Here is a 288,358-nt window from a genome sequence, read left to right on the forward strand (position 1 = left end):
AATAGCTCCCTTTCATCATTCTCAATCTGTGCTTCCTACAGAGCTAAGCCTTCTGTACACATCTGTTATGGTCCTAATAAGTTGCTTTTAGAGCCTTTTTAAGGTCAGAAAACCGAAGTTCAGACAGGTTAAGTGGTATGTCCAAGAGCACAGAAGAGAATGTTGTAGTTCCAGGATCAAAGGTAGGTTTGTTCTACCCCATAGTGCTGCAAACAGTGTCCTCATGTTTCCGGTCCTGTCTTTTGTTGCAAGGAAGTCTCCGTTTTCAGAAGTAGGCTGGCATTTTCATGGAAGCTTCCTAACAAACCATTCTCCCTCGTTGCCAAAGCCCTTTCCCTTCCAGGCTTTGTAAGACTAGGAGGATCAAGCTGTTAGCTTACAAATAGCTACATATGGAAAACAGATTGATACACAGTAGCCAAGCATATGCATTTTATAACAAACTTGGAAAAAAACTGAAAAATTTCAGGAGCATGCTGGGATGTCAGGCACTGTGACCCAATTCTTGGAAGGTAGGTATTTTGGGGCAAGGATATTTACTGGAAACTCATCAAAATCAGGGAGCCTTTTCCTGATGTTTGTATAATCCAATGTTTTCTCAACACAGAATGACAATTTATAGCCAATATTAGAGTTGTTTTACTTAGCAGGGTACAAGGATATTGATGGAAATGGTTGAGGTCTCTTGTCTAACACACAGACTGATCAGGAAGAATGAACCATTTGCAGTTTGTAAGGCAGACAGGAAGATGTGACAATTGAAAGGAATGTCAGAAGGAAAACAAATTCAGTAGATTCTCTTTTCACAGAATAATAGTTCCCTTACCATGACAAGAGACAGAGGAAAAGTAAGATTTCATGCCTAGAGATGACAAGCAATTTTTGTCAATTTACAGTATTTCTCTAGGTGAGTGCTATCTGATAGAATTTCTATAATGATGGAAATCTTTTATATCTCAGCTGTCAAGGAAAGTACTATTGAGCGCTTGAAATGTAGCTAACTCTACCAAAGAACTGATTGAAAAAAATTTTAACTAATGTAAATTTAAATAGCCCCATGAAGCTGGTGGCTACCATATTGAACAGTGCAGCAGGCAAGATAGAAGTTGAAACCATTTCTTCACCTTTCATTCCCATCCAATTAAATGAGTTTTGGAACGTATTTTTTTTCTAAGTATTATGAAAGATTTGTGGTTACATTGCTGGTAGAATTTAACTATATTACCTGTGAGAAATCTAAAGCAAATGACATGAATCAGACTTCCAAGTCTGGATCCATAATTTCAGCTATTACAAATAATATTATTAAAATAAAAACAATTTTACAAATATGCACTAATAATTTCTGTCTAAAGACAGAGCATGAAACTTATTGCATAAAATATCATAGGATATTAATGAGTTAAAGTAAAAATTATTTAAGGTGACAGTTCTTTTTGTGCTGTGGAAGAATCAGCCAATGATGACATGAGCCTTCTTTCTTAGTGGTTGTACATTGAAAGGAAAGGAAGAACCAGTCAGAAGAAAATTGAGGCTATAATGCAAATGTCTCCAGGGCTGGGCAAATAATATGAAAAAGCGTGCTAACTAAGTATAAAGCAGAGAGCACTGCTCTCCCCTGCCCCCACCCCCCCCATCAACCACCAAGGGTATTTTGCAGCTCTGGGTTCACCAGGGGGCCACCTGTTCAGCCAGTCTGCCCCCACCACTGCCACCACTGCCCTAACCCACCTGGAAAAGCCACATGGCCTCTTCCAAGGCACAGCCACCTGGTCTCTTTCAACACCACTGTACTAAATGATTTCTACAGTTCCCTTCAGTTGTAGCATCTTTGAATCTAAGGTTATATCAATCCTTGGTGGGAAAAACCCAGTTTTGCTCTGTTTTGTTTTAATAAAAATGCTAAATCTTGGAGTTTTGATTAATGGGGATAACTATAACAACTACAAGCATTTATGGGATGGGGATTCAAAGATTATTATACGCACATTTTTTTCTATGTAAAATACTATTCATTGTTTATTTATACACCAACTCACGGCCTCTAAATTAGGGGGCTGCCATGGGTATAACCTAACCCGAGGTATCTGTGCCTCATATATGTTTCATGACACTACCATATAATCACCCAGCATGAACAAACTAGGAGTATAGCGGGTGCTCAATGGATGTTTAATAAATGAACAGTTCACTAATTCTTACAAATGTAATCAAACCTTTGCACAATTATATTACCCAATAATTTCATACTGAAAAGCTACGAAGTCCTTTGATGTGATGATGTCTGATATCAAAACACTCCTTTCATTTTGTGTTTTTGATGTAGTTTATGGCTCAGTAGTAAATGGCTTATCTCAATCATAACCCTAACTTATCTCAATCATAATCCTAGTCACCTCCATTCTCAAAACAGGTACCAAACATTGTGAATTTTAGGTTGCTGAGTGCTGGGTTTTGCTGTATTCCTTTGAAGATTATCAGGCTTAATCTTCATTGTATAACTCTGACTTTTGAGGCATCTTTTAAAGTCATTTTAAGGAAAGTCTAGAATAAAAATTATTCCAGGCTAGTTTAGCCCCACTCTGAGATGGAGAGTCTCCTCAGTGTTTTGTGTGTTCCACAGGACATCTCTTCTGTAGCTGACAGGAGCTCGACTCCCAGCTGTGTGTGGGTTTGGGGAATTATTCATCTTGCAGTTCCAGTATAATTTTTCTTCCCCTAAAATACATTTTTAGTCTGGACTCATGGGCTTCACATTCTTCACATGTATTTGGTATTCAGCCAAAGAACGTGGATCCCTAGTCAGATTGCTGTAGCCCTTTCTCTACGAAGTTCCTGAATCTTAGATACTTCACCCTGCAAATTCGAACAGCGATAGCCTCCTCAGATTGGGATATCTCCCCAGCCCAGTGAGATTTCCAGGCTTATTTTCATTTCTTTATTCCTATAACTGCAGCCCAGAAATTAGCTTTAAGCAAGAAGGTCAAGTTACTCATTTTCCCCCCTCAGGGACCATTAACTGCACTGCCGATGGTCCTGTTTCTGAAAATAGATGCCTTCTATATTTTGACCAGTTTTCTCATTGTTTATGGATGGAGGTTAATTCAGGACTCTGTTATTCTTTCATGGCCAAAAGCAGAAATATCTTACTTTTCTTTTTCCGAATGATCTTACTTTTCAGCATACCTTCCTTTCAGGCCTGTAATTTCACTTCAGTTTTTTTTGTTTTTTTTTTAAAAACACAAGGTCCTCTCTCACCATTGTTCTTATATGTGTACAAGATAAAACAGTCCTGAAAGTAATTGTCTTCTCTTTGTTGCTTTTCCCTCTTCTCAAAAGATCCTAAATTATTTTTTATCTATATTTTTGACTGGGTATATGAAACCCCTCACAGGGCAAGAGGCATTTGTACTCTAGGTGGGGATGTGTGAGAAGAAAGAGCTGAGTCCTGTTCGCTCTCATTTCTGGTCATCAGTGGCAGAACCTGAAGCTGCAGGCTGCCATGAAAATGAACTTTAAATGTCAGTGAAAATGAAAGTGTGATGTTATATTGGTTTTTATTATAATTAATTAGTTATATGATACGTGAGAAAAATTTTCCCTTGGCAGTTGGTAATTTATGTTTCCCATTCTAGGAGTTTTAGGCACTTTTAAGTTTTCAGTGGAACTCAAGGTGATGTGACAGAAAGATTTTTAGGAAAAATTTTTGAAACCTAGTCTTGCATGTCGAAGTTGGTAATTATTGTTCATCCCAAATCAGGAAGATGTAGCTGCAGATTTAGTTACACAGAAATTATTATATATATTTTTACCCTAGAAGATGAGAAATATGGAACTATTATCAACATTGATGTAAATATAGTCACTATGAAGTGTTAGTGATCACAAACCTTAATAACTTAGTTCCATTTGAGTTAGAAAATGTACAGGTTTTATGGGATGCAAATGGTACAACAATTATGTCTGTATTTTATACTGTTATTCAGATCTCCATGATACAATTCAATTTTAAAAATTAGTTTTAGGTACACAGTTAAGATATGTTGTGGATCCCAAAGTGAGGAGATTACTCAATGTCCTTAACCTTTGTTCAAGGGTATTCTTAGTTTAATAATAATGTTGTGTAGTCTGGTGTTGTAAATAAAGTGAATCATTTTTAAATGCTAATATATATAATTTATATTAAGTAAAATTACTAATTTATTTAGATAAACAACTAAGACCTTTATGTAACATACTTGAGTGCAATACACTGTGATTTTTTTAAAGATTTAATTTAATATTTTTACAAAGGGGAAGGGAAGAAGGAAGAAGAAGAGGTAGAAACATCGCTGTGTGGCCGCCTCTTGAGTGACCCCCAATAGGGACCTGGCCTGCAACCCAGGCATGTGGCCTGAGTGGGAATCAGACCAGTGACCCTTTGGTTCCTAGTGCAGGTCTCAATCCACTGAGCCACACTAGCCAGGGCAACACTGATTTTTAAAACTTCAAATATTTTAGCATAAACAGTGGTGAGTTTGCCATAGACAATTTGGAGAGTTGTCTGGAAGGAATCGGGGTGCTGCCAATTATTTTATTCAACATGAAATCTATGAAATGTTGAGCTATAAAGTGCTCTGCACATAAATACAACCACATTCCCATCTCCCGTAGAATTAATTATAGGAGTTGTTTGTAACGGTATCCATTTCCAAAATAAATATTTTAATGGATGGTAGTTCACTGATTCACTCACATTTCTGCTGCTTTGTAGTACAATTCAGGATTTTATTGTTTTCTTGACCAAATTGAAATAAAACACGCAAGTAAATCAGACAAAGATGTGAATTTAGCATGTGAGTAGAGAGAGGGCAAAATTAATAATTCTTCCTTGTTTAGTTAAACAATGTTAAACATTCTATTTTGTTATGGTAGAAAGGGAGCAATGCTTTACTGAGAAAAACTGTTTACTTTTGTCAGTTCTGAAGGTTGTGAATAATATAACATTAGAAAAAGTAAGAAGAAACACACAGAAACATGACACCAAAATGTGGAAAATCTCCTAAACAATAGGAAGACCTCTGGTTTCAACTTCAAGTCTTAAGTGTTAATGCTCATATTAATATTTAAAAAGAGTTATTTATTGCGTGGAAGCCTTTTTCCTTGGCCTTGAGTACCTACTAAGTTAAAAGATAGCTCATTCATTGAATTCCTCATTCAAATACCTATTGAATGCAGTGGGTGGGTGTGGTGTGTATACAATTATATGTATAATTGTAAATAATGTGCTGAATGATGCAGAACCCCAATTATATTCAGTCAAAATGCAGGTACCTTAATATTCACTATGCAGTGAGAGGAAGACATTATCAGTATATAACAAAGCATAATTTATTTTAACACAATAAATTTACATTCGTGTTTTACAAGAAAAAAAATAATTTCAAAATGTACCAATATGACCAATGTTTACAAAATTAATGAAGTTTGGATGTTTTCCAGGGAAACAAAGCAAAGTTTTGGTAAAACAAAGACAAAATAACACAATGATGCTTAGACCCATGGACTGTGATGTTCTTGCTTGGCAAGAAAATTTAAGTATGGGGTGAAGACATACTAGAAAGATGTCAGGTTATTAAGACTCTATGAAAGTTCAAAGGGAAAGCAAACACCATTTGCATTCTAAAAACATTATTTTTAAAAAATATATGTATTCTGGTGAAATCTTTCAATAATGATACTCTCTAAACTATTCTATCATACCCTATTATATCAATTTTGTTTATAGTCTTAACTAGACATTCCTTTATATACAGTAAATTACAGAGTAAAAGATTTGAAATATAATTTTGCATTTTTTCTTTCAGTATAATTTTAAACAGAAAATTATGATAAATATGAATGCATAATATTTTGACAAAATACTCCAATATAAATAAACCAATAAAGGAAAGACAGGGTGTCAAAATTATTCATAAATAAATCGATTAATAGTTACAACAGATGCAGGGAATCATTGAGAAATATTTCTTTATTTGTTGAAAGTTTTCTTTCTAACTGAAAGAGAAAGTTCTTCCTTATCTTTCTAAATGTTTTATGTCACCATGGAAAAGAATATGAGTCATCAATATTTATAAGTTTTATTCAGGCTTCCTGTGTAACATATTTTGGAATTTGTAATGAAAACAGCTGAGGATCTTGCATTTAGAGTGTACTTTGAATATTTGTACCCTTTAATCATGCTAATTAATAGTAAATGTAACTTTACAATGTATAATTTTTAATTAATGTCCAACAATTGAGAATCATTATTTTTTCCTATTTACTAGATGCAAAAGAACCAAGGGATTTAGTCTGTTGAAAAAAATTAAAATGTATTCCTTAAGAACTAAAAGTTGACAATAACCTGTTTATTACTTAAATAATATACATACAAATTTTATACAGTTTCTGAAAATTGTTCCCAATAGTTGATAAAAAGTCACCGATGAATTTCATTTTTCTCAAAAAGTAGGCTATGGATATAAAATAAATAGATATGTTTATTTTTTATTTTTTTTATTTAATTCTTGTTCAAGTACAGTTTTCTGTCTTATATTCCCAGCCCTGCCCCCCACCCTGGTGCTCCCCATATTAATGATGTAACTATTATTCTCAAACTGAAAATAATTTGGGCTTTCTATTATTTTTAAAAGTTTAATCAAAACATTTTAGTGTAGTTCCATCAACAACCATATCCAAAAAAAATACAAAATTAATTATCTACAATGTGGTAGGCTACAGGCTATTTACAATTTTTAATTAACTGCTCATGTCCTCAACATCACAAGTCTTATTTTTCTAATCCTGTTTTATTAATTCTCAAATAATTCAACCCTTGCCTTGTCCTTTGTTCCAGCTTACATAATAATCAAAGAATAGTCAAAAATTTAAAGATAATTTATTTCAAGTCTCTTCAGTTTACAGATGCAGAAACTAACGATCAGAAGGTAGTGCCATTTTCTCTTTATATTTGAACATTTAGACCTATAGAAAAGTTTAAGAAGAGTAGAAAATTGCCTATATTATCTTCACCAATTGTTACCATTTGACAAATTCGTTTGTTGTCACTTTCGCAAACACACACGCACGCGCGCACACCCCCCCCCGCCCCCCCCGGCCCGCGTATGTTGAACTTGCTATTGACACTCCAACCCTGTTTCCGAACACATCTTCTGATTTAAGGCATTCTCCCACAAGGACATGATACTGTTAAGAACCTCAAGGTTACTTACAGTACTTGAGTTATGACATCTAATCTGCCATCCATATTTACATTTTTTGTTCCCAACATATCTTTTATAACTATTTTTTTTCAAACCAGGATTCAACAGAAGTTTACTTATTCCATTTGGTTAAGACTCGCTGGAGTCTTTTCACCTGGAACAATCCTTATGCTTCTTGGTGGTTGTTTTTAATACACAGTTTTTCTGAGTGTTCAGGTCAGTTGTCTAGTAAAATGCCCCATGTTTTGGATTGAGGTGATTATTTCTTTACGCTCAAAGGCAAGTTAAATATTTGGGGGGGGGAATATGACATCCATGACTACATATACCTCTTATTGCATTAACCATGAGTCACATAAATTACTGTTGCTAATCGCAAATTAGACCATTTAGTGAAGGTGGTAAGCCCGTGATCTCTCCGGTGTGAAGGTCCATGTTCTCTTTGTGATTGAAAAAGCTATCTGTAGGGCATTAGTTTAGATCTCTGAATATTCTGTTCTCTAATACATTTTTATTAAGTGATTTGGATATCTCTGATCCCTTGTTTAAATTTCATGTTACATGAGGAATCGCCTAATAACAATATGCTAATTCTATCATTCCCTCTGCCTGTATTGCTAACAGTCTTCTGTATAGAGGACAGTTCCTCTTTTTCAGGCCTCCTTATCTGAACCCTGTGCCTCAGACAAGAAGAGCAACTCTGAATGTCGCCTTGATTTCAACAGTGTGAGACACTGGTGAGGGCCCCATTCCTGGTCCACTGAAACTGAGATCACAAATGGCATTGTTTTTAAGCTGCTAAAATGTGTGGCGATTTGTTCCATAGCCATCGGAAACTAGTATTTTTCCTCAATATTACCACCATTCCATTATCAAGGCCAACAATCACTGTTTACTATGCAGGTTTGAGGGGTCCTGAAGGAGCTGGTCATCCTGGCTGCGATGTTAGGTGCTAAGTAGGCTTTTATGAGCCAGCCAAGAAAGTTAACAATAAAGTGTAACCTGATTACTATGGGGGAGGAAATTCGAACAACTAGAATATGATAAACTTTTGGATGGAGCTTGTCTGCATTTCTGAAATCAGTTAAAGAGTTGTAGTCAGATAACTGTGGAGAACAAATTGCTTAGAGCATGTTAAATCATGCCATAGTTAACCTCCCCTCTGTGATGAGTCTCTGCAATTTTAAATCATTCCAATGAGTCATTTTTCTAACAGTTTTTTAAAGTGTGTGTCATTTCTGTTACAGATGAGTTATTTCTCCCAAAAGCACTTTTTCCTTTCTAGTCTTTTTTATAATTTCCCGATTTACTCACCCATTCCTTGTACTTCAAGGTCTGGTTTTTTAAATGAGCCATACATAAAGAAGAAAATACCTAACAAAGAAATAATTAAATGTTAGTAGTTTTTCATTCTCATAGTAAGTATACAAGTGTTCATCATGTTTTCTGAACTTACCTTTATACAAAATTATTTTTCCAAATTTAAAAAAACATCAGTCATTTTTTAAATAGTACTTCTGTTGCCTCTGACATCAATTTTTTGTGAATTTTGATCTCTTGATTATCCTCAGTATAATAGTCATTGCATAGTTCTCTTAGCTTTAGCCTACACATCCCCTGTAAACCTTCATTTGCCCAACTAACTTCCTTAAGGTTTGTAGCTCCTTCTTTAAAGACTTCCTCTGGGTCTTGTCTTTCCAGGGTGTACTCACTGCACGCACCTTTAGCATGCGAACCACTAGTACTTTAAGGCCTGAAATCACATAATTACATATTCAGACAGGCCGATTCCCAAGCCTGTCTCCTGCGAGCTGGGGCCTATCTGGGTTTGCAGCAGATAGTCCATGCGTGTCTGTTGATGACAACAGAGGCTATGGCAGTTGAAGTTGCTTGAATGTAGAGCAATCAACAGTGTCACACAAGCTTGGCTTGTTTTAAAAGATTTCAGTCAGTGGTTCTATGTGTGTGGGATGTATTTTTTATAAAATGTCTTTAACTCATACCTCTACTGGTATTTCAGTTGTCTGGATATGTATGTACTGTAAGAATATATGCTGCCATGTTCAAATGTATGTAGGTGATGTTTTGAATAAGAAGTATTAGTCAACTAATAGTAGTTTTGTTGTTATGGATTTTCCCAATCTATGAATAGCAAAAATAGAACAGAAGTTATATAAGATTCTGCTATATATGAACATGACTCTAGAAGAATATATATATACAAATTGAATAGTAATAATCTCCAACGGATTGAAACAAAGAGTAATCTTTATATTAACTTCCTCATGTTTTATTAATGGCATGTTGTTTCTGTAACTCCCATCCACCCCCCAAAAAACATTTATAGGCAAAGTGCGTATATGCACATATATACATTATATGTATAAAGCGTTTTCAGGAAGCAAAAGCGCATCATATTCTGACACTCAGAAAACCTTGCAAACCCTTCATTTAGCTGAGAACATTGTACAAGCACTTAGTTTCCTGTGTGTGCCAAAGATCTGAGCTCCGATATTTTTGTGAATTTTCAGGCACAGTAAACATATGTGACTTGATTTGAAGCCTTCTAAAAGCTGTGTAACTACTGCTAATTGGCTTTGGGAAAGAACAGAACACACTAAGACTCATGTAAATATTTTATAACAAAACAGCACATTGTAAAGCTTTGTTCTATGACCACCAAGGGCCCACTCTGTGGCAGCCAAATGATATCCGCATTTCCCATCATCTGTCAGAACTGGTCTTCAAAACTCAAACACAGTGAACTCTATTGAAAAAGACAGCTGTTCCAAAGATCAGACATTAACTCCCCCTTAAGAAACACTGCTTCTCTTTTTGATGCTCTTTTTATAGTCAGTCCCATAAACTGAACTCCCATAACGTTCTCAAATATGTATCTCATCATTGCTCCAAACTGAAAGCAAATAAATGAAGCCAATGTACCATTTTATGAGAGCTTCCCACATGACACCACACCGCTGTTTCCTGGAAGTCTCATGAAAGCAGTCACAGCTATCTCACCGGGGCTCTGGTGTGCAGGGGGCCCTCACCACTGGCTGTTGTGTTACATGCTGCAGATTTCAGTGTGGCCGGTCCCCAGCGACTTTCCTCTGGGGACTCTTTTCGTCACCTGACCTCCATCTGGAAACACCTTCTTCTGTTGTAGGGGTTATGTGCTGTGGAAGGCAGGCATATCCTTTCTTGGTTTTACCACAGAAATCACATGCCCCCTCCCAACTGGCACATACAGGGTGTTTCCCTAACCAGAGAAGGTGCCTCTGCTCGGGCATTTGAAATGCTCTCACAGAAAAAGGGTGTTTCTTATTTAAAAAATCCTATTAACGTAATTCATTTGCTAGGACGTGAAGGCTCTTACAATTCATATACTCATTTGGTTAAAATTGTAATGAATGTTGAAGGAATGAAAAGTATTATTTCTTTAAATCATTTTGCATTTATGTAAAGAAAGTTTAAAATAGAATGTTGATTCGAAAAATTAATCAAGTTAATCAAACATGTTAGCTAAAGGTTGAAAACTATTTTTAAAGTGTTCTCTTTATTTTATATGTTATCCAAGAAAAACGGAAAGACTACCACTTGTATATTATAATTCACTAGTTTCATTAAACAAATACAGTTTTTAGAAAACCTATTAAGAATAGAAACTGGGATGGGACAAGAGCAAAGTAAAGCACATTTTACCCCCTTTGCAGCTGACAGGATATAGTGTATTGTCTTCAGTCTAAGATTCTTATTATCTCCCTCTTGACTAGGTCTCAAATTAGGGTCATCTTTTAGTGAATACATACATTAGGGGAAAATGTTTTTAGTCATTTCTGCATCCAACACCTGATTCTGTCATCCTCCTGAACTTGATCATCTAGAAGCAGGAATCAGGGGCTGGCACAGCCCTGAGGGCCAAGGAAATGTTCCAAATGTCATTAGGGCAAGAGAATGCATAGATAAGGACTTAAGAGAATTCTGTTCAACACAAGATTGTTTTTCAGACTGCCTTACTCAAACTGAGCAAGTATTTCTGCCCCTAGAGGATCTCACATGGGCCTTATGACCCAATGCAATTATAGTTATTATATAGAAGGCATTTGACTGGGAAATAGGAAGCTTTAAGGATGCTATAGCTGCCAGTTCATTTTACTGAAGCGTTGTTTTGCTGACATCAATCATTTCCCTATTCAAAAATATGAAATAGCTCTTCCTTCTAAGGGCTTACATTTTGACTGTAGACTCAGCATCAACTGGACTTTTGTTGGCTCCGCTGGTCTCTAGGATGTAGTCTACAGCTGTGCTGAGTTCACTGAGCAGTTGAAATTGGGTTTAATTTTAATTAAAGTTTGAATTTAAAAATAAAACAATATATTTTATGTAGACTACACAGAATGTAGTATTTCTATATATTGCATTAAATAAAATATTTTATTAAAATTTATTTTACCTGTTTCTCTTTAATGTAGGATTTAAGAACTTTTCAGTGATATCCATGCTCTGTATTATTTTTCTATTGGACAGTGCCATTCTGGGGACAATAAAAAACCTTGCTTTTTTTGATATTCCACACTTCAAATAAAATATTCCGCCTCCTCCAGATTTTCCTCCCTGATATGAAAGACCCTTGTGCTTGCAAGTGTCAGAAACCTAGGAATTTATTGGCACAAGTGAAAAGAACAGAGATAAGCTGTCAGGGACTGAAATGATGTCATCAAAATTCAGTCTTACAGATAGCTAATCCCAGAAAAAGCAGAGCTTAAAATTTCCAGAGATAAATCTCACTGGCTGGCTTGAGTCCTATGCCCCTCCTTGAACATTGATTACTGTGGCAAAGGGAAAGAGATGAATTTACCGACCAGACATTTGGTCACATGCTTGTGCCAAAGTTAGAGTAGGAGGAAAAATCAATGCCACTCACCTTACTCAGGGTGATACCAAGGATGAGTTCAGTCTGTTCCTCAGTGAAAAATCCCACAAACCTTGGTACCAAGAGAAACAGTAATGGATAAGAAGAATAGATGCCCAAAAGGCCTGATTGCTAACCTACATGTATTTTTATTTCAAGGCACCATTTCCTTCCATACCCTTTGTCATCCTCTCTGGCTTCATCCACTCCTTCACCACCCCTTTCTCAGCCCTCTGGGAACAGCATACCACGTGCAACACCACGGACGTGATGCTCTTTCTTGGACTGCAGTGCCTTTTCCAGTCCCGCTCCCTTCTCAACATCCATGAAGTCCTACTCATCTTTCAAGTCTCAAGTCATTATCACTTTCTCTTAGTGTGTGACCCTTCATTCCTCCAGCCTAAGACATCTTCTATAACTTTCCACTTTGTGTTTCCTCTGAAATTGTCATACACCCTCTCATGCATCACTTTCAAAGGAATATGCCTGATTTGATTGCATAACAGGACTAATGTAGATGCAGAGAGTAAGGCTTGCCCGAGTTGCTGCATTGAAAAAAGCCTTTCTCTGGAAATTTAATGAAGGGTTATTGAGAGGTGTTGAAATGATTAGGAGTCAACCAGGTATGGTAAAAAAAATACAGAACAAACAAATCAAAACAAAGGTTGGCAATGGTAAAAGCTGTTACCTACCCTAGACCTGAAAAGCAAGGGAGAACCATTTAATGGAACTTGGTTAGAGATACAGCTGAGTTAGAAGAGCAGCCAGAGAGGAGGGGGCTTTAGGGGAGGAGTGCAGCCACTCCCCAAACAGTGCCCGGACAAGATGAAGGGGATAGGGAAACACATTCCAGCTCTGCTTTCTCTGTCTCCTGTTGATGCATCCACTGGCTAATGTCAACCAGAAGGAAGATGCCAAGGGAGCATGGGATGTGGTGTGTAGTGATCAGCTTCTAGGGAAAAAAATGGAGCAGGGAGGGGTGAGAGAGAGAGAGAGTAACCTACACAGTCTAGTGATTCTTCTGGTATTCCGAGTTCCTGGTAGGACTCCTTACATATGAACCTAACACATATGGAATGGATGAAGGACAGACTCTCCACAAACCTCTGTATTTCTAGTTCTTTTGATTCATTTTTTTCAACAATCACAATAAAAGTAATGCTTTCAAATAAGTAAGTAAATTTATAAATGAGAAAACATGGCCAATTGTGTTTTCTCAAAAGTTGGAAGTTACCGGCATTGTACTTATCAGGAAACATATTCTGCTTGGCTTCTTACCTATAATATCTAATTAATGCTCACAGAACTCTGACAGGGTTCTGAGAGCATAATAAAGTTAGTATTCTCACCCCCTTTTACAGGTGAGGAACTGAGGATCAAAAGTATTTGAGAATAATCAGACAATGCTTTTTTCCTTCAATTCTCCACCTGAATAAAATCAAAACAGAAAAGTTATATGAATTATTAAATATTAAAGCCATTGCTTTAATAAGTTCAGAAATAAACCAATGAAGCAGAGCACTTCTCTCACTGCCCAGCTATGCAGATAGCAGCTGAAATACTGCTACTTCTATAGTCTTTAAGGTAGTCATTTAATGTCTTGGGGGGAAAATGATAGCTAAAACCATGAATATATTTATTTTATTTTAATTGAACACTTTTTTGAGAGACATACCAGATACTTGCTTAATTTTAAGTGATAAGTGCATAATAGCAAAAAAATAAAGGAAACAGAGATAAAGAATCTAGTGACAAACAATAATGAAAATAATAAAAATGCAAAAGCTCTGTCATATTTTTCCAATCTAATATTTTTTGAAATTTCTTTGAAAAAGTATTTTTGAAATTTTTATATGTGAGATATGACAATTACTATGTTATTGTCTTCATTTATTAAAACATTCTTTCACAAGAAAACAATGCCCAATTTTAACATGTTTTGTTGCATAGGTATATTACTTTTAAATTATTTTAATGCAAAATATGATATAACCTTATGCATATTATAAGCTCCTAATACATGCTTAAATATACTTTGCAACTATCTACTGCTTGACATATAGAAAGAACTAACATTTTATTGACTAATTGCTAATGCTTGTAATAATCCAGTTTATTCCAGTAGCAGTGAGCATCACTGAAGTCTAAGCGTGGTCTCAAAAACCCTGTTCCACTAACAGGAATCCAGGTCCTTTAGAGAAATGGGTATATTATGGTCTCAGGCAGGAAATACGCAAAATGAGCCTGGGCTATCTTGTTGCACCCCAAACCAAGGACATTATCAAAGAATTTTAGGATTACATAAAAAAGTTACAGCAGGCAATTACTGGAGCAAGAATGGAAAAGAACAGATACCCAAAATATCTGAGTACCCACAGTGACAGGTTTGGGTTTTTTTGTTTTTGTTTTTTCATCTTCAGGGATCATATTTCAAGACATCATTCCTTCCTCTCTGGCTTCATCTGTTCCGCTACTTCTCCACCCACTCTCCTTTAAACAAGAAGAAAGATTACAATACATTGAAACAAAAGGTCAGTTTAAACCTGCAAATCAATAAGTTGACAATGATCCAATAAACAAATGTCAGAAGTAAATGAACAGGCAATTTAAGAACAACAACATTGTGCCCCCCAATGTTTGAGGGACACAAACATTGAAATGTTAACTAGGGTAATTAGGAAAACACAAATTTAAAATACTAAAATAGCCTTTTCTTGCCCATCAGACTGGCAAATCTTTAAAACTTTGATTATATCAAATACTGGCAACAGTTTGTAAAAACAGGAAATGTTGGAATTCCAAACTGGCAAAGCTTTCCCTGACTGGGTAATTAGGCAGTCACACTGCACATTTGAAAACTGTATGCCCTCTGGTCCAACAATTCTGCTCTTCTGTATTTGCTTTAAAGAAAGACTCGTACATAACGTTTAAAGGGGCATTTACAGCACTGTGGACAGGCTACACTATTTTTCATCACGAAGAAGTGACACCAGTCTCAACAGTGGGGGCTTTAGATACATGTGAATCAGCCGAGAAAGAAAATCTTGGGGACGTCTTCAAGCTATAGTGTTACATTTTTAAAAAGTCACAGTGAAAAACATACAATGTAATATTATGTACATTTAAAAACCCACAAAATTATTTAATTTTGTATGTGTCCTGCATATATATATATTTACATGGGAAATAGGTCTGCAAAGATACACATAAAACTGACAGCTATAGTTATCTCTGGGGAGCAGAAACCTACCAGAAGTGGGAAAAATGAAGCTCTGCTTTATTTGTATTTTATATGGTAAACACAGTCAAGTATTCCAGTGTCCTTTATTTTATATTTTTGAATGTTGAGAAAATAATATTCCAATAACCCTCTAAGAGAGTCGATTAGGGCCCTATTTCATACATGAGGAAACAGGACTCCGGAACATGGCTGACCTGCCCCAGGCTAACAATAGCAGGGGTGACAATTTATTCAGGGTGACCTTAGAACCCATACAAAGACTTTCTCCTGTAGATCACGTGTAAAAATGATCTCCCATTTGGCACTGGTCAAAACTACTCTAAGGAGACATCTGGGTGGAAGACAGATTGGGAATAAGAAGTGTGTGCCGATACCATGGAATTGTATCGAGGAGGTTGTGGATAAGAAGAGGAGCCAATCCAGAACAAAACCCTGAGAAGTGGCAGCCTTTCAGGGATGAGCACAATTAAGGAAGCTGCTAGGAAAGCCAAAGAAGAAAGCGCTGCCTAGTCAGGAGAGGCGGAGTCAAGAACGCAAGCACAGAGGCCACTGCCAGGGAGAGGAAGTGGTCCGTTCGGCGAGGTGCTGCAAGAGGTCAAGTGAGTGCCATTTAGAGTTGATAACAAAGTCATCTGCTGACTTTGGGAAGAGAAACTTGGTGCATAGGACAGGCAGAAACCAGAACGCCAAGGGATGAAGTGTGAGGGAGGTAAAAGGATTTAACAGTGTGGCAGGTCCTAAAAATTTTAAACAGAATTACCATATGATCCAGCAATTTCCCTTCTGGTTATATAGCCAAAAGAATTGAAAGCAGAAACTCAAACAGATACTTACACATGCTCATTCATAGCAGTGTTATTCACTATAGCCCCAAAGCGGAACAACTCAAGTGTTCATCAAAGAATGAATGGATAGACAAAATGTGGTACATACATAACGGAAAATTATTCAGACTTAAAAAAAGAGAGAGAAAATTCTGGCACATGCTATGACCAGGTTGAAACTGACTGAAATAAGTCAGACACAAAAGGACAAATGTTTTATGATTTCACTTATACGAGGTGCCTGCAGCAGTCAGACCCACAGTGCAGCACGGTGTTTGCCAGGGACTGGGTGAGCGGCAGTGGGCAGTGGGGAGTCATTTTTTAATGGGTACAGAGTTTCAGTTTGGGAGGATGAAAAGTATCTGGAATGAAGGGTGGTGATTGTTGTACAACAATGTGCATACACTTAACACCTCTGAACAGTACACTTTCAAATGCTAAAAAAACGTCAATTTTATTTTATGCATATTCTCACACACACACACACACAGACAAACTATAAGGTCTTGGAGGAACTCAATGTCGACAACTTTCTCAAAAAGGGAAGTAGGTAGGGCCGATCAGGCAGAAGAAAGTTTTTTAAGATGTAGGAACTCTGACCAGCTCCACCAACCTGGAAGGGACCTTTTGAAGAAACAGTATGCCCACCACCCAGGTCCAAGGGACACAGTACCAAGGCAGCCCCTTAAAATCCAAGACATTGGGCGCTGTGTTTCCAAAAGTGGATCCATGTCTTTGGAGAGAGGCAGATATTTGGGCCCAGAGTTTTATAATAATACTCAAATATTACAATATTACAATTTTCTCAAAATACATAACATCTAAACAATGTTATTCACATTAATAACCTCTTCAAGGATTTTTTCTACAACTATCTCACTAAAGAATTCACATTGAATTTTATAATAATGGCATGCTGATAGGATTCTGTTTGGAGTTTTCTTTGTTTTGTTTTGTGTGAGGGATACCTTTCTTAGCAGTGTTTGTTCTCATTTATTTTTACTTTCGGCCAATTCATATAAAATATCAGTTTAGGTGAGGTGGAAAATCACCTCTAATTATACTTTACTGCCCCTTTTGAAAATAGAGTTAAGAGACAGAGGTACCCTGATAGTACAATAGTTTCTAAAGTCCAGTAAGGGGTGCTTACAATATGTGGAAGTTTGTATAATTATTAAGTTTTTCTTGCAATCCACCTCCTTCCTCTTCCTCAACAAGCAAGGGAGGTGGTGCTGGGACTGCCACATACAAATTGCAACTATCCGTTTGCTTCTTCTTCTTTTTTTATTCTTGTTCAAGTACAGTTGTCTCCATTTTCCCGCCACCGCTTGCCCCCACTCCACCCACCCCCACCCTCAATCCATGGTTTTGTCCCTGGATCCTTTATACATGTTCCTGGATGACCTTTTCCCTTCCTTCCCCCATTTCCCCCCTCTCCCCTCCCCTCTGGTTACTGTGAGCTTGTTCTTTATTTCAGTGTCTCTGGTTATATGTTGCTTGCTTGTTTGTTTGGTTGATTGGTTTCCACTTATAGGTGTTTCTATTAGGCAGTGACAAGAGAGCAGTACATATATAAGTATTTCTTTTTATTTGAAGTTGGCAATTGCGTTTGCTTTGATCAATTGTTTTAGGCCCTGTTTCGATCACTGTCCCCACTGTCCCATAAAAGTTGTTTAGTGCTCCAACCTGTTAGAAACTTAACCAGTTAAATGGTCAGCATGGTAGGAGGCGCACCCGTTTTTTTGTTCTTGTGCTGAACTGGAGAGAGACCATAGCACCTGGATAAGCAGCAGTTTCGGTTTTGCAATGCTTTATCTACATGCAGCAGGCAACTACTCATGAGAAAGGAAGTTTAAGACTCATAGGTAAAAAAAAAACCGCTACCCAGATTCCAGGAAAATGTCGTTTACTAAAGTAAATTTTTTTTGTTTCTTTTTACAAGATGTCTGTCGTCAGATTAACATTTAGGTCATACTCCAAAGACTTCAAATTAATTAGCTTTATAAAAGCAATTTCATTCCTCATGTATCAGCTTGGCAGTTTTCTTCCACACAGAGCAGTATTTTCTGGTTTTCTATGATAATCATTCAACCACACACAAGACGTTTCCTTATGTAAATGAGCATTACTTAATGAAGTACAGGCCTTGATAACTTTTCTAAAATTTGCTTACATATATAAATATGTGTGTACATTAGTTATATATGTGCACCTATACAAGTTATGGCCTGTTACTGTGATCCCAAGTGTAAGCTTTGTGCATAATTCTCCATTTTTATAACATTTATAAAGCATAATGACTCTGGTGTTTCACAACTTCCTCTTTTGGTAGGACCATCCTTCTCTCTGCAGAGGAAAAAGAAAATGACTCCAGAAGACAGTTGAGGGGAGAACAGAGCTCTTTGGAGGTGCCGGGAGTTTAACTCAACTATTTAAGCAGCTTAACAAGCAACTGTAAATAATACAGAGGTAAGAAGAAACTGTTACTTGCTATTTTTTATTTTATCATTTGGATTGCCATTGATAGAACAGCAATTTAAATGCTGGCTGGATTACAAAGTAGATTAGACAAATAATACCTCTCTTCAGTGAGTAGTCAATGTATTAAATATAAAAGTTTTAAAAACTTGCAAAGTTCCAACTTCACATGCAACCTTTTAAAAGCTAGAGATTTAAAAAATTCTCATTGATCTCATTATTTTAACTGCAAAGTGAAAAATACCCTTTCTTCCTAGTTTAATGCTGCAGGAATTTTTAGATTAATAATAAACTTTGAGAAATTCTTTTCTCCTAGCTCTAGTTTATTCCTAACACTTGTAAATTCTCCTACATATATCCTTTTGTTAATTTTGCATTTTACTAGTTGGACACTATCCAGGAAAAAAGAAATCTTGCATTTGTTTTTACCCACTGCCAAAATACATTGTATTATTTACATTGTGACATTTCAGTATTATTTTTCATGTTATCACATTATGATGATATTTAAATACTACAGAAAAAGCAATTTATAGTATAGGTAGTATGATTTTGAAATGTAAATGAGACAACTAAATCTAATTTCAGAAATTCAACTTTTTCTTAATAAAATTAATTTACAATAAAAATGCTTAAAAATAAAGCGAGAACTAAAACAAAGTAAGATCATTTGGATTCATAATTGGAGATCCAATTAAGCAAAAACTGATCTCATTAGTGAAATATTAAAATAACTTAAATCCAGCAGAAAACTTTTTCTTTATCGTGTCCATCTAGAGCAATGCTTATACATATTAAGTATTTAATATATATTTATTAGTTAGCAAATTTAAATCTTCCTTCTAAACACAGTTGGTTGGTTTCTTTATACTTTGGTATGAACATTACCATATATAATACATTTTTAAAATGGAAAATGAACTCTTCTGTTTATATATATGAAAGTTTGGGTGGTTTGCCGCCAGCTACTCATTTTGAAATGGTGGTAAACATCACGCATTTGGTGTTTGAGATTTGGTAAAGGTAAATATCCCAAGTAACGGAATATGAAAATGCTTACCTAACTTTTGAAAAAAAAATTTAATCTCATGTCTTCCAGCAGAGAAAGTTCACATTGTTCCATCAAATAATAGATTTAACTTGTATTAATTTGGATAAACAGTGTTCACCTACTAGTTCTATTACATTACCTGGAAAATAGGGGTTTTTGACCCAAGGCACTGTAACAGAGATTACAGGGAGAAGGAAAGCAGATGTTTAGTATTACAAATTCAGGAAATGCACTGTTGACTCAAGGCTGACATCCTTAAAGAGATCAACGTTTTTAAATGAAGTTGAGAGTTGTGAGAAACCCATAAATACGGTGCATCCTCAGCCTCTGTATCATACACTAATTAAACATGACTAATTCCATCAGAGTTTGGTTATGTTATTTACAACAATACTATTTTCATGACCTCTCTTTTTAATAAGGAAGAATTTTTAAATGTCCAGAATTTTAAGTATGAAATATATTTTTTATCCTGGACTATTAACTGTTGCAGCTGGTTTATACATAGTGTGGCATCACACTGAAGAACTGCTAATGGCCAAGAAGCCTGAGGAAATCGCAGTTTTAATTGAGGACCACTGTAATGAAGAGCAGCAAATACAGCGCAAGGCAGTCGGGAAGATGCCATCTTGCTGGCAAGACAGATGTGTTGCTGTTGCTGTTGCTGTTAAGAATTATGAAAGTTTCTGAACAAATAGCCTAGTTCTAGATTATGGAAAATAAGCTTGAAATTATTCTGTCTTTGAGAAAATTGTATGTACAGAAAAAATATAGTGCCTGTCTGGCTGCATTTCCATGAGACATAAAGATGGTTGAAGGCGACAGTTTTACATTGTCAGGAGACCAGGGCACGCATTGCGCATGCTTTTTATTGCCCAGGCTGTTGTAAGAAAAGGCATGTAGAGCCTGCCCCTAAAGCCACGTTTTTAAAGTGAAGTGAGATATAAGGTTGTAAACAATTTATTGCTGGAAAACAGAGATCTTGACTTTTGAACTATAGACACGTATTTTACTATGTTTCATTAAGGTCGCATTCACTTGACACACTAAGACATAAATTCGCATTGACGCTCATGAAAGTTGATTTCTGTGTAGCATTATAAAATTTTATATCTGTCTTCAAAAGGCATGGTTGCCTATGACAAGTGAGGGAGCTTGCCGGGGACCTGTCAACTGATTCGTCTCAAGGGTTGGTTGGGCTCATCTCACCACGTAGGGGTGGCTCCCTCCTTCACGATATGAACTTACCAGCTGCTGAAGCTGCTTAGGGTGGACTCTATCCCATCCCTGCTGTCTTTGTGCCTTTAAAATAATAACTCCACTTTGAAACCACAACGCTATTTGTTCTTTTGACATAAGTGAGGAGACTTCCAAAAGACCTTTTGAAAGGTTGAAATATGTGTTGGTTGGTTTGTTTTGTTTTTCCTCTGGTCGGTCTCTTTCATAGTTACAAAAATACAAAAGAAAGATTATAGTTTGGGCACAAACTAATAGGGACGGAATTCAGGAATAAAACTCCTCTAAATCTGGGTAATGTGGGTCTTTTGCTTTTAAAAAGAAATTCAAGTCCGCCTACATTGTTGAAGTATTTATTTGTAATACATGTGACTTTATATTCGTTTGTATGACATGTAGCATATCCATATTTATTATATTGATTTAAATATATGTTAAGTAAATGGTAAATTATTGTTTTCACAAAAATATGCACAGTGGCAGTACATGTGCTCTGTAAGAGAGAATATGTATCTTGTTTCCACATAAGAAATAGTTTCTGCCGATTTAAAGGACAAATGCAAGTATGTTTTCATTTCTGCATATTTCCATATAAAGTATACATTAAATACAGACAATTTACACTTAGACTTATACTAAGTAGAGACAATCTCTACTTAGAAAATAAAAACTGATATTTTTATAATCTTTAAAATATAAATTGTCGTTTGAGCAATATTGTTATATTTGCAACATTTACCTGACATCATTGATATTTTTATTTTACATGAACTAAAACTGGGAATTTAGATTCAATGTTTTCCAAATTCCTTCCAGCTTTATTTTTCATCTTTCTAGAAATGTGCAGAAAATAAATTTTAATTTTTTTCAGAATGAGGAAAATGCTAAATTTGTATTTTTAAATCCAAGGTTTAAAAAAATGGCATTTAAACCATTTGTTAATATAGGAACCATGGAAAGTAAATCAGAAATTAAGTTCGCCTATAGGCACTGTTCCATGAACTAGCATAAAATGTCACATCTCATCATTTTTCTACTTTATAGAGACTTCATCATACACTTTTAGTGTTTTGTATTATGTACAGGTTATCATATTCTCAAAATTCTTCTTTTTGGAAACAATATAAATAGTAATACAATCTTGAAAAACCACCAGTTTGTTCTCAATATGAAAAAAATAGTATTTTTTCAAAATATATACCTTAGTTAAATTTATTTTCGCTTTTTGTAGGAAAAAAACTTAAACAGGTGCTTTTATCCTTTTCTATGTTGCTGAACAGATCTGAATTAGAGGAGAGGCCAAAACATTCTCCATAAAATGGGGCTGTTTTCTGATGACACTAAATTTTTTAAGTGCTCACTAGAAACACTTGTAATACTTCATTTTTAACATTTTTTAAATTTAGAAGTAATAATTTCAAGCTTAAAAAAGTTCTAAAATAAAAATAATAAAATGAACTCCCATATACCCTTGCCAAGATTTGCCTACTTGTAATTTTTTTGCCCTATTTACTTTATAATTCACTCTCATTCTTTATATCTTTCATCTCCATAATTTTTTTCCCAAATCACCTGAGGCTAAATTATGAACAACATAGGCCCTTACTTCTGTGTCTTATTACTAAAATCGAGGTAGTGTTTTACACAGTAGTTACATATAATTATCTACTTCGTAAGTTCCATGGATATGATACTTTTATCTAATGTGTCCATATTCTAGTCATGCTACTCACCTAAGAATACTCTTTATGATATTTTCTCCTCCAGAAAAGGATCGAGTCCAAAGTCAAGTCTCACATTGTGCTGCAATGTCTCTTTAGCTCCCCCTTACTCAGGAACATTTCCACATAATTTCTTTGTCTTTTATGAAAGTGTTTACCCAAAATGTTAATGAGTGCAGCCTATTCATCAACTCCTTTCTTTTCAATAGAATGTTTCTCACTTTGCATTGTCTGACATTTCCTCGTGATGAGATGGTGGTTGTGCGTTTTCTGCTAGAATGTTGCACAGGTGACAGTGTTTCCTCTCTGGCTCTTGTCTCTAGAATGAGTGCACGGTGCTCGTCTGTCCCACACTGGCAATCATTTTGGTCTCCTAGTCAAGGCGGTGCCTGATTTCTACATTTTATAATGATGGCTCTCCACGAGAAATTCCCCATTGAGTTTAGTATTAATTGTTGCTCTGATCTGATGCAATCTTTCTTACCATCTGTACAAAGTGATGATATTTTAACTCCAAGACTCCTGGCACATGTGTGTCAGTCTTTGGCTTTCTACTGCAAGCAAAAGAAACTCTCTTCTCTTCCTTTTATTGAATTATTCATATATGTATGCCTCTGTTACTGAATTTCTGTCTTTGAAGTGCTTTGTGATTCATTACTGCCTAATTATTTGGATGCTGCAGGTGTCCACATTCTAGCTTCCATCTTTGTAGCCTTCTCCTACCATGTTAGTGAGTACTTAGTTATGTGTACTTTGTGGCTTAAAAATATGTCCTGGCTGATCTGACCGTTATCCTGTCCCACCCCTAGAATCATTCATTTCTCATTTTGTTTAGAATGGTGTTAGAGGCTAAGATCTGGGAGTCAGGATGCTCACTGCCACTGGAGTATTTTTGCTCCTTGAGTCTTTCAGGTAAATGTATTAATGCATGCATACAGGTAGAGACACAAATATACAAGTGTGCATACACAAACTGATATGCATAGATACATAAACACACACACATATACATATATTTTGCACATGACAAATTCATCTGATACCTCCAATTCCAACTTGTCTGCACAGGATTTTTGTTTGCCCTCCTCTGTTCTATATTTGTGTGCTCCTTTTCCCCCAGTACAAGCCCTGGGTCCTAACAATATCATCATTCTTACTCATTTGCTCGATTCCATAATACATCTGAAATCACTTCTGAATTGCTTTACCCCAATCACTACAACAAACAAACCTACTGAAAAAGAATGAGGGGTTTGTGTGTGCTCCTCCCCACCACACACTCAAACGCCACCAAATGCTGTGTTTGTAAGTTGTTTGAATGAATGAATCCTTCCTTCCTTCCTTCCTTCCTTCCTTCACTACCTCTCTTTGTCACTAATTTCCTTCCTCCCTCCCTGCTTCCCTTCTACCCTGCCTTCCTCCTCACCCCCTCCCTCCCACCCTCCCACTGTGTTCTTTCTTTGTTCAGGGTTATCACAGTATTCATTTGAAATACAATTGCGTTCATTTGTTTCAGCTTGTTTGCAGTTTTAGGATCTTTTTTTCTCCTTTGCATTCTTATTGATTTAATTTCATTTTTTAAATTGGTTTACTTTAATCTTTTTTCTCTAAGCCATGAAGATTAATTGCTTCTTGCCCCAGCTATTTTTATTAAACAAACCTCATATGTCCTAATTCAACCATTATGATGCAATTTAGAAATAAGTGATTGAGTTATTATATGAGCTTCTATCTTTATATTTCAATTCTATTCAAACTACATTTACTGTAGCCTGAAGTCAATTACCTTCCTGGGCATTCCAAAAACTGACAATTCCAGATAAGAAAATAGATATCTCTGGTACTGGTCAATCTTATACATTTATTATCCAGAGATTATTTTTTAAAATCTGAATATATCATCCCATAATTAGATAAGGAAAGAAACAACCATGGATCTGTGTAGTTCATAAGTACTAGGAAAAAATTCTTACTCTTTTACATAACTGATTCTAGAATATTCCTATCCTCACTACTCCCCCATATGCTACTCCACTAATCATAGCCCTGAATATATGTTAATATTTGTGGCAGCAAGTGGGTCCATGTCAAAAAATTTCTTTTCAATTTCCTTTCTGTCTCCAGATCTTGTGTATGTTACTCCTCTTCTTTCTCCAGACATCGTGTCCATTAACCTTAAATTTTAAAAAGGAAATCCCTATTACCTTAACTTTCTGCCAGTTTCTAGACTCATACCTCAAAGGGATCATAAAATTTCTTCACCCAGATACTGACAAGCATCTCAAAGACAACAGGTCCACAATAAAATTCCTCATTAACTTCCCTTCTCTGCTCCATCCCTGTTGTTTTTTACTCAGTAATTGGCATCATCCTACAATCAGTTATCTAGGTCAAAAGCACCACTGATTCCTTTCTTTCCCTCCCCCACATCCTACTTATCCATAAGTTTCAAAATATCCCAAGGCTGACCAGGCTCACGCCTTCCACCACCTGGAGTACCACTTGAGACTCTGTCCTAGACAGCTCGGTTCTGATTGTAGTCTCCTCTGAAGTTTCCCTTTTTCTATTCTTACATCCTTGCCAGCATTGCCTTTTAAATTTTAAGTCAAATTATGTGGCTCCCTTCTCAAAGTTCTTCAATGGCTTCCTATTTTAATTGGAATAAAATCCACATTGCTCACTATAGATTTCATGTCTTGGCCTCCACCTATACCTCCCCTCTCTTATCCTATTGCTCATCCCTTTATCCACTCAGCTCTGGCTCCGCTCCTCATTTGGCCCCTAGGATATTCTACCCCCATTTCTGATTCAGGGACCTTACACGCGCTCTCCCCTCTCTCCTGGCACGCTCTTCCCACACATATCACTGTGACACAATTCTTCTTTGTTTAAGTCTCTGCTCAGATGTTCCTCCAAAGGCTTGTCTCCCATGACCAACTGCACATTGTGCTGTAATAAGCTCTAGCCCACTCACTCTCTATCCTTTTGTCCCAGTCTAATTTCCTTAACAGCACTTAATACTACATAAAAATGTCGCCTTTATTTTCTTATTCAATTATTTATTGTCTGTTACTCCCACTAGAATGTAAGTTCCATGAGGGTAGGGATTTGGTCTGTTTCGTTCATGCTCTATCCTCAGTCCCTACAATAATACATGGAACACAGCAGGTACTCAAATAAATGGCGATTAAGATGAAGAGCGCAACATTTCTGAGCCACATGTACAGTGAAAATAGGCATAATAAAAATAACACCTACATCGAATGGCCGCCTGCAGCAGGCCATGGTCGTGGTAGGGCTCCAAACAACCATGCAGTTGACAGCTGGGGATATTTCTGTTAACACGGAGTGAAAGGAACTGAAACAAAAAAGTGGTCTCCAGAGACGACAAGTAGACCGAGTAGTTCTCCTTTTTTCTGTGTGGGCTCTTCCACTGAGCTGAGAAAAGAGGAGTTCTCGATGGCTGCTGCTAGTCTCTTACAAGCCTGGGCGGCGATCGCTCCGCATGGCTGCCCCGCTGCCCCGCTGCCCTGGCTCTCGTCTGCCCCTGCCAGCCCCACCCAGAAACACGTGCGCCCACCTTTGTTTGCGGGTTAGGATTCATTGCTTTCCTCCAGCCAGATGGAAGAGCAATCTCCTTTCAGAATCCTTTTCTGATTAACCGTCTGCCTGTGCTGGCCTCACGGCTGCACATATAGTTCACATATTGTTTTGCAATTATTTCCTGCTTCTATTATTGGTCGTGAAGTGGATTACAAAGCTGCTCTAGGGACACTGTTTCTTTTGTGCCAGAATATGAAGTTTAAGTTCATAAAAACGAGTCGGTTCTTGAGAGTATTAGAACCTAAATAACAAGGATGACCACGCTGATAATAGTGACAATGTCAAGAGCAACAGCTTTCCTAAACATTTCTTAGTATCCGTTTTAGCACCATTGCATAGCATTTGTAGTACTAGTTTTTTAGTAGCATTTTAAAATATCAGTTCATGTCAGGTGCTTCCCATGATTAACCAGTTTCATATTCAGAGCAAGCCTGTGAAATAAATAAACTTATTTCTATTTTACAGATTTTTTTTAAAAAAGCTTAACACAGTCCAACATGGGAAATATTGTCAATAATATTATAACAACTATGTATGGTGGGTGGTGGGTAAGTAGAATTATGGAGGGACAATCACTTAGAAGTTATATGATTGTCTGCCCACTGTCCTACACACCTGAAACTAAGATAAAATAACGTTCAATGCCAAATGTAATTGAAAAAAAAATTAGAGGAAGAAGGCTTAGTGTGTGAAAGACAGCTTGATAACGGTCACAGAACGGATCCTGGTGCACTGGTGTCTAAAGTGGACCTTTGTCACATTGTTACTTTGCTTCTGCTTCTTTGTTGAGAAGGAAGGCAGACAAAGCTGTGGTTTAGACACAGTTAATTAAATGGTGGAGCCCCAGCCTCAGATGTCTTATACTCTGATTTGACAAATCTTAAAAGAAGCAGATTTTCAGCATAATATGAAAAATAAAAAGTGTTGCCTGAGACAGAAGGAAAATTGACAGCTGTACTTTCAGGGGCCGTGGTGATGGCACAAGCTCCCTGGGAAGAAACAACTTTAAAGTTGAAGCATCGACATTGTCATTAGGTGGAAAAGAGTTGGGTAAATCCACTTTCAAAAAGCTCAGAAAAATCTCAAAGAACTGAGAACACACTTTCATGCTTCAGGAGATTTATTTTGAGCCATTTTTTTCTCTATTCGATTGTCCTCATAGGAGGTATTTGCTAGGTCTGCCTCTGTGGTTCTTCTCAGGAAGTAGGGGGTGTGAGAGAGGATTTTAGCTCTTGTGAGAAGGCTCTGTTTTCATTTTGAAAGGCGTTTGTTCACGTATTTATACATCAAGCATCACCCATGTGAGCATTGATCTAGATACAGGGCAGGCAATGATGGACAAGACCAAGTTTCTGCCCTCAAGGACCTGAACTTGAAGTTACCGGGGAAAGACAATGAGTAAACTAGTAAACAAGTAAATGTTTGGAAAAGGAAGTTTCAGGTGGTGATAGCCAGGAGAAGATTCGGCAAAGTAAAAGAATAGAGAGACAGAGGAGGAAAACAAGGTTTACCTAGCTGGCCTCCAGGCTGGCCTCTCGAAAGCAAAATCATTAAATTAAGCAAAGACCTGAGCAATGAGAAGGTGGAAGCACCATGCAGAGAACTCAGGGAACAGTGGCCCAGCAGGAGGGATGGGAAGAGCAGGGGCAGGAGGGAGCCTGGCATATTTGAGAAGCAGAAGGGGGATTACAAGCCTCAGAGGGTGGTGGGAGATGAAGCTAAGGAGGTGACAGAAGACTAGGTCACCGAGGTTGTAGGCCAAGAACAGGACTTGTACATGGTGAGCAAATATTTGCAAATACATGCACATGCGTGAACTAGGGAGGGGCATGCAATGAATGAACCATTCATTATCTGAGTTTAACACAGGCCAGGAAAACTGTTGTTCGAAGGCACGCAGGAATTACTTCTGAGGTCACAAGCTTTCTTCGGAAATAAATTATTATATTTCGAGAAGTTTCAGCTAAGCTGCATTTACCTTCAAAGGTTAACTGTATTTTCCTACCTTTTCATTTCCATAACAGCTGTGAGTCTGATAAAAGTGAAAAGGGATCAAATATTATTTAAATTTGCCAACTTAAAATTTTCCAGCTATTTGACTACGGAATAACTGACACTACTATGGCCATTGAAAATAGGCCCACTGATGTCTGGTAATGGGGTCATTAGGCGCTCTCACTTTTGCATGGCTACGAAGCAGAAAAGGCCAGAGAAAGGCTGCTTTGCAGTGTCCAGTGACAGCAGACAATAGAGACCTTGCAACAGCAACCTGTTTCACGTCCAAGCGGTAGTAACTTACTCTGCATTTGCCACAGTAATCATACATTTTCTCCGATGTATTTCTATTATCTCCGTAGACCTAAATGACCCAATTGTTAACCTTTTAAGTCAAAAATTAGTGGCATGCAACTTTTGGAGGGAGCTGGCAGGTTAAATGTGATTTGGGAAGGGAATGCAAGCGCTTACTGAAAAGAGCATATTCTACCACTATTATAAGTATTATTATTGCTTAAGCAGGGTCAACATCTGTCCATTAAGAAGCAAATGAACAAATGGCCTCCCCCAATACTTAAGAAGCTAACAACAGGGAGAGGAAGGGATTTAGAAGTACGATTTGATAGTTACAGAGTAGTCAGCAGGTGTAAAGTACAGCATCAGGAATGTAGTCAATGATATTGCAATAACTCTGCAAAGTGAGCACTGGAAATAGAAGGGCGAGCACTTAGTGAGGTGTCATTGTGTAACCACTGTAATATACACCTAAAACTAACACAAAATAATACTGACTTAACTGCAATTGAAAAATAAAATTCAAAGTTCTTTAAAAAGTACAAAATAAAAAATAAAGAATATTTACGGAAGTGAACACAGAGTTATGGACAATGAGTATGGCTTCTATTTCTGGTTAAGAGATGACAGTCAAAAATTCTACTGTGGCCTTTGACTGTGTGTGCCAGAAGGATGACAATAGGTGGAGTGTGGAGGAACACAGTTGTAATTTTCCCAGGGCAAGCAGACATCATATTGTGAGAGCCAGAAGCTAATTTTTGAGTGCTCCTGGCAATGCCCAGATAGGAGACCATATGCCACTGGTATTGGGAAGTGTGGAGGTGTACAGACAACTTATATGCTGTTTAAGTGGTGCATTTTATCTTATCATGTAAATATGATGATTCACCATATGACCAGATTATTGCAAAGTGTGAGGTGCTGTGTGGTTTCCAAGGGCATGTGTGTGAGGGAATAAATGTGTGACAATCTGCGATGTGTGAATATGAGAGAACACTCCTAAAACACGAAGCCACTCCCTGACCTGCTGCTCACCTTAGGTAGACAGATTACCCAAGTAGCATATCTGCTGAAAGTAGGAGAGTAGCAGGTTTTCTCTCATAAGAGTAGCACCGTTTGTTCATTTAGGAGCGGAGCATAGAAAGAGCACATGGCCTTGAGACGTGACTCTGTTTAGCTAACTTGATGATCACCCTCCAGAACTGGATGCTGAGGATGCTTCTCCCTCTGCCTTATGTGGCTTTGTTCCTCTGGTTGGAAAAGAATCTTCTTCACAAGTGTAAATTAAATCTTCCTCTTTCTGCTGATGATGTCATCATTCCTGGGGCCCAAGCCTTTGTTACCAAATCATACTCAGCAGCGCATTATCATTCTTTTCTCCCTTAGAGTTCTGAGCCTGTTTGTTCTGGTGAAGTTGAGAGACACATTTTTCAGGGAGGTAAAAGTAAAAGCTGCGGGGGGGGGGGGGGGGGGGGGGGGGCAGGCGGGGAAAGCTATGCCTGGAAGGATCTCTTGACTGTGTTACTGAAAAGAAACAAGTAGACAACTACATTTTTATCCTATGGCAACGGTTCTTACCGAGTAACAAAGAAATCATAGACGGCTCTACAGGAAGAAGTTTCCACGCAGCCGTGCAGCAATACAGTCTTCTGTAAAGTGGTTAGAAGCGTTTTGCTTGGCTCGGGTTGTTCCTCTGCTGTTTTGCCTTGTCAGGCCGGTGGCAGGGAGGGGAGTCGAACCAAAGAAAGCTGTGCGCTCACCCAGGAAGACTGATGTTTCTGAAGTGCCTGCCTCTCATTCCAGAGAACATCATGGATTCCCTTTTAATTACATCCTACCTGCCTATTCAAAAACCCTGTACGAGGATCAGCTTCTTCTCTTGCAAAGAGTAGCTGTACATGTCTTCAAGTTGTCACTTAATTTTAATCTTTATATGTAGACGATACCTGAAGTTTAACATGAGTTTATTCTTTTGAACATTGTAGATTTTAAATTCATAGCGATTGTCTATTGTAAATGACAGAAGGAGCGATCCTTTCTCAAAAGCCCGGCTGGGTTAAGTTCACTTTCACGGTGGCATTCATCATCCCAGTTTTAGGCAGCACACACTGGAAGTTTCAGGAAGCTGAGGCTTAGAGACTGTCCAGAACCCCGTGCCTAGTGACAGGCTCCAAAGACTTTTTTTTTTTTTCTTTCACAGGAATGAAGGCCAAGGGCAAAACAGCAGCCTTTGAAATAACACTCTCTTGTTTTTTAACCCGATTCTTCTAAAAAGTGTGGTGCACACACAGGCCGGAGGGAGGTGGGTTTGTTCTATTGCCAAGGGCCGTGAACAATACGTGCAGAAAAGCAAGCTTGCAGCAGGCCTGACGGTTCCTCATGGAGAATGGCCTATGTGTCATACTTAGCAAGTATGTGCCTGTTGTCAGTAACGCCAAGGCAGACAGTGTTCTCCCTTAGTCACCTGGTAATTTAGTCATAAATGAAGTAGATTTACTTGAGTTGGCTTCTTCTTTCACTAGGGCAAGGAAGATTCCCAAAGTTGTGCCCAGTATCATCCATGGGCTGCCTTTTCCTTACAACTGATGTGGCAACCTCATATAAATTGGATATTTAATGCCAAGCCTGCCCTTTCCCACAAGTTCAAATCTAATCTAACAAAGTTAATGTCACCCAGGGTCCATGTAGAGTTTTCAGTGTTTAGGGATTCCAACAAATATATTTACAGCTTTTCCCAAGACCTACCTACCAGACTGTGTAAGAATAAACAGACTTCATAGTCTTCAGAAGGTAGAAAAGCTATTCTGACTTAGTCTGTAATTTAGACTATCTTTAGAGAAGGATGACTTCATGAAAAGAGACGCCCAGGGTGGCCAGCCTCTATTATCCAGTGAACTTTTTCTTTACTTAATTGTAGAGACTAAAAGACAGGTAGGGAAGTACTTTTGTGGGAACATGGGAGTCCTGCAGCTGTAGAAAGAAGTTACACTCTGCATGGGAGTAAGCCTGTGGGCTGGAGTTAGACACTACGGCTCTATTGCTAGTCTAAAGCAATCAGGTATAAACATCTTTGGAATGGTACCTGAACGCAAGTAATAAACTCCTGTTAAAGGCACTTGACACATTATTTAAAATAAGCACACATTCCTTTTTATATCCAGGAACAGAAAAAAAAAATTTCATCCAGGAACATTTTTTTAAAGAGTCTTTTACTTGGATAAAACAAAAGATAATACCATTGGCTTTTTAAAAATATTCAAAATTAGCTCTGGCTAGTGTAGCACGGTAGATTGAGCATTGGCCTGCAAACCAAAAGATTGCGGTTCAATTCCCAGTCACTGCACATGCCTGGGTTGCAGACCAGTTCCCAGCAGGGGATGCATGAGAGGCAATTATACATTGATATTTCTCTCCCTCTCTCCTTCCCTTCCCCTCTAAGGATAAAGAAATAAAATCTTAAAAAATAAATCAATTAAATAATTAAAAATATTCAAAATATATTTATTTATTTCAGAAAGACAGGGGAAAGAAAGAGACAGAGATTGGTTCGCTGCTCCACTTATTTATTCATTTATTGGTTGATTCTTGAATGTGCCTTAACTGGGGATCAAACCTGCAACCTTGGTGGATTGAGACAATGCTCTAACTAACTGAGCAACTTGGCCAGAGCCTACTGGATTTTCATACATTAATTCAAAAGCTGACATGTTGTACTTTTTGGAAGTATGAAAGAGAAGCTGGCTTTCTCGGTACATATCAAAAACTCAAAACGGTAAGCCCAGGAAACGAATGAAAGTACACACACACACACACACACACGCACACATATTCACAAAAACCAATGTAGCAAGGACAGCACAGTACTAATCAGCTGAAAAAAATTTTTGGTCCTTGCTCAAGGGCTATGTGGTGGACCCCCTGCATCTTATCAGAAATAAAGTCGCCATCTCATGTCTCCAGTAATGGAATTATGTTTTACAGATTCTACTTTATAAATCAGGGTAGATGTGTGGTGTAAGTACTATGATGGCGTTCACATATAGACTTCTATATGTTTGAATTCAATGAAAAAAAGCATAAAATACGGATAATTGTTTATCTTTTGAGTTCAGATTCATTGGTTGTCACTTGTTTCCCTCTTTCTCTACACCTGGCCCATTTATATTCGTTAATCGACTGGAAGTGTTTACTGTTTCATATCTGTTGTCCCTGCTGTGTGGCACGTTCCAAGAGGCTTGCAGTCTCGTTGTCCTCGCCCCACAGCCTCAGTGTCCAGGAAAAGCCAAGATTATGTCAGGCGCTCAGGGACTTTCTGAGAACGGGACAGGAAAGCAGACAGCGAAAAGGCTTAGAGTGAAAATCCAGGAGTTAGTGATGACCTGTGGCCAGAAAAACTTGAATAGGGGCAGGAGTGTTCCACGCTGTCTGAAAATACATCCAGCACGGAGACGGCTAGATGGAATCGGGTCCTGTCCATGGTTGCTCATTGCTAAGCTTCTGGCAGAAAAATGGCCACTCAGATGCACCCAGGTGTGGCTGGAAGGGTTATTTGGAGTAATGGCACATTCGCAAAGACCATAAATTAAAGACTGCTAACATAACCTGCAAATGAGCTACCCATGAGAAGGGTCTTATTAACTTATTTGCATTTATAATTTAACTATATTAATTTGTTGAACGAATATACAATACATACTAAAATTTGCAAACACATTTTACCAACAAAGTTATATATATAATACATATGCATATATGTATATCTTTTCTACACCATACATATATTCTCTATTTAACATAAATAAATGCAAAAGGAAGTGCCCCAGGACCCTAGTGGCTCTCAGAGGTCACAGTGTCATTCTCAAGGGACTTTCATAATCACAAGTTATTACTTTTTTCCCCTCAAGATGACTTGATCGCATTTTATTTTATTTTATTTTATTTTACAATTTCTTTGAAAGACACAGGGTAGAGTATTTTAAGCAAACAGCAACCTGAGCATGAAAGAGTGTGTAGGAGTATACTCTGTGTGGCCTTGATTGTTTGTCTCCTTTGTCTTTAAGCCCACAAGCTGCTGACGTTTACCGGGTAAAGAGGGAAGCATATTTCCGTTGCCCGAGAAGCACCGTGTCCAGCCAGGCGCACGACGGCGGTGCACCCCCACCCAGCTCCCCACCCCTAACTCTGCTTGGAGACAGAGTCTCCTGCCGACAGCGCTCTTTCTCTACAGCCCAACACACTTCACTTGCCAAGGGGACAGACACGGAGCAGGCCAGGGGGTTGCCACTGATTCTAGATAATGCCACTACTTAAACTCCCGCTCTGTGGTAGAAAACCTTCACTGCACATTGGAATCATCTGAGAATCTTTACGAACAAAAACAAACAAACAATCAAAAACCCAACCGAGACTTGAGTATCACTCCCAGAAATTCGATTTCATTGATCCAAAATGCCCGCAAGAGCACCTGTCTGAGTTTCCATTTCTTCCTTTGTCAGATGGTCTTAAATGTACCATCTCATAGGCCTCCAGTGGGGGTTCGAGGAGATAATGTGGGTAGTTAGAGTCCCGGAGATGTCAGAACTCACCAGTTTCCCTCGCACAGAAAGGGAGGGGACGGGGGTGGGGAGTCTGGGGAGGTGAGGAGGAGGGATCCTTTCACAGCCAATTAGTGCTTTATTGTAGTTAACAAACTATCCTTTGTCAAAGCAAACAGTTTTAAAGGATTAAGCCTCATTCTCGCCTTAGTGCAAATGACTTTAATCAGATAATCTCCCATCACCTACTTGAGGATTTGTTATCCAAGTCCCCAGAAGCAGGAGGAGAGTTGCGAGGCCGACCTAGGACTCACCGAAGGCAGGGTCAGGACATCTGCAGTCTGGGAACCCCAGGGTCTCGGAATTGGGCTTGACACTTAGGAGGCTAAAGGCAGCGTGAAAAATAAGAAAAACAAACTTTCTCCCCAGGTTGCTAGGGCAACGATTTGTTTAAAGTGGTCATATGATCAAGTTGCTTGTCTGTCTATTGGCCCGCCACCACTTTCCTGTGTCATTCTTTCTGCCATGAAGCCCTAACATGCGCCGGGTAATTTTACCGTTTGCCAGCTGTTTGGGGGTCTGTGCCGAGCAAGGCCTGGCCCAGTCTCATCCCCCTTGCCATCTGCTCGGCACATGTGAGCACTCAGAGTTTGCTGGATTTAACGAAATTGTTTCATTTGCCACTCTCTTTTCCAAATGTATGAGGTTCTTTTTTTTGCCACATCTGTCTCCACCAACTAGACTGTGAGCACCTTGAAGTCTGAATAATTTCTGTATTGCCAGTGCCAAGCACAACTCCTGGCCCACAGTCGGTGCTCAATAAGCATGGGTTAAGTGAGTTAAGGAGCTCAATAGCCCGCCCACCAACACTCACATGAAGATACTGGAATGAATTTATGACTCTACAGCTCAGTTGCCACACTGTTGGCCAAGGCAAAGAGGGGAAAAGAGAAAAGGATGTGTGTATGAAGCTCAGACCATGTATTAATGTGACATCAATTGTTCTTATTGAAAAAGTCCCTTCAGGGCATTTCTTGAGACATGGTCTGAGGGTAATTTGGGGAAACAGAGAGGTAAGAAGGAAGAGGAGGAGCCCACAAAAGATTCAGAGAAAGAGAGAAATCCCATACAGTGGAATGGACAGGGGGAAGGGGTGTGGGATATGGCGAAGTCAAAAGAAAAGAACTTCAAAAAAGAAATGAAGAGATAGATACAGTACATGTGTAGGGGGAAAAACCAACCTTGCTATTGGTAATTCCAAAAATTTGTTTGTATTTGGAAACAAGTAAGGCAATGGCCATATTTTTCCAGTTGCTTTTATTCTACATGGAACAGAGTTAATACATAGAAATGTTCGGATTATAGTACATAAAATAGTTACACTATAGAATTTGTATTATATGACCTATTAGAGACTACTTTTAAGAGATTATTAGGGGATTCTGGGCTAAGCCACAACACCTAGATTTATGAGATGGTAGAAAGTGTTCCACACAACTACAAGTAATTTATATTACAAGCATGTCTAATTAATATGTGCACTTGGACCTTCTGACTACCTGTTTCATATTTATTTTGTCACTATTTTCTTTTTGTTAAATTTTTAAAGATTTTATTTATTTATCTTTAGAGGGGAAGGGAAGGAGAGAGGGAGAGAAATACCAGTGTATGGCTACCTCTTGTGGGTCCCCTGCCAGGAACTGGCCTGCAACCCAGGCATGTGCCCTGACTGGGAATCCAACAGTGATCCTTTGGTTCGCAGGCCTGCGCTCAATCCACTGAGCTACACCAGCCAGGGCATATTTTCTTCATTAAAAGAGCATTATTATATAGTTTCTTTTCCTTAATGACAGCCCGTATTAGAAGACCTGTGTGTATCCCAGGGAGGGGGTTTGGAAATACGTTACACATCAGACATTAGCCCAGGACCTGACACGCAGGCTCTGGGGCAGGAGACGTGACCCCTTGTTAGTGAGGTTATAATGAATGACATGGGGGTGCCTTTCACTTTATAAAGTTATATTATGAGAGTAAATGAGGGGTAATTACAGAGTACAAAATGGCAGACTGCATAGTATAGTATCAATTATGCAAAAATGTGTTGAGAAAGGCTTGGAAGGACTGTAATATTATCAGTAACTACCTCTGGGAATTGGAACCACTGCTGATTTTTATAAATATGTTCCACCTTATTTGGTTTTGGATTTTCTACATTGTGTTAACTTTCAGGAAAAAATACGTTTTGCATATGTACACGCCGCATATTTCACATGCTTCCTCGTCTGCGGGCTGTTCTGCAGCTCTGACACGTAGGACTCCCGTGTTTACGTGCCTCTCCACTCAGGGTCTTCCGCCAAAGCCCTTTCTTCTCCCAGATCTTCAGCTCCTTGGAGCCCCTTGCCCCCTGACCAGGGCCACTCTTTTTGGGGTACTCGGTACATTTTTGTTCACAGACTAAGCAAAGACTTCGGTGGTCCCTCCCCACTTACCGAAAGTATCAAGACTAGCTTTACATTTTGAATGCAATTGATTTAAGATTCATTGTTTCTCTGTCGTGACTGCGAGCTCCTTGAAGGATCCTACTGGTTTTTATCTGCCATTGGACTTCCAGTTCTAGCCTGAGTTCAGTGTGCAGGGCTCTAGACCTGCGGCTACCGCTACTCCGAATGGTCCCTCCCCAGATGTTCCTCATGTCTTCAAGGACCCTGCCAGTCTCTGACCAGCTCCGCTCTCCTCCATCCTGTTCAACCACAAACTCCCCCCTCATCCCCTCCACATACTTTCTTTGACTTTGGGGCACTTACCCTGGTCTGAAATTGCCTCCTGTATTGATCTTTATCTTTTTTCTTTGGATTTGTTCTTTATTTGTTTAGTGCCCGTCACCCTCCCCCTAGCAGACAGTAAATTCCTTGAGAAAAGTGACTGGGCCTTTTTTTCTGCACCCATAGTGCCCAGAATAGGACTGACCGTGGTGGACACTCACTAAGCACTTGTGAAATTAATGAGGCGTCATGTGGAAGGTGTCTTCTGTCTGGAAGGAAGGAAGGAAGGAAACGGGGAGAATACGGCAAGAAAAAAGGACAGAAGGAAGAAATGGAGGACAAACTAAAACAGAAATCTGCCCTGTGGTTCCTCTTCTTATTAAAGTTAGGGGGCTATTATGCCTATATTAGGGTTTTTGTTGCCCAAGAGTCTTCAGGACAAACAGGGAAAATAAATGGCCTAAGAGAGGCAGCAGACATTAGTGCCAGCTCTGCTCTGTCACAGGCCAAGGTGCTTACACAGTGAAGGTACTATCTATCGAGGGAAGAAGGCTAGATGGCCTTCAATGTCCCACTCCATGCTAACATTCCATGGTTCTAAACTGTTAATTCTGAAATGTATTCATTTCCTATTTCTCTATTCAAATGCCAGAATGATTACATTGAAGATTTAGATTCAACTGTTAGGCAAAAATCAGTTAATTGACAAATACATAATCAAATCAACGTTTTAACTCAGTTTTAATCTTTATAAACATTTTAAGACACACTAATTTTTATATAATATTTTCACATTTATGTGATTTCTACATTAAGTGGTTTATATATTATACATATAATGTTTTGTATTACATACTATACAATATATATACAACCTGGTGTTTGTGTGCATGTGTGTGTATGTACATATATACATGTTCCTTGACTTAGGATGGGGTTATACCCCAATAAACCCATAGTAACTTGAAAATATTCTAAGTCAGAATGCATTTAATTCATCTAACTTACCAAACATCACAGCTCAGCCTCGCTTCCCTTCAACGTGCTCAGAACTTTTACTTTAGCCTATAGTTGGGCAAAATCATCCCGCTATGATCTTCCAGAATCACCATAGTATCACACTTCACATCGCTCGCTCAAGAAAAGATCAAATTCAGAATTCAAAGTATGATTTCCCCTGAACATGTATGACTTTTGTGCCATGGTAAAGTGAAAAAATACGAAGTCGAACCATCATAAGTCGGGGACTGTCTGCATGATACATTCACACAATGTATAATAGAATATATACTATATATATTTAAATACTGGGTATAATTTTTAAAACTGACTTTGGTGTGTGAAGTATACAAGAGGCCTTGAAAGTAGACTAAGTGCATGTAATCCTACCAAGTATGTTTATTCCTGAACAAGTTTGAATCTGGCTACAAAGGAGTGAACCTCCTTCCCGGCTGTGAAATTTAACAGAGATGCATTTACTGCAGCGCCTTAAAATGGGCTCTGGGCACGAGAGTGTTTCCAACTCTTCGCACTTTCTAGCAGCTTGTCCTCTTCACCAGCTATCCTTAAACGTGAACTAAAAAGCAAGGGGCCTGATGGGGTCTCAGTTTTGACACTATCTTGCAATGGGTTATTTTAATCCTAGGGCAATGAATGCAGCATTCCTAGATCAGCGAGTGGTGATGCTTTTTCACATTTTGATTTCTGGAAAGCATACCTACCCCGTATATTTTCATTTATATGATTTGTGTGTGCATGAGAGAGAGAGGGAGAGGCCAGAAAAGACAGATCATACTTGGGAGACAGTGGGAGCTCACTGAGCCAGAAACGTGGCATGCAGGACCAGGAAGACACAATTCCGAATGCCTCCGCTCACACACTTGCACGGAGGCTTTAGTAACTCCCGTTTGAGCGAAACAGGCAAGGGCTGCCGTCTCCCTTATCTGCATCATTGGTAAATCAAGGAGTTGATATTATCCTTTAAAACTAAATTTAGTTAAATTTCTTAACTGTGTTTGTATTGGGATTAATTGGTCTAATCAAGACTTCAATAGTCTGAAATATTCAGTAACCCGCAGTGAACATGTTCTCTTTTATTTGAAAATGTAGTTTTATGTCATCTGAAATTGTTTTCTAATATTTTCTTCTCTTCCCATAAATGATCTTCTTTATATTTATGGATATACTCGCCTAGCATCCTGTGGATGATATAGTGACACTTCACAGAAGTAAGATCAACCATAATCCTCCCTTGCCACTGAGAGAATATCAATGGGCATTCTAAATGAAGAACTTTTTACTTTTTATTGCTATAATGATTTTTGAATAACTTCCACAATTTGGAATGTGGATAGAATTCCTCTGGTAGTTGAAAGCTGGCAGCATGATTTAATATTTTTAACATACGAGCTTGCGTTTGCTACAGGGCTTCAAAATTCAAAATGTCATTATTCATGATATAATATTATAAATGATAAGTTAAGCTAAGCCAGTGACAGTGAAGTTTTTTATCACAATGTACTTTAACCCATCTTTGAGCCCTTGTGTGACCATTGTTTTATATGAGTTTTCTTAGCCATCCCTTTTTCCTTCCCCAGATGTACAATAAAATTTTCTTCTCTTCTTTGTTATTCACTGGGATGTTTATTTCGCTTCCGACCTTCAAGGATATTTCTTGCATTTCTTCGCATTCTGTTCTGTGGAGCAGAACACTTGTCTCAGTTTCAATTTCTCTTTTGTTCCCAGAACTTCTCCCCTCCTCCAGGCCTGAAGTGTAAGGATAATTTCCCCTCTTGCACCACGCACAGATGCAAAGTCCTGCTTTTCTTCACGTTGTTTCGAATACCCAATTTTCTAACCCAGAAGCAAATAAAAACACCAAAGCACTCACTTGGAACTCCACAAGGGTCAGAGGACCAATGAAAATGGTTCTCTACAAGTGGGCTAGCCCTTGGCTGTTCATTGGACGCTGGGAGGAGAGAAACATGGAAACCAGTGGGGGCACCAACCTGCTGGCAGATGCAGAGGTGGCTCAGCTCAGAAGGCAGGGTCTGCTGTCAAGGAGCATGGGAAACAAACGGAAGAAATTCAAAGGCCAGCAGCAAACAACTCAGGAGGCTAAGCCAGGGATTTGAAAGTGTCCCAGGGCTCCTCCCTTCCTCATTCCCTGCATGAGTCACTATTCCAGTCTGTCCACACCCATCCAGACTCCTTCCTTCGGCTGCGACCTCACACTCCAGTCCCCCTTCAAGCTGTCGCCATAGGATCTTTCTGAAATACAGTCCAGAATCCACATATCTCCTTGCCGTGTCAACTCTTGTAGTTCTTTACACTTTTCAGAGTCAAGTTGAGACTCCTTGGATACACACAGACCTACTTTTGGCTTATCTGCCACTCTCCTCTTCTGATCCTTCTCTCATTTCTAACAGACAAACTGGCAGGTCTGTTGTACTTGCCATGCTCTTTTCTCCGTTTGACCAGGACTCAACTCCTTTTTCATTTTGCTAATTTCCGTACACCTTTCAAGGTACCTGTTAAAGTAACTCCTCCAGGAAGCCTCCCCCGACTCTGGTCAGGATGCCGTTGGGCTTGCCTTCACCATCTTAGCATTTATTGCGCAGGAAGAATTATTTGGCTTGTCTCTTCCTTAGTAGGGTATTATTCTCCTGGAGAATAAGGACTCTGTCTTACCCATTCTTGCATTTCTGGCACAGCAGGCCTTCTAGCTGTTGAAGTAAGTGCTGAATTAGAAGGAGGTCCTCATGGCTATTAACTGACAGGTAGGGAATGCCCATCCATGTCCTTTTAATTTGCTTCAACTGTGTGTACTTGAATAGTTTTTAATAATTAACACTGAGAAGTGGCACCATTTAATTACTTTATTTGTTTTGAAACGGAGCAGTATGCAATGTTAACTCGGTGTTTTGCGGATCTAGCCAAGGGTCAAGAATGCAAGTGTGTTACTAATGCCTCTGGAAGTATTTCTTACTTGAGCACAGTTCAGGACACTTTCCCTTCTCCTTCTGAAGCTGGCCCCACCCTTTTAACACAACAAGGTTGTAGGAAGAACACGGAAGCATATCTGGCATCTTGTTTCAAATTGTGTCCAAACATGAGACAAATGGTTTTTTTTGAAATTAAGATCATTGAATAAATAAATTATTGACATTCCTTAAATTCAAAGAAAATTCTACTCCCAAATCTCCAAAACTTTATCACATCACATTAGTCCAGGATTCTTTCCCTTCAAAGTGAAGCCAAGTTACATCTTGTAACACCCAGTGAATTATTATTTGGGGCTGAGGTTTCTCTTGTTCCAACTATATTATGACTTATTTGCCTTGGAATATTCCAGTATTTCAGAAAATGGCATTTATTTTTGAGAGAGAGAGCATGTGTGTGTGTGCGCGCGCGCGTGTTGGGGGGTGGTGGGGGACTATAACGCAGAGTGGACAAGGAAGGGGATTTTATATTCCAAATATTTACAAACTAGATGGGAAGCTGGTCTGTGTTTGTGCCTGCGTGACAATTCCTTTGACTGAGGAATTCCAAAACTGTGGACACCCACCCTGTTCCTTAAGAAAGATAACACACTGGCGGGTAGGTCTTGCAGATGTTTCTTTCCCGCCTGTGAGCCATCCAAGCTCAAAAACCGTGTGGTGCATTTTTTGGGCGGCAGCCCCACCGGATCCTAGTGTTTCGCCCTCATCAGCTCCTCACCTTCAGCCTAACCTTGCAGGATTCCTCACCAAGCTCATCCACGGGCCTTTTTGTACAAAACGAACCCCTCCGTCCACCCAGCCAGTCGGCGGGAGCAGAAAGTCGTAGGAGCGCGTCCCGCCGGCACCCCGGCTGGGAGGTGGTAACGTGGAACGTGTAAGATGGAAGATACCACGGGCTGGCTGCGGGGATGCACCTCGCTGGCGCCGGCTCGGGTTTCCTTTCGCTTTCCGCGCCCACTCGCGAGTGGCAACCACCCCCCGGGAGGACTCGGCTGGGTGCAGGGGCTCCCGAGCGGGCCGGGGCGGAGCGGGCGGGCGGCGGAAAGTTTGCGAGCGTGTTCGCGGCGCCGCGCGCGTTCCGGAGCCGGCGCGTCCGCCCCGGGCTTCCTGGTGGGGCTGGGCCGGCGGGGGAGGGGCCGCGCAGCGGCAGCAGCGGAAACCAGAGCTCGGCGATAAGAGGCTGCTGGGCGACGTGCAACAGTCTTTTCACTGCAGCTGAATGAGTTGTGGCGCTCACCATGCTCCCGTGACCGGGCGCTGACAAGTTCAATTTTAAATCGCGGGCCTCTCGGCATCAGGACTCCCACAATGCCCTGGGCACCCGGTCGGCGGTCGGGCTGCCTCTGAAAAAACATGTGAGAGGTAAGTTTCCACGGTCGCGGCTCGCCTGCGCCGCTCGGCCGCGCGGCATTGTCTGGACGCCGCGGCGGCGGCTCGGGGCTGGAGGGGGAGGCGAGCGGAGGCTCGGGGCTGCGGCTCGCGGCGGCTGGTCCGCGATCACCCGGTCTAGGGCCGCAGGGGGAGCGGGAGGTTGCGGCTGCAGCCGGGCTCCGGCAGCGGGTCCCCGGGCTCTGCGGACACTGTCAGGGCGCAGCCAGCTTCCAACTTGGCAGCCTAGAAAGAGAGAGAAAAAGGAAGGGGTGGGGAGGATAAACAGGTGCGTGCAAGTGTACTCACAACTTAATGACCTTCGTCGGGAGGACGTGCGGGCCCCCTCCCGATGGGAGCCCCCGTTTCTCCCAAGGGATCTCCCATCTCTATCTCCAGGGCTGCCATCCAGCCCGGTGTGCATCTGGGCCAAATATGTGCACGCAAAGGTTAATTCTCTGTCTGCTACCCATAAATTACGCATGGCATGTTTAGCTCAGCTTCCTTATATGGAGAGTGCTGTATTTCAGTCCAGTTTGCCTTTTTGCCAAGTTTACAGAGCGGAAGACGCCCTGCTTGAGAGGGCTCCTTCCCCCCCCCCCGACTCCCGCCCCCTGTCGTTTTGTAGTGCGTCACTCAAAAGCTGTAAGAAAAGTAAGTATAGACGCTCTCTGGGTGGAGCCGCAGTTGGTTGATTGAATTGCTTCCATGAAAGGTTGAAAGCAATGAAAAGTAGTTAGTACTTGGGTTCTGGTTTTTAGACAAAAGCCGGACAAATATGTAGCGCTCCCCCTACCCCGGTTTTTCTTTTCTTTTTTTTAACGGAGGCGGAATCTGTTATTGGTAGTAATGTGTCATGTGAGAATACTTTGATTCCAGAGCCTGTAACACGAGCAGGTATACGGTGGAGCTGGAGCTTGCCCCTCACACAGCACTTTACAACCGCAGGGGAGCTGCCAGAAGAGTAATTGTGTTCTTAAGTCTCCCCGGGGCCGGGAGAACGTGCAGCTGCCGCGCTTCTGTGGTGCGTTTCCGTGGAGTGTGCTCCCCTAGGATTAGGGTTGAGTCAGAAGCTGCTCGAAAGCTTATTGCCACTGCCTTTACTCTCTGTGCCCACCAGTACGGGCGCAGGCGATAGCAAATGCGAGGTAAACTCCGCCGGGCACTGAGGAATTTCTTAAACAAATGACTACACTGAGCGAGAAGTCCTAATGAATGCCGTTGGATTTGCAGGCCCTTTTGCAGCGTGCTTTGAAATACTACACCAGTGGACACGGTGTTCCTTCTCTCTTGGGTTTGAGCACCGTGTCTGTTTATACACCGGGCTATTTAGCGCATAACTATTCTGAACCAGCATAAGTGATCCACACGCTCCATGTTATCTCCGTGTAGGTTTTTGAGAGTCGTGTTGCCTTGTCTTGTTGAGATAAAATATTATCGACCGAGCCAAGTTAAAATGAAAGTAGAACGAACGTAAAATTCATCCTGAGAATATTTCGTTCAAAAAGCTTAGAACTTAGAATTCTGTGTTAGGTGTAGAGGTATAGGCTGTAGACACCGAATAAAGTTATTTTGTACCCGGAGAAAGCACATTATTGTCAATTATATCTTTGCTTTATTAAAGTTGGTGACAAGTACAGCCCCAAACTGTTTTTGTAGGGAACCTACAGTGTTCTGATTTTCATCTGTTAGGTATTTGCGTGGGAGTGAAATGATTTTTTTGATTATTGTGTTGTTAGAGTTTTTCACAAGATGTAGACATAGTTTTAAGTTTTATTTGTTTAGTGGGTTCCTCACTGAGGACTACAAATTCGCCTTTTGTGCTTTAGGGAACAGGTCGGGCCAGCACCAGAAAACCTGTTCGTCTGTTCATCTGTCTATAATCACAGTGTCATCTCAGACATAATCATCAGGTCTCATTATTATGAAGAGACTCAGAAAACCTCACATGTGCTTAGTTTCATTTTTCCCCGTGTAACTAAGAACAAATTGTGTGCAGATACACATCAGTGTGACCCTCTCTGCAGCCATGCCAACAGAGAATCCAAAATGCTTTATGGTTTAGGATATTATTGCATGTGTTTATGTTTCCACATTTGAGGCAAACTTAGACTCCAAGTTGAATTCATTAAATTTTGATTCCAACATTCTGTTCTTCCTCTGGGCATAGAATTCCTATGAAATGAAACACTGGGTTCTGTTCCAGAAAAAGAACAGAATATCCCAAGGTTTCTCCTGGGAGGAGCGGGGGGTTGGGGGTGAGGGCAAAGAGTAAAATTGTATTTCTCATTGAGGAAGGGTGTATTACTTCATTATATAAAATTTCCTGTCTTCATTGTAAGCAAAAAAAAAATGCCCTTGAGTTTATCATTGTTGCCATACATTCGGCCTGTATTAGATATATCTATTTATGGAAAGAGGGAGGGAATTGCCTCGCCATACCTCCAGGTTTTCTGCTTTGTTAGAAGATGCTTGGATTAGAGTATGTCTTAGAACTTGCTTGGAAAAAGCTGAAAAGAATAGGTGATTTGGAGTTTCTTATACTCTAACAAAAAGACATCAGGGCAGTAGGTATGTGGGCCCCAGGAGTGGAAAGAGGAAGTGAAATACATTTATTTAAATGTTTAGCTCAGTATATAATCCTAACAACAATGCCGATCCTAGAGGGTGTTGCACAGGAAGATCTTAAAGTGCGTGGCCTGTTAGGCTGAAAAGCTCCGTATTATTGGAAATCTAGAATGTGCTGTCCAGTACGGCAGCCACTGACCGCATGCGGCTGTTGAGCACTTGACATTTGGCTGGTCTGGACCGAAGTATAACATACATACTGGATTTGGGAAACTTTGTACAAAGGGAAGAATGTGAAAATCTGCTTAATATTTTTATGCTGATTATAAATATGCTGCTGTGATAATGTTTTGGATATATTTGTTACAATAGAATATATTATTAGATAATTTCACCTGCTTTTTAGAAAACACTTTTTAAATGTGGCTATTGGAAAACTTTAAAATAACAAATGTGGCCTGTATTACATTTCTATTGGACAGTGCTAGTCTAGAATAAAGCCCGAAAACAGTATCCCGGGAGAAAGCGTAAAGAGTTTGCTGGTCAAAATGTGATAAAATGAACTTTCATTTTTTTCAAGCTAAAGATGTTTACTCTATGTAGAAATTCCTTGTAGTTCTTATCCATTGTAACCAAATTTGAGAAATGCACGCCACCTAACATCTATTTTTATTTCCTCAAAACTACTATTTAGTTTAGAGATTGAATGGTGAGGTAGTAATAACACAGAAAAGGCTTATAATTAGGGGGTGAGCGTTAACACCTCTCAAAGGCCAGGATAGAGGATGATTGCTACTTAGAAACATTTTAGAGACACTGTAGTTATCATTGTCCCAAAGTTAGCAAACATAAACGAGTCACTAAAATTTATTTTAGCGTAGAGCTTTCAGTAAATAGTAATTATCTTCAAATGCTTAATATGTATTTTCCTTTACTATGACTTTCCTTCCTTAGAAAATAAAAATGCCAAATAAATCCAGACAAACTCCTGACCACAGGCTAATCAAAGATTAATGAGTTCATAACGATTAAATATTTTCCTCTGTAGGGAAGAGGACGTTGTTTTGAATGTTAGGCAAGGTAAAAATGCATCTCTGTGTTAACGTTAGGACTCTGGAGTATTCCTGTACGCAGGGACATTGTTATTATAACATGAACACTTTCTTGAAAAAGCATCTGACTGGTAACCAAAGCACAATGGCATAGGCCCTGGATACATTCCTTTTAGATATTTTCGTAACTGAAGTCCATTTTGCCATGCACAGTGAGAGTTAGGCTGACAAAAAAAAAACAAAAAACAAACCCTGCAATTCTTTTCTATCTATATAAAGTATGCTTACTTTTATTTCCTTGAAGATGCCTAAGATCTAAGACAGGAGGGATATAGTGTTGTCGGCTTTTTTTGGAGAGGGGGGTTGGGGCAGATTTTATAGGGAACCTAGGAAGAGTTGCCTTTAGGCTGGTTGTCATCTTGAATCTGTCTCCCACTCTGAGGTGTAGCCGTCATTAGTGTCAACCTATGTTTGGGACATGAGGCCACCACGATCCCCAGGAACTCTGTGTGTCGTTTCTGATGAGTCATGGAGCACATCCACTGTTAGTGCCTGCAAAGCAGAGGATTCAGTGAGAGCTGTTGACCTATGACACTGTAGGTCTTTAAGCACATTTTGTGTCTTTAGAGTTAAGGTAGGGTAATTGGTTTGTATGCAAGATTTTCACATTATACAATAACATACATTTCTCTAAGCATTACATTTATATCCTTGGGAAAACACTTAGAAAATGCATGGTCACAGTTTTCTACACATTATTATTCGTTTTTTTAAATGATTCTAGTACATCTCTTTGAGAGAATCATGTTTTAAACAATTATAGTTGATTTGACACTGAATTTTCTCTATACTGTAATAAGGTTACATTCACATTTTGTTTCTGTATTGTCTGATTACAAGAGGGCATTGCCTTTATGGTGATCTTTTGGATAGATAAGGCACTCTACGTGGATAGATAACTCTCATCCTAGCAGAAGGATAGTCCGAGGTTGGGGGGCGGGGGGAGTCAAGTTAAGTGATAGTAGAATGAACTGGAGGGCCTGGCCTGCCTTGGAGCAAAAGTTGGTGGGAAGAGCTCTGAGCTGTTGCTGAACTGACCACACTCTGTGTTCTCCAACCCAAACCCCCAGTGGATATTTCTGTTTACTGAAGTTTAGTTTCAAAATGCCTATGAAAAGACACATCAGTTCCTGTAAACACTGTATGTATCTACTTTGTTTTGCAACTCCAGTCTGTGTTGCAGTACAGGTAGAACAAAAACAGACCACATGGGGTAACAGTTATTGAAAGTGCAGCACTTTGTAAATGTAGGAGGTGATAGCAGTGTTACTGTCCCTTTAAATGTATTGTGTCTTTGTGTGTTTGTTGCCTTTTGGTCTATGTCTTGAAAGGAGTGATAGACTTTGGTGGGGGGAGGGACACAGAAAACCTCACAGGGTATAACCATGCCAGGTCTGCGTAGATGTGTGGCCTGCGAGAAACCATTTACTCTTTCTGTTCCTTCATTTCTACATCTCTGACTTTATAAATATGTAAATCATAATTAATACTAGAGACTGCCACTTTCTATACATTTCTTTGCAAAATATCTCATCTAATCTTTTTTACAGCTATAAAAATGCTTTATTACCTTTTTTGTCACTTGTAATAGGGATGAGTCTTATTTATTTTTTCTTTATTTCAGTGTCCCTATTTTTAGCCATTTTATTTTTTCTTACTGCCAATGCTATGTCATGATTAGTGAGGAGGATGATAGCTATACCAGTGATTACTCACATTTTGGACTACTTTCTCTGTTCTAGGTTAAGGTTTATGAATTAATTCATGTGTTTCTCTGAACAACCTGCGACATGGGTATTGTTAGTGCTCAGTTTCCCAGATGAGGAAACAGGCACAGGCAAGGTAATTGCCCAAAGTTACTTTGCTGGACGTGGTACAGAGCAGCATGGAGCCGAGGTAGTCCAGGTCTAGAACCCGGGCTTGTGTGCAAAGTATAAAAACAGATTAAAAATTACTTGTAGTGGGTGCTGACAGGAGATTTGAGAGTATCGGCATTTTGGAATACTCTAGACATGTCTTCCATCGCATTTGCAGAGACTCTAGAAGAATGGGTAGAAAGTAAGAGGATGGAGAGAAAAGGGGGGGAGGGGAATGGGGTGGGTGGTTAATAGGAAGAAATGAGGAATCAGGCGGGAAAGGGAGATTGGTGACTACACCTTGAGGGCATTGAGGAGCCAGTAGCAAGGGAGATGCCTTGTGGGGAAGATAAGACACTTGGTTAGGCAAGCAGCCTTACAGGAACGGTGTTGCCGTGGTATATTGTAGAGGAAGAATAGGACATATGTAGGGTGCAGTAGAGATTATAGAATAGAGGTGAAAGACTGCATGAGGATAATGATGGGAATGAAAGAGAGGACATGAACACGGGGGAAAAGTGACAGGCTTAGGTTGCATAGGATGTCACAACTGCTTTAGATGCAGATGTTAAAAGCGATGGGAGGTATTAACACTTACTTTTAAAATACAGTAAGATGTTGAAAGACTTTTCACTAAAAATTCCTTAAAAACTTTAACATTATCCCTGTTCATGTTGCTATGTGTGAGATCCTATAGTATAAAGAACTATATTTTAAAACATCAGCAAGAGAAAAACACTTAAAATTATGTTTTTATCGAGGACTATAACTTAAGTAGAAGGTACATATTAAGTTCTTAAAACATTTCATTTTGTATCACGCTCCTTTAAGGCACAGGATCATATGACGCATAGAATGGTTGCCAAATGCTTTATCCTGAAGAGGTAATTAGTTCTGAAGTAAGCATACTTTCATCGTGAGAGGTATATTGTCATTAGCTAGGAAGTGCCTCATTGTTGGCCAGGAAGCTCTGGCCTCTTCCTGAAGTTCATGCAGAACATCCGTGGACCCTAGCTAGGCTCAGTGATGGCCCAGGGGCAGATAGACACATGATAAAACAAGTTTGCAATGTGCTCCATGTGACTGACATTTACCGTTCTGAGACCTTGCTATTTTAGGGGAGGTATCAGTGTAACCATGATGTCCTTTTTCCTGGAAATAAGAATCCGTAATAATCAGATACTCTTATAAACAGAATGATTTACATACGAGAATAAATAAGCAGCTGCTCTGGGTCCACAGTTACCTGGAGTTGTGAAGTTAGTTAGTTATAGTTCAAGTAGAATGGCATGAACACTAGAAGGCATTTGTACGTAACGTCTGTGTGTGCTTTTGCATGTAAATGATTTGACATTGTCTAAGCAGAAAATATCAAAGCAATGATAGATTATTTCATATCCTAGAGAAATTCCCATGAAATCAAGACAAAATGCAAAAAAGATTTATAACTGTTTACCACTTGTTGTTAAGTTAAATGGTCTGTACCTATAAAATAATTTAATATTGCACTATTTATATATGTTTAAATATGATAGGTCTACGTAGAGCCAGAGAAAATGATATTAACAGTGCTTTATCTCACCTTTTATTATTATGCCTATAGTATTATGTGAAAGTCACATTTAGTGCATGTCTTTTTCTGTTATTAGAAATTTTCCTCTCATTATCTGGATTTTGCCTTGTACTGTAAAGATGTGGTAAAAATCTGTTTTGTTATATTAGATAATATTTAGAAAATGTTGCTTTTAAGTAACTAAGATTAAATAGCATTATAACCAGAAATTCTCCTTTGCCTTCTCTGTTTATCAGGCAAATTTTAACTTGACAAATTTGCTTCAAATTATTTTCAGCCATTCTTTTGAATGTCATTGCTCCAACTCTTTTGGGAAAGCTGCATGTTCCACTTTGTGGCGCTCACATAAGGTGTTTGGTCCTGAACACCCCTTCCAGAGGACCTAAGAGTTTTGGTGGGCATAGCAAAAATGAACAACAGGGAATAAGCAAGTCTTTGACCTAGGGGTAGAATCTCTTCAGTGTATTACCTTCCCAAACAGTAATCTGAAATGTCCAGAACAATAATCGAGATTATTGGTAAAATATATACTAATAGGATTCTGCGTAATGCTCTCTGGGGGACTGCATACACTGAAAATTATGCTTGGGAAATTACTTTCTCAGAGAAATATTGTTTTGAGGGTTGGGTTTTTAAAGTAAATACTGTTCGGGGAGCAATTCATATAGGAAAAAGTTTTGTCTGTTTTTCAGCAATGGATTACAAGGTTTAGATGCTTAGATATTTTCACTTACTAAGTTATTTTACTGTGTTAGCAGTAAGGTGCCCTGGCTAGTATAGCTCAGTGTATTGAGTACACACCTATGAACCAAAGGGTTGTGGGTTTGATTCCCAGACAGGGCACGTGCCTGGGTTGCCGGCCAACTCCTCAGTAGGGGGCACATGAGAGGCAACCACACATTAATGTTTCTCTCCCTGTCTTTCTCCTTCCTTACCTCTCTCTCTAAAAATAAATAAAGTCTTTTAAAAAATAAGGTGATATAGGCAAGTTACTGCATCCTTTATATTCTGCTGAATACTTCATTACCATATTTTGAGTACCTGTTAGAGTTAAGGGGCTATAGTCAAACTGAATTGCAGGCAGGTCATTTCTCACTTGAAACCAGCATTCTTTATTTCCTTTTTATGTATCTGCTAGGAATGACTGTGGTATAGTTCCAATACAGTAATTTTAAAACTTCACCTGTACAGCAACTGACATAAGTCAAGAAGGTATGCATTTAATTTTATAGGCTACTGAATAAAATTTTGTCTTTTCTGCTCTTACATTGGATTACAAGTGGCATATAATTTGACAGATGCTTATAATGATTTCTTTGATTATGCAGATAGGATCAGGGCTGGCAATACTGGACTGTTGCATTTGGCCATTTGTATCCTTTTCAGAGGAACCTTTGCAAAGTTCCAGAGGATAATGTGCTTCCACACCAGTAACACAATGCCCTAAAATTTTTACCCAGAAATGATACGGGTAACTCCAGAGCACATGCTGAACTCATGTGTCATCCTCACATGGTGGTTTTAGGCCTTTCTGTTGCTTCATTTTCGCACACCGGTCTGTGCTCTCTGCCATGATGTGGAATAGCTTATGACTTAAAAAGACTCTACTCCTTGAAGACTTGTTTTGTTGGAGACATGTTGTTTTGCTCACAAATCCCCCAGTTCATTGAGAACACATATTGAACACAGATAGAGAATCCCCCAGTTCTATTTGGAACACTTGGAACAAATAGAACACTTGGAACACTTTGGAACATTCTATTTGGAATACCAAGTAAAATTACACGTTGTCTCGGGGAGGTCAATGGAAGAATCTTACACCATGCATTGCCTTTGCCCTTAAAGGAGAGCATTCTTCTTTAGCAGATATTTATTGAGTGCTGTTCCCCATGTTCCACCTATGACACTATGTCCTTCAGAGGATAGAGAGGTGACTAGGATGTGCCTTGTGCTCAAAGTAGCTTCTGGGACAGTGATAAAACATTCACAAGTAATGTACACGCCAAACAAAGTGGACTCCGAGGAGCCAAGAATAGGCTGCTTGTGGGCAGAGTGTGGAATTTTCCTAAAACCATCCAGCAGACACACAAACTCTTTATATGCTTTGTGTATTAGGGAGCAGACAACACCAACTCATAATTTATTAAAATTCAATATGTAAGGCATTTATTTTTCTGCTCGAGTTTTTGATAAATAAGCACGATCCAAATATAGTGTCATCCTAGACTAGACTGAAGAGATTAATTTATTTCTGCCGTTGACACTTTGGGCTGAAAGGTGGAGCACACTCATCTGAAGCTTCTTCTTGCCAACACCAGTGTTTTCTGGCGAAAACACTCACTACTGACCCTCAAGTTTCAGGGCCTGGGTCTTTTACGCTTACAGCAAAGTCCGTAAGGGAGGGAGAGGTGAGCCGATGAGCTGTATTCAACTTTAATGACAAAGGAATTTAGATATGCACACGGTGCTCTTTTTCCTCTGGCTTTTCTTTGTCTGCAGAAAATAAAATAGGCTAGCTTCCAAACTTCCAAGTCGTGAAAGTGTAGCTGAGACTGTTCTCTTAAGACCCCCATTGGCTGTGAAGTGTCCATTCCTTGTTTCCAGGATTTACTCTGCATTCTAGGTTAGAAAACACAGAATTTTTATTTTACCACTCACCGTTCTTCATTTTTACTCATAAACATGTATGTGAAGCCCACTGCAGTTAAAGCTTCATGGTCATACTTCGGCTGAAATTTTGAAGAGAAATTAAGGTTAGAGTTCTGTGTTTCTGAACTTTTATGGCCTAAAGAAAAAGGTGCATTCATGGTAAAATAATGAAACTAAAGCAAGAGCCACCAAAAGACCAGACCATCAACAGTCATAATAATTATAAAAATAACTACGTACGGACGTGGTAGGACTTTTTTTATTTATGTGATTGTGTATAACTATGACATAGCACTGTATTGCTGTCCCTCTCTAGTCAGTTCACAGGTGAGAAAATGAAGGCTTGGCAAAGTTAAGGTCAGGTACTTTGCTCAAAGGTCATGTAGCAAGGTACTGTGTGTGCTGAGTTCTCACCCCAGCAGTTTTGCTGTCTGTTTGGCTGTTTGTTGCCATCAGCATGGTACGAATTAAGTACACAAATACTCAGAGCAATGTAGCTTTGAGGCCTAATCCAGGGTAGTTCCTGAAAGACTAACTGAAGGAGGTAAGATGTGAAGGACAGGTTTTGAAGCGTTGTGGTCCTAGAAGAGCAGGGAGGATGGAGCTGGCTTTGAAGTTCCACTGGCTCTGAAAGGGAGGCCGTATCGAATGGCCTAATCTGCCTCTGTGGTTTGCGCACTTAATACCCTCCGCCCCAGCACTCGCCAAGATCAGCAAAATCTACTTTTAGACTCAAAATCATTACCACCTGTGAAGTCTCTGATGTCACTTGTGAATGACATAGCATTCTGCCAGTTGTTCCCCTGGATGGCTTTAAGTCAGACATTTGCGAATGCTCCTGTAATTTATTCAACTATTGTACATTATTGAAGGCATTAGGATCATTCAGTCTGTTTCTGTCATCACTGAAAGATAGAAAGTTCTTGCCAGCATTAAAATAACCAATCGTGTCGTTGAAAGTGGACATTCGCTTGGAGATTTCTGATTACCTCTTCTCACTTTCCCCCCAAACCCTGGCAGGGTCATTAGAGCGTATCTGTGCATGTCCCGTGTGCATATGTGTGTCTTACATCCATTGTACGCATGTATTCCATGAAGGAGTATGAACGAGTGCATCAGTTATAGCTAAAAATGGGACAAAGTAAGTGTACGAAGCTAAGGGATACGTCCACCAACTATTGTGAGTCCCTAAGTTTGCCTTGAAATATCATCCTTAATGTCATTTTGTGTTTTTCTGAACTGATCACAAGTAGGACTTGTGAAAATACAGCATATGACTTGGCAGAATGGCTCAGTTAGTTGCAGTGTTGTCTCATACGCCGAAAGGTTGCAGGTTCCATCCCCAGTCAGGGCACATACCTAGGTGGTGGGTTTGATCCCTAGTCGGCTGTGTATGAAGCAGTCGACCGATCGATGTTTCTCACATCAATGTGTCACTCTTTCTCCTCCTTCCTCCCTCTCTAAAGTCAGTAAACATATATGCTTGGGTGAGGATTAAAAATAAAAGAAAAATATAGTATGCCATAGCTGCTAAGTAGAAACATACAGGATCGTGTACCAGTAATTTTCCTGCATATTCTTTTTTTTAAAGATTTTTATTTATTTATCTTTAGAGGGGAAGGGAAGGAGAGAGGGATAGAAACATCAATGTATGGTTGCCTCTCGTGAGTCCCCTGCTGGGAACTGGCCTGCAACTCAGGCATGTGCCCTGACTGGGAATCGAACCCACGCTCAACCACTGAGCTACGCCAGCCAGGGCTCCTGCATATTCTTAAGAGAAATAGTCCATGCTAATATACTAATTTTCAGAGAAGAAAATTAAGCACCTGTGTTTCAGTTCAATAGTTGTATGATAAATGAAGTATAATTAAGCACACAGATTCTGCAACATTTGCTTAAATATTAATTTGGGTTCTTTTATATTCCAGGCACTATGCTAGCCATTGAATACATAATAGTTAACATAAACAGATACAATTATAAAAGTGCAATTATAAAATGTAAACATCTCTCAAATTTCATATTGGCCGTTGCAGAAATAATGCTATTATTATAGTTCTTGTTGCCACAAAATTTAAGTAATCTTTCCTGTAATTAAAAAATATTATGTATCGATGTCAGTAAATATTTATTCTCAAGCCTCTACCAATGTTAGGCTTACTGGGTATAAGCAAAGCATCTTCATGTAAAGAAAAGTACCATTGTGTGCTTACACTTACTGCTTTACAATTAAGCAGGAGAAATAGTATCACAAAGGAATGCAGAAAGAGAAAACTCAGTTTTGATTGGCAGCACAATACTGTGAGTTTCAAAGGTCAGGCTAGTCCAGGAGGCTCCAGTTTTGCCAGTCAGTGTCAAGCAGAAAGCTGCGACAGCCAGGGTTGGTACTGCTGAAAATATCTGCAGCTTTGGAGGCCTGGTAAGTTTCAGAAGGTCGTTTGGGCATTGTAGTCACAACACGGCTTCACAGGGAGGGTTGAGCTGGACAGCTGGCCAGGAAGATGTATTGCTACAGTCAACAGTTGTAGATTTTAGAGCAATTGTTAACCGCTCTAACTTGGTATCCCTGTTCTGCGTGGCCATCTTTCATAGAAATTATATTATAGAGGAGTGAGCTTTACTGGATGGGTGAATTCAAACTTCTTTTCTCTTCTGAAACTCAGTATTGTATCTATAACCTTACCTGGTACCAGGGCAGATGTGCTTTAATTTTATTTACATGTGATGTGTGCTACACCCAAAAAGGATAGGAGTTGGCTTTCCACAGTAAAGTGCATATAAAATAGGACTGTAAAAAAGAGACATAACAAATCAATTAGGAGGAAGAGAGATGAAACAAGTACTTCAGATGAAATTGAGCTCTAAATTTATCTCTCAGCGTTCTGGCAAGCAAAACAAAAACTTTAGGAAGGAGAAAAATCCCTAATTTATTTAATAAGATTTCTCCGTGTCCAATATACAGTCTTACTGTTAGCCCTTAGGATATTTAGTTAAACATTCTGACTCTGCCCTTGGGTGAAATCTTGAAATGGATGAATTCCAGTTAATTAAGGAACGAAGGCAGGACTTTCGCTGACATGGGTCTAGCCATGGGTCCAGCCCCAGGTACCGGCTTTCTCTCCTGCCATCCACTGCACAGGTAGCCTCTGAACAGTCAGGTCCCCAGCGTTCACATTCTCTGCTTTTCCATATCCTGCCTTTGCTCTCCCTACTCCTGCAGCCTGGGTTGCCATTCCTGTTTGTCTGTAACTTAATGAGACTGACTCATCTTTCCATACCTACCTTGGATGTCTTTTCTATCATGAAACTACCCCTGGTCTCTTGAACTCTCCAAGCTTTATTGTTGTCTCTGCCTTGTCCTTCTCCCTGTGTTACGCATTGTTATTTGTGGGTTGGTTTTACATCCCCGATTAAGCAGTACATTCTTCAAAGCTGAATCCGTCTTTCCCCCATCTGTCTAGGCTACAAAAGAGGGTCATCAAGAAACCATTAATGCAATCAATGCATATTTTATTTATGTATTGCTTATTTTCAATGATTATGTTTATTCATTGGACCTTAGTAAGGTTATTGACTGTGTTGGTTGTACGTGGATTTAAGAAAAAAAACATTTCCTTTTCTAGTACAGAAGAAAAATAGCAACAAAAACAAGCAGCACAGTTAGAAGAACAACACCTGCCATTTTCTCTTCAAAGGAGATCTTTTGGGGGCAGTGGAGCTGGAACTGTAATTTTCTTCTTAGTGTTTTGACTTTGGGCATTCATATTAGAAAGGAGTTTAATATTTACCATGTCTCTGGGTCAGGAGGTAACTAGTAGGAAAGAGAGCAGGTTTGATACATGTAAAAGAAAAATATCATTTACGCCATTTCCAATGTGCAGCACTTCCTCCCCGATATACTTTTTTAATGGTTTTAACAGCCGTTAAAAAAAAAAAATCTGACTTTCCACGGCTTGCAAGGGTTTCAGAGAGCGATTCCATCCCCTTCACTGCCTTTCAAATACTGTTTTAGTGGCCGATACAGGTCAGCCTTACTATATGCATCCTTGCTTAACACATACTGTTTTATACGTTTGGAGCAGAATTCCATTTCACTGATGTGGAAGGTTTCTGCTGATAGGATTTGGACTCCTCTAATAAAAGCTCTGAAGAAAATGTAGGCTCTTCTTGCCCAAAAGGGAGACACAAAAAAAAATGTTCCAAGATGTCTTCCCCAACAATTAACCTTTAAATCACTTACTAAGTAGAGCCTTGTGTTGTGTTAATTACTAGATTAAACTGATTAATGATCTTAACTGAGAATAAACTGATAGACGTGTGTATAATTTTCACATCTCTAAACATACATTATTAGGCTCCAGTGCATACCCCACAGACAGATGCACAGGGACGACAGCACTGGTCGCTCAGCTCCGTAGAGGGACTGTCTCATCTCCATAGGAGTCCCCACACAAGGCTTTCTCCTTCACTTACATCTCGGAGCCAACCACAGTAGTGCAGAGCTGGTGGCTTCATCTTGTCCCACTCCACCCTCAAACTCTCTGGTTTTTGGTGGCTGTATGTTTATAGTCATTGTCATTGCCATAAAATTTGGCATCAAATTGACAGCATGTGTGGTGAATTAAATTTCAAACTTGAATCAGAAGAATGGATTTAGGGTCCTGATTCTTCCATTTAACGAGCTTAGAGGACTCTTAGGGTCGTGAGTAACAAATGGCAAAACTCAGATGAAGGAAACTGTATACCCAAATATAAAATACTATTTGCTAGTGTTGAACAATAATAGAATATATGAGTTCTGGGGGAAAGATAAATTTTTCTACTTGGCTCCTCCAATAGAAACTTTCTGTCGAAGAATCAGAGGAGCACCTTGAAGATTTTATACCTAAATAGAAAAGAAATGTAGCACAAGCCACCTTCTTAAAAGTTAATCTTTTTTGTGGGTTATTACTTAATGACAGCATAGTTTTTTGTTTTATCCAAAATAAAGTGGTTCTAATTGTAAGGAGATTAAAGCATTATCTTCCTCCCCCATTAAGTTTAACACAGATTTTACTTGAATTTAAGTAAAGAGCCAGGTTTTAGTTATATGTGAAGAACATGATTTGACTAATTCCTGTGTTAAAGTTTTTCCTTATTTTTTTGAGAATACACATGCACACATACATACATATTTATACACCTACATATGTATTAATGCTTATTTCATATTATATCTATTCCGTTAATGATGGATTTGATCATATTGTAGTGATTGTATAGGTGCTCATTTTTTATCTTTCTGCAAAATAATTTTAATATTCCAGGTTATTATAAATACAACAAAGGGAGACTAAATATCACCGTCTCTGGAGTACTTATTTTATGTATGGACATATATGTATAATGGTGCATTTGACATTTAAACGATAGGAGTATATTAAAAAGCTTTAAGACTGCTTTGTGATCACACTTTGAATTTATCTAGTGTATCCCTTCAGATATACTAGGAGGATTCTTAGTGCTGGTGGAAACACATAGAACTTTAATTACTGCCTCATTAGTCTGGCTCTTTGGATTGCTTTATGTGTTGCAGCTTTCCCAGAATGCACAGAACCGACAATTAAAATAATTAAGAAAGGGGTGTGGTTTTTTTTGCTAAATGCGAAGGAATTAAACCTTAAGCTGCCATGTTAGTTTGTTCCTTGTATGTTCAGTGTGTTTACTCTTTTGCAAAGTACAAAACCCTAAGAATAAATTCTTTCATTTCATCTCCTGAGAAGTGTGATTTTATTTGTACTCTCAAACATGCTGAAATCACATCGACAGATAATATAACCATTGCACATGCCCACAGTTTGCCAACCCAGCATCTTAAGTCCTTTGAAAATCCAGTTGCAAGTACTTCCTTATTCTGTGAACTGTTTTAATAATTGAAGAAGAACTGACCGAGGAGGGCAAAGTAAGGGGATACTGGGGCATATATGCATTGGCAAAAATCGTACCAGAAATAACCTGTCTTGGTTATTTTACTTGGAAGTACACACCACTTCAGGAGAACACACCACTCAGGGTCGGAAGTGCTGCCCACGGAGCCTTAGCCCCAGGGGAAGTCACCACGTGGGAAATGTGTTGGGGCCTACTTGAGTTCACCAGTTTTATTGTGCCTTAGCTAGTTTGATAGCACCTTGCATTATTTATAGCAGTTGTCAGAAACCATTTCCTTTAGTCAATTAGTGTCTAAAAAGTAGAGCAGGATATTTTCTGACATTAGTAGAAATAATGTATAAAAAATTCCCTTAATCATATGATACTGTGCTGTAAGAGATTTTCCAAATATAACATGACTCATGGACACTGTTAACTACATGTTTTGCTTTTATTAATAAGAATTGTAAGTGACGTATTGTTTGTTTTCATACTCTGTCACCTCAAACATTTATTCAAACTTTCAAAGACCCTGTTCTTTGGCAGATAATTACAAAATATAAATATCATAGTTGTTTTAGCAAGGAAATGATTTATATTGAAATAACAGAAGTTGGAGAACTGATTTTACAAATGTTTCCATTGATTAGCTGCCGTGTAATGGCTAACAATTCAAAATACTTTGCCAGATACAATGACATGCTTTAGTTCTATTTGTAGGAAAAAAGATACATCTTTTGTCTCTTCCCACAATAGAAATTTACAACTTAGATTGAGGGGTAGCGTCTCTTTAAGATCTAACATAGATTTAACAAGTATCAAAAAACATGTTATTTGTTGTTGGTAGACGTACATTTTCATCAACATTAATTTGGGAAAATGTTTGTTCTAGTTCAAAGTTAATATATACATATACTATATCTTCTAAGTATTTATATTATTAAAACCACTCAAATGGAAGTATAATTTGGCACATGCAATTGCACATTGCTTAAAATAATGAAAATTGACATTAATTTAGGTGACCAGAAGTAAAGAAATGGACATGAGTGGAATAATACATAGTCGTTAAAAAGTATGTTGATCGACTTCTATTGACAAAGAAAGGTCACTAACATACACCGTAGAAATGGAGCCTCAGAATGACATGCTTAGTATGTTACCATTACTTCTGTAAGATGATACACTGTATATGTACATGATGTGTAGGTGAGTAGAGGAAGGATTAAACACATCATATTAGTAATGGTTGTTACCTTTGGGATGAGGGAGTTCTGGTTTGGCAGTAGGGGGACAGGAAATTTATTGGGACTTCCAATAAAACCCTTCCTAATGGTTTAAATTCATAGCCCTGAAAACACATTCATTTATCTGTGTCTAAAACTTAAAAAAAAAAAAGGAAAAGGAAGAAAGATGGAAAGAAGGAGGAAAGAAGGAAGGGGGGGAAGAAGGAAGAAGGAAGTGATGTGGAATTAATGTATGTGAGTCATATAAATTATTTGTTAGATATTTCTGTTCATCATTTAACCTTATATTTTACTGTCTTTTCCATTATTATTTTGTGGCATTTCTGTATAGGAAATTGCCTTAAAATTTATGTCCATACTCAGTACATTAAAAAAGCAGAACCATAGTTAAGAGTACAAATGGTTAATTCTTTGAAGTAATTCACCTTCTTGCAGTCACCAGGATGTGGAAGTCTAGGTAGAGAGGGAGAAAAAAGGCTCAAAATGTAAACAAACAATGTTTGATTCAAATTTTAATTTGCTTTTGAGCCTTTATATTTCTAATGTGAATTTCTTTATTTTCCCATTCTTCATCATACTGCATGGTAGGTTTTGATTTTATTTTGTTTTGTTTTATTTTATTTTATTTTACACCTCCTGGCATTTCAGTGTGTGTTTGCAGAGTTACTGTGAATGGATGACTCAGAGATTCTAGTGTTGCATTGTTGTTTGGTGCATGTGTAATGATATTTCGGTCCTTGATTCTGTTAGATATTCAGGGAAATGGAGCTGCGACACCAAGAGTGGTAAACTGTTTAGGTGTAGATGTGGGGACAAATTATCTTTTTATCCAGTTGATCTTATGTTTTCAAACTTGTAGAACCTCTCAGCGTGTTTTTCTTTTTTATAAGTTAAGCCTTATAAGAACTATTGAGGTTGCCACAAACAAAATATGTCCCCTTGTTACCACCTTTTAAAAGACATGTTAGAGCTGCCTTTTGAAATTTTATGCTTTTGCAAAATACAATCTGAAGCTCTGGGTTGTTATATATTGTAGCATTGCTGTTAGCGTAATTTGTTGTTTTTCAGCATCTCAGACATAGTTAAATATGCGAGTTTGGTAGAACTTTCCCAAAAGGATCGTTATGCTGCATAGAAGTGGAAATAACAGTTGTCAACACATACCTTTGTAACATTATCTTCCTCCTTTAAGCCAGGGAAAAACTGCGGTGTCTTGACACATTCTTAGTCACGGAAAACAATTCTTACTTTATGTGAGGATATGTGAATTTGTGATTTTATTTAAAAAGCTTAAGTTAAACTAAGACTCTAGTATTTTATTGTTACAGGAATAAATTCAGTTGACATTGATACAGTGTTAAAAGTATCTTTGAGATTTGTTAAAAAGGTAAACTTTAAGATGAAATATATACATCAATGGAGAGATCCATAGGATTGTAGCGTTAAACTGTGTAAGACCTTTGGCTTCAATATTTGTAAACTTTGCAGTAGGGGCCACATTTGTTAAACTATAGACTTCTACTGACTGAGTGGAAGGGACGGAATGTTTGTGCATTGTATTGTGTCACGGGGCATCCAGGAGTTCATTTAATTAGGATGCATTCGAGTAATACCGTACAGTATTCACCACTGGATTCATTTATTACATTCTGAAGAATAATCTTTTCAGATCTCTTTATTTAACTATAAACAGATTTTATATACTTTTCTCATAATGATTAATAAATAAGCAACATATTTGGGGCAGTCTTTAGTAGAAATAAGCCAGTAAAAAGTCCTAGACTGAAGTTACTATGTTAGGTTTAAATCAGACACCCGGAAATTCCAGAGTTATCTATGAAGATCAAGCTTTTAAGTTCAGGTATAGTTAATAATATTGAGGGCTGTTGCCACATTAAAGTCTTAGAAAATTTGGCAAGTGGGGCAGCTGTGATTGTCTGCTCCTAGTGGAGATATGCTAACAGAGAAATACAGATGTTTTGGCCTGAATTTTAGAATTTCTTCCCATGTTGACTTTATAGTTCATCTCAGTTAGTGGAGCGTGCGCAAATGGAGCATAGGCATAGGTTAATTAGGGAGAAGTGGATGGCCATCATTGTGAGGACGGTTTCTGCCTTGGAACGGAATTTGGAACAGCGGGGCAAAGACGCATGCACGCAGCGAGTTTCAGTGATGTGCAGGGTCCGTGGCTCTCTCGTTAATGAACTATACACTTGTTTTTGAGTTGGGCAGTAGTGTTATTGGGAAGCAGAGATGAATTTGCTGCCATTTCTAAAGCAATGAAGATCATATTTAAAGAGTGTATTAGGTAGTGACATCACCAATCACAGTGAGAAGCCAGGTGATATTGTTCAGAAGGGTGAAAATTAAAACAAAGACTTTGGCCCATAGTCACTATGCCAAATAAAATATAACTCATTTCAGTTAACTTTAGATCAAAGTCCATCATTGTGGAATTGCATTGGAAATGACAGTGTCACAATGTATTGCATTCTGTTGGCATTCACAGTTTGGTCATGCTAACTTCACATCAGTGGATTCAGTTGGGTCAATGTATCAACCTTCTCAAGAACTGCCAGGATGGTGAAGTTTGGTTTTCTTACCGTTTAGTTCCTGAGCACATACGAGCATTATTAATTCTGTTGTGTTCTGTATTCTGACTATTCACGGGGGCAGATCAGAAATGACCACCTAAGGCTAACAATGTAACTTCTTTGTGCAGTAAATAAATTCAAAATCAAAGAGGTTTCATGTTTTCTGTAGAAGTATGATAGAGTAGCATGTGTGGTGTTATTTCATGATGTTTTCTTTTAGAATAAGAGGGAAATGGTAAAATGCTGCCTGTTTGAATATCATAAAAATGCAAATTTTTTCTCCTCTTTTGCCAGAATTAAAGCTGATTTTGTCAGAAATTCACAGATAATTATTTAAATATTTTCAATGTACAAAGCTGCATATAACTGTTTTCAGTTATTCTGTGGCTAAAAAAAAATCTTCCATCAACTTCACCACTAAGGAGCTATATAACTGTGGCTCTGTGTTAACTTCATTGCCCCTGCTCTTCCCATTGGGTGGGGTTTGATGCTGGTTTCATTCAGTATGAAGGTGATGTCACCAATGCATTCACCGGTGTGTCTGCATCCCAGACGTTGGAACTTGTAGGAAATCCTTATAAACTAGAATTCAGATACACTGAGAAAGCTTCAGTCATGCCACCCATATTGATCGTTGGCCTGCTCTGGACCAGGCACTGATTGGATGCTGACAGTGTCATGGAGAACTAGCCTGGCAATGGCAACTGTCCTGGAGCTTATATTTTTAAAGCAAAGGTAAATGCTAAGCAGAGAGTGAGATAGGTCACACTTGACCCCCTTTACCCTCTTGATCCTCCCCTCAACCCTTCTTCCTCTGGTAACCACCATACTATTGTCTGGGTCTGTGGGTTTGTTTTGTTTATTTATTGCCTTTTGTTTTCTGTCTTACCTGTAAGCAAAATAATTGTTTTTGCCCTTTTCCACCTAACTTATTTCACTTAGTGTGATACTCTGAAGAGTCATGAAGGTTGTCACAAAAGGCAGTATTTCATTTTTGATGGCTGAGTACTGTTCTTTTGTGTGTATGTCTCTGTGTGTGTGTGTGTGTCAGGTTGGTCAAAACTTTCATTTGTTTCTCCCCCCCACAAGATGTCTCTAGCAGTGCTTAGTTGTCTTTAACTTCATTTGAAACAATGTTGTTAGGTTGCATTGTGACAGCTGTCATATCAGCTCGCATTTAAACAAAAACCTACTGAAATTGGTGAATTTTTGTGCAGCCATTCTAAGATTGAAGATGAAAGAAAATAAGCAACATATTTAGCATGTTATGCTTTACTGTTTCAAGAAAGGTAAAAAACACAACTGTAACATAGAAAAAGATTTGTACAATGTATTGAGAAGGTGCTGTGACTGATGGAACATGTCAAAAGTGGTTTACGAAGTTTTGTGCTGGAGATTTCTTGCTGGACAATGCTCTACATTTGGGTAGACCAGCTGAAGTTGATAGTGGTCAAATTGAGACATTAATTGAGAACAATCAGTGTTATACCATGTGGGAGATAGCTGACATAATATCTAAATAAATAAAGTTATTAATGAAATGGAAAATGTATTTTTTATTTTATAGAAAAAACTAGATGGACGTTTTGGCCAGTCCAACACATGTTCTGAATTATTTGAGGAGCCTCCATACTGTTTTCCATACTGACCGCACCCATTTACATTCCCACCACCAACCAGTGCACAAGGGTTCCCTTTTCTCCACATCCTCTCTACTACTTGTTATTTCGTGTCTTATTGATAATAGCCACTCAGTAAGACAAGAGCTGATGTCTCATTGTGGGTTTGACCTTCATTTCCCTTACAGCTAGTGAAGTTGATCATCTTTTCATGTATCTGTTGGCCATTTGCATTTGTTCTTGGAAGAAGGAGACACTCTGTGTTCAGGTCCTCTGGTGGGACACTTTTGATAGTGTGCTGGAGAAGCTTCTAGGAAGATACTGGGACAGGGACTGGATGAAGACTGACGTATAAAAAGTGCGCTGAGCCATCATGATCAATTTATCTTTTCATGACCTTAAAGCCTTGTAAATTGAAAAATTTTGCCTGATGGAGGAGTCAATTCAAAATTGACTTCTTAATCATTGTCTGAGTAGAGGCTTCATGTTTTATTTTGTCTTAAATATAAATACTTAAGGGACAATAATCCTTTTCTAATTTGAGCGCAGTTCAGTGCATTGCTTCTGGGATTCTGACCTTTGGCAGTAGGGCACCATCTAACCAACACTCCTTTGTGGTCCTTCCAGTAAGAGACGGCCAGATGATTGGGGAATCGCTCCTATCAGAATTTTAAAGGCGTGCTTTGACAGACCTGAGATTACTGGAGTTGGTCCACACAACCTTCCCTTCTTGACTGCAGCTTGTCACCAGTCACACCTTGCAGGGTCAGAGCAGCCAGCCAGGCTGACAGTTGCCCTGCGCTGCCATTGCAGAGGGTGTGTGGTTGAAAGTTACCTCATTTTCTCAGCAGTGTTTCTAGAACCAGTCATTTGCAGTATCTCCTTGGTGATTTTTGCCAATATATTTACTTAGTCTTATTTTTTTTTGAGTTCTTTTTGTTAAACTGTAGCCTCTTTCTAAGCTGCAAGATCTGTGTAGTCACAGGCGTGATGGGCTCGTTTTAGCGGTCTGATGCATCTGTTAAAATTAGGTTGTTTCGGTATCACTTGCAATTGCCCTGGTGCTGGCGGTGGTGTGCTTACCTCTGGCTGAGAAACACTGACCTCAGCTTTCTGTTCTATGGAGTTGAATGCTGCCAAAGGCTGCATTAACCATTCAGACCACAGTGTGTTCCTATATAATAAGTAACAGCGTTGCTGCTCTGTTTGGTAACTTAGTGAGTAGAGAAATGGCTGTACAGCCTCCAAAATACTTCCTTGGTTGTGCACTGAACCCTCTGGTAATATTGGGGACAAACCCTGGGCAAAATTGTTCTGTGAGCCAACTTAGTCATTACTTATTTTCCAAATAAATTTGCTGCTTTATTATCTATCTATTTATAATATTTACTTAAATAAATTTACTTCATAATTTAGTAAATAAATTATTGAAGTAATGCATTGCTAATTATGGACTTTTTGACACCAGGGGAGGGGTGAGAAGTTATGGCTTCTTGTCCCCTCCAGGTACACACAGTGCAGTCAGATGTCTCTTCCACTTAGACTGACATTATCTTAATCAATTTTTAAAAATATATTTTATTGATTATACCATTACAGTTGTTCTATTCCCCCCCTTCATTCCCCTCCACCCGCACCCTCCCTCCCCCACCATTCTCCCCCCCCCCTTAGTTTATAACCACGTGTCTCAAGTTCTTTGGATTCTGTATTTCCCCCACTATTCTCGCCCTCCCCCCTATCTATTTTCTACCTACCATCTATGCTATTTTCTGTGCCTTCTCCCCTTCTCCCCCTCCCACCCCCCTATTTCTAACCCTCCATGTGTTCTTCATTTCTATGGTTCCACTCCTGATCTAGCTGTCCTCTTGGTTTGCTTTTGTTTTAGGTGTGGTTGTTAATAACTGTGTGTTTGCTGTCCTTTCACTGTTAATATTTTTCATCATCCCTTTAGCATTTCATATAATAAGGGCTTGGTGATGATGAACTCTTTGAACTTGACCTTATCTGAGAAGCACTTTATCTGTCCTTCCATTCTAAATGAAAGTTTTGCTGGATAAAGCAATCTTGGCTGTAGGTCTTTGGATTTCATGACTTGGAATACTTCTTTCCAGCCCCTTCTTGCCTGTAAGGTCTCTTTTGAGAAATCCGCTGACAGTCTGATGGGTACTCCTTTGTAGGTGACTGTCCCCTTATCCCTTGCTGCTTCTAGGATTCTCTCCTTCATTTTGGTCTTGGCTAATGTAATTATGATGTGCCTTGGTGTGTTCCTTCTTGGGTCCAACTTCTTTGGCACTCTCTGAGCTTCCTGGATTTCCTGGAAGTCTATTTCCTTTGCCAGACTGGGGAAGTTCTCCTTTATTATTTGTTCAAATACGTTTTCCACTCGTGGCTGTTTCTTTCCCCCTTCTGGTACCCCTATAATTCGGATGTTGGAACGTTTAAAGATGTCCTGGAGGTTCCTAAGCCTCTCCTCATTTTTTTGAATTCTCATTACTTCCTTCCTTTCTGGTGGGATGTTTTGTTTTTCCTTCTGGTCCATTCCATTGATTTGAGTCCCAGTTTCCTTTCCATCACTATTGGTTTTCTGTGCCTCTCCCTTCATTTCAATTAGTTTAGCCTTCATAAGTTCCTCTAATTTGTGACTTTGTTCCTCTAATTTGTGACTATAATCTACCAGTTCTGTGAGCATCCTGATAAATAGTGTCCTGAATTGTGCTTCTGAGAGGCTGGCAATTTCTTGGTCACTTAGAGTTATCGGCTCTGGGACTTTGAGTTCTTCTCACGCCATCTTTCGGTTTGTTCGTGCCTGTTCCATAGCAGGATCAGAGCCCTAAAGTGTTCACTAGAACAGGGCAACTAAGTCCCTGGGTTGTGACGTTGTATGTTGGGGCGGGGTCAAAGAGGGACTATGGCTTCTGTCCGCCGCCTGCCGCCACGGCCCTCACCGGTGCCGCAGTTGCTGCCGTCACCGGGCCCAGGCGTTTCGTCCCACTGCACGCGAGTGTGCCACCGCCGTCAGCACTCGCCCCCTGGGGCCTGTGTGGTCTGTCTCACTGTGCGCGAATATGCGCCCGCGGTCTGCCCCGCACCCCAACTGGTTCCCGTCTGCCTGCTCGCCTGGGTCGGGGGCCCTGTCCTGCCCGATGCTGCTCGCTGCTGGCTCCGCCCTTCTTACCGTCCCCGTTGAACGGGGGATGCTTAGATGTAGTCGGACTTCCGTATAATTCAATTTTCTGTCCTTTGGTTGTGTCTTTGTTTCTCCAAATCTTTGTTGTATTCAAACTTGGTTGTGGGAGAAGGCACAGTGTTTCCACCTATGCCTCCATCTTGGCGGAAGTCAGGAAGGGCCTGACATTGTCTTAATCAATTAAAATAGGTCCTCAAACAATTACTCAGTTAACTTCCTCACTAAGTAACCTATTTCAAAAATCAAAAGCTATAAGCAAAAAGCCCCTAAAATTCCCAGCTGTATGTCATAGGATCAACCTGCCTATAAGTTGGTTCAGAACAACTGAAATGACTCATAAACATATATGAGTAAGAAATTTAACCTTGTTCATAGAAGCCATTCAGTTCTCCAAAATAAGACTTGAGTCTCATTCCTTGAACATGTTAGTTTTATCCTCTATTGAAATGTGTGTGTAGCCCTTAAACAGATACTGATATGGAACCATCCACTTCATGTAAGGTCAGTTTAATGCTAATGTGTATCAATTACTATAAGAATAATTATTTTTAATTTCCCATGCTTTTTTAAAACTTTGTCTTTGAACCTTTTCTTGACTTCCTTTCCTCTATTTTTTCCCTTTTTATTTCCCCCCTCATATCTTAAAGTAAAAAATATATGTGATTTATGATATTGTTCAGGGAGGAATTGTGTTTTGGTTCTTGTGGCAGAACGTGCTTGTTTGTACAACGTCTGATGTAATGCAAGGAACTGGATAGCGGAGTGTTTGGGATGTGATTAGCAGGTGAGTGAGGGCTTGTCCTTAGGCAGGTTTTAAATAGATTGATTCTCGCTGCAGAGCTATTAAATTTTCAAATTTTTTATTGTTTTTCAGGGAAGTTTATAATCTGTTAAACTATAGGGGATAGAAATTTACCTAAGACTCAATTTGCCTCTTAGTAAATATTGTTACAGTAGCAGAATTTCCTTTAAGAATTATGTACAAACAACACTTACATCTAGGGCAGATATGTTTTCGAGAATTCTCACAATCTGAACGTTATCCAAACACGTTTCAGTGTTGTTCTATAGAACAAAAATTCATTACTGGTTGAGGTAATGTTTGGGGAATTCAGTATTAATGCAAATCCTATAGGATCTTAATTTAGCAATAGACTCAGTTTCGAGCAGATTTTTCAGTCGTCCCCGAAATTCTTTTATTCAAGTAAAGAGAGAGATAATCTAATATCAGCAATTTATTCAAGTCAGTTTATGAAACGTGACCCAGATTTGTCACCACCCTGTGCCCGTGTTGGGGCCAGAGTGTGTTCTCACCAGGGGCAGCCAGTCTGACAGCGTGTCAGGGTTAGGGTCCCTTCTGAGAGCTGTGTCCATGCCTGTCTAAGTACAAACAATTTGACTATCACCCCTGCCTATACAGTTTATAATGAAATAGCATCTCACCGTACAAATATATGTATCATTCTTTCAATAATACTTTTTGAAATCAATAGAATTTCCCTGCTGTAGAAATTAAAAATGACCCAAAACACCCATTTGCCATCATTGTAGTAATTAAAATATATTTTGTCCTAGAGTGGACTAATAAGCCTGTAACGTGGCAGAAAGGGAAACACTCACCTCTCGAAATGGGGTCTGCAGTTGTACTTTCATGTGACCACTGGCCCGTGAGGACAGTCACAATAGGGCATTTTCCTGGCCCGCCTGCGTGGGCCCTGCGGATCATGCTGGGGCATTTCCTCGACGCTGGGGTTGCATTCTCATATAGTCACATACATGTTTATCACTATCGGTTTGAAATTTATTTAGCAAACATTTAAAAAACTGTATTATGTTCTAAGCACTGGGTAAAAAAAGTGGTGATGCTCCCTGTTGTCAGGGAATTTGTAAACTGGGGGACAATGGGACTGAGAGGTACAAAGTGCTGGGCCTATTCCGAGGTGGACTAATGTTTACCAGCGCAGGCCCAGCCTTATCGAGAGGGTACAGTTTGAACAGCAACTTAAACAAGGATGAGGGATCTGCCAAGTGGAAGGGCGAGGAAGTGTGCGTCAAAGCAAACAAAGGGTTAGCGTGTCACGAGCCCCAGGAGCTCACAGCAACGCGGCTGGTGCCCAGAGCCCTTCTGGCTCTTTGCAGTTCCCCTTTGAGACAGGGAGTTTCAACCGGTGTGCTGCAGAGTGTTCAGACCACCCGGTACCTGACGGCGTGAGTGAGGGACACCGACCTCTTTCCCCTCAGATTGTCGAGGGAAAAAATGACAGCAGCCAACACAATAGCCATCTGGCGTAAATAAGTTAAAATGATACCTACTTTTTTGGCAGATGGGCAAAATATATATTTTGGGGTGTGCCACAGAATCTTAGTGATCAGTGTACGTGTGCCACACGATAGAAAAGGTGAACTGCTGTTCTGAGGGGGAGGGTGTTGGGGTGCAGCCCTGGGAGAAACCGAAAAGGTGCAATGTGCTTGTTCAAGACAAGGGGGAGGAGTTGAGAAAGAGAGTTCCAGACTGATGGTGGCCAGTGAGGAGGGAGCTGGGGGCGGGGCTGGGTGAAAAAGATGAAGGGATGAAGAAGTACAAATTGGCAGTTACAGAACAGTCACAGAGACGTAAAGTACAGCCTAGGGAATACACTGTGCACGGTGTCGGGGAGGCACTGGGAATATCAGTGGGGCCGCTTTGTGTAACCACTATTCTGTACACCTGAAACTAATATAAAATAATATGGAATGCAAGCTGTAATTAAAAAATAAACTTAAAAAAAAGAGGGCGTTGTAAATGGCATCAGAGGACAAGCAGCTTCTGGATTTGGCCTTTATGGGGCGTCAATGGCTGCTGCTGAGCAGTCACGTGATGGGTGTGCAGGTCACACTGATACAGAGGCCAAGGTGAACGGAGAGGGAGAAGCAGGAATTCAGCACAGGCAGAGGACACTTGAGGTGCCCAACCTCTTGGTTTCTCTGGGCCACGCTGGAAGAAGAGTTGTCTTGGGCCACGCATTAAATGCACAGACAATGAAAATATCCCATAATCTTTTAAGTAAGTGATTTTTACGTAAACCAATTTTGTGATTTTGTGATTGGGCCACAAAATTCATAGCCATCCTGGACCTCATGTGGCCCACGGGCTGTGGGTTGGACACCCCCACTAAACATTTGTCCGGATTGAGAGCCTCGGGGAGAGGAGGTCGCACAGCTGGGTAGGGTTTCCTCGCTCCAGCCAGGCCACCACCTCCGTTTGGCAGTCCCTCCATCCCTTGGAGGGCCACGAAAGAACCGAGGGAAAGGCAAGGGCATTCATATAGAGCGGGAGTTCCAAGGGGAAGAAGTCGTGAGGAGGAGGAAGGTGTGTGAAGGTGGCAGGAAGCTCCACTGTGGGCAGGAGAAGGAGAACTGGGAGACTGAGAAGAAGATGGGGAACCTGTAGAGATGGGTGGCGGGAAAATGAGAGAAGATTCGTGCCCAAGGGTCCCTGTTCGGGCTCTGAAGTATTTGTGACCTATGAGATCATGCCAAGCGGATAGTGGGAGGAACATGGGGGCGGGGGCGCTGCAGAGGGCGGGGGCTTCGGAAGAGCTGCTGTGTGGAGTGCGCGAGGGAGCTGTCCAGGGCAGGGGGGTTCTAGTCAGCGGGGCCCAGGGAGATAGCAATTCATACCAGCAGTGGTGAGTGTGCGTGCGTGTTCGAGTATGTGATTGCATTCATGCGCTGTGTTCATGTAGATGTTTATATGGGTGTGTCCATATGTGTGTTCGTATGTTTTGTGCCCTGGAGGTAATTCCAGTCCAGATACAGTGATCGATCATTTGACTTACCCACATTTGTAGCTATCTACCTACTCTTCACTACTCTGCTGGGGTTACTGAGAGCAGTGAGATTGTTTCTGCCCCCGGGAACACGGAGTCCAGTGGATCAGGCACATGAGGAAGTAGAACGCTGTGCTGGGGTGTGGAGTCGTAATTCAGAGGAGGCGGTGTTAATGTATGACCGGGTGGAGATGGAAGTCATGTCATGGAAGCTTCATGGAGAAAGCGACCCCATTGCTGGCTTCTGAAGGAAGTGAATGGTTGCAGGGGAGGCATTTCAAGACCCTGGAAGGAAGGACAGAAGAGATGCGTTGACTCGTGTGCAGTACATGCTCAAGGCGTGATGTAGCTGAGAAACTCTGATTAGGCTGAGATTCAGGAAGGTGGATGGGTCTTAGTGTTTATGGAGGACTTGACTTCTGTTTCTTTTTCTTTTTTAAAGAACTAGGGATTAGGACTAGAAAATTTTTGAAACATTTCCTGAATATCAGTATGAGTTGGTTTTTTTTCATCTTTCTCAAATATTATAGTCTTACTTGAATATTGTCCCAGCCACGTATCTGGTAGTTTTAAAAAATTAATGTTAAGAATGATGGTATTAATCCTAAAATAAGTTTGAAAAAAATAGCCAGATGTTCATGTGTATATGCATATACTATATATCCATATTCTATATCCTGGTTCCGTTGTGTGTTCTATATTATATTCCATATTCTGATGTCCAAGTTATAAGTGTACCATGTGCCAATCGACCATTTTGGAACCTTGAAGACGTGCAATCAGTCACTATTTCTTATACTGTGCCATTGCCTCTGTGGGTTTGAAACTTTTAGAGTTACTAAAGCCTTGTTTACTTTGTTGGTAACATTCATAAGGGAAAGATAATATACTTTTGTTTCTGTAACCCCTGAGCATTTTCTGAAAGTTTTTCCATCTGACTGAAAGAGAAAGTAAGTTGCTAAAAGCAAAGATGCCTTGCTATAAGGAGCAGCCTGGTAGTGCCTAGGTAATGGCTCATTAGGCAATTGGGAATCCCCCAGCCCCCACCCTCCGGTTTCACTCATACCCCTGAAGTGCATCACGCTGCCCAAATCAAATTGCTCACTTAATATTTAATGTTTCTGTGATGGAATCACTTTCTCCCTGGAGGTTGACTTCAGATTTGCCAGACACACTGACAACACTGCGCTCCTTATTTTCCCCACATGACCTCAGCTTCTGCTTAAAAAATGTTCGAATAAAGGATGCTTTTGTTCATACCTCGCCTGCCTGTGATATATTGACAAAGTGTCTGCCGGCTGAATGGAATAGTTTTACAGTATGAGTGCTGCTTTCAGTGGAGGGGCAGGACTTGGGCTTGAGAAGGAAGTGAATTGGATAGGTCAGGAGAATGTACCATTTGTAAACACCCCTTTCCTTTTTTATTCACGTGTCAGGACAGCAGGGGCAGGCTGTTCAGTGCCCGTCCCTGAGCAGAGCCGGAGGGAAAGCAGCTTGGAAGTCAGCTGCAATTTTTTAAACCTTGCTTTCCCCACCCCCTGCAACGGGTCATGATCTTCAAGTGCTCGGACTTGTTTTAGGAGCTGTTTTGAAACTAACATGGTTTAGTCCACTAACTGCATGTTGGGTAAATTCAAAACCCACATGCTCGTCCTCTTGCAGTGGAATAAGTCACATCTGATGGACATTTTCTGTGCTTATAGCATAGTAATGAACGTCTGACAGGCGCGACCTTTCATAAGACAACCCACACTATTGGCTTTCTGCCCAGAATATTGCTGCAACACTATCTGTGATTGGTTATCTCTCTATCATGCATTGCTTCACAAGGGGAAACGGCCCCTTTTTTTAATAAATCTACGATGGCTGGCTGCAATATGCCTCACTGTAAGTATTGTGTGTGCGTGTGTATGTGTGTGCGTGTGAGTGTGAGAGAGCGAGGGCGAGAGAGAGAGAGAGCAGGCTGACATGAATATGACTTAGTCTGGTAGCACATGGTAAGGTTGTGATACTGTAGGACATCAGTGAAGTGCTACTTAGTAAATCTTAACCTATCTCTTTTTTCTACAGGTTGGTACTAAGAAGTGCCTTTCCTGACGTCTCTGCTGCTTGGAACCGCTTCTAGAGCAGTCTCTGCTTTTGCCTTGCTTGCTGCCAGCTAGACTGTGACGACAGCACATCCACCCTCCACCTCTAGCCCAGACACCCCCATTTCTACTTGTAATCAAGAGAAAAGCTCTGAGTATCTGGCATTGCCCTAGGCTGCTTTAGTTTTAAAAGAAAAGTTTGCTGAAAGAGTAAGATATCTTCTGCCAGGAAATCAAGGAGGAAAAAAATTTATTTTCTCGATTTTGCTCTAAACTGCTGCATCTGTCTATGCCAAACTAATCAATACCGATTGCACCACCAAACTCCATTGCAAATTCAGCTGTGAGAAGGTTCCCTTTCAGACAACTTTGCTGAGAGCAGCTTGGAGAATCGGTGTCCAGGGGTCTGCCACGTTTTCATGCTTGCATTTTGGGCTCCAAATTGGCACTGGGAAGGGGTTACTGAGAGCACAAGGCTGATTCGAGGCCCTCCTTTTAAACATTCATCTACTTAAGATCCTAGTATTTGTCTAAAAACCAAAACCTCTTTGAATTAACAGTTTTCATGCTGTGAATTTCTAGTGGGAGATCTTTTCCTTGATATTGACAACCCAATTTTCCATGTACTTTTAAAGCAGGGAGTGGGGGAAAGTATTTTGGAGGGGACGTTTTCATCATCGTTTTACAGTTTTATCAGTTCAGCTTTTTTTTTTTTTGGTTGTTGCTCTTTTTTGGGGGGGGGTTGGGTTTGTTGGTTTCACTGAAAATTTTAACTACCTGTAAAATCTAAACATGGCTGTCAGTGTCACACCAATTCGGGACACAAAATGGCTCACACTGGAAGTATGTAGAGAGTTCCAAAGGGGGACTTGCTCACGGCCAGACACGGAATGTAAATTTGCACACCCTTCGAAAAGCTGCCAAGTTGAAAATGGACGAGTAATCGCCTGCTTTGACTCATTGAAAGTGAGTAAATGTTATATATTATTTTAAGGATATGCAATAAGTGAATAAAGGGGGATATGGACATAGAGTTCACTGATTTTGGAATTATGGGTTGCTTTGTTAATAGTTTAGTTTATACGGTGTGTTTTTATTGGTGATGTTGGGGGTGGGGGAGACCTTGAGTAGCGATAGAATCAAGTTTGGCCAAACTTGTCTGTTATGAGTAACTTTATCAGTCCTCTAATGCTCCGAGTTTTCTTTCCCAGAGCAGAAAGTGTCAGCGTGCTTTTTAGCTTAGGAATAAGTCAGTGTCTGTAATAACAAAGTCAGTGTCTATTTCTAGGAATAGGAAATGTAGATACTGCGTGTGTATTAGCATATGCATAGGTTATGTACAAGGCCATGCAGTAGCTGAATGAAGACGATTTGATTTTGCTTGTTTCTAAAGGTGCAGTATTGTTGTGAAAGAATAGCCAACAATAAGGGAGCTAAACGTGGATAGATGTTTTACATTAATATTTTGATGTTATGGGTTGCCTTCTGATTGTATGAGCATATTATTTTAAGGCCAGAAGCAATGCATTTTGTAGAAAATATAATTAGAAGTAAGGTTCTGAACGGCTGCTATAGGATCCTATCTGAGTCATAAACTTTGAATGTTTTATAAGAAACTCTTAAGTACTATTATTAATTGAAATTTTTTAGCTTCCAAAAGTCTAATGTGAAGGACCTTAGCTGTTTATTTTCTGTTAGACCCTGATTATTTTTTTATTTGTAACAATCTCAGCTCGAAATGTTGAAAGTTAGCTTTTATAGGCACCATCGTACTAAAAGATTCCCTGTAGTATGTCTAGACATTAAAAATGCCATTGTACTTCAGTATCAGGTTTGAAAATGGGTCTTTTAAAAGACAGCATACATGTCTTTATTTTGACAAGCAAGGTCAAGTCTAGAAATGTGAAGATTCCTGAGTACTCTCTCTGTTTGGTTTAATTCAGTTGCCTCTGAACCCTAATCTGACAATATTATTCCCTCTTTGAACCTTTGGGATGGGATCTCTGTCATCTCTTTATATATATATATATATATATATATATATATATATATATATATGTAAAAGTCTTAGAGATTTATTTTTTGTTTTGCAAAAAAATGTGTAGTGCTATAATAATCATGTTGTCCCTAATAAGATAGGGGTGAATTAACTGCAATAGTTAACTCATAAATTAACGCATAATTCACCCTGATGTTGTTGACTTAAGAGTTAACTATTTCAGTTAATTGCTTTTTGGTCTAGATTGGGGTGCTCACTTTGCTAATAAAGTTTTCTCTGAAAACTCTTAACAAGGATATTATCTTCAGAGTAGGATTAAAAAAGGAGGTATTAACAACAGCAAACATAATTTATAGTGTTAGATTATTCTTAATGTCATAGTCCTAAGGATCAGTTAGTGAAAGTTATAAATGATCAGTTTCCCCCCTTTTCTCTGAAGGCATCAGTGAAGGGCACAGTGGTCGGACCTTTGTGAATGTATATTCCTAAGTTCATGCTGTCAGAATTTAGGTGTAATTAGAAACTGGGACCCATAAAATGAGGGGCAAAGGGCTAATTACAGTTGTCGGTAAACAGCTGTGTCCATAAGTAACCCTGTTTTGACCCAATTACTAGTAAATCCAATTTTTAATCCTACAGACAGTTGATGGTACGCTCGTAGCTGCAAAGTGAAGGACATTTAACTTGGCTGTGACATTGAGTGGTTTCACAGAAGACTTGCCTCCACAGCATTTGGAAACATTGTGAAACATTAAAATTCAGTTGCAATTTTTCCACCTCAAAATATTTTTGTAGTCGCAGCTCACTCGTGGCCGTGGCCGCAGAACAGTCCCCCTTTGAGGAAGGCAGCAAGCAGCGCTGCTCAAAGACGTGCTGTGTGGCTAACAGGATCCAACGGCCACATCAAGGGTTTTTTTTTTGAAAAGCAAATAATTCGATGATTTTTAATTTACCTATGAAATGAACTCATTTTAGCAGCTCTTCATTGCAGACTTTGGCCTTATTCTATGTCTTGCTAAGGAAAGCTGAAATTTAATTTATAGTCTAACACTTGGTAACATATTTGGATTTGAATAAAAGGAAGAAAACACAAATGTGTTTATGATGACACTTCATTCCCAGAACAATAGCTCCTTAAATGTGTGAGAAATAACTATGTTAAGAATTAATTAAAAATTTTAATATGTAATTTAAGTATTCATGTTTCAAAACCCATGTTTTTTAATATATGTTTCTAACACGTGTGATTCTTACTACAGTCTTTAGAATCCTACCCTTTATATAGTAGTCTTCCTGTGTTCAATTTTGTGGCTAAAATAAATCAAAAACATACTTTAAAACAGTTAAAGTAACTCTGTGACTCATGCTTGGAGTTCTGAAATTTGGGAGCATTATGAGATTTCCATGCCAGTAACTGCGGGATCATTTGTATTGTCTCAGAGAGTAAACGGAAGGAATTTAGAAAACTTGTAATATCCTGACTTATTTAATAAAATGTGTTCTGTGTATTGCTACAACCCACAGTCCAGCCTTCTCTGAGTTCTGGAGCCATGAGATGGAGGTAGCCTGTGTAATCTACTATTTTTAGCAAGTTAGCAAAGCAAGCCAACCCTCCAGTGAGAGGACCCTGTGAAATGGTCCTCCCCTTCAGCTGTGCTATTCAGACTTTGGCCAGGCTCCCAGGTGACTTACGTTCAGAGCAGACTTCTGCTTAGAAGAGGAGAATTTGTTTCATTAAAAACAGAAGTCAAATAGTTCTAAAGAATATTTATGTAAAAGAAATCAATTGGCACATTACTAAAGGCAATAGGAAGAAAATTAGCCAATTGTATTTTAGTTGCATATTGGTGATTTTAAAGTCTAAACAACCTGGATTAAGTTTACCCCATGAAAACAGAATCCTGTATCACAATAAATGTGTTAAGTAAAATGAGAAAGCATGGTGATGAGGAATATATATGTATATAAAACATTAGAAATAGAACGATAGTAATAAGTAAGAGCTAAAGCTATAATAATGTGGACTGGTTCATAAATTAAACAATATTTTAAGGATTTAATTTTTTTTACTTAATTTCTTTTAAGCTTGTAGTCTTAATGTACAACAGCCTAAGAGTGTATTAAAATTGAGAATTAAATTGCTTGCAAAACTGTAAATTTAAGAGTTTTAGCTACTTCATAAATTCTGAATATTTGAAAAGGTATATTGTTTTATGCTAGAAAGAAATTTTTTTCTTGTGGCTTCTGAGATGACAAAACAGAAAAAGTTAAAAGAAAAATATTAACCCTGCAAGCTGCCATTAGAATGTTATATATCCAAAATGATTATTTAGTTAATTGTTAATGCCAAGTTACCAATTTTTTTTTCAGTAGCAATCTCTCAGCTAAAATCTAGGTAGTTGATACAAGGGAGCCTACGGAATATATTTTAATGTGATGCCAAGTTACTTGTATTATGAAAAGAGCTGTCGTATGATGACCAGAAATAGACTAGTGTTTCTTGATTTTTCTTTTTCAAATACTGTTCATTTTCCAGTTTGCTCGGGGTGGGGAGATACAACCTTTCTGTTTATTATTTATTTTCCAAAAGTGTAGCGAAACTCTTATATTTGAAAACCCTCATCGCTTGTTCTCTTATCAAATTAGGCAATGTTGTTAAGATAATTACTATAGATGGCACAGCCAATCCTACTGATCAGATACATCAGAGATCAGCTTCCACTGTGGCCTGAGATCAAGGGCCCTGAGTGAACACAGTTAAAGTGTAACTGAAGACCTTGAAGCATGGACGAAGTACGGAAATCGGCTTTTAGAAGACACAAACAAGTGAACACCAGGTGAAGGAACAACTAGGAAACTCAAAGTCATTCCGGCAGGTCGAATCTCTAGATGGTCACACAGGCGTAGGCTCGCGTAACTGGACATTACGAAGTGGTCCCTGAAGGTTTTTACAGTTCCGTTTTAGAAGGTCCTCCATTGTCAGCATACTGTTTCTGCAAACTGCGCTGCTTTTTGTAAACCCGCAGAATAGTCTTTTCGTCCTGTTTTTTTCTGCCGGTTTCATCAATAACATGACAAAACGGTATCTGCAAGTTTCAGACTAAACATCCAATTTTCAATGACAGCTTTGACCTAGTAGGCTCCTAATTGGAATAACTTTTCCCAAGAGTTTTGTTGGTGTTATTGTTTGGTTATTGTTTGCTGATGGCTGATGCAGTGTGATATTAAAACTTTGACATATTGTATTATAGATGGTAACATACTCAATATGTCTTTCAGTGACAGGTTGACACAGGACTTCCTTGTTTCCCTTTAAGGTGAACTGTAAGGCATAGCTTGAGTAGCAGTGTGTCATGTCCAATTTCCAGTTGTTTTCTTTAAGCAGGAAGTTCACAGCTTTGTAAAGAATGCCCTGTGCATGTGCTGTGATGTCATCAATGTTGACATGAACCTTTCTTTAATGAAATTCTCAACTTGTATCTGCTTTGGCAATAAAAGCATTCATTTACCTATTTACATGCTTTTTAAAAATTAATTAATTAATTATTCCTCACTAGAGAACATTTTTTTCATTGCTTTTAGAGAGAGAGGAAGGGAGGGAGGAAGGAGAGAGAAACCTTGACTGGTTGCTTCTCAGACGTGCCCAGATTGGGGATTGTACCCCCCAGGACTGGGGATAGGACCCACAACCTAGGCGTGTGCCCTGGCTCAGGATGGAACCCATGACCTTTTGGTTATAGGAAGACACTCCAACCAATTAAGCCACACTGACCAGGGCCCCATTTACATTCATATATATATATATATATATATATATATATATATTTTTTTTTTTTTTTTTTTTTTTAGAAAAATACTGTTTTAATGAGTTTAGATTTTTAAACTTTTGGACAAATTTCAAGTCAGGTTTCAGATCATTAGTACCTAAGGCACTAATTCTGAAACTGGTTGATTTGTTTCCTTCCATAAGATTTTGATACGCTGCTTCTCTTTTTACTTTTTCTCACTTAAACCTTGCTTCGATTTTGTGTGACAAACTAAAAACAATTTAAACCTAAAGCGATGTGGCACCTACAATTGAGTTCAACCTTTGATTGTAATTCAGACTTCTAAACGTACACAACATTCTGATTCCACAAATAGTCTCAGAGTGATTCCATGTACAAGGCTGTTACTGACTTCAGAGTTCAGGCAGCGTGGGGTAAATCTGCTAGTCAGGAAGTGAGTGACGTCTGCCCAGTTCACCCGAGAGGGGAGAAATTGGAGGTTTCTCAGACTCAGCACAGATACCTCGGGAACTAGTTTGGGAAGCTCGTGCTGTCATTTTCCTTGCCAAGGATAAGTAGAGGATTTGTTACCAGCATCGGTAACCCGTTATCTTTCATGCCGAGCAATGTCAGATTTAGACAAAGCTGGTTATTTTCTTATACAGAAATCCGATTGAGGAAATTTTGAGGGCTTTTATTTTTTTAGACTTTAGCAGGAACACACTCCATGATTTTACATAGAGGAGCTGTGTTCTGTGTTAACAGAACATAGAACACTGCATAAATTATGACAGTTAGTGGAAGTGGGTAACTAAACAGGTAGATTTGGTTTATCACTAATGGTAGTTAATAATATGTAGAAACTTCAGTCAGAACAACTGAAAATGAAGGACACTTAGTTGTTTGAATTATAATAGATTATTAGAATAGTGACTTCTCCATGAATTTCGCTGTACTCAAGAGTAATTGTAAGAGCTTCTTACTCCAATATTCATTTATAATGAATGCAGTTTTAAAATCTAATACTATATTTTACAAATAATATCAAATGCCACATTACCTACAACATTTTTCATATTCTCTGGCACATTTTTGAATGATTTTCATTTTGAGATAGAGTTTGATTTGTTAGAGATCAAAGTTTCTATATTATAAGGACTTCTGTTTTGAGAAATATGGATAGTTACAACCCCTAATACATCACAGTTTGATTGGAAGGCTGTCTCCTGGATACCTTTGACCTTGGTCATCTCTGACCTCTGTTTTTCTTCATGTGTTTTATCTCTTGAGTTCTTTCCAGCTTCCTCACTGATCAGCTTCCTAACTGTTAGTTCTGATCCCTCTTTATACTTTTCTCCAGAGTCACACAAAAATGATTTAGACATTTTCATCTTCAAGGAATTACATTCAGCATTGATTATTGGAGATACCTCCCCATTACACTCAGCATGTATTAACAGAGATGCCCCCCGACCACATGCAGCATAGGCAGACTAAGGGTTTCTATTTCACTCTGTTGTCCACGCCTATATGATGACTCCAGAGTCATTAGAACGAGGTTTCTTCACCCTTAGTTCCTGAGGAGCACATGACTTTCAACATTGGGGTTATTTCCAATATGCAGGATGGCCACTGCAGTGCCAGCCATCGTATCTGCAGTTCTGGGAGCGAGAAGAAGCTCATTTAGGTTCCTTTTAATAAAGATCCTTTAAACTTCACCCAGTGATTATTCCTGGTCTTTCATTGCCTGATTTTGGAAGCAAGAAAAGCTGGGAACTGTAGTCTTTAAATTGTTGCTGGGGTTAAAATGAGGCCTTTGGTAGATAAGGTGAAAGGGGAGAGTGGATGTTCAGGAGGCCACTCACTGGGATGGGAGACTTAAATTTTTTTGCGCAGAAAACTTCCAGAATCAAGTAACTCTCCCTGAGAAATGCCTGGGTATAAGGGTTTGCTGAGGGGACATCACTGCTTAAGAGAAACTTGTATCATCTTCTCTTGGCAAACCTGTCATCCCTTTGGTTAACCAGTTTTCTTTTTCTTATCTTTCAAATTATGATATATTTAGTCAATAAAACCTGGCATATCATAAATGGATTGATTTTAACTTCTGTAGAAAAAGAAAATTGCTTCATTTTTTATTTTTCTTTAATGCTTAAAAATTTTTATTTATTTATTTGTTTTTAGAGAGAGGGGAAGGGAAGGGAGAAAGAGAGGGAGAGAAACATCAGTGTGTGGTTGCCTCTCATGTGGCTCCCACTGGGGACCTGGCCCACAACACAGGAGTGTGCTCTGACTGGGACTTGAACTCACGACCCTTTGATTCGCACTTCGCCTTCAATCCACTGAGCTACACCAGCCAGAGCTATTTTTCTTATTGCAATGCATATTTAGGTAAACAGCTATGTATTTATAACAGGAATGCATGTCATAAAAACAGATTTCAAGTGATTTTATGTGAAAAAACGAGTCTATAGTTTTTCTGATACCTGTTTGTGCTTCTTCTACAAATGTATTTGTTTTTATCCCTCTGAAATAAAATAAAATGAGTTAATATTTATCATACTTACTATATGCTGTTCAGTACTTTCAGTTGTTTTTTTTAATAGGCTTTAATCCTCACAAAAACTCTTTGAGAAAGTTAACTTTATTACTACCATTTCACAGACGGCCACAGTAAAGTGCGAAGTCAGGTGATACGCATGAGGTCACTCAGCCAGTAAAATGTAGAGTCCAAACCTGGTACCGTGACTTCACAGCCTCCACTTTTAATCACCTTTCTATAAAACATTGCTTCTTAATTTATATATCTACATGCTAAGCATTCAACCAAGACAAAATCTCAGTAGCTGTGCTTACGAATAAAATGTAATGTTTAAGGCAAATTTATGGCACAGGACCTAAAAGAGCACATCCTCAAAAATAATTATATTTTAATTCAACAGATAAATCAATAAGTGTTCACAAGATAGCAAGAACACTGCTACCAACTTTGAAAGATTATATGTCTTCTCTAAATACATGGCCATATAGAAAAAAGGTGGCAAATTAATCAGCTTCAATAAGTAGTCCCTGTGTAAGCTATATAGCTGCCTCCCAGTGTATTAGAAAAGGGCATATTCCAAAAATTTCAGTGCTTTAGATGGAAGCGTTTTCCCACAGAAGCAGTGTGGTTAAGTCATTAGGCCAACCCTGGGAAGCCAAAGTAACGATGGGATGCTTGAGTTATAGTCCTGTACAAACAGTACCCTGAAACCCCAGTGATTCATTAAACCCGGGAGTCTCCACAGAAGCATTATGAGTAGCATCTTATCATAAATCCTAAGTACTACTAGCGTCATAGACCCCAACTGCTTTTGTCAGAATGTTCCTATGGAAAAGACGTGTTTCAAGTTTCAGTGTGGGGCTCCAGAAATTCACATTGGCCTAATGCAAAGAGAACAGCCTCCCCCAAACTCCTGAGACACTTTTGTGAGTCAGTGCATGGGGTTTCTGCAGCTCCAAGTCTGGGTTGCCCCTGTTCCCTGGTGGTGTTCCCTTTGCACAGGACAGAGACACAGAATCCGCAGGGTCTGGAGACAAGGGTAGGGGTGAGGGCTGCAGTCCAGAGCTTTTCTGGGATGGGAAGACTTCCTCGTTAATATGTCTTCCAAATAACCTCTTTTCTTTTTTCCTGAAAGCCCGCTTCCTTCTTAAATATGTGGCTTGTTAATCCTGAGTCTGGTTTACCATGGAACTTAATATTAAAAAACAGCTTCCTTCCTTCCTTCCTTCCTTCCTTCCTTCCTTCCTTCCTTCCTTCCTTCCTTCCCTCCCTCCCTCCCTCCCTCCCTCCCTCCTTCCTTCCTTCCTTCCTTTTTATCCTCACCTGAGGACATGTTTCCATTGATTTTAGAGAGAAAGAGGAAGGGGGGCTGAGAAAGAGAAATATGATGTGAGAGGGAAACAGTGATTGGTTGCCACCAGTATCCCCTCCAACCGAGGATTGAACCTACAACATAGGTTTAATCATTGCCCGGACAGGGGATAAAACTGGCCACCGTGGGGTGCACGGACCGACAGTTCAACAAACTGAGCCAAGTGGCCCCTGCGCTCCTTTCTCTTCTTAAATTTTCAAAATTGTAGCTATTGTTTTGACACTCTTGCTTTCTAATAAGTAGTAGCAATGTGGAAATAGGTAAATAGCGAACATATTGAACTAAAAAATATTGTGGGGGCCCCGTTTTCGCAGGATATAATCAAGGGATCAGCAAAAAAAGAACCAGGTGTGAGAAGGACATCGAGGATGTGATAGGAGGTGAGAAGGCAGACACTAAAACTCAGTCGTCGGGGGCTAATTGCTAGTGGGGCCCAGTGTGTTGGGTGGTGGGGGTGGAATTCGGAGGGGTAGCTTCTCAGGGGCCGTCGGAGGGTCAGTGAGAGAGGAACTTAAGGGAAGGGAAGAGAAATGTCTCTGGTGGTTTATCTTTCCTCTTTCTTTTCTCTTCCCTCTCACAACAACTAATTCTGAGACCACAAATGGGAAGAGAAGAAGTAGAAGGGATTCTCGTATGAGAGTTCTCACGGCCGGAGGCCACCAGACTGGGGCAGCCGTCTCTGGCTCATCATTGGTCAGTTGGGAAACTCCTGTATTTTAATCCCAGGTTGCAGTTTTAGGCTTAGCATTCTTTTGCAGGTATCTTGATTTATTTAACAATATTCATACATATTTTAAGTTTTGGTAATGTTAGGTTAAGACATACTGATTATTAATACCCAACACCCTGTGTTCTCAAGACCTTACATGATGCAAGACATCTTAAGTTGAAGTTGATCTCTTTGCATAAAATTCGGACTCAGTGTGTAGGCTTCTGGATTTCAGATCACTTATGGTTCAGACTGGGCTGTTCTCAAATACGGCAGGAAGCATCTGTGTTAATGGTTGACAGTAAATCACACAAAGCAAAACATGGAAAATTAAAGTTAGAAAAGCTGGGAAGTTTTTCTATCATTTTCAATTTTCTGCACAAGCATGGACATAATCAGTGTTTAGGATGTGCTTGTGATGGATAAATTACATCTGTAATTCATTCTTCCCATGTTACTGCATTCAGACGATAATTTGCTTTCAGATATCTTTGTTCATCTAATATTCTAAAATTGTTCTTAGACTGAAAATAAGTCTAGTAACGTCTCCCAGTCCCAAGAAGCTTTTATAATTAAGCAGTGTTAGTTTACCAAATGGGCGAAATTAAAAAAAAACAAAAAAACAAAAGGTTTAGAGAAAAAGAAAGCCAAGTTTATCATCCCCAAGTAGGATTCCTCTCTGTTAGATGGTGCTGCTCCTCATAGAACAGTTCCCCTTTAAGGGAGGCAACCTGGAACTGAACCATGAAGGAAGAAATAACTAAAGAATTCATTATTTATATAAAGAGTCCTGTTAAGAAAGATCTGTGTTCTGAATGACCTATCTTTCTTCACATTATCTCATATCTGTTCATGGCTAAGTGGAAACTAATGAAATCTAAATGTAGCCATGAGGAAAGATTATCATCATAATTTTATTTATTGAATTTTTTTCCCACTATTATGAACTTTTACTCCCAGACATTGCCTTCCATGAATCATAGTGGAGTAATAAATTGGAAACAAATGTCCACATAAGAAAATCCAATGCATTAAAAAAAAAACAAACCCCTAAACTTAAACTCAGATGAACTGAAGAGTCATTATCCACGTTGAAGAAGAGTCATTTCCACAGCAGGTGTTTGCATGGTGGAACCAGCTTAACTAGCTCCCCTAAACCCTTTAAACTCACTGACAAAGTGGCCTGACATGGCACATACGTATGTATAATGGATTGAGTGTGCATAGTGAGAAGTGCAAAATTACTTGATTTTTTTAAAGAATCCTATTAGGTACTTTCGCCTTCAGGAATGAATAATAGTACAGAAGAGATTTTCACCCAAAACACATTTTTACACTGAAGGTTTAAGAATTTAAAGAAATTGCAGTCCAAAATATATGCCACTTTGCATCTCAATTAAAGGAAGGCAATCCATTTGCCCTGCCCTTTTCAGCAAGTGTTACATGCTATATACCAGAATAGTGTGGTGTGCAGTCTTGTTGTGAGGGCGGTTAACCCAGGGCCCCTGCCTTCGGGTATTGACAGGCTGCACGATATGTAAGCCTTCAAGCTTCTGAGGGGTACAATGAAGATTACAATGATCCTAGAGTGATACAACGTTGTTTTAATTCTTCTAGCCTTTACTTTTCGAATGTCCCGGTATAGCACAGATTTGCCCATGTAAAACACAAGTAGGCACCACATGTCATCATATGTGTCTGAGAGATTTGTTTTGGAAAACTTGGGCATCCAGTGTGGAGTCAGTGTAGGAGGAGCAGGTGGACTTTAGCTGTGGTTGTGCGTGCTCCCGGAGAGGCTGTGTTTGTAGGGCTTTCCATGGGTTTATCACTAATTTCGACGTGGTAGGAGATTTATCCCATACCCATTATTATATTCCATACTTTAGCTGGAGGAACCTGAAGTCAGATTAAAATTTTAAAAAATTTCCCATGGCAGTGACATTCAATATTATATTACTTTCAGGTGGGCAGTGAGGTGGTTGGACATTTATGTCACTTATGAAGTGACGCCCTCGAGTCTTGCACCCGCCTGTCCCACGCACACTCAGTACGCGTTGTTTACATTCCCTGTGCCGTATTGGACATCCCCATGGCTATATTCCGTGACTGCCAATTTGTACTTCTTGATCCCTTCACCTATTTTACCATCCCCCAGCCCCCCTCCCACCTAGCCACCACTCATTTGTTCTCTGTGTCTTATGAGATTGGTTGTTTTGTTTGTTTATTTTGGTCTGTAGATTCCACATATAAGTGAAATTGTACAGTCAGATTGATTTTTGGCTGACCCATGTAGAAGTGGTTAATTTTGCTCCCTTGATTTGATGGACATCTGCTGAATATATCAAGTAATGAGGCCCAAAATGATTAAATAAGCTGTACAAGGTCGCCCAGCCCCCAAGCAGTTGAACTGGGATTCAACGCAGGCAGCATGTCTTCAGAGCCCCTGCTCCCAACCTTGAGTCTCAGTGTAACTTGTTAGAAGTGGCCATGTTAGGGGCTTTATGCACAGAGAAATACAGTGTTCGTTACTGGTGAGACGATGTAGTAATGAACATACTTAGGCAAGTCTTTGTGGACTCTGTAACGGCCTGAATTTAAGACCACTGTAAGTTTTAAAAAATGCTCACTCACACTTATTTGAATTCGGTAAACCATTCCTAAATAATTGCTGATATGGGACATTTATACTACATTTTAAACTAGAAATCTGATAATCTAGAGAGCCTCAAATTTAGGTCAAGAAAAAATTTAAAAGTCCCGCCAGACTGGAAACAGTATAGCAAATCAGAGTCCTAGACTACTCTGGGAAAAAGATAGAAACAGAGAGGCAAAAGGAGAGACAGAGGTGTTCAGGGCTCTGAGGCAAAGCTGGGGAGTGATAAAGAGGTTTTCACTTCATAAATATCCTTATTTTTTGTATGGAATATCTTTTCTAATTCAAGGAAGTAATATAATTGATGTTCTTCCAATGCACAGAGCCATGAGACATGATTTCGTGAGAGGCTGAGAATTTGTTCTTTTTCTTTCATGAGTTTTACTGGGTACCTTCAGTGATGCTGGAAACAAACAAAAATGTGCTTAAAACCCTTTGTACATTAGACTGTATGAAATTAAATCTGTAGATGAAACCATTCACGTACCTCTTTGACAATTCATATTGTGCCTTTCTATCCAATGTCATACCTCTATTTATGACAAAGTTCAATATTACATTAAAAATTGGGAATTTAATTTTAGAAATTAATTTAAATTTTCTGTATTTGTTTAGTACTTAATATATTAATGCTGAAATATCTAGATCAAGTAAGAGAAAAAATTTTAATGGAGAATTAAGGAATATATATTTTTTAATTTTAATGATGTATTTTAAAATAGCTCACATAATTCTTTTCAAAACTTCTGCACTATAGATAATGGAAATAAAAGCCAAGTAGATAAAGATAAGAAACGCTGATTGCATTTTGTTCCTGATATGGCGAAAAGAGCTTGTTTGCTTTTGAAAAAATGTGATTTCAAGATCGTAAAATTTCTGGGCTTACTGGGGATTTAGTAAATATGAGTTTAAATTGTAATCCTGGAATGTTAAGAGATACATCTCAAATATTAGTGTTCATTGTATGACTCAGAATGTTCTGTGAGCAATCCGTACTTATTCTCACAGAGCAGTGTGTTTGAATGAATAATGGCCTGGACAAAAGAAAAAGAAAACCTTTAACATCAATAGGCCGTGTTACAAATTCCTTTTCTTAAATGATTAGGGACTCAGTGCCTTTTAGCTCTTTTCTTGAATGTATCAATTTAATCAAGTAGCCAGATAGAAATGTTTTTAACAAAATTGATTGTCTTTGATGTATAAGTTCAAACTTGGTTTATAAGTCAAGCTTATATTGTGTAGAAAACCAATATCACAGGGAAGAGTGAGCAGTGTTTTCTGTCCTTTGATTGCATTTTTTGGACACTTTGTCACTATTTTGCTTTAGTGTTAGCTTCACCTTTGTGTGTGTGTGTGTGTTTTCTGAGTGGCTAGGTGGGCCTCTTATGCTTTTTGCATTGGGAAGAAATTTACAGTGAATATTATTTTATAGCAAATGAATACTGGCACCAGGAATAATGAGAATGTACCCTTGATGGTTTTCACTCGTCCCAATGCTGCCTCGCAATATTCAGTCACAGTAGGATTTTTAGAATAATTGAAAAAGCCACATACAAAAATGCATAAGTAAGCAAGGTTTTGTGACATCAAGAAAGACCTGGTTAAGAGCCCAAACCAAGAATTGAGTGGGTCTAGGTTTGATTCCCTCGGTCCCTCTCGGGGAACTTTGTGCCACTCCCTGAGTCTCTCAGGGAGTCTCTCTCCTCCTGTACACAGTGAGGTGAATAGTTCTGCCGTGAAGGTGTGTGAGGATTCGGTGGGATCAGTTGTGGAACACAGGTCACTTCATGCAGTGTCTTGCTCAGTGTAATGCCCCGTAAATGGTGGCTGTTCGTGTCCTTGTCGGAATTCAGTCTGAGTTACCTTTCCCTGCATCAGAAGAACTTCGCCTTCTGTCAGGGTAAATGTTGTGCTAATTTTAATATGTACCACAGGCACCTATGTGTTACTTTTTTAAAAATAATTAAAAGTGACTTTAGTCTGGAATGTGTATAAATGTGCATTATCACATACTAGCTTATTTAATTCCCTGTTACCAAGGGAACATACTTCTCAACCTCTTAACATGTGTACCACTTCACTTGAAGCTCATTGGGGCAGTACTAATAAAATAATTCCATGTATGTATCATTGTTTGTGCCTGAAGACCTGTTTCAAAAATGCGGTTACCCATGAATGAAAAATGGGTAGTAACCATCTGCTCTAACTTTAGTTTCATTTAAAACTAATACTCTCTGTGGGTCTCAAATAACTCATATTTGATGTCTCAAATGCTATATTATTACACAATAATGTAACATGTACATATATTACTTATATAAATTTCTTCCTAAAAGGCTCACCAAAGACTTTTTGCAAAAATAAAATTGACATTTATTTAGTAAAGTGCCTGCACAAGTGAAAGGTTAAATCTTTTTTTTTTTTCAAGATGAGACTGTCCCCACTTTGTTTTTTATACCTGTATTAACTTACTTGGTGAAATATCTACCAGTTCCTCAAAGCTGTAAAGAAGTGTCTGAGTTTATGATGCTGTATTTACCACATCCTCATTTTCCCCCCGTCACTATTTTGCAGTATTGATAGGGGTGCAGTTGTAGCCTGGTGAAGTGGCCAGTTGTCCTAAGAAATATAAAGGTGCTGGCCTAATCCACAAGTTTGAGACTTTTGACTATGCTTAGAAATGTGAGAGAATAGTGCCTTTTTCAGCAAGTGGTCGGGGGGGCAGTCTTGATTGCTGATTTTACGGATAGTTTCTGTTATAAGCCTGAATATGAGTTGTGCATTTTATTGTTTGACAGGCCGAGCCATAACCACTGCCTTCTCATTAGGACTATCGATTATGGCCCATTCTGCTGTGTGTATTGATTTAGTATGTGGCAGTGAGTTCACTGTGTTCCTGGATGTTGAGGGAGCACCAACTATGTGTTCAAAGGAGATGCTGGTAATCTGTTTGAGTTGGCTATTTAGGCCTTTAACAGGTTGAGAAATAGTTAGGAGAAAGTACAGGAGAACCTTTGAGAGCAGAGAACATACAATTTGTTTTCAGCATTTTGGAAGATGCCAAAAATGATGCAGTCAGGTCTTGTTGGTATTAGTCAATTGATATTAGTTACCAGATGCACAGAGCCTGGGGTTCCCTCTTCCCTTGCCTCCTTCCATATTTTTCTTTTAAGAGTCAAGGTGGGTAGCGCCTTTAGATGCTCATCTATGTTTGAGGAGAATTTACTTCTCTTTAAGAATGGGTTCGCATAGAAACCACTTCTTATTGGACAAAAGTAGTAGTAGCAGTAGGGCAACCACTTCATGCCACGTGTCAGTGGGACCCACATACGGAGAGCGTTACTGAGGTAGAAACTGGAGCTAAGTGATTGAGCTAGGAATCAAACGAGTTCTTTTCACCTACTGCTGATTTGTTTTATATTTCATAGTGAAATGGTTTTTCCTGGTAAATTATGACATTTAAAGTAAGGCTGATATTTACTTATATCCTCTGGCATTAATTGTTTGAATTTCCCAAACTTCAGACAATTCCTACTTGAAGTAAAAACATTAACCTTCAGAATGAGATCATGGTCCCATGATCCTCCAATGAATGTTACCTTTTGTTTTAGCAGCTCAGTTGGCTCTCCGCCATGGAAAAGTTTTTATTTCCCATCAGCTCCAAGGTGGGAGCCAAACCAAAGTTAAAGAAACATTTTCCAGCAGACAAGTTTCTGCAGATAATATCAACAGGCCAAGAGCCTGTGCTTGACTCACTCACTCTCTCTCTCTCTCATGCACACACAGGCACATACACTTTTATGGAACCGTGATCGGGGGAAAATGCAATACTGATAATGAAAGTAACTTTCTCGAGCTCCTTATTAATGCTCCCCAGTCACATGATGGCCTCCAAGTTTGCTTACTTTTTCAAAATGCATTTGCTTCAGGATGATGGAAGGAGGATCACTCTCTCCTTATGTTAATACCTTCCAGGCTTTTTGCCACCTCTGGTGTGCTTGGCTAGCATATGATTTTTGAAGAAAGAGGGAACATAAACAATTTGACTGGCTCTTTTTAAAAAAATCCTATTAAAACCTTGGCCTTGAAAGCCTTCCATTTCAGAAATTTAACAGTAGAAATGTGGAAATGTGAAAGCTCAGCATTGACATAGAGCGTGGGGGAGAGATGATGCCAGCTGGACCTCTTTGCTATGAATACCTACTTGACCCAAACTTTTCCCTTGCTGAGGGGTCCGCTGCAGTAACAGTGGGCTCAGCTTCATGCCAGGGGAGTCCACAGCTTATGTGTCATGCCCACTGTGTGCCAAGCCACATCTCAGGTACTTTTCCAGGCTTTCTATGTGAAGCCAAAAGCCGTGAGGAAGTGTATTTCCCCTAGCACTTGTCCCACCACCTAAATCTACTCAGTTGGAATTTCTAAACCAAGAGTCATGCCCAGATATATTTTGTAAAAGCTGTATGCTTCTGGAGAGCGACCACTTTTTAATGCTGCTGCAGCATTCAAGGGAACATAGTATTTTTGCCATGACTTCTCAATCTATAAAGAAGATGTATGTTTCTCCTCTGGATAAAGCCATCTGGAAATCTTTGCATGCTCCAGACTCTAATACACAGCTGGCTTTGCTTTCTGATTAGCACTGTGGATACATTTTAAAACATGATTTTAGAAACAAAATAACCTTCTCACCCACTTAGTGTTTCTTATTCACAGTTAGAAGGTGGAGTTGCTGTCTCATTAACGCCCCCATTAAGTTTCTGATTCAAAAATAATTATTTCACTCTAAATAACATTCCCTATGACTTCTGTTCTCTAGGAAAAAAAGCTACTTGATGTGCATTGATTATAATTAACTTGTCTCCATTGACTATATATCTTCCATTTTGTTGTATTTCCTCTTAATTTTAATGCAATAGCCAGTTGGTAGAAGAATGAATGTTATTTTTTAAAGATTCTTATGTATCAATAAATGGGGAGTTCAAGCAATGACCTGGTTAACTGCATAACTATTTTATTGTTTGTAAAGAATTTTATATATTTTCATACAATTTATTTTATTTTATTATCTTCAAATAACTCCACATAGAGTACTCTCCAAATAACTCTAATATCTTCTCATTAAATTTCTAATTGATTCTTATTTGTAGCACAGAAGTTACACAAGATGAGTCTGTGCCCTGGCTGGTATGACTCAGTGGATTTAGCGCCAGCCTGAGCACCCAAAGGTCACCTGTTCAATTCCTGGTCAGGGCACGTACCTGGGTGGCAGGCCAGGTCCCCAGTTGGGGGTGTGCAAGAGGCTACCAACTGATGTTTCTCTTGCACACTGTTGTTTCTTTCCTCTTTCTTCCTCCTTTCCTCTCTCTCTAAAAATAAGTAAACAGAAGCTTTGAACAAAAATGAGTCTATTAAAAAAAAGAAAGACCTTACTTTGTACATTTGATTTTTTAAGTGTATTGAATTTAAATGTACAAAAGTTTTCTTGCATCAGTGGTAGTTCTCAGGCATAGGAAATGGATAGACTAGCCTGTGTGAGTATAGTTTTATAAGCTATCAACACATGAAAGTGGTCCTAAATCCCCAAATTCTGTTACTTTAGAACCTCATGCATAAATTGCCTGTGTTGTTCTAGGAAACAGGGAAAATCAATGGTCAGCCTTAGTCTGTAGTATATTTTGACAGCGTGAATGAGTCAAGTGAGCGATTTTCCAGACTGTTTAATAGTACAAAGGAAAGGGCTTCTAAGGAAGTCAGTCTGATGACTGGCTGAAAATATTTTTCTTAGTAACTGTTACAGAGAAAAACAGGTCACCATTGGAGGAGAAATGAAATCTCCAGTTACATGCATTCTGAAAGTGATTCGATCACTGAAATGCGTTTATCTTATGATAAGACTCCTTAAAAGGATACACTTCCAAATATTTAATGAATGTTGACTTCAAACTCAACAGAATCTATGCCACACCATTCCAGGAATCAGTTCAATCACCGTGGTGGAATTTGGGTCATCTTACTTTTTGAACTGTGTTTTTTTCTCATTTGTACAAATAAAACTACGTTATCATAATGTTAAAGGTACAATGCTTTAGGTTTATACAATGACTGCATATTTTCCACTGTGTGGTTCTAAACCATGCTTGAATGAAAATAAGACTCGATTGATGGGGAATCACTTGTTTGTGAGTTTACAGATTCTATTCCAGGTGGTTTGTCCAGTGACAACTCTTCACCTGGTGACATAAGACTCAATGTGAGCTTGATGGATTCCAACCACTGGCGTTATTATTACTGCATAAATCTTTGTAAGGACAGGCTGCAAATCTCATTTCTAAACCATGCTAGCTATTATGTCAATTGCAAGAACAGAAGTAAAATCAGTCCACACTAAAAAAAAAAAATAGACAGTCTAGTCATTCATTGATTTCAGCCAACTTTCAACTTGTAATGTCCTGGCTCATTAAGTACCCTAATGATTATGATTTTTCAATATCAGCTTAGTTTTTAAGTCTCACCAACTAGCCGCATGTTTATTTGTACCACTGGAGGGATCTCTAGCATTTTTGAAGTGACTTAAAAGAAAATTGAGATTCAATTGTGATTCCACTTAGGCTAAGTCTTTACCAGAGCACCTTTTAAAAGGGCAGATTACTGAGTACCCAAAGCTCCACTATTGTTAAAACTTACTAAAATTTTTAAGAGTGAAAACTTCAGGTGCTAGGTTTTTTTTTTCCATGAAAAACCTGATTTTTTCTTCTTGCCTAAATTTAAGATTTGTTTACTTTGTATTTTAAATGATTTTGTAGTGGTCAATGGTGTAGCTTGATATTTAGAGCTAATTTTTTCTTCATCACTTTGCAAACTCCAGTGACTCATAGGTTCTCAAGGATACAGTTAGAAGAGTCTTTAGAAATAATGGCATGATATCCATTCATTTTGCACATTAAGAAACACTCGTGAAGTTTCACTAAGAAGCCACTGCCATGTGTTGTCTTCATTTCATGAAAATGGCATTATCAATACACGACTGTTAAAGTCCAATCACTGCTGTCTTCTGCTTGGAATGTGAATACCTTCCTTGACTACTCTGATGGGTTGATTACTGGCCACATTAAACCCTTAATGTTTAATGTTTAATGTTTAACCCTTAATGTGTTTTCCTGTTTAAAGCATGCTCTTCTCCCCCAAAATGTATGCATGCATATACCTCAGTTTATTGTAAAATGTACTAATATAAAGGATGTATAGGACACAATTTAAAATGATAATAAAGTATATAATCTGTATTTAAATTCTATTTAGCCCTTTATTCCTACAGAATACTTTTTTTTTTTTTTTTTTTTGCTAAACTTTGGGATCTGCAGCCAGCCTCTGGCTGGTGGCGAGAGATCATCTTAGCTCTCTTCATCTGATGAACAGAGACAGAACTAAATTCATCAGAGGCTCTCACTATACAACGGTTATCAAATAAGACACACTTCATGATATGAATAGCTTTTTTTCTTTACATTTCCCTACCATTTTATATAGCACAGAATAAATCACATTGCCCCTGATCTTACAGTTTGTTTATGCATGTTTCTTTTTTCCCCATTACTTTATAAACTCCTTCAAAAAGGGGAGTTTACTTTATCACCTCTGGACACCCGGTGTTTTGAATGTACTTGGCATTCATTAAGTGTTTAGTGAATGAATTGAAAGCCATGTTTCTTCCTGACCATGGCCAATAATTGTGAACAATTTTATGTGCTTTTAAATTAAACTTTAGAGAATTTTTTTTAATGTCATGGGACATTTGCTGCGTAGCCACATACAATTATTCATAAATTGTTTCTCTAAGCACTCCAACACCCTTCGTTTATGGTGGGTCTCATCTAGTTAAATTGACCTGGCATTGTAATGGACCGTTTATGTTCTGTTGATGTAAATTTCTGGAACAAGCCTTTCTTTGGACTCGTGCCATCTTCTGCGTGTTATCTTGTGCGAGCAGCACATAGGGACCTGGTCGGGCTTCCTGGTGTGATGGCTGTATAGATAGCTTGTGTCTCAGAGGGGCATGAGGAATTCGCCCATGCCCTGGCACAGTGCACAGTTATTTTGACAAAAGCATTTACTTCCATCAGCAAGAGTGCTTGGTTGGAAAAGTGTCATGCTTTTGTAGAGTATTTACCTTTTGCATAGGGAAAAGTCATGCTACCAGGACAGTCTAGACTGCAAATATAATTATCGTGTTTTTGTTACAGACCTAATAACAGTAACAGAGACATGATTTTATAGGGGTATCCATGCATCTGAGTTACAGTGAAATTCCTCTACATGCTAATTTTAGGAACAAAAATTTGTTTTTTCTTCCCAGTGCAAAAATTTCCAGTGCCGAATCTTTACAGTGTTGCAGATCTTCAACCTGAAACAGAAAAGGGAGCCCAAACTTGGGAAAAGTAGAAATGCCTGGGCCCCTGCCACTTGTTAACTTGCTAATTTTTCCCCTCCAACAGTTATTTTAGGAGCTGTATGATATAAGCTATTTTAAAAAAGAATGGAAAAGTTCCAGAGACTCAAAAAATGGTCCAGATTATGTGTTGATGCCAGTAGTCCTGTCAAATTAAGAAATTTACATTAATCCACTTTGAAGAGGATCATCAGGAGGCATTAAAAATTTAGTACTTCAGGCTCATTAAGTGTTAGAGTGGAGTAATTATGTAGCTAGTAACAAATGTTATAATCACCACTTGAACATTAAGGCATGTTACTCATTGAGACCAGTCCTCCTCTTCAAGGAGTTTCACAGTTGGTAAATGTCACTTGCTTAGAGAGTAAGTTCTGCTGATCCATTTGTTTATACTTGGTGTGTAGTTTTCCAAACAGAGTGTGTTTTCAGAGAAACCAAGGCCTTGATAATGATTTTAAAATGATGCGGACTCTATGGAGTATCTCCCCTTGACGTGAAGCAGTGCTTCCTGCCTTGAACAGTGAGCCTCTGCTTCACGCAGTGCTCAGAAGAGATCAGACCTTCCTACGATGTTTATTTTGTTTGTTGATAATTAGGGTGATAGTCTAATTTTCTAAACTTGCAAATGGAAGAATAAAATGCTCAGGAGACAACAGATTAAGCCCGAGTTGCTCTTCTTCATCATGCACATTTTAAGGAGTTTTTTGTAGCTTTCCATTTTTGTATTTTGAGTCTTGCTTCCTGGTATTGTCATTATTTCAATCTGGCCCTAACAGTTATCACATCAGTTTATCTCGGAAGGCCTAATCTGAAACATGATCATTGATGTTTTAGCTCTGATTCTAATAAGGCAGGTAATACTACCTTACCATAGAAATACGAAAACTCATACGTCACTTACCAGGTTATTTTACTGCTCCAGGAGAGGAACAGTGGAATGCTGCCTTTTCCTGCTATATAGACCATTGTTGTTCTGTTTTTACCTTTATGTGCTCCTTGACAAGTCTGGAAGCTTTTGATAAGCAGAGACAGTGCCTCAGTCAGCTGTGAGTCTCCAATGCCTACCTATGGGCCTGACCTGGGGTAAGCTTCCCATAGATATTTATTAATTTACTAGAATTGAATTTAAAGTGGGATGAAATGTTGAATGCCAGCTGGAATAGTAGCTCCTGATCCATACATAGCCTTCCTTGCCCACACATAAGGTTTTTTAAAAATCTATTAAACTAATTATAGTTATTATAGTTAAATTAAGCCATACATTTCATTAAAAATCAACACAGTCACCTCTTTGAAAGGCCTCTCTTTCAAGAAAATGAAAACTAGCATTGTATAAAGAGCACTAAAATTATTTGACTTGAATTTCTGCTTCTCAGCTAATTGACATATCACAAAAATAATTAATACACAGCTGTAGTCTCGTCTCAGCCTGATAACTGGGCTGAAAAACGTGTCAATTTAGGTAAGTAATAAAATTAGTTGTTTGAGTTTTGTACTAAGCAGGTGTTGATTGATTTAAAAGACCCTATTTACGTATTCTGTGAATTTTTCTCCCCTAAGGCAGAAAACTGAGAAAGCGATATTTTTCTGCCATTTATAAATATCATGAGTAAAAATCAATGGTTAAATTGACCCGATAAAAGATGTCTGGGATCTACTATTGAGACAAGAACATCAGAAAGCAACATACCTGGGCAAACTCTAACAACGCCCAAAATATCTTGAGCATACGCGTTGAATAGCAGGGGTAACAAACCACATATGTCCAGCGGCGTTCATTTACTCCGGGATTTTCTTAACTGATACATACGTAGGCTGGAGGTTCTCGAGAGCCAGATGCAATCACAGGTCAGCACTAGACTTGCCACAGTCCAAAAGTGGGGGCACACTGGTTTCAGGTTACTGGACATCTAAATAAATTTGTGTAGAATTTTTTTTTTTGCTTTGCTAATCATCAGTTGTTTCTCTAATATTATATTTGCATTCTATATGTAAAAATAAATTTTATATTCTATTTAAAATTTATCTAGATATATTTATTAATTAGACACTATTGTTAAATGACATAGGAACTTTATGATGAGATAGGATAAATATATTTTTTAAAGATTTTATTTATTTTAGGCAGAAGGTAAGGGAGGGAGAGAAACATCAGTGTGTGGTTGCCTCTCACACGCCCCCTACTGGGGACCTTGCCCATGACTTAGGCATGTGTCCTGACTGGGAATTGAACCCTTTGGTTCGCAGGTGGGTGCTCAATCCCATGAACCACACCAGCCAGGGCAGGATCAATATATTAATATTCATAACTCTAACTCCCTTTTATACACACATAAAATTCATCTAACTATCATGGTTAATTCAACACTATTATTAAATCAGCAACCTAAAGGAATGTTTTTAAAGCAGTAATTTAAATATACTAATATTAATAATTTGAAATCTCATATGTATCTATGTATCTTAACATACAAATAAGATATATGTATTTAGTTTTGCTCTTGGCTTTTTGACTCTCTCTTTCTGATCAGTATCTACCAACACCTTTTATATGACAGGTAGTTTGTACAGAACAAGGTATGTGGAAGTCTCCCCCTCCCCTTCTTGTTTGTAATGTCTGTTGCTGACCCAAAATAGTTCCCTTCAACTTCTCTAGATGAAAATGAATCCTCTTGTGTGCTCGCAGAGGGAGGAATAGTTCAGCAGGAAATCATTTACTAATCATAGTTCATTAATAACATTGAAAAAATACTTTTAAAATGTCAACTCTGTCATTCATAGAAAATGTATGTTTCCTTGAGGAATCCCTGTGAATTACTTGTTTATCCTCATTGCCTTTCATACAGTACATTGTACTCCTTGGCACTTCATTAATTTCTAATGTAAATGAACTGTTAGTTGCATACAGAGTCCTATAAAAAATGGAGATAGCAGTTGCACCTTTTCTTTGATTTACTTGTTATCCTCCTGGTCATATAATTAGCCTGTTAATTTTACTCTCTACCTTACACCTTCTTGAAGGTTGCAGGCACTGGAGCTGGCTCACGTAGGATCTCTTCCCAGGTCAGTCTTCAGTGATGTCATGCTGGGAGCTTGAAATTGGCCACAGTGGGAGTATTTACACCAGGGAAATTGGCAAATGCTAACACTTAGGGTTCTCCCGTCCCCAGAGAGCTTCTTAAACACTTAGCAGTGCCATTTCTCTATCATTTTAAAAATCATTTGACCATGTGGAATAGCCATGTGGAATTTTGTTTCCAGATACTTTCTTTCCACATTGTTTGAAACTCTCAGAGAGCATCACTCAGTGTACCCATTTGCCAACTGAATGGCCAAATTACTCTGCCCTTCTGTCCCCCATCGTCCTTTTCTGTAAGGTAAAGATAATATTAGTTCCTACCTCAAGATTGACGTGAGGTTGAGTAACAAATGCATTTATTTCAGTGTGCTACCAAACGGTTGGTACACAATGAGTGCTCAAATGGTGCTATGTCTTATCTCTTTGCATCTAAATTAATAGATATTTATTGATCTCTTATTAAGTGCTTAGCATTTTGCTGAGTCCAATGGGTCACTGATTGACGCCTACTTCCTGTAACACTGGGTATGATCCACAGTCCTCAGTTGCTGTTTCAGCCTAGCGTCCTTTGCTCTCTCTGTCTTTTTACTTAGATTTTTTTTCTCCCTTTATGAGTGTTGCAAAGTTTTTAAATATTTATCTTTAGTTTAGACAATATGGCCGATAGGAAACTTCTCACCTTGGGGCCGGCCGTGCTCTTTTGCTGCCTCTTTGTTTCTGTCATTTACCAAATGCCTGGCTTTGTGACTGTTTTGGCGTGTGAATCATGATTTTGCATCTCCCCCCCACATCTGGATTTGAGAGCACGGCCTGGGATGTACTACCTTTATGTCCTTACCATTTAGGGGAGTACTTGAAAGCCCTTATACCCACAAGAGATACCCGTGGACTGGTTGTTGGTTGAAGGCACTAGATGTGGACTTTGCTCACAGAGGCCTGTTACGTAGCTGAAGACATAATACGTCTACATGTGACATGCAAAGGTACATACACAAAGCATGTTACTAGTGGAACCTAGATTTTTAGATTTTTAAAATGCTTGTAATTTACTTTTACATACATATGATGTCTTGAATTAGGTAGTACTTTTACTTCCCCATTACAGATATACACATTTATGTTCACAGCTGTCACTGAATTTAGTCGGGTCAGCCAATCAGATCGAAGCCGCAAAGCCCACTTTGTCATTCAGGTTTTGTGACCCTGGGTCAGAAATACAAGGGGAAGTTTCTAGTGTTTTCTTTTTCTTTCTATTTTTAATAGTTTTTACAATTAGAGGAAACATCGGAATAACTTCAGTGTATGGGTCTGTCAGCATTTTTTGTGCATCTCTCCATGCCCATACACATTAGTCAACATTTTGCCCATCTTGCTTCATTTCTTACCAGTATGTATTTTAAAACAAAACTCAGACTTCTTATCATTTTACCTATAAATTCTTTAGTATGTATCTCTAACATGTAAGAACTTGTTTTAAATATAACTTTACTTTCAAGTTTATCCAAATTGCCAATAATTTCATTATGTAAAATGAAATTTTCATTATATAAAATTACATAATTTTACCTTGTTTAGTTTTTCATAATTCACACACCTGTATTTTTTTATAGGTGGATTGTTCAAGTCAGCATCTAAACAAGGTTTACACATCATTTTGTTTGTATGTTACGTCTTTTAAGGCTCTTTTAATCCACGATAATACCTCCCCATCCATGCCTTTATTTGTAGAAATGTTCACATCATTGTTCTAGAGCAGATCTGAGATCCTGAACTTAGCTCGCTACTTGCTTCCCTGCTGTGTCATTTAACTTGCTCTTCTGTCATTCATATTTTCTGTAGTTAGAACATAAAGCTAGAATTGAGTTTATTTAACATCCTTATTTGGCAGGAATATTTGCTAGATGGCGCTATGACCTTCTGATCCCACCACACCAGGAGGGCATAATTTCATTTGTCTCCACTCTTTTAAAAAATAAATAACATTTTATTTACTTATTTTTACATATTTACATTGTTTTTCAAAAAAATTGTTGAATTTATTGGGATGACATTGGTCAATAAAATTATGTTAATGATTTAGTGAGCCAGGGCCAACCCAATGGAAGTTGTTCATCAGAATTGGAACCCATAGTTTTACCCCATTGTTGATTATTTCATCGTTCTGTGGTTTTTAAAGGGATTTTCATTATGACACCCCGCTGTAGTTATTACCTGTATTTTTTCTATAAAGAACTTTACCTTGGTAACAATTGGCAACTCCACAACACGGTTTGTATCAGGAAGCTGGAGAAAATGCATGATTCTATCAATTTTCAGAATCAGACATTATCTTCTAGTATAAGACACAGATGTAATTATAGATATGCTTAAAGTACTCTAACAAATTTTTACAAAAGTTTTCTTGGGGAAATTCTTTGAACTATTTCTCCAGTTTTTTTTGATTAATGCATTTTGATGACATTACTTTCCATGGTGCCAAATAACCCCCCTTTTTATTTTTTACCATAACTGTATCTCTATATAATGGAATTTATTCACTCAGAGGCTATTTATTGAGCATGGTTTTCCTTGGCGAGCACTTTGCTAACTGCAGAGGGTGTAGCTCTGTGCTCCGCTTTTTCATGGACTATGTAGTTTGGATTTGCTTTCTACTCAGAATGTGATGTGATTAAAAAGCAAACATGTTTTGAATCTGTTTTGCTTATTATAGTACTTCGTGTTCTATGCTACGTGTTTTAAATACAGTATTTTTAGCTGCTTTTGAGTGTCTCTGGGCCTAGTGTCTAAAACAGGACAAAAAGGGGATTGGAAAACTAAGTGGTTTCTGCTGACCCAAAGCGAAGTATTTCCATATGTCACTGCATGTGACAGACAAGGACATCTTTATTATTTGGGAAAAGAAGAAGATGAAATAATGGGGATTTCCCCAAAATGAAAAGTAAATGACAGGATCCTGTCTAGTTTAACATTAGCGAATGTTTGGACTGAATTCGACTTCTGTCATAGGGAAGAGAGGCTGACATTTTATGGCTGTCTTTATCTCCTCTAATTAAAGTGTTTTCTTAGGAGTTTTAAAGGTGTTTTTGTATTTTAGAGAATGTAGAATTTCTAAAGCTTTTGGATCACCATAGCCTGTGTGAATGGGACTAGTAAGACGCTCCTTTCTCCAGGGGGTTCTGTGACTGCATTCTGAGATAGTGACCATGAATCAATGCTGAATTCATCAGAAGATGTACTGTGTAATCCTGAGGTTATGCTTTACATGGTTTTGGTAGGTGTGTGATCCTATGTTGTAAATTTTAGGTAATATTATTTAAGTAGTCGTTATAATTCTAAAACTCTTCTTAGATATCTTTTTGAGAATAGAAACTCTTTTACTAATGCTAAGCTGGTATCATTTAGCTGTTCTGATTATTTGAGATTAAGGCAGGATGCAAAAGAACTTTACCTTGTGGCATATACTTAAAAGTATTTTCTTGCCATTGAAAATTGGGAAGATGAAAAAAGTTGACTTTCTGCTTGTAAGTCTCTGATAACATGTTTTATGATGTTATGGATAAAAGTGCTGGGAAGCAAGAGATGTTTGGAGTTGGTATTGTGTTTGCTTTGCTGACACCTTATTAAGATTTGTAAAACAGATGAAAAGCATGGCCCTTTAGTTGTGCTATCTGGTAACTCTGAGGATTAGACTGAGTTTACCTTTGAAGATCAGTGAATGGGCATTTATGTTATGTCAGTTGAAAGAATACTTGCGTTTTTGACTTGAGGGAAAAACCTTGATCTGCATAGCACAAAAGTTGTCAAAAATTTGCTTAACACGCAGATATTGACGATTTTAATTTGTTGAAACAGAAAGCTAGCATCAAGGATACAGTCATAAAGTTCGAAAAGAAGTAGGTAAAAAGTAATTGTTATACAACATGAAAAGAATACCTACCAGGGGAAAAACTGACAGAGTAGAATAACAGGAAGATTAGTCACTTCTGGAAGGAAAAAGAAAAGGTGGAGAGTTAGGGGAAGGAATATTTTAAACAGGAATGTAGAGCAGCAAGCGACATGTTACAAGAACAAAAGTGCGCTTTCAGAAAAAAAGGGAATAATGCTGGTCACATTAAATTAAAAAATGCAACATTTGTATTGACAATAAAACAAAAACAAATGGGGAAAATTTTCTATTGGGGAATAAGAGAACCCTGTAAAAATAAAAGAATGAATTTTTCCCTTCAGCTGAGGTGACTTCTCTTCAGCCACCTACGATGTCAAATGTGCACAAAGAAAATCTCTCCCTTTTGAAACAAACTAAGGTTCTACTATATTCAAGTGTTGGATAAAATAAAAGTGTCGGGCATCTTAAAATATGTATGCTATTTGGTGTGAAATAATTTGCACCTGTACATTTACTTATGTGACAACTAAAGGAATTGTAATCTCCAAATATTTTAAGAATTATTTTTATGAATTCTTTTTTTAATTTATTTTTTAAAATTATTTTCCAAGTACAGTTTTCTATTACTCCCATCCCACCTCACCCCCCTGTGTTCCCCCCTCGCTCCCATTTCCACCCTTCTCAGTTGTTGTCCATGTATTTTTTATATTTCACATGTATAGTGGTCCTTACAAAGAGAAAATGAAATAGTAAACATCACGTGTGTGTGTGTTGCTTGGTGGAATCCCATTAGTACCTAGTTTTTACCCAAGATATTTGGGCTTTCGTGGGACAGATCTCACGGGGCACTTTTTTCAACATCTCCAAGCGTTCTCATTTGTCAAGTGGGAATAATAATACACCCGACTCAGGTTGTGTAATGAGAATTTGCCATTCTCATTACACAAATAGATACCAAAAGATAAAAAGATATAAAATTTATCTAAGTTAGGGATTCAAGACTTCTATTATTTTATGTAACCATGTGGACTATATCGTTCTGTATCATTGGATTCATGGAAATGTGATATACCATCAGGTGAGCGTTTCCTGTTGATTTAGGGACAAACTGCAGCACTTCCATGGATCACTCGTGCATGATTAGCTGAGATAAATTCTAACGCCAGCCCCAAATAAGCAGTTTATGTGAACACGTGAACACCAATTACTGCTGAACAAAATCTCTCTCTCTCCCCTTCCCCCACTCCCTGCTTCTTTCTCTTTTCCCCTCTCCACCCAGACCCACAAAAACACAGATACTCTTTCAGGCTTTCCCTACACATACTCTCTGTCTCCTGGGAACAACTGCATAGGAAATGTTTGTTTTCCAAACTACCGAAAACAAACGTTATCTCCAACATTGAAAGCTCTTCCTGCTCCTGGGTTGGAAACACTGAGTCCTGTTGAGTTGCTTGTAGATTTTTTTTTTTTAGCCAGTGTTTAGGTTTATTTAAAGCATAAAGTTGTGAGGACAGAATGACTCAGGAAATTGTAATGCATAATTAGAGCTTTTCACTTTTAGGTCACCAGTTTATATTTGGCCGGCTTAGTATTAGTTAGGGATTGGTTGTAGTTGGTGCATTGTTTGGTTTCTAGGAGAAGCTGGGGAGCTCACTGCAACTTCACCTGTTTTGACCTGAGTTCCACCTCGAATAGTATTTTTCCAGATAAAGCCAAGTTGAAAGAATTAAAGAGAAGGGGGTATGCCCAATTAGAGTTGAAGTCTAAGATGTCACTTTATTCATCTAACTTCCATTGATTGATTTTTCTAAAAGTAATATGTGATCACACACTTATGTTTCTGTTTTTCATTGCACTGTTATTAACATCAGCAAGAAATAAGAACTGTAACTGCACCAGATAAGTTTAGCAGTCAGAAAAATTCAAATATATATATTTGTATGACTGCATAAGTAAGTCATGATCTTCCCAGTGTATCACTTTGTATTGCCAAGGTCATAAAAATCATGTGTTACGATGTGTCTTATGTAAAAGTCTATGGGGTCACTTTGTTTTGCTCACCCAACAGATTCACTTGTATTTAGAATTTATGATTAATTTTTGCGTTCATTCAGTGTTAACATTGAAGACAAATAAATCTTGTTTTCAGCTAAAGAGAAGACCAGGCTTATGTGGGTACAGTGTATAATACCACTGCTCAAGAATTTTGCAATCAGATAGTTGTCTAGAAAGAGGTAAAGAATTGACATCTTCCTTCTGTGGACGTTTTTGATTATAAAAACGATTGAATGTAAATAGACCTGAATGTATCACCTTAAACTCTGCCACACGGACACCTAAATTTCTTCTTGCGAAATGTCACCAAATGCCTGCAATTTCTTACAGCTTTTGTGGCTAAATTCTAACAAAGGGTTGATGCCTTCACCATGATTGTATTATCTTTATGAAGCTTTCATGGTTTCCTGTGCTAATTTATATTTGGTTAAAGCCAAAACAGTTGAAGCTAACCAAAATCAGTCCAGAGAGGTAGGCTTGCTGCCCAGTTAAAGAGATAGGTTGGTTTCAGTATTCTTCATTGGTTTAAATCTTACATTTGGAACCCTAGGTTCTCGATCTGGGCTGTCTGAGATGACCCAGATGGCTTTATGTCCCCAAGAGCAAATTCTAGGAAGGCCATTTCAGCTGCTGACTATTCAAGCAAGTCTCTCCGCCCAGGGTTAGTTCTTTCTCATCACAAGGGATGATCCCTGGGTTTTTTTTTTCTTTTTTCTTTTTTTTAAAGAGTCCTCTATCATGCTCTTTTGATCCATGGATTTCTAAAGCTTCTTCTAAGCTCCCAATTACTGTCTTGGCCCTGCACAAAATTACATTTATTTGCCAATGATGGGAGTAAAATATACAAATGACTGCCAGTGATGATAATCCCTCAAAACAGAACGACTTTCTCTGTGATGATAATAAGGTTATTGTTAGTGCCTCTGAAGATATGATACACTTGAAAAAAGGCTAAAACTGCATTTGTCCTTGACTTTTTTAAAATCTGAGAATCACATAAAGCATTTGTTAATTCCTTAAATTAGTAAGCATGAAGAGGAATGGATGTGGAATTGTGTATTATATAAGCTTATGTACTTTATACATGTTAAGTTTTTGAAGAGACAGGGATGGGGGACCACCCTCCTCCCACTGGGGTTCTCTCCAAACTTGACATTCCTTACTCTCTTTCTTTATGTGTCGATCATGCCATCAGCTTTCAAGAGAAAGTAGAGGGTTGGTGCAGGCTTAAAACCATAACTCAGGAGTTCCACTCCCTGGATCGAAGACTTACACTTGCTACTTAGTAGTTATTTCTTGGTAGTTGTTTGATCTCTGGCAGTTTACCAAGCACTCTCTGCTTTGTATCCCTCAGATATGCACCAAATTGGGAGTCTGTCTACTTTGTTGGGTTGTGAATCTGAAATAAATTAATACACATAAAGGACTGATAGACCTTGAGGGCACACATTCAATACCACATATATTACCTATTATGAAATCTTCATTTTATGTCAATGTTTTCTAATGTCTGTTTATTAAAAGCAAACTTACAATATACAAATTAGTGAGAACCAGAACTCATGTTGCAATTTTAGTGAAATGCTTTAAGAGCATCGGTTCTGGAGTTGTACAGCTTCAGATCACGTGGGAGCTCTGTGCCCTTAAACCTGGGGTGTAACCGGACTGAGCCTCAGTTTCCTGATTTGCGAAATGGGGCAATAACAGTGTCCGGTCTGTAGTTGCTGTGAGGATTAAATGGGACAACACATGTGAAACACCGGGAATGATGCCGGGCCCTTCATGACCATTCAGAATGTTAGCTATTGTCTGTGTTACTTCGATGATGAAGAGAACCTGTGAAGTTTCTTACTGCTTTGACAATGAAGTGAACATTAATGCATGAGCAGCATATTATGCTCAGGGTCTGTGTACGTAGGGTTTCAGGGCTGCCAATTAGAATTGTTACTCTCCACTGTGCAGAGAACACATATCTTGGAGTTCATCATTTTTCCCTAATAAGTAAATACTTATTAGGAAAATAATCTGTTTTTACTTATCATTTGTAGAGGCACTGCAAATTTTTAAAATCCCTAGATACTTTTTATATCCATAAGATTTTAGCTCTGAATAAATTAGTTACGTAAAGTAAATGCTTTGTTGGTGACATTACCTGCTTAATTCTATTGTTCAGCCATATTCTAGCCACTAATTAAGTTGAACACCACTGGGCAGAAGACGAACTCATCCATACCATCAAAGTGGGAGTAAAAGGTAGAAGCAAATAAGTCATTGTTCTTTCTGTAGCATAAGGATCATAAGACCTGATATTTCCCCATCTGTTGGCAGTGTTGTAAAGATTATGAAAACATTTGCATTGGCAAAAAAAAAAAGTGATTCTATGCCAGGAAGGCAGATAGAATATTAGGAAAGAAATGACCAAAATTGCATGGTGCCCTTTCTTTTATATGGTAACATCCCCTCTTTCATTAACAGGAAACTTTAGGGCAATCCACTTGCTTACTAGGACCAGAAAGGTGAATGAAATTTTAAAAAGGATTCATCAAGCCTTTTTAATATTAAGGTACACCTTTAAGAGAACATGTTTTCCACAGAATTAAAACCTTAGAATTTCACAGTTGCTGTATACTTATTGCCTTGTTTGGGAGCAGCTTTTAAGCATGATCCCAGGAAAACACCTGTTTGGACACGGTTGGCAAGGTGCGAACCGAGGGGTAAACTCTGTTTAGGTGCAGAGTAAACCGAGTGCTTGGCTACCATCCTGCAAGGAGCTGGGTCGAAATGGTCTGCTCCAGCTTCTGCTGCCGCTGCCGCTGCTAATATTGCTGGGAAGGAAACGTGGCTGACCTGGCATATCTTTACTCTTGGTGCTGCAGCAGTTTCAGGAAATGTTTAAGGGAACCTTCTGGATCCTTTTCGCGGCACCATGGCAAGAAGAAGCCCTATCTTATCTATTGAAGATAAAGCGCGGAGTTGGCTAATGGATGCTGGTGAGTGACTAAGGCAAACGGTGAGCCAGTGAACTGACACCTTTTGGGTAGGCTTGCTCTGTCAAGGACTGAGACGGCATCCGTGGGAAAACGGCCTCTGCTATTTTGGACATCAGCATGTTGTCTTAGAGAGAAGTCATGGTTCTATCACCAGTGACCTGATCCTGTGATCCTGCGTCAATTCCATAAGTAAAGTTTATGTATACATATATATATATTTTTCCTGGCTTTACTACTTGAAGATACTAATCGTGACCTTAGTCGAGGTGGCACAGTTTCTCATGGAATTTCTGTCACTATTTGATCTTTACTTTTGTTTTTCACTGGACCCAGAGTAGTTTTTAAGAAATGAGTTTCTAGTATAGGAAAGCAATTATTCTTCCTTTCAATTCTAAATGAGCACCTCCTTTTTTCACAATGGTATAGAATTTTAATTTAAGAAATCACTGAATTTGCATAATTTAACACTTTCCAGGAATATTCTTTTCAATTTAATTATGTAAGCAAATTTGTAAGATACTGGCCATATTAGATAGTTGCACAGGATGGGTCAGGGACATCAGTGATAAAGAAACCTCATCGTGATTATTTTTAGAAAGAGGGGAAGGGAGAGAGACAGAAAGGGAGAGAAACATCAGTGGGTGGTTGCCTCTCACGCTCCCCCTTACTGGGGACCTGGCCTGCAACCCAGGCATGCTCCCCAACTGGATATCAAACCTGCAACCCTTTGGTTCACAGGCCCGTGCTCAATCCTCTGAGCTACACCAGCCAGGGCCAGAGGCCATTTTTTTTTTGACTAAGTCTACTATGCGATTTGAAGTACTTATATATTTCTTCCACCTTATAATTTTTAATGGACATGACTGTGTTCCAATAAATAGTTTACCTATGTCTTTATTTCCAAGATTGGAGGATATAGAAATATTAAGTTTGCCATAGAGGCATAAATCACATTTTTAAAGAATAATTAATTGATGATGAATAGTCTTTTCATAAACAGGGTAGATTTAAGGTTAAGTCTAGAAATTTATAGTAACATAATAAAGGCTCTGAGAAGTCCTATGGGAAGAATTTACCTGTTTAATTTTTAAGAAATTTATTTGACCGTAACCCATCCTCCAGCCCCCAAGTCACAGTTTTTTTGAGGAGTGCCTTTGAACATTTGGTGCCATCACTCAGCCAGTTCAATATTTATTGGGCACCCATGATGTTGCCAGACTAGGTGCAGGGGTGCAATTGAGCACATTTATGAAAATGTGCCCTCTTGTGATGCTTAGCAACAGGGAAACCCTGGTTTAGACAATCTGGTCTTACTACTTTAGTAAGATACTTTAGTCAGTAGCGGTATAATATTTACTTTGAAAAAGCCATTACCAGTTTTCCTATTTCCACTGGTAATAATCCTGACATACCATCTCATCTGAAGAGCTCTCTAAATGGGCTCTACCATTTCACATTGGCAGTAGTTACTCATTTCCTCGTCTTCCCTTGAACATTTTTTTTTTAGTTTTATTGTTCAGATTGCTGAAACAGATTTTCATGAGTGGGATTGAAAACACGTAATTGATTTTTGACATTTAAAAAACCCGCTTCCGTTTGGTTTTGACCTCAGGGGTTCACTAAATATTTACTTCTGAAGACCTAGCATATTGACAAGATATGCTTTAAAAAGTTAAGCTTTAGTTTAAATCAACATCTAAACTTAGGCACTGTTTATACAATGGAAGTATTTTTAAAAGGAAATTTGGATTCCTCATCCCATTCTCTGATGAAATCTCGATTCTCTCAAATTTAAAATACTAACTGCCTAGGCAGTACTGACTGTTTTGTAGATTAAGGGTTATTTTATAAAGATCTGACTTAATGGACATAACTGAGTTTGCCCAAGCAAGAGCTGCTTGTTCATTAAACCGTACATGTAATAACATTATATACATCAGAACATGTATATTTATATGTTTACATATGTATGAATCAGGTGAAGAATGGAAACCAACGTTTTCCAACATAAGGTTATTTGAGCTATTTGACACCAAGTAAAGTAGATCATTTATTACTATTTTTTAACTTGGGTTAAAAATATAAGTAAATACCTGAGGTAGTAGAGTTTCTTCTTATTTAATTCTAAAATAAGTACACAGTGTTGGTTAACTTGCTTCTGGTCTTGAAAAACTGCCAGTTCCTAAATGAGTCTGATTGTTTTTATTTTGATACGTGTTAGGGATTACTAAAGTTTTGTCAGAGTTTATATTTAGTCTCTGATTTGATTTTATCCAGCTCATTAAAGCAAGATTGTCTTAGGGTCTGTCTCTTGCAGCTGTTTAATATTTAATACTCGGTGGGCTCCTAAACTAAGGCTTTTGAGCAGTTGGGGAACTGTGAAGTGGTTAATAGGCTGTAAGCATCTCCACGGAAAAGAGAACGTTACGAAGTCCCAGGTTCGGGAGAACCTATGAGTGGTTTGTTGGCAACCTACTAAGTGAATCCCAGTGCCCGCTCCTCCTCCTCTTCTCTCCTTCCCTTTGCTACGACCTCTCCACTTCTCATCTCGGAACACCCTTTGTCCACTTGCTGCTGCTGCTTCATCGCCTTCTCTCATCTCATTGAATTCCTTCAGTATCCCTCCTCTGCTCATGATAGAAAGTGATGTATTTGATGAAACATGTTGTACTTCTTTTAAAAGCAATTTTACTTCTTTTTCAATTTAACCTTCTCTCCGTCTTTTCCTTTTCTCCTTTAATGAGGGACAGCTTTGCCTTTTAGCCTCTGTTGCCTTGTAGCTTGCTCCCTGTGACGTTTTATATTTGTACATTTCCTTATCTTAACATAAATGTTATAGTGGCAGGATTTAGGAATTTTATGAAATGTTAGATTTTTAACCTTGAATGCAGTAGGCATATACTATAATGTGTCTTCCTTACTTTTCTTTCTAGAACTAGAGCTCCATTTCCCGTCCACTGTGTTTTTGGCTGTCTTACGGGGATGCTAGAATGGCCTACCTCCATGTATTTTGTTGCATTTCGCCATTGCTTCTTGTGTTCTGTCGGGGAATTTTGGTGATTCTTTTCAAGCGCTACCTGAGCTCTGTGCTAGTTATGCCCCTTCCCCCAGGGTCCCCTGCTGTGTGGCCCTGTCCCCACTTCCCTAGCCCTGCCCGTTGACAGAGCCTTGGGTTCCCTTATGGCTGCCTCTAAACCCTTGTGAGGGCCGGAATATCCTCCCCCTGCTGCTACAATTGAGCCCAGTGCTGGGTACCACGTTGCCTTCTACACTTGCTTTCAGTTGTTAAGGCTTCCCAAGCTTTGGCTGTGGCTCAGTGATCCTGCTGGCAAAACCCTGGAGCTTTCCTAGCCTCGACACTCAGTGGTAGCAGCAGGTGTTGGGATTGCTCCAAGCCCCTAAGACCCTGGGAGCAAGAGAATGGCCGTTTGACATAGACCTCAGGAATTTTCAAAGCATCACGAAACCTCTCCAGAAGGTATGTAAAGGTAAGATTCTGATTTCTCTAGGAAGCTGTTTAGAAGCTGAAACACGGGTTTAATGTAGACTGAATAGCATTGGAATCTATGAAACACTTTGTCTCCTTCACAATGTACATGGTATATCTAGAAAGAGAACTCTAATTGAAAATTAAAACAGTTAAAAATAAAACAGGAAAGATTTATTTTTCCAAAGCCTGTATTCTGTTTACTTGCTTGTTAATGTTTTTAAACAAAAACTATTAAGTGATTATATCCTCAAATTCTTCCACCCAAATTCCTAAACTCATCATTAACCCAAAAGGAGTAAGAACAGCTCAGATACTGGTAGTGCTAGGGTGCATGGTTGTTCTTTGTCAAAAATTACTGCTTAGCATTCTAAACGTAGCAGTTCTCTCTCTTTTAGGGCTTTGCTTTTAGTTTGTTGTTTTTTAACAGGGGATTATTCCCCCGGTCCTAGTTTGTTTTGGGGGGAAAATGGCTCCAAATGGGTGTAAACAGCCTGGATGGAGGATGTGTATGGGGCCTTCAAGTGTGTGGCATCTGAGAGTGAACAACACAAATGATTTCTTCAGCATTTTAGCTTTTGTGGCAGTGCCTATTTATTTATAACCCTTTGTTCTTCACTCTGCCTCCGTTCGTGGGCATGAATCTGTGAAATGATATTAAGGTACTTCCGCTAATGTGAGCTCTTGGGCGGCCTTACTCTCAAATCATGTCTTCTTTCCCCCTTGTTTTCAATGGACTTAATCTCATAATTGATTCCTTAGAATTGGAATCAAGGCTGTTAGCTGCTGTCATACTGAAGCGCTTTCACTTCAGGAACCAAAAATGTAATGGCAGTTTTAAAGATGAAAAAGAAGAGCGTTTATACTAATAGCTTTACAAACTGAAAAATACGATTTATTCCTGATAGTGCTTACTTGCGATGCTTATTTTTAAAACTGAAACGTGTTTAACAACATTATACTTGCACTTGATAATACCTAAGTTTTATTTCCACTAGACAGAAGGTTTTAAAGTCTTTCTAGTATAGTAAATGGGGTAATAGATTTCAAATGTAAAATTGGAAAAGGGAAATTTTAATGCTTTCATTCTTACTATTGATTATGAGTTTGCATTTTTAAAATGTATTGCACAGTCTTAAGTAGGCATATGTCTTGTTCTTAAGTGAGCCTACTGAGTGCATTTATTTTCTTTTTTAAAAAATTTATCTGAGATTCTTATATTTCCCTGAGATAAGAGAGTAAATGGAATATATATGTATATGTGCACATATATCATTTTAAATGACTTAATTAACTATTAAGATAAAGTGATAGATTGGACTTATGGATATTTATAAAATTACTTTAAAACTTTAAAATGACTTCAAAATATTTTTCATGGAACATAGTGAATTAGTGGTATTTACTGTATTTAATATTTTATCGATAAAGTAACTCCACAAAAGCAGGGCACAATCCATTGATATTTAGAGTTTAGTGATTACTTTGGGGGCTTGCAGAACAGGTATGTGATTTCAAAAAATAGTGGCGCCATAAAGGCCTTAGAACTAGAGGCCCAATAACTCAAAATATCTGAAGCCCAGGGCCAAGGCCAGATCCAAGGCACTGAATCCTGATCCAGTGTCCATGCCCATGCAGTGCTATTTACTGAAGTTGCAGTACGACGTTCAAGGGGCCACCTTACCAACTCTGCAGAGTAATGAATGGATCCTAGGAACTGAAGAGATTCTTCAGCACCAAGTGTGTCTAAGCCTGGCTGACAAACATGGGCTTCTTGTGCACTGGAGCGTGGTTGAGGTCTTTTGAATTCCTTTTTATGTCTGCCTTGTTTAGTGGGGGTTTTATTACAGTGGGACTTTGAAAAATACTGTTGAAGAACCATTAAAATATTTTCTCTTTGAAGGAAGTATAGAATTTCTGGCGTGCTGTTTATTTCCATTTATGATCCTGTGAATTGGGCAATTATCTGAAATATTAAATGGTTAGAATTGAAAAATAAGAACAATGTGCAAATTATAGGCAGTTTGTTTTCTGTTTGTGCAAATAAAAGCAGTTTATTTTCTCTTTCTAAGCTAAAATTTTTAATTGACTTCCACTGTTTCCAAACTTGAAAAATTCCTTTGCTCGCATCTTTAAAGATAGTTGTTTATTTGTGACATCCTAAAAGTGCAATGAATGTACATTACATTTGCATGAAATTATTTGCTGTATTTATTTATTTATTTACTTACTTATTTACTTTTAAGATTTTATTCATTTATCTTTAGAAGGGAAGGGAAGGGGAGAGGGAGAGAAATATCAATGTATGGTTGCTTCTCACATGTTCCCCCCTGGGAACTGGCCTGCAGACCAGGCATGTGCCCTGACTGGGAGTTGAACTGTGATCCCTTAGTTCACAGGCCCGCACTCAATCCACTGAGCTATACCAGCCAGGGCTATTTGCTGTATTTATTAATTAAATGCTTTCTGGTCACTGACTTAGAAATATTACTTCAAACTCCATTGTTTCCTGACTTTACTGGATACCTACCATCATTTACATAGGCCATGCTCAGGCTCCTTCTGCGTGACTCCTTGTGAGACACAGTTGTAACCCAGACCCCTTGCGTGATGTCCAAGATGGACTCAAGGCCCAAAATGGACCTAAGAAAAAAGCTGTGTGCAAAATTAAGAATGTAAACTACGAATTCTCTTTTCAGGAAGTTTAATTTGAAAAATAGTTGGAATATTTTTGGCACAGGAATTTATAACACTGATTTAAGAAAAAAATATGAAGCACTTATTCGTGGAGAATCATAAAAGTCTTATCCTGTTTTTCAAAGTGAAGTGTTGACCCCGTCATTCGTGTCCCTAAGTGTCTGTGCCATTGCTCAACATGTAAGACTCGTGCCTCTGAATTCCTAGTTACCCTTTGTCCCTTCTTGGTGAGTATGGGATCTGTCCTGGCCAGTGGGCTGTGAGCAAAATATTTACAACAGATACTGAGAAATGTCAAATGTAAGCCTTTTATGATATCATAAATTCTCTGTTGTAATGAATAAACCCGAGTCACTGGTGATGTTAGATGTGCCCACGCAGGAAAGAGAGACAAGAACAGACCTGCAGGTGGTCTGAGCAACTGACAGAGGACTCAAAATGAGCCCTGATACTGATGTTCATGGTCCATTAAAGGAGTTTCATACTTCAAAAATAAAGTATTCCTGTTGGTTATTTATTTTGTTATGTGGGAATAAAAGTCAGCTGGATCGGCATTATTCAAAATTAAAGTTATCTCTGTAGTTAATAATAAGTTATTGATGACCTACCACTGCCAGTCCCCATTATAATAATCATCTCATTTATTCTTCAAACAACGTCTTGAGGTAGGTAGTTTTATTATTTTACGTTTACGAAATGAAGAAACCGAAGCCCAGAGAAGTTAAATAACCTGCTGAGATGTCATAGCCGGACACAAGGATTTGAACCTGGGATGTGTGGCTCCAGTGTCTATGCTCAGAGCCCCTTTTCAGCTGGAAGCACTCTCAGTGAGTGCTCATTCCCAGGTTTGGTCCTCACCCTTTCATGGCAGAGTGCCAGCCAGATGCCTCTGCCTGAGCCGCTTCTGACTCAGTTTGAGCTGCTGCTGTTCACTCACTGGCTATTTGACCTTGGAAAGGTTATTGCTTATTATCATCTCACAGAATAGTCCCATCTGCTCTAACGTATCAATAATAGTATTTCTTGTGAGGGCTTTTATGAATATTTCATTTAATGTAATGAGTCAGTGTACGCCAAGCACTTAGCACAGTGGCTAACATATAGAAAAGAGCCAGTAAATTGTTGATGTTATTATGTCATTTCCCAAGGTCACACAACTAGAAAGTGATCAAGCCCAAATTCAGACCCAAGTCTGTGGGATTGGAAAACTTAAAACAGAAACACATACACACATACACTCTTTCTGTAAGCAACAGCGACAACAGGAGCCACAAAGCAAAAGTCATGCTTTCTCTGGACTCGGACACTGCCTTCCATCCCCACCCGTACCATTTATGATGAATAAATCACAATGTCATGTACGCTGATGAGAAAAGGAGTGTAGTTTAGTAGTTAAAGGAAAACTAAGGCTTTCAAGGATTGGAATTTCAGTCCTGTACAAACCATATGATATGAAGCAAGTTATGTCACCCCTCTAGGGTTCTTTTTTTTTTATTTTAGATTTTTATTTATTTATATTTAGAGGGGAATGGAAAGAGAGAAGGAGAGAAATATCAATGTATGGTTGCCTCTCATGAGTCCCCTGCTAGGAACTGGCCTGCAACCCAGGCATGTGCCCTGACTGGGAGTCGAACCGGGATCGTGTGGTTCGCAGGCCCGTGCTCAATCCACTGAGCTACACCAGCCAGGGCTCTAGGGTTCTTTATCTGTATATGGAGCTAATAATAGTACCAATTCTATTGGATTATTGTGGGTAGTAAATGGTAAGTTCCAGAAATGGGACAGAATAACTCCTTTAAGGATGTCATAGTCACCAGGGGGCTTAGTTGCCTTGCAGGAAGCACAGGATGCCTGGGCCTCCCTCGGGGACACAGGAAGGGTTAAGGCAGATCCCGGGGGTGGACCAGGGAGCCAAATATCCAGAATCTTTGTAGTGACTGGTTGTGGGACCTGGCAGAATGGAAACTGTCTGTGTAGCCTGATTAATGAGTATATGAAAAAAGTATTTCAAATCATATTAAAACTTTCAAGCAGAGAACATATTTCAAGAATTAAAAACTACTCAGGTCCATTTACATTGGCTTTTTCATGGTTATAAATAGTATGCTGGCATTAAAAACTCAATTTTGGTGTCAGAGACCTGAGGAAAATGAATCTGTAAATATGTCATTAATGTGTATAGTCATATGAAGAAGTTATCAAAAATATGGTTTTAACTATGTAGTATGATAAAATTATAATTGGAAGTACAAGAATACAAAATTAGGAGCTCATGTGGATGATGTGGGAAGTCAGAGTAATTCTTAAAGCTGAAATATTTGTGGGGAATAGTTGGTAAGATTTTGAGTTTTTTCATTGTAAATTTTGCACTCTTTTGGTGTATATTCCCCCCAAATAACAAGATTAAAACATCTTTTAATCAAAGTCTACGTTAAAAGCATAAAACATACTAAAAAGAACAAAGAAAAGTATGCCTAGTGTTAACCTCAACAATTATGTTGATATTTAAGTCAGAGACCTGAGGAAAATGAATCTGTAAATATGTCATTAATGTGTATGGCGAAAAACGCCATAATGGTGTTTTTCGGTGTCTGATCAGGTATTCTAATTACTCGGCGTGGTAGATTCAGACCAGGCACATCAGCCCCTCCCATGCAATCCCAGGATATGTGTGCTGGCACCTGGAAGTCAGCTGTGTAGAAAACTTCAACGAAGAGTTAGAATCAAACCAAATGTTTCCATGAACATTGGTGTCTCCTTCGATTGAAAAAGAATGTATGTCCTGGCTGAGCTTCTGTAACATTAAGATAGCGTGGCTCTTTTCAGAGTATCTCAAGATCAAACTCCTAAATCCAGTGCTAAGTTATTACACATGGTAAGAAGTTGGCTTTGAAAAACACACACTGATATGAAAGTAAACAAAAAATTGAGTCCAAGAATGGAAAAATTGTCACTCACACACGCATGCTTTATTTTATATAGAAAGGTAGGCTTCTTCCATGCTTTTATTTTCCAGCATGCCTGCAAACTCTTCTTCTCTTCTCACTCAGTCTAAATGCACAAACATGCACACAGGTGGAAATGACTCACACACGTGCAGGCTCACACATGCCTAGAGCAGGAAGTGCAAGATACTAACTCCCTGGGGGTCTTTTTAATCATCTCTGTGCCCCTGAGTTATGTGGGCACCCAGGATACTATTTGTGATTTGTAGGTAGAAACACCCGGCAGTACTTTTTTCTTTTTGTCCTTGTTTCTTCTTTTCTGATGCCTGCTTTTAGTTTATCTTGGCAACCCGTTCTGTGAGTTTTAATTAGGTACTAAGTTTGAGAAATTCGGGAGCACTATGTACTAACTTAGAGACGGTAAATGCATCATAAAATCCTTTGCACATGAAATAACTTAGGTACCTGAGTACTGGTTTCTCTTCTCCCAGCCCTTGCTCTGGACCTGTGCTTGGATGTTTAATCTGCTCTGCTTTACCCTTTTAAAAACACACAAGGCAGTGGTACATATACCATCAGTGGGATCTCTCCTGTAGGAGAATTTTGTCATTGGAAATAAAAGTGTCAACGCTGAGAAAAAAATGTTATAAACAATGTAAGTGGTGTGTGGGAATCATCAGCCTCTTCACCACTTATCTGGCAGTCGGCCGTTGATGCAGGAATTTCTTAAAGAACCTTGCCATTAAAAAAATTAAGTTTGCCACATGGAACAAGCCAGACAAATGTTCAAGAATACTGTTTTTATTTACATGATCAGTTGTATTGTTAAACCACTGTCCGTGTGTTGATGTGCGTGTGTGTTTGTAATGCATTAGACATCATTGGCAGAAATGAACTCTCACGCCATGTCTAAGTAGAAATGCACACACAGTCGCGTAACTTTCCAATGAAGAGCATTGTCTTCGCAGCCAGTTGACAAGGGCTCAAACCCCAGCTCCACTTCCTTATTGCTTGTGTTTCCTTGGATAGGTTACTAGATTTCTCTCGGCCTCATATATCTAATCTTTATCATGGGGATAATAAAAAAAAAACTCCAGGATTATTTTGTGAATTAAGTAAACTAATAAGCTTAAACCATGCAGAACAGTACCTTCCAAGTTCTAGATTTGTTATAAGTTATGATCTTTTTGCTATTGTTTTTATTTTATGCCTCGTTTCTAATAGAAGTGGTTGTTCTACCTCCTGTCTTAGAAGATAGGGTTGATGGGAACCAGCATTCTTATAAAAAGGTAAAGCTGAGAGTCAGCGAGAGTTTCAGTCCTTTTTCCTTTTCGCTCGATCCCTCCCCACCGACCCTCCCTGCTCACCCCCCCCCCCCCCCGTGATTGGCAGCCGGTTCTCCATCTACGCATCTGTCTCTATTTCGCTTGTTAGTTCACTTAGTTCACTTTGTTCATTAGATTCTGCATATGAGTGATTTCGTGTGGTATTTGTCTTTCTCTGACTTGCTTATTTCACTTAGCATAATGCTCTCCAGGTCCCTATCCACGCTACCACAAAGGGTGAACTTTTCAAAGTCCAGGATTAAGGGATTGAGTTTATACTTTCTTTTATGTAATTTTAGTTTCAGAACTGTATTAACATATTTGCAAACAAACACTTAATACATTCTCATGTTTGTTACCTAACTCCACTATATTAAGATTACCATATGGAAGAAGGTAATCTTAAAAAGGACATCTTAGCTCAGAGCAAAATTTGATTTCTAAGTTCATTATAGGACAAAAAATATTTTTAAGTATCTTTATTGGGTTGAAAGGTAACAGGCTAAAAAATAAAGTTCATTATTTTTGAAAAACAAATTGTTATTTCTTAAAATAACAGAACCTTCAAAAGGAATTAAAATAATCCCTTAATTATTTTGTTATAATTTTCCATTTCAAAGGTATTTTAATTATGTTTGTCTTCAGATTTCATGTTAAAGTCTTCAGATGTTATGCTTAAGGCTTCAAATAGGCTCTTTGCTACTTGTAACTCAAATATACTAATTTGAATGGAATCAGGTCAGTTTCTACTTAGGGTTCATAACATTCTTGATGGTATTTTTGATGGCAGTCAGGATCTTTATAGCAGAGAAGACTAAAAATCATGGACAGACTTGGCGACATCACTGGACTTTGACTCTGTAAGGCAGTCTCTTGTGACAGGTCTCTGCTTAATCACCTGTAACTACCTGTGTAGCTTGCGCCCTTGGCAGCGCAGCGTCCATGGTGCCCCCCTAACTGAATAAAATCCGGTGGAGATAGTACACAGCCCAGCCCCGCTGGTGGTTTCTGCTTCATCGTGTTTATGAAGGGAGGCATCTATCTCAAAGGCAGTATATATGCAAGTTTAAAATGACACCGTAAAAAGTCATTTTTTCTCTGAAACTTGCCCACTAATGACACAATTGTATGTTGCTCTTGTGAGCACTAAAACTGAAAGTGTAATTATTGTTTTTATAATATAATTAGTAGGATGAATTTTAATCATTTAGAAGAATAGTGGGGTGGGAGGAAAGAGTCCAGACTCTTTCTTTTCTTGAAGCTAAGTCATTAATTGTAGAAATCAAGATCATCTTTAAAATTTATTCTACAGTTTTGAGACTGGTTTCTGTTGTCCAAAAGAGTGTAATAAACACTAGAAAAGGTAGAATTCACTATGCCAACAAAGTGTATTATTTCCTCAACAGCAAGATAAGTCAATGCGTGTTTATTGAATAAATGAATATGTTCTGGTTAAAATCAATGAGTGAATGAGTAGATGAATGGTTGGATAAGCTTATTGGTAACACAATCTACCTCCTGCTTATTATTTTTAGGGAACAGTGCTTATTTTAAAGTACTCTAAAAATTTGTTGAAAAAATTTCTTATTTTCTTTTCTGGTAACAGCAATGAGGACTATAGTTGGGTGAGGACTTTGTAGGTTATAAGGCATTGTTTATGTAGGTTGAAATATCCTATGTTTACAGAACTTTTGGAAATCATTAGATGAGAAAACACAAATTGTAAGCAAAAGGGCAGTTAGTATTAGTCTAAAAATAAACATTGGTCCATGTAACAGCTTCCTAAATAAATAGAATATGGATTTTAAATAGAAATGGATTAAGGAAAGTGCAGTGGTTTAGAAGAACTTAGTGGTTTTTTAATCCCTATTTTCATTTGGTTTTGATGGCAATTGTTAATTAAGGAACACCATGCACTACATATTTTTAACCATTTAGCCAGCGACAGCAACACCCAAAAGTATATTAGGCATTTTGGCTGGTGACAGAAAGCATTGGACTTGACATTGTCATGGCAGGTTTTTAACTATGGGAGGAAACGTTTGAAGAAACAGGCTAAATATCCATATGAATGTAAGGCCTGGAAGTCTTAGGGTGTTCTGGAAGCATAATAAACCTCACTGAGCCAGGGAACAGAAAGAGAAATAAACGGGTGGAAGTTGCCGAGAAGAGCCTTTGCCGGTAAGGAAGCAAGTTCTCATCAACATACGTTCCGGCAATCATGCCGTCTCTTGGGACTCATTCCCCAGGAATGTATCCCTTGTGCTAAACAGAACTTGTGTAAACACGCTCTGTAGACATTCGAAAATACTTGAACAACAGTTCTTCAGGGGTTACTATGTAATTATTTCTAGCTGTTGCATTTATTTATCTTGGTACCAATTTATGGAGCTAGTTTTTGACTTGTGTTACCTACAGTGTCTTATTTCATAGCTTGGAAAAGTACATAAGCAGCAGTTAAGAAAAATGCAAACATCGGTGGCTTTATTCAGCAAGTAGAACAACTGGAAACTTATTTCATATTATTTTGTAAATGAATAGCTGAATGTAACATTATATCCATGACATGTTAAAAAAAAGTGGAAACTTGGATTTCTGAATAAACATCTTATCAAAACACTAGCTGTTGATTTTATCTGTAGAAAGTTTTTTGCTGTTTCTACAAAGCCTAGAGGAAATTACTGAACTAGAAAAGCTGAATGTTATTTTGGACTAATCTTGTAGTCATCCTAATAATAGGGAATTATTTAGCTCTTATTTTTCATAAATAGTCCATTTTGAACAATAAAAGTCACATAGCCCACTCAAGGATATTTCAGGAAAATCGATGTGGTACTGAAAAAGTGAGCATATAAATGTTTCGTGCAATGCTACTGTTTTATCACTCAACATTCTCAGCATTAGGAAAATTAGCTGAAAGTGGTGTGGAGGTGTATAGTTTGGGTGATTAGGTATGGGGCACTGCCAGTGAAATATATGTGTGTTCTCTTCCTTTTTATATTGTCATCATATTAAATAGATAAATATATGTACAACATATAATAGTGATGAAAATACGGTATTGATGTGTTTTTACTTTTTGGGTAAAATGACCAGGGAGCAGGTAACTGATTTGGTTTGGGATGGTGGAATTTACAGAAAAAGTGTGTGAAGGTCATTCACACGGAATGTGATAGGGTCATATATTACAGGACCGGGCTGTGTTCCAGTCAGAGGAGGGATATAAATGAGATTTAATTGATCTCCAGGTAATGAGCAGTCAGAGTGGAGAGAAATCCAAAAACATGACAGAGAACATGCAGATTTATAAGTAGTGGAAAAGGAAAACGGTACATTGTCAAGAGAGACAAAAGAGAAATAGGGTGATTCCTGGTGCCAGTTGCCACAGACAGGATGAGAAATGAGAAAAGGACACTTAGCCTGGAGAGTAACCTTTGAGAAAGCAGTCTGAGTGGAACTGGGAGGCAGGAGGTAAAATCCCCTTGGCGAACCAGATCCCGAGTTGAGTCACTAGTAAATTGGAAGGTAGGTAGTAGGACTCAAATTTAGACAACTCTGTAAAGAAATCCAGTAATAAAAAGAAGAGAAGATGTGGATGGCCGCGGAAGAACTCGGCAGGAAAAAGATTGTCATTGAAGAGTGGAGGTTTGTTCCACCCACGGAAACTTTTTTCTAGTGAAGGAAGGCGCGGGAGTCATTGAAGAGGAAAAGAATGAAGACTCATGAAAGTAGGGACAGGGGAGAGTACTGTGTCTCGGAGAAGTTGAGAAGAGGTCAAAAAGTGGCTAGAGAGGTTGACCTTGGTCAGGTAGATGAACCCAACCCTTGAGGCAGGTGGAAGGAGAAGGTGCTCAGCCAGGGGATCACTCTCCCAGCATCACCTCCCGCCGCCCCCACCTGCATTTTCACCTTGTTTGTTGGGTGGCTCGCTGCCTTGTGTTCACACTCCTTTGTGTGTTGATTTTTAAATCCTGCCGTTTCCCTTTGCTTATTGTCCATCTTGACTGTAAATTTTGTGAGGGCAGAGGCCATGTTTTGCCCATGTACATATTGCTTAATGAGCTCCCTTTTCGTGCGCCCCCCTAACGCATTTCACTAGTATCAAAGCCCGAGCTGTCAGGGGAAGGCCTTGCAGCCCAGCCTGTTCATGGGAGTACAGGGTGGAAGGCTGACTAGCTACCCATGTGAACCTCAAAAGGTGTTTGTAAAACAAATCCCTAAGTTCAGATGACTGGGAAAAGTTATGAAATCAGACTCTTGTTTTTTCCTGGTTAAAAAGAAAAACTTATGACATAACAAAACACAACTTAGACCTCAGGAGTAGATACTTCCAAACCCAGATAAAAATTGTAATCATAATTCATTGTGGGAAGTGGAAGCATTTCACTGAAAAGAAAATACTTACAAAAAGACAAACATTTGTGCAGCACATGTTTGCTAAATCCTGTGGTTTATACCACTGTCTATATCAGCCAAATAAAATCAGGTGATGGCTTTAACTTTTTGTCTGATCTCTACTCTAAACACAGATCCCTTGGTTAGAAGAGTTATGTTTTCTGTTTCTTTCTTAGCAAAAGTAATTCTAAGCAAAAACTAAAGTGAAAGGTTGTCTTAGCCTCTGATTTAGAAAACATAGTAAATATGTCTCTATTTATAGAAAAATCTGTTACTCTTTGTTTTATGGTTGCTACTAATCCACTCTTTACTTTTTATATAAATGATCATCTTTGAAAAAAAGTAGAGCTCCGTAGATACAAAATGATTATAGCTACTGTTTTCATGGTTTTAGACCCAATATTATATTGAAACTGAAATTTTACCTGTTTAAATTTCTAAATGATGTAAAGCTATAAAGTTTATAATGTATGCCACTTGGTTTCATTCCTCCTGAAACTATTTGGTTTTATTTCAATTAACAAACAAGTAGGGAAGGGAAGAACTGAGGGGCGAGACAAGATATTCAAATAAGTAAAATGTGGCAAATGATGGCTTTTCATATATTTATTTTTCATATTTTTACCACTATTACCCAAAAGCAGTGTAAAACACTGACTGACTGTGACTGCTGTGCCGTTGCACAGACATCTTATTTTCTCCTGAGAACGGCCAGGAAAGCATGAGAAGGTACTTTAAGTTCATTGGAATTACAGACTGAAGCAGTACTTTTCCCTGGTCCGCCCTCCGGAGCAGCCCTTCAGTCTGGACTCCGCACTCCAGCCTCCCTGCGGCTTCTTACACACAGCTCACCGTCTCACACGTGTACTTCTCATCATGCTGCCTTCTCACGACAGCTTCCCCATTCTTGTTTCCTTAAGTAAGGACTACCTGTCCTTCTAGACTCAACAGCAGTGGCAGGTCCTCCCAGCAGCCTCCCTTGGTCTTTCCATTCCCGAGACCGAGGGAGATGGCCCCATGGAACCCCGCTGCCGTGGTTTCTGTTATGATTGTTCCCAAGGTTCCAGGTCTCCAGGGTGCAGCAGAGACTGGGAGCCTCCGCTCTGTGCCCACGGTGGCTGACACCGTGGTGTACATGCTCACCTAGTATTGCTGCAATGATGGCATGCACAAATAGCTGAGCGTTAAAATGACTCTCCTCAAGTTTTTGTTACTGGAGAAATTTTTATGTTTTTCAGGTATATATTTTATATTATCTAGCACATGGAACTTATTTGGGTGCTCAAGACATGTTGATTGAGGGAAGGAATGAGCAAAGAGCTCAATGAGAGTATTAAAAAGAAAAGACTGGCACTCGATTCCACCCAAATGTCTGAGAAGAAAACTGGCATCACGATTTGCTAGTGGGACATAGAGCCAGACTTCCTCTGTTCACATACCAGGTGGACCTCATACTGCAGCCTGGAACTTGGCAATGACATTACCTGTCCTGTAGTGTGAAGGCAAGGTTTAAATGAGTTTGAGTGTGCAACCACATGGGGCGGAGCCTATGTCCAGTTTAAGTTTGCTTTACACATTTAATGCCAAGGATTATGAGCTTAGGATATAAATGTTTAAATTTTCGACTGAGCTGAGAATTAGAGAGTGACTACAATTTGATGTTGATGGATTAAAAGGAAGCAGAATATTTTAAACTTTGGCCTTTTACTATGCATTTGATAATCCTGGAAACTGAGACAAAATTCACTTTTTAGTGCTAGCATAAAATATTTGCACATGATTTAAGGTACCATGAAGTCTAAAAACAATTAAGTTGGATAAGATTGTAGAATTGACCTTTTCCTTCAGATGTTATTTTCTTTCATTGTCAAATGAGCATTCTGTTAGAAAAATGCAGTCATTAGTTAGTGAGCAGATGGCAGGGTACAGCTAGGCTAGCCATGTTATTAGATGCAGTCCACAATCTAGACTAATATACTGACTATAAGTATCACCTATTCTTTTAAAAAGTATGAACTTCAAAACCAATTTAATATGAAAATTTTCCACGAAATGTACTTTGTTTCCAAGAATCATTTAATCTGCTTCCAGCTGATTTCAATATTCAAATAAATTTAATCAAAAGCACAGAGTGAAAAAGCAGCATGAGCTGTCACACATTGCTGCCACGTGTTGGCTCCACCCCCCCCCCCCAGGACACAGGGGGTCACCATGGAGCTTGTTCTTTAGCATAGTACCTGCTGCCCAGGTGAGCTGATGACCAGTAATAGCAGGAGTGGCCACTGTGGCTCTGCAGCGTACTGACTTCAGTACATACATACAAACACATGCGAGATTGCATCTGACCTCATTGCATGACCCTGTGTGTGTCATGGGAAGAAGCAAGAGTCCTGGAATGGTGCGGAGTGGCCCCACAGTGGTGTGAAGTGGAGACTGTGCTTTCGTTTGAATCTCGTACCTAGTGCCCTAGTGCAGCACAGCAGAGGTTGGTGACAGTCACGAGGCAAGCGTCTGTTTTCATGTGCTTCATTTTTTTAGACTGTTCTCTGATTCATTAAAATGTGTGCTGAAGCAGCAGTCTCCTGGCTTGTATTGTTATACCCAGGTGCAATTTTTATCATCTCAAACTGAAATAAACAAATATCCCAGCACGTGTTTTACATATAAAGACTGTCCAGAGACTCCGTGACTTTGTTCTCTTCTGAGATTGAGTAGAAACTTAAGTGTCTTTCTCAGTTTTTATGTGCCAACAGCAGCACTGAACTTTGTGAGTTAAGCATGTTACTCCTTTATAAAATATCTTGATCAGTATCTACTCCTTGAAAGAAACAACCGAATCCTAGAATGTAATATATATGGAGGCAAGAATGCTGCTGAGTAATCCAGGTTTGCCTAAGAAAGGACCCCCTTAAAGTGTCCTGGTTTTAAATGGTATACAGATATTTCTTCTCTTTTTTTCTGTAATTCTTAAGAGTTGGATGTTTAGCTGTTAATAATATCTGTCCCTAAAAGGGCATATATCCACCTTGAAAATGGAAATTAATTATGTGGAGTAAAATAATATTACCATATTTTTCAGGACATTAACTTTATGATAGTAATGATTTATTTTAGTTTTTAAAATTATATCAGCATAATTATTTTCCGTATCCCAAAGGAGGTGTGTATATGTATGTATGTATTGCATGTGTGTGTCTGTGCGTGTGTGTGTTCTTACAGTCCTCCAAATACATTTTAATTCAAAGTCATACATCTCCCCTGTGATGTTGCCATGCTTAGAATCCCAAATGCAGTGAGTCCTATGGTGGAGGGACAGCCCAGGAATAAGACTGAGTTCTGTCTCCAAATTCACTGTTTCCTATTGATGTGAGTTTTGGGCTCCCCTTCCCCATCTTCTCAGCAGAGATCACACAGTCCTGAATTACAGAGTGTGCCTTATCTGTCCCCACTAAGCTGCTGGGAGGATGTAATTGGGGAGGCCCTCAGGATTGGTCGAGGCGGTTGGTGATCTCATCAACCCTCCGTGAAGGCCACGGGGAGAAGGTTGGCCAGTTGTCAGAAGCCCTGATTGTAGTCAAGACCATTGTTCACTAGTTCGTGATCCTCAGCCAGCATTTCACATGGCAAAGCTTACCTCTGAATTAAGGTAGCAGACATCTGCCTTGATGACTTCTGATGACTGCTGTGAGGGTTTTAGAACATGGCAATGTGTCATGTAAACAAAAACAGTGGTGGTTTTTCCCTCCTATCTCTGGTCCTAGGTCCCGTGCCTGAGAGGCAGGAAGGCCACCGAGAGCAAAGGTGGGAGGGAGGCTTAGAGGGTCCTGTTGTTTCAGTCATGTGATAACTAGGGTTCTGAGTGTGTGTGTGCTTTTTTTTTTCTGGGGGGAGAAAGAATATGTAGAAAAGTGGCAGAGAAATTAAATCTCCCAAGGTGTTTTCCATTTTCCTACTTTATTCTTGTTTCTGTATGTTGCTTCTCTCACAGTACCTCCTGGTTGTGGACTGACATGTGAATGAGCACTTTAACTGATCAGGAAAACCTCAGCCTCAGGGAGAAAACACAAAATGATCAAAGCAGTGAGATACAAAGAGTCAGAAGTAGGTTGGCTCCTGTCTTATGTTGTCAGCATATCAGGATATGGATGGCGATAGAGGAACGAGAACTCACACTGAAATTAGAAATATGTGGCTCCCTAGGGTCTGTGGGACAGAAAACACCAGAGAAGTTGAAAATGAAGATGGAGGTGTGAGAATGTGTATGTGCGTGTGCATAAAGTAAGAAATGAGTATTTTCGTGGGTGCTATTTAAGAAAAAAATGCACTTGTTTGCTTTAGAATATTAAATTTCATACCACATCGGTGAGGACAGCTTCTGACATCCCATGAAGAGTCCAAATGTGTATAAAGGAAGAATTATTAAAATTTTAAAAAGTGGATTGTGATTCAAGGAGCTTAAAAATTATATGCAAGTTTATTCACTACTTATAAATGTAATCTTGTTTGATTCCTGATATTTTATTTAGAGATTCTTTCAACTTACTCATATTTAAACATAGATGTATTAATGAAGGTAGTAAGTGTAATGTTTAATTACTGCCTTAAGAATTGTATAGCCTGATTTATGAAAAAAAAGACGAGTAAAGAGGAGAAAAGTAGAGTTGAAAATTATCTTTTGTGATTTAAGTGGATCATTAAAATAAAGAATTGAAAAGAGGACAAAAGCTATTGAAAAAAAATGTATCTCATTCGCTTTTAAATATCCAAGTTGAATTACTTTTCCACCTAAATAGGTATCTTTCCTTTGCTCATAGAAACGAAGAGAATGACTTGAGATGTCTAAGTGATGGCATTCAACTTTTCTCTTTTATTCATACCAATAGAACATATTGTGCATCTTTTCTGATTATGGATTGCTTAAGAAAGTGCTGGTTCAGCTGTCCTTTCCATCAAAGGAATACAGTGACCCATGTGGGTTGACTTCTGAATTATAAAAAATTATCATCTGGTTTTTAAACTAATGCTGTGTATAGAAAGATACCAGTTGCTTACAAATATCTCAACAGATATCTTGTATTGGTTAATTTCCCCTGAAGGGAAAACAGCTTGACCCTTTAAAAACTACATTTAGTATTTATGAACAAAGGTTAATTACTCCCCTGGAGAGTAAAGCCCTATATTCGCAGGATAACACAGTTTAAATTCGACCACCTGTTCTACCTTAGACATCATCTGCGCATATAAGCAAGTAGTGGCTTTGTTTCCTTCCTTCTTGGTTGACCCTAGCAGGAACAATGCATGTTTTGACCTAGTCTCAGGGGCAGGACAGATGACATCGGAAGTTCCAAATACTTGCTTTACCAGGAGAATCCAACCTGATTTCTTGCTAAGAGATTGCTGAACAAATTTCAAAATTTCTCTCCATGTTTCATGTACTTTTTTATTTAAAATACCATTCAGTCAAAATTTTCAGTTAGTAATTATCATAAGATGTATAGTTGATTTCTGATTGTCTATGTTGTAAATGTTAAACATCTCTCTGGGAGAGAATAAAAAAATCACCTTGATTTATTATGTCTGCTGGATTCTGTGGTAGAAATACTAAGCATAACTGTTTTTAAGCAACCAATGGGAAGTCCCTGAATGTGGAGGCGAGGACCAATACATACAGTCAACTAATACCAGCCAATGTAAGCCGGCTTCAGCACACTCCTGGAGGGTCCACATTACAGAATCCCAAAGTGCCCCTTCTAGGATTTGAGGGAGGCATGAAGGCGAAGGTACCGGATGGCTCTAGACAGCCTCTATCAGCATTAGTGAACATTAGTGAATGCAACTGTGCCATGTGAGTCTGGCTGTGGGTTCCAGGCCCCTTCTATTCACACACAAATTCCTCAGTGATGCTTGGTGAATTAAAAAGCTGGAAGAGGGTTCAGACAGTTAGTAAATCATCCCTGCAGTCACCAGACTCACGCTATGAAGCTCAAAGAAGAACAATACTGAGTATATTCCCAAGAGAGATTTGGAAAAGTGGACTATTACTGCCTCTTGAAAATATTGGCCTTTTCCTCCCTGTTCAGCTTCTCCCTGGTTACCTGCCTATCAAGTTTTCAGTAGATTCTTTGGGCTTTGTCATGGCAACCAAGCACCTTGGCCAGCGTCCTGACGATTTCCAAATGTTTAATTATCTCTTGTTTGTAATATATTTATTCTGTCACTTTTTTTTAGGATGTTCACCCTACTACTTCTTGAATAGGTCCTTGTCTTGCACTTGTAATCAGATTAGAGTTCCATTATTTCTCCCCTCCTCCATTATGTTTCACATTTTTTGAAGCAAAGGCAGCGCCCATGTTGTACCCTAATATAACAAAACTGTAAAGAGAGCCCTACACCCAAATCCTGGTGATTACACTAAGTGCTAGCCAAAGATAGTGCACCCATCCAGTGGTACTATTTTTTTAAATTTTAATACAAATTTAAAAAAATTTTAATGGATAGAATCTGGTACGATCCAATGGCTTATTCCATGTAGGTCATTCACACATCCTGGGACGCATCCTGGGGCCTCCTCCTCTTCGCCGCCCCCCCCATCCTTATCAAGACATCTCAGGAATCTCCCTTTCTGTGAGGTCTTCTTTAATTAGCCTCCTCTCTCCCAGACCTAATTACAGGCTCTGCACTGATTCTGCTTGGGGCTTCCTTAGCCAATACTTGACCCTTCTTGGACATCTGTTATAATTGCCGATGTTTTCCTTCCAACATTTTACTGAAGAAATTTCAAGCCCAGCAGAATTGCAATGCTGGTGTCGTAAATACCCATAGGCCTTTTAAGTAGATTTGCCGAGTAGATTTATGCTTTTATACACATTTCTTTTTCTGAATTTGCTTCTTTTATTAGACAGCCTTTCCTTGCAAAAGAACTTGCTGCCTGCGGATTAAGTATATTCAGTCATTTTTGGAGGTTTACGACTTGATTTGTTCATCAAATATTTGTTAAACTAGCTACTATTGTAACAGACTCTGAAGCTGAACCTTGAAGGCTTCAGTGAGTAGATAGCTTGACTATAGAATCTGTATATAATTGAGGATGGTTGGATTACAAGGAGAGGATAAAATGTTACCATTGTTAAGTGGGGGAAAGAACCCGGGAAAGTACCATCATTCATCCATTCATTGATTCAGGCTTTCAGTCAACCATGTTCATTATCTGCTCTCGACCAGACACTGCCAGGAGCTCTTAGTGGTCACAGATGAGGCCTCTTACCTTTAACATTTCAGCTGCACATGTGAGAGGGTCATCAGAGATTGCAGTGGGACCCCTCATGAATGGGGGTCCCCAGGGTGCTATGGAAACAGGAGAGGAGAGCAGGCCAGGCCAGGCTTCCTGAGCAGTTTCAGTTGATGCTTGGATAGTAATTTGAAGGATAAGGATAAGGAGTAAACTAGGCAAAGAGAAAGAGAAAGCACATTTGAGACTGAAGTATCTGTGCATTTCAAGCCAGAGAAGCATGTGGGGAAAAAAGGGGGGCTATTCCAGGAACTGCCAGCAGTTTGGTGTGACTGGAGTGGCAGTTGCCAAGGAGCATTTGTGGGGAAAGGAAACGCTCGGGGCCTGCAGCTAAGGCCCCACGGAGGAGGGACTTTCTGAGTTCCACTGAGAAGTTGACTCTGGCCCTGAAAACGACGGGAAACAACATTGAGTGGTTCCTGTGGGCTAGTGATAAATAGCAGATTTGTGTTAAAGCAAACTTATCCAGGAAAGGGTGGTGAAGAGGATGGATCTTAATATTTTTAATTTGGGCAGACTAAATATTGCTCTAATAGGGGCTAAGTGGAAGAATAAAAGTGATTCACTGGCAGGGTTAGGTAATTGGTGTTCATTTAATAAATTCATCAGACTGTTGTTACCTCAACTAACATATCTTACCCCCAAATCAATTTTATTTTATTTCAGACATTTTCTCCTAAGATAACTGACATATAAAATTTTTAAAAGGATTGTATTGCTCACAGCGAGGAGTTAGTAGTCCCTGCAGCTAATACTGCAGAGGAAAAGAGAGAGAGAGAAAGAGAGAGAGAGAGAAGAGGGGAGGGGCAGCAGGGGAGGAGAACAGAGAAGAAAGACACAAATTGAGAAGGAGAAGGAGCAGCTATAATTAGACACTTAGTTCTTCAGGGTACTGGTTGTCATTTAAATTATTTTATTTCTTGCTGCAACACTCTGTTGAGAAAGTGAATAGGAATTAATCAATGAAACCATAACAGTGATTCTGGAGATTCTGTAATTGATGCGGTGTTTTTGTTTATGGGCCCAGCTAGACCTGATTGACTTGCAGATTGCAGCAGCTCTGACAGAGCAGCCTGTGCTCACATTTCAGCGCCCCGTGCAGGGTGCTGAGGCGCTGGCAGGACCAGAGGGCTTCCGCCTGCGTCTGAGATAGCATTAATGGGGTCACCGGTGCAGACGGTGCAAGTCTGTGATAGGGATTCCAGAAACTTACTTAAATTAGCTGTGTTCAAAATATCCCACCGTGTTGGTTTAAACTTCTGCAGACAAGCAAAAGTCAATGCCACAAACGCATAAATAAGCTTGATTTCTGAAGGCCATGTTATTAAATAGACTCTCAGGTAGACCAGGGTTTCTTATCTGCAGTATTGACATTTTGGACCTGATAATTGTTTGTTGTGGGGATCATCCTGTGTATTGTGTGGGGGGTGCTTAACAGCGCCCCCTGGCTGCTACCCTCTGGCAGCTCCCCTTCAGCCTTTAGTTCTGACAACCAAACTTGTCTCCAAATTGCCAAATGGCCGCCAGTGGGCACGCAAAAAAAAATACTTAACCTTCTTATGGGTAATTGCATTTATTCTTTTCTCAAATATATGTATCTATATTTATGTAAATATAGACACAGATGGAGATGTGTTTTGGCACTTCACTGGAGTGCTCAAATTCAGAAAATATTGCATAGCATGAGTAAATCTGAACTCTCTATGGGACTGTCTAATTTAATATATATGAGATTTTAGTATTTAAAAAATTAATGAACAGAGAAAGAACACTGAATTACAGAAATGTGTATCAAATAAAGTAGATGACAAATTATATATTTTACATAATAATAATTATAATACCAATTAACAAATTATATGTTTTTACATAATAATAGCAGAATTAGGATTAAAGCTGTAAAAAGGTAACCAAAAAATAGTGGGTCCTTTTTACTCATGGTTTACAATATGGGAATTATACATTATTTTAGAATTTCAATCTTCTCTGTAAATTTAATATATTTCCACTTTGGAAATGTTATTACTAGTATCCGAAAATAGTATTGAGATATAAATTTAATTTTTTATGGGAATTTATATGTACCTTATATACTAAAGCCTAATCTTTATTCTGAAATGTTAACCACTCAATGTTAAGTTTATAGACTGAGCCACAAGATACCATGGTAAAGGGTGTTGACATAAGCTTTTAGAAGGGACATACAACTATTATTACATTGAATAGAGGTATTAGAATTTTTCCAGCTAGATTCATAGAAGATCAGTAAGTTTCTACAAGGAAAAGGATGCAGGTGGTAGATAACTGATCCAGTGAAGTTGATTTGTTTTAGCCCAGCATTACACTATTTCTACCACTTTTCCCACTGAGTCTTTACTGAGCACTATCTGCGAGGCATCATGGTGCCACACTAGGAGCTTACATGATTTTATTCATTCTGTGAAATGGCCCACTGAGTCAAGTGTTGATAGTTCCATTTAAGAGATAAGAAAGCTAAGAATTAAATGCTTAAATACAGGCCATATAGTTGGTCAGTAAAAGAACCAGAGGTTGAGCCTAGATGCTACCGTCCTTTCTTCACTGGGTACATTCAACAAGTACCTGCAAGGTACCAGGGACTTTGCAATGAAGAAAGCATGGTACTTCTCAGATGTCAGTTCCTGCCCTGGTACAGATGATAGCCTTCATCAGATCATCCTCACATCTCCTCCTTTTTCATACTTTGTCTCAATCATAACAGAGAATGAGATCTATCCATCATGTAGCCGATGAACCCAGGGAACATCACCTGTGAGTTGATACAGTAGCCATGTCCCATCAAAGCCTTTCCATGAAGAAGATACCTATCGGGTGAACTTTCTGTTCCCACAGCATGTTATAAAGTCAAGATGTCCTTATCCTTCATGTTCAACTCCCGGAATAGAGTTCCTTCTTTCTCCAATTCGATCACTTCAGTTATGTGATTGATAGAGACTATAATATCATCTTTGTTTTGCAGTGCCTGCATCTTTTATATAGAAAATTCCTTAAGATGAGTGACATCTGTGTACAATGTAGCTATAGTATGACTTACAATAACTTTGTGTTTTTGTTATCTCAGCAAGAGATCACTTGCAAGGGGACAATGTATCCTTTGTGATTTCTAGTGAAACACTGCATGCTTTTTCATGTCTAGCACATGTGCGGCGTGGCAGAGGTCAAGGAGGATAAATCCATTGCCTGACTGCCGTCACTCCAGAAACCCACCCCAGTCAGAGTGGATGTGGAAGTGCAAACCTGCCTCACTCCCTAAATGAGATATTAATCAGATATGTTCTCTGACTTGTAAAACAAAGGCTTTGACTACACTATGTATTTATGGCCCAGATTGAACCAGTAGTGAACAGATTTAATTGGAAAGTAAAAATGGGTCTTCAAAACCATTTTATGTGGAACATACTTACAACTTTAGACTGTTTTGCAAATCTAGTCCTGCCAATAGAATTGATCTCATAAAGTATTTTAAACTAGTAAGCCTCAATCCTGGGAAGAAAGTCAGTTGCACAGAGGGAAGGAGATTATAGCAGAGAGTAGATTTGTTATCACAACAGTGGAAAGGACTCCAATTTATTTTGTGACTTGTTCTGCTTTCTTTCTCTCTCTCTTTCTTTTGACATAACCTCTTTTGATGTGTTAGTGAAGATCCAGGCCAGTCCGCGTGAGGACCTTGGTTGCAGATATGCTGGGAACTCCATGGGAAGAAGCTGCTTTGCCTGAATGCTGAGCTGTCTTCCAGCATCATGAGCTCAGCCGTTTATACTTGGCCTTTCCTTGGGGAACCTCTTCAGGTGACCCCAGCCACTGAATCTGCATACCACCAAACGCAGGGCGTTTGCAGGTGGCTTATTTAGAGAGCATGGAACTATGTTAGAGTTTGAAATATACACAGGCCCTATCTTTAGAAGGTTTACCCCCTGTAAATATATTTTGAGGTGAACTTCCTAAAGAGTAATCCAAAAGTCACTTGTTTAGCAGTTTGTAAATTTTGAAGGTAAAGTAGATATGCAGCCTAAACACAATTTTTTACAATTTTTATAATTTTAGTTTCTTGTGTTACTTAGCTAGCTAAGTGAAAAGATCGGGTGACTTAACTTTTCTCTTTAGCTTCCAGCAAACAGGTAACATGGTCGAATGTACCATTTCCACACTGGTGCAATACAAGGCAACACAGCTCATGTATTAATACTGCCAACCGTTCTCCATCTGAAGTCTTACAGCCTTGCATTTTCAAATTGCGGTATCTCAAATTGGATGAATGTGATTGGGTCTTTAAGCACAGTTTATCTTCCCTAATAGAGAACTTGCTAAAAAAAAGATGCAATGGAAGTTAAGTTAGTGATGTTAAGCAGTTTTTTTTTTTTTTTTACAAAAAGTCTAGCTCCTGAAAATAGAGTTAAGGAGTGTTTGATTCATTCTACTTTGTCTTAAGAACAGTTTGGGAACAACTGGTAGATAGAGCCTTGAGGTTAGTATAACAGAACTAAATTATTTTAAACACACAATTTTGTTCAATATCTTCCAAAAGGCTGAAAATGTATGCAGTTTTGTTCCCCACCCCCCGAATTCCAAGATAGTTTCCAGGGACCTTGTCTCATTTGGGATTTTCTATTAGCTTAAAAAGGGGAAGATAGTTCTGTAATATATGCATATGAGTATGATTTATGTGTGTGTATATGGGGGGTGAAGAAGGAGATACATTTTTGGACTCAGATATAAGGGAATCTTTCAAAAGCATCAACAAGGCAGCCTGCCTGGAGGTAAAATGTCAGAGGATGCTGAATTTGTAGCAATCCAGGAGGAAGGCAAGACTGATAGTCCATGAACCTTCATTGCTTCATCTACCAAATGAGGTGTTGATGTAACACTATCTCTAAATTCTGTTCTAGGATTCCCCAGTTTGGTAACTGCAAAATGAAAACTGCATAAAGAACAGTAGTCTCAGTAGTGACCCCAGTGGCGCTGGGAAGTGTTAACTAGGCTTGTGATCTAAGCCAGGGAGGTTGTTGCTGTTTGAATATCGAGTGACAGCCTTTCAACCTTGGATTTAATTAAAATCAGAAATGTCTCATTTTGGTCCTAAAGACCAAAATATACCTTATTTCAAGACATCATTTTTAGAGAAAGTACATGTTTTTTTATCAGGTGTAATTTTTACCAGTTGATTTTTATAGCACTTAATTTTATTCCATTTCAATCTATTTTCTTTTTATTTTGCTGTGTGAGTCATCTTGCTGCACTCCGCAGAGAATAATGTAATATCCTCAGCACCTAATAAGCTGACAGATACCATTTCCATTTGAATGTGGATGCTATGGAAAATTTAACTGAATTAAGCTATAATGCTTCACTTACTTTTAAGTGGTCCATGTTGGAAGATTAATGAAGGAATCTTTCAGTTTATTGTTCTGTTTTGAAAATGTAGCAATCCAATGCTTTGAGAAGATGGGTTATGACAGGTGCAAGACTGAAATCTAAATACGTAGACAGAATGATAAAACAAATACCACAGCCAATTAGGAAGGTGAGCAAGTTTTTGAACATCGTAGTCATCCTTTGTTGTTTTATTATTCATTATGTAAATGAGGGACATCAAAATCATTGCTTGCTAATTAGTTATTAGGGATGGTGAATTAAGACAGATTTTCTTTAGATACCATCTCACTGGCCCTTAATTAACAGTCAAATAATAGTTTTTAGAATATTACACATTACTAGTTTGATGTAGCAAAGATAGACTAGAATGATACAGTGTTCATATTTTATAGTAAACTTGAAGATGTGTTCAATATTTACTTAAAGTAATTGATGCTTTAATTCTAACAGAAAAATATATTAGACATAGTTTATATTTTGCCTCTAGTGATTTGGTTGGTTTAGGGAAAGTAATCATTTAATGCAAAATTCGATGTTTATGTATTTCCAAATAATTTTTAAAGGAAGATTTCAAGCCTATACAGAAGTGGAAAGAATAATATAATGTAGCATATTGTCAAGACTTTGCTTGGGGGTATGCGGATGATGGGCTTATATTTTAAAGCAAGTCCTAAATGACATATAACTTCTTGTGAAAATGCTTTAATGTGCATCTTGTACATATGAAGACATTTTTAAAAAAAATGAAGATCCTTATTTTTTCTTCTTTAGAAATACTTAAGTTTAAATGTAGTTATAAATCAGAAGAGAACGGCCCAGTTACAGAAAGAGCGCTTATAAAATCACCTGTTATTTTTAAATTACTATGGACAATGATTTCTTCTTTGAAAATTATCCAATTTGTAGAAGTCCAACAACAGACAGTATTCTACTGATTTTCTTTTCTTTTCAAGAGGGGGTGGCTGGGTAGAGAAAGGCCGCTTTCGTTTTCATTCGCTGGATGGTGGGCGTGTGCAGTGACCTGATGAAAACAAAACGCTCTGGGGTGTCTTCGGCTGGCAGTCATCTGCCCCACTTTGTGTAATCGGTGTCAGCCACCAGCGTCTCCCAGCAGCTCTGCACGTGGTCACTCCCCAGCTTAACATAAATCATTAAGTAGCTACACTACAGTGGCTGAAACCCATGGAGCTGACAGATATGCTTTGGCATTTCCCTCACATGCCATGATCATTCAAACGAGGGTGTGAACTTGGATTCAAAGGAAGCAGGCTGAAAACAGGCAGATGCGATTGCTGGGAAAGTAAAATGGATGTATCACCTGTGGAATGATCTAGATAAAGTTTACCAAGTAAGAATGAAGTATGCAGTGTGTCCCTGAACGGGGAAAAATAACTGGCGAGGTACAGGAGGGCTTCAGGTTGTCGGAACTGCGGACTGGGCAGCTTGCCACCCCAGTGCGCCCACCTCCCACAGCTCGTAGTGTTCTCCTGGGTCACAGGAGGGCGTGTAACGTGGGAGTAATTCTTTTTCCCATGGACAAAGAAGAACTGACTTCATCATGTTATTTCTTGGAATGTGTCTATTATTATGTCTTGTTTACATGAAAAAGAAGATATCTTTTCACACATGTACATTATAAGCAGTGGAGGTTTTTAGCTCCTTTTGAGAGTGGTTGTATTCAGCGGGGAATAGAGATGGGTTTGCTCCAAGTTTTTTTTTTCTCTCTTAACTAAAGCATCAGTGCCGAGAGTCTCCTTTTGGCAACTTGTTTCCAGCTCTTCTCACAATGAAGTGTAGAGAATTGAAGGTTAATTTCATTGAAATCATGAATGCACGGCCGTCTGTAGACGATCAGTTAGTTGAGATAAACACCACTGATTACTGTTGAATTATGCATAAGAGTATTTACAACATCCTGGGTAATGAATCCATGCAGGTAAATAATAATTATTTAATAATAGAAACCTATCACTTAAATTTCCATACATTTCTTGAGTCTTGAAAGGATTTTTTTCCCAACTGGTTGGTACTGTTGTGTAGTTGAAGAAGTTTTGGCCAGTGCCTTCTGAGCCCCATTTATTTCCCTTTAGACTTCAGAAGATCCAGGTTTAGATATCAGCCCTTTGTTTCCAGGGGAAGTTTTTACACATTTTTATAATCCTGCTAGAGGACACATCAATATACTCATAAGTTAATAGTTTGAAGTATAATATGAAATCATATTTTTAAAAGGAAACAAACTTTCAGAAACAGTTTTTTAATTAATTAAAATATTTAAAATTTAAAAATGTAGGCTTTTTCTTACAACTATTTTTCTGTGAAATTGTGCAGATATATGTACAGATATTTACCCAGCTGTTTTAGGAGATATTCTCACATACTGTTTTGAAGGAATATGAATGGAATGGCACTGTAATTGTTTATCTCTACTGTTTCAGCCTTTGTGTAATGCTGTGAAATAGTTCTGGCTTTCTCGTTGGGATCTCTTAACTAGAGATTCTTGGAAAGTTCTGTTGTTGTTCGTGGTTCATACCTGAGAGGCGAAGTTGTTGCGGAAGCAGAATGAAATGCTTGTGGCGGCTAAGACTTGCTATTCGTTGTTGGAGGCTTTCCATTTGTCAGATTGTCACGTGGGTGATCGTATATTAGATCAAGCTGAGAGGTGAGCCAGTGCCCAAGGAATTGAAAGAAGATTTTGTTGGCAAATGGTGTATTTTTAGGAACAAGGGCTTGTTGTGAAAGATGCAGAAGCATCACCTTATCTGTCCAAGCGCATCTCTTAGCGGATGGTGGGAGGAACCAAGGTTCTGCTCCTGCACCTGGAGGTCCGCGTGCCAACTCGCTTCCCCGTCTTCCCCTGGCGTGTTCCCTTTCGTGACTTCCTCTTTCCCTGTGTCTTCCCTTTTCCTCTTTTTCCCTCAGCTCAAAATGTGGTACAGAGCAGGAGTTGTGGTTGGTGATTCACAGGCCAACTTCCTATGAAATTACGAAACCCCCACATCGTAGTGGCCAGGAAAACACAGCAATAACAATGAGGCTTTTCCAAGTAGTTGAGAAATTTTTGATGGGAGTAAGAAGCTATTCATAATGGTTATAGTTGTACCGTTCTTCAAAGGTGCCGTCCTTTTGAAGAAGGTGACATTTCACTATGCTTAATAAATTATGCTTGAGTATGACATTTTCCCCACTAAATTGTCTGGGTCCTTGTTCTCATTTGGGCCTTTGAGTCTGGGTTGATTTGAAAACTGCATTCCTACTGCTCTCCTGCTAGACCATATGTAGAGACCTGAACTTCTAGGTGGTGGAGAAGAGGCAGTGTAGCTGGCTTTTAAGTGGTTATGGAGCCCAAGTTAAGAAGTTCAAACTTGACACTTGAACTTATCAGCCATATAACAGTTAGCTAATTGCTTAACCTGCTTCAGTTTCAGTTTCATATCGCTTATGGGGAATAACAGGCCTAACAAAAGGATTGTAAGGGTTTAATTAAATAAGCAAATACACGAAGCACTTAGAACAGTGCTTAGCACACATTAAATGACAAGAAACGTTACTTGTCATTACATGTCTGGTGACAAATGATTGATGGAATTAAACCTATGCTGTGACATACCTCAGTGTATTTGGAGGTCACATTCATGATTCAGAAGCTTTGACACTTATTTGTTTAAAATTATTTAACATTGAGTAAGTTATCTCCTGCGGTGCCCTAATTCCTTTTACAATGAGGACTACCACTACAAGATGTAGTGGTATACTTGTTTTTATAATATTTATCAGTTTTAACTGTTTTGGTCTAAGATAGCTAAACTCACATTTTGCTACTGTGAAACAGGTATAGAATGTAAACATGTTTTTAATCCTGTTACCTCCCTGCTATTTATGTAATAGCTAAACAGCTTTTTGTAAGTCCCTTTTAAATGTACCTACCTATCATTGCTTCTTCCTCTAAAAGACTTCCTCTTTGAAGATTTTCCAAACTTTTACATTCCCAATATTATCAAGAAACCCTTCCTAATATACATTATTGATGTGAGTTTGTGGCAGACCTAATACTGTGTCAGTTATGTTTTGATTTGTGATATGATTATCCTGCATATTTAATGTATACTGAATAATTTAAAACTAGGTTGGAAACACAGCAATTAAATATAAAGATGTGTTTTATAGGGACATACCACTGACATTTCTGACAATTAACCTTGAGCTCTTCTGTTGAAGACTATATAGTAGATTAACAGAATGTACACTGAAGCAAGAATTCCTATACACATCGCTCTCTGCTAAGCTGTGAGCATGGTTGTTTATGAAAAATGTTTATCAAAGTGTCTGATCTTTTGCCAACCAGGGGTCATAATATTACAGTATTCTGTGCGATAGAAACCACCTGTGGGTGCATAGTAACTTTTCTTGGAGGCTCAAATGTTAAAATTATTTCAGATTTTCTTTCAAGCTATTGTTTTGATTGTACTTTATATTTTTGGCAAGATGTAGGTTCCTTCTCAGGGACCATTCCAAATTGCTCAGACTTGTCTTTATTACGTGTATTGGAACACAGATTTTCTAACTGACATTTTAACAATTGCTACAGTAAGCAGGGAAGAAACAGGAGACTATGGTAGGATTGTTGAGGTTTTTGTTGTTCAGGTTTTGATTGTTTTGCATTTTTCCTTTGACTTTTTTTTTTTTTTTGTCAAAGACTTAGATGAAGATGGGTTAAGGATGAAAGTACCCTGTCCCTGCTTCATCTGAATTGGCGAAGGACTCTAATTTCCTTGAGATAAATTGAGGGTAATGACAGGATGCTTATTACCCTGTAAGGCAATTAAAGACCTTCTAAATCGGTATAGTTTCTAAAAGTTAAACAAACATAGCTTAAAACCCCAGACTACTACCCCAAGTCTGGATGAGTTGATATTAATGCTAAGTCACAAAGATCTCTTCTTAAAGATTGCTAAGTATGAAGACTTTTATACCATTGTTCAGTAATACATTTCAGGTTACATAACCTTGAGATATAAATTTTCCTCCACTGTTCATCACTTACTATGTTCTCTGTGCTTGAGAAATCTTCTTTTGTTACAGATTTGAAGTGTAAAAGATGCGTCATAAAATATAAAAATAGGAAGTACCCACAAAATCCAACATTAACAGTTATAGAACATATTGGTCCTTGAACGCCTAAAATACAGTGCCTAAAATAATTAAAAGAAAAAAACAAAGTGGGATAATTTGAGAATTTGTCACTGCCTTTATCTGTTCGTATTGGACTCTTTCCTTGCATTTAAACTCTTAAGTTTATTTTCAGGTCTAACTGAGGCTGAGCCCCAAATGGAAAGGAGAAAATGCAAAGATAAGGAGTGTGGAGAGGCAAACAGGGGCAGGGATGGAAGATCTTTCAGATTCTTAATTGATTACTAGGTATAAGCCCCTAAAGAGGATTTGAAATAGGTTTTATAGCTTTTGCCTCATCATCCTGCCCCGCCCCAGGCTTGCTAAATATATCCAGAGTATCGTGAACCTGAATAAATAATATTTCTAATACCTTAAAACATTATATTAAACCCTTCCTATGGGAATTACTACATTTTTAATGCTAGATTTTAATGTAGTTTTTACACATTCTTTATATTAGGTTCATTTTTTTAAACTACTTACAAGTATTTAGGAACTTCAAATGTGTATATACTGTACTGCACATTTTTCTAGCATTGAGTTATTACTTTGTCACTCTAAATATTTGTGTGTTTTGGTTTAGCATTACATAGGAAGACTCTGAATAATCCAAATATTCACAAGCCAATTCCAAGTTAAGTTTTTCCCTTATATTAGCAAGTTCTTGTAGCATTCGTGAAGTACACAGTGAACAAAACAGGAGGAGTTGAGGTGGGCGAACTGGTGTGTGGGAGAAAATACGTCCTTGTTTTTAGACAAATCCAAAATGTGAAAATCGTACATGTTTTCCCAAACTACTACTTCATAATATATGTTTTCATTATAACCAGTTATATTTTACATTACATTGCATAAAAGGCAGCTCTAAACTCTGTCTGTATTCAAACTTACTTGTAACAAGGTCAGGATTGGAAGAACACACCTGGGTTGGGGGTGAGTGGGCCTGTGGGTCTCTGTGAAGGGCACAGCGGTTTATAGGTTTTCTTGATAGATAGACTATGTCTATATTCTTCAGGCAGAGTGTAGAAAAAGCCCAGGGCATACTGAATTAGTATATATTCTTACATGCTAAACAATCAAACTAGCAACAAACTGTGCCCATAAATACACACCATTTGTTTAAAAAAATTTTTTTGTTTACAGTTTGAATATTTTAGATTCTGATACATTAAACAGGTGAATAATTATGTTTGGTTAGTTGTTGAATTATTATAGCAGAATAAGAAAATATGTTCTGTGTTGTTTACTGAAAAATATTGCACAGAATTCATTTTGGTGATGCTTGAGTATAGTGAATAGTTAGCAACATTTAATTCTATTTTACTTTTCCACACTCATATTCCTGTGAAAATTGGTCTTACTTTAATATATAAGTAAGTATTCTTTTCATTCACACATGTTAATTTCCACATGTGTTTCTCTGGAAGGTGTGTGTTTTATCTCTCTGATTACAAAATGCTCTCTAGTTTAGCTTTGTGGCAGCTGGGTGAGAAAAGACTAAAGTCTGTCTTCCTCTGAAATGCTTAATTTTGCTTCAGAATAATCAAGTCAGACAGAGAGTTGGAAGGTTTCAGTGATTTGATGACAAATTATTGTTTGATTGACGTATTACTTTGTTTTTCACTGGCCCTTTTGACAACCTAACCTTGAGTACAGGGGTCATATTTGTTGAGGCTAGGGACATATTAGATGCTTGCTGCATTTCTCAGTTGATTTACAAACAACCTTAGTATAACCACGTAGTCATAACACACTCCTTAGTTACCCCACAGACAGTATATTTAGACTTGTTTAGTAAGCAGAGGTGGTAATGTTTAATCAAGTAAGCAAATATAAGTATGAAATAGTTTGCCTTTAAACCTACTTGGCAGTAGAAAGAGCCGAATGGAACACTCGCTGACCACTCTTACCCTGTTTGTCTTACACAGTATTAAGCTGAACGCCACACTGGCAATGATTTATTAAAGAAATTGTCCTAAAATTGTATCATTATAACTATAAGAGTACGTTATAAGTCTGTAATAGAATCTTTGTCCCTTGCCATGATACATTGGGCTGTACAACATTTTTAAAAAGGGCCAAAAGCTGAGGCCATGCGTTGTGTTAGTGAGAACTAGAGGAATAATGGAAATAAGACTTTCCTGCCGCCCCCTAAAACTTCAAGTAGTTTGAAGTGTGAAAGCAAAGTAAAACTTTGAAAATACAAAATACACGGGAAAACTGTGTTTTTCTAGAGAGTTTTTTATTTTTACAGTACTTCTTTTGTAACACTATTTTTATAGAGCTTCTGTCCACGGGCACTGCTAGATACAAATCCCAGGCAGCTGTGTGGAGTGCGGCATATCCTTAATCTTTTTCAGTTTGAAGACATTTGTCCTCAATGGCAAATATAAGCAGGAGGTGGATAGGTGTCGTTATATCTCTTACTACATTGGTCATCGGCTGTTTCCTGGTTTTCTTACCTTTTGAATTTAGTGTTTGTTATTCTGACATTTCTGTAAGTTCATTTTGCGTTTTTTGTTGTTGAGTTCTTTATCCTTCTTAGTTCTGTCATGGTCGTTTATTTTGTGTGTCATTCCGCACTTACCCACACTGTGTTTCCACGTGCTGTTGAGCCGCTCAGTGCATCTCTCTGGTCCTCAGCTGGGGGGTTCTCAGTCTCACAGCCGGAGAAGGGACAACCTGCCTCGTCCCATATCTGGACTCCCGGCCCATGAGACATGGCTGTTCTGGAAGGTAGTTTCAGAGTTTTGTTTCCATACAAGTTTCCACCAAAATTTCTCTGAAACCTCTTGCTGTTACCCACTCAAAGCCTCTCTATCACACAGCTTGCAGAGAATGAATCTGTGCGAACTGACTGGCCTTTGGGTGCTGAGACCAGCGCCACTTTCGGGGGTCAGTAACAGCCGCTGCCACGGTGGAGCCTGGCATTGCACCCTACGCTGGGGGTCTTTACAGAGTGCATGGACTCCCGAAGGAGCACACAGTGTCACCGGGGGCTTCGGGTTCTGCTCTGTGATCTTCGATCCACATGGGCCGGTCCTGCGGAGTGGGTCCATAGCACACACAGGTGTCCCTGACCTCGCACAGCTCAAGAGCTGTTTATGTGCCCAGGCAGAGCCGAGAAGTGTTCTGAAAACAGCAGAGATCTGAAGACTTTGGTTATAGAGAAATACTGTCTCATGAATAGAGAATACATTAGACTGGAGGGGCTGGTGTAAAGGGGCCATTGTGAGGAGATCAACAAAGGTCTGTTATCCCTGGGAAATGGCTGCCATGGAGCCAACCTCCAAGTGCCGGCTCTCACGTGGGTGTGGGAGAGACTCTTGGGCAGTTCTGCGTGGTGTGGATGCTGAGGCTGAGAGGTGAATGCTTTTCAGGATGCAGCTGTGTGGTGATATATTTCAGGGTCCTTTTACCCTGCAAACTGTGTCCCTCATGTTGGAAAAAACACCCAGCGAAAACAGTGACTGGGGGAGTGTGCCTGTCGTCTGTGACTGAGAGCATTAGAGATTTTACATTCACTCACTTCAGGTCCCCTGTGTGTGTAATGGACATTGGAGGAGATCAATAGCACCAGAGTAAATCTCTACCATTAAAGGGGGTTTCAGATTTCCTGTATATTAGATTTTTTATTTATGTAGACTAAATGAGAATTTGACATAGCAACCTATGTTAGTTATGTGAGTGACAAAGTGACATTTTCATGTTACTTTTCAAAATGTAAAATTTCAATAATTTGTATTTGAATTATTACAGACCCCTGTATGCTTAGTGTACAGCAGAAGTTTATAATGTTTTATTTTAAGAAAAGTTACACTCGGGGGTTTGGTAGTTGGAGCTAGGCCATGGGAAACTCTGCCTAGGAGAAATGCTTCTTAGGAGAGCAGCTATCACTCATTATACATTTTATCCATATATCAGGTATATTTAAAACTTTGTAAAAGTCCTTTCCGTATATGAAGTGATCTTTTATTCTCCAAGAGTGTGGCTCCAGGGTTTTTGCCTGGCTAGAGAGTCATGGAAAAATAATTGAAATGAAATGTATAGTCTGAAAAGAATGCAAACTAAGTTTAAATTGATTTTTAGAAGTTACATTTTTTTAAGAAAAGACATTTTGTCGTCAATGTAAAATCCAGAAAATATCATGATAGTGCTCTATGACCAACCTAGCAGAGAAAAAACTAAACAACAAGTGGACGATAGCCGCAGCGTTTCACATCCTTTTGGGCGGCCTCACAGGGAGGTAGGTGGTTGTTCACCCAAATCGGATGGGCCCTGATGCAGGTCATTTTCAACCTTTACTGGCAGGTGGGGTGTGTGTGTGAGGTTGGCTTTAAAACCTGGGATCTAAATCTGCAGGGGACGTTTCTTGCTTGATAAAGCAGCCATTCTCTTGTGTGGCTTTGGACGTGTCTTGTAAACGAACATTGTCTGGAGTTTGGATTTCCAGACTTTGTACCATTAGATTCTAGGCTGTGGTCCTGAGTTGATGGGTTGTTTACCTGAGTATTGCCGGAAATCTGATTCTATAGTGGGCATGTTCTCATAGAACTTGCTTAAGTAGTTATTCACACTTCAGGCCTGAGAAGGTGATCAAATAATAATGGTATCATTTTCAGAATTATTTGTACTTTTTATGTAATACAAGAGAGGTTCCGTATCTCTAGTAGAAATCTCAGAAAGAGAATTCTTTCCATGTGGTGTCAACACTTAGTTCCGAAGTATGATTTGCATCTTGTTTTCAGTTTGAAAAACGAATGGTTTAAAGTTTTAAAAAATGAATGCGTAAGGTATTTTTAAAAATATGCTTTCTTCCAAGAGTATTTCTTCTTCCTGTTTTTAGCTCTTTCCAGAGCTGTTGTTGCCTTAAATAAATAAGATATTCTCTTGTCCCCTTTAAAGCCAGAAAGAGGGGAATTTATAGGGCACGTCCTCTTACATGCTTTTTAATGTTTTAGTCAGGTGATCGATTTCCTGTGATTAAAAAAAAATCCTTCTCTTTTCTAAGAGCTACTTTCTTGTGTCTAAAGTATGCAACTTCGAAAAAGTATATTCAATTAAAATCTTCATGGCTTTCAATGATGTCAAATCATATTTTTTTCGGGTAGTCAATAGTATATATATTAATGTATATGTAAGTATTTCACTCAGCACCTTTTCCACATGGCAGATAATTCTGTGCTCAACTGATGAAGGAATAAATCACTTTAAACTTTTATCAGTCAAAGGATGACTTTGTTATATGTGTAATCCATCAAGTCACCTCATAATAGATGGGTCCTTTAAAAAAAATTTAAATGCATCACTTGGTTTTGGGGGTGATGTTGAAATGAGTATGTGCTGGGAACTAACTGCATGATGGAATTTCTACAAAACATTAATATTTCTCTGTGGGTCACCACCTAAGGACTAATAGCACCATGCCCATATTCTTGTCACGGACTATGTTAGTAAAACAGTAATAAAAATGATAAAGTAGTTCACTATTTTATATCCTGTGGCTGGTTATGGTTATCTGGCTAGAGTCTCACCCACATTAATCCCTTGAGTCAACAGTCAGGAACATTCAATGATGTACTTAAAATACTTTTTAACATGTGGTATTTAGAGTGTTTAGAATGTCAAAGGATCCTTTGTAATGATCTTCCCCTGGAGTGGTTCAAAAGATGTTTTTAAAGTTATTTTTCAAAGAGCACAGTGTTTGAAGACTTTCAGAAACTATAAATCTTGCAGAGTACTTTGGGGGGAAAAAGCGTAGTTTTAGAAAAAGAAATCACACCCTCCATTGAAGTGATATATTAGTCAAATAATCTATGAAAAATTCAAGAAAACAGAGTATGTGTTCATTTTTGGTCGAGAAAGGAACTGTTACGTTTTCACGAAGAGCAGAGTGCATGTGATGCCCCCTCAGGGAGCCCCGCCCTTCTCTGTAATCGTGTTTTTCACATTTATGTTCAAATGTAAGTGACAGAGGAGAAAGCATAATGTGTTCATATTTTTCTTAAAACATATTAAAGCCTGTTTCTATGGCAACAACTTTTAATTGGCAAATCCTGTTCTGTCCGTATTCTCAGGCTTATTTTTCTTGGGTACATTGAATTGTTAGAAATACTTCGTAAAGTAAAAGTTAGATTTGGCATTGTTCTTTGCCATGAAGGATGTTCACGGTCAAGGACTTGCTTTGTTGAGTAACTTAGCTATAATGTGTTTATGGAGGAGGTGGCCGTAGAGATGACGCTTACGTCCCAGCACAGTGTTCTGTGTCGGGAAGCCTGCTGAGGGTTCATACTGGCACTCAGACCTGCGAGTGAGAATCGCAACTTGTGTCTTTTCATGGAGGTATAGTAGGCAACTGCCTTACCCGGCAGAATAAAGAGTTTGAAAAAATTAAAATCCTTTTGGCCTATGTCTCAGTGTATCTGTGGTTCCCTAATGGCCTTGACGTTAATAGTATAGAGTAGATTGATTTATTAGAAACAAACGTAGTTTGCAGCTTGCTTCTCGTGAACTTTCTCTCTTGAATCAGTGTGGCTTAGGGTGTTGAAGCAGGTATTTGGTAAGTTGGATTTGGCTACTGCAGTGTTATAAAAATAGATTAAGTAAACAGACACAGCAGGCCAGTGCAGCTTGGATTTTGAACTCTTCTGAGACCCAGTAAAACTTTAATAGTTCATAGGTCTGGGGAGAAAGAAATATGAATCCTTGAGATAATTTTACTATTATATAACGAAGGAAGGATTATTTTACAGCAAAGAATCAGGTGTTGTATCTATTATAATTGTTTCAGAGAGCTTTATCCGAAAGCTTCAATTTTTATGCTATTCTAGTCTGCTGTGGATTTTTTTGGCCTTTGCTATTTTTATATTACTGCAGTAGCATAACCCTGCACCAAGCGCAAGACAGCACTGCAGTTGGTGTTGAGTGTAAAACTGTTATTAAACGAAAGCTAACAAAGTAAATCCTTGGAAAGAAAGACATCATCTACATTGAAGACTGGCAGTATTAAAAGTAAATTTGTCTTCTAAAAATTAAAATGTGAAAGGAGTAAATGACACTCTATAGTTCCTCCTTCAAAAGCCACAAAAACTAAAATACGTTTAGTCACTCCTTTTAATTATCCTCTACTGTTGCAGATTTTTTTTGAAAAGAGTGTTCCTTTCTCATATATCATCTTTGTCTCTTAAAACTGTACTGCTTGCATTTTTGTTAACGAATGACTTTGTTCCTCTCAACAGAAGTCACAGCAAGCATTTATGGGTGGCGAGTTCCACTTTCCTTTCCTAAAATGCCATTGTACCCTTCTAATCCATATGTTTCCTGAGCAATTATGATTCTCAGAATGTTATGATTACTTATATATGTAGAAAAATTGTATGTGCTATTTGCTATCTATATGAATGGTGTACATACATATCTATGCACACACACATAGATACATACATACACACACACACACATGGCTTTGTGGGTGGGTTTGACTATATCTCATATGTGTCCAGTAGCCTAAGAAAAGTGATAAAAAGGGTATTTTCCCTTTTTATTGAATTTATTGGGATGACATTGGTTAACAAAATTATATAGGTTTCAGGCACACAATTCCACAACACATTGTCTGTGCACTGTTATTAATTCATATGAAGAGTGGTAAGTTATCTTATTAAGGTCATTTTAAAGATGAAAGGGAAAAGTACAATTAGAAATTATAGCCTATAGCTCTCTGTCCAGTGCTTTATTCTCCAAGCCATGGACCCTGCACACAGTTTTGTGGGCCAAGAGGATGACAGCTAGACCCCACCCATTCTTGTTCGTGAATATTGGGAAGCAGTCCCAAAGATTGATGACGTGTAATTGACGGTGTTGGTGCTTGGGAGGAAACTGAAATCACGTGCCCTCAGTCAGCTCCATGACTCAGCTGGAGAGGGCACCAACTTGGCCACCCACCTCAGTGTGTCCTTGTTGACTGTTCCCAGAATCAGCAGGCCTGACAAAGTGGAGCATTCTACATTTGGGAATTTACAGAAGTCTGGGGACATAAAGCTCTAAGATATCAAGGCTCTTTCCAAGGCAGCACTATAAAAACAGGGCTTGAAAATGAAAAAAAAAAATCTAACAAAATTAGTTACAATTTTTACATCTTCAGCTTTTAAACCCCAGCCATCCTAGTCGCATAATTTGGTGGAACAAAGTTATTCTTCTTTCTCCTCTCTACCCTCAGTTTCTATTTTAAGAGTGTCTGTCTTGGCCATGGCAGCTTCAGGTCCCCAGTTCAGTTCTTACATCTCCTCATCTAAAATCCAGTCTGGGCTGTGTGACTCTGAGGATGACAACGAGAAAGGCTGTGGGGAGAGGGAAGGGGACACAGAAGTTTCTGGGAAAGGGCCAGCAAGTCTAGTTCAGAGACCTATCAGCTGAAACTTGGAGTTGGAATTGGGGAAAGTTCGCTGATGGAATTTAGTAGGTGGTCTTCATGTACATGATTCAGACAGTCATGCAAGTAAGTGAACTGACCAGTTGAAGGAACGCACGTCATTATTCCATGAATGGTGCTCTAAAACGTGGGCAAAGAAAATGAGGTGTTGGTGGCATCATTTCTGAGCTGCTGGGAAAAATGAATGTGGGTATTATTAATTTAAGATCAGTAAAAAACCTTTTCTGGTTTAGGGCTGCCTAATTTTCACTTCCATTTAATCTTGACAAGTTCAGATACTTGTTTCAGGGGAAGGGTCACAGGACACAGGCACCCACGTCCTTGTCCTCCCAGAGTCTCTGGAGGGGCAGAGCAAGACCTGGCACTTTGTGGAAAGGCCCAGATGACCAGAACAGTAAACCATGGCCTTCAAAGAATGCATGTATATGAGAGAAAGATGGGAAAATTTCACTTCACAAATCCATGTACACTTCTAGTGAGAACAGTAACTACACTTTACCAGTGTTTTCTAGGTGCTAGGTACTGACTCATTTTACATTCCCTTCATGCATCACACATTTATTCCCATTGTGTTGATGATGAAACTGAGGTCAGAGAGTAACGTGACGCGCAGATTGGTCACAGGGTTGTGAGTGGCAGAACTGGGATGTGAGCATGAATGGTGTCTTTCTGCTTTTTAGCTTTCACTGTTAAGGGCTGTCTCCTTTTTCATATTTCTAAAGGAAATTCACAGCCTAATATTACACATAAAAATGCTCTTAAATTAAAATGTGGCCTAGAGTGGCTCATGATGGTCCCTAGGTTGAAATATGATGTCTTCCTGGCTAGGGGCAGACGTGACTGTTTAAGCTTCTGGTCACAGATGTCTGAACCCACGCTTCAGACCTTGACCTTTGTCCCATATTTCCATATCTTCTTCCAGCCCCTCATCCCAGTGAAGCTTCTTCTTGACCCTACCATTTTCCCTTGAAAACGTCATTCATACAACTTGCCTGAGGGTTACATGGGGGACAGCAGTGCTTCTTACAGCTGTAGAAGACTTTTGGGAAGAAGGCTGACTGTTTTGGGGGCTGACATTTTGCACGCTTCCTAATACTCTGGGCATTCAGCTCCTGCCTAACATGATTTTATTTGTGTATCACTTAGCTAAACATTTGCCAGACGTGTTGCAGTAATATTTTCTATATGCAACACCTTGGCATGAGTCAAGATGAAAACCAGAGCGTGCATAAGAGATGAGAGACCCGATGTGATCAGCACGGGCTGACATCCCAATTGGAAGCTGGGAGAGGTAGCACGCCATCTCCTCAGACAGGCTGAATCTGTTTGTCTCTCCCCTGCCCACCCCAGACGCACAGGGAAGCACATTTTTAAAATTCTGATGAGGCCTTTCCAATTCTATTTTGGTGGGAAAGGCTGAGTTTGCAGGGAATGGGTAATAAAGTATTGACACTCTCTTAGCTCCTATCATCCGAATGAATTGCGAACTGCTTTTAGGTGTTTGTTGTACCTGGCGTGGGTGACAGATACAGGGAGCATCCTTAAGTCCTGTCATTTTGTGGGGGGAAACGTGTTTCCGTTATAGAGACGCAGTTGTGATTTTATAAATAGCGGGTGGTTGTGTGAGGGCTGCTTTTTTGTTTACATAATGCAATATAAACAGAAATACCATCGAGGTCCTCAGAGATGGGCCTTATTTTTTTAAAATGCAGCCCTTCATTAGGTAATATTGTAGCCATTTTGATACATAGTTCACTTCTTATTACTATATTCTGAGAGAATTTTAGAACATCATTTTGAGACAAAAATTGAGAACTAACTTTTACACAAGACCCATTTCAGTGTGTTAATGGGGGCAGAACTCAAGAAATTGAGGCTTTTGTACACACTTACATTTCATGTGGTATTTCAAAGCTCCAAAAATGAATGGAATGCTTTTGAAAATCAACATACTTACCCTACTGCTGCTTCTTTGCATAAACAACTGCCCCAGAATGTCTGCTTTTCATGAGAATTTTGTCTTTTCAGGCTTTAAAAATTAGCCTGATTATTTTATTTGCTAATTGAGCTTAGGCTTTAGTAGATTAAAAATGAATATTTTTTCATTTTCTACAGAAATTTTTTTCAAAGCATTAATAGAAATTTTGTACTAACCTTTATGACTTTTGAAGCTATATTTTTCTCAGTTGTTTTGTCAAGCAAGTACTTACAACTTCAGGTATATATTGTTTATTAATTACTATAATAATTTTAATTTCAAAGAGTTGTGTAAGATTCTTTAACTTGAGTATATCAAAACTCATAAGTCTAGCCTTTTGTATGGCAGATGATTATAACATTTAATACTTGTATGTTCTTTAATTTAAAAAACTCATAGACTTGTGATTTAAAAGATTTACTTTATAAAACTATTTCTGGATGCGATAAAATCTTACTTATCTGGATTCCTAGTAATCCTGAAAGGTGAGTATTCTAGGGACTGACTGACCATCATTTGAATACTGGACTTTAAATTTTAAAATTTTAAATGTGTTTGCTAAAATATTTTTAAAAACATATTCTAGATTTTTTAAAGCAGCCTTATTCATTTTTAAGACTTTTCTTTCTGACGATCTAGCTGTATCATTATGAACACCTGTTATTGTTATATAATGTAATGTAGCTGTTGATATAAACATTTGATCTCAATATATCCCGATCCCAGGGGCGTTACTAGAACTTGCATTATTGGGGGGAAAACGTGAATTTCTGCTTTTCTTAAGCAGCAAGATGTACAAAACCTTCAAAGGGTTCATTTTTATTTTTGAATAATATATGTCTCCTTTAACATTTCTTCTTCACTAAGCCTTTTCTATTTTTGGCGACATTATGTAACAGCCTTAATTGGATGAGCCACACTCTCGGGGCGGGAAAGACACAGGAAGAAGGCACATACGTTACGCAGCGGCCTTTCGGAAGCTCTCGGGCTCTGCCAGTGGCCGCACGCGCTTCTGAGAGGTAGCTACTCCCCCTTCGGCAGTGCTGTAAGGGAAACTTCGTATAAGATGCAGAAATATTCCTGAGAATTCATCCAAGTAGAAAACCTGAAAGCTTCTTTATCTGTTTTTAACATGCAGATGATCTGCTGAATTTTGTAGCATTTTAGTGCCATGCGCAATTCGTTGCCTTAGCTTCTAAGTTTCTAGAGTGGTGTTACCTTCTCTCTTCAAGGTGCCTCCGTGAATCTCTTACCTAAATGCTGTTGGAAGGTAACGGAACTCCTAGACAGGAGAGCATCTCTGCCATTCCCACATGACCCTTAGCGGTCCGTCTGCCTGTCTCCTGTCGTTTCTCCTCAGTTCCGTTCTGCACCTGTGCCTGTTTTGCTCTGAGATGCGAGAAAGCGGTGACATTGTGTTCCCAATAGAGTTTATATAGAAGGGGCCGATGACCACTGGGTGGCTTTCAAGTCTGTAATGAAGATTCAAACCACAAATTTTCTTGACACTAGAATCTATCCTGGAGGATTTTTTGATACCAAAACTGATTTAAATTGGCATGATCCTTCTAGCCTTTTCACTTTCAGAGATTTGAACCACAACAAACTGGCAGAAAAGAGCTAAACGTCTCTGGACACACACTGACTCGCCTTCTCAGGAGAATGAATGGGGTACGGTCAGAATCCTCTCCGATCTGAGAGGCTGTCCTCAGATCATTTCAGATCACCTTTTTTCCTAAGTCTTACTGAGGATGTATTTCATGAAGTTCACTTCTGCGGATGTCTTCTGTATCTGACTCCCTTTACCAATTGGAATTGCACTCTGTATTTCTTTTTCTGCCCTGTGTCACCCGGCATCATGATAAGCCAGTGTTCCGTCCCGCGGAACAGTCAACGGGGGTCCCGAGTCTACCTGAAACGGATGAATAGGGATGGGAGCAAGAGGCACGTAGAAAGGCAGCAAGACAAAGGATTCTGATCAAGCTGCAAATTTTATTTTAGGCGGGGCTGTTATTTATAGGGGGCAGGGGAAAAGGGGAGGTAGTTCTGATAGGTTGTCCTGTGCATGCTCACTGCATGCTCCTGGCGACGATTGGTAGGTGGGCGCGTGATCAGCATCTTGATTGGTAGTTAGTACTCGTGATCAAGGGATGCCCACAAGGGTGGGGGCTACCTGGCTCGGCTGCAGCATCCTGTTTGGGGCTGCCTCAGCCAAGCCCTCCTGGTGCGATTTTCTTAATGGATTGCATTCACCGTCTTTAGGCCCCGACAAGCCAGTAGATATCCGATATATATTTAGTAATAAATCAATGTAAATAAGTCTGTTAGCAAAGTTATAGCTATATGTTCCTTATTCATACATATGAACAATAGTTGGTGCAGTGAATTTGAATATTATATATAATTCACCAGCTCTTTGTATGACTTATTTTCTTAAAAGAGTCATGTCTTTCTCAGGGTCCTCATAGATATTATCACTTTTAGTAGCAGGTATTATATAAACATTTTGTGTAATTTTTTTCTGGGACCCTTACTGAAAAATGCCTAATTTGTAGAGCCTTTCTAACAGTTATTGTGAGTAACCAATTTATTATGAGTCTATTTTTATCACGAACATTCCATTCATCTTGCATAGTTTTCCAAGATGAACCCACAGCTTTCAAAAGCAAGATAATCAGATAGCCTTTCTTCACAATTTCATCCAAAGTGAGAACCAGTGAGACCTGCTATATTATCTTTGTAATATCAACACTAATACTTTGGGGGAGAAGCTGAGTTTTTCCCAAAGGGCGGCATACACAACTTTGTTTATGAATTATAAAATGTCATAGTCAATTCATGTGGAATCTATAGTGCAGCTAAGTGTGTATGTATTGTGGTGCTATGAGAAGTCTTATAGCTATAAAAAGTCTGTCTGTGATATAAATACATATATATAGTTAATACATAATGAATATACACGTATAATGAATATATATAATGAAAAGAGTAGTGTAGAGGTTGTTTTCTTAATTGCTGCATTTTAAACACCACTGACTATTTGAATTTCAACTTGATATTGTTTTCATTCTAAATATAGCCTTAAAATTTTGTTTATACAGTAAATGTGAAGCAGGCAGATGAGTTTCCATTGCTTTAATTGTTCTGTGACTTTGTACAAATTACTTAATTTCACAGGACCTCTGAATCTTCATCTGCAAAGTGGGATTGAGGTGGGGGTAACAGGACTGTCATCAGAATTGTGCGGAGGTCTCTGTGACATCCGTTCTTTCTGTTAATCGACTGCGTGGCTCACTCTGAGCTGGGGAAACAAGGCCCTGCCTTCCTGGGTCTTCCATTCCGGTGGAGTCAGTTGGTACACATATGAGTAAGCAACGTAACTGCAGGCATGACCAGCACTGTGAAGAAAATAAACAGCGTCAGGTGGAGCCTGGCCCCAGAAGGACTCACACTGACTAAGTGGGTTCTGTCCACTGCTCAGTCTTGGAAAAGCATAGTCAGGGAATAGTGATGATTTTTTCCCCCCACTTGTCATTGTTAGTTCATTTTCTTACTTTGTATTTAACTATTTAAATCATGTTCATGATTTATGAAAAAAGAAATATGGATAAATAGCTCTTATTTCATGAGAAATGTGTATGTTTTTTAAAAATCAGTGTAAGGTTTCAAAGCAGGTATTTACTGCTTCAGGGTTAATAGACTGACTAGGTTTATTTTCATTTTTTTCTAGGATAATAGAATTGCCTTAAACTCAATCAAATGATAGTGCTGATTATGGCTTGAATATTTTTCTTGCCTGCTATTTTGGTATTTACCAAATTTCACAGAGGACATTCATGGGCCAGCTTACCTTGTTAACCCGCTTTTGAACAGTTTAGGGCACAGGTGGCCAACACAAGGCCCACAGGCTGAGTGCAGTCCTCCAGCCGTTTCATCTGGCCAGGCACCTTGTTTCTACCCGGTGGTAGCCCCCAGCTCCTTGCAACTAGTTAAGGGGCAGTTACATTTATGCAGTCCTAACATTACATTCGGCCCTTTGAAGGCAATCGCAAGACCGATGTGGCCCCTGGTGAAAGGGGGTTTGACACCCCTGGTTTAGGACAACTGTTTGGTCTCAGGCTATTAGGTATCATATAATCAGCTGAACAGACATTGTTCTCAAGTTTGTTGAATGAGCGCCATCTTTCTATAGCCTTGTGACTTAGGCCTTCTGCACTATGGAGTGTCTTCCTGACGTGCCAGTAGGCCTCGGCAGAAACGTTCAATGAACGGGTTATTTTTGCTTGTAGATTTTTTGACCCGGCATTTGCGTCACTTCCACTTTCTTTGCTTTAACTTTATGAACTTACCTTCCCTGAGCGAAGTCTCTACCCGAGTCAGTTTGCTATAGCCCCTGTCCATTGAGTAGCCTGAATATTCCCAGAGATGTGGTTTTGCTTACTGCCATTTTACGTGGCAGGACCACCTGGCTGTTGGGATTCCTGGAAAGCCAGCTGCGCTATAGGGCACATGGTCCTCAGACTTGGCCTCAGACCTGGGCTTGAGACGTAAGCTGGATTTGCTTCTTCTGTGATTCTGCACAAGTCATTTAACGTCTGTGAGTCTTAACTTTCCCAGCAGCGTGACGTCGTCAATACCTCTTACTCACGTGGTTATTGAGAAATTAACTGAGAAGGATTGTGAGAGTGCCCCGTTCCAAATCTGTTTTTCTGTGCACTTTGTCCCCCTCCGTGTCACAAGACATAGGGCCTAGTGCTGATTATCCATTTTCACAGACATACCCTGTGTTACGGTTTACGGTCCGCCCCACCCTACTTTTTTATTTTTGGTGCTAACAATGAAACAAAGCAAAGCAAAGCATAATTTCAGAAATGGCTAAAAATACTTGTTCGTGGAGACTTAAACCTATTTTGCATAATCTGGAACTTAATCACATAATTACAATCCAATGAAACTGTTTTGGAAGAATGGTTTAGAAGTAAGCTGATATTCTGACCTTATTATGTTAATGCATTTTCTACACCAATTTAGCACAATTCCTTTTAATTTAAAAAGGGCCTTTGATGTTTGATTTTTATGGTATGGTGAAATTTTCTTAGAGCGGGTAATCAAATTGTTATTTTCGAATAATGTAGGTAAATGTCTCATAACCAGAAAATATACAGTAAAATTATCAATATAAACTGCTAGTAGAATAAAATAAGGCAAAATGAACTTTGTGTTTTGTTTTTGGCTTCTGTCAAGTCGGGAAACATGAAGTGGTTGTTCTAAAAAGGAATACTACACAGAAAAAAATTAGTTCATTTTATTGGTACATCCTGTGATCAATGCATCAGAATTGATACTAAGGTGTCAATCATTTTGACATTTCTAAGTAGTATTTTTCAATGTAGGTAATCTAGGTTATAGTTACCATTTATTTCTTTCTCATGTGAATGTAGTACGGAGAACAGGTTTTATCTTCGTATGAAGGAAACAATGATTGAACCAGAAATTTGCTACTAAGTTCCAAGAAATTGGAAAATAATAAAGCTTAATTTGGCAGTTAATTAATGTACATTTTCAAACATTACTAGGTTTTGCAAAAGCACTCTTCTAGAGGTGGTGTGTTGGAAGTTAGACAAATAGTTAATGTATATTATATATGTATATGCATATGTGTATATTATATAATGCACATTCTGCTTTATAAGCCTTCTTTATTTATTCATTCAATGAGCTAACACCTTTTTGGAACCTAACACTATTGTAGGTGTTGTTGTTTAGGGAATGTAACTGGAAAATAAAAATTATGGTTCTTACCTTCATTGACCCTGGTCTAATGAAGGAAACAGACAACGAATAAACCATTGTGATAAAATGTAGTGCATGCTCCGAAACCAGCTAGAACATCAAACAAAGACTTGAAGCTGGTGACACTTATTAACTCTGACTAGAAGTTAGCCGGGCCAAAAAAGAAAAAAAAGAGAGACCAGAGTATCTCCATAGGTGAATCTACGTGGACAAAATTGAGTCTTGTGCAAAGAATCAACATTATATGACTGGGGGTCAGGCGAGGGGAGAGGAGAAAAAGAATGAACAAATGCATTTATTTGTGTTTGTGTCCATTGGAAGTGGGACGGCAGATTGTGAGAAAGATGGGTCTGGGGTGATTATCCCGAGGATGGTCAGGTCTGTGTTAGTCTTGCCTAGACTGTTAAAAGGATCACCTTCATTGGGCTCCCTTCCCCAGGTACTTTGTCCCTTCCACCCTCTGTGCTCCTGCCTGATGAATTCAGGATGTGCACCTTTGCTAATGTCATCCCTGGCCCTATCCAGTGGCGCTCCCTGGCCTGCAGAGGGAAGTAGGTAATCTTTAACTCAGCTTTAAAAATTAGACTGTTAGGCTACTTTTCAGCCTCGTTTCCCACTTCTCTTATTACAGATTTATTCCTTGTCATTGATGCCTCAAATTATGCTGTTTTCTCCACCTGAAGATATTTTATAACTCCTCGTCTATAAATACCACCTCCTTTTCAAAGCTCTTACTTGATTTTTCTAAATTGGAAACATTCTCCTTTTCCTTCAGAGTATAAGGTCTTTATCCAAATGTCCCTTATGACACTTTTTTCTTATAGCCTTATATTTTAGCTATGTGTGTGCCTTATTTCCATTCATAGACTATGTGTCCGATTCAATTTGTGTCTCCACTGCCTCACAGCAATGCGCACCTGAGTGGTTTCACCAAGGAGTTGGTGAATAAATGTATAAATGAGTTATTCTAGACGATAATGAGATTTAGTGTAAAGTATATTCAAGGCAAGACCACTTCTACACTTATTTTATTTTGCTCATTGGCCTCATTCCTTTATTTTCTATCTCCTAATTTACTTTTTGGGTTGCAATGGGAGACAATGAATTGTTTGTCCCATTCTGCTTTCCCTTTCCCCCGTGTTTGCATGCAGGTGTGCGCATGTGCACTACATTTCTGACACAAGTGTAGATCTAGCTCTTCTAGAGTAAGTTCATAGATCAGTGCAAGAAGCACAGACGTTATTTTATTTTTGATGATTTCTAATGGGGGCAGCTCATATTGTCAATTTTCATCTTCTGACCCTGAACTATAGTGAAATCAGGGATTATATCTGAAAACCAAGAACAATAGCAAATTAAAGTTGCCCTCCATCCCTAGTCTCTGCAGGCCGCATTTGTCACGCCTACCCAATGGTGGGATCCTCGCTGACTCTGACATGACTCCTTCCTAACTCAGCCTCTTAACACTAGGGGGGTGCTTATGTGGGATGTGGAACCTCCCTTTCCTCGTCTGTGACTGGAGGCTCATAAGAAGCAGCTCTTGGGATTGTCCTGAGGATAAATGAGAGCTCTTGTTGTGGTAGTTAATGAGAGCCACTGTACTTGCATCTGAGCAGGACACTGAAGGAGGGCTCCTCGAGAGAAGGGACTCTGCCCATCAGGACAGTTCTCTAAAGCAAACGCCATCAAGTTGGTGGAGAACTCTTACATTCTTGCTTAAAGTCTGTAACATGCCAGTTTCCCCTACTGCAGCTATGAACATTTACCTTGAGCACAGGCCACTTACTGAGTTGTAAAAGCAATACTGTCAAGTGGACATCGAAACCACCTAAGACCTCTAACCCACAATGAGGAAAATGAAGCCAAATTGTATAAGATCCGTCATTACTTGTACAAGTAATTGTACAAGACCTCTATCTGAAATAGAGGTCGTTGGTAGCCTCTTTCTCTAGTGTATTACCTGTGTTGAATAGCTAGGAGAAGAGTACTCAGGGGCTCACATGGGAACATCGATGACATGGATCCCTTGGTCCTCTCTTCCCGTGGGGTCTTTTGCTTCTCATGAGCCAGGTGTTTAGAAACAACTTTTTTGGGGGCCAGCGGTGTTGCTGGTTTAGAGGCTTTCTGCTGGGATAATGTGCCTAAGAAAACAAAAGGCAGTGGGTGTTTTTGTTCAGCCGTGTACCCCTGGGTGCCCATGCACCACGGGACGGGAGCTGCGAAGAAAGTGACAGCCTAGATGCAGAGGAGTCAGGTGACTCACGGATAACACTAGCAGTTATCTGGAAGTCACTGGCAAACACCCTGGGTTTAAGTTAACTGTGGAGAGGGATTGTGATGGTGATTGACGTGTGAATGAGAATGCGTATTGGTGTACATGGATCTACCCATCGGTGGTCCTCAGAGTAGCAGTCATTTGAATCCTCTGAGAGCTTGCCTGGGACCCAGCCAAAATCAATTAAATCAGAATCTGTGGGGAAGGAGGCTGAGTGTAGGAGTTCTTTTATTTATAATGTGCGGCATGATTAAGGGCCAAGGGCGTGGGCACTAGAGTGTCATCTCAGTGGTGTGAGAGCTGGAACACGGGGAAGTGCCCTCTGGGATCCCAAATTGCTTATTCATTCAACAAACATTTACTAAAAATGCTTAAGTTGCTCAATTAAATTTAGTCCTGTCTTTAGCAAATTCTTAATCTAGAGGGGTCGACAGACTTGTAGAAATTATCTGTAATACAATTTGACAGGTGCTGAGTTCACTCGTGAGTGTATTCTTCCTGGCAAGAAAGGAATGAGGAGGAAGGGAGGGGAAGTGAAAGACACAGCGTCCACAGAAAGTGACGTGTGAAAAGGGTCCTCACTGGGCAAATGAAATGGAACCTCTGAAAATAATTCCCTTTTGTTATTGACCCCTTTTACAATACAGATGCCCAGTTTCTTAATCCTGACTTTGGGCACTGGGAAAGCTTTCTCCAGCCCCAGGAGTTGTAATGGACCCAGCTTCACTGAGGAGGGCACTGGTTGGGGGTCGGAGGAGGAGTCTGTGTGGGGTCACAGAGCTGGTGAGTGAGACAGCCACAAGTGAATCCAGGCTCCTGGAGAGGTGTTCTTTCTGCTGGACTCTGTACATGTGCCACCCTTGGCCACCTGAGGCTTAGTGTGGGCTCTTTCATCAAAAGAGATTCTAACTTGCCCTGGCTGGTGTAGCTCAGTGGATTGAGCACGGGCCTTCGAACTAGAGGATCACGGTTGGATTCCCAGTCAGGGCACATGCCTGGGTTGCAGGCCAGTTCCCAGCAGGGAATGCACGAGAGGCAACCATACATCGATATTTCTCTCCTCCTCTCCTTCCTTTCCTCTCTAAAGATAAATAAATAAAATCTTAAAAAGAGAGAGAGATTCTAACTTATTGGTGAGCTGGAGGACTATGCCCCAGGGGAGCTTGAAGGAAGAAGAGTAAAGGGGGCTTTGGAGCATATCTCAAGAGGTGGCCCGGGTGACAGGAAGCAGGGGTTGCCAGGTTCCAGGGATGGGAAGAAAGTGCAAGAAGATGAGAGGGCCCAGTGATTTCAGTTTACTGAGTGCCAACTCATGCTTGAAGCCCTTGTATTCATTCCTTCATTTAATACATTCTCTAGGATGGTTTACTTCTCCTCCATTTCATAGAAGAGGAAGTCTTAGTTCAGTGAGGTTGATTAACCTAAAGTGTCACTGCTAATGAGTTGCAGAGTTGGCTTGGTGAACCACTCTCTGATTCTGGTCCATGGGACCGTTCAGCTGGGGCTGTAATGCCTCTTCAAGTTGAGCCCTTGAGTGTTTCTCAATGTGTAGATTTCTGAGGCTTTTGTGTATGAGAAATTTACATACTAAGGACACAGATGCAGCCCACAAGTGACTGTATTTCCTATTTGGGTGGCAGCAGAGTATGGAGTTGTGGTTAGATAGCATTATTAAGAAGCTCCTGGGTATAGGAGCCCAAAGGAGACTGGTGACAAAGAGAAGTGTAATCGAAGAGAGAGAAATGGGTACAGTGGGTGTAGGCATTCAGGAGGTCCTGGAGAAGGTGCAGAAGGCATGTGTTAGAAATACGTTACTGGGCAGAATAGCTTATACTCCGAAACGTAGTCAGGACTCATTCACTTGGCGAATAGATAATGAGCGTGTTGGCCCAGCCGAGGCTGTGGGCACAAGGCCAATGCTCGAGCCCCAACCTAGAGGCATTCTCCAGGGGTGAAGACGTATAAACCGTGCACAGTAAAGCCAAGTGACCCTGTCAGTACAGAGACAAGGACAAAGCACCAAGGAAGTAAAACAACTATTTCTCCCAGCAGCCACCTGCTTAGCCAGAGGTAGAGGGTAAAATTCATAGATACGGGGCCTGATGCACCCGAGCCCGGTGTTGAGCAGATCTGGGCTTTCAGCCTAAATGTTGTTGATATGATAGCAAGAGAAAAACATCGTGTGACAGCCTTCTGTGCTTGTCCCTATTACGTTCCCATTCTGGCTTATTAAAAAACAGTGTTGCCATGGCTGACGTTCCCGTGAGGCCCAACATCTCCATACTTTGTATCTTTTTTTCTTTTGTTTTTTCTTTTTATTGAATTTACTGGGGTGACACTGGTTAACAAAATTATACACATTTCAGGTGCATGATTCTCCAACACATCATCTGTGCACTGTATAGTGTGTTCACTGCCCCAAGTCGGGTCTCCTTCCATCCCTAGTTGTCCCGCCCTCTACCCTCTCCTACCTCCCACTGCCCCGTCCTCCCAGCCCAGCACCACAGTGGTGTCCTTGTCCATGCGTATTTTCTCCTTTTTTTCTTTTTTGCTCAATCCCTCCACCCCTAGCCCCCCACCTCATACTTTATATTTTAAATAATCACTGAAGAATACCCTTGACAGCTTCTGACTGCTGTTTAGAACAGCATTTTGCACTCATTAAATGCTTTAATCACTTTTCAAGTGCCTAGGCTTATGTGATGGCTTCAGTACCTTTCTGCCTTAGAAACTCATCTTGCAGGTGTTTTGTGAGAGTCCTGTAGCTTACAGGCATCTATTTTTATTTATGTGTTTGTTTATTGTTAATATGGATCGTTTTCCTAAGAAGCCACTCATATGCTTTTTAGAAGCATATGAATTCCTCCTAAACATTCTGAGACTTTCCTCTTTTAGTCCCAGTGACGAGTTTCAAGTAACTTTTGTTTGCATGTCACTCCTTGATGTTTTCGGAGCTGTGTTAGGAAGCCATTGGAAGTCTCTGGGGGAGGGGGTGGGTGCAGAGGAGGAGACGGGCTCAGATAACCTGTGTTGTGATACTGGGTTTCGACATCAGATTTCCCCACCCCCCCCCACCCCCTTCCTGCCTCTGCTGCTGCAGTCAGCATCCCATAGATGTGCTCTGGACTCAGGAGCCAATTGTCTTTCTCCTCCCTGCAGCCTGAAGTCTGAGGCAGAGCTGATGGCTGTGCACAATTTTAGCAAATTGTCATGGGGCTGGTGGCCAGGTGGGGGCGCGGGCAGAGGAGCGCTTTCCCCACAGGGACAGAGCCAGTGTCATTGAGCNACTGGGTTTCGACATCAGATTCCCCCCCCCCCCACCCCTTCCTGCCTCTGCTGCTGCAGTCAGCATCCCATAGATGTGCTCTGGACTCAGGAGCCAATTGTCTTTCTCCTTCCTGCAGCCTGAAGTCTGAGGCAGAGCTGATGGCTGTGCACAATTTTAGCAAATTGTCATGGGGCTGGTGGCCAGGTGGGGGCGCGGGCAGAGGAGCGCTTTCCCCACAGGGACAGAGCCAGTGTCATTGAGCACATTGTGTTCAAGTACAAAGTTGGTCTGTCTGAAGGAGACGGTGGTCAGCGGTGGTGAGGACCTTTGTCACCTCGCCTTTTCTTCGTGCTCCGTCCTCATTGTTTGTGGGAAGCAGTAGCACTTTATGGCCAACTGGAGGCAGGATCTGTGAGGTCAGAAAGCAGCAACATTTGTTTTCAGTTAGGACTCCAAAAGGTTTACGGAGGAGTCTGAATGGAAAATTAGGGAAAAGAATTGATTTTTGGCAAAAGCAGTGTTCTTTCTAAGACCAGAGAGCAGTATAATGCAATGATTTCTATACAGAACGGACAGCCACATTTTGGACATCTGTTATAGTTTAGAAAATTATTTAAACACTGTAATCAGATACATAATAACAACGACCCCATCTAGTAGACTTTGATGGAAGATTTACAATGGGAAATACTGAGTGTTTCAGTGAACTTGAAATATTTCATAATACTATAAATGTATCATAACTAATACTGTATTATCCTTCTAGGTCCCTAAACATAGGGTGTCTCTTCCTATATTTATAGGGATCTGTAGGATAGCAAACACAAGGCCTGCAGCCTGAATCTGGGCCTCCACCTTGTTTGTCTGGCCCAGCATCTTGCTTCTACCCGGCAGCAGTGCAGAGCTCCTTGCCTCTAGTTAAGGAGTAGTTACAATTATACAGTCCTAAAGTTACATTCAGCCCTTTAAAGACCACCAAGAGTCTGATGTGGCCCCCGGCGAAAATGAACTTGACACCCCTGATTAGCAGGTGCAAATGCATCAGCTGACTTCACCCAAGTGTTTCAACCTTTTGATTTTCTTGTTCCCTTCATATTGTTAAATAAAATAATTGCCCCTTAAAACCTACCATTCTCTTCATATTACTAACTTTGTATTTTTCATTTTATATATTTTTCTGTATAAAACACCAGATATGTGTATATTTGTACTATATTCAAATTCCAGAGGCCAGACTGGTGGAATCCACAGATAATCCAAGAAACCTCTTGTCTCACTCAGGCTCTTGTTCCAGTGGATAATGTGAAGCAGAATTTTAACTTGTTTGGAGTTCAAATTATTATTATTATTTTCAGGAGACAAGATTAGTTGATCCTATAACGCTGGTGCTGCTGAGGGAAAAATAAAAGAACGACAGATGAAATGAAATGTATAAGAGAATGTATTTTTTCCCACTACATCTTGGAAATACTATGGAGATCAGTCTTATCCAAAATTAGGTGCTTATCCTGGGAAACATCTTTTTATTTGCAGAACTCAAAGGGAGTTGAAGCATCCACTGGTTAGGACCGATTCTGCTTTTAGTGTGAGCAGTGATTAGGAAAACGCTGACCACTGACTGAATGGCCATCAGTGTGAATGCCTGCCTCTGGCATGCAGTGGACAGCCTCAGCCCTGTGGTTAGTCTGCCCACGGGCAAGGACCCCCCACACATGCCGAAGGGGCGTTGAGCCCTGGAGAGCATTTCCCTTGTCAGTGCACTAGGGGCTGGAGTAGGGCTGTGAAGCATTGATTAAACAAATCTTGCAAGAAATTCTTAAGGGAAAAATTCTGTGCATTTAACTTACAAAGTTTACCTCTTTTTTTTTTTTTAGTCTCAGGAAAGCTCTAGAAATATAATAGAGACAGTCACACTATAATCTACCTAATAATGGTGCAATGATGAATTGGGTACAGTTTGTAAAACATTTTGTGTTTCTCAATTCAAAGGTATGCGCCACAAATAGAGCACTGAATTTTATTATGTAAACCTTAGGCTTTTCATTATTAGCCAAGACTGAAAAGTGTCGGATTTGAATGCCATAAAACTTCAGAAGTGTTTCTGCTACAAACAGTTTTGAAGTCTGACAGTTGCTGTACCAAAAGAAAAAAAAATGAAGCAATTGAAAAAAGAAAAAGAAAAGAAACATAGTGATCTAGCATTTCCAATTTTATGACGCTATAAAAAAGCAGCCAACAAATCTTGGACTGTTTAATGACGCTGGCACCTACCAAATGTCACTGGGCTTTCACAAGGTCATGGAGACTCTGCTTTGGCTCAGGGATGCTGGCCAGACCCATCTTTGGAGCCCAGAAGACTGTGGAATGAGGGGGAGGGGTGAGCAGTAGGTGCCAGTTAAACACTTCATTGCACACTGGAGACGGCTCCGCCCTTTCGTGGGCTTCTGTGGCAGTGCAGCAGGCCATGGGCAGAAGGAAAAAGTGAGACCGTTTCTTCTTCCAGCAGCTCTAAATATATGATTCTGTGGGCCCTCTCTGAGGAGGCTAAGGTTTCTTCGGATGACTACCGGCTAAAACTGTATGCTGCTAGAACCGTTGCTGTCACAGTTGTGTGTATATCGAATCTGCCGCAGACCAAAGCTGCTGAAGAAAGGGGTGGTATTTCTGTAACCAGAGTGTGTGTGTGACTTGTTGCCTTTTTCTCCTTTTCCACCTCCTCAGCAGCAGCTAACCCGACTCTCGTGCATTACATAACACTTATCTAGATGTGTAGAGTTTCAGTTTTGCCATTTTCAAGGTGATTTATGGGAGTTGTGCAACGAAAGCTTCTAAGTTCTCCGGGAAAAAAGTCATAGTATCCTGATGTTTGAGTTCGAGCATGTCGGTATTGCGTCAGCATTGAGTTTATTTGGGGTTGCTGTAAATGTCACTATTGGCTTTAATGTTCAAGAATCTTCCTCATCAGACTTAGGAAAATGTTCTTTAAAATGGTGCCTAGAACACCCACTGATTACTAGAGAGGACTTTTTAAACAAGTAGCAAAGCTGAACCTAAAATCCCTTGCTAGAGATCAAATTGGACATCACTGAGAAAATGTTTAAGGCCCATGAAACAATCTGTTCTTTTTTGTTTGTTTGTTTGTTTGTTTGTTTTACATTCCTAAAGGCCAGAGTAAAAACCACAAATTTCAACCTAATAGTTTGTGTGTATGTGAATGTGTGTTGGTATTTTCCTTTCTTTCTTCTATGGGCCCTCACAGTAATTGTTACTCCACAGTGTATGTGTGAATATGAACTTTTTCTGGGATCAGGAAAGGAAAAAACCCTAAATTTGCCATTTATTGTGTTTCAGTGGAGAACACATTTTATGTCTGTCATAAGTAATTGAAAGAAATTAGGACTGTTTCAATGAAAACACATTCATAAATTTCTTCTTTTTTCTCACCGGTAGGAGAAAATCCCCCCAGGTCTTGTGTCGAACTGAGCTTCAGCTTTCCAGTGTTGTGTTGGTTGAGGAAATAGCAATTTGCACCTAGAAATTTAAGTTTTAAATATTGATTCATGTTGTTAAATTTCTTCATGTTAAGGTTAGAAGACTGTATAGTAATTGCCCAGTGAGATAAAAGCAGGTAGCTCTTTTCTTTACGTTCTGTAGGGATGTCAAGCATTTGTTCTGCCTGTCACTGGGAAGTCCAATAAGGGAATTAAAACAGAAGTAGTATTCGATTTAAAGATGATCTTAAAGATTTTCTAGCCTTCCCAAATGAGAAAACTCTAAAGTAAGCACAAGAGTGCCGTGATGTTAAACATAGAAAATTATTCAAAAGGAAAAAATTCCCATGTATCTGAGTTAAAAGGTCTTAATAGTTGAGAAAAATTGAATAGGAAAATTAATGTTAATATGTCAGTGCAATATAGTATACCATGTTATTTAAATGTAGTAAATATATAGCATTGATTTATTAACAGGATGTATACTCCATATTTTTATGATATTGTATTGTGTACTATTTGTAAAACAAAACAGAACAAGCAATAATGTCAAATCAGAGGGATCACCACAGAGACTTCCTAAGGGGGAAGAATGTCTGCTTTGACTCCTTAGCAATTTCTACCAAATGATAGAAATCTTTGAATATTTCTCTGAGTTGTCTGGCTACTTCAATTTCTCAGTAACTTCTCTCTCAAAGGAGGGTGTGTATGACTGACTTCTTTTTCTTTAATCCTGAAAAAAGTTTCTATAGGGAAGTAAAGGGAGGAAAATGTTGCTTGCCCTTAAAAAATGGTCAGCATCTTCAGTATTTTAGTTAAGAAGTGGATGGAGCTAATGATGAGATTTTGGAATTTAATTAAATACTCTCTGATATACTACAGTCTCCATTTGTTTTTATTTTAAATAAAAGAAAGATGATCCAACATTGACACTCACGTGCTCATACCTAGAGAGATTTTAGAAGCTGCAGCTATTAGAATTTGGCAAAATTACAGCAAATAAGTTGCCAGCCACCACTCCTTCTGAGTCAAGTTGTATAGTGTGACTCTATTATCTGATGTTTGAGGAAATTCCCAGAGTAAAAGATCTTAGTATTTAAATGTGAGTGTGAAAGTATTGACAGCCATTCACAAATAATTTAGGGTTAGCATTTTTTATTTATGTATGCCCCTTTTATGGATTGAACATTAGTGTCCTAAAATTCCTGTGTTGAAGCCCTATCATCAGTGTGGCTATGTGTGGAGATAGGGCTGGAAGGAAGTAATTAAGGTTAAAGTCAGGAGTGTGGGGCCCTGATCTGATAGGATTAGTGCCCTTCTTGCCCACTCTTCCTGGGCACGCACATGGAAAGACCCTGTGAGGAAATAGCCAGAAGCTGGCTGTCTGCAAGGCAGGAAGAGAGTCTTACAGAAACCAAATCAGCCAGAACCTTAACCTTGGACTTCCAGCTTCCAGAACTGTGAGAAAAGTCATTTATGTTTGAAGCACCCAGCCTGTGGTATTTTGTTAGGGCACCTCTAGCAGCCTAACGCGCACCCATTAAATTCCGTTAGTTATAAAGCAGTGGCGGACTCTCACCTGGAGATGAGTTTGCCTTGTCCCCAGGGACATTGGGCAGTATCTGGAGACAATCTGAATTGTTATAACGGAGGCCAGGGGTGCTACCTGTGTCTCGTAGGCCAGGGGTGCTGCTAAACATCTTACAATGCACAAAGCAGCCCTTGTAACCAAGACTTACTGGCTCGAAAGGTTAATGAAAAACCTTGAACTTCTTTTTGGGATGCATGTGGTCTTGTAAGCTGGCACAAGCCTTAATGGAAATGGGATTGTAAGGAAATAACACATTTAAGAGGTACTATATACTGTTAGAAGCAATTCATTTATTTTCAAGATTTGCAAAAGCCAATAAACTGCAGTTCCTAGAGTTAACCAAACTTATGTTCATCTAAATGAAAACAGAACACCAAGTGTGTATGTGTGCATGTTTGCGGATGCATAAGGTGCATTTTTTCTTAGAATTAATTACCCTTAAAACTCATTAATTTCCAATCACTAGGTACTTGCGATTTTAAAATAAATATCATTTACAGAGATGTATTCACCTTATACTGGAATTGATGCAGGAATTGATGGCAGAATCATAAAAAACCATTTGGGGAAGTGTAGAAAACAATACTGCTTGACTGGCAGTGTTTTTTGCTGCCCCCCCCCCACACACACACACTTTGACAAGCTTTTTCTGAGATATTTGCATCATCTTAACTGAAAAAAAAAGTGAGAATTTGCAGTAGGAAGCTACCAGATTCCTTTGCCAGAGCTTTTGGCCCGTATCTGAGCAGTGCACATCTGCAGTGTTTCAAACCCCTGCATAGCCCCCTGCCCTCCTGAAAACGCTGGGTTTTGTTTTAACTGTTGAAATAAATGGTTGCAGTTTGAACGGTCCTACCAGAAAACCAGCATTTCCAGGGAAAGTTGGAAAAGTCCTATATGAGTATAAGCTTGGACCCCTGCAATTTTTTCATTGCCCTTTTATTTCCAGAGTCTATCCAAATATGACTCAGTAATTATTGCAATGTAATCCTACCACATAGTTACCGTTGGCAACTTAATAGGATGTCTTCTTATACTCTGACCTCATACATCACAATATTCCTTTTATTTTAGATGGAGGAAGTATAATTAAAAATGGAAAATTAGCCTTTCCAGTTTTAAAATAGAATTATAACTTTTTTGTTTTATTAAGTTTGGCCAACTTCTAAGTAAGATGTTTTATTTTTTATTGTTAACTTGTTAATTAAATATTAAAATAGCTAAGAAATAGGGTTCTTTTTCATATCTCTAAATTGCCATTTTTCATTTCATTCAGTTTTATGTTTATTCTACAATTTTTATTTCATTATATATATATCTCATACACATCATCTTTACATATGTACTGTATATAAGGAAGTGTACTTTATTAAACTATAATGTTTGAGAACTAACAGGGCATTTATTTTTAAGCTCAAACAGTTCATCTCAAGCTACATCTTCCCTTGTTAGAATCACAAACTTCCTGCCACTTTCAAAGGCTAATGAAAAAAATCTGAAATTCACAGTTGGGTAGTTTGTAACTTTAGCAATTGGGGACTTGCTCGATTGGTCTTTCAAGTGACCGATACAGGCCATATATAAGCTTTTAAGACTACAAGTGGAAAATGTTGACTTTTTTGCCCAGGTTATTTCTAACTTATAGATGCAGAAAACTTATTAGAGAAAAATGGACTCAGTCTGGATCAATATTATTGAACCTCCTCCATTCCCTTAAAATATATGGTTCATGCGTTACAGTGCTGTCTTTGGAATCTGTGTGGAGTTAACCTATAACAAGCCTTCTTGAATGGAGTCTAGGTACTTGTGGTTCTTCCCAGTGGCCTGCTAGTCATCTGTGCAGCTCACTGAATAGTCTTCAGTGCACTCAACGAAAACAAAGCACAGAAACCTAACGCTGTTAGAGTGGCCTTTTCCCCCAGTGTGTGTGGCAAGCACAGAAGGATGGTTAAGGACCACTGGCACTTATGTTATATTGCTGATGATTGACATGCATTGTCTCTGTGTTTTGCTGCTTGTGTTGATATTTAGCACATTGAATAAGTAATGGTGCTAAATTAGGCAGCTGCTGCTTATTATTTGGATGAGAACCTAAGGAAAGTGAGAAAAATGATATTTATGGGTAGCCTGTTATGCCAGGAGCCACATATGATCTTGACTCACTATCTTGCTCAATCCTCATACATCACGAATGAGATCAATGATGTTGTTACTATTCTACAGAGAAGGTCTGGCCACTCACAGAATTTAAGTAACTTCCACAGGGTCATGCAGCAAGTAGGTTTCAAAGCTGCCATTGGAGCCAAGCTACATTTGATGAAATGTACAATTCAACGGCACAGGTTGGAACTATACGTAGCCATCAAAACTGAATCATAGCTTCTTTATATTTATATTTTTGCATTAATCCTAACAACCCAGTTTAATATATCTTGAGGTGAAATCTCTGGATGATTTAGAGTAAGCTTCTGTACAAAAATATGCATAAGTAAATGCTAGGTACTGTTCAAATTTCTGGCTTTAGATTTTTAGAATATATCACTGTATAGATTTTTAGGATGCCAGTCTCAACACACATCTGCTTTTTTCCCTGGTGAAGCTTGCAAACCTGTCACCTTTTTCCTTTATCATGGCCTCTGAATGAATGTACCCATTGGTTAGTACAACTCAAAACCAAAGTTTGGTATTCAATTCAGCTTTTTTTTTTCTCCTACTATCTTTATTGTCTCCAGAATAGAGTTCATCTTTAATTATATTGTGAGAACTGCTCATTCATTCATTCTGCACATGGTTATTGAGCAGTGGGTGCTGCAACCTCCGGCAGAAAAGCCCGGAGAGGGACCAACTTCGTATTTACCTTAAATCTCACCGGACGGTAGGCTGCCTGTGGTTTTCCCTGGGGCTTCAGGCAATCTTCTAGAAAAGGATGTTTATTCTAAGTTATTCTTGACCTTTCTATTTGTCAAGTCACAATTATTCAGCAGCACAGTACCCGTTGAACAAGTTTTGAATTTCCCAAGAAACTAAGTTTATCTAATATTAATTGCCCAGGCCACTCTTATTTTTTCCACGTGTGGCAATGAACATTTCATGTGGCTTTACAGAGTTTGTTGTGTAGTGTTTTATGCTCTATCAGAGTAACCTGGGCCCCGAGATCTGTTGCCACAAACTCTGTGGGACGGGCTTTGTAGTCTGGATACTTTTTCGAGAGTACACTCAGTTGATTCTTAGAGGCATAGCTTTTCCAAAGCGAGGCTCCAGTGCAACCAGGTCAGGCTGAGCATAGAAGGATAACATGTAAGAAATGTAGTAGAATGGCATTTATTCCTGACTAGGGGTAGCAAATACAAGAAGAAAACCAAAGGTCTGAGTTTCTATTCAAAATTTTGAGGTGCATTGACAGAGGACGTGTGGGGGACAAATACGATTTCTGTCCTTCATTGTTTCAGTCTGGGCTGTGTTCGTGGGAGGGGGGGCCAGGTGGTTTGTGTTAAGAGAGGCACTTGAATAAAGTCCCTAGGAAAGCTGCTGTTAGTGTTGGCAGGGCCTGGTTCCCGACTAGGGCTACCTCTGTGCTGTTTATGGAACTATGGAAACCGAGCCGAGCAAATGACAGTCACTGAATCCTCAGGGTGAACATAACCCTGCTAATCTGCACTTAAGTCCAGTCTTAGTAAGAAATATGATGTGGAGATATTGAGAACAAACATTTCTCTTAGGGTCAGATTGTTCTTTTATGGAAAAAGCAGGCTTTCTCTGGGAGGCTTCAACTGAATGACCTTGAAATCAGACTATCGCCCCTGAGCTTATTTACATCGGCCTGTCGTTCCCTGTGACTCTAAGTGCTGTTTGTGTAATAGGTGCTTTGCATCTGGATGCTTTTAAGCTAATGACATGTTCACAATCTCAACAGATAGCAAGCATGGTGATTTTGCATGGAATAAGTTATCGATACCTACATTTTACTTCATTTGTGAATAGGTCAGTAACAATAGTTACCTGCATGCCAAAATGTTGTTTTTCTTTGGGTGGACGTACTGGGACCATACAGAACGTGGTGGTGGGTGGTAATAGCAGTTCCAGACCTTTACCTCACTCAGAGAGCGGCACCCTGACGGTGGCAAGGGTGTGGCTTACCATTACCTTCTTTAATCTTCACAATAAACCTGGGATGTAGGTTATGGAGCTATTCGGAGATGGGTAAAATGCCCAAGAGCAGCTTGTGTTTTATATGATTCATACACTGAAGAGTGAGAGAGCTAGATGCACGCCAGGTCTTGAGGCCTGCAAGGTCCTTGCTGTCAGCTACTGTCCTCTGTTCCCTCCTGATTTAAAGCCTTGTGTGGTTAGTAATGCTTTGTTACATAAAGCTTGGTCAAGTACCAGGCAGTGTCCTAAGATATTCACTCTATGTAGAAGCTTATTGTTTAAAAACCTTATTCAAAACAAGCTAGAAATTGATCACTGAAATTAGAATCTTTGGATTTTATCACAAACATAAGCTCAATTTTCTGCGTCAATTTGCAGTAAAAGGTCAAACTATGAGAAATAGATTCTTAAGCTCAGGGAGGTGGTTGATGCCTTCAATTAAATCTTTCCTTTTCCCTCACAAACAGTTCTAATTAGAGTTATTGGTAAAAGAAGTGATGAAGGTAGTCATTGATGAGATCTGTTTCTATCAGCATGACTTGACAGCATATTGAAATAATATAGGTACAGTCCCGTGTGTGTTATTGCGTATGACAGACTTTAATGTGTGTTTTTTGATAAAAAGAATCCTCCCAAAAGGAAAGTATATTCACATTTCTTATTTTATAGTAATGTACTTTACGTTGTAAATTTTTTGGCGAGTAAATGTGTTTATTTCTGATTTGTGGTGTATGGGCAATGGAGACTACTTTTACCTCTTTTTCACCAATGTTTCATTGTACTTATGAATCCCTGTATACAGTGGGAGCATGTGGGAATTTTCTTTTCATCTGTAAATATCTTTTAAAGCTTAGTAGTAATTTAAATTTTGTTACGAGATACTTGTGAAGGTGTGTTACTATGTGCGGTGAGCCCTCTAGATACATTTCTTTAGAACTCAATACAAGTAAAAATAGATGGTAAAACTTTACGATTCTTTTGGGTTCATTAAACTTTACCAGAAGATATTATGGAAGAAGCCTAATATTCTTTATTTGGTATTCTATGTTTTAGTATTATGCTGGCAATTTGTAGATTTTTCAGCTTGGATCTTAATATAATAGTGCTAATGTTAAAATAAAAGAACTTTTTTAAGCTTTGAAACTTTCCCAGTGATGTACTACCTCATTTTTGTAACACATTGGAGTGAATCCATGACTTATTTTACATGCATTATAAAGTGATATGGACAATAAATACATTGTATAAAAATTCCATGGTGGATTCAGGTGGTAAAGTTTATATTATTTTTTTTTAAGATTTTCTTATTTTATTCTTTTTTAAGATATTTTCTGCTTTTGTTTTTTAGGGTCGTTGCTCCAGGGAGAACTGCAAATACCTTCATCCGCCCCCACACTTAAAAACCCAGTTGGAGATAAATGGGCGCAATAACTTGATTCAGCAGAAGAACATGGCCATGCTGGCCCAGCAGATGCAACTAGCCAACGCTATGATGCCCGGTGCCCCGTTACAACCCGTGGTGAGCCTGTTTGTGGTCCCTGTTTACTGAGTGTGTAGCTTCAGTGCTTCGTTTCAGTGTTACAGTGATGGTGGCCCTCGTTCGGGTGCCACGGGGAACAGCGTTGGTTGCCTAGCACTTTCTTGCGAAATTACGAGTCCCACCCTGAAACAGTTTTCACTCTGTAATTTATTCATCTTCAGAGTAAATCGTGTGGAAATTTGCATTATAGAATTTCTCCCCCTAAATTTTTCTTGAAATTAAATCCTATGACTTTCAAGTGTACATTTTTTGTTTGTTTGTTTTGTTTTTAAAAGGGTCCTCAATACTCATCAGTCTAGTCCATGTGCATTCTCAGGCTACTTCAGTGGTAATAGTAATAGTTGCACAATGTCACCTTTATTTCTAAAAATGCATTTTTCTTTCTTCCCTCCTTTTACTTAAAAAGGAGACTTTGTTATTCTTTTAAATATAAACTGGAATTACTTTGTTGTTACTAATACCAAGAGAACCATGGCAGTAGTGAGTCAGTGTTGTGGGCTTGGGGGTCTAATAAAAGGAGAAATAATCAGGAGAGGCAGAAACACCAAGGGCTTTTAGAAAAGACCTAAATTTTATAAGCTGTAGGTGGTTGTAGCAATTTAATGATCACTGAGCAGTGTATGTTAGTAACTTTTGAGTCAAAGCACATATGCTTATTTATTTATTTACTTGGACTTTTGGAGGGTGTATATGATAAATGACTTTTTAATAATCTCTACTCACATTTATTCATAGAAGTGTAAGAGATTAATATCAATTTTAGGTTGCAAAAGGTATTCTGATATTAATTGTGAAATGGTAATTCTGTATTTAAATGTATGTTGAAATCTGCAATGATAAAAATATATCTGTCAGCAATTTGTCACTACCTTGTATGTAGTCTTAGGGGGTCATGTAGCNATGACTTTTTAATAATCTCTACTCACATTTATTCATAGAAGTGTAAGAGATTAATATCAATTTTAGGTTATAGAAGTGTAAGAGATTAATATGAATTTTAGGTTGCAAAAGGTATTCTGATATTAATTGTGAAATGGTAATTCTGTATTTAAATGTATGTTGAAATCTGCAATGATAAAAATATATCTGTCAGCAATTTGTCACTATCTTGTATGTAGTCTTAGGGGGTCATGTAGCATGTGTGCTAATTTTTTTCCTAATACATTTTAACACCTGAACTCAGTGTAACTGTTGTTCTCTCTCAGAACTTCATGCACCAGTCATTGCAAGAAAGAGGGGTGGATAGCATTTCGAGGTGGGAGGGATTTTCATAGCACATTGGTAGTGATACCAGTCATCAGAACTATACAATTGTGAGAGACTATTCTAATTCTTTGTCCGTTTTAACCTGTTATATATGTATAGATGTATGAATATATATGTGTATATATATTCATATTCCATTATATATGTTCCATATATGGAATATATGGAATATATGAATATTCCATATATGCATATATTCTGCTGATTTTCACACATCTGCATTGGAATAGCATAAACTGTTCCATTTGATTAAAAAAAAGTTTAGTTAGAATCATTCTCTCTAGCGTAAAATATTGGACAAGAATCCTCTGTTACACGTGGCCCTCATATATACAAAGATCGGATAAATCCTTGGGGTAGCTGCTACCTAAGTTGATACAAGATATGCCCTTGATGTGAAATGCATTCTTCCACTTAAACACTCAAAGCGCGCTCTACCTCCCAGTGACCGAGAGCACCTCTGAGATCAGCACGAGTCCCAGACTGCAGAGAACAGCATTCGTCATGGCTGTTTCTGTACTGAGATAGTCCTTGAGTTTTACTCCCAAGGCCATTTCCAGGGTCATCTCATGCCGAATCCCGGAACAGACTGGTAGCAACATCTATGCTCTTTTAGCTCTGAAATACTAGTAACAAATATGCTTTGTTTAGGAAATCACTAAATCACAGGTTTCCGAAACAATTAGAAAAATCACCACATTTTCTGGTGTTTTAGTTGGAAAATTCTCAGTTTAGACAAAGCATTAATTTTCATTAGCTGTGAGCACTTCCAGGCTTTATGTGCATTTTCCCTGATATGACTAGACTTGAATTTGGAATTGCCTTTTTGCTGGAGGCATTGTGAGATCATACTCTAAAAATATACTCTGCAGAGTGACGATTTTGTAATGAGTGTAGAAGTCGTTTTAAATATTCAGTTTTACAGCATTTGGGGGCTTCATAGCTATCGAGAAGGCTTTTGATCTGGGCAATTTACCTTTGAAACCTCACCTGGAACTTTCTGGCCCTCTCTGCAGTCAGCTCTGTTTGGATGAGGGTAATGATACGGAGATTCAGGAATAAACAAGATGCTCATCACCGGCTGCCTACTGGACCTTTAATGCAGGGCACACAAATAGGGAATAATATCACGGGGCTAGAAGCAGCCAGGTGACCGATGTAGAAAAGGGTTGCTGCTGGAGAAGGTGGCCCTGGGTACGTTTGGCAGTGTTCAAAAATACTGCATGAGCTGGGATCCGCCCCAGGTAGTGGCGCCACCAAAGGAGATGATACTGTGAGCAGATCCGGGCATCTGGAGTGTGGGCAGTGTCTGAGCAGTGATGGGGCTGGTGGTCACTGAGGTGAAACATCTTCGTTTTTTTCTAAGGGCAGCCAGTTGGGCCCCCGCACTGAAGCTGGAGGAACACAAAGAGAACAAGGGGTTAGCCAGGATTAATGCAATGCACATGTATCTGTGTTGATCCTGGCATGTAGCAGAGATAAGAAGTTCCAGAAAGTGAAAGAGCGAATGAGGGAGTTTCCTGAACATGAGAAAAGCAGGCAGAGGATCACGGTGGTTTACCTTCCCCAGGAACCTTCGCCCAAGCCCAGCTGCAGAGACGGCAGGAAGAATGGCGTGGAAAGGCGGATGCGTTTCATGAGACTGTTAGCACAGGCAGCCAGGGGCTATGTGAGGGTACTTTGGGGACCAGGAAATTGCTATTGTGTCACTTGGTTTGGGTTCTCGTTTTCTCATAAATTTTGAGAGCCTGGGCTATAAATCTAAAATCTTTGGAATATGACACCAGGCTGACTTGGGGAATGCAGGGATTTATAGGAGAGTTTCCTGTTTTTATGGACTTTATTGAATTGTAATGAAATGCACTAAGCCAAGAATCAGAAAGAGGAATTAACATTGTTGAGACAAATACAATACTATACAGGCATTTATTGAACTCAGTACTTTTTGTACCATAAGTACTCACGACTGCCCTGTAACACAGGTAATATTATCCCAAATTTGTAGATGAAGACTCAGAGGTTTAGAGAGTTTGATGAACATGACTATGGGCCCTACTGCTGACTAGCTATGTAACTTGAAGATAAATGAAAGACCTGTAATACTTAATTATCCAGATTTAAAAAAATAAAACTTTTAGATTTATTCTTTAACTGTTACTGAAATTCTTTCTTTCTTTATTTTTTTTACTTTGACATGTACCATCTGATGCAGAGGTAATCTAACAAGAAATTACTAAACAAACTAACCAAAGATAGATTGCATCTTGTGGCTTCCAGCTTGGAGGCATTGGTATATTATTGGTATATTTCTTTGGTCCATTCCAGAAAGATATCTTTCAGAAATTCTGTTCGTTTCAGGCTCTTGTCATTGCCCTCCAAGAGTTAGCGTCTGCCTTTTCCCTGTGCTCGCAAAGGTTAGCCTCGGCCATCCATGGTTTCCAATGGCAGCTGTCCTTAAGGCACATACTTACCTAACTGTCTTGAGTTTCCTAACTCATGTCAAATTCCCTGTGCATTTCATGTATTTGAAGTAGCCTAAGGACAGAGGAATCCAGAGTTACTGGATTTGGCCAGAGTCCTGGGAGTGTCTCCACTGCTTCTGTCATCTCAGGTCTGCTCTCTCCTTGTGTTCCAAAGATTTGTTGGCAGTTGGATCTTGAAAGCTTTGAACTCATCATTTTATCACACATCCAGGGACACCTAGGAGTCCTAAGTTATTTTTTAGTGCTTTGCCTTCCAGTTTATCCAATGAGAGGTTGAGATAAGGCCACTGCATCCCAAAGTGTTTGTGGTGGGATGTTCCCCAGTCAGCCCCCCTGAGTCATGCTTCGTCCACCTGCCCTCTTACTGCCCATTTTCAGTCAAGGAGCCGGCGCTTCTTCGAGCAGCTTGAGAATGGGCCCCAAATCACAGGGACCGGCGTGGTTGTTGGCACTGTTCTACCTGGAGAGCAGGAAGTGAGTCTTCTGGATTTAAATGTTCAGTCAAACTGGACTGAAAGATAAAGTGAAATTAAGAATAAGGCAGTTGGTCATTTGACTGGTCCAGTCAGCAAGGCAGTCTACGAAGACTTTAAAACAGTATTTCTTTGATGGTAATACTGTCTTCTTAGAAAAAAAATGTATTGTAATGTGAACTTGTTGATAACTCTCATTAGCTTTTGGCTTTATATTTGTATTCAGAATAATTGTTTAGAGAGGCTGTTTATAGAGGCTTGTGTACAGGGTTGTATAAGAAATCTAGTTGTACTCAGAAATCTGGTTTTACATATCTCAATTGTGCTACAAAATTTTTGAAAAATATTTGTTTTTTACTGCATACAACTTTGACCTTGACAAATACACACACGAACATAAAATCTGGGCAAATCTGACCTAAAATTTGTATTCTGTAATACCAGCAGATAGTCATTTTCTATTATTTATTGTATGTACTCCTTCCATTTTACTGAAACTTGCCAACATTGCAAAACAAATACTATTTCATATAGAATTTTGAAATTAATTAGGGCCCCTGTGATAGTTGCAATATTACAGCATGGTAACATGACAAGTTAGACAATTCAGTATTAAAAATTGCAAAATGAAAAGAAAACAAGTTAAATTCTAACAAGCATATTAGATACATGGATTAAATTTGGAGGTAAAAAGAGGAAGTAACATCAGATCTCTCTTTTAATGTTTAAACACCTGGTTCTTGAAACTATTGAATGCCTCTGCTAGTTCTGTGGTAGAGAAACCCAGCACACCCTGCATTGCCTTTTTTAAGTCCATTTAGGGCCTGTATAGATGCCAGTTGCAGGACGAACAAAATGAAGAAAACCCATGCAAGCCCGCCTTCTGAGAGCTGGCGGTCTGGTGCGAGCAGGAGGTCAAGGACACACATATGGTGGTGGGGTGATAGACACTAGACTTGAGTGATGAGGAATTGTAGGAGAACCGAGGGAAGGGAAAGCCTGTTTATAGTTGGAGGTGTGGGTGGATGAGGGGAAAGAAACTTCAGTAGGGCGTGTCCTGATTCCCAAAGCAAGTTTAGGAATTCACCTAAACTGGGTTGGCAGGAGCAGCCTTGAATGTGGAGGAAAACCGGGTTCAAAGAAGAAAGCCTGAAGCAAACACAACGTCCGTTAGAGACCTCACACAGAATCAGAACACTGAGCCTGTTTTTGTTTGTAAATCGCAGTAGAAGGTCACACAGTGTAGGGAAATGGAATCGTCCAGGAGCACTCAAAAAGTGCTGCTAACCACTGAACTCTCCCAGAGATTCCGGTAAGTGGGGAGTATAGCGGGACGTTCAGGATGTGAAGTTCTCCAGGTGATTCTGCTGGGCCACCAGCACTGAGATCCACTGTTTTCAGAGCTTCTGGAATCAGACACGCCTGTGTCCATATCCTGGGCCTTCCATGCGCTCGTTTGTGACTGTAGGCCCACGATCTCTCTGAGACTCTTTCTTTATCTGCAGAATGGCACTAATAGTACCCACCCATCAGGCTGCAATTCATTCACACATTCATTTGCTTGCTCACTCAGGCACTCGTTCACAGTATATTTATTGAGTGTGCCAGACATTGCTCTAGGTCTGGGACTTGAGCGTACTAAACAGGTTTCCCCCCACCCGCTTCTTAAAATAAAAGCAATGGAGTTTTTGTGTTTCTTTGTCCTCTGAAGTTTATACTCCAGTGTTATGAGGATTAAGTGCAAAAACATAGGTAAAGCACTTAGCACAGTGCCTGGCACACAATAAATAGAGGGGATTATGCTAATAATCCTGTTTGCACACGCTTAACTAGGGTCATAGTGTAACATTTTATAATTAAATTAGCATTTAAATAACATTTTCATTTATAAGAAAGCCTGATTACCTTAACGGAATCAGGATGTCTCATTTAAAACAAACAAATGATTAGCTCATAAAAGTACCAGCATTAGCAAACTTGCTATTTTTCTCTCTTCATGGTAAAAAGACAATAATAAGCCAACCTTCCGTATGCCTTCCGGGAACCATGATACCTAATAATTATTACAAGGAAGCAGTTAGTATCAAATGCACCAATTATGTAGTTATACATTATCCTGTGGATACTTCAGAGAAAATAGGATGCTGCCTGATAACACCGTTGCGTTAACATCCGTCCTCGTGATTCTGCTGAAGCCTCTGCACGCAGGGTGGTTTTTGGAATTGGTGAATTGCCAGTTCCGCAGTTCAAGTTCTTTACTAATCTGGTTAGGGCACTGATGGGCCCAGCAGTGACCTACCTCCAGCAAGGTGCTCTGAAAAAGGGATGTAACAAATTTACAAAAAACTCAAAAGAAATAAAGTAATGTACTTTTTTTAGCAGCTTTTGGGAATCAAGTTTCAAAGCATAGAGCTATTATTATTGATTGCCTGCTTGTTTAGCAAATAGCTCTACTTATCTGGAGAGGGAACAATTTGAGATAATGCTTGCTGCTGAATAGTTGATGTTTCAGATTTTGAAAAGCTGCCACAGGTTTTACTTGAGGAGAATGTCCTAAAATTCATCAGGTCTGAATTTGTTTTGCTGAATTAAGTCAGGAAATCAATTCACATGAAAACTCTATAGAAACAATCCAGGGGAAAATTGTTGCTGGTTAATAAGATCCATATTTTTATCTAATGAAAATATTCCTTTCTGTGTAAGATGCAACTGCTGTATTATATGCATTGTGGATTATGTTTATTTTATTCAGTGAGCTCTAACTAAGCTGAATTTTATTGGCTGCTGATCTTATTTTCTTAAAGTTGAATGCTTTTCTTTCCTCTAAATAAGTTGGTAACTTTGACCTCTAATTCTGCACAGTTTTAGTAGATTGTGTAGTGACATAAACATCTCAGTGCCTTTCTGAAGTATATGTTAAATATGCACCCTCTGGAAATACGTGTTAATTCATTGCAACAAATACAAAGAGGAATGATGGTATTACCTGGTATCTGTTCTCCATATTCTAAACTAGTGTTTTAGCCTTCAATGCTAAATTTCCTCTAATTGTTAACTATCTAATAGAAAAAAAATAGATTTGCCAGCCTGGCTGAAATTTCACAGCATTTAAACAGGGTAAGTTTTACGCGAATATTTCAGAGTAGAAATCCAAGTTCAACATGCATCCACTGTGCAGGTCGATCCTTGTCTTGTTGCCACCTTGGCAGCCAGTTACACAGCGAAGCAGCATAAAATCAGCTGCTCTTCAAGTGACCGTTGTCGGACAGTTATGGATTGTGACTGTCTGGGACACTCAGAATGTTTCTTGTTGTTGACGCGTAGCTGCTCTGAGTGGGGATGGGCCTGGCGGTGGGAGGTTTACTTGAGGCCTCTCCGTCATACCAAGAGCCAACGACCTGGCAGGGCAGTTAACTGTGGCATTTAAACCAACACATGTGCAGGCATAGTTATTTTAACTTGAAAGTATCAGAGGGAATATGGTATATTGTTTCTTCTCCCAAGTAAATCAAATTCTATAGTGTATATTCTGTTTTCATGGTCTTCTTAGGAAGATTGTGTATGCGAGCTGCAGAGACTTTGTCCTAAACACAGTTTGGGAGGCTGCGAGAAGAGCGCCTCTTTAGGACAGGGACTTCCCACCTCGGCCCTGTTGCCATTGGAAGGGGGACAAAGCTCGGCTGTGAGGGGCTCTCCCCGTGTGTCGCGGGGCACCTAGCAGCACCCTTGCACTCTATGCATTAAATGCAGTGGTGCCCCCAACCCCAGCTCTGGTAACCAAAAATGTCTTTAGGGTTTGCCAAATATCACCAGCGAGGCAAAATCACCTGTAGTTGAGAACCACTGCCCCGAGGGAGAGGGAGCATCTGAATTCCGCTTTACTCTTACAGATACGGGATACGTCAGGGCTGGACTAGATAAAAGAAATGTGAGTTTTTTAACGTTTCTTTTGAGCTATAAGATTTACTTTTGTAATATACATCTTAATTGTGTTACCACTTACTCCAAATTTCTCTTGAATACTGTATAAATTCAGGATCATCTAACTTCTTATTTCTATCAGAAGGAAGAATTAGCTACACTTTAATATGCCTTTTATTCTACAAAAATTTTTATGATTCTTTTCCTTGCCACAGGGTAAAAGAAAATAAATTGTTACAAATTTCCTTCAAAAGCAGATCTATTTTGTCCATTAGTTTTTGTGTTTGGGCTACAAACACTATTACATAAAGCATTAAATTTTAAGCATTGAAACCATTGACTTAAGAAGTTGAAAATACATATCATCAATAAGATGAGAAATTGTTGTGCTAGATTATTATACTTTTAAAACTGGAAAAGTACTATGGTAGATTTCAGGCAAATGATTTAACCTCTCAAAAACAGATACATTTTCTGATAGGCCCATTTTTATATCAACAAATAGAAACCATCCTCATATGTCCAGGAAAACATTTCTGGCAGGAATCCGATCTCGGTGCATTTTCTTTACTAATGCTGTAGGTGTTCCCTTGAATAATCTCCTACCACTTAGAAGCGTTCTGTTTCAGACTTCACAATTCCAAATGGTTCCCCTGTATGGTGCGTTGGTTGTTAAATAGCTCACAAGGGTGTGATGGGCTGGTGGAATATTTATATTCCCCCCAGAAAACCTGCAACAAGTGAATATGCCAAATGCTTGGTACCCTGTGTGCCTGAAAGGCACGGTGTCATCATCTCCTTTCCCTGATCCCATGAGATTTACTCACGGTTTACGTCGACTGTGAGACTCAGTGAGCTGTGAGAGCTCTGCTTTATTTATTCCAGGTAATAGGACGCTTGCAACCTATTAACAGCTGTAAACAGATCTTTCAAGTACGTCTGACAGAGCAATTATTAAATATATTTCTTAGACAAGTCTCTAGGGTTAAATCGGGACAAAGGTAGAAATTGGGTAACCACAGGGATTTTCCCCATTGAATAGTTGATCTGTTGTTCATAAAGAAATTGCAAGTATTATAGACCCCAGGCTATAAAATTTCAGTGGAAAATTTCATGGTATGTTTACCTGTTATATTTCAGGGGGGAAAAAAACCACATTGATTTGATCAGTGCTTATATAAGAAACTTCGATACCCTGAGTGAAAGTAAATAAATGCAGAATTAAATGGAGAGAGGGAGGAAGAGAGGGAAGAAAGATTGGGGATGGATGGATGGGTGGATGGGTGGGCAGATAGAATAATGTAGGGTGCCAACTTTCAACCAAGACCTTCGCATTAAATTTTACTCTCCCGTTTACTTTTCAGCCAATGTTTTCAGTTGCACCGAGCTTAGCCACCAATGCGTCAGCAGCCTTTAATCCTTACCTGGGACCCGTTTCCCCAAGCCTGGTTCCAGCAGAGATCCTGCCGACTGCACCGATGCTGGTCACAGGGAATCCTGGGGTCCCTGTGCCAGCCGCTGCTGCAGCGGCTGCACAGAAATTAATGCGGACAGACAGACTTGAGGTAGGAATCATCGGTTGGTTTCTTTATGTGTACTCTGTTCTAACTTGCAACGTGTGCTATTTCTTTGTTTGTACGAATTTTTTATAGACATTAAAAAAGCATTCAAAGCAGAGGTTTTGGCTTAATGTTTGGAGCATTTTACTAGAGTATAGGTATGCTGTGTTTGATGAGTATAATGTTCATGAAAGCCACAGCATCCTTATGTGATATAATGAATAAGAACTTGGACTCTGGGGTCAGACGGCCTGTTAGTTTGTGGTGCTTCAGTGTCCTCATTTTTTGAAATGGAGATAATAATGGCACCTCCCAGGGCCGGAAGAATGTCTGGCACCCCGCAAATGCTTCTTAATATTTATTGTTGTTGTCGTTGTTACTATTAAGAACAACACATTTTATCAGGCGCCTCGGACTTGTTCTCAAAAAGATGTTACTTAGTTACTATCCCTAAATCACTTTAAAATTGATATTGTTGCAAATTGCCTCATAGGCTTTACTGTATTTTGGTGGGAACAGCAAGGCAGCTTTGTTTATACTGTGAGTGCTTGTAAACATTTTTAGTTGCACTTGGTGATGCCCTAAGTCCTAGGGTCAAGAATGATCAGGTGTATGTGCTTTGCTATTGCTACATGAGAAAGAAATTAAAGGTATAAATCTTACATTGAAGTTGTTGTTCTGAGTTTCAGTATGGCTATAAATTAAAGGATTAGTCAAAGTGTAAGGGATGGAAGGGAATTGGCAACATTACTGTACACGAAGCCCTAGAAACTGGCATTGATGTCCAACTAGAGAACGAAGTGACCTTTCCTCTTCCCTGGTTGGGGGGAGGCAATGCTGAACAGTAGGAAGTTTGGCATGTATTAGTTACTGAGAAAGCAGCAGAACGAGGCTTTTGTGTGGACGTAATTAACACTGATTATGGATCAGTTTAGCGGCAATTTATTTAATAAGCACCAATTTCTTGTTTATCAAGTTTCATCACGTGCTGCACAGAGGATCTCAGATTTCCGCATAGAGTTAAAACTGCTACCACCTTATTGATGGTAATAATACTAGTTGGTACTTAATGGATGTTTAGTATCCACCAAATACAGAGTCAGCCTTTTACATGCATCACACGTTTAATCCTGAAAACAAATTTTTGAGGAAGGTTTCATCATTAACTCCATTCTAGAGGGCAATAAATGTAGAGGGAGAGATGTGACATAATTTATTCAAGGTTACAAAGGCAGGATATTCCAGTGGGGTGTGAACTCAGAATTCCACTTTTAAACGCTCTATTATTCTCCCGTCCCATACAGGCGATAGTAGAAAGAGGAGGCAGCAAATTTCGGCTCCATGTACTCTTTAAAATTTTGTTTGTTTTAGGCTTCTTTCTTACCTTTCCTTAAACATTTTAGGAAAGACCGCTATTTAAAGGATTACCGTAAGTAGGACCCAGGAAGGACTTTGCGATCTAGTTGCATGCCCTTTGTGGACAAGGGACTCAGCTGTGCGCTAGAGAGACGCACTTAGACTTGTACATGGTTTGTCTTTGCACAGTTGCACTTGTTCATTAATTAATTAATCCCACTTGCAGATATATTAGGAGGAAATTTAAGAAAACACTTTTTAAAAGATTTTACTTATTCATTTTTAGAGAGAGGGGAAGGGAGGGAGAAAGAGAGGAGGGAGACATTGATGTCTGGTTTGCCTCTTGCATGCCCCCCAACAGGCAACCTGGCCCACAACCCAGGCCTGTGCCCTGACTGGGAATCAAACTGGCAGCCCTTCGGTTCGCAGGCTGGTAGTCAGTCCACTGAGCCACACCAGCCAGAGCAAATTTAAGAAATTTTAAAATAATTTAAAAATGATTAAATGCTCAACTTCTGAAATCCTCACCCCACCAGGCTTTTCTGAAGCAAACCCTGGGTTCATAATGCATAATTGTTGATTAACGAGGGCCACATAAATAATCTGAGATGAACTTTAGTGAATTATTGATACGAACTGGCATTATAAAGGCTGAGGAAATGGTTAGACTCTTTTAACCCTTTTGAAAAGGCTGAGCTGTGTGGTTAGAACTCTTCTAAACTCATCCTCGCACAATTCTAAGTAGTCTGTAAATGATTGCATTTCGTATGGTGTTGAATTAACGTGGAAACTCTGGTTGTTTCATCTTGTTTTTTGGAGGGGAGAAGCTATTTTGTGTATTTTGTCTGTCCTATTTTGCTGTACTACGGCTGCATCGGCTGGCATTTCCTTTTTAACCTGAATACCACTTACCTACGTGCCTGGTGGTGGGACAGCTTCCTGTCTTACTCTTGTTTACTGGGTCTGATCTGGTGTCACGGTTACAACCTGTTAGGCTATTGCAGTGAGGGGCATGTCTCCCTCCTGGACGGGTGTGATTTTAGATACTCTTATCTTCAGGTTATTTCCTCTCTTGCTAATTGCTCTGCAGATTGGAGCACAAAAGACATGGCAGTACATGCACGCACTTATTTGCTAATAGGCCACATGTTTCTTTAGTCAGGGTTTAAATCTGTGCTCTGCTTTTTTCCTCCAGGAACTCAGCACTACATTTTCAGACATTTGAATTCCTGTTGAGGCGAAACAATTAAATCAGTAAAATAATTGGCCAATGCTTTTTTGCCACTATCTTCTTTCTGCTACAACTTGGTAGACCATCAAGAAATGTAGCCTTGACTGGTGTAGCTCAGTAGACTGAGTGCTGGCCTGTGAACCAAAGGTTCACCAGCTCAATTCCTGGTCAAGGCACATGCCTGGGTTGCAGGCCAGGTCCCCAGTAGCGGGTGCTTGAGAAGCAACCTCACAGTGATGTCTCTCTCCCTTTCTCCTTCCTTTCCTCTCTCTAAAAATAAAAAAAAAAAATCTCTAAAAAAAATAAAGAAATTCCCTCCCCTCCCCACTCTGGTCACTGTTAGCCTGTTTTCTATTTCAGTGTCTTTGGTTATATTTTGCTTGCTTGTTTGTTTTGTTGTTTAGGTTCCTGTTAAAAGTGAGATCACATAGTATTTGAGGGGAGGGAACTTCAGGGGAAGAGGGGAAGGGTTTACAGGAGCAAGTATAAAGGACACCTGGACAATAACTAAGGAGGGTGGAAATGGGAGGGAGGTGGGGAGCACTGGGTGGGGGCGGTGCTGGGATGGGAGTAAAAGAAAACTGTACTTGAACAACAATTGAAATAAATTTAAAAAAAATAAAATTAAATTAAAAAACATTTAAAAGGGATTCATCGGCCTTCTGGTTCTTATTTAATTGCTTGCATGAACTGACATGTATTTATGGCACCCAAAGTGGTCCTACAGAAAGTGGTAAATCGGAAAACAGGAATCCGAGGATTCGTGCTAGCAGTGTTGCTAATTAGTTGGGTGTGTAAGCTCGGCTCAAGCTTCTTGTGGTATCTAAGCTTCTTATTCCACACATATAAAATTGGGGGATTGTACTACATAAATCTCTAAGATCACATTTTGTTAAAACATTCTAGGTATATTTAGGTCATTTTCTTCATTGTAATGCCAGCCACAAGCTTTTGAGAGTTTATGTGTATGTATAAAACACATATAAGCTTTTATATCAATGTTCGTATTATCCTTTCTTTACTGAACTTCCTTTGAAAGACTTTGTAGCCATCTAATTTCTATACTATAAAAGTCAATTTTCATCATTTTCTCTGATGAGGAGCAAATGTCTTAAATATCAGTTATAATGGCTTTTAAAATTCCATTTTTTGACCTTGGGATACTTTTCTATAATTTCTAAGCAGCAGTTTATTTTGGCTGATTATTTTTAAAAAATTTTAAAATGCACAGATATTGGAAAGGACTAAAGGTGTTATGCATTGTTCTGCTTCATTATGAAGAATAATTCAGGAAATCATCGTTTGACTTACTGCTAAGAAACATAATAATTTTTTATGGTACAAAAAGGACCCCTGAACACATTCACTCTCTCATTTGTTCAACAATATCCAATGAAGAACTGCTGACCAGCTTTCGAGTAAGAAGGGTTGTGCGGGATATCTCTGACATGTCTCACTGCTCTCGTATCGACCATGAACAAGGTCCGCATCAGAGCAGGACCAGCCTCCTGAGTGGTGCCCCACAGCAAGTGAAAGGAGTGAATACACAAATTGATCAGACAGTCCATTAGTTCAGCACAGAAAGACACGCGCTCTCATGCAGAGTTTAGTGCGATCCAACAGAACAGGTAAAATGTGACACATTTTTCGCATCTGTTAGCATTCTGCTTGGGAACATGTTTAAATCTTGAGGATTCCAAGTACAAAATACGGTGTCTTGTTTCTGCCCCAGGTCCTTGGGATGATTGTTACAAATGCAGGGCTTCGTTCCCAAAGACTGATTCGGGTGGTCCTCAGTGGGCCAGGAGCCTTTGTCACAGATCTGCCAGGCGAGTCTAAGGACAGAGTTCACAGAACACGTCCTCTGCTGGATGCCAGAGTTTCTTTGCATCCCAGCTTTTCACTGTTTACCTCATGTCCAGTTATTGGTGACTCTGAATTAAACCTCTGCCTCCTCCAGTTCACTCAACATCCTACCATTTCATTTGCTGAGACCATAATGAACAGCACAGTAAAATGTTTCGGGTAAAAAACAATGATTATTAAGGTCATTTATACCACATAATAGCATTAGCATTAAACAAAAGCAAACCAGTGGCCACATATTTCAGATGCTGATGAAGGTAAAAGATTTGCATTTGGTTAACAGTGTTTTTTTTTTTAAAAGATTTTATTCATTTATCTTAGAGGGGAAGGGAAGGAGAGAGAGAGAGAAATATCAATGTATGGTTGCCTCTCGTGCGTCCCCTGCTGGGAACCGGGAACTGGCCTGCAACCCAGGCATGTGCCCTGACTGGGAATCGAACCGCGATCGTGTGGTTCGCAGGTCCGCGCTCAATCCACTGAGCTACACCAGCCACGGCAACAGTGTTGTTTTTATGTCCACAGTCCATATGGGGAAAAACACAAGGTAATTCAGGAAATGTGGACAAACAGCTTGGCTTTTGATGTCTTCAGTTAGAGTTTGTGTAAAATAAATTATTCTTGTGCTGAAAGTTTTATTCTACTGAGCTAATTGTGACGTGGATTTCTAATTCAGGCCACTGGAGACTGGATGCTACTACTAAATATTGGCAAGGAAGACTCCAGTGACTATCATATATTTTTTATTTACTGATTTTTGAGAGAGGGCAAGAGGGGGGGAGAGCGGGGGGAAAGGGGGCTAAGGAAGAGAGAAAGAGAGAGGCATTAATTACATGCCCTGACCCTGACCAGGGATCAAACCTCCAACCTTGGTGTATCGAGCCAGGGCTCAAACCAACTGAGCTTCCCAGCCAGGGCTCACTGGTTTTTTTGTATAACAAAAAATATGAGACCTATTGACTAATCAAAAAGCAGCATGTGAAGCCAAATGAGGATTAAAATGACAGTGAAAGCATGCCTAGATTGGAGTTTTTATAGGAGTTTAATGGATTTGGCATGATCTGTTGAATACAGAAGACATTCAATTCGAAAAATAACACTAGAAAAAGCAGATGCTTTTAATAAGAGTAAGGTTTATTGAGAGGATTATTTGAATTTTGTGTTTTCGCAGAAAATGCTTGGGTGCTGCGTATGTGATCCTTTGGTTTTTCTAGAAAGTTATTAAAAAATCTTAAGAATTTTGTGCACACAGGTTTATATACACACGGGGGCCAGCAGAAGGAAGGCCTAAGTGTGGGTGGTAGGGTAATGATATGGGGGTAATGACTTACAGTTTTAATTTGAACATTTCACCTAAAATATCATATGGTGTGCTTGAGTGTGATATTGTTATGCCACAGAATTACATGCTTATGGTTTTGTAATAAAAGATTCTGTAATAAAAAGGGGCGTTATTTGTGCCAGACTGTGCAGTTTAAAAATTATTTTTTAAATCTCTAATAAAGCTTAGAATGGTTCTTACAAGTATACTTCCACCCTCATTTAAAATACCCAGTGTGCTGTATCTCTGTCTTTATCTTGTGAGTAGTTTCACTTTGTTTTAGAGATGACAGAGTTGGAAATTGTTTCTGATAAGGTGATGGCTAATCTTGGTGTGGTCACTCGTTTTTACTGTTCTTCCACTAATTTCCTCCTGGAAATTAAAGCTAAAATTCCTCCATCTTTGTAATTATTTAGATAGAGCAATTAAAGTAACTACAGGTTTGAGCATTTTGACATATTAATCATCTTCTTTCATAGTTGTTTGTATTTCCCTGCACATTCTTTCATAGGAATGAATAAATTATAACTTAACAGTGGATTTAATGGGAAGTTTTCTTTAGCTGGTCATTGCTGTATATTCAGATTTGATTTTTTTGGCACATGAAGTATAGTTACAGAATCTTAGCTGTGTCATCTATAGAAATATGCTTGTGTTTTCTGACCTGCAAGTAATTGTGGGCTCTGCCTTGTAGAGTCCAAAGAAAATGCCCGTTTGATCTTAACAAAAATCCTGTGAGGTAGTTGAAGTGGGTGCCTTTTCTTTCATCTTTTAAAAGAGAAAAAAATGAGGTGCAGGTGGACCAAATTTGTATAATTTTTAGGTAGTAGAAGCTAGATACCATATCATCAGATTATGCTGAATGCAGTTACCTAAGTTCACTTCCCCTAATCACCAGACTTTTAAAATGTAGAGATTTGAATCCTTTTTAAATGAAAATACAGGCCATTTCTTCACATTAAATTGTATATTCTTGACCAGTAATGCTGCAGATACTTATAAAAATCATTGGTTCTCCAGCATTACCTTTTTAATGTGTGTGTTAGCTCCAGTTAATAGAAAATAAAGTCCCCAATACTTATTGTTAAACAACAGGTATGTGTATCTCTTTGAATGAACTTCTTATTTAATACTGGTCATTGGGTTTAAATTGACTTCCCAAATACTAAATGGACGGAGTCCCCGTCCTGTTATGAACAGCCTCCTGTTTCTACTTTTGGATGCCGTTCTCTATAAATGAGTGAGTTCCTGTGGCGAGCACACATCGTGTTACTGAAAGGGGTCTCTCCTTAAAGGTCATGCAGTTGCCTGTCCAGTTGTGAATAAGTTCAAAAGCTGACTTTCATTTCCTTAGAATCCCAATGCCTTAACTTATGGAGAAATGATGAATTGAATACTGCATATAAAACCTATTACTTCAGCTATGTAAAAATGTCTGTCATGTTTATATAAAATTAGAGATCATATAACAGAACTGTCCATTTTCACCAGATGCATGTGGTGTATTTTAAGCTACCTTTTCTTAAGTGTCCGTGATTCCACGGCTGGTAAGTGTAGGGACTGGACCCTGCAACTGCTAAGGGCAAACCTGTTTTCTCTTTTCCCTGTGGCACTGCTACTGCTATATAATTAACAGAGGAAGCTTTATATAGAATTAATTTGCATTTCTTTGGGAAATGTTTCTGATTAATTTCTCTTTTGATTTTTTTTTTTTTTACTCCATAGATGTTTTTCTGGAAATAGAATGTGGCACTTCAGTGTTTTCAGTGAATATCTTCATTGAAATGATGGTTTTTACCTTGAAAGCAAACTCTTACTCATTTTGTATGAAGATATATAAGACATTCCTGATTTACATAAATCCTGCTTCAATACTTAGAGAGTGAAAGACTCAACCAGCATTCTTCTTGATTGAAGCATATTATGCATTTAGCTAAATGGATAGAATTATTGTAATCTGGGTTTGAAAAACCACTTACTGAACGATAAAAAGTACTTATATTTGTTGATGCTCTAATGTCATTTCTGCGCATTTATCCTTAGACACTGATCAAAAAAAGTCTAGAGTCATGAATGTATTCTTTGCAATATTTATGGTATTTGAGAATGTTGGAAGTGATTTACATGGTCTCCCAAAGAGTTACCTATATTATACACATCTATTATATGTTGTTAGGATTTTCAAATTTAATTTTACCTTCTGTGTTCCAAATTTTCTGAATAGTACAATAAATTGTACAATATATCATCCCGATTTGAGTTGCCAGCTCAAATTTTGTCTGTCAATTATAGTTTGCTAGTAGAATTCTACCTCTAGGAGATTTCTGTTGGGGGTCAGCACAGTGTAAGGTTCTCTGGAATCTCTGGGGGAATCTCTGGGGGAACCAGGCCCAACAGGCCCCTCCAGCCCACAGCCCCCGAAAGTGCAGGCTTTCACGAGAGATTTTTTTTACTTCTTTCCTTTTTCAAAGACAACAAAAATGGGAGAACAGCTATTTCAGTGTATTTCTTCTGTTCTATTTCCCGTGTCAGGAGAAACCGTAAGCTGGGAAAAAAATGAAACAGTGAAGCATATATCATGCAAAGCATTTGACTAAATTCTTTGAAGTTTAGAAAAGGCTGGAGTTGGAGCCAGTTCTGAGCTGAGTGCCAGTCATCAACCCTCTTGTCTTAGATTTTTCCCTAAGGGTGCCTTGCAAGTACAAAACCACAATAAACCTTTACAATAAACCTATATTACAAATAAACCAGTACAATAAATAAATGAAGCTGTACAAACTGCACACACCCGAACAAAGCAGATGGAGAGGGATGAGACAGTATCTTAGGGTGAGCATTTTCGTGTAACCCAAATTGAAGTCCACATTGCTAAGAAAAGAAAGAAGGTTGAAGTAGAGAAATAAAAAGTCAACATCAGCCCAGCACTTAGGTTATATTTTGGGAGAATCATGCTCAAATTTCTGGCACCAGCAGTGCCATCATTACTTTTAGAAAATAGCAGGTCTTTGATTTTAATAGTTATTAAAGATCCTACAAATGGATTACCTCTTGATCTTCTTTCTTGTTAATTTGTCAGAGAGCAAGGTCAGTTGAGAAGCAGAGTGTCAGTTCACCTGCTGATGGCACCTTGGTCTGCCTGTGCGACGGAAGAGCTCAGAGCAGTAGTGCAAGGACACATGGGTGGTGTCGTGTCATGTTGAGTGAGGCCATGTGCACAGATTCACTTGCACAGAAAAATTGCTTTTGTGTTTATCATAGTGTCGCTTTTGCATGAATTCCATCTCTGTACATGGGAGATTTTTATTCTCATGTCAGGGTATCTGTCTTCCCAGCTATGTTGATGAACCTAATTTGGGAAATGTTGGTTAGGTCCTGGGGGCTTGTGGTTTAGACAGCTCCCAGCTGCTTCTGGTGTTCAGCCTGAGTGGGGAACCATAGGTCTGGATAATGGCTTTAACATCTTTGCTTTTTGAATTTTAACCTCCTGGTTATTCTTGACATTTTTTTGGTGGTGGAGGTGGTGGTCAGAAAGACACATGAAATGGGTTAAAATAGGGTCATTTGTAACTTCTCAAGTCATTTTTGTAAGCTTGGTATCTCTGAGTGGCTGGCGTTATTCAATAAATATTTTTAAAATAAATTGAATGAGATGGTGAATAGAGTTGGCCCATTGTTCTCATATGTGGAATACAAAGCGTTAGCTAGTTTGAGATTTCCAAATAGTACAAGATGTCATTATAGTGTTCTTTTTTAAGAAGGAGCATGATGCAAATTATACAGTCCTTTTTAAAGGAAGTGCTTTCTTCAATAATGGGATGTGAATATAAAGGAAAAAAGATCTAGAATTAAATGTGATCATTTTATGTACGCAGATCCAAGAAAACCTTTGCTTTTTTAATAGTAAAAGTATCCCCCGTTCTCATTCTTTCTGATAGATAAAGTTCTCGGGGTCTTCATTTGCCTAGTAGGTGAAAAGAGTGAAAGATAAAAGCTGTTTCCTTGTAGCCTGAAGTAGCCACAGGAAAAATATCACGAGAACATTGCATATTTTAGGTGGCCCTCTTGTGGTAGAAAGGTCAGACTATCCCAGATGAAAACAGTTTTGGAAACCAGATAGAAGCAGTTACCAAGACAAACTTTAACAGTAAGAGTCAAAATTGAGCAAATTAATGCGAAATAAGCCATTTTCACTTTCCTCCATGGTCTCGATGGCAAAATTAATAGCCATAAAACAAATTTACAATAACAAAAACTAACCATTTTCCATCTGCTTTATATAACTACCAAGTAAATTTCTAACGATCAAAAAAGATTAAAAAACAGCTCCTGGAAACATTTTACTGAAAAGCTATTACATTTTACTTTTTATGCTTTTATTTAGAAATAATTTCGGATTAGCACAGAAAGAGAACCAAAAGATGCTGCATATTTCTCATCCAATTTGCCTAGATATTAACATCTTATATAACCAGAGTCATTTACAAAATCAGAAAATTAGCGTTGACATGCTGTTCTTAACCAATTGACAGGGCTTAATCAAATTTCATCATGTGTCTTATCAGCTTCCTTCCCTGACTCCAGAGCTGTCCTCCCCGTGACATTGAGTGTCTCAGCCTTTCTTTGTCCTTCACGACCTTGCCCCTTCAGAAGAGTCCTGATCAGTTAGTTTGGAAAACATCCCTGCATTTCAGTTTGTCTGGTGTTTCCTTGGGATTAAATTCAGGTTAAGTGTTCTCAGCAGCCATGTCACCAAAGCAGTGCTGTGCCCTTTCTTCAGTGCATCGTAAACCTAGGTACAGGAGTGTCTCATGACTGGTGATGCTAATAACCTTGATCACTTGTGTAAAGTGGTGTCTGCCGAATTTCTTTACTGCAGTGTACTACTTTTTCCTTAGTAACTGACAAATATACCCACCTATCTTATACTAGAAACTTAACACTGTTAGTATCATCAGGGCCTTTACTTGCTCATGGACATTTTACTGAAATTGGTTATAACTTGTGTAGCAAGGTAGGAATTTTCCAAGATATTTTGTGCTTTGTTTGCAAAATATCTTTCCCCTTTTCCTCTGTAGCCTTCTTTCACGAGTCTTGCACTCTATGTGAAAATCTTCAGAAAGCTTCTACTGGTCCACGTTGACTGACCCCCCATGCCCTTAATGACCTTGCAGGTGTGTCGAGAGTACCAGCGTGGCAATTGCAACAGAGGAGAAAACGATTGTCGGTTTGCTCATCCTGCTGACAGCACAATGATTGACACCAATGACAACACAGTCACCGTGTGTATGGATTACATCAAAGGGAGATGCTCTCGGGAAAAGTGCAAATACTTCCATCCTCCCGCACATCTGCAAGCCAAGATCAAGGCTGCCCAATACCAGGTCAACCAGGCTGCAGCAGCCCAGGCTGCAGCCACCGCAGCTGCCATGGTGAGTAGACACATCAGCTCGCTCCTTGTGAGCAAAGTGAACAAGTATATCTGACTACAGGCTCTTCATTGATTAACTTGGTTTTTTTTTTTTTTGGCTGAATATATGTTTGTTCAGGTATCCCAGACAATGCATAATGAAGTTACTGTTCCCCAAAGTGAGGGTAACTCCTCAAATGGTTCACATTGCTGCTGTACCTCTGGCCTAACTCTTAATTCTCTGTCTTATTCTGGATGTAGGGTTTCTGAAACTTCTACTCTGTAAGGAACTCCTGTCTCCTTTTTAGTTTAACCATATTGCCATTCTCAGTGCTCTTATTTCCGTGTGCCATCTACTCAGCCATGGTGTGCTCTTCCACACACTGAGACTGCTCTCCACATATATCTTGCTTTTTACAGTGACATAAGCTGACACTACTTAGGAGAATTGCTTCAACATAATTGTTTTTTAGAATTAGCTACAAGATTTTGAATGGTACACTGTCTAGATTGTTTTAAATACTACTGTGGCATAAACATAACTGTAAAATGAGACATGCTTGACTATGCCATTACCTAGAAAGGAGAAAGAGAGCAGTACTCAAGGAGTTAGAAATGGGATCATTTGGATTAGATCCTAAACTATAGTCTGAAGGTAAATTTTAATGCGATCTAGTAGCTGATCTGATGGAGCCCGTTCTTCGTTCTTTGCTTAGCTGTTTTAATGTTGTTCCCTTCTTTACATCAGTATATGACTAGGACTTGACCATCGAATTAGTCATAAAAAGCACTGTGTGGTATTTCGTAGCACAGTGCAGTAGGCACGAGAGAGGTCTTTTCTGTGTTTGTGTATGGATACTTGAGCAAAAATACAGAAGGCCGACTCTCTCCTCCTCTCTTCCTTTCCACTCTTTTTTTTCTGTTAGAGTATCTTGTTTGTAATTAACTACAAAGAGGAGTTATCCTCCCAATAACAACTCAGTAGTGCCTTTATTGTGCATGCTTAGTCTTGTTATTCGTTGTATATGGCATTCCGATGATTTGTTTTTTTATTTGTTTTTTCTCACCTACCCAAAAATGCACTGCTGCCCCCATGATGCACCTCTGCTTGCTGTTTATGTTAATGCGCTTGAACCCCACTGGCCCATTGCCATCATGTGCTCGCTGCCTGCTAATTAAGACTCAGTCGGCTGTCAAATCACTGAAGCGACCCCTCGAGGCAACCTTTGACCTGGTACTATGACCTTTCACCTTTTAGCTTGGCATGTAGCTTTGTTGTAGATACAAGTTTTTTTTTTAATCGATTTTAAAGTATATATTCCTTTTTCTGTTATAAAGTTGCAAAGTACAATGAAAAACTGAGTGTGGTTTCCTGACAAAATTAGTGGAAAGACTATGATTTAAGTGCCTGGATGGATATCGTACAATGAAAGATTCCGAAAGCCCAGCAGCCCACATTCAGTTTAACTACATTGTAGAACGTTCTAATGAAATACTTCAAGGACATTAAAAATGTATTTTGACTGTATATTTATGTATTTGGTTAGCATGGCTTTAGTGATAGAATTATTTACTTCTTACTATTTATAGTTCAGTGTTCAAGAAAAAAAAACTTGCATGCTCTGGGACATTTGCATGTCTAGGTAGAGCGGGGGGGGAGGAGCTGAGTGGGATTAGTTTTTATTTTACCTGTTTCATTCACTCTGTACAATTAACTATTAACATTGCTTATACTTGTCAATCCTCATGGAGCTCACAGTGCAGCTTTTCTTCTTTTCCCAAGTCAGTGGCTTCTCAGAGAAAGCCTGAAGCATTATGGGACTTAAAACACTTTAACACATTATAACATGTGCTCATGTACTAGTGGGGTTTTTTTACTTTTTTTGGTCAAAAATAATGCTTCCTTTAAAGCTTTTATCTTGCTTTTGTTTTAAATTTTTTTTTGCGTATTGGATTTTCCCCTTCTCGGTAGTTAAGTGCTCTGCTGCCTGCTTGCTCATGCTTCCTAACAGTTTTAGCCCTCAACTGATTTTTCTTTTTTCTTTTTCTCTTTTTACTGGTATTTGTTTTTTATACTCATTCACCAAACAGGGAATTCCTCAAGCTGTACTTCCCCCATTACCAAAGAGGCCTGCTCTTGAAAAAACCAACGGTGCCACCGCAGTCTTTAACACTGGTATCTTCCAGTACCAACAGGCTCTAGCCAACATGCAGTTACAACAGCATACAGCATTTCTCCCACCAGGTAAGGGGTTTGCCTTGGTTAGTAAGGAGTCGAACAGTGCGCCCCCAGTTCTCCTGGTAGAGTAGGTAACCAGCCATGCCCCCCGGTTTGTGGTTAGTCAGGAATTAGGTGGAAGGTAAGGTGGTCAACAGTGGAAATTTGCCTGGGGTGATCTCATGGGGGTTTCCCTAAAAGCTAAGAATGTTAGTTTGATGAAACATGGATGAAAGATCAGTGATGTTGTGTGTATTTTTTGTTTGTGTAATTTGGAGTTGAAATGTAGTCCTCTTTTTTCTTCTTTACTCGAAACTGTTGTGTGTCTGTCGAGCTACTTTATGACACTATCTTGCTGTAAGACCCCTTTGCCGTCATGATTCCACAGAGTTAATTCGAATTATTTGAAATGACACCATCAAATTTGATTTTTATTTTTCAGCCTTTTTGTTTCCAAGGTGGAGAATAAAAAACTGACTGTGTTCTAGAGCTCTTTAAAGTGCTCTTATTAGTATCAATCAGTGCATTGCTTAAAGTCCTCATCGCCCCTAAGCTAACACTGAAATAGCCCCAAGTGCCCAGTGGCGTTTACATGCATTATTGAGTTATACATTTGTGGTCTCAGTGGATTTCCACTTAGTCGCATAAACATACCCTAGAACTGTCACAAGGATGTGAAATTTAAAAACATAAACTATAATCAGTCACTTATTTACTTGGATTTATTTTTACTTGCTCTTCATTAACTTCAGAAAATACACATTAAACTCCTTATAATCCGAAATTCAGCTGACCAGAGACTAAGACCGTTTCTTCTTTCCTTCTTTACCTTTCTTTGAAAAATATTACTGTGATTTTTGAGACTTCTCTAATAAAATAATTTTAATTTTTTTAGTCAGGTTAATAAACTTTTGACTAGGTGTTTCAAAGATGCAGATCCATTAGTATATTTACATGATTGACGGTACATTAGGTTCATAATGCTGTGAGGGAATGTGATCATTCATTTTCAAATAATTAAAAAAGAATAAATTATATTCACATTAGTTTCACTGCTAAGCACAACTTTTTATGCAGTGCATCTTTGGAAACTGGTCATCCATACATAGAATATGTAGTAATATTCAATGAACTAGAATATTCCACTAATTGAAATATGCTCAACACACCAATGATGTTTGTACTCATGAAATACTATCTATCAAATTGAAGTGTGTTCATTTTCTTTTTTTTTTAAGATTTTATTTATTTATCTTTAGAGGGGAAAGGAAGGAGAGAAGGAGAGAAATATCAATGTATGGTTGCTTCTTGTGAGTCCCCTGCTGGGAACTGGCCTGCAACCCAGGCATGTTCCCTGACTGAGAATCGAACTGCGATCGTCTGGTTTGCAGGCCGGTGCTCAATCCACTGAGCTACACCAGCCAGGGCTGAAGTGTGTTCATTTTCAAATAAAAATAAAATCATTTAGAGCTGTAGGATTTTTTTTGCACTCTGAGATAAAAATCACATTTCTCTTATATCTTATAATATTAAAACTTTTCCCTCAACATAGTTTTCCAGACATTTTGAGAAATTAATTTTTTTGCTCTTGTAAAAATTGCCACACCCAAAATTTGTGCTGCCTCTAACAAATGACCCATCAACTTTTTTTCTATAGTCAGATCACTAGACAAAGTGCCAGGGAATTGTAGGTAACTGCTGTAATCTCTTTGAAGAAATTTAAAATTATGTTGTCAGTTTATTCCATTGAATAAAACATCTGTGTTAGAGATGAAGTTTTCCTGCGCTGGCTTTTGTAGCTCAGTGAATTGAGCACGGACCTGCGAACCACACAATCGCGGTTTGATTCCCAGTCAGGGCACATGCCTGGGTTGCAGGCCAGTTCCCAGCAGGGGACTGAGAGGCAACCATACATTGATATTTCTCTCCTTCTCTCCTTCCTTTCACCTCTAAAGATAAATAAATAAATCTTAAAAAAAAAGAAATGAAGTTTTCCCATTTAAAATCTGAAAATAAAAATTTAACCTCTTCCATATATTATTTAAAGAAACCTAAAATAATCTATATGATTAAATGGATTTTGCATTTTCTCCAATGACACAGTCAGATGATTAAGTAGTTTTCTTAATAAGCATAACCATTAATTGCGTGATGACCCTTATTTATGACAGTAGTCTTTTCCTCGAATGGCTTTTTATCTAGATAGGGGAGCAAGAGGTGGTAGGTAAGGGGCAAATCAGGGAAAAACAGTAAGCTCATTCCGAAATCAGAATCATGCTTATCCCTCTATTCTAGAAACTTAGCATTATTAATTTAGATAAAATCTGCCACCATATATTGAAATATGCTGAAAAATTTAAGATACATTTGCATTTTTATGAATTTTGCATCAGAGATATTCTTTCTTGATATTTATCATCAATATGATATGAAATGATTGCAATAGTAATGTAATGATAACACTATTTGTAACCCTGTTTTAAAGGACTTCAGCTACTGGTTAACCTTTAGTAGCAACATGATCAGAAATAGGTAGTGCCTACATCATTCTTTAAAAATATATTTGTTATTTGTAATATGTGCCTGTGTGCACAGAAATTGGCCCTATGACATTGCAACATAAAGTGGATAGCCCATCTCCACTTCTGCCAAACCTTTTGGTCACATAGCCAGAAAGCAAACAAACCTAATGCAGAGGGTAGAAGCTCAGGGGCCGGGCCGGAAACATCAATAAGCCAAGCCAGAGAACAACGGGGAACTTTGGGGCCTCAGGGGCACTGGAGGGCACAGGCGCAATCTAACGGAGACAGTCAAAGTTCAGACTTAGGCTTTGGTTGCCCAGAGGAACACCTGCCTGGCAGATTGTGTCTGTTGGGCACTGCACGCCCACGGCTCCATTTCCATCACAGTCTGTGTGAACAAAGGTGGCTGTGCCGACCTGCACAACCTAATGCAGTGACCCTGGTGTCCTGTGTTGCCACATATTAGGATTGTTTTCCGGATACTGTGGACATTTGGGTGTTTATATGTGAAATCTCTCAATTTCTAAATCTTTTCAACCAACTCAATATTTTTGAAATACCCTTTAAGAAAGAAAATCCATATGTAATCTCATATATGATACCTGGAAGAAAAGGAAGTTTGTTTTCCAGAGTCTGAACTATTTTGCAGGCACACAGAAGAACTATATGATCAAAGCATCCCATCTGTCCACAGCATAATAATTTGGAAGGTATATTCTGAAGTCTTTATTGAAACCAAGAAGAAACAGAAATCATTTATTTTTTTGTGGCTTAGAGTTTTAGAGCTCTGTAGTCTGTTGCTCAGTAATAACTTAAAGGATACCCATGACACTGAAGTTGTAGTGAAGCACGGTTGTCCAAATCCTTAGAGAAAAGGAGGCTGTGTGTACAGGTGACTAGGTTGCTGGCAAAAGGATGGTTCAGTGGCAAGCCAGCCAGCTAGCTTAAGAAAATCTAGTATATACCATCATTTTATAAGAACAAAATTTGAGTTACGAGACATCTACCCATCTCTATCCATCATCCATCCATCCATCCATCCATCCATCCATTCATTTTACTATCTATCTATCTATCTATCTATCTATTCTTCACTCCCTCCTCTTCCTCCCTCCTCTGTTCTTTCCTATTTTCCGTCTACCCACGCATCCACAAACCTACCCACTTATCCATCCATGTCCTTCTGACATCCATTCATCCATCATTTTTTTCATTCAGTCAATAAACATTTATTGTATGCCACATCATGTACCAGTATTTACACTAGGGATTGCTAACTGAAGATCCAGTGACTAAGTCTAGAATCCAGAAATATTGGTCTAAAAATGTATACTTGAAAATAAAAGGTAAATTCTTTAGAAAGTGTGCGTGCTCTCTTGTTCCAAGTCCCACAATTCCCTGTTGCCTAGGCTAAGTCGTTTCACACATTTTATACAAAAGAGCTGCCTCTTATTGAGTGTTTGCTTCATGCCATACTGCAGTAGGTGTTTTCTATACAAAAATCGTTTTTTCTCTCACAACAACCCCAAAAGGTTGGCATTAGTATTCCCATTTTACCAAAGAGTAATTTGGGGCCTAGAAAGGTCCAGTGATTTGCCGCAAATTACACAGCGTGTGAGGTTTAGATAGAATTTGAACTCAGGTCAGGTGAACTTGGGTGAGCTCTCAAAACCTGTCAGTTTTTTACACGGAGACCTAAATAAGAATTTGGGAGAATGGGATGAATGGAACTAGTCCTACTAGTATTCACACCCTCCATCTCATCTGAGGCTAAAAAGAAGGATCAGCTTAAGTTTTCATTGAAGTTTTTTTTTTTTAATTTTAGGTAGAAACTAAATTTTTTTACCTTTACCTTTCAAGACCAAATTTATTATTTGCACAGGTTAAGCACAAACCGGGGCCTACTTATGCTGTAGGTATGAATTGCACTCCCAAAAGTAAGGTGTATAAGAAATACCACTTTTGTATCAGATACACTCCTGAGTTTATATTAAGTCCCACTCCACTCTAAAGACTAATCTTACTGTGTTTGATAGAAATATTTGGTGTTAACTGGGATTCCACGACCCACCCACCTTCCAGTAATCTCAGACGACCCATTCTTTCATCTTCATCCACCACTGGTCACTGCTAATGTAATCACTGCCCACACTCCCAAGATTTCTTGAAGGCAGGTGCTCCAGGGGTTCTGTGTCTGCCTTGTGCCCACCCACCTTTACCTAAGCAGCCCTGACTCACAGGCTACGTGCCTGAGTGCTCATGGTCCCTGCAGACTGCCCTCCTCCCCAGAGTCTGGAGCATCTGTTCTCTCTTCTCTCTCTCACCGTTCTTGCCTACCCACCATACTCAGAAGTCCACCTCTGTTCTCTTCTCCAAGCGTGTTGCCCTCAGTCAGTGTAGGCGTCTGCCCGCATTGCAACTCTGCCAGATAATAGTGTTCATTAATTTATAGGGTTATGTTTAAGTGAGTTTTAAACATACTATGATAGCACATACTCTTAAAGCGGTTTTACAGGCAGGTCTAAGTGTTTAGAATAATAGCTGAAACATAGTAAGCACTGAGTTGTATTTATTATTTCTTGAATTTAATAGCTCAATAGAGTACAATTCAGTAGATCGAATAGAAACAGCAATAAATTATATGGCATTGTGGCTCTTTGGATATAAATTTTGAAAATAGTTCGATTTATTATGAACTTTTAGTCCTAGGTGGTATAAATTATTTTTAGAAGACCTTAAATCAGCTTTATACTTTTTATCATAATATACCTAAATAAACTTTAATTATCACATCTAAATTCAAACCTCCAACCAAATATGCATTATAATTATTTTTCTATTTCTATTTCTTTGTCTTCTCCTTGAAATAATTTTAACTCTGGATACATCTCATTGGTAAAATTTCTTCCTAGTTGTTTTTTTGTATATCTTCCAATTAAAATTTTAATTTTAAGAGTCACATGTAATTAAAATAATACATTCCTCAGAAACACATTTTTCTATGCAAATATCATAATAGGGAAATCTGAAATTGAGAAATACATTCACTGAAATTTGGCCTTGTGCTGCAAATTGAGGAAAAAATTTTAATTGGCTGTTTGCACATCTATATTCATAAATCAAACAGTTTGCTGTTAAGATGGATATTCTGGTCATTTCAAAAGTGATTTTGTTTTTGGTAAGTGGGTCCTACAGCATTATGTTTTCATATTTGTGAGTTACTGCACTCTAGCTAGTATTTTTATTGCTGCCTTACGTTTATTTGCTGCAAACCCCTCTCAGAACTGTGTGCATTGGTTATAATGGTAATGAGGAAGGTAACTCAAACTAAAATTCAAATTATAAAATCTTCAGGGTCTTAGATAGGGTAAGGTTAGGCTTAGCACATGCAGACTAATTGTGCATGGGATGAAACATAATAGGCAAATTGCAGCATACCAATGAATAATAAATTTAAAACATACAACCTGTACAATATTTAAACAGGCTTTAATATCCCTAAAATACCACATTTTTCTCTTTCACTCGTCTTTTCATCCTCGTGCCCTCCCACTAGAGGATAATGATTTCACAGGATCTAGACCCAACATGACAGTATCCAATTGCGCTCGCTCTACTGTTTCCAGTCAACGTCTTGGTTGTCGCCCCGTGTGTTTTTGTTGTCTTTCACAAGTCTGCGACTCAGTAGTTGTAGCAAATGACCGGGATCTTCAGGTGTCTTAAATAATGCCTGTCACTGTAATAGTACTCCACCTGAGAGGATGCCTCCTTAGCTTCATTACCAAGTTTAATCACTGTTCACTGTGCCCACAGTCTCACTGGATAACAGACCAATTGCAGCTGTTCCAGGGTTGCCAGTTGAGTAATCCGTGGCTCTCAATGGCAGCTTTGTTTTGGAGGGCTATCTCTGACAAGGCTCAGTTGGCAGACATTTGCTAACAAGTGTTCATCCCAGTTGCTGCTAGTGTGTAAATAGGACGTGCCAAGTTTTAGATAGAAGTATAAAATCATTGGAAATTTTAAAATCTAGAACTCTAAAATAAACCTTAGAGAAAGAACAGTGGTTCTGTATGTAGGAAAGTGCCCTGTACTTGGTAAAATAAATTAGATTTTTAAATGCTTATATGTCAAAGAGAATAGGGGGAAATATATATATGTGTGTGTGTATATATATATATATATATACACACACATATATATATATAATTCATTTAACATCATGGTCAAACAATTGTTAGCATCAGTGCTAACACCGTATATATTATATATATATGTATATTTTCATTCTCTCCCATTCAGGGTTTGTATTAAAGTCTAACTACCAGTTTTTTGTGTGAAAGTTTGTATAATATTTGCTACTCTAGGAAGTCCTGAGGGTCCAAACCGGCAATGAAACTAGTCTGTTTTCCCAGATACCCACTAAGGAAGCCAGTTCAAAATATATGAAAGTATATGGTCTCTAAATATTCTTCTTACATTTAAATTCCAGGCTAAGGCAGTGCCAAAGTTTCACTTTCTCTTCATGCGTAATTTATTGCTCCGTGTCCCTCCAAATAAACTTGCTATATGGATAATCACAGCCTCTTTCATGTCTGTGTGGGTGCTGCTATAGTGAACAGGAAAATCAAACCAAAAGAATGACAAGTGAATGTTTTGGTTTCCTTAGATTACTAAGTCAGTTTTGTGCATTGAATTGTTTAGCATTTTAATAGTAAATAATATTTCTAATTATTTAACTGGTGTTCAATATCAAGAAAACATTAATGCATTCCTGTGTTCAAGTCAGAAATGGCAGGGCTGCAAGGTGGCTAGTAAGCAGGTTAAAACAAAATGAATTGCAGTATTACTTTTGAAAGAATTAAGTAGGCTGAAATTTTTTCCAAAGTGCTTTTATTTATAGGCAACCATTAGGAGAAACACAGTGTACCGGCACACAGTTGAACTGGCTTTTATTCTTCACTTGAGACTAGTTCTAATTGATCACTGTGCTATTGTATGATTTGATTGTGCTGACAGTTACATGCCACTGTTCCCATAATAACAATTTTTCTTCTTTGTTCAAATGAATTTCCTAATTACACGTGTGATGGGATGTTTTAATTCTCTTCCCTTTTCAAATCCACCTTCCTGTTGCAATGCATGATGGGCAGGCTCAATATTGTGCATGACACCCGCTACAAGTGTTGGTAGGTGCCAGCTTTGTTTCTTGATTATCTTAAACCTATGGTGCACCTCACAGCCCCTCAAAATCCACTGCTAAGTTTAACTTGTATCTATTGGGCAAGTCCATTTCCTTTTACTAACACCTGTCAATTAAATGTCATTTTCTATTTAATTGACATGGACTCACATAAATGTTTTCTTTACACACAACTTTTCCTTTAGTCACCTTTGGTGGATTTTGATTGGACTATGAGTTCTGGTGTGTAAAAAAATCTATCTCATTAAAGTAATATATTGTATATTTTTATAATAGTAAATAAGAAAAATTACTTTCATGCAAACAGTTAACTATTATATGAAGTAAATACCTGTGTTTTGACTTAGATTTTTAATGTCTGACTATGAACACTATATAAAATTCTTGTTTTTAACATAGCAAAGTAAGCCTGTTTGTGTCAATTTTCTTGATTTTGATGGTAACAAGCTTTTTCCCCTTTTTTTTCTCTTCCGTCCCCCTTCCCCTTCTCTTCTTGGAATGTTGTCCTGCTTTGCGCTGTGTGATTGCATGTCACTCGCTGGTGATGATGTCCCGTCACATGGCTTATTGCTGTGATAAATACCATGCCCAATTATCTCCTCCATGTTGCCATGGTTTCCATATTGCTACACTCTTCTGTGTGTTTGCTTATATGATTTTCCCTCCGAAAGTTCCCATGGTGCACGGTGCTACGCCAGCCACTGTGTCCGCAGCAACAACATCTGCCACAAGTGTTCCCTTCGCTGCAACAGCCACAGCCAACCAGGTTTGCTAATTTACAGCTTTGTTTCTTAAAAATCAACTCTCATAGGGCTCAGTCCGACAGCCCTTACGCACGTGGCGTTCCCATTGAGGTCAGTGGGACTCGTGTGTACGTGAGGGCTGTGGTGGGTGCTTTAATAGCATGGGGTTTCAAAGATTCCTCTTGTTGGCCTACACATTCTCTCTATGACGAGCAGCAGAATGCTTTTTTGCCATTTATAAGTGCTCCGAAGTTATCGCAGCTCCATTTCTAAAGCTACTAAAATGATATTTACACAAGCAATTCTCATTTGGTCTCAACCAATCGTGCCAGTAATTTGAAAGATCAAAAAATGTAGGTAATCTAAAGGTTTTTATATTATAAATATCTGGTATATACAATTTCTCAGTTCTTGCCTAAATTCTTAATAAAAATGCAATATTTAAATATGTAACATATGCCACAAATGACCACTCTTGTAAATAGAGCTTGTTACAAATTTGTTATAGTTTTCTTTGCTTAGCTAATTACATATTCAAAATAGATTCAGTTTGTGTTTAAGTTTTGATTCTTAGTGCTTTAAGTGAGAAAAAAATCCTGTATTTCTCTCTCTATATAATAGCCCAGCATAACTGTTAGGGAGTTATGAAGGAAAAAAAGACATCCATTCCACTTTTCATACAAGTTTATAACATAACAATCACACAGGTTACTTCTAAGTAAAAGGAGTCTGAGTCAGAAATTTAAATTTTGTGATGTCCAAGAATGACGATTTAAAAGAAAATGATTATTGAAATATTTAAAATTTAAAAATTGGCATAGATTCAGTGAGCATTTTCTGATCCTATTTAAAATTATGTTCTAAAGAATATTGGTTGAACTAAAGTCAAACTTATATGAAGTAGTTTTTTTACCAGTATGTTTGTTACGAAGGCAAAGTTCAGTAGGGTTAATAGAATATGAAAAAATTGAGAGCCAAATCAGACTTCAGATAACCCACAGACTAAGGTTAAACGTAGCCAAGTGCATCTCAAAAGAATCAGAATCAGATGGGAATCAACCTGTTGCCCTTTGGGAAGAGAAGACCAATTGTGTGTCATTTGAATTTACAGTTATTGCTATGAGGAATGGCTTCCCTTGTTTCAGTAGCACACTATGTACTGTTGAGGACATCTAAGCTGTTAGCATAGCCATTAAAAACTTTCGGAAACAGTAAACCAACATAGATATATCTTAAACATTACTTGACAAAGATCATTAGTTTTACTGAAGCTGGTCAAAATAGACCTGGATTCATACTCACCCATCAGACTCATTTACAAGAATGCTAGATTGTGCGTATGTAGCATGTCAGTAAGTAATCTATGGCCGACATTTCTTAATGGATTCAAGGCAATCCATTTATGATGTAGATCAGTGATGCTAAATTCTCCTGTGTGTACCATGTATGACTGTAGAATTGCTGGTGTAAGCAGAACTATAGCAAAGCAAATTTCCACATGCCCTTGGCCACCTGGGTTGTAGGGGACACTTTACTTTTTGCATTGTGCTGTGACCATTTCATGCATAATCTTGGGTCTTCATACTGTTTTACAACCAAAAGAAAGAAAAGGAAATGGATATATATATACACACATATATTATATCTACATATACATACATATGTATATGCCTACAGTACATTAGCGATGCTGGAAATAGCTGATGCCACAAAATGCAGCCTGCATGCATGCAGACGTTTATAGCTGGCCCTTCATCTGCATCGATTGGTGTTGAAGGTCCTTGGTATGTTTCGACAGCCCCATCCTTGACGCTTCTACACTGTTGGGTGCCACATCCTGGCCTGCAGCAGCAGGAAAAATGGTATGAGAAGCTTCATTATGCTTGGAGCACATTTTCGTGCCATTTGCCAATGCTGTACAATTGTGTAAAGATGTCAGCTGAGAAATGGAAATAAAATAGAGACATATTAATTTACACTCCAGACTGTGGATTGTAATATGGTGCCTTAGTCTAAGACATCTAAACTGAAACAACAACAACGACAAGGATTTCCTGTCTGTGATCTCACTGTGCTCCCATCAAACTTGCCGAAATGGGCTGAGCGCCAATTCACAGATAAAGGGACTTCAGTAGAGGGTAACTAAGTGCTTTTCTCAAGGTTACACTGTAGGAAGTGGATCACCAGTGTGAGAGCTGTGCTTCCAGCCCTCCCAGAGTCTCAGTCCGCTGCTGCCTCCACTAGGGCGGCAGCCACGTTCCGGTTGGAGGAGGGTCAGGCTTCATGTTGGAAGTTCTTGGCTTTGGGAACTGTTGAAATAAGTCACCTGTATATTAGCTCTTACTGTATTTTCTCTCAAGTCTTTTTTTAAAATTATCTTGCCCATTTAAAATACAAAAAAAAATATGTGCAATCGGGATAGAGAAATAGGTTTGATGTAAATTTATGCTCTTACCCAGTTCTTTTGAAAGACTCCTCTGTGATTCCTCCCTGGTGTTTTAAATTGGAAAAGAAAAAGTTAGACACCGTAAGTCGAACAAAAATATGTTAGAAATTGGTTGTACAATGATAGGCAAGACATTTCCTACTTGCTTCCCGGGGTACTGAGTACCTGGAACCCTGGGGGTCCGTGTGCGTGCGTGCGTGTGTAGGCCAACAAAAAGGGCTTCTTTCAATGACTGCTCTGCATGGGTTTCTGATAGTTTTACTCCTCGTACTTCTTAAAATCCAGTAACATTTATAGAATAGTATTTAACACAGCGTTTTGAAAAATGAGTTGCTACTTTGGCATTAAGTTTACATTAACTTACTGTTAAACGTTGACCAGATAAGAACTATCACCTCACAGCTGAATTTCACTTTCCTTAAAAATTTGAATATTAAAATGTTTTCATTTCTTGTTGTTGGCTTGCTTGCATGGATCATTCATTAAAGAATTTTTTATTTGCTAGATACCCATAATATCTGCCGAACATCTGACTAGCCACAAGTATGTTACCCAGATGTAGAATTTTCATCACTAAACAGTAAGTTTATTATATAATACATAGTGTGTATTTGTGGTGGTGTTTTAGATAACAAGTGTGTAATGCATTTTAGATTTTTTTTTGCAAAATTTTAGGGAAAATACTTGTGTAAAATGCATATTTTTTCTTAGGTGGGTTGTGAGGAATTGTATCATACAAATTTATAATAAATGTATTACTATCACTTAAATATACATAATACTTAGGAAAATAAATTTTGTCTTTATTTCATATTAGAAATAAGCACACGTATGAAGGAAACAAATGGCTTAAATCTAGATAAAAGGTGTAGATCATGGGCTGGCAAAGTTCTCCCTGAAAGGCCAGGTAGTGATAGTTTTGGCCGTGTGTGCCACACGGTCTCTCTGTCACCAGTCATTTCTGTCACAGCCACTCATCTCTGCCACTGCAGCAGGGAAGCAGCCCGAAGAAATTTATTGGCAGCCGAAAGGGTGTGGGCATGTTCCAATAAACCTTTGCTTGCAAAAACAGATAACAGGCTGGGTTTGGCTCAGAGGCAGTAGTTTCCAGATCCATTTTGTAGATCTTCATTTATTTTATTTTATTTTATTTTATTTTATTTATTTTTTTGCAAAATCTTAAATGAGGACAGGTACCTACTTCCCTCCGTGTTTCACCACACAGCATCATTAGAATGTAGAGAACGACTTTATATATACACACACTCCCACATATGTATACAGACATATATACACATCTAAATGAATTTTGAAATACTACCTTGGAGGATCTTATACTTTTGAAAATGTTACCATTGTTTAAAAATGGCTTGGAAATCTTGTGGTTTGCCTTTTCATTTTCGGAGGATATGTTTTATTCAGTATGCATGCATCTAAGTTATCTATATGCTCAGAAGTATGTCAGCAATTATTTTTATATTTAGAAAGAGCCACAATGTTTAAACCTGCATCTGGTAAATAAGGCGGGTGATCATTCTCTGTTGCTTCCTTTCACTTGAGTCTCTTCATTAACACACTTGCAAAAGACTGGTCAGTGCTACTGTGTGTGAGTCATCCAGCCAATGAGATAAAGGCACAATGCTACAGAAATGTAAATTTCGGCACACTATATTAAAATAAGAGAGGTTTGAATAAGTTTTCTGTGGAACAAAGATAAAGGAGCCACTCTCCAGTAGAGTCAGAAAGTAAGGAAATTTGGACAAGGAAGGTAGTGACAGAGAGAAGCTAGGAGTATGGGCTTCCCAGGAGAGGGAGTGCTGCTGAGTCAGGTGATGGTGGCAGAGGACCAGTTCAGAGGCCCTCACAATAATCACCCACATCGAGGGCGGGACAAAGGTCGAGCCCGTGAGGAAGAGGGCAGGCCAAGTGTGAAAGCCATGTAAGAAAGAAATGATATGCTGTGTCTGAGAAGTACTGAATGTTGTTTACCAATAGCGCGCCACGGCCATGAATTAAGTGACCAGGCGCAGCTTCTCCGTCTGCCGCAAAGCTCTATCCCTGTGGTTTCGATAGTGAGGTTCATCATTCTGATCAAGAGCCGCATTTTTGAATAAGCACGTTCCTTTGTCCTCTGTAGGTTTGTAAGGAGTTCTCGTGCTGTGTTAAAAAATGTCTTAAGCGTTTAGAGTCAGTTGGGTAGGTGTGAATGTATACATGTAACTAGGTTCTATTTCTTAGCAATTATCCAAGTTGACAGAAATGACAGCACATGGATGTACATCCAACAGTTAGAAAGCTGGTGGATTTGTCCGTACTGAAGCCCGGGCTCTTAACAGTCTCCGTGTATAACACATGAGCAGTTGTTTTCATGAGCTGCAGTACTTATACCGGTTCTGAGTACAGCAGAATGGTGGTTTCCTTCATTCTCAAGGTTTTATTCTAAAGTATACTTTGAATTTGTAAAGATTCCCTGATGAGAACTAATTTCATGTAAAAACCAGAGCTGCTTACAAGTACAATGGGATATCTGTTTAACCTTAACTCATCAGGAGCATAAGGAATGATATTTGTCTTGGCTTTGGGAAAAAAATCACCCCAAACTTTCAATGATAAAAAACGGTTAAAGTATCCTTCTTCCTCAACCCCGCCAGTACATACTGTACTGATCAAGCCTCAAAATACAGACGTCCCTCAGCTTGCAGGGTTAGGTCCCAAGAAATCCGTTGTGAGTGGAAAACATTGAAAAGTTGAAAATATACGTAATCCACGTAACCCACCAGACATCATACCTGGGTCTGGCTGATTTCTCCTGAGTGCTTATCATTTTTGCACTGTCGCAAAGTCAAAAGAATTTAAGTCAAGCTATGGTAAGTCCGTGACCATCTGTAGAGCGCATTGTGTTTAACAGACCTTGTTGCATGGGTTTTAATTTTGCAAACCAAATCATTACTCTTAAAACCTCTTAGCTTTAGAGCAGAAGTAACGTTAATTGAAATTCCGCTCCACCACGAAAGTGGAGGAAAGGGACTCAGCGCTCTTACGCCTCGCGTGATCCTGCAGATTTGTTTTGCACTTTGAGCTTAAAATTTGGGCAGAGTCTGCAGTTTTACTAAGCCCTGCATGTCATTTTATTCTTACAGAGATGAAAAAAATATATATAGGTCCATTCGTGCTGGTGAGGTGGGGGTTTTTTTTGTTTTTATATGAAGATGTAAGCATACATGTGTATGTATTCACACTTTTTAAATCAAGAAATAACAATTGTCATATTAAATATATATACTGGAAACTGCTCTGAGATATTGTCTGTTGTAACAAAGATTATCTCTTTTTTTTTCCCTATAGATTATACTAAAGAGGAAAGGACAGTGTGCTTGGTTAGAATAAAGGACGAGGTCATTAGCCATATTGTATATACCGTCAAGCAACTCACACAAAAACCCCTCAGCCACAAGACATCCACATATTGCATGTTAACCAGAAGAAAAGACAATATGGAAATCCACTGCACACTGTTGCCTATACACTTTGTACATTTAATTGATATTTGTGCTGAGGTGATATACCTGTCTAAAAGAACAACATCGTCTTTCTTTTCTAGCACAGAGTTATGCATTAAAATATGCATACCTAATTAGTTTCCTATATATCCATGCCATCTTGAAAATACAGACTATGGTGTAACCATGATTCTATTATGTATTGGTACGTCTGTAGACCAAGATATAATTTTTTAAAAAATAAGTTTATTTCTTTCAAGGTTTACAAATAACAAAGGTGCACCTTGTATTTAAAATTGCCATTATAGATGAGAGCGTGCATGCACAGTCATTTTTGTTTAAGAGTAATATTTTTAATGTAATAGATTGTAAGATGTGGTGAGGGAGGGATCTGACAGAGATGAATGTGCCAAGCAAAACCACAACTGTGTATCTTTTAAAGCACACCATGGCTTTAAGGACCATGTTGTTAAGGATTCTCATGAAGTGCCATAGACTGTACATCAAATTAGAGTATTGTTTCTTCAGTGTTATTGTTTTGAGAGCCACATTTTGTTGCTTATTTGCTAGTACTAATCAGTCAAAGGGCACCATTATTTTTTTTTTTGAAACCAAAGCTGTCTCAGAAATGGCCAATTTAACTACAGTAACAATAGACAGCACAACACGAATTCTCTCAATACAGATAAACTCACACATACTGGAGATATATATATAATAGATATATATAAAATTATTTTAATGCATTGTAGTGTAATATTTATGCATATTATACTGTATAACATGTTATTCAAAAGGGATATGCCATTTCTGAGACACGAGAACAAGAAAAACGTTTGAGGAAATTATTTTGCTTCTATTTATAGCTCTGTCAAAGTCAAAAGACTATAAATGCTTTGCAAAAATGGTTTCATGTTTGCTTAAAGGCTTCATCCCAGTCACATTGAAAATAGTGACTCTAAGCAAAGAAGAGAGCAGCATTGTCATCTGATGCATGATACACCAAAATATGGAAATGGGAAATGTTTCATTTACCTAGTAATTGGGTGGGTTACGTACGTGGGTGAATTTTCTATGTGGTTTGTTTTTGTTTTGTTCAGATTAACTGCTTATAGCCTTAGAAAGCCTTTTACAAAATTTAAAAAAAAATAGATGTGCATTCAGTTTTTAAGAATGGATTCATCCAAAGGAATCCCCTTTTTGTGGTTTGGATGTTGCAGCTAGTAACGGATATTTTTGCTCTGTTCAGCGGTTCTGAAAATTGCTGAAGTAGGGGCCAGGTCACTGGTAGTTACAGTGTGGAATGGGAGAAGTGAGGGTTCTGTTATAGAACCTTCCATACTCCCAGGTTTACTGCAAGTTTTTATGCTTGAGAGAGATGCTTTCTAATATAAGACTGATGTGTTGATTTTACTGATTGTACTGTACATCTATTAAAGCCTTAGATTATTACATTACGGGTTGGAACCCATACCAATGTAATTTCAATCGTGTTAAGAAAGTAATGGTGACTTCACATGTTATTGTAGTTAGTTACATTATAGAATATGACTTATTTTTCTTGTTAAAATGTAGTTTTTCATTTCCTACACTTATTAGATTTCATTTTGTATTAACAATTGAATACCATTTTCAGTTTATAGACTATTGTTTTATTAGATTTTACCGATGAAGTTTTCAAAAATACAAAAAAAAATTAAAGTAGTTTTTTCTTCATAACATACTCAGTTTTGAATTACATGTAGTGTCATTTGAATATTCGTATTATTGTTAACTAAATGATTTATATTTTACTGATTTAATATTAAAGTGTAAGAATGTCAGTCATTGTTAGTTCTTGTCTAGTTTTCATTAAAAGAACAAAGATCTTTTATATGGATATCTTATAAATATATAATCATTGCTAAGTAAGAAGTTAAGTTGTTGCTATCGCAACAATCCTGGCAGACAATTGAGTAATATTTTGATGATTTATTTTGTTTGTAATTAGTTATTATAAGAAGATCTAGATCCTAGATATTAGAATAAAATTTATTTTCTACTGTATCCATTTCAAATGTTAAAGTATTGTTTAATATTTTTGAAATCCCTGAATATCAGGCCTTGTTATAAATAAGCTGCATAATCAATAAATAGAACAAGGGACTTTTTGTTGATAATCCAAATACTCAAAGTTTACGTAATGAGAATTCTAGCGAGTGTGCAAACTCTTGAGGGTTGATTATGCTGCAATTTAGCATGTTGGAACGTCTAGAAAGAAGGTTGACTTTTTGCACTTCTGTATATAGTCAAAAGAGAGAACCTGTATAATAGTAAGATCTTATTTTGAATAAAAACGTCTATAATTACAAGGAGTTTTGTTAAGGCTAATAAAGTGACAGACTGAGCAAAATTGCTTGCAACAGTGGCACCGAGCTAGCACTCCGTACCCCTTCAAACATGTTGCTTTGCTTTTTGTGGGTAGCTTGTAGTTTGCCAGGATATTTTCAGCTGGAAAGATATGCCATCCTTCCGAGATCTCATGACTGACAAAAACTCCATCGGGCCAAATCTGCCTGAAGACCATTACCAAAAATAGCAGGTACTTCAACCATTAAGGTGAAATCATGGATTAAATATTCCTTACATTTTTCAAAACTACTGCATGTTTAAAACTTCAACAAAAAAAGGAAAGATCTATACTAAAGACATGTATTATTCAAATCAGTTTCTGCCAATTTCAGTGGTTTATTGTTCACACACACACACACACACACACACACATCTTCAAAACGAGTATTGACTTTCACAAAAGTTAAACCATAAACAGGCAAACCAGACAGCACACTGTAGCTATAGTTGTTATGTGATTGTTTTTTAATTGCTGTAGGAGCCTGTTCTTTCAGCAGGTGAAAAAATAAAACACAGTTTAAATTTCACGGTTCTAATTTTCAACTCAGAAGCACTCAAAACAGCAAATGTGATCATAGGCACTCGTTTAATGAACTAGCGTAGCCAGCCCTCACTCCAGCTGGTTACAGTGTTGCACTTCCCGCAACCCTACGGCTTTCATCTGCTGACAGGACGGACGTGCTTGGTTTTACTCTTATGTAATCACAACTTACTTTCTGCTTGTAGTTGCTTAAAATTATGTATTTTGTCTTGGGCTGCAATTTGTTTTATGCTTAATTTTATTATTACCGCAGTAGTTGACTTTGCTGTATGGAAAAATAAAGTGAAATTGCCCTAATAAAACTTCTCTTTCTTAAGTATATTTGTGTGTCTGAGATTGAAGAGTAAATTATTTTTACGCCTTTCAAGTATGTACGTGAATCTGTCATTAAGAACACACCAATACAGAAATTCATCAACCGGTTTTAACTGATTGCAAATAAGAGCTTCACCGTCTTCAACACTGACTGTCTGTCCTTTGATGCCAAGAGTGAGAATCTGAACCCTGATGTATTGCCGTGTGACGCCGGTAGTTTCCTGAAAAGTTCCCCCCTCCACTCCCCTGACCTCTTAAGTTCTGTTCGATAGGATTTTAGGTATAGAGAGAAAACTATAAGGGAAAAGAAACTGTCTTACTCTAGAACACTTTCTATTACAGACATTTTATTTGCCCGACTTCCCCAGGAGACTAACACTGGAAATCAGGCAACTTAAGAGAATATTTCAGAGAGATAAGTCATGTCATAACAAGAGATAGTGATGACATTTGATTCACAGAGAAGAGTTCACACACACACACACACACACACACACACGGCTGATCCAAATCGTATAACTTACTCTTGAGTGTATGTGTGTCTGTGTGAGTTTTTTGAACAGTCGATGATAAATTTGGTTGAACCAAGGCCCCGTTTCCTGTACGATTTGTGTTCGCAGTTCCCACAGATAGCCAGCGAAAGCCAGTTCCGTTGTGCGAATGTGATCACTTAGTGTGCTTCGTGTGACCCTACCACTTGGTATTTGGTCGAGCCTGCAAATACTCCTTGGCAGGTCAGTGGTTTTGTTCTAAACTTCTTGCAACAAATATAAGTGAAATATTTATAATTAGCACAATGCTGTTGCTGGTTGAGTTCTGTAGAACAAGCCTGTTATTCTGACTAGACCCAACTGCCCGAGGCGTTGCTTATCAAGAGGAGAGTAGCTGCCCTGGTGATAATTATCTGAAGCTGGAGTTTACAACTTTTTTCAGTAACGTCAGTACATCCAACTCTCCAATTAGTGGTAGTGCTTTGGAAATCTGTAATTGGAAAAGTTACAATAACAATGACATTGTGATATTTCTGTTGTCATTGGAAATCAGGCTTTTTCACAGACTTGCGAGGAGAGCATTCCAAGGACCCACACACGGGAGACTGGGGTGTGGCGTGGTGGTGGTTTATTCAGATGGAAACGGGAGCTGCCACCTGGGTTTCCAGAGCCCCATCTCTGTCTGACCCACCATGGGAAAAGTCCAACCATGCCCACAGCGAGGCCCAAACAAAAGCCCGGGGCCAGAGTTTCCCCTTCATGTTAAAGTCCTTTGGAGCTTACAGGTGGCCGATAAGCAGTCTTAGTCCCCATCCAGGTAGCTTAGCTTGTCCCTGACTGCTCCCGAGGTAGAGTCACGTGGCTGCCGGTGACACAGCTGCTAAGGCCACAGGGCTGTGAAGAGAAAGTGCTCAGGTTCATGGGGTAAACGTGGATCACAAGCAAGAGTCGGAGGGGCAGAGAGAGAGACAGAGCTCTTTGTTCCCCTAGGATTATATTGGTTCGGGTTTGGGGCAGACCGGCACTTTTTCAAAAGAACCAATTTCCCAAGCTTTCATGGGGTGTGGAGCCCTAGCTTCCTGGTGAAGGGAACAGGCTCATGCTCCCCAGTTCACTAACTCGATGTCCAATTCCCTTTGCCCCCCTTGGTTAATAACGAGTCAACCACTGACAGTAACATTTTTAGCACTTTAAGTGAATTGTATTTTATTAATCACAACATATCCATGCATTTGGAAAATTGGTGTCTAAGATACTTACTCTCCAGATGCTTATTGTTCAGAAGGAGTTTTTACTGCAGTGACCACTAGGGGTCCTCAATTCACAGGATGGGACTGTTTTAGAAGTCCTTAGTTTCTTCTTATTTGGGAAACAATATTATTTGCTAGAGCTATTATTACAGACCCTTGACACTCATGGAGTTCACACTTTGGAATGACTCTGAACATCAGTGGCACGTAGCAATCTAATTTTACCAAGGCATACTTTCAACATAATATCTTCCTTTGTACAGGAAATAGCCACTTACCAAGTACCTGTTAAGTGGGACACTCAGTGACACGATTGTGTTATTTTCCCACTTGTTATTACTCCATTCCCTGATGAATCTGAGGCAGTCCCTTTAATATTGGAGGTGCTTTATGTGCTCTGGAGAAGATAGACCATTTTTCAAGAATTTGGAAACTTTGGAAAGCCTACAACCTGTCCACTTTAAATGTGCGAAGTCCACTGTGCTAACGTAATGATGAGATCCAAAACTGTGAAATACACAGATTCAAATGTCAGAAGACGGTTCTGAGCTTTCCTGATCTGTCGAACCAACACGGTGCCGCATGCAAATGCCTTTCAAGTGGCCCTCTGCCTCCAGCACACCCTCCTTGCTGTAGTTGGTCCTAGAAAGGGTCTTGACACCAGCAGTGCTTGGGGGGCTGGGGGGTGGATCTGAGGCTACCCTCAGATTGTGGCTGTGTGCGTGCACCCAAAGCCACGGCCTGCCCCTCCACACTTCTTGGCAGTTGACCTTCAGCTGGACTTGCTGGGCCCTGTGTGTCCTGATCCCCTGAAGAGCAGAACCCAGATGCGCGCTGGGGCTGACGAAGGCCTGGGGCTCAGGAATTCTCCTTTCACACCCTCTGCTGACATCCTCAATGTTGTGTGTAGTTGCCCTGGACACCCGTCTTCCTTTACCGCCCTGTCCTACCCCAAGCCCAGGGGCCTGGGCAACCAAGGGGACAGGACTGATTTCTTTTTTGTCTTCTGAGGACTCTGACCCCCCGGTTCTCCCCCTCTTTTTGCTGCATGAGCTTTTTCTTTATTCATGTATTTTTTTCCTTTTGCTAATTAAATGTGGGGAAATGGGAGGGGGGGGAGAAATAGTCTGCCCTTGAATTTACCATTTTAATAAAAAATAGCAGTGGCGGTTAGGACACAGATGAAACTTGTTACTATTAATGGTCTGTTCAGGTCTTTCCAGAAATGATTTATTGAAGCAAGAATGAGAATGATCAGTTTCCTTCTCCCTTGGTTGGGTTTCATAATGACAGAACAGAGACTTGCTTTTTTGACAGATAAAGAATAAACCGGAAGGTTTATTCACAGTGGTTGGGAGCCACCGGGTTATTATGAAAATTCTAACTGCCACTTTCCCTCACTTTGGCCCGTGGGTGGAGCCTGGGATGTTGAACACCTGAACTTGGAACTGAGAAGAGTTGTGTTAAATTGCAGCTTGGCTGGGTGGGCTTGGGTGATCTCACTGCACTGAACACAATTTTTCTGGAGAGAAATTTTTTAAAGATTTTATTTGTTTAGAGGGGAAGGGAAGGAGAGAGGGAGAGAAACATCAATGTATGGTTGCCTCTCGTGCGTCCCTTGCTCGAAACTGGCCTGCAACCCAGGCATGTGCCCTGACTGGGAATCAAACTGTGATCCTTTGGTTTGCAGGCCCGCGCTCAATCCACTGAGCTACACCAGCCAGAGCTGGAGAGAAATTTTAACTATTTCCACAAATATCTGGGCTATGGTCCTGAATACATATAAAACAAACAAGCAAAAAGCGGCCACAGGAGCAGACGTGCTCTCCATAGCAGGGTCCCACTTCTGGGCGACTCCTCGGGCCCGATGCCCAGCACATTAAATGTTCTCCTGAACGAGATAAACAGTGGCACAATGGGGGTTAAAGGTTGAGTTATAATCCACCTTCTCCCCAGTTATAACTACAGGGTAACTGCTTGGACTTGGTCATTGCTATGACCAAGATTGCCCATGGTAGACAAGATATTAAAGTGCATGATAGACTTAGAAATCCATGGTTATGGTGGCTCTGAAGGCCTGGAAATAAGTGAGCCGTCTGCAGAAGAAGTACATACTGAACAGACAGAGCAACGTAGTGCCCTAGAACCAAACACTCAGCCAAGCAGATCTGCAAATTCCATTTAGAATGGCAGACGGTCCGTGGGTCTGGAAGAGAGTGTATGCTTACTCTCGCCTCAGCATCCTATAATAATAAAAGAGGGAAAGCTAAACAGAAAACCTAGGCCCCTGAAGTCTCATAATGTGGCATGCATTTAGGTTTAAGACAAAAGTAGAAACACATGAGGAACGAGAAGACGGAGCAGAGGCTGAACAAAAGAAGCCTTATCATTGACATCTAGCAGTCAAAACCTGGGCCCTGTGAATGGGGCCTCACAGTGGGAACTTCTCTGCTGGGCTTCACCACGGGGCCCCTTCCTCTTTCACAAGCACAACCACTTGTGTGTGGGCGTGGATGGGCTGCAAGATAAACCAATCTAGTAACATCTGGGGAGGAGGGGCCGAGGAACTGGGGCAGAGAGACCGGCGGGTTCGACAACCGTGTGCACAGTAGACAGGTGCTGCTCGGGGAGACCCATACCACAGATGCCGGTAGGAACCAAACTGCACAGGAATAGGTTAAACTTCCTAAAATAAGTATTTTTAAGATGTGCATTGAAAACTTCCTTAAACTCATAAAAATCAGGGTTTCTCATTAGAAGTGGCACTAAATCACCAGGGGACACACTGTCATGGTTAAGACCAGGGGCTCTGGAATCAGACCACCTGGATTCACGTCTCAACTTGTCAGCTCTTCCACCTGGGTAAGTTACTTTACTTCTCTGTGACTCAGTTTCCATCTTCAGAATATGGAAACACTTACAAGAATATTCACCTTGTGGGGTCATTGGAATTACCTAGGGGATCTTTAATAATTATTGATGCTTGGAGCCTACCCACAGATATTCCTATTTAATTATTATGGAGACAAACACTGGATACACACACACACACACACACACACACACACATAGCTAAGAACAGTGCCTGATATATATAGCAAGCGATCCATATGTGTTAACTATGATCACTATTTTGTTATTATCCATTTTGCAAATTATTCCACTTATTGTTTAATTTTGTATTGTAGTTCTTGAGTGACACGTCTCTTTCACAGCAGTCGTGTACACACTCTTGTCTTTCCTGTTCGGTGGTGAAACTCTGCCTTCCTGTAACTCGCCACGACAACAGACCCTGTGCATTGCTGCACCGTAGTGAACGCTTCGGAACTGGAACCCAGTCCTTTCTGACTCACATCCTGAAAAGTTCTGTTTCACATCCAGCATGGTACGGTCAGAGACCACAGCCTGTGTCAAACTGAAAGTGACTGTTCCGATGTAGCTAAGCTTCACGATCTGAATTCCCCTCTGATTTAAATTGTGCTCAGGAACAAATATTAGAGCAGATGCATTCATCATCGTGAAAAGTTTTCTGTTAAAGAAGGTGTTTCAAATACTTTATTGTATTTATCAGAATAATGCTTCTAATTACGTTTGAGCAGCACGGCTAGATTTCCATGACATATATACTCATAGGGGCTTTTTAGATGCTTTTATTAGCACTGACTCAGTTTCATAAACACGCATTAAAAATCTAGTTTTATGCCAAGCACCATGCCAGAAGGTCAGATGGCAAGACCTGCAGAGAGTAATGACTAAAACAAGGTCTACCAGATACTGAAAACACGCTGATCTAATATTCCCAACCTCCCACTCTGGTCCCAAGCCCTTTAAACACCGCACAAAACAATGCAGAGTAAGATTGAATGGAAACTACCCTCTCTTCTTGAGTGCAATAAGTTGACTACCCTACTCATTGTTCAACTCATTTTACCCTTGAACAGTAGCCTGAATATTGAAAAACTATTTGTGAATAAACATGTTATTGCAGAATTTTTAATAATAGCAAAACCAAGAACAATCTTTGTTTCAATCATTAGTAAATAACTAATAAAGAATTATAGAGTATTATGCACTTAAAAAGCATTTTAAAATGATTTGATTACATGGGAAAGTAATTTTAATGGTAGGATCATAAGACACTTTTTAAATACTCTTGAGTTTTCAAGTTTTCTATTTTTTCAGTAAATGTTTATTCATTTTCATTTAAATTATTTCATATCATTTTCCTTATTTTTTAATAATGAAAATATTTTTCCTTATTTTTTGAATTCATTTGCATTGTTTCTTAGACCATTCACCATTTAAATGTTTTCCAAATTCATAATTTTAAAATGTGTTGTAAAACATGATATCTTGCCAAATTATGTGAATATATGTATATCGTTTTATGGAAGAATAGTAAAAGGATAATAATAAAACTACTCTTAGAATAATATTTGGTCTTAATTCTAAAATTATAACTACTTTATGTATGATTATACCATCCTCTATTTACATTTTATTTATAGCACAGATTTCCATTTTAAATTAATCAATCGATTAATCTCTAGGTGGTTACCTTCTCACCCTCCCCTATCTCCAAAAGGTACCCTAATTCATCAAAATGGGTTCATACATATTTATTATAATTTTATTGAGAAAGACAACTAACCAAGTGTGTGCAACAAACCCTGGGGAAAAACTTTGCCAGCGGGGGTCACTCCTATATCGACCAGGCAGATGAGGGGCCAGGTGCTCTCTCCAAGGTGGTGACATCTGATCAGAAAGCTGAATGCAGGAAGGAGGCGTACCGTCACGGCATACCCTCTCCAGCTATCCTTCCTGTTGTACGTTGACTCGTCCTTTCTGCTAAGTTAAATGCCACTGCATCCAGAAACATTCTGATTCCTCCCGATTCTGTGAATGCGGCGATTATGTCTTGCTCTGTTTCTCGGGGCATGTTGCTTTTACCACTGTCTTAGTGCTGCTTTTATTCTTTCTGCCATCACAGGCTAGTTGTTTACAAATCTGAACCCACCCAAAGAAAGGAGACTTTCTTACCAGGAGGAACCAGTCTTACTCATCTCCCTTCATGGCACTCGCTGCCCGCCACCGAGTTTTGTATTTAGGAGGCCCTGGCTGAAAGTATGTTTACTTGAATTTTAATTCAGTCTATCTCCTAACCTCAATAGACAATGCAGAGCAGGGACAGTTTATCCAGCTCTACTTTTCGGGCTGTCAAAAGAATGCGACCACTGATTATCTAGAAAGACTAATAGAACCTCAATATTTCCCATTTTTTGAAAAATAGTTTGGAGGAATGACTAGTATTTCCCAACCCACACCCCACTCCAAACTCCCTTAACTGTACCACTAAATAGAGTAATTTAGAATGTGTCTAATTAAAACTTTCCTCCCTCCTTGAATGCAAAAAAAAAAAAAAGTGATTACCTAACTCATTATCTATAGAGAAAAGTATGTATGGAACAAACACTGTGGTTGGCATGGCAACCTTATCAATATGTTCTTGTAAGGAGTCTGTGGTGAATGAGAGAGCACTCCTTCACAATATTTCTACATCCTTTGAAATATACCTGTCAGAAATTCAGGAATTGTTACCTTGCATGCAATCGCCTTTTCCAATAATCCGTTGAAATGTTTTTATGTATGTATTTGTTCCTTTGCCTGGGCACCTAAAGCCTATGTAGTCATTAGCATCAACAGTAGAGCACAGGAGGAACATAAGCCAATCACTTCTGACCAAATTATAAGAATTGCAGTGGAGATTAATTTGTGCAGAATACACACCTACAGTCTGCACGCTTTTTAATGTCTTCATCTTGTTTTAATTAGTTGGTTTCTTTTTCTTCCTCCCTGTTTCCTTTGTATTATTTCACAAGGCTCTGAGCTCGAATAAGGGGCTTTTTGGCTTCCTCAGCTCCCAGAAGAACTCTCCTTCTGGGAGAGGTATATGAAAAGATGTATTGAATAATTACTTTATCTGATGTGACTTTAAAAGGTCCGGGGGCAACTCCATTCCTCTACAAACAGATTTTCCACCTGTTCACTGCTAATTAGCAACCCCTGGATAAGATGTAACATTTTTCATTCTATAGTGAATGAGATTTAAATACTTTAAGAGACTTCGTGGAAAAATGATTTAAATTCATATTACTCTATTTCTATCCCCTGTCTCTCCATTCTTCTCTCCTGTTCTTTCTTCATCTTTTTTTCTGTTCTTTCTTCTGTAAGAACTTAGAAGATGCTCATCTGTGCCCTACACCATGGTAGACATTGAGGATAATAAAATTAACTTGAATCAGTTCATAGAATCCAAAGAAGAACGGGGACACTATATATGTCAACCAATAGCTGCAGCACCCTCTGACCACTGGCACAGTAAAGAACAATGCAGACTGCTGTGGGGGAGGGGAGAGGAAGGTCACTGGTTCCTAAGAACATTGGAGGAGAAAGAGTCCTAAAGGGGGGTCTGCGGGGTGCAGATTCCCTAGCTTTGCCATCTTCCCACTGGTTTTCAATGTCCTGTCACTTTCTAAAAGCTTCATCATGCTCATAAGAGAACAGTAGAATACCACCATTCACCTTCTGTAATTGAATACCTAAACTTGTTAAGTCAGAAATATGATAATCACCTATGGGTTTGACCCACAAAATCTAACAATAAAGTTTCTTTCATTTGAATTGACTTATATGTTGGCAAAATATGGATAATTTTTTAAATCTTCTGGTTTGCCAATATCAAGTGCATAGTCCCTATAAGCATGGGTAAATGGTTACACTATTTCAGGAAGGGGATAAGAAAAATTGTTAAAATGCTTATCTCAGTGCATTTGCCCCAAAATTTCGAAAGACAAGACATAGCTTATTAATTAATCTTATTTCAAATATGAATAGATGAAAGTGAATGAATAAACTGTGTCTCCACAGAATTCAAATCTCAGATTCATCATTAGTATTACCATTATCTTTATTTGTATCCAGTATTGTTTTTAATAGAAAATTGGTTGATTCTAACTGGATCTCATTTTCCTTTTCTGGCGGCTCTCATAACCCTGAAACGATGAGAACATGGGTGGCCACTGCTTTGCCTGCCTTATTCCCTGAAGTACGAATAACTTGTCCTTCGGTACTTTCAAAACACTTGAACAAATTAATTGATTATCTTGTAGTTTTAGACTTTCTAATGATAGTAAATGAATGAATTACTAGGGTCAAACACTTTCAAATTAAAAAGAAATATTATTGAATCGTTACTTTGCGGTAAGCATCTGCTGGCAGCGCGCATATGGAGAAGCCATGAATAGGGGTCTGCTCTTGGTTCAGCGGGGCTGAAGATAGAAAAGGAGTAACACAGAAACCTAGAAGTATTTAAAGGATAGAGTCATTCATGGGACCAGGCACTACATCTAGCTGGGGGTGGAGACATCTGATCAAGATGGTGGCCTGGGCAGCCCTGGCTAGTGTGGCTCAGTGGATTGAGCACCAGCCGGCAAAACAGTCACAGGTTCGAGTCCCAGATCAGGGCACATGCCTGGGTTGCCAGCCAGATCCCCAGTAGGGGGCACATGAGGGGCAACCATATATTGATGTTTCCCTTTCTCTTTCTCCCTCCCTTCCTCTCTGTCTAAAAATAAATGAAAATCTTTAAAAAAAAAAGAAAAGATGGTGGCATAGGCAGACATGGGTCCTCTCTTTGTACAACCAAATCAAAATTACAACTAAACTATAGAACAACCATCACTCAGAGATTGTGTTGAATGAAGTCTGATGACTGTGGAATTAAAGAAATCACATCTGACTAGACTGGTAGGAGGGGCACAGATGCTGAACCGGTAGGTCCTCCATCCACATGTAGTGGATAAAAATTCAGCGGGGGATATCTCGGGGTTGAGGAGTCCCAGCCCCACAACAGGACCTCCAGCCCAGACTTCCAGTGCCAGAAAGACAAATCCCCATAACTTCTGGCTGCAAAAATCAGCAGAGATTCAGTTGGTAGAAGAAACCCATACATAGACTTATTCAGACTCATTCTTTCTGAGCTCCAGCACTGGGTAGCAGCTTGAAAGGCACCAGTGGTATATAGAGAGAAACTGAAGTGTCTGGCATCAAGGTAAGCAGAGGCAGTTGTCCCTTTTCTAAACCCTACCCCCACGGAGTCAGGAAGCCAGTGCCATATGTGAGACTCCATCAACCTAGCCAATACTATTTGACCTGTCTTGGAGATCCCCAGAGAGTCTGCCCCACCCAGTTTATGGGCCCACCGAAGCTAGTTTTCCCTAGGACTGGCTAGTCTTAGCTAATGACTCACAGCTTTCTAAATCCTCTCAAAAAAAAAAAAAACAAACAAAAACAACCCAGCAAGCCTCAGTGAGCCCCAGTCCCAGCACTAGCAGTAGCCAGCCTACACTCACAGCTTGGCTTCTTCTGGCCCAGCCCAAGTATCATCCATCTGAAATGTCTTCATAGCTTAGGCAGGCAGTGTGGTCCCAGGGAAACCATACATGGGGGCTGATCTTGGCCTGCACTACCCAGGCAACCCCAGGACCCGTGCATCCAGTGGAGAGCTATAAACTACACTGGAGCACCACTACTCCGTCCCTGCACAGCTGATCCTCCAAGGAGGGTGGAGGTTGGTGGTCAGGGTCACAGCCAATTCTTGCAACTGACTGGCCTGAGGAAATCCCTCCTATTGATCTGCCAACAGCAAACATGGCTCAACTGCAAGAGGAGGGTGTACTCAGCCCACACACAGGGTGCACCTGGAGTACCCAGCTTGGGTGATAAGGAAGACTGTGCCACTGGACCCTACAGGACTAGATTAGGCCACATTATCAAGACATGGAGTCAAAGCAGCTCTACCTAATACATAGAAACAAACACAGGGAGTTTGCCAAAATGAAGAGACAAAGAAACATGGCCCAAGTGAAAGAACAGATCAAAACTCCAGAAAAAGAGCTAAATGAAATGGAGATAAGCAATCTATCAGATGCAGAGTTCAAAACGCTGGTTATTAGGATGCTTAAGGAACTTAGTGAAGACCTCAACAACATAAGAAAAGATCCAGTCAGAAATGAAGGATACACTAATTAAAATAAAGAACATTTTATAAAGGAACAGTGGTAGAATGGATGAAGCCAAGAATCAAATCAATGACATGGAACATAAGGAAGCAAAAAACAACCTATAGAACAAGAAGAAATAAGAATCCAGGAAAATAAGGGTAGTATAAGGAGCCTCAGGGACAACTTCAAGAGGTCCCACATTTGCATTATAGGGGTGCCAGATAAAGAGAAAGAACAAGAAATTGGGAACCTATTTGAAAAATGATGAAAACTTTCCTAATTTTGTGAAGGAACTAGACATTCAAGTCCAGGAAGCAGGGAGCGTCCCCAAAAAGATGGAAGCAAAGAGACCCACTCCTGGACACATCATCATTAAAATGCCAAAGGTAAAAAATAAAAAAAGAATCTTAAAAGCATCAAGAGAAAAGAAGATAGTTACCTACAGGGGAGTTCCCGTAAGACTGTCAGCTGCTTTTTCAAAAGAAAGTTTGCAGGGTAGAAGAAATTGGAAAGAAATATTCAGGGTCAACCTATAGCCAAGGTTGCTCTACCCAGCAAAGATATTTAGAATTGAAAGGCAGATAAAGAGGTTTGCAGGCAAGGAAAAACTAAAGGCGTTCATCATCACCAAACCATTATTACATGAAATGTTAGAGTGAGTTTTTAAGAACAAGATCAAAACTATGGCAGAATAAAGAATAAAATTGTGAAAAAAAAACACACAAATCTACCAATAATCGAATCTAAAAAAACAAACTAAGCAAACAAGAGAACAGAGACAGAACCATGGATACAGAGAGCAGTCTGATGGTTGCCAGATGGGAGGGGGTTGTGAGGGAAATGGATGAAGAGGTGAAGGGTTTAAGAAGTGGAAATAGGTAGTTATAGAACAGCCCTGGGGGTGTAAAGTACTATATAGGAAAGGGAGCAGCCAAAGAATTTATGTGCATGACCCATGAACATGAACAATGAGGAGTGAGGAATGACCTGAGGAAGTGAGAGGTGTTGGGTGGAGGGAGGTAAAGGGGGGGGGAGGGATCGGGACAACTGTAATAGTCTAATGAATAAAATGTGATTTGAAATAAAAAAATCTAGCTTGGGTGGATCTAGGAAGTTCTCCTGGAGAGGTGCCAACCGGAAGAGCAGTGGTATCTAGTCAAAGAAGTGGGCAGTGCGTGGCAGGCAGAAGAAGCCACCTTAGTGAACGTAGAGAGGGAGAGAGTGCAAGGCACGAGTGGGAGGCTTCGACAAACTGAACGTCATCACACACACTATGTGAGGCGGAGAGGGCGAGTGGGGAAGCGGGAGGCTCAGGCTGGAGTGGGATCTGGAGACCGCGTGGGCCTCAGTAAAGGGTTTGCACTTTCAGAAGACAGCTATGGACAGATGGAACCTTCCGGTTGCACTGGCAGAGGATTTGTGGAGGAAATCTAGAAGCTGGAAAACCGGTAGTTATAGAGCATGATAGTCGGAATTAGGACAACGAGTACTTAGGGTCTTATAAGTAGCAGGTGATAGGATGGATCAAAAATGCAAAAGACTCCCTGGGGAGGGAGCCTGAGAGAGTGGGAAGAGCCATCCAAGTGTCCTGTTGAGCAGATCTGACGCCTTTGAAGAAAGGAGAGAAGGAAGAGTCGCAGATGCAGCGCAGTTCCAGAATTGCTTCAGCCTGGCCAACAGGAAGACTCCAGGCCAAGGGACCTGTTAAAGGACCCTTGTATCTCGCTATCATGTGTCTGTGGTGTTGCTGCTGTTAGGTTTCATTTTGTTTTGCATAGATGGAGGTTTATTTCACTGTTGGGGTGGAGGTGAGGGTCTGGACAGAAGACAGCAGGAAAGCCAGGAGAGATGGGCACTTGGACTTGGCCTGGGCAGGGAAAGGGTTCCCCTTGGGAAAAGAGAAACTGAGAACAGCCCTTGCTGAGACCTAACCTGGAGGATGGGGAGGGTGGGAATTGGGTCTAGATGAATGAGGGCCCTCTCCCTCCGGTCTGGACATGAGTCCCCAGCCTTGTTTCACTGGTTTCCTATTGGTCCTTAGTCCCTCCTGCTCCCTGAGCCATGGGATCCCCCAAACCTTGCTGTCCCAAAGCAGAGGAAGGGGCTAGCCCAGAGAGGTCAGCGGATTGGGAGTCTTAGGGAGGAGTTAGGGAGTGGGCTGGTGGGGGTTGGGTTGTAGTTGACAAGAGGCGACTAGGACTCTGGTAAGCATGCTTGCCGATGTTGTATTTCTTTCTTTTTTTTAAGATTTTTATTTATCTATTTGTTTTTAGAGGGGAAGGGAAGGAGAGAAGGAGAGAAACATCAATGTATGGTTGCTTCTCGTGCATCCCCTGCTGGGAAATGGCCCCTGCTGGGAACTGGCCTGCATCCCAGGCATGTGCCCTGACTGGGAATCAAACCGCAATTGTATGGTTTGCAGGCCCGCGCTCAATCCACTGAGCTACACCAGCCAGAGCCGATGTTGTATTTCTTGATCTGAGCAATAGTTACATGAGTGTTCATTTTATTATAAGCATTAAATTGTACGTTTGTGGCTTATGTACTTTTTGGTATACTCCTTATATTTTACCAAAAAATTTAAAAAGCAAAAAAGAACAAAATAAATGTTTCCCCAGGAAAAGAATGTATGAAGTAAATTTAAAAGGAAATATGAGTATCTCTTAATATGGAAGACACACGCTAGGAAGCTAAGAGTTCGTTTTTACAGGTTATGGGTATAAACATACTGGTTTGGTTTTTTTTTAATAAAACAAATATTTTTTGAGTCACAGAATTTTTATCTTTTACCAAAATAGTTTCAATCAGTACAGAAAATAAGCATAAAATAATATAGTTTACATTTAATCATACTTAAAATTCACAAATAAACAAGTGCAGGAAAGTATATTTTTCTTCCCTTTGACTATTCCCTAAATACTTAGTTAGGATCACAAGTGAGGCAGCAGAAAGGAAACTTAGGAGAGTGGCTAATATAACAAAAACCATAGCAACAAACCGCTTGTCAAAACTGTGTTCCCCATATCCGTGAAAACTGAGGTCTCAGAATGATTTAGTCTTTTCTCGGATCTGGGGAGCACAGCCTATGTGATTTATGAAATGTAAAGTAAAAAGTAACCGAATCCTTCACATACAGAGACATGTATTTACCTTATTTTGCTTTTTAAAAAAATCAAATATATTTTCGGAGCCAGTTCAGAGTCATAAATCTATGGCCATGTTTTTCTTCAAAATTTCTTTGCCAAGGTTCAAGGCCCAAGATTGTCCACACTCACATTTCTTTGCTACATTAGTTCTTTTTTTTAAAAAAATATATTTTATTGATTATGTTATTACAGTTGTCCCATTTCCCCTCCTTCATTCCCTTCTACCCTGCACGCCCCTCCCACCCACATTCTCCTCCTTTAGTTCATGTCGATGTGTCTTAAGTTCTTTAGCTTCTACGTTTCCCCTACTATTCTTGCCCTCCCCCTGTCTATTTTCTGCCTGCCATCTATGCTACTTATTCTCTGTACCTTCTCCCCTCCCCCTCCCACTCCCCTGTTGCTAACCCTGCATGTGAACTCCATTTATGTGGTTCTGTTCCTGTTCTAGTTGTTTCCTTAGTTTGTTTTTATTTTAGGTGTAGTTGTTAGTAATTGTGAGTTTGCTCCATTAGTTCTTTGTTTGGGTTTCAGCCGTTAGATCTCCTGTCTGTGCCCTTTTATTTAAACCAACTGCAGAGATGTGGGCAGTACGCACGTCCAGCAGGTGTCACTGTTGACGTTTGGAGGAAGCCCTCCAGACCCAGGGCTGTACCTTGAAGACAGCAGAGTGCTGTGCAGATCCTCCACTCGTGGGAAGTGGGGAAAGGCGTCCGGATCAATTCTATTCTTCTGTGGGATGCTACCCTCAGAGGCAGCATTTCTCTAGGTTAGAAAGTGGACGCGGTTCCAAGGGTAGCCTTCCAACTCTCTGAGATTTAATTTGTTCTAGCTGTACATAAATTACGTGCACTTATTCTTCCCCTAACTCCAGAAAGTGTATTCATTATCTATTCTTGAATTCCTTCCCTGGATGATTTTGTTTGGCTTGAGGGATTTCAATGTGTTTACCTCAGAAAAGTGTATTTAGCACCTACTGGCACCAAAGATAGAGAACAGTGAAAGTTGCCTTACATACAGAGGCGTGTAACCATGGGGTTAAGTTCCATCACAAGGTATGGACAAGCCGCTGAGTAAGCACGGACAGCAGGCGACCAGTACTGTCTGGGTGGCGCAGGAGAGGTAAGCTCCACTGAGGAAGGACTTTGGGGACTTAAGGGATAAATGTGAGCTTTCTAGGGAAGAATTTTTAGAGAAGAAATGATATGAAAAAATGTCATGAATGTTGGCCATGCATATAACTTCGATATAAGTGATTTTTAAATCATCACTCTTTCAAAAACTGCTTGAAGTATATTCAAGTAGTCAAACATAGTTTGGAACAAGATAAAGGCCATTTGCTAATAATTAAGAATACAGACTTAGGAGTTTGAGGTCTACCTAGATTCAACTTCTTGCTTTCTAGTCATTAGATTGTGATCTAGGAAAAGTAATGAATATTTTGTGCATCAGTTTCCTCATCTGAAAAGGAGAGCAAATTCATGCCAACATTTTAAAGTGTCAGTAAGAAGATTATGTGAAATGAATATAAAATACTTAGTATAGGGTGGGGAACACAGTAAGTGCTCGAAGTGTTCACTCTTATTAGTCGCTATTTTATCTCATTAGAAATAATGAAGAAGCACACAAGAACATTGAAATTGGGTAGAAGCACTCATATTTTAGTTAGGAAAAATAAGTGGACCATTTTTTTAAACCAATGATTCACCAATGTTTGGTATTAGCACAGAGCTTACTCTTTCCTTTCAAAGAGAACCTGTCAAAACGGGCACTTAAAGCAGTTGTCCATTCTGCCTATCTCACTGTGTGGTTTTGGATCATATTCTGCATGTTATCAATGAAGGGCCAACTCAGGTTTCAGAGCACACCGAGAGACGGCATGCTTAAGGAGCAGAATGTGAGGAATGTCTTCAATGCAACAACAGTGTTCACACCAGAGAAAATCAGGGATATTGAGGACTTGGTTAATATGATCCTATAAACCAACATCCATCCCATTTGAAAAGGCTGATCATCCAGAAGCCCGATTTCCCTCTCATCTTGTGAAGAATAGGGGCTCCTAAGTCACGAAATCTGAGAATGAAATGCACTGGTTGAAGGAGAGAATGGTAATCACAGTCTTAGCTCCCAAGTTCAATGACTAGAGGGTCTCCATCACTGTGAGGCAGGTGAAGGATGGACATTATCAGAATTGGGTTGACTGTGTTGTTCGTTTTTATATTTATTGCATGCGATTTAGAAAATGAATTTGAGTAAAAGAAATACAAGAATTAGAGAAGAAAATAAAATTTTACAACCATTAGGATAAACAAAATTTCAGTGACTGAGCAGATATGCCTTATACTGCTTTTCTAGGCATCCAAAGAGTAAAGATTGACTAGCTTGAGTTATTCACATGAAAGGACAAACGAATTTTGACAACCTGATTCTAAAGGTTACTTGAGAGGCAAAAGACCCAGAATAGCCAACACAGTATTAAAGGAGCAGAGCATAGTGGGAGGAGGGGGACTGATGCTATCTGACCTCACAACTTACTATAAAGATGCAGTAATCAAAATAGGGTTGTACTGGCAAAATAATAGACAAATAGAACAATGGAACAGAATCAAAAGCCCAGAAATATCACCATATAAATACAGTCACCTGACTTTTGACAAAGAAACAAAAGCAATACAATGGCGTAAAGATAGTGTCTCCAAGTGCCGCTGAAACAACTGGACCTCCACACGCCAAAAAATGTACCCAGACACCGACCTTAACCTTTCACAAAAGTCGACTTAAAAGGAGTTGTAGACCTACGTATAACACGCAAAACTACAAAACTGCTAGGAGATGACACAGGAGAAGACCTAGATGACTCCGGGTATGGTGACGCCTTTTTAGATATAACATCCAAGACACAACCCATGAATGAAATAATTGATAAACTGGACTTCACTAAAATTAAAACCTTTAGTTTGGTGAAAGACAATGCAAAGAAATAGTAAACGAACCATAGGCTGGGAGAAAATATTTGCCAATGACACATCTGATAAAGGACTGTTATGAAAAATATACGAAAACTTCTTAAAACTCAACAATAGGAACATAAATGACCCCATTAAAAATGGAGCAAAGATTTTAACAGACACCTCACTAAAGAAGATATATGGATGGCAAATAAGCATATGAAAAGATGCTCCACATCACACGCTGTCAGGAAATTTTAATGACAGCAACAGTGAGATACCACTACACACCTACTAGAATGCTCCAAATAGAAAAAAAAAGTGGCAATGCCAAGTGTTGGTGAAGATGTGGAGAAACAGAAGCTCTCATCCATTGCTAGTGGGAATGCAAAATGATACAGCACTTTGGGAGACAGGGTAGTGGTTTCTTACAAAATTTACCGTACTATTAACTTATGATTCAAGAACTGTGCTCAAATACTTGAAAACAAGTCTATGCAAAATCCTTCACATTAATGTTTATTGGAAAAACACATAATTTTCCAAACCTGAAAGCAACCAAATGTCCCTCCATACATGATTGGGTGAATAAACTGTGATACATGGAGACAATTAAATATTTTTCAACACTAAAAAGAAATGAACTATCCAGCCATGAAAACACAAGGAGCAAACCTAAATGCACACTACTAAATGAAAGATGCCAATATGAAATGGCTACATACTGTCTGATTCCAACCATGTGACATTATGAAAAAGGCAAAAGTAGAGAATATAAAAATGACAGTATTAGCCAGGGGTGGAGGGCGGAGAAGTTTGGATAGGAAGAAAACACAGAATTTTTAGGGCAAAGAAAATACTCTGTATTGTTTTGTAATGAAGGATACATGCCATTATACATTTGTCCAAACCCAAAGATTGTACAGCATCAAGAGTGAACCCTCAAATAAACCCTGGACTTTGGGTGATTAGGGTGTGTCTGTGGAGGTTCATCCTTCGTAACACGTGGACCGCTCTGGTGGGGGGTGCTGATAATGGTAGAGGTTATGCATGTGCAGGAGAAGAAGGCATACGGGAAACCTCTGTATTTTCCTCTCAATGCTGTTGTAAACATAATACTTCTCTCAAAAAATGTCTTTAAAAAATTAAAAGATATCAGTCTCCCATAGACCTAGAAGGATTCAATCAACTCAAGATGATGAGAGAAACACTGGAAATTAGCTGCATATCCCTTCGTTTAAAATTTGAAAATGTAAATTAATTATTACTCAACACATGTAACTTGTCTGGTAGTTGAAATTCAACGTGGAAAATATAGAATAAATGAAGGAGTTAAATTATAGGGAATCTCAGTTCTGAAAATCGATATAATTGTGGGGTAGGAAATTTGGGATTACCTTGACTTTCTTGCCCTTGGTTCTGGGACACGAGGTCTTGGAAAGAATCCTGGCTTCTCTCTCTCTGACACCAACCACCTCCTTGGAAACCCACGCGTGCAAAGTGTGCCTTTATTTTTCCTATAAATGAATGGTCTTTATACAAAACTTCTCACTACACTTGATTTAAAAAACAAACCAACAGACAAAAAATCCCCCTGACTCTAATCACTCCCAGGCAAACACAGTCAGTCCACTGATTGACTTTTGCTCCCCAGTCCACACTGGCATTCTTCCATGCTAATTGCATTCTCAACTGCTCCCTGGCAAAAACAGCTTGGCTCAGACCCACTGCAACAGAACCCCTCACCTTGGCTGAAGGAACTAACTCTCTGGTCCAACTCTGCACCCTTTCTCTTGGACACAGAAGTCTTGGCTGCTCTCACGTGCTCCTCATGGACTTTTTGATATTACCTGTCACGCTGATTGGTGGGAGGACATCAGCACAGCTGGTCGTCACTGGAATCCAGGAGAGACTGGTGATTCATAGGTCTTCTCACCTCCTGAAGGGTCCTCAAATAGTTGTGAGAAATTCTATTGCTGCCCAAAGTCCACCCAGATACATCCTAGGGTGAAGTTCGGAAGCATGGCATAGAGAATACCCAATGCTAAAACAATCTCAATTATCCTTCTTGCTTTAGAGAAGTTTTATCTTGTCTGGTGTTGGGGACTGCTCTGCCTGGTTTCAGGAACTGTAAACCGTCTCCCACGCCTAAGGCTGAGTGAGCGACCTCTGGAATGTGAGCTACAAGGAGACAAAGCTTGTCTCTGGTAGCAAACGCTGCCTCTGCTTCATCTCCCTGCCCCCAAAGTATGGTCGTATGGTCAGAGACAGGTGAGACCCCTCAGAGGAGGGGCAACCTAGGCCAAACACGATCACTTGGGAGGCCATCACAGAAGGACCCGGGGGGCTGTGACAAAGAGGGAGTGACGTGCCCTCTCCCCCCGGCTTTGACGAAGCCCAAATCCCCACATCCTCTAGGAGAAGCACTTCTTGGCTCTAATCCACTGAAGTCTGAAGAGCTGTAATGGGGAAGATGGTGCAACCTTTCGCCAGCTAGCCCAAGGCCCAGGTAATCTAGCAAGATAAAGAATTCTTAACAATCCTGTGAGACCTGCTTTGCTGAGAATGCTTTTAGTTAAATGATAAAGGCCTGAGCAGAAAGTGAGTTTATGTTCCCAAAGTTCTGTAGCCTTTTAGCTGACAGACCCTGACTTAGGAGAAGCCCTAATGGTTCTTTGTATATTGCCGGACAATGATTAATAAATTGTATCTGAACTCCTGTGCAAAAAACAAAAAAACAATAAAAGGCGATCTAAGCAAGGGCCAGCACTGTCTCTCTCCTTGAGAGAAAGTTGCCAGGCCGCAGGCCGCTCCAAGCCACTCTCCCCTTGAGGGAGTAGCCATGCAGTCCCCTTTCCTCCACAGGACTCGGCAGTCAACGTGAATTTGTCTACTGTTTCATCCATGATGCCGCGGGCACTGCTGGTCAGTGCACAGATCAGTCTGGAGCTGATGGAAGTAGAAAAAATTAGTTCTGGGCTGATAACTGGTTACTTCCTAAATTACTGTCAAATTCTGGTGGTCGGTTGAGTCAAAGAGCTGGGAAGTTTCCTTATTAATCTCTCCTTGTTTTCTGATGACTCTTTGCTGAGCTAGGTAGCTCATATCTCTTAGCCAGCCCCCCTCTCCAATCCCATATTATTTCCCCACCACTAAGTTTATTAAAATTGGCCTAGAAACTGGTGAGGTTGTAAGAATAGTCACATTAGTAAGTTAAACTAAGAATTTGCAAAGGCTTTTGCATGAGGGAAACTTTCTTACACTCAATTGTATTTGGCACATACCTTGGGGTAAGGTATGTGCCAAAATAATTTAAATGCAAAGTCATAAATTTATATGCAACATAAATTTTCATAAAATGTTGCATTTCCTTAAAGAGAACCATTCTCAGAAGATATATTTATTTATTTATTTATTTACTTATTTATGTTGTGACAGCTTCTTTGTATCATGTGCACCTGAGCATTACAAAAAGAAAAGAGAAAGAGAGAGAGAAAATAGTCTATGTATAAAGGATGCGCTTAGGACATATACAAACTGTATATTGTGTTTACTTAATGTAATACAGCTGGTTTACTCAGCATTAGTTTGGGTTAAAGGACAGGTTAGATCAAGATGTGTCATTATTTTAATAGTACTTTCTCCTTTTTATGGAGAGAACAGATGAAATACTTAGTTACAAAGATTAATTGATTCCTTTGGATCTTTGAGCACATTTTACCAGAAACCGCTTTTAGTCATTTGAATTGACTGAATTTGAAGTGAAAAAGTTACTTTCAAGGAATAAGTAATGAAAGAGAAAAGAGGTCCCTTGTGAATCATAGGTATACAATACCTTAAACTCAAGGTATTATTTTTTATTTTTATATTTAACATGTGAGACAGGTGTTTGTATCTTTGTTTCTATAAAATCAACTCTAATATTTTAGCAAATCTGGGTGAGGCAGGTTTGGGTTAATATTGAGTATTTTCTAGTATCGGCACTCCTTCATTATGCAAAATACTTGCTTCCATGCGAGATGGGCAAGCTCTTTGTAAAACCACGTGTCGGAAAATTTGGGAAAATGAACCTTGAAATTTATATTCGAATCATCCAAATTATTTGTATTCCAAGACCAAGCTCCAGCAAGTGCATTTACCAGATTGTCTTCTTCAGGAGGCTCTCATTAGGGGATAGATTAGGGAAGGAAGGAGTCCAGTCTATGGCTGCTAGACCCGCCGCTCTTGGTGGATGATCAGCAATGACATTACACTTGGGTGTCATCAGAGGCTCACCGTTTACAAGTAAATTCACCTCACAGTGCCCAGTGGACACTGTACTTAAACTCATTTGCTTGCGAGTCCCACATTTCATTGGGGAAAATGAAACGCGAATATATATCTTAAGAGTAAACAAAAATGGTTCTAATTTTTTTTGAGATATAGTTTCAGTGGGGAAAATAAGGGTTAGAGGAAAAGAGAATTTGGATTCTTTCTGTAAGAGCTACCCTTTATACATTTTATAGAAATAATACAACTTAATTTAAAGAAATCTTTTGTGCCATTCAGTTTCATTTCCCGGGAGGAATATCAGTTTCTGAGTCTCTTGAACCTAAGACAAGTTGGTAGGGGACTCAAGAGCTGGAAAATTTTAGTTTAACGTAAATAGTTATAAGCCTATGTATATGCATATGTTAAAGGTATTGTTTCAGGAACTGCAGCTAAGGCCCACCACTCCTGAGAGAGACAGCTGACCTCCTGGGACACCACTAAAGATTACCACCTGGGGACAAGTGGAGGCATCCAGGCCATTGTGTTCCAGGGAAGGACAGATGGCTACCTGCCCCAGGGAAGAGCTAACTGCCCAGGGCAAGAACACTGTTTTTTTGTTGTTGTTTAATTTTTCCTGAATTTCAAAACCCCTCACCACACTGTGTATTTTGTTATAAAAAGGTTGCTTGGAATGAAAATATAAGACAGTCCATCAGGGTATGAACTGGCCATCTGAATAAAGTGCATACGAAGATTTAATCCTTGTCTCTGCTTATTAGGTTCGGTATGTGACAGGCAGCCCCAGCACCCATGCCTTTTCTGGTTTCATATTTTCTTTATTTAGCATTAAGGAAACCAGCAAGATTGGCATGCCCTGTGTCAGCACTTGTCTGCGCGTGTTGAGGGGTGTGCGTGTGTGCACTTACTAGACTACTCAGGTTTGTAATTTCATACAATCAAAGGAGACAGCCTCTTTCTTATATCACAGAAAAAAATCAACTCCTAGTTATTTAAAGACCGAATTGACATGGGCACTTCTGCTTTCTAAGAGGTGTGGCTAACTCTCCTCAATGGGGAGAGTAATCTCCCTGATGTTCTCTTCCCTTGAGTTATCAAACTTTTAGAACAATATATAAAAATGCAAATGTCATGTATGTGGGGCACTATTGTCATAGTTGTTTTAATCATGTAGAAGAACTGAATTCTGCATCTTGATCAAGTCAAGGACAAAGCCACAAACAGCCTTGGGGGATGAGATGCATGCCATTATTGCAAGGGAGCTGGAATTATGAACCTGGGATGATTATAGAAAGTTAAATTCTGCAGTGCATGGAAATCTTATGGGAAGGTACAATCAAGGAGGCAGCATGTGTAGGTAGGTAGGTAGAGCCAGATCCGTGCCATATGTTTATACAGTGTAGCATTGTGTAAGAATCTGACTTCATTTTCTGATGTTTGCCTACTGACAGCTTTGAAGTCTCTCCCCTCCTTTTTCTCCTCCTGCCCCACCTCTGAGCACACTGCAGAGAAAGCCTGGCACTGCCTCTTTTGGCTCCTGCAGAAGTTCAAGCCACATACAGAAATTCTCCCTGCGTCCTCCCACTCCACCCGATTCCCAAGCACCAGGAAAATCCCAAGCTACTTCCCTTTTTCTGCTCTCTCGAATCACTTGGGACCTGCCTGGGAGGCACAATGCTGTCCCTCCCCATCTAAGCCTCTGTGTGTAATAAATCTCTTCCTACTGTCTTGATGTGTGCGCGCCATCCTCTGTCTCCACATTCACCCCAAATACCATGTGTAGGTCTTACAAATGCCTCTGAGGCTGAGGTCCCAGGTTAGGATATCCAATTTAAATTCTGGACTTTCAGAGAAATCGTTGTTCCTTTTAAATCATAATAAAACCCAGCCAATTCTCTTAGGAGTTATTAACATTTCATTGCTATGTAAATGTTCAGCAGAAGCAGAAGGAAGAACTGTATTCTGGGAATAATTCTGACAGATTACAGTCTGAGGTCTTGTTAAAGGTTATTAAAGGTTATGTCCTCCAAATGATTTATCCATTACAATAAGAATAGAAATACCAAACAGCCTGAATAAGAATTAACACTGCCATTTTAATTGGGTGAGCATTGGATTGTTAAAGCCCAAACAAAAAAAATAACTATAATAGAGGAGGCATTGCAAAACTTTTTAAATAAAATGTTTGTGCCATCAAAAATAGCCAGCCTTAAATATTTCTAGTTACCCACTTTTCTCTACATACCTATATATTCTTTCCACCATCTCTTAGATAGACACTCTAGCTCTTAAGTGTAGGACATTTTGGAAATTATACTGCTCTTGAAGGTAACAAATATGGTAACTTTAGTTTAAGAGAAAGTGAAAGATTGTGATTATGTGAGTAAAATCAGAGGCTCGCACTCCACCTACAGAAAACAAGGGAATATTTGCAAACAGAACAGTAACACAGAAGTGTAATTCATTTGTATCTCCTTATGATAAATCAAGAAATTATGAGCAGTTAGATTACCAAGGACCCTACAAAACAAATTGCTTCCAACAAAGTATTGTACCTAAGCAGTGTTGGATTAAAAATGATAATTCACGGTTCATACCTACTTTAAAGACAGAACCTATAGGTAATGAGCAGAAATAAAAATCAAGGCTGTAGCTAATTGTTTTAAGAGACGGCAGCCAAAGAGTACGGAAGAGCACTTTTCAGGGAGGTAATTAGGCTTGTGGGAATCAGGATGCAATCTTGTTAACGGTATGAGGTTCTTTGTTCTTTTCCTCAATCAATTATTTAAGCCTATTCCAGGAATTTACACAATGAATATGGTCAAGGTACAGAGATTTTGGAGGACATGTAATCATCCAGAGATGCACTAAAAGTAATTTAGTCTAGGCTGGAAAGTTTCCAATGTACAAGTACTTGTTAGAAGTTCTAAAATGGATTATTTTCTCCAATTAAAGCCTTGGCAAGAATTAAGTAGTTTAGTAACTCTCAGGAATGACACAGCCTGAGCAAATCAGGAGGCTTTTAACACAGTACACATCCAAATTGAACTCTAGAAACCAAACACAAAAATAACAACTCTCTACTGAGCGCCTGTTATGTACCAAACCCTCCTTCGGGCCCGTTACACAGGTAATCTCATTTAATCCAAGGAAAACTTCATAAATGCTGTTTTTAGAGATGAGGACATTGTCACTCTGAGAATGCGATAGTGTGCTGTGGTCACTCAGTGGGTTAAAGAAAAGCCAAGGGTTAATGAAAGGGCCAGCTCTTACCCGAGCACATTCCCCTTTGTCTATTTACACAGGCAGTGATGAAAACATAATTCCAGCTCCTCAGTCATCTTGAGAGGTAATCTTTATACCATTCTTTGTTTTTTTTCCTGTCCCAAGGCTAAAGCTAAAGGTCAGAAATGCAACATTATGAAGCAGGTCATTCTCCGACAGCTTCCAGTGACAGGTTGTTTTCATAAACACCCCCTGCATTGGGTGGTTTTTAGTGGTCACCGTGGCGTGGCGGGTGAAGTCTAGTTTTAGCTTCAGCACCAACCAGCTCTATGACCTCTGGGATTATATCCACTCAAAACTCCTCTTCCGTCACCTCGAAACTGGTCATCATAACAGTACCTACATCACAGGACTGACAAAAACAAGTGAGAACCCGAGTGTCAAGTGTCATCTCTACTATGCGCTCGATTTGTGTTCGGCAATTAGACTGGTAAAAAGCTAGTTTCTCTGAAAAAGAAGTAAGATTGCTGAAAATAAGACAACAGGGTTTTAGAAAGTTGTTAAATTGGTTATTTAATAGATTATGATAAATATTCCTTTTTTACTTAGCCTCAGAGAAATCTATGAAAAGCTAATTCCTAAGGACAAGCGACACAAAAAGATAATTTTCAGAAAATGATACAATTAAAAAACGGGAAAAAATTGAAGTTAATCAGTAGTCAAAGAAATGTATAATGTAATAACACTGAGATGCCATTTATTATTTTAATTAATTACCCTAATAAAGATACCATTCAATGATTTTAAAACTACAGTAAAGAAACTAACTTTATACATTGCTAATAGAAGGCAACATTTCAGAATAATTGATATTTTTTAAAAATTATAAAAAATGTTAATTTTTAAACATCAATTCCACAACTAATGTATCACAACTGATAATCCCCACTAAGGAAATTATTTTTAAAAAAGGAAATCAGCATAGTATAAATTTTTATTGTAGTATTATCTCATTGAGGAAAAACTTGAAATAGTCTAATTACCCAACAGGAAAAAATTGTTAGCAATAACTATGGTGTCACCTCTTTTTGGCATATTAGGTACCAATTAAAATTAAAGTTTTGGAAACAATGTTGCATCATGATATGACCTAGGAAAACAAAAAAAAAAGTGTGATATAAATCGTGTGCAGGCTGGTTAAAGCTAAATGAGAAGACATGCCCAGGATAAAGTGACTGCACGAAAATTCAGAATGTTCATAATGTGTTAGCGTGATGGATCTTGGGATTATTAATCTCTTTTTAAAAATTATTTATAATTTCAATATTAACTGTATAATATTAAAAACGTGATTTCATTTAAACAGTGTGAATAATAGTAGTAAAATGATTATTCTCAGTCCTGCATAATATGGCAACTCTTACGGCTACTGTAAGTTTCTGAGTTCAGGACATGATTTATTAATTACTGTGCTCTTTTTTTTTAAGATTTTATTTATTTATTTTTAGAGGGGAAAGGAAGAAGAGAAGGAGAGAAGGAGAGAAATATCAATGTATGGTTGCCTCTCGTGAGTCCCCTGCTGGGAACTGGCCTGCAACCCAGGCATGTGCCCTGACTGGGACTTGAACCGTGATTGTCTGGTTCGCAGGCCCTAGCTCAATCCACTGAGCTACACCAGCCAGGGCAATTACTGTGTTCTTTATGTGCATAAAACACCAAGAAACAAATAACAAAATTTGTGTTTTCATAAATTTTTGCTCATTACTTTTAGAATTATTTTCAACTAAATCAATGATTTCTCAAAAGGAGTCACACATATGATACAGGACTAATTATATACATGTATCATTACATGCTTCATGCAATATGTTAAAATATATACCAAATGACCAATATATTTAATTTCATTTGCTATGTGCATTAACAATTTGTATTCTCAAAGTCTCAGTATAGTGTCTTATCTTTGGCAAGGTTCTTTAGAAGGGTCAGTAACAATATAAGTACTGCTATTTTCTTTCTAAAAAGATATTTTAAAGCACATTTCATGTATCATTGACAGAATCAATTCTCAAAGCTACTGTTATTATTAAATATTTGGAGATGTTTGTTTTCATCTCAGTTTCTCTTTTTCTAACTTAGTAGAGGATTTTGAATTAAATAGTGAGAGGTAGAGGTGGAAGAATGTAGAAAAATGCACATAGTCAACTATCATGGCCAGAGAGGGCCTTATTTTATGGACAGAGTCCCTTTCTAATAACAAGAATCTCTGAGGCTATGATAACAACATATAACACATTCGAATCCAGTGCAGTGTAACATTTACTGTGGGTTATATGCAGTGCTGAGCGCAGTGAACAGAAACCAAGGAAAGTAAGTTATGGTTTCTGGCAACAAGCATGCTATCTAACAAGGAGAGAATACAGGTAAGCAACAAAAAACATCTACACAAGTGACAGAGTTCGATTCTTTTCCATTATGCTAAACACTTTTGGAAATTTTAAAGTATAGGCTATTTTATTGTTCTATATTCATTCCTAAATATATAAGAAATGTTCATGCTTAACATGGAAAATGTGAAAAAAGGGACCAGTGATGAGCAAAATCACCCATAGACTTCTGGTGGTCATCAAAATGGAGTGAGCCCACGGTAGCTTCCAACCAAACGCTCTGGGCAAGGTGCTGAACACAAAAAACAGTTACTTGATAACTCTGAAGATTAACAACAGCAAATAAACTGAGGAAGGAAGATGAAACTTGAAACAGAACCTTACAGAGTGAGGTTCCTGATCATCTGCTTCACTTTGCGCCCTGACCAAGGGCGGCCTCTGCGTGAAGCTATTGTGCACTTGGTAGAGACAGTGGAATTCAGAGAGAAACTTTCTCTGGCCAGAGAAACAGGAGGAGGGGCCCTGTTTGGTTCCAGGGCAGCCCCAATGGTGCTTAACTGCAGCAGCACAAGTAGCTAAAACTCCAAAAAGAAAAGCAAAACAAATCATATTTCAAGCAAGAGGAATGGGGGAAATTCCGTGGGAGTCAGAGAACATTCAGAAAACTGGAAGAGGAGGAACTGAGGACGGGAGGTGCTCTGATTCTGATGGGAGGTGAACTGACACGCATCCCGGCCCAGCCCCGGGCTGTGCACCTGTGGGAAAGACCAAATGCAGTCTAGCAAAGGCTTGGCAAACTCAGATGACACTGGAACTCTACCCCGTAGAAAATAACACGGAACTTCAAGTTGCAGCCTAAACCGGGTTCATTGCTTTGTTGAAACCACCACCACCACAAATCTGTATTCTCCTGTGGATTGTTTCAGGACTCAGCCTCTCATAATATAATATTCAAAATGTTCAGGATATGTTTCCAAAATACTCAGCATACAAAGAAGAACCAGGACAGTATGAGAAATCCTCTAAGAAGAAATAATCAGCAGGTCAACAGATGGAAACTCTGAGATGAACCAGATGTTGGACTCCAAGCAATAATCATTTCCTCCCTCCCTCCCTCCCTCCCTTCCTTCTGTCCTTCCTTCCTTCCTCTTAATTTTGGTTTCACTTTTTCTTATTCCATATCATCCTAAGGTAGACACTTAGATTTGGGGTTTTAGGTCTTTCTTCTTTTGTAACAGAAACATATAAAGCTGTTACTTTCTCTGTGTTAGCTGAATTACACAGGGTTTGTTTTGCTGTGCCTTCAGTATTATTCAGTTTGAATTAATTTCTAACTTCTCTTGTGATCTCTTCTTTGACCCGTAGATTGTGCAGGACTTACTTGTTTGATTGACAAAATGTTTGGAACTTTTCTGGATGTTACACTTATTTTAATTTTATTCTCTTATATCCAGAGAACAACTCCTTTATCCTAAAGAATTTCCTTTAGCTTTTGTTTTTTTAGAATATGTCATCTGGAGAGGACTTTTCTCATGGTTAATTTATTTTAAAAGATCTGTATTTCCCTTATTTTTTAAAGATAATTTTTCTGGAAAAAGATTCTTTAGCACTTTGTATATGGATTTGGGCTTCCTTTTATTATGATTAAAAAGTCAGCTACTAATCGTATCATTGTTCCTCTATACATTTTCTTGTTCATTTTTTGCCACTTTCAATCTTCTCTTTGTTTTTGGTTTTCAGCAGTTTGGGTGAGATGTTTTCTTTATATTCATCTTGTTTGCACATGCATTTGTGTGCATGTGTTTGAGATTCTTGGATATGAAAGTTAATCTGCGAGGTGCTTAGTCAGTACTTTTTCAAAATGTTGTTTATACCCTCTTCTCTTCCTCTCCTTCTAGAACCCCACTTACCACATTTTTAGGATGATAAGATGCACCTAGGTTTTAGAGGAGGAAAAAATTTTTTGAAGCAAAAAAGAGTGGTAAAATATTTAATAACCTGTGACCCCACTCCATCGCTGTCCCACAACCCCCACAGTGAGCCAGGTAAGCTACATTCAGACTATAAAATGCAGACCCCTCCCCCCAAATTTGCGGGGAGTGTGTCTTATAGTCTGAAAAATATGGTACATGTATATAATGCTACTTTGCATTATTCCAAAAGACCCTGAGGTTCTATGTATTATTCTTCAGTACTCTTCCTCTCTGTTTTCAGGGTTGGGCAATTCTTTTGATCTTCTTATAAGTTTCATCAATTATTCTTTCTGCTACTTTTAATATACTATTGATCCTACCTAGCAATTTTTTAATTTCAACTTTTATATTTCAGAATTTTACTTTTAATCATTCTCATTTGTCTGAGATATCATTTCTATTTATTCCATTAGACCACTTTTTCTTTAATTCTTCAAAATATATATTTTTAGTTGTTTGAATACATAATAACAGCTTTAAAGTATCTGTTTGACAGACCTACCATCTGGCCAACCATGAGTGGTTGCCCACTGCTTTGTCATTTATCCAGATTATATTGGGTTGGCCAAAAAGTTTAGTTAGTTTTTGTCCATAAAGTAAAAGACACATTTCATTTTTACCAGTATTTGGATATTCTTTAATGTGTCAGCCATCTCTTGCGTGGTACAACATTGATTGTTCTCAGTTAATGATTTGATTGCTATCAACTTCGACTGGTCGACCTACCTGTGGAGCATCATCCGGCAAGAAGTTTCCAGCACAAAACTTCACAAACCGCCTTTGACATCTTTGATCAGTCACAGCACCTTCACCACACATCGCACAAATCTTTTTTTGCATCTCAGTCACATTTTTACCTTTCTTGAAATAATAATGCATAATACACAAACATGTTGCATAGTTTCTTTCACATTCAACATTAAAATGGTTATGCAAAAATGCACCAATTTTCATGAGTTTTTTAACTGCACCCTGATATGAAAGCTATCACAACATAATCTAACAAAATTATTTTGAATGAAGTTAAAGACAAATAAATGCTACTAGAAGCATCTTACAGAAAAAGAGAAACATTTTGGCCAACTCAGTAGATTACATTTTCCTCTTTTATGTATATATAGTAATTTTTGGTGAAAACTGGACATTGTAGAAAATATATTGTAGCAACTCTGGATTCCATTGTGTTCCTCTGGAGATTTTGTTACTGTTGTTGTTACAGTAGTCAGTTAATTTTCTTGGATTCAAACTGTGATTCCAGCGTTTCCTGTGGAAACGCCGCAGCTGATAACTCCACTAATTTTTTCATAACATCCAACTACTGCTTTTTTTAGCCTGGTCCCTTGAGGGTTTCCATTGTGACTACATGGTGATAAGCTGGAAATTAAACAAAATGTATTTTCCCATTTTCAATCTTATGTATCATGGCTACTCTGCTCCTGGAGATTCTTCTTTAAATTTTCAGATGCTCTACCAGCGTCAGGTTTCCCCCTGCTGTTTCAAGTCCGTGAATGCTTCTCTAGCCTAACTGGCCTGGCAGCCAGAGAGAGCACTGGGTTAAGCAGCAACAAACTCATAAATCTCCTCACCTGGTGAATCTCCTTTCAGCACTGTATTCGCCTTTGGTCTTTCCCTGCTCCATTTGCCAGACACTCAGCACTTGGCTTTGCATATTTGTAGTTTAGTTATCAGTCAGGGATTCCACAGAACTTCAGAAGGCAGATATTAGATCTTAACACTTTTGTACTTCTCTCTTAAGATCTGCCTTTTAAAGTCTCTTCTCCTGCTGAGCTCTTATCTTTGCATTCTTGAGCTGGTGCAAGGCTGTGTTTTCTCTTCTCTATAGGCAGCCCCTTTGGGAGCACACTCGGGCATTTCTGTCCCTTTGTTATGGTCTCTTTTTCAAGAATACAATTTCCCTTGGCTTTTGTTGGCACTTGGTACTTTTTAGTGCCTTTGAATAGTTGGTGTTTTAAGAAATGTATTGTATTTAAGTTTTATAATTTCTTATTGGCGGAGAGGTTCGAACGAGGTCATTTTGCCATCATTATTAGAAGTGCACCTACATCCTTCCCAGCTCATCTGTCTGCACCTCCTTCTTGGGCACTTTCCATACCTGTCTTTTCCCTTCCCTACTGCAATGGTATTAAAGCCAGATGTCTAAATTCTGCATTTTAGAGGATTTTACTGTCAAATAAATCTAAGAAAAGAACATTTCACTAGATGTTAGAAGACATGGGTACTAGTTTCGCTTGATTTAGGCAAATAGCTTACCTGCTGTGTATCGTAGCTTTCTTTTTAGAAACTGAAGAGAGTGAACGAAATATACAACATCTTCTGTCAATAAAGTTCCATTTCCCCTTATGGTCAAATCAGTAAAGAAGACTCCTCCTAATTTTTAGGCATACTGATTTTTCACGCTGAGATTTTTTCCTGTTTCTCCTTTCCCAGATAAGAAGCCATTTGTCAACTGAGGTGTTCTCAAGAATTGAATGAAACATTTTATCTGTTGTTTCTGACTTTCCATATCCTCCTTTCCATTTCAGTGTCAGAATGGTCAATAGGCACACGACTCCCAAGGTGGATTCCGTAATGCTCTCTAGCTTTCCCACGAGAATGTCCTTTTCCTTCCCGAGTGTGCTGTCAGTAGCCTCTCTTTCTTAGCTGCTCTGCTATCACTCAACTCTGATTTCCGGTTCCTTCTTAGGATTCTTATATGTGGTTGCATTGTTCCTGAATAAAAGAACAAATGCCATTGTCTGTCTTGGCCCAGAATATTTTTACTCTCTGCACAATTTAAAAGATGGATGTTGAGCTGTATTTTCCCTGCTGAATGACAAAGTCAACAAAATAAGAAACGTGTCAAGAAAATGTCAGGTTCTAGCAAGAGATAGAAAATAAGAAGGTGAGCAAAGTGTAGAAGAATTCTTCCACAAATGAGCTCTTCATAAACTATGAATAATGGCTTTTGTTATTTTTATATTTATGTCATATATTTGGATAAAGTTATATTTATCTTGTTAAGTTAGTTGTGCATACTTACTACATCCATTATATTCTCATTCAGCTAGTTTAGTTTTTGAATTACTACCATATGTCATAGAACAGTGAACAAAGTCTCTTACTCATTGTTGTCACCAAAAATCATAGGATGATGAAAAACTTCACTTAAAACTGACAATGATCTTTGATTCAGACTCAATAAGCTATAGCACAAGACAGCAAAAGTAAGTAATTTAAGGATAAACATCTTTTGAAGGTAATAGTATGTGAGATGAGATAGAAAAAGAAAGATTAGAGAATGTGAAATAATTTGTGTTACTATTTTCTCACCAAATTGCCCAAATTATTTCCTATTAAATTTATTCAAATCCTATCACATTACAAAGAAATACCTGCTCATTGTGACAGTCCAATAAAATTTAGGTCTGAAATCACCATTTACACTTAATTAAGAAATCAATTGCTCTGCTGTTGTGTTACCAGGAAGTCAACACCATCATGCATTTTTCTTCTTCTTATGAAGTACACACCAGAATGTAATAATGATATTAATATAAACTTGATATAGCAAATCTTTTAAAACTGGCTTACCTGAATATATTTTTCAGATTAATTTCTCATTAACATTCAGTTAATATGTGCAAATTTTTATATACCACATATTGTATTGTGAATCTATATCAGTCTGTTAAAATAGCATTTACTTAAAAAGACTACTTTTCATAAAGTAAATTATGTCTTTCCCATTAGCTTATTGGAAAATGAGTTGAAGTTGGTTTTCTCTAAGTACTTGCTCCACGACACTTTGATTTGGGAGTCACCACATTTTAGAAACTAGATTGAAAACATAAAGACTGTCACATAAAATTTTAAAGATGTGACTTTGATCATTAAATGTTATAAGTATTATACTTTGATTTAATATGAAATATGAGAATGCTAGAATGTTTTTAAAGAATGGATTACCTATTTGATAGCTTATGAGTATCAGACTAGAAATAAGCAGTAAGACTGTCTTTCAGAATGCCCTATCACTCAATCTTTTTTTCCCCAGTGGTGGCAATGAAAAGAAGAGATGAGAATTTCTACAGAGCAAAGCGGAATATTAGAAAAACAGTTGTATTTTTGAGTAAGAAAATGTAGCCATTTTAAAACTATCATTTGTATGTAGTCTACATTTACGTAAAAGAGCTTCTCTGTTCTCCTGGGATGATGTTAGCTTGAATTTGATATGAACCAGGTGTTTTTTCAAAATGATCAATGAAATTCCCGAGTGCCTGTGGTTTTTCATAGGCCCACATCCCCTAGTTAGACTGGACTCTGTGGTCAAGTTCCTCCCCCTGTGCCATTTTGGCTTCTATTGCTCGGGCATCCGTATCTCCCCCTGCCCCTGGAATCTGGCACCTGAGGGGGAGGGGAGGGGCCTTAATCCCTTAGATGGAATGTGGCGGCCCCTGGGGTGTGAAGCTATAGCTGCCGAGTGAGGCAAACAGGCTTGTGCCCCCCGTTTATTAAACTCAGTGTCTAATTCCCTTTGCGCTCCTTATTAATTATGAGCTGATTACCTATGGTAACAGTTTTACTTAGTTATTATTTTGTGTACCATTTTTCTAATTTGTTAATTTTAGTCATAATTTTGATTATTCTCTTCTCTTTTTCCTTATGCTGAATTTTGCATTTTTTTACTTCTTTCAAATTCTAAGCTCATTTCTTTGAGCCTTTCCTTTTGATTTACATATGTATTTAAAACAACAAAAATTCCTGAGTGCAGCTGTAGACAGTTCGCTATAGTAATGAAAATATTCTAGGTATTCTAAAATGAAAGATTTGATGAAAGGTTTGATATTCCAAGAAGTTAAGAGAAATGAAAGATTTATTTTTCATCCACTTTATATTTTATAGTTAAAAGAGACAAAGCAAAACAATTCTGTTGTTCATGATCAGTTTTCTGTTTTTTTTTTCTTCTTCAAATTTTGGTGCTAAATCATGACTTGATTTGTGAAAAAATTAACACAAAGATAGTATATAATATATTGTCTTACCTTTATTAAAATAATTAGTGTTAATTTTAATAACTGTATCCAACCTTTATATCACATCAGTTCCATGTACAAGGTGCTATTCTAAGCTCAATGTGTATATTACTACATTCAACCATTCCCATTTTGCAGACAAGAAGTGAGAAAACTGAGTCTTAGGGAGGCTATATAATTATGCTGAGTCACACAGCCAGTAAGTAAGAATACGTAGACTCTAACCTAGGTCTCTGACAGCAGCGCAAAAGCTCCTATGTCACAATGACGTGTAGGGGAAAGAACAGAGAAACAAGAGTCAGGTGACTTACTTTAGTCCAATCTCAGCTACAATAAGATCTGGTACAGGTCAATCAAGCTCTATGGTGCTGAGATAGGGTGGTGGTGAATGTGCTCAAAAGTCTCCTAAGTTAGCAACCTTGCTATGTGATCCTCAATTTGCTATTTCAGGAGCGATGATAAAATACTGACCCCAAATACTGCTGCTGGTGGTCAGTAACATCCTGGGATTTGAGTAAGAAAACATTCTGGAGTCATAAAAGAGAAACACAACCTGGACACGTTATGACTGATTTCATTAAGACTACAGTGTAACCAACTGCACTAAGTAAGAGTGACCTAAGATTCCATGCAGGCCTAGAACCACTGCTAGACTCTCAGGAGCCCTGGGGGCCAGCTGATGTCAGAACAGTTTTAGTCCGTGTGGTGACTGCAGCAGACATGCACCTCACATTTAACCATTAACCCATCACGCTGGTTTTGACTGACCCACTGTTGGACCAACTTTGGTCATGTGTTAAGTATACCTTGGAATACAAAAACCACTTCTGTTTACTTAAGCCAAAAAAGAAAAGATCATACAGTTTCTCCTCCCCTAAAAGATTTTATATATACACACCCACACATACACATAAATATATATATATTTTTTCCTTCACTATAGCACTGAAGACAATATAAACAAGTAAGGCAGTAACAGTGTTTTCGGCATCTCGTTGGCTAAAAACAAAGAGCTATCTCTTTAGGATGATGTCAGAAGAAGCAGCTCCAAAAACCTCATCTTTTTGTCACTCAAAGTTCATGATTAGGGCCTATGGAATCCTGTTGGTCAAGGCTCTTTAGAATCATTAGTGGGCCTACATCTTGCCTGGGGCTGACGGCATCTGGTTCCCTAGTCTCACAAAAGAACCTTTAGTGGTGGAGAGATGGCTGCACAAACACTGAGATAATGTTGTAGAAGAGGAATAGGTGCTGGCAGGAAGTTAGAGCAAATGCCATAAGCTAACATGCACACAGAATTTTTTCCTTTGTGGTGCTCCAGAGAGTAAGTTCACTGGACTTGCTTCAGATTGTTATTGTATTCAGTTTGGCTGCGCGTATCGGAAAACTTGGCATAGTGGCTTAAGGAAGATTTAAGTTTATTTCCCTCTCACATGAAAGCAATAGCTGAAATAACCATTTCATAGTTAGCTGGCTGCCTTCTCCAGAGTACCTTCAAGAGGGCTTCTGGAACTTCACCCATCAAACCCGACTTTCAGGAACTATGAAGGAAGACATAGAAGGCAAAAGAACATTCCTCCCAGCTGAGTCAGCTCCTGATCAAACAGCCTCCTCAGAAGTTCCCCCTAACACTTTAAATTATATGCCATTATCCAAACCTTCATCATCTGACCATGAAGGTGACTGGCTGGTACTATAGTCCATTACTGAGTGCACTGGAGCACCCAATATAACCAGCGTTCCAAACTGAGAGATAGTGAATACTGTCTCTACTATACTTAGAAATTTCTTCTATAAACTGCCTAATGCAGGATTAATTCAGGGCAGCTCAAACAATCTGAAAGTTTCCAAAAACTATATTTTTAAAGTTCTCTTTTTTCCATCTTGCCAATCATTTGTACTTTTTTTCTTAACTGGCTGCTATTTTCAATTAAGTACAATTGCCCTACAGTAAAGTTAGAGTCACATTCCACTGATTAGAATTGTCTTCCAATGATTAACGAGTCAGTCTGAAATTCACACTGTGCTTATTTACAACACGATAGCATCATGCAGTAATGAACTTTCAAGAGATTATTTCATTCCCATTGCCAGGTTTCTAATCAAGTGCTTCTATGCATAATGAATGCTTCCAGAGAAATCTGGTTTTTGCCTTGTTTACTAGAAGAGTCGTCTTAATGGCAAGCCACAAGCATGTTCGAATGGATTGTCTACTCAGAGCTGACCATGAATTAAAATATCACAAGGAGTCATGAAACCATAAAACACAATGGTCTTTAAAATTCTGGTAAAGTCACGTGAACTCAGATGTGTAGGAAACATTGAGATTCACTTAGTCAACCCCTTAATCCAATTTTATGAATACAACCACCAGTAGGTGACTCTTTAGTGTCTTGAAGATGAACTGTGGACGTTGGACACTTGCATCCGTCCCTTTTCAATGACATGTACCAGTCCCTTCTATGTGGCACTAATTATTGGAATGTTCTTTTATGGAGCAAAGTCACAAAATTTACTTTCCCCATTATCGCCTTTAACTTTTCTCATTGTCTGCCATGGTAGATATTTATGTGCTAAGTATTTATTTTATACAAAATAAAGTGTCATCAATGTTGACAGCCATATTAGACCAAAGCTTAATTTCAGAACAGGATAGCAAATGTGGCGAAAAGATCACCAAAGGATTCCACAAGTCGGGGAAAGGAAAACAGGGTGAAAGGCTGGGGGCGGGGGGGCGGGGCAGGGAAGCCTAGTTTGGTAGGTGAAATCTGAGCCGAGATGAGGGAAGTGAATGGAGCAAGCATGCTCTGTCCAGAGTTCAAGGGAGAAAACAGAAAGTGAAAAGACTGATGAGGCAGAGCTCAAATTTGGTGCGAATGTTCGGGAAGTAGCAAGGCTAGAATAGCCAGAACAGAGGAGAAATCACCAACAAACCCTGCTTGTTTGCTAATAGGCTCACTGATCTATAATTCTTTACTGCACTGGAGAGAAGAAACACGTTCCTGGGAGTTTCTCCTGTGACAAATCTGCCCCCCCTTCGAGTCAGGAAGGTTTTAGGTTTATGTTTAAAATTGTTAAAAATGAAGCAGCAAAGTCAGTTTCTTCAATTTTATTCCTCCTCGTGGAAGACAGTTATTCACAGCAAGAATCTACTGGCAAGTTTTCATCGTTTTTAAACTTTGAGTCCCTCAGAGTCTCTCCACAGTGACCTTCCTGGTTGCCCCACAGAGAAAGCTTGTGAGGTACTTGCCAAAATATTTCCAGCTGAGCCATCTGTGGTGGGCCTAATATTGCCCTGAAAAATGTCCATGTCCTGATCTGTGGAACCTATGAAAACGTTACTTTCCCTGGCAAAAAGAGACTTTCGCAGATGGGATGTTAGACTGCCTTGAGTAGCAGAGATCATCCAGGTGGGCCCAATCTAATCACACGCATTTTAAAAAGCTGATTATATTTCTCAACTACCGGCGGAGATGAGAGGACAGGAGAAAGGCTGGAGACATGTAATTTGTCAGCACTGAAGGCAGTGGAAGGGGCCATGAGCCAAGCAATGTGGTCTCCTTAGAATCTGGAAAAGATAAGGAAGTGGACTTTTCTCTAGAATCTTCAACAAAGAAGGCAGCCTTGCCAACATCTTGATTTGGGGTCCGTGAGACCGGTATGGGACTTCTGACTTACAGAACTGTCCGATTGGAAACTCCTGTGGTTTTACACTACTCCATGTGGAAACTCCTGTGGTTTTACAGTTTGTTGTGGAGGAAATAGGAGGCTAAGATGGCCTCCCTGAAACCACAGGACTGTTTCTGAGCAGCAAGTATGTCCTGTTGCCCCCCACCGCCCTCTCGGCAGGATTCCAGAGGCAAAAGTTTTGGTGGTAAAGAAAGGAGTCTTCATTCAAAAGCTAAGAAATTTGGGATAACTGCTTTCCACCTGCATGTATCACTTCAGCCTATGAAGGCTGAAATCTTTAGCTCCTGGGTTCTCCTATCATTCTCCCTGTTAGTTTTTAACTATCTTATTTCTATAGGATTAGTTTACAAACTAAAATTATATAAGATAGGCTGCACCCCGATTTCAAACTCCATTCAAAATCCGTCCAGAATAGTGTCCATTGGGAAATTCGGGCAGCTGCAGGAAGATCATCTGGGCATCCTCAAAAAAAGAGCCAGTGGCTGCCTTCCTTTTATTTTAAATCTTCTGGCCCATAATTCCACGCACTCCGGAGGTATTCAGCGTCTCAGCCAATCCCGCCCAAGGCTGTTTACACTGCCGCAGGGCAGACTCCTCCTGACACCTCTCCTAACTCCTCCCCAGTGATCTGGTCAGATCTCCCTGGAACAACTTGACCTCTGCCAAAACTGGCTGTGAGTAGGCTGTCAGCACATGCAAACCTCGGAGTCCCGAAGAGCTTTCTACTGCAGAAAACACTGTCGAACGGCTCCACTGACCCTCTGTCATATAGATTTGAGTGTCCCAAACCACCAAAAGGCATATGTAATCAGAATAGTTACTGTACATCTCTGGGTGGCTATTCTGAAATACTGCAAGATCTGAAAAGGTACTTTGAATCAACTGAAGTATGATCTTCAACATTGTTTTGGTTTAATGTATATAATATTGTTATTACATTTTCATTACTTTAAAACTTCTAATTCATCAAGGCCGAGGACAAATTTTAGTCATCTGTTGCTGAGAAGCCAGCTGTGACAGGCAGTGCCCCCTGGAGCAGACCGATTTACAAAGTGAAAATAAATAAACATCTGATGCTTTCCCTCTAGGCCATTTCACAGCTTCAGTTGGGGCTTAACATTGCCTAAAGCTGACATCACTCTAAAATCACTCCCTTCTTCACTCTCTTTCTTTCCCTAAAATCAAAACAGCTAGTACCTCAAGTGCTTATCTCTAGCATGTAGGAAACTGTCAGATTAAAGTAATCCACACTAAGGATAAAGGTTTTAACTGAGTCTTGCAAGGTTTGATGGATTAAGTACAACTATAATCAATGGACCAAGCAGAATATTTTGAAAAAGATGTGTTTACCGCAGGCCCTTAGCTCCACTATGCAGTTTCACATATATATGTGTATATATATATATATATATATATATATATATATATAATTTATATATAAAGTATGCACACACATAAATACACACATATATACACACATACATATATATTCTCAATTCTGTTTTTATTTATTATTTGTTTTTAGTTTTTCATTATAGTTTACATTTAATACTATTTTATACCAGTTTCTGGTGTACAGCATAGTGGTCAGGCGATCATGCACCTTACAGAGTGCTTCTCCCGTTATCCCAAGCAGCTGCCTGGCACCACCCACAGTCACCACAGTATCACTGACTATGTCCCCGGGGCTGTACTCTACATCCCTGTGTCTACTAAATAACTACCCATCTGTACTCCTTAATCCTTTCACCTTTTCCGCTCAGGCCCCCAATGCTCCTCCCCTCTGACAATCATCAGACTGTTCTCCGTATCTATGAGTCTGTTTCTGCTTTGTTGGTTTATTCTGTTCTTTAGATTCTACATGTAAGTGAAATCTTATGGTATTTATCTTTCTCTGACCGATGTATTTTACTTAACCTACTACTCTCTGGGTCCATCCATGCTGTCCCAAATGGTAAGATTTCATTCTTTTTATGGCTGAGTAATATTCCATTGAATATATGTATCACAGATTTTTTATCCACTCACCTGTTGATGGCCAGTTGGATTGCTTTTGTATATTGGCTAGTGTATATAATGCTGCAATGAGCAGAGAATAGGGGTGCCTACATTCTTTGGAATTATTTTTTTTTTGGATTTCTTCAGAAAAATGCTCGAAAGTAGAATTGCTGGGTCATAAGGCATTTCCATTTTCAATTTTTCGAAGGAACTCCGTACTGCTTTTCATCTTCACCATGCACTGAATATCTGCCAGTGTTCACAATGCGGCACAGAGGTTTACGTTCACCGGCCTGGAGACCGACGTGGCGTATTGAACTCAGGCTTTGTGATGTGGGAGCCGAGACAGAGCTTTGATTTCCTTATCTGTGAAATAAAGATAGTAACAATGGCTATTTCTGGTTTATTGTGAGGTCTAAGTGACATCACACAGGGCAACTGCTTAGCCCTGTGCCTGGCGTAGAGTAAGCGCTCCCTATGCCGTATGTGTCTGTTATTCTCTGGTTCGGGATCTGGATAAGGCATTTTGTGGAGACATGGGAAAAACAAAAAAGCAATATAGCCTTTTACCCAGTGGAGCTTCCTCCCACCCTCCAGACATGCCCTGCCAGCGAACAGACAACAGGAAAGCAACAGCTCACTTTAAAAAGTAGTTAACTAACACACACCTAGGCTTTCCAGACACATCTGATCATCTGGGGGGCGCATTATCTAAATCCTTGTGGAAGTATAGGTATTAACTTAGTTCCTTAGCATTCTCCCGGTTCAATGGGAGAGAAGTACAAAGGAGAAAATGTATAACTAATGTGCGGAAATCTTTCTGTTTAATCATAACACACTAAAAAAAATACACTGAAGTAATTTAGGAAAGCTTATCTCAAAAACGCTTTCCACGGTAGTCCAAAGAAGGAAGTATCAGTCTTGGAATACGTCTCTCCGTCCTCTGCAGGAACTCTGACTTTGTCCAGGGCACTTCCAGTACCACTATAACGTAGAGAGGTGGGGCTGTGCGAAGGTGGGGACATCGAGAATAATTTGGAGAAGGTTGTTAGGTACCAATCACTATTAATAGGTACATTTGGAAGACTTAACAAAACAAACTAACTTTCATTTTAGAATTAAAAAAAAAAGTTAAGGCTATAATCCCAGCTTAAGATAAGGTAAAATAATTTAAAAACAGTTCTCTTACTATTTTAGGAAAGAAGAATCAAAATGTTTTTCAAAAGTTAAAGTTGAGGGGGAAAGCCTCTTATAATAAAAGCAGGTTTTCCCCTTAAGACCTACTATTGCGAACTGATTACCTTCCTTCGCAGGTTGCAACAATAGGTATGATTGACAAGCCCGTCAAAGGCTTCATTCTTTGGGTATTAACTGTTCCATCCGAGAGCTGATTTCAATGAGTTGTTATATTTCAAGGTGCTGTCATAGACTTATTGGCAGGAACTAGAAATGTTAGCTCCTTATGTCTGGAATTCCAGCAGGAATTGTAGGTCTGAACATTAGCTCTAACTTAATAATATAATTTTTAGAAGTTTTTGGAACTGTATAGAGAACTAGAGTAGAATTACCTTAATGAAATATTTATGAGAAAGCTATAGGACATCAGAACAGTGCTTTCTCTATTCACTCTTACTTAACTTCTTGTCCATGTGAATAGATATTTATTATCATAAACAGTGAATTGAGTATTTGACTAGCATGTAAAACTCAAATGCAATACTGTTATTTTTATTGTTAATACTTCTTCAAGCAGAAATTGAGTAAATACTCCAGAAGCATGACAGGATCAATCTAACTTGTAGAACATCAGTATCTGCTAAAGGGAAGGTGTGAACATTCATAAATTGAAAGTGAATCGATGTTCCCTAGGATAAATGAGCCTACAAAAATGACAAACTAGGCATGTCTAATCTGCACAGAAAGGTATTATCTCTTTAGGGGTAACCCATCAATTACCTAGCATGGTGTCTAGCACACAACATGTAAATATTAACTATATTACCATCTAGAGGGATATTTGATTGTCGAGTTACAAAGATCTAAAAATAAGTGGCTTAAAAATATATAACTTTTCTCTCATGTACAATGGAGTTCAGAGGTAGCCTGTTCAGGGCTGACATGTTGACTTCTTTATATTACGAATATCTTAGAATAGTTCTATTTTCTGCTTTGCTACTCTTAGCAGAGGCTTACATCCTCAAACTCACCTCATGCTCACAATATGGCTGCCATGATCCTGCCTCCTACACATAGGTAGAAGGAGGAAAAATGCTTGTTGTACAAAATGGTGAAGGCTAGCTGAATCCATGTCATTAAAACAAATAAACAAACAAGCAAACAAACAAAAACTTCTTCCAGAGTCCAAACCAACACAGCCTGCCTCCCCTCTTTTAAAGGTAAGATGAAAAATGTTTTTAACTAAATGCATTGCCAAACCTAACATAAATGAAGTTAAGAAAGAAGGGGAGATTGGATTTAGATAGGAAACTAGCCGTTTTTCCCACTGTTATTATTATGTATAATTATTGGGAGGCCCACAAATAAATGACTCCTTTTTCAGTGGTTTCCTTCACTATGTGACTATAACATTTGCCTTTCAGAAGTGTGTTGAAGAGAGCTCGTACTGGCTTTCAAGAGCCAGCTGATAAAATTTCAAGCACTTTGCATGTTGGTAATAAAGCATAGCTATTATTAAAAATTAAATAATACAGCGTGGGCCTGCAAACCACACGATCGCGGTTCGATTCCCAGTCAGGGCACATGCTTGGGTTGCAGGGCACACACCAGAGGCAACCATACATTGATGTTTCTCTCCCTCTCTCCTTCCCTTCCCCTCTAAAGATAAATAAAATCTTTAAAAAAATTAAATAATACAAACATAATTAAATGTATTATATAAGAAACACAGAGAACAAATATTTAAAACAGGTAAGTTCTTAACTACTTTACTTCAAATTGCAATAGTTTGTTTCCTTGCGGTTAGCGTACGCATTGCATCTGTGTGGTTGAAATGCTGCATGCTGGAGACCTGCAGAACAGGGTGCTGCCACATCTGTCCCCAGTCCTGCATCCAGTGACGTCACCTTGGTAGCTTACACCTAGTCTTGGAGATACATATTTTACAACCTGGAAGTTGACAAATATTGAAATGTGGCTTCTTTTTTTTTTTTTTAGAAAGTAGCTCGTAAATATTTATTAGCATGCTTCTGCCTTATATTAACAAAAATATTCTTAATAGTTTGTTATGTTAATGCTCGCCATTATAGAGATCAGGGTAGGGACAAATTTAATGTTTCACTAACGTAATCTCATCCAGAAGGTCAACTGGTGAACACATTAGAGGAGGGAAGGCATTGTTCTTCCTCTATTCATGCCTGGCAGCAGCTCTCAGGGGACCACCAGCAAAGCCAGCCAGATATTTCAGCTCTGAGCTAGAGAGAAGGAATTGTTTTGTAACTGATCTCTTGGAGAGACAGGTAAGGAAATAAACTGTTACATGTTTCCCCCCACAGACTAATAAATTTGTTTATGTCCTTTTGAGCTTGGAGCGATCATCAAAAAGAGGAAAGAGGTGCTTAAACTGTGCCTCACTGATTGTCACTCTGGAGGGCAACAAAATGAGACATTTTGGGTAAGTGAAGATGCGGTGTAGTCCGGGTGGGGTCCTCCGCTGGTTAGAGCATCGTCCCGATACACCAAGGTTGTGGGTTCAATCTCCGGTCAGGGTACACCCAATGAATGCACAATTAAGGGGAACAAAAAACTGATGTTGCTCTCTCTCTCATCAATACGTGTTTAAACATGTCAAAAGATGTGACGTGAAGCAGAAGATCAATGACACAATGTAGTGGGAATGAGTTGAAAGGATGAACAACCCCTTTTCTCCGTCTAGTGTTTAAACTGACCCTGTTAAAGGAAAGCTGATTTTGTTTTTTCAGGTGAAGTGCTTTTTCTTTAGCTATCTGCAATTGTGTCGAACCTTCTGTCCTGCTGGCTGGGGAGCAAGAGGGTGCCAGAGAGAACTGCAGGAGAAAGTGCTTTGGCTGCTTAGTCCCTTGGCAAGGCTCTGGGGAAGCAAGTACTCTTCATTCCCGAGGGGAGTGTGAGTTACCATGACCTTCCGAAGGACAATTTGGCAACTTTTGTCAAAATTGCAAATGCGTATGACCTTTGACCTAGTAATTCTACTTTTGTGAATGTATTCTATATACTCATACATATGCTGAATGTTATAGGTTCAAATTTATGCATTGTAACACTTTTGCTTAAAGGAAATGGTTACAATCAACTCAATTTATCAATAGTGAGTGGTTACATAAATCATGACATTTTTATAGTGGATTTTTATGTGTGTTAAAAATAAAAAGTCCCAGGAACTATTTAGTGGGAAAAATGTGTCAGGGCACTTGTATATCTTTTGTGCAAAATGAAAGAAAATAAAACCCCAAGTTTTGTATCTTTTTGAATATGCATAACTCTGGAAAGACCCACAGAATCTAAGAACAGGGATTTCTACATGGAAGGGAGGAGGTTCTGGCTAAACGAGAAGCAGAATTAGAAGGAAAGAAACATCTTTTGTTACTTTTTAACTTTTTTCCTTTTTCTGAGACATGTGAACATATTATCTAATTTAAAATTCTTTAAAATACCTTAAATCCATATACATAGCCTATAATGCTTAAAGAGAAATAAACTTGCTGTCTGTCAGCACAGACCTTTAATCTGATTCGATGAGTTCTCGCTGTGAGATGAAGGCACCATATGTAGAGATGTGCCGATTGGAGGGACCCAACATAGGGGGGTACATTACGTACGAGGCCCTGGGGAACTAGCAGGAACAAGATGCTAGCCCAGGGCTAGCTCGGGCTGCAGGGGTGAAGGGCATGGATTTGTCATGGAGGCCCTATAAGGACCAGAGCTCTGACTGCAGAATGCATCTGCCAGGCACAGCGGGGGATGAGGAGCAAAAAGGACCAAGAGCCCAACCTTTCTCTTGTCCATACTTGATCTCCAAAGAGAAGGGTACTGCTACTTCTGAGAATTCTACTGGATTTCGTGAGAGTAAGTTAATAAGTTACTTAAGTAAGTTAACAAGTAAAAGATAAACCCATATCTATTGTGCTAATACTCGACATCCAGACACAAACAGTGAAAAAAATCAAGATGTGGAACACTGTGTAAGTGTCCCATTTGTATTAAAATATTTATAACATATATTTATTTATACATGCGTAGAATAGTGATGCAGGGCTTCCAAAAATTGTATAATATTTGAGGGAAGATGCAAGAAAATTTGGACCACCAGAACATGAAATTGACCTTACTATTTTAAATCACATAAATGTGTGATTTCAATTTTATAAACATACTTAATAAAAATAGACAAATTCTTTCAGTAGTCAATAGACATGATTTTTAGTTATTGATTATACATTATTTATCATAAACTTCAGCAGTATAATATCTAACATATACTGCATTACGTAACTGGAACATATTTGCTTAGTTTCGATTCCTGGCTCCAAAATTTTTTTAGCTTTATGAGTTTAGGCAAGTTATTTACTCTTTTATAGCTTGGTTTCTCCTTCATTTTAATGGCCAAAAATAGAAGGTTGTTTTGAGGGTTAAATACGATGATTGATATAAAATAGTTTACACAGTACCCGACACATTGAAAAGACAGCAAATGATAGTTTTATGCTCAGATTTAAACCTTGTTGATCATTTTTTAGTTCTTATATTTCAAACACATTAATGTACTTTCATCCTAAAAACTAATCATAATTTGAGAACAGAAAGTCTTAATATGATACATAGGAGACTGGTATTTGACAATCATGATACATTCACTCTCAAAATATTTTGTTTCATAGGCATATTTTTTAAGGAGTGCCCAAACCACTCTAAAATGTCAGAAGAAGGTGATTAGTATTGCTGCTTTATGGAAATGCTTGGTCTGTACACTATATACAATCTGATACACACCTACACAGAAAAGTCACATTTTATCATTTGTCAAATATTTTATTATTTTTTTAATTTTTTAAAATTAATTTATTTTTAGAGAGGGGAAGAGAGAAAGAAAGAGAGAGAGAGAGAAACATCAATGTGTGTTTGCCTCTCATGTGGCCTCCACTGCGGAAGTGGCCCACAACCCAGGCATGTGCCCTGACTGGGAATTGAACCTGCAACCTTTTGGTTCTCAGTCCACATTCAATCGACTGAGATTCTCCAGCCAATGCTCAAATATTTTATATGAGTATTGGGGAGTATATTATCTGGACCTATATAAATGAATAATGCACTTGTTTATGAAATCACATTGCTACTTAATTTAAAATTGTAAGTTAATGAAATACTTTGGCAATAGCAAGAGAAGGCTGGGCTTCTAAAAATTCTAATTTATTATTTTACAATGAGAAATGTGACTCATTATCAAAAAGACCAAAACACCAGACTTCACTGATCACCATAATTTCTTCCTGGAAGACTGATTAACATGTGAAGCCAAATTCTAACAGAGTGTTCAGCTCACAAAATACACAAAGTACATATGAACCCAAGGTGTGTGATTTTCAGCTACAAGTCTACCTTCTTCATAAAGAACATTCTCTGGCTTTCCTTGACTATCCTTCAGAACTGGAGACCAATAGATCAATTTTAATTGTTGGATTTTTGTTGTTGTTTTACCATTTGGTTTTATTTTTTTAATTATTTGTTTTGCATATGTTAATGATACTTTGTCCCAGGTTAGACGTGCTAAAATCCTCAGATATTTCCTGTCCTTACTCTGAACATCTAGATGGATGTTCCAATAATCCAAACATCTCTTAGATAGCTGTGCTAGTTTACTGCGGCTGCACACCAAATTCCCACATACTCAATGCCTCAAAACCACCTAAATACACCATCTCACAGCAGTTTCTGTGGTGCAGGAGCCCAGTGAGTAAGGCCTTCTGTTCAGATTTTCACTAGGTTGAAGTCAAGGTGTTGGATGCAGCTACAATCTCCTCCGAGGCTCCGGAGACTCATTTTGCAAACCGGCTGGCTGTTAGCAGAATCTAGTTCAATACGATTGTAAGACCAAAGTCCTCAGATCCTAAAGACTGCCCAGCGTTCCCTGCCATGTGGTCCTCTCCACAAGATGGCAATTTGTTTCTTCACAGTCTGTAGGGGCGCGTCTCCTGTGGCTTGAAATAGCTCTCTCCACTGTCACAACAGAAGTTAGTAATCTAAGCAACGAACTGGCTACCTGGTGTAAGCATTGGTTCTGCCCACACTCAGAGGGTGGGGATTATACAAAGCGGGTGTAGGATTGTATACAACACACCAACGGGTGGGAGTCATGGAGCCGTTTCAGAATTCTGCCTGCCACGCTGTCTGTTTACTGGTTCTTATGAGGGTAAGAGGTGCAGGGCGATGTATCTGACTTGAGCTATGAACACAGTGAAGCACAGCTGTCAGTCGAGTCTGGTGTGTCCAGCTGTTATTGTCCCCAGGTTTCTTCCTACTGCAGTTTGGTCAGTCTGTAGCTGTAAAAGCTGGCTTTAAACTTGGATTTGAAGAATTGGATTGGAGGGATGCTGCAGATTTACATGGGGGATGAAGTAATGCTGAAAACTTCTGGTATGCTGCTTTTTGAGAAAAAAATAGTTCATTTTTCTGCATAATTTTTTATTAGGATTCAGAATAACAAATTATGGTAATTGTAAGAAATAATAAGAATCACTAGCTGAATGCCTATTATATCAGGAGCTTTACATATATTATTTCTTCCAATCTTCCCTATGACAAAATTGAAGCTCAATTAATATTAATGATGAATAAATATTAAAATGGTAAAACTTAATTAAAACCAATTTATTAATACCTGCAGATAGTAGGTCTCAGAGCTAGGGTGTCAAATCTAGCTTCATTTGAGTTTGGAGAGTATATTCTCTAAATTCTACACAGTTACTAATACTACGGCCCTGATAAAATCCCACTGAGTTGGTCCACAAACATTTATTGAGGGGCTACTATGTCCTGGCACCATGCTACCCACAAGGAATCAATGGTGAACGAGAGACGGATACTCTCTGCCTTCTAGAATAAGAGCTTGAGCTTCCACCAGAGCTGAGATCATAAGTGTTCCTTATATCAAAGAGCTTATCTATAATATCGGCATTACTAACATTAATAATACTGCTTTATATTACATAAAATAAATATGCCTGGGTTTCTAATATAATCACAGTGAATACACTTTTTAGAACTATAATAAACTACTATAACAATTTTACTTGCAGTTTCTACTAGAAAAAGATTAAGACATTCTGTGTGTGTCTGTGTGTGTGTATGTATCTGCTTTAGTTTGAGAAAAATAAATTATTTGGTGAAAAATTTTTATTAACCATCTGTGAATTAAAAATTAGTAAACCTTGACTATATGTTGGATGGTCCTTACAAAGTGTGTGTCCTGGGGTGGCAGCAGCGTTACCCAGTTGCTGGACTGAGTGGTGCCTTGGGCACGAACAAAGAGAGGCACAAACACACCAACAAGTCAATGGATAAACACGTGGAAGGGAGTGAGAGCAAGAGAAAAATGAAGAGGGAGAGAGAGAGACTGACATTGATTTGGTTTCAAAGACTTTTTACAGAATTTTGGAAACAGAAAATCTAGAAAAAAACTAATATATATGTACACATAAGTTTTATTTAACTGTTTTTATTTTGTATTATATAAGAGGAGAAAACCAAAGCATGTTTGTGGTGTCTTGGGGTGTCTAAAAATCCTAACGCATCCCTGGCTGGTGTGGCTCAGTGGACTGAATGCCAGCCTGCGAACCAAAGGGCCTCTGGTCCGATTCCGAGTCTAGAGCACGTGCCTGGGCACATACAGGTCCCCAGTAGGGGGCGTGTGAGACACAACCACACATCGATGTTTCCCTCTCCCCTTCTCTTCTCTAGAAAAATAAATAAATAAAATCTTAGAAAAAAATCCGGATACAGTCTTATTGTAATCTAAGACTACTTGACACTTTCTCATTTCATAGGTGCCTTCAAAACAGAAGGATTGTTGAAGTGAACTAATGTGTAACTTTTCTACACTACAGAAATCCAAATTTAAAGTTTTTGTCAATTACAAAGAAACAACTGTGCCACCTAATGGTAGCAATGCAAATTGCAGTAAGTTCTTATTTTCTTAAGCATATACAAATTTTATAGCACATTGAACTATAAAAATGGTGTCAGTTCAATATGCAAATAACATTAAAATAAAAATGGCAATGATAAACATATAAATATCTATTAATATCACTAATGCAATACTATGGAACTATAGAGTTTGGAAAAACTTTATTCCTCATATTAATACCAGACATTAATAACAGTATTGATTAATGTTTTCATGATGTTACTTCTATTATAACAAAAGCATAAGATAGCATGAGAAAATTATTTTTATAACTTCAGCTAGGTTATCCAATTACATCAGAAAATTCTACTAAATACACAAGGTTAATTGCTATGAGTTTACCAGAAAACAAAATCTAAATATTTGATAGTAGTTTTCTAATTATTTTTTGTTCATGTGTTTGAGTGTTCTATGAATTTTATTTTCTCTTGGGAATATATCTGAAATGTTTATTAACACTGATGTCTACTGTATAATTTAAGATGAATTACTATAACATCAGCGTTAGGTGATCAGCCAGTGTAATGATTTAGTGGGGTGTGATAATCCTAAAGGATATGTGATAATCCTAATCCTAAAGCATATCCTCCGGATATGCTCTCTAAAGAGACAGCACAGATAGTTGCCCACCTAGTGGGATATGCAGGTTGCTCAAATTACTGCACTGTCGTATCACCGAACTCAGTGATGCACGAATGTCATGCCATTTCTGAGTTAAAGCAAAAGCTGTTGTTTAAGATGGCTGACTATATTATGTTTTGTTCACGTGTGTGCATTTGTTGTGTCCTTTTGACATCCATACTCTTTTGAAAGAATAACACCGGACAGAAAACATTGATGAACATTCAGAAAAGAAGTATATTCCTGACTGTGAGGTGCTGAAGGGCGGGAATAGAAGGAAGTGGCCAGTGTGAGAGCCCCCATTCTGGGGGACACTGAGCTCCTGGGGGAGAGGGAGGGAGACGTTGAGAGCATGGAGAGGCTATCTATTGACTCCGCTGTGTTGATGGTAAAAGGTTAGAATTTGGAGTCAAAAAACCTCCACACTATGAATGGAAAAGGGGCTCTGTAATAAATCTAGTATGTCTAGTGACCAAACGTTACCTCATAGAATAACCTTATAAATTCCTAACTAGGCAGGTCATGGTGGGCAAGTCACACCCCAGGCCTATAATTTCTTTAGTAAAAGGTTTATCTCTGCCTTAAGCCAGCTCCGTCCATTGTTCTGTGCATCTAGGTTAACGAACTTTTGAAACGCCAGTTATTCCCTTTCCAGACTCCTTGGAGGTGTAGCCACCCTCAAGGGAGGCCATAAACTTGTTAACTACCCCATAAACCAATCACGCAGATTACCCTGCCCAGCTTTTTCCAGTCTCCATGCAACTTCCTCACATTTCCTGCTCAATTCCAAATGTATAAAGGGAGCTACAAAATTGTTATCTGCCAAAGCATTTGAGATCTTGCTTCCTGGCCTATTATCAGTTTGGCTCAGATAAACTCTTATAATAATTCTCTACAGGTTCAGACGTTCTTATGTTGACAATGTGTTGGCTCTGTAATTCTAAGGAGGTTGTTAATTAATCTTACCCACCTTGGTTTATTCATTTATAAAATGGACATAAAAATATTTGCATAAAGCATATACAATTGATAGCTCACATAGCCAACACTTTCCCTTAGTTGCTATGGGTTAATATCTAATTAGACTATGTTGCTATAATTAACCTTAGCTAATCACATCCCACTGGCTTAAGTGGGGCAATAACTAGAAAATTATGAGGTCGTAGGGAGAGATTCTACTTTTTTTAGAGATAGAAATTTGAGTGTGTTTAAATGCTGATGACAAGAATGCTTAAGAGAAAGAGATATTGCCATTAGCTAAGGCTAATTACAGCAACATATAGTCTAATTAGAGATTAACCCATAGGAACGAAGGGAAAGTATTGGCTGTTACATGAGCTATCAATTGGACATGCTTTATACAAATACTTTTGTATCCATTTCATACATAAACATGTCAACACTGATTTCTGAGGACAGCTTACCTGATACGTGGCAAGCAGGGAAGTCCATTCACATTTACAGTTTTATCCTGTAAACCAAGAATGGAAGTCCATTCACATTTATAGTTTTATCCTGTAGGAGAGAGACCATTAGGCCATTAGCGTTCGCTAAATAGCCATTATCTCCTCAATGTTTGCTCTTTCCAGGGGGGCGGATCATTGTAAGTGGTCAGGTCCTTAGTAAGAAGACTGTGAGAAGTGACAGGCATTCTTCTGGACAAAAGAAACTAAGCCAGTGTGATTCCAGCATTTTTCTCTTCCCCTGTCCCAGGAGCTTTGTTTTCCCAATGGTATAGTAAGACTGATATAACGTAACTTATATCATATGTAATTATATATTTTACATAATTTATAACAACAGCTCCCCATTCAGCAACGAAGGTTTGAACTGCCTGGGTCCAACTCTGCCATTTTTTTTTTCAGTTAACCGGTGTAGTTCAGTTGACCCACTTATTTCAAACCTGCCTTTTTTAAGGATCAGCTGGGACTTGGGAATCTGCCTACGTGGGAGGCCGACGTAGGTGATGCCCAGATTTTCTACTGCAGATTGCTGGGCAGTGGGGCGTTGGTGTTTTGGACCCCTACCTGCCACGTTGTTCAAGGGTCAACTGTATATCTAATATAGATATATAATGTATATAATATACAATAATTTGATTCCATAATAAGGAGAAAGTCTACCTCATCCGCATTGGACTGTGACTGTGACATAAAAGAAAAATAAATCTTTACTATAAGTCCTTGAGATGCTAAATCTTTTTGGCACTAAGTGTTAATTATACTGATGGTACGATGTTTTAGGGTCAGAAAATAATTCAGTAAATATATTATAACCTCTTGCCTGTAACCTGATGAATAAAAGACATTGTGAAAATGGGAAAAGCACTTCTTATCAGGATAAATAAATAGGCAGTAGAGATCCCAGCCTTGATTAGAGGAAATGAAAACCTAACGATAAAGATGTGTTTGGAGCGTTCGTTTAGGAAGTCATGCACTTCCCATGCCTGGAAGACCTCTGGTCCTACAGCTTACATTTCTCATTGAAGATAGTTTATCATTTCTTTCCTCTCCCAGATCTAATGGGCAACATTTAACAAATATAAAGGTGGGCTGACGGACTGGCCATCCAAAACTCTGCCAACAGGTCTAGGTTGGACATCTGGGTTACTTAAAGGGACACTATCAACAGGACTTTGAGTTTTCTGGCCTCTGTGGTCAGAATCTTTTACTTCGTTTCTGATTTCGTCCCCTATCAGCTCGCCTTAGTCTACCCAGGCTGCCATAACAAATTATCCTAGCCTGGGCGACTTAATAAAAAATGCTATTTCTTATAATTCTGGAGGCTGGGGAGCTCAAGATCAAGATACCTGCAGATTTAGTTCTCGACGAGGACCTTCCTCGAGGTTTTCAGATGGCTGTTTTCTCACTGTACCCACAAAACGGAGAGAGAAAGCCCTGGTTTCTCTCTCCCTTTTTATACAGGTAGTAATTCCATCATGGGAGCTCCACCTGTAGGACCCCATATGAACGGGATTACCCTCCTGGGCCCCAGCTCAGAATGCCGTCGCCCCGGGGGTTAGATTCACTCATATAGATTTTCGGAGGACACAAACATTCCGTCTGTAACACAAGGCCAATCAGAGTTGTTTCTGCATTTATATTCCCTCTGCCAGGATCATATCTTCTCTTGGGATCTAGTTATCTTTTGCTAATTTTGATCGTTTTTACTCGATACGCCAATGTTGCTAACTGTGCTTGGGCAGTTGAGAACCACAATGTGTCATCCCAGATTGAGAGGTACTTGCTCTTCCGTTGCCGATTGTGTACACACAGGAGTGATGGATATGCTCGTTTCTAGTGACATATATATGTATATACGTGTATATGTGTATATATGCGTATATATTCCTATGAATATATTCATAGGAGATAGTTATTTCTCCATATCCTATACTTGTTTTCTTCAAAATGCATTAAATTTGCCAATTTTAAATAGTTTGGATAGTGTTATTTTTTCCTTTTTTGTCTAGCATGAGTAATAGTAATAGATTTTTTACAAATGAATCATTTTTACACTCCTAGAACAAATTTCATTTATGAAACATATTACTTTTATTAAGCTAACACATTACTTGATATATTTGATTGAGTCTTTGAGATTGAGTGATCTTCACCTTTCCATTTTTGGTAGTATTTTTGTTGGGATTTGAAATAAATGTTTCAGTGGCTTTTAGTGAAGAATCTAAATGATTTCCTTCCTTTTTCTGCACTTACAAATGATTTTAGTAATGTGAATGTAACTAAATTAATGTCATTCTTTTCTCATATACAGATCATATTTAAAGTTATAATTTTTCCTCATCATTGTTTTAGGCTTTTCACAGAGATTCTAATAGTTTTATTAAAAGTTTGATTTATTTTTATATTTTTAAATAATTTCTTTATTTTTTTTCTCTATGTAGTTGTCTACCATTAACAGACAGATATGTCGGAGAGAGATTTCTATGATTTTAAATGCTGTGAAACATCAGTTATTGGAAGAGAAGTTAGAAAGTCCGATCACACATCTGTCTATGCATTAAGATGGGCAAAAAATAGCTTCTGAACCAATAATGCTTAGCTTTCTTTTGTTGAGGGGTGTATCCTGATTATTTCAGTTTTTTATTGTTGTAACTCAAACTTTCCAATGCATTTGCTTATCAACCTTATAAATATGTCTTTAAAGTTTTTAAAATTAGAATTGGAACTCTTCTCTTCAAATTTAGCAGACTCCATTATGAGAACAATTGACCTGTTCCTCTAAATCCTAACTTTATCTTGGTTCAACTCACATTAACACTTGTACCACGCTAACTTGACCCAGGATAATCAAAGTAATAGCCCAGAGATTTTTATAGGGACATTATTGATTGTAAAGTTTACCACATCACATAGTAGTGGCTTTACGATTAGCTATAGAAAAATTTCTTCCAGGTATTAGTGATAGAAAAACTGGAATGTTTTTCTAAGCAACTAATGTTTTTCTATATGGACATTGACATACATATTTAAAATAATCTTACTTTCCTATTTAGCCCCTAGATACAGTGGAGATAAACTTTGAAATATCTCCAGGGATTGCATGTCATTCAAATATTAATTTTGAATGAACATCTTGTCTCCAATTTCATTTTATTCTTGCTTTTATTTAGATTTTTACTGTTTTAGGTTATAAGTGAGAGAAACCTAATTTGGTTCCAACTGACATACATTTCACTTAAAATAGCTTAATTAAAGAACAAAATTTATATTGTGCTTGCTTGTTTGTTTTGCTGATTAGGTTCCACTTATAGGTGAGATCATATGGTATTTGTCCCTCACCACCTGGCTTACTTCACGTACCATCATGCTCGCCAGATCCATCCATTCTGTCACAAAGGGCAGGCGCTCCTTCTTCCTTTCTGCTACATAGTATTCATTGTGTAAAGGTACCTTAGCTTTTTGATCCACTCATTTACTGATGGGCACTTAGGCTGTTTCCAGCACTTGGCTATTGTAAATTGTGCTGTAAACATTGGGGTGTGTAGGTTCTTTTGGATTGGTGTTTCGGGGTTCTTAGGGTATATTCCCAGTGGTGGAATTGCTGGGTGAAAAACAGTTCCATTGTTAGTTTTTTCAGGAAATTCCAAACTGTTTCCACAGTTTCTGCACTAGTCTGACAGTAACAAGAGGGGAGGTGGGAGGAGCTAATGAGAGGAAAAGGGGGAGTTTTTTTTCAGGAACTTGTATAAAGGACACGTGGATAAAACCAAAGGGGGGGGTGGGACTGAGGGTGGGAATTGGGGATGGCTGGGGCCGAGGGGAATGGTGGGTGCAAAATGGAGACAACTGTACTTGAACAACAATAAAAAAGTTAAAGTAGTTTAAAAAATAATAGAAGTAAAAATTAAAAAAGACCAGAATTTATTATGAGGTACTAGTTGTTGTTGTTTTTCTGTAATACAGGCCAAAGAAGAGAATCTCACTGGACCTCAGGAATTAACTAGGACTGTAGACTGAAACGCCAGCAGGAATTTGTCTCCATTCTTCATCTCTACTCTTCTTTGCATAATTACTTCACTTTTTTTCTTTTTTACTTAAAGCATTGACTCCGCATAATGGTACACGATCAATATGAACTACAGAAAAGGGTGTAATCAGAATTAGTGCAATTCGAATAATACATATTGTTATTCAGTGGATGTGTGGAATTCTTGATTTAATTTAGAGCTTGTCAAGTATGCACATTTTAAAAATTTAAAGAATAAAAATAAAACTAAGGTCACTCATCAATCAAGTAGAATCCAGAAATAAAGAAAAATAATTAGGAAAGGAACAATATTGCTACAACACACAAATTAATATAAGATTAATATATTACCATAAGGGACCATAATAAATGTAATAAGAAGGTAGAAGATAAAAATCTGTTTTTTTATGATATTCAGCTATATCTTGTTTACAAGAGACACACTAATAACAGTGTTACAGAAATTATTGTAAACAAATAGATTTTAAGTTAAATACATTTATGGAAAAGAGGGTGTTACATGGTAAAATGAAGATATTGTGATTTTGATAATATATGATCCTAAAAACACAACTTTAATATCATGAAGCAAAAACTATAAATAGAAGTTTATAGATATGCAATTGTAAAAATTTGTAATTTTGTTTAATATAATTTTTTAAAGTTAGTTACTTGAGCAAAGGAAAATTTAGTGCCATTATAGAAAATTCAAGTAGTATAATTTATAAGTTTGAAATAATAGCCATACACAAATATCCAGAATTAGAGAATACATTCTTTTCAAAAACATAATATCTTTTAAAAATGAGCACACTCTGGCCACAAAGAAACTCTCCTCAAAAAAACTCAACAGAAGCAGAAGTAAACAACAATAAAATTAGAAATCAATAGTAAAGTCATAGGCATGTGGAAATTTGAAAGTGAATATTAATATTATTTATTGACTAAAGAAGAAATAATCAATTATACATTAAAATAGATGTCTGATAGATACAATATTAAAAAATCAAAGATTGATAAAATAATAGCACTTATGTATGTTTAAACCCATAACCCACAGGTGGCAAACACAAGGCCGGCCCTCCACCTTGTTTTATCCGGATGGCACCTTGCTTCCACCCAGTGGCAGCACCGAGCTCCTTGCCCCCAGTTAAGGAGTAGTTACATTTGTACAGTCCTAAAGTTACATATGACCCTTTGAAGGCAACCATGACAGCTGATGTGGCCCTGGGTGAAGATGAGTTTGACACCCCTGCCCTAAACCATTACTATGTGTATCAGTACATACGAATGTACATAGTATTGTGTAAATACATAGCACTGGCTACCATAACATGCATGAGAACAATGTAAAGCATCTTCAGCGCAGTGGATACTCCTCCGAAGTCAGGAAGAGGAAGATAAGAGTTAGAGTGATAGCTGAATCTAAAACAATTAAAAAAAAAAAGATCTAAAGTAAAAGCGGTAAAGTGTTATATTACATCTGGTTGTTGGATGCTGAGCTTTTTAAAATCTTTTTTAAATATAAAAGATATATTGCAATTAAAATAAAAGAATGTCTTTTAAGACATAAATCAGCAAAGTAGGAAACAGTCTCCTTATAGTCTGGGGAAACTGTTTCCATCCTGGCCCATCTACTTGGGAGTGAGGGCTTCGGGTACATTACGTTATTACATTGGGCCTCAGCATCCTACATCACAGAATTGCCCTGAGCATTGTACTGGGCTTCTATATTTTGTTCCCTTCAATTAGGACTGCCACATAAGAGATGCTCAACAAATATTTATTCCCATCTCTTGACCAAATGAATGAATAAGAGAACAATGGTGACCTGGAGGTCTAGAATCATAATGAGTGAACAGTGAACACCCTTCCTCAATTTAGAATCCAGGATCTTGTCTGACAGAGTCAACAAGAAATAATCATTCCTGTGTTTGCCAAGAGGTGTGCAGTGATGCTTGTCATGCTCTGACCTTTACCTTTTGCTTGCAGCAAATAAACATTACTTTCTGCCACATGAGGAAGCTGCGCCTTTGGTCATTGTGTCTATTATTTGCCCTGATGTAAAGATGTTTTTCAGTGCACACTTCAAAGAGTAATTCTTAGGTAGCCTTCTCAGAAATATCTATTTCCCTTAGGAGTAAAGGGGTGCTTAGATCTCAGATATGATTCTGCTTGTCAAAATGAACACCTTTATTTGCAATATTTAACCTGATAGTCATTAAAAGCAAGGCTTTTTTCCACCACCCTGCACCTCCAGTGCCAAAGGCATGTTTCTGTTTAGTATTTCTGTCCTAAACATTAAACTTCCATCATAGAACATGAAGTTTCTGAACTACCTGGTGCCAAAATAACCAGTTGAAAGGTGAATGATTCAGTCAAGTGGATTTTGTAAAATTCTTTAGAAGAAAATATGCTTAGTTAAAAAAAATAATTAGCCATTTCCCTGAACTGGGATTCTTTTTCAAATGAACTTATCAAAACCATCTGTATGTCTAGACATGGCCCAAGATAAAGTAGTCCCAACAGTATATTAAGTAATGAGAGTGAACAAGTTAGAAAATGAATAGTACGTTAGGGAATATTAGTAATCCTGGTAAAAGAATTTAAGGCATGGTTTAAGTTTGAAATCTACTTAAAGTCTACATGCTTAGTACTCCAAGGTGAATAATTTATTAAAACATTAATTTCAAAAACAGAGCTATTTTACCATCTGGAGGCAATATTTTGCAAGGTACAACTTAATTACCTAAGACCTTTCCAATGCTTCTCTGAAAAATACATGAGGATTTTTTTCTTTGTGGAACTAATGGGTGAGAATATGGATTTAAAAAATCTGACATATTTTACTTTATATGTATTTTATGTACACTGGTTGTAAATCTTATGAAATAATTAAACAGTAACCATGTAGTTTTGGTTTGTATAATTAGTAGGCTATATATGCTTAGGCTTTTATATCAGGCCTAATAACATTCTCAGTTAAAGTTCTTCTAATTTTTCACAAGATCTAGACAAATATTCCCAGTTAAAGTTTACTGGAAAAGCAACATTCTTAACTTCGCCTTTTTCGTCATTGCCCTCTCATTATGTAGCGGAGAGAGCTGAAGTGGAAGAAACCAATCAATGAGAAAAGCAGGACTATGACTCAGCGCCAACGTGGGAACTGTGAACCCCCGCGGAATGTGGCACAGTGTGGGGATCACGATTCTGTTTTTAAGAGATTAGTTTACTTTTCTACACTGTTTTATTGAGTTGTAATTTATTTTTGTCTGTTTTGTAGGTTGTCTTTTCACTTTCCTGATGCTGTCATTTGAAAGACAAACACTTTCAATTTTGGCGACATCCAATTTATTCTTCCTTTCGTTGCTTATGCTTTTGATGGTATATCTAAGAGGGCTTTGCCTGTCGAGATCATGAAAACTGATCTGGTTTTTTTCCTATAAGTTCTACAGTTTTATCTATTATATTTATGCTTATCTCTGGGAGTTACCTTTTTGTGTATGGCATAAAAGAAATAGTACAGTTTAACTCTGCATGTGGCTACCCAGGGTCTCGGCACCACGTATGGAAGAGACTTCTCTGTGTCCATTGAACTGCCTTAGTACCCTTGTCGGAAAGCAATTGAACACAAAGGTGAGGACGCATCAATTCTAGTCCATTGATCTCTATGTACATTGTCAGACCGGTCCCAGCCCCAGATTACGGAAGCTCAGACCAGATTACTGAACTGAGCTTTGAAATCGGGCGGTAGGAGTCCTGCACCCTTGTTCTTTTATTTAAGGATGTTTTGGCTATAGTGGGTGTCTTGAACTTTCATATATATTCCAGGGAGAGTTTATCAATTTCTGAAGAAGGAAAATATAGACATTTGACAAATATTGGGTTGAATTTGTGCATCACTATGGGAATTTTTACTATCTTGGCCATCATATTAAGTCTCCTAAATCTGTAATCATGAAATTGCTTTTCATTTATTTAGACACTCGAATTTCTTTTGACCATTTTTGTAGTTTTTAGTGTAAAATATTACACCTCTTTCTTCAAATTACACCTGAAGTTTTATTGTTTTTTACTCTGCTGGAAAATAAATTCTCTTATTAATTGTTGTTTTGAAATATTCCATTGTTAGTATACAGAAATAGAATTGATTTGTGTACATTATTCTGATATCCTGCATCCTTAATTGACTCATTTATTAATTCTAACATTCTAAAAGTGTTTTAGTGGATTTTAGTTTTAACATATTGTTATAACAAGGTAATGTCTATTGAAAATAGAAATAGTTTTGATTCTTTCTTTCTGGTGTGGATGCCTTTATTTTCTTGCCTTAATGCCTTAGAACTTCCAGTAAAACAATGGACACCCTTGCCTTGTTTCTCATCTTAGGGAGAAAACATTGGCCTCTTCATTAAGTATGATGCTAGAGAATGGATGGTGCTATGTATGGATGTGGCTTTTTTGTCATAGAAGCTGTCTTTCAGGCTGAGGAAGTTCTTCCTATTCCAAGTTTATTGAGTATTTTGTTTTTAACCATAACATTGTTTTTTCTGCATCTGAGATAATATAGTTTTCATCCTTTAATCTATTCACATGGTATATTTTATTAAATAATTTTTATGTGTTAAAACAACCTTGCATTCCTAAAATAAATTTTATTTAATCATGGTGTATAATCCTTTTTTAAATATATTACTACATTCAATTTGCTTTACCATTTTGAAGATCTTGCATCTATATCCAAAAGAGATGTTGATCTGTATTTTTCCTTTTTTTAATCTATATTTTTCTTGTGTTACCTGGCCTCATAAAATGAGTTAAGAATCATTCTTTTCTCTCTGACTTTTTGAGAATTTATGAAGAACTGGTATTTATTCTTTTTTAAACATTTTGTAGAATTTACCAGTGAAGCTATCTGGTCTTAGACTCTTCTTTGCAGAAAGTTTTTAATTAACTAATTTATTTTTTAACTTATTATAGCTGTATTTAAATCTATTTCTTCCTCTTTCAGTTTTTACAGTTCTTTTCTTTCTGGGAATTTGTTCATTTCACCTACATTATCTAATTTGTTTATATACAATTATTTATATTATTCTTTCAAAACCCTTCCTTCTGTAAGGTCAGTAGTGATGTTTCTTCCTTCATTCAACCCTTTGTGTTTTTTTCCCAGTTAGTCTTGCTAAAGATTTGTCAACTTTGTTGATCATTTCACCATTTTGTTCCATCGAGTTTCTCCACTGATTTTCTATCTCCTGTTTCATTAATTTCCATTCTGATTTTACTCTTTTCTTTTTTCTGTTCACATCAGGGTTAGTGTGTTGTGGGAGGAACAGACAAATGTAAGTGAACAGTGGCCCAGCTGCGGCCCTGTCACTAGATGTGGTGTCTTTGCTGGAGCAGACCAGCATCTCCTGTGGCTGCTGCTGGGCGGTACATCCTTCTTCATCCCTTGCAGAGGGAAGCACAGGAGAGTTCGCTTCCCATAGCAGGGCAGTGTGCACGCACTGTTTTGCCTTGGAATTTTCATGCTACTTCTTTTTGTGTTGTTGTCATATACTTTGGAGAAATCCTGATTGTCTTGACTTTTCTGGGAATATCATATGGGTCCACTATTTTAATATCATTATATTAACTATGCTTGTTGAACAGGAATTAGCATTTCCTTTAGATACTGGTCTCATACATATATACCAAAGGTGCTGAAACATTTGAAATTATTTAGTAAACCATTGATCTGGGACATGATAGAAATTCTCTGATGTGAAGAAAACATTTTTACATCTTGGACCTCCATTAGGAAGGAGGCATGGGATTTTGTTGGGCTTATTCGATTTTTTGAGACAGTTTATGCCGTACTTGAGAACACTGGCTCCAATTCATTAACCAGATTATGGGGAAAGGTTACAATTTTGTTTGGGGCTCAGACTGGCATGACTCTGCAGTGTATTCAGGCTGCGGCGCAGTCTTCTCTCTCACCTGGCTGTGTGCTCCTGCAGATCTGACGGTGCTGGAGGTAGACGGAGTAGACAGCAGAGTCTCTGGCGAGCTCCAACAGGAGAGTGGAGTGAAGTCAGACCTCTAGGTTCCCAAGCTAATCCCTACTTGAAAAACATCTTCTTGGAAACTAATGGACCTTGATAGAGATTGAGAGCCAGATTGAGTGGGTAAAAAGTGACAATGAAACTTGAGGGACTCACACCGAATTAAATATGATCAAATCTGTAGTCATAAGGTGGCACAGGAGAATCACCAACTTATTTAATGTATGATGGAAATAGTACATCTGATATTTGCCGAACAGGAACAGAAGTTACAAGTACATTACATAAACAGGCGGCTCACCCTACTATGTCAGCTACCTCAGAGCGATGAAGGAAAATTTCCACCAGGGTCAGCCCTGCAAGCAGGACGCAGTGCAGTTGTTCACTCGATGTGGAGGGACAGGTAACCTGTTAGGTGAAAATACACAGAATGTTTGAGATCCTGGAAACATTTTATATCTGTGCTGCCCAATATGGTAGTCACTAGCCACATGTGGCTATCAAGTGCTTAACATGTGACTAGTGCAACTGAGGGATAATATTTCAAATTTGAGTTAATTTTAATTACCTTTAAATTCAAAGTTAATTTTAGCTCTTTTATTTAAATTTGAAGAGCTATATCAGCTTAATGGCTATATATTGGACATCACACGTCTAGATCATATGTGTATGTCTATATATTTATTGAAATATACATAAACAAGGAAAAGTCATTGATCGAATAATTCTAATGATTTCCAACTACAATTCGATGGAGCTCAGTTAGCTAAATGCCGGTTCTGTCTGAGCTATGTTTTGACTGTGTCTTTTCCAATGATTTTTTCACTAAATTTATAATCAGTGGGTGCTTGGAATCACGACAGGCACCTACAACAATGAGTTTGCCTGCTGTCCTTCTTTCTACTTTCCTCACTGTCCTTCTGGCTGTGAACCATGCTCATGTTGCCCATACCACCTAGATATTGTTCATATGCCAGGAGCTGGTGCTGGGAGCCCTTGAACCAAAGGAGAAGAAAGAGAGAAAAACAGGGAAGCATAAAGATAAGGGATGAAATGAGCTAGAATTGTCAGTACCTAGTCAAGACATGGTTTTACCCTGCACTATGGCAAGGACACAGTTGATTCCAGTTCAGTTACTACATGGGACAAAGACAGAAGTGGGAAAAGTAGAAGGGAGATAATAAAGACCAAATACAAAGTGTGAAAGGTGACCTGGGATGGATTTAAGGCTCAGTTGGCCCTGGCAAGTGGAGAGCAGGAGCAGGAGGGTAGGCAACCTCAGGTGAGGCTCCTCTGCCCCCTCTCTCTGCCCAGAGACCAGCCCTGAAGGTGAGTCTGAAGGGGGCAGAGATGAGGCTCACTTGCTGAAAAGTATGCTCTTCTCCACATTCACACCTGCCCACTCTCCCTTCTCTACAAGGTTTGTGTGCCCCACCAGGGATTAAATAGTCCAGGAAAACTTGGCTCTCCAAACCCATCAGAAGGAAAGTGAACACACTGTGCATTATTGTATCTCATTCAGTCATCTGTTTGGGTCTTTGGCTGCCTTCCTAGTTAATATCTGGAAGGAGCCTGGATTGCCCCTTGGGCAGTGAGGCAAAGTTTCAAGAGTAGAAAGAATAGCTCTTCCTCAACTTGGCTTTGCCACCACACCAATGTTTGAAATAAATGACAGATTTATATCTGGCCACTTTCCTCAACTTCTGCTTTAGTAGCCAGAGGGGGCATGTGTCTTAGAATCACGGTGGGCCATGGTGGTATGGATTGATCAATTCCTCCTGTTGCTTCTTACTATCATGGCCTCCTAGACTATTACCAGCCAGTACAGAAGTACTGGCTTATTTTAACAACCCATGAAATTGTTAAGTGTGACTTTCCCTTGGGAGTGTCAGTCCTGAAGGCACGGGATGGCTTTTCCCCATTATTAGTTTCTCATAAATTATCTTTTCTCTCCCTGAAACACAATTTCTCTTCTCTCTCAAGGGCCATGAATTGTTCTAAGTGTTCTTATTTTGCTTCTGTGTCAGTTGTATTCAGATGAGAATAGTGATTTGGATTTATCATTATCATTCCTTATTTATCAAGCTCAAGCTTGATCAAGTAATTCATGCTTGAGTTCCTTGTAGTTAACATCCAAGTTTTTTTTTTTTTTTTTTTTTTTTTAGTAAGGAAGCCAGTCTGCGAAAGAGTGATTTGACTGAAAAGTGAGTGAAGCCTGGTGCTCTGGTCTCCGGAGCTGTGCCTGAAACTTGTGCAGGACCCAAACTGTAGGGGCCCTGTGGGGGCAGGACCCAGGAGGGCCGCGCCTACATTCAGAATTAGAATGTTAACTGTCATCACCAGGGCGATCAGAATTCTCACTCTGGGTAGCTGGGAGAAAGTGCTCGTTTACGTACCTAAATATGTATGTGTGTGTGTATGTTAGTGATTTCCACCAAAGGACTCACTGGGAATCACTGCAATAAGCGCTATTAGCCTCATTTGGTACATTTTAGATAACCACTTCCTGTGCCCGTCAGCTCGAGTTCTGCTATCAGCCCAGTCAGAGACTAAGCGATTGGGTCCACTCGGCCTGGAGCCCTTGTTTTGCAGTCTCCGGCCAGCGGATTCCTTTTCTGGTGGCCTGATGACACTCTGCACTGGGATGCAGCTTCTTTGTTTCTGCGCCTTCGTGACTGTTTATAGAAAGCTCAGCCTTCCCATCTGTAAATAGTCAAGGTTCACTCCAAGTGCAGGCTGCAGATTCCTCCTCTTCCTTAGAGTGGACTTGGCACAGTGCCCACAACCAGCTGCCTTTTCATTGTTGACCCCGGGAATGGAGTTCCTTTTGGTGCACCCCCCCCCCCGCCCCCCGGCAGTTCCCTTTGACCTCAGCATTCACTGGGGCAAGGCCCTTCCGAGCCTGGGTTCCCTGCAGACCTCCTCGAGTCTGCTCTCCCTGCTGGGTTTGCTTCGTAGCACGCAGGCCCCGGACAGGAGCGGGTAGCCAGTGACTCAGCTTATTCCGGTAGGGGGAGCTAGTTCCTAACCAAGGTCTGAGTTGAATCAGCTAGTCCCCATCTGAGGGAGGCCCTGGCATTTAGCTCCTTGAGTACATTTTTCTTATGCTTTAACGGCCAGCAGTGTTACTACTGAAAATAGAATAATAACTCACTGAACCTATTGTATTTTGACTCCAAACAAAAGACGGAACATGCTAGTGGTAGGGAACTTGACTCAGTGGGTATGTCCCTTAAGCAGACACCTGAAAATGAAGTTGCTCCTATGATATGCTCGCTCTCTCCATAATATGTCCTCTTCTCCCTTTCCTTTCAAGTAGGAATTGTTGAATCTGCTCCCATTATCTCAAGAGAAGTCTAGGAGGGGCCAAAGCCCAGGCTGCCTGAGAAAGAGACATTTTCTTATTTGGGTTTTTAAAAGGCTGAACCCCAGAGGCTAAAAATGAGCTAGCTGGTCAAAGCAAAATGGCTTTAAAAATGGACAGAAAAGACTCTTCACAGACTAGCGAGAGATCAGCAGCAGCAGGGGAGAGAGAAACACGGGGGACAGTGTCCAGGGTGGGCATGGTTCACAGTGGGCCCCGGCAGGCAGCAAGGGGAGCGAGGCACCTTCCAGGTGCACCAGGCATCTCCAACACCTAATATGACAAAATCAGGTCACATAAATGGTTGCAAAGGGTCCGGTGTAAAAGAAAATAAAACAAGAATCTTGGAACTACTATTAAGTGTCAACCGGCACTCTGCCTTTGTGGTGGGGAGAGAATTGAGTTTGGATGGGTCTTTGGCAGATAGGACAGAGGAAAAGATGGCCCCTTCTTAGCTCCTGTGATTACTGCCATGTGAAGAGGTGACCCATTATTGCTAGATTTTCTCACCTCCCAGAGAAGCCAGAAAATTTGACTTTTCAGTGAATTCTCCTGACTTTGAAAAGTTGGCTACAGTGATTTTAAAACACAGTGTAGGCCAAACAAAGCACATCTGCAGGACAGATGTGCCTCCCTGTCACTGATTTGCTAGCTGTAGTCTAGGCAGGGCCTCGGTCCCCCTCAGCGAAGAATCCTGTGCCTGAGGCTGGCACTGAGACAGCAGAGGGCTGCTGGAGCGAAGGGGTCATGAAAATAGGGGCTCTGGTAACAGTCGCTCTGGTGACCAAGGGCCACAAGCCACCTCCACGACCAGTGTTTTGGCCCTGTGGTCTAATTCGAGAGTGTGAGCAAGAAATGGGAATTCCAAAGTGCAATGAGGATAATTGTTTCACCAGCCGAGTGGGATGAAGATTGAAAATATGAATTGATTTATTTTACAGAGAAAAGGTACCTGCTATTTTCTTTTAAAGATTTTATTTACTTTTTTTAGAGAGGGAAAGGGAGGGAGAAAAACATCAATGTGTGGTTGCCTTTTGCATGTGCCCCTACTGGAGACCTGACCTGGTCCGCAACCGAGGTATGTGCCCTGCCTGGGAATCGAACTGGGACCCTCTGGTTTGCAGATTGGTGCTCAATCACACCAGCCAGAGCCCTGTTAATTTTTGCATACAGATTTTGTGGACTGATATTTATACCTGCTCTGCCCAAATATTGCCAGCAATTCCTGAGCAAGCCCAAAATGACCCCCAGCATTGGACCCCTTAGATAGTCCCTTAATCTTTAGGCCATCTGATGATCTGGCTTACATGCTGCAATCTCCCTTATTGGGGAGGGGATCCTGTTCCACAGAGAATCTAGAGAGCTCACAGTCAGGCTTTTTTATTTTTAGCAGCTTTTTGAGGTATAATTTACATAAAACTCACCCACTATAATTATGTATCTAATTCCATGTTTCTAGTAAATGTCTACAGTTGTGCAACCATCACCACAGTCCAGTATTAGAAAATCTACATCCCTGCAGAAAGTTTCCTTGTGCCCCTTCCCCATCAGTCCTCACTCCCACCCCTAGTCCTGGGCGACCACTGATCTGCTGTCTGTCTATAAATTTTCTTGTCTGGACATTTCATATAAATGGAATCATAAAACAGTTACTTTTCTGTGTCTGACATCTTTCACTTAACATAATATTTTTAAGGTTCATTCAAGATGAGCCATGTATCAGTAGCTTTTTAAAAAAAAATAGATAGTATTCCACTGTATAGATATGTTATGTTTCAAAAAGATACATTCAGCTGTTGAATATTTTGATTGCTTCCTGTTTTTGGCTTTTATGAACAATGCTGCCATTAACATTCATGTACATGTCTTTGTGTGGCCCTGTGATGCTTTTGAGAAGACGTGTTCCAACATCAGCCATTACGAGTAGAAACTGAGGTATGCTTGGGGAACCAGGGAAAGGAACCTGGTAAGTTCTGACAGGCATCTGCTCTCCGGAGTTCTGCTCCGGTCTTCTATCAGAAACCAAGTTCTGATGAGGAACACTGTACCAGAGACTGGGGGAGCAATGAGGGGAGCTGTCCAGGCCTTGATGTAAGTAAATAAAAACAGGTGGCCACTTCCCAGGGAGAATGTTGGCTTTCAAGGCAGAGGGGGGAGTTAGCATTAAATCAGAGCCCTAATTACAGGCAGTCCAACCGAGGCTACCATGACTCAAAGCGAAGTGCAGCTTGCACCTGTGGGTGTCTGAGTGACCTCTGAGGTATGGATCAACGCTGGAAGAAGAGAGATTTGAGCTGTGAATTCGACTTTTTGGCACGTCCCTGAACTACTTTTTGGGTAACATATTTAGGAATACTGGCATAATTTACAGATGGTCATAGGTTATATTTCTGTCAATGCATTTTTGCAGAAATTCCTTAAGAATTTATCAATTTGACAAATTGTCTTCAACAATTTGTCAAAGACATCAGTCAATAATGTCTTTGTACCCTGGCTGGTGCGGCTCAGTGGACTGAGTACCAGCCTGCAAATAGAAGATATCATTTTAAAGTATATACTCTGATTTAATAAAAACACACATAAGTTAAATTTTACTATTTTTGTTAATTTCTGGTTAGGGCACAGGCCTGGGTTGTGGGCCAGGTCCCTAGTTGCAGGGGTGCAAGAGGCAGCTGATCAATGTATTTCTTGCACACCGAAGTTTCCTTCTCTTTCTCCCTGCCTTCCCCTCTCTCTAAAAGTAAATAAATAAATGTTTCCAAAAAAGTCTTTGCTAGTATATTCCACCACCACAAGTCCTAGAACTGTAAGACATACATTAGCATTATTAATACAAATTTATCAGGATAAAGTTCTTTTTAATCTAAAGGTATATTTTTTCTTTTGTACATAATAAAATGCTTATTTTTAATAGACATACGACACCCGATTCAGTTACCATTTCAAAGACTCTCTTCCCAGAAGGAATACACATGTGCACAGTCTTCTGCATCCCATGCATCCTTAAGATTTCTGGCCTCCCAAGGTCACTGTTTTCCTAACTATCTGAATGTCTGTTTTTTAAGCGTGGTGTTTCTGGGTGATCCTGGGGAGTGCACGCCCTCTTCTGGTTGCTGTCTGTCACTCCACTTCGAATAGTTCCTCTGGTTTCTCTTGTCCCGTTGACCATCTTTAATAGTGGGAAACTGGAAAAGATTAAAAACTCATTCGTGGGAAACCAGACTCCCTACTCACAAGCTGTATGATGCTTTCTCCGAGTTCTGGCCCTAGTTGTCCCGCCTTGCCATCTGGTCTACGTACTTCAGCAGAGTTGGGAGTCAGGGTGGATTCTGTCACATAATGAGTCATCAGTGGTCTTAGGTTTATGACCACTCAAAAGACAGGCCAGAGGAAACTTTCGTCACTAGATGTAAAAACAGGAGAGAGATGTTTGTGTTCCAGAATTTGTGACTCTCAAACTGAGTATCACTGGTCTTCTTCCTGCACAGGCAGACACCTTGAAGACATCCATCTGGAACAGCTGTATGAAAACTGGTCCCAGGTTGCCGTTCCTCAAATTGCCTAACAGTTCACCATGAGACCGCAATGCCTTGCACTATGTCTACCCCGCATGTCAAGTTCTCCCACTGATGTCTGCCATTGCCCTTCTCTGAGTCCTATGACCGGTGCTGGGAGGTTAGCAGTAAACCCATTTTCAGGAAGAGCCTTGACAGTCCCTATTTTCTTATGTGGATCATAGATATTTGTTGAAGTGAAGGGAGCACATGGCTCTCCCAACCCCCATTTCCAGTAACGTCTTTCATTGGTACAACCCTGTCCGTTCTTTTTATTTTGGTTGTTTCAACCTGTTAGTGCCAACCCTTCTTTCATTTCCTTCATTAGACTCACACTGGCACTACGCTGTAGGGGTAAACCATCTTACAAAAAACTAGGGCTTGAAAGCGAGATTAGAGCTATGATACAGAATGATCAAGAGGCTTAAACAAGCTAATGCACAAAAGAACTCAGAATAGTGACTGACCCATTGGAGATGGTCAACCAGTGTTAAGTGATGAGGAGGCAGATGATTATCTCAATGCAGAGAAAAAGTCCACTGAACTTTTTGTTTCATTCATCACTGTGTTTTGACATACCTATATACCACAGGTAGAGGTATGTTTTTATTATTATATTTTTAAAATGCAACTGAATAAAAATGCTGGTAGAGCATTTTTAACTGAATTTTCCTAAATATTTTTACATTGTTTTTCTTCCAGGTGAATTTCAGAGCCATTTATGTCAAACACCAATGGATGTCCTGATCAGAAGTGAAATGATATATAATATATGAATTTGGATAGAATTCACACGAGCACGGAATTGTATTTTCTTCCCAGGCCGTGCCTCTGTCTCCATACATTCATGCATTGCACTTAGTCATTCAGCAGAGATTTATTGTCATATGTCTCACACATTTCTAGTCACATTTATTCATGAGTTTGATATGATTTGCTGCTATTGTGAATTACCCACAATATTCTAAATGGTTGCTATTTATTTTACAAAAGTAATTGAATTTATTCAGTTATTCTCAGCTTTAGCTATCTTACTGAATTCTCTCATGGTTTCTCAGATAAATTTGATAACCTGTAAAAATAAAATAGGAGGAAGTGTGAGTCATAAATATTCTGAGAGATTCTGCCACAGCAGAGAATAATTACAGAAAAAAATTTTTCCTGGAAAATTTAAGAAAGAGACAAGAATTCAAGAAAATAGGTAAATATGGATTGTAATGTTGGCTCTTTTTTCCCTTGAAAGAGATATCATTTTAAAGTATATACTCTGATTAAATAAAAACACACACAAGTGAAATTTTTACTATTTTTGTTAATCTTTTTTTAATAAGAACATGATCCTTCTAACCTGAATTTTGGCAAAAAGTTACCCCTTGCTGAAGTGCTGTTTTAGTTAATTTTTTTTTTCAGAAAAATAGACTCTGAGATAACTTCTTTTTATTTAATTCATGGTGGCTTCACTGATGGTCATTTCCTTTGCTATGTAAATATGTAATTCACCCTATTGCTCTCCCTAGGGCTGTTCTGACTCGCTGGCTATATTTTGTGGCTTACGTGTTTTCTACTGGTTTTGAAACCTGGAATAAAAATTGCCTGATTTTTGTTCGTTTATTCAATAACTTGGTTTGGCTTCGTAGTGACTGGTTACTGTTCAGCAATTTCATCTGCAATCCCTTTGTCCCCTGGGATGTAATGAACTGGAGACAGGAGACCTGAACTAGTCATGAGTTGGTAGGTGGTATCTGAAGGTGTATTCATCTGTTTTGGCCTTTAGCTCTCTCATACTAATGTTCCCTTTTCCTGCATTTCTTCTCTGAGTGATTTTATTTGACAGAAAGAATTTAAAAGGAGATCAAACACTTAATCATTCTTATAAATTCATTCTCACACTTTCTTACCCCCAAGCAAGCTTTTTCTTGTTTTTCACCTGAACATACCTAATTATATTTATTTTGTGTACTTTACATGTTTTGAAGCCTAAGCTCTGGCCTATCTTACATATCTACTACTGTCTTTTATATTTGTTCTAAGTTATGTGCCCCTTCTTTCTTCTTCTCAATACATTTATTTAGAGGCTGAGCTCATTATAATACTCCCTCAGCAGTCATTTCAGACTCATTATGAATTTTATCTTTCCTCTGGATTGGGGAGAATCTGAGTCTAATTAAATGCATTTAATTTTTCTATAGAGACCTACCCTCTTAAATTACCATTTTTTCAGAGTCTCAGGCTCTGTTATTAAACCTAGATATATTCTGAACTTGTGAAGTCCACCCCTAAAAATCAAAAAATTAGATTTTACTTTCAGATTTAAGTGGTGTCTTACCAATATCTCCTGTTACTACCTTTCCCAGTGTCCAACTGAAATACCAAGGAAGTCGGAGAAAACAAGGAAAATATGCATATGCATGCCCATACTTATATACACTAGAAGGAACAGTAAATTGATTGAATGATTCCAACAGAAATTCAATCTTTACTAAATACGGTGTTGAGTGAGTCTACTGAAACATGCTTTTAGGGAGCTACCCATGCTCCTCGGCCTGACACAGTGTTAGTCTAGTCACAGGAAAGCATCATTTGTCTGCATCCGCCTCATTCATAAATTCAATGACCGTCATAACCTGTAAACCAGGCAACTAGCTCTGAGTCATTGCAATGCATGGATGGTTGTCTTTGAGTAAATCCTAATGCTGCTTCCACTCCAATCCCAAGATCCCATGATCTCATTTTTTCAAAGATTCCTTTTTTATCACTACAGCTTAGAGATAAAACTTCTGGAAAACAGCTAGACAGGAAACAGTGATGGTGGGAGAGGCTGGGGGAGAATCAGGCAGGAGATTGACAACGGCACGTCACGTTCTGAAAGTTAAACGTTTTCCCCACTTGGAGCTCTGAGGGTAGCGGAAAGGATAGCTCTGATGGAATATAATAAGCACCAGTGCTTTTATAAATTTACTCATTGTGGAATAGGTCAATCTCCCCACTACCTCTTATATCTCCTATTTTACCTCTAACGTCTCACTTCTTCACTCTGTTCCAGTTTCACTGGTCCCCTTAAAATTCTGTAAACCCACCAGTCATGCTTTTGTCTCAAGACCTCAGTACTTGCCACAGGCTTTGCTTATAATGATCTTCTGAGAGACAGCTGCGTAAGTCGCTCATTTCCTTCATATCTGTACACATTTATCTCCTCTCAATAAGGCTTTCACTAATGACCCTGCACAAATGGCCATATTATTCCTTTCACTCTGTTTCAGTTTTCTCCTCAGCATTTATCATCATCTGACATTCTAAGTAATTACCCACTCATTTTGTTTTCAATTTCCCATGATGACAATTTAAATTCCAGGGGGTCAGGGATTTTGTTTAATTTACTGTGGGTTTTTCAGAGCCAAGAGTAGTGCCTGGCTAATAGCTGATGTTTTGGGATGAATGGGTGAATCACATTACATATTGTAGAACCAGCAGTGGACATGAAAGTAGATTACGCTTCAGTGTAGAAGAATTGTACTAGATGCAGGGTGCTAAGAGTATGGAAAATAGATGAAATGTTGTGCACATCAACATGATTTCCAGCTGTATATCTGAGAAGGACTTTAGAACAGAATGCAAGTGGAGTTAGCCCAAGGGCATTTCATACATCTCATTGATTGACAAGCACTAAGTAGGGAGATGCCTTTCTTCATTGTCGTCAGTCATTATGTAAAATACAAACAATACGAATTCTATGGCAAAATCTCCTCACAAAGAGAAGCAGACATAATTTTAGACCTCAAAAAAATCTGAAATTAATTTACTTTGGGAACCAGAAGAATATATATTATTTATAGTCATTATGTATGTTTATGTGTATACATACACAATAGGAATAGAAATATACAAAAAGAGCATATGTTGAAAAATATTATTATAAGATAAAACAGACATTAAGAAAATAAAAATATAAGAAAGAAAATGAAAATGCACACTGGATAGATTTAATGTAAACTTGGCATTGAGAAATATCAAATCAGAGATAAAAAATGTAAGGACATCTAGTGGAGTATAGCAGTAAAGGGCCAAAAAAAAAAAAATGAAATACTGAAGAAGATGGTTGATCAGAAGCAGGGAAAATATAAAGTTGTCCCTGAAGAGTAATTTCCCACTTAGCGTGGTGCTGGGACATAGAGAACAGTTGATAAAAAGGAGAAAACTCTTCCTCAGCAATTTTACATGTCAACTACATGTCAGAAGATGATGGAATCACCTATACAATTTTGATGGGAATGTAATCACCAAAATTACTACTCACTTTCAACAAGTCCAAGTTGAAGACAAAAGTAACACAAAGATGTTTTCAGAAATTCAAGAGACACAATTTAAAAATTCTGCTTTCTAGTTACAAAGCTTAGCAAGGTAGCAAGATAGATAATGGGCACGGAAGTCCCAATAACAAGTCTTTGGTATCGTTCCGGAGGAAACTTCAGATTGAATCGTATGGGGACAGAGGTCATGACCCTAGCGAGGTCATGTATACTGATGAGGGCAAGAATTTTGGACTTTTCTTGTGGGTCACAAGACTGCCTCCTCTGCCAGGACTTCAGATGCCAGTTGCAAGTCCAGGTTGCGGCTGTGCTTCTGAGCAAGCAGCTATTTGATTGGAGGTTTCAGTGACTGCTTCCTCCTCGGCTCCCATAATTTGCTGGAGTGATTCACAGAACGCAGAGAAACGTTTTGCTTACTAGAGTGCGTTTGTTATAAAGGGGTATAACTGAGGAACAGCCTGATGGGCAAGGCGTGGGGAAAGGATGCAAGGCTTCCGTGCCTTCTCATACCCGAAACTCCGTGTGTTCACCATCTCTCACACTCGTTATCTAGTGTCGTTTTACTCTGTTTTCTCTATCGTATCTAGGAATTTCAGGGCCAGGGAAGTATCTTTCAAGCTCCCAGTTCCCCATTACCATCTCTTTCACAGAGGAGGCATCAAGCTTTCATTGACCGCAACCAGACAGGGTGATCTCCTCAGCAGGAAAACAGATTTAGCAGCTTCCCTGCGCATTGCTGGGACAAGACCCCTGAATCTGCCTGTAATGGTTACAGCTTAGAGTGTCCTCTTCCTTTTGGCCTTGGTACTCTGCCTCTCTTCCTGACAGGTCTCACTTCTCTGAATTGGCTCATGGGGGGCTTAGTGTGACGATATCAATCCGCAACATCTGTAATTGCCAACCATTAACGCCATTGGCTAGTTTAACTCAGCCACTACCAGGATGCCTAACATGGTTAAAATAGAAGAAATAAAGGCATAAAAGTGATCTTATACTGTGCACCAGATTATTTCATAACAAACCCAAGTTCAAAAATAAAAAATCCATTTTAGAAGTTGTTTCCTTTTTGAGGTTAAGAAATTTAACTGGTTTATCAAAGAAAAGAAAGCTGAAAGAGGTATAGAAAAACATGAATATTTTAACTAAAATTGTTCTTATTTTATATGCATGTGTGGATGTAAGAGATAAAGTATATTTATGTTGGCCTCTGCCTCTAATTCCTAGAACAAAGCTCTAAAGCCCTTGTAATCTCCTAAGTGATAAGAAGCATTAGGAGCATTTCCTGTTTTAATATCTGTCTTTGACCTTGTTCCTGACACAGGATTCCTAACCCCTATAAATCTGTAAGTGATACAACCACTAGGAACATTTTTTATTTTACCAAAGTGTCTCTGAGTAGGCTCTTCAACGGGGGCTGTCCACAAACATGAGCAAACCATGATGATTAGAAGTTTGGTATTTTCAGCCCCACCCCCACCTTCACCCCCATTTCTGTGTAGGGGGGAGAGGGGCTGGAAATGGAGTTAACGATTGATCGTGCCTGCTTGAGAAAGCTTCCATAAACCACCAATATCATGGAGTTTGGAGAACTTCCAGGTTAAGGAACACGTCCCCATCTGGAGGGTGATGTGGGACAGACACTCCTGCACTCCAGACCCTTGCAGACCTCGCCCTTATCTCTTCATGTGGCTGTGCATCCGTAGCCTTTATCATATACATCCTTTCACAAACTGGTAAACGTGCATTTCCCTGAGTTCCGTGAGCTGCTCTAGCAAAGTAACTAAACCTGAGGAGTGGGTCATGGGAACTTCTGATTTTGTAGCTAAATCGAACGGGAATTGTAGGTGGGGACAAACTACTTTTGATGAGCCTCTGAAGTAGGGTGGAGACAGTCTCGTGGGACTGAGCCCCTAACTTGTGGGATCTAACACTATCTCCAAGTAGACCATGTTTGAATTAAGTTCATTGTAGGACCCCTAGCTGGTGCTGTGGAGAAGTGCTTGGTGTGGGGGAGAACTGCCACAGAGACAGTGATCAGAAGCATCAGAAGTATTCTGAGTGAGTAGCAAAGGAGACACATGAGAGGGAAAGACACAGGAGGGAAAGACAACCAGGTTGTTTTTCCCCTGCAAGGTGCTTTGTGCCTTTTTTCTACCCTTTTATATGAGAATATTGGGCAGTACCTCAGGGTCACTCTTCGAAGCAGATGAAGGCAGTAATATGTGTGGACTACCTATATTAATTAATTATTAAATTAATAAAATATATGTTGTCATTTGTATAGTTTAAAAGAAGAAATGGCCCTGGCTGGTGTAGCTCAGTGGATTGAGCACAGGCCTGCGAACCAGACGATCGAGGTTCGATTCCCAGTCAGGGCACATGCCTGGGTTGCAGGCCAGTTCCCGGCAGGTACCAGTTCCCAGCAGGGGATGCACGAGAAGCAACCATACATTGATGTTTCTCTTCCTCTCTCCTTCCCTTCCCCTCTAAAGATAAATAAATAAATATTTAAAAAAAGAAGAAGAAATGAAGGTTCAAAGGTGATTAGAAATTTTTTTCAGGATCACAGAATCATTAAGCAGCAAAAGAAAGATTTATTCTCAGATCTCTTCAACAAATTTTTCTCACAATTCCATTCTACCTTCTCCTATTTCACTATTAAAAAATACTTACATTTAAAAGAACCCCTGAATTTATACTAAAAATTAGCTGAGTAAATGTGGCTACATTTTCATTCTAAATATATCCTTTATAAAGCTTCATCATTGGGAGAAGTTGCAGAAAGGTGGGATTCAGAACTTCAATTCCATGTGTAATTTGCTCACAGCAGCATTGAAAAGTGAACTCTGAGATGGACACTTCAGTCCACACGTGCACAGCATGTCCATGAGGGCACAATGGACACACATCTTCCAGGGTTTCTGTGCAGAAGCCCTCATTTCACCGTTTGGAGGGAGAGAAATAGATTTAAATTCTTTTACTCCACTTTCAGAGATTCTTCTTTGGCTAAATTATTTTTTAATTTCCCTAAGTCATTGTGTTAGAATTTCCACAGTGCCTCACTAACTTTTGCCTTCAGTGAAACAAAAGATTCATTCAAGGAACTGACCGACAAAACAAAGAATTACTGGTAATAATATTTTGGTTCATTTTGTTGTAACAAAGACTTCATTTATGCTTGTTGTTGATAGCCGCCTCAGAATTCATACAAAAAGAAGGCAAATGATCCTGTTTATTTTGGTGAAAATGGATCTGTAACTTTAAAATGTCAGCTGTTTCACTGAAGAATTATAGTTGATCAGGTTTGAGTCTTGACATGCAAAGAAATGTACCAGTCATAAAACCAGAAAATGTCATAAAATTTTAAAGGCAACTTAAGGGACATCACCTAAGTCCTCTATGTCTAGGTAAGGATGAGGACCCTCAGAGTCTGCCTTCCGCCCCCATGGAGCTTCGCTCTACACCTGCCAAGGCAAAGATGCACAGCGTGGGTGTGAAGGTCAGAACCAAGGCTACTTCTTTCACTGCTCTGATTGATGCTTGTAAGTATGGAAGTTCAAGGTCTAATTATTCTCTCTTGTGAAATGTAAGTATCTGCTAAAAAATCATTAGAACACTTATTCATAGCAATATACGTGCCCCTGTGTTCACTGTAGCATTATTCATGGTAGCCAAGATGTGGAAAAAAGCTAAGTATCCTTCAGTGAATGATTGGATAAAGAAGATGTGGTACGTATACATAATGGAATACTACTCAACCATACAAATGGTGAAATGCTGCCATTTGCGACAACAAGGCTGAATCTTGAGAGTATCAAGCTAAGTAAAATAAGTCAAATGAAAAGGGAAAAGAACCATATGATTCCACTCATATGTAAACCATAAAACAGAAAGTAAGCAAACAAGCAAAACAACCAAACAAGCAAAACAACCATTCCCCTCTGGTTGTTGCCAGAGAAGAATGGAAAATGGGGGTAGGATAAAGAGAGTAAAGAAAATCAAATACGGGATGATGGAAGGAGACTAGACTTAGGGTGGTGGGTGCACAATGTAATATACAACGGGTGTAATAGAATTGTACACCTGAAACTTATATAATGTTATCAACCAATGTTGTCCCAATACGTTAAAAAAAATGTCAGAATGCAAAGCCAACCCTCCTACCCTATTAGAATGTGAGCCCAGTCTCGAAGGACTTTACCCCTGGCTACTTCTCAGGCCTCCTCTCCCCTCTCAGCACCTCTCACCAGTCTTGCATACACAAGGCACGCTCTTGTCTCATTCACTGGGCAGCTGCTGTATTCTGCGTCTGAAACCCTTTTTCTCAGATATGGCCACTCAATGTGTTCCCTAAGCTCCCTTAGTTCTCTG

General features: G+C 39.0%; 1 protein-coding gene and 1 long non-coding RNA gene across 15 annotated transcripts; one reads left to right on the top strand and one right to left on the bottom strand.

Annotated features, from left to right (window-relative positions):
- Positions 1-13,023: 13,023 nt before the first annotated feature.
- Positions 13,024-34,465, bottom strand: LOC118986102 (uncharacterized). Its single transcript, XR_005066308.1, has 3 exons — positions 34,383-34,465; positions 14,533-14,646; positions 13,024-13,108 (listed from the first exon to the last, which is right to left on the bottom strand). It is a non-coding gene; the product is annotated as an uncharacterized LOC118986102 (long non-coding RNA).
- MBNL1 (muscleblind like splicing regulator 1) lies at positions 18,427-211,969 on the top strand. Of its 14 annotated transcripts, none has more exons than XM_037044790.1 (11): positions 18,427-18,690; positions 72,456-73,438; positions 171,016-171,186; positions 180,715-180,915; positions 191,852-192,109; positions 193,268-193,321; positions 194,179-194,332; positions 201,978-202,013; positions 202,699-202,793; positions 205,722-205,796; positions 208,562-211,969. In XM_037044790.1, exons 2-10 carry the CDS (start codon positions 73,265-73,267, stop codon positions 205,776-205,778), a joined length of 1,200 nt encoding a protein of 399 aa, XP_036900685.1. In that variant the 5' UTR covers positions 18,427-18,690; positions 72,456-73,264; the 3' UTR covers positions 205,779-205,796; positions 208,562-211,969. The 14 variants fall into 14 exon arrangements, with proteins under 14 accessions (XP_036900685.1, XP_036900697.1, XP_036900684.1 ...); XM_037044789.1 differs by lacking the exon at positions 18,427-18,690 and adding an exon at positions 42,153-42,258 and having other exon boundaries at positions 208,562-211,967; XM_037044797.1 differs by lacking the exons at positions 18,427-18,690; positions 72,456-73,438 and adding exons at positions 42,176-42,258; positions 105,857-105,970 and having other exon boundaries at positions 208,562-211,967.
- Positions 211,970-288,358: the final 76,389 nt, after the last annotated feature.

Source organism: Sturnira hondurensis, unplaced genomic scaffold, assembly GCF_014824575.4.
Source record: "Sturnira hondurensis isolate 20B ecotype Veracruz unplaced genomic scaffold, ASM1482457v3 Scaffold0004152, whole genome shotgun sequence".
Lineage (NCBI taxonomy): Eukaryota > Metazoa > Chordata > Mammalia > Chiroptera > Phyllostomidae > Sturnira > Sturnira hondurensis.

What these genes read in the sequence shown, in the direction of transcription:
- MBNL1 (XM_037044790.1), top strand. Translation starts at nt 73,265, where the DNA reads ATGGCTGTCAGTGTCACACCAATTCGGGACACAAAATGGCTCACACTG. An exon ending in GTGCCCCGTTACAACCCGTG is followed by an intron (nt 171,187 to 180,714) that starts GTGAGCCTGTTT and finishes TTTACTTTTCAG; the next exon opens with CCAATGTTTTCAGTTGCACC. An exon ending in TGCGGACAGACAGACTTGAG is followed by an intron (nt 180,916 to 191,851) that starts GTAGGAATCATC and finishes ATGACCTTGCAG; the next exon opens with GTGTGTCGAGAGTACCAGCG.